General features: G+C 42.5%; 1 protein-coding gene and 1 long non-coding RNA gene across 6 annotated transcripts; one reads left to right on the forward strand and one right to left on the reverse strand.

Annotated features, from left to right (window-relative positions):
• Positions 1 to 9,244: 9,244 nt before the first annotated feature.
• Positions 9,245 to 130,581, reverse strand: CDH6 (cadherin 6). Of its 4 annotated transcripts, XM_073332270.1 has the most exons (13): positions 129,647 to 129,918; positions 126,174 to 126,229; positions 83,139 to 83,492; positions 47,617 to 47,911; positions 45,057 to 45,176; positions 41,771 to 41,938; positions 40,141 to 40,328; positions 37,709 to 37,962; positions 30,795 to 30,931; positions 27,214 to 27,335; positions 26,223 to 26,340; positions 25,877 to 26,128; positions 9,245 to 15,729 (listed from the first exon to the last, which is right to left on the reverse strand). In XM_073332270.1, exons 3-13 carry the CDS (start codon positions 83,367 to 83,369, stop codon positions 15,239 to 15,241), a joined length of 2,376 nt encoding a protein of 791 aa, XP_073188371.1. In that variant the 5' UTR covers positions 83,370 to 83,492; positions 126,174 to 126,229; positions 129,647 to 129,918; the 3' UTR covers positions 9,245 to 15,238. The 4 variants fall into 4 exon arrangements, with proteins under 4 accessions (XP_073188371.1, XP_073188369.1, XP_073188370.1 ...); XM_073332268.1 differs by lacking the exons at positions 126,174 to 126,229; positions 129,647 to 129,918 and adding an exon at positions 130,131 to 130,581; XM_073332269.1 differs by lacking the exon at positions 126,174 to 126,229.
• On the forward strand, positions 130,017 to 164,245 carry LOC140907088 (uncharacterized). 2 transcript variants are annotated; one of them, XR_012157364.1, is made up of 6 exons: positions 130,017 to 130,132; positions 132,093 to 132,138; positions 153,701 to 153,831; positions 159,420 to 159,628; positions 163,930 to 164,010; positions 164,101 to 164,245. It is a non-coding gene; the product is annotated as an uncharacterized lncRNA (long non-coding RNA). The 2 variants fall into 2 exon arrangements; XR_012157365.1 differs by lacking the exons at positions 130,017 to 130,132; positions 132,093 to 132,138; positions 153,701 to 153,831; positions 159,420 to 159,628 and adding an exon at positions 162,075 to 163,163.
• Positions 164,246 to 288,358: the final 124,113 nt, after the last annotated feature.

The following is a 288,358-nucleotide window of genomic DNA, read 5'->3' on the forward strand; positions in this document are numbered from 1 at the left end:
TCAGAGAATCATAGAAACATAGGAATAGAAGGGATCTTGATAGGTCATTTAGTCCAGTCCCCTGAACTGAGGCAGGACTAAGTATTACCTAGACCAACCCTAAAAGTGTTTGTCTAACCTCCTCTTAAAAACCTCCAATGACAGATTCCACAATCTCTCTAGGTAATTTGTGCTTATCTTTACAGTTAGAAATCTTTTCCTCTAATTCTAATTTAAATCTCCCTTGTTGTAATTTAAGTCCATTACTTCTTGTCCTGTCCTCAGTGACTACGGAGAACAGTTTATCACTCTTCTCTTTATAACAACCTTTGATGTACTTGAAGGCTGTTATCATGTGCGCACTCAGTCCTCTCATCTCCAGACTAAACAAACCCAAGCTTTCCTCATAGGTCATGTTTTCTAGATCTTTAATCATGTTTCTTGCTCTCCTCAGGACTTCCTCCAGTTTGTCCACATCTGTCCCAAAGTGTGGTGCCCAGAACTGGGCACAGTGCTCCAGCTGAGCTCTCATCAGTGCTGAGAAGAGCAGCAGAATTATTTCTCCTCTCTTCTTTACAACACTCCTGATAATACATCCCAGAATGATGTTCACATTTTTTGCAACAGTATTACATTGTTGACTCATATTTAGTTTGTGATTGACAATAACCCCCCAGATCACATGCACAGTCAACCTGTGGGACTCTGCCAGAGGATGTTGTGAAGGCCAAGATTATAACAGGGTTCAAAAAAGAACTAGATAAATTCATGGAGGATAGGTCCATCATGGCTAGGGGGTGTCTTTAGGCTCTGTTTTCCAGAAGCTGGGAATGGGCGACAGCGGATTGAACACTTGATGATTACCTGTTCTGTTCCTTCCCTCTGGGGCACCTGGCATTGGCCACTGTTGGAAGACAGGACACTGGGCTCGATGGACCTTTTCTCTGACCCAGAATGGCCATTCTTATGTTCTTATCCTTTTCTCCAGTACTCCTTCCTAGGCAGCCTTTTTCCATTTTGTATTTGTGCAACTGATTATTTCTGTTCTAAGTGGAGTACTTTGTATTTGTCCTCATTGAATTTCATCCTATTTAGTTCAGACCATTTCTCCAGTTTGTCAAGATTATTTTGAATTCTCTGACTAAGCTTTTCAAATCAGTTGTGCACCCACTTTATAGCAGATTTGTCTTGGCTATATTTCTCTAGTTTTTTATGAGAAGGTCGTGAGACCGTTTCAAAAGCCTTACTAAGATATATTTACTTACGAGCTATTCCCCCCTGTCCACAAGGGTTGTAACCCTGACAAAGAAGGATATTAGGTTGGTTTGAGGTGATTTGTTCTTGACAAATGCATGTTGACTGTTGTTTATCACCTTATTTTCTTTAAGGTGCTTAAACTGATTATTTGATTATATGCTCCATTATCTTTCTGGGTACTCAAGTTAAGCTGACTGGTCTATAATTCCCTGGGTTGTCCTTATTCCCCTTTTTATTGATAGATATGATACTTGTCTTCTTTCCAGTCCTCTGGGATCATTCCCATCCTCCTCAAGTTCTCAAAGATCTTTGCTAATGACTCAGTAATCTCTTCAGCCAGTTCAATAAGGGGTCTAGGCCAGGGGTTCTCAACCTTTTTCTTGCTGAGGCTCCCCCTGAACACTCTATAAAAACTCCAGGCCCTGGGTGTGTGTGTGTGCGGGGGGGGAGTGCACAGCCCTTTGGGCATAGACATAGTTTTACTTCTATTTTGGGGGGGTGGGGGGAGGGCTGGTGGGGCTCGATCCAACTCCACACAGCAGGGTCCAGGAAGGGAGCACCGCCTCCATACCCTGATTCACTCAGGAGGCCACCCAGCCTGTCTGGGCTGTGGGGAGACGCAACCAAAAATATAACTCAAAGTGGGGGCTCAGTTCAAAAAGTTTGAAAACCACTCAGGGTGCAGGGAGAGGGGTAGCTAGGGGCTGTGTGCAGGCAGGCGGGTAGCTCAGGATGCAGGGAGAGAGGTACTAGGGGCTGTGTACAGGGAGGGGGTAGCTCAGGATGCAGGGAGGGGGTACTAGGGGACTGTTGGTCCTGCTTTGAGCAGGGGGTTGGACTAGATGACCTCCTGAGGTCCCTTCCAACCCTGATATTCTATGATTCTATGACTGTGTGCAGGCAGGGGGGCAGCTCAGGGTGCAGGGACGGGGTGGCTAGGGGCTGTATGCAGGTGGGGGTAGCTCAGGAGCTAGCTAGGGGTTGTGCATGGGCCAGGGTTGTGGGGTCTCCCAGTGCGGATCCCAGCTTTTGGTGGGTGGGGGCACTGGGGTTCTCTGCTTCCGCCATCCGCTGTTCCTGGCTTGGAGGAGCGGGGGACACTGGCTTCAGCCCCGAGCTGCTCCCAGCTGGGGCTGGGGGGTGTCGGCTTCAGCCCTGGTTGAGAACCGCTGTTCTAGTATGTATTTAGTCAGGCACTGCTGACTGAAAGACATCTAACTTGTCTAAGTAATTCTTAACTTCTTCTTTTCCTATTTTAGCCTCACATTCTATCCCACTGGCACTGATGTTCGCTATGTCAGTCATGCAATCTCTGTTAACTTTTTTTGTGAAAACAAGAACAAAAAGGGCATTTAACATTTCAGCCATTGCTGCATTTTCTATTGTTGTCTTTCCCTCCCCATTGAGTAATGGGCCTACCCTGTCTTTGGTCTTCCTCTTGCGTCTCATGTATTGTAAAATGTTTTGGTTTTGTTACTCTTTATGTCCCTAGCTACTTTACTCTCATTTTTTTGCTTTTGCCTTTCTAATTTTGTCCCTACATGCTTGTGTTGTTTTTTTTATATTCATCCTTCATAATTTAACCAAGTTTTCACTTTTTGTATGACTGAGTTTCAGGTCATTGAAGATCTTCAGGTGAAGTAAGGGCAGTCCCTTACCATACTTCCTATCTTTTCTATGTATTGGAATCATTTGATCTTGTGCCCTTAATAATGTCTCTTTAAAAAACTACCAACTCTTTTTCCCCTTAGACTTGCTTCCCATGGGGTCTTACCTACCAGGTCTCTGAGATTGCTAAAGTCCGCCTTCTTGAAGTACGTTTTCTTTATTCTGCTATTTTTCATCCTACCATTCCTTAGAATCACGAATTCTTATCATTTCATGATCACTTTCACCCAAACTGCCTTCCACTTCCAATATTTCCCTAGTTTGCCTATGATAAAGTCATTGTTTCATAAGCTATAAGAAATCTCATTTGCACTTACATATAGCAAATATTTTCTCCTTTAGACGTTTTGTGTCACTTTCCTTCTTTGAGCGATGTAACACTATATACAATACATAGGTATCTCAAAGTCCTAAAAAGACTAAGCTCTGGTCTGTACCCCATCAGAGAGGTAAGCTGAAGTACAGCAGCAGGGAAAGAAATATTATATCAGCACAGTGCTTTCCCCAAGCTTGTTATATACATTTTTACAGGCTTGGGTCTCAGGCCTTTACACCATTAGACCCTGGCTACAAAATGGTTAGGGCTATTCTCAGCAGTGAGCACATCACGGAATGTCAACAGGACGGGTCCTGTGATAAGACAAGAATAACAAAACGTGCGTTAAGTACTGTGAGGTTTAAAAATGGGCAGAGTTGAGCAAAACTGTAAGAATAGTTGGTCATTTAGATGATAACAGGGACATTATATGGGCAACGTGGGGGAATGCATGAAAGAAGACTCAAGATGCTGGGGCTGAATGTGGACGATAATTTTCAAAACTGAATTCTGGTCACATTGGGGTGGAGGGTGAGAGAGTGAGAAAGTATAGAGGGAATGGAGCACCAGATGATTAACTCCTAGACAAGGGATTTTGGTGGAGAGGAATTGACGGGGAACTGGCAGGATTTAGTGAACAGGCTAATGTTTACTGGTAATTTTTCTTTATGTGAGATAATTATTAGTAAATATTGGTTTGAACTGAAATCCAGAAGCCTTAGAACAGCTTTCTTATGAGGTGTGTTCCTTTTCCGGAAGATTCTTGTTTGCACATGGTCCCCTTGGTTTATTTTCTCAGTGCCCATTGGCAGCCTTCCTCTGATGTATCCAGTAAGTTCCTTTGCTGTCCACCAAGCTTCACTTTACTCAACAGAAATTCAGTGATATCCATTGTGTTTTGGAAGTCCACTGCCACTCCCTTTTGAATCAATGGTAAAATTCTCATTGATTTCAATGTGAAGAGGACTGAGCTCATGTGCTGAATATCCACCTTGGTACCAAGACATTCAAACAGTTTCTTCTGAAATAAAAGGCGAAATGCAATGTTTAAATATTAACAAAAATAACAAGCTGTTGTCTCCAGGGCATTCAAAAGCAACTTCATATCACAGCCAGATAGATGGCTGGTTTATTAAATGCTGAATTATTGGAAACATGCAACTTATTTGGGCTTTTTTAAATTTCAAAACTAACTATAAGACTATTTTAAGAATTGTGAACAATATCTGAAAGCAATAGAGTAGCAAATACTATTGTAGTTATGACTTCTGATTCTGAACTTGGCAGGAGAGCCCACATAGGTTATAGGAATCCTGCATGGCAAGTGCTGTAATCAAGTAGGATATCATAACAATCTGGGCTAAATTCCCTGCCTGGTTAATCCATATCATATCAGTATAAATGCTGGAGGAAAGTTCAGGGGAGGAGCAGGTTGTGGACACAGCCTCTCCGGGCAGGGTAGGGTGCAAAAGTTGGTGGTATTCGTTGAAATGGGGGACATGGCCAAGCAGAATATAGCATCATGTCCCCTCCTGGCAGAATTTAAAGCTGTGCCCCATCCTAGAGGAAGCTGAAGGGAGGGCAGAAGTTGAGATATAGTTTGCCCTCCGCTCAAGTCTGTAATAATGGGCGTAGCTGGCACAGGAAAGATGTGACGGCTTTGATGTGTTTGGCTGTATAACTGGAAACAGATGAGCAAGAATGAACAGGACCAGATGAAGGTAGTGGTATGGCTAACCTATCAGCGGACGGTGCAGTAAGGCAAGTGTGGCCCTCTCACATCTGGATTCCTCGTACCTTCTCTTTACGCTTCTACCTTTCATTAGAGACAGACCTGAATGATAAAGTCTGATGGGATTTGGGGATGTGTGTATGTCCCATTCTGTCCATTAGAAAGATGAGCCTAGGGTTCTGATTGTTTCAGAACCTGGGTTCCAAAGGAAGGACCCATCCCTTCAATTAATGTTTTTTTTTTTAAAATATTTCTATGTAAGAAGGTTTGAGGGGTTATTTGTTCTAACAAATTGGAGTCGTAATTGGGAAATGGCTTAAGCTTGTTACCAATTAAGATAATTGACATGAAAAAAACCTGATTGTGTCCTGAGAGAGAGAGAGAGAGAGATAGATGTTCCCTAGCTGAGCTGCAGACTAGAGCTGCTTTGTTGAAGGATGTAGGTAGAAACAGATGTTTAGAACAACATGTAAAGGCAATCGCGTGGGATGTATTCATTTGTTTATTAATTAAGATGCATGCATGAGCAGACAGCCAGGAAAATTCTGAGTTAAGAAAAGAAAAGCTTCAGCAGGGGATACAGACAAAATTGTGCACAGGCTACTGTTGGTGTTTTTCATGAGAGAGAAAGGAATAAGCCATCCCAAGCCCTTAGGAAGTTCCAGATGAACATACTCCCTTGTATACACCTTTCCTCATTCTGTGCCCATCTCAGTGGGTCTCTTTCCATTTGCTGATACGTTGCAAGATGCATGGTGGGAACTTAGTGGGTTGAGAGTACATGCTAAGCAAACGCGTATCTGCAAATATTTGTGTGTTCTGTGGTTCCCTTGAGTCAGAAGTGTATAATGCATGCTGGAGCAAATCTGACATGGAGAATGAGGGATTTGAAGACTGCAGTCAAGACTGGCAGACCTGCGTAAAGCCCACCTTTGGTTTGGTGGGATATCAGAAAAAAATGGGGAGCTGAAAGGTGGCCAGACAGCTGTTGAATATCTCATTACTTGGCTTGGATCAGGTTGGGGAATGTAAAGAAGAGTAAGGGGATGGATGTGTGCTGGGCAGCTGATTGCAGTAGAAAGGAGGGGAAGAGGGGCTGGCCTAGTTAGAGTGAGAGCAATGTGAAACAGAAAACTTCAGTTGATTAAGATAGGGATCTAGGATGATTGTTTTTAGGTCTGAACCAAATGTTTTGAAGTATATTGTACCTACTGTTAGCATTAATAGCATTAAACATTTGTAACTTTTCTTCACAGATTAGCAGCAGTGAGAACAAAGAAGTTTGTGACTAGACGTGGAGGCATCGGTGTTGAATGCAACGGTTGGTGAGTAGCTTGTAACTTGAAGTCTTTAAATCATGATTTGAAGACTTCAGGAACTCAGCCAGACGTTATGGGTCTATTACAAGAGGGAGTTCGTGAGGTTCTGTGGCCTGCAACGTGCAGGAGATCAGGTTAGATGATCACAATGCTCCCTTTTGGCATTAAGGTTTATGGGTCTATCTAGTGTTTTGGAAAATCTGCCAAAGAAATGGAGATTATGGTGATTCTCATAGAGAACCCCGAGAAGGTTTGGCTCTTGCTGAAAGAGCTGTATTTAATGTGCAAATACTGCTGCTCTATATTTGAAAGAACATAAGCATGAGATGGAAAGAGAAGGTGTCTTCGTTAATACAAATGTATGGCCAATCTAGCTCCTGAAGAGTAAGGTCAAAAGTTGGCCACTTCCATTAGTGATCTGCACCATAGTTCTTAGATAGAGATTAAAATTGTGGGAAACCTATTGCTGTTTGAATTACTATATCTCTCCAGTAATCACAGATTATAAGAGTTAATGACTTGTCTAGTTAAAGTCTAACTTGTCCCTTTGATAACCTGGATGGAGCAAGGAGGCGTGAGTTTGATTTGTTTTGGTTTCTACACAGATAAAAATGGTGATTGAATGTCTGGGAACAGTGTATTTTACTGCTGGTATGCCTTTTGTTAGGGGTTTCCTTCATGATGGGGATGCCCCCTGGTTGTTGTCACCTGTAACGGAAAGAGTTCTAGCATCCCAATACTAGATCTGCTGTGTGGAGCTCCCAGTGAATGTTGAAGATGTTGAGGATTCTAGATTAACACCTAGGCGGGGGCCAGCAGAAACTACTGGTTTCACTTCTGAGGCACAGAAAAACTGGCCACTGGTCATGCCACAGTGGCCCCCCCATGACCCTGATCCTCCTCTTCCCTTCTCAGATGCACCAGCAGCCTTACCTCCCTGGTCCATGATTCCCTACACCCACCCCACTCCCACCAGGGGCCTCAGCTCTAGAGGGAGCCCCCCGCTGCTGGGAGAGGATGGTAGAGGGCTCCCTCAAGGGTTCTGGGAAATGGGACAGACCAGAGGCTTACCAGCAGGGAGGGATGAGGAGAAGGGTGGGGGAGGCAGGGCTCCCACTGCCTTTCCTTACCCCTTCCTGCTGGTAAGCCTCATCTATCCTGCTTCCTGGAGCCCTCAAGAGAGTCCGTCCTACCATCCCCTCCCAGGAGCCCCTGCCTCCCCACCCTCTTCCTTACCCATCCATGCTAATAAGCCTCACCCTCAGGTGATGGTTTGTCCCGCTTCCTGGCTGGTTCCCAGTGCAAGAGGAGCCAGCAGGTGAGGGCCTGGCACACAGAAAGGGACCTGGGTGCTGTCCAGGCTGCGGCACATTCCCAGCCATGATGTGTACAGCCTGTAGCTAAGATTTCTATGTGCGTGGCAGCATGTGCACACAAAAAAGAAACTGACATGGTACATCTTTTGACCGGCAACTGGCCAGGCTGGTCAAAAAATGGCCAAGTGGCAGTCCTACTGAAATCATTATGGTCTCTTTAAAAAACAAACCCTCAAGCTGGCAAATTGTGACCACAGCCATTATACATAACTCTGTTCTCCTGTCACTGTTACCATCCACTTCTCCCTGCTAGTTTGTTACGCCAACTTGTTACATCTTCTGTTAATTAGATTGGAAGCTCTTTGGGGCAGAGACTATCTCTTACTCTATTTGCATAGGGCCTAGCACAATGGGGCCTCGGTGTGACTGGACTCTCCCAGTGCGACAGAAATACAAAACAAATAATAGTTATGACACACAGGTGAACTAAGGTTTATATGTGTGTATGTAATAGATAAAATCCTGTATGTACAGGGCTTACCGCAATGGAGCTCCAGCTGGGGCCTTGGTGTACTGTAATACACGTAATAAACTAATCTCCTTTATTTTTAGTTTGTATATAGACACATGTATTAGTCTAAACCGCAATCTCAGTAATGAATACTAAAATACCACCCTGTTTTGCTAAGATCACCATATAAAATGTTCACCCGTATTCTTGAGTTGCATCTAAGACAGCATTCCATATGGCCCAACCAGTCACTGGCCTATGTGAGTCACTTGATTTATCGTAATTCATAAACGACTTAGGGGAGTCAGTCATTCAGGTCAATTACTTCACCTGAGTAGGTCTAATGTATCCTTACCCATGTTATTGACGAAGCACTGCTTTGCAATGATATTTCCCTCCCTTTCCTCACAAAAGTTGTTAAATAAGATGGGGTGTTTTCCTTTATGAAGTGCTAAAATGAAGAATTTCCTCAGAGAGTAGCTCTGCTTGCATAAGAAGATATCTCAGTTGAGGTTTGTGCTCATCTTCAATATATGGTCAACCTAGCCCTGTGCCTAAATTCTCTTTGAGACCCTCTTCTAACAAAAGAGAAATAACCAATGAGTAACATGTACAAGTGTATTACATCTGACTTCTCTGCTATGATCTTCATATACTTCAAGATGGAGGACATTCCACACCCAATACTGAGGCAAAACTCCCATTGACTTCAATGAGAGCTGTTTCTAATTGAAGTCACCTATAAACATAAGTAGCTGCTCTGAACCCTATGCTTTTGTCAATATAATGGTCATTCCTATCTCCTTCTCCAAGTGAGGGTCCCTAAGGGGAAGTGACTCCTTGTCCAATTACATCATTCTTCCTTGAGGCCCCACCAATCTCAAGACCAGCCCAATTGCTCACACAGTGTGTTAGAAGCCAAGCATTTACCAATGAAATTTGATGGGCTGAGCCAACTGGCGGCAGTGTCAGGATGGTGGATGCAGAATTGCTTTAGAAGATTTATATCATTATTTTATGTTAACTTTGTAAATATAGACTGTAAACTGAGAGAATAAAAAAAGCGAGTTAGAAAAAAAAATTTATTTAGTATCATATAAATAACTTGTTACAAAAATTGATTTGCAAAAAGGCAAATTCACTCTTTCTGTGAGAAATCGCTGTTCAAATTGGTTTCTCATTAAATCTTAACCCCAAAAAAAGAAAAGAAAAGCCATTACAGTGAATAAGAAATATAAGGGGGAAAGAATGCACATTTGCCAGCTGACTGTAACAAATGGCCCAGTCACACTGAGATAAAAGTAATTGTTCCAGCATGGGTCTCTTTGTAATACAGAGAACCTTCCAGATGTAAACTTTTTAAATGATGAAAATCTTATCACCCACAAACGTTCCTCTGTGCTGAACAGTGACTACTTCCATCTGACTCTGTGCTCTCTCTGCAGAACAAGGGAATGACAACTGAGAGTAACTGCATGACTGGTGCACTCCAGCTAGTAAATCTTCCTGGGCAGTGGCATCAATTTCAATTTATGCTTGGAAGTATTTTTAATTAAAAAAAATCAATACCGAAAAACATTTATTTTAGGGGTTGAAAAAAATCACAAATCACAATAGGGTTTGCCAGATTGACTTAGCTCGGCAGCACAGTTAGGATGCACATAGCCTTTTTTTATAAGGCCTATTTTTTTTAAGTTTAATTTGCAAAGCAATGAAAGTAATCACAGAAATAAAATAGTACAGTGGTTTTGAAGAGGTGTTTTGTTTTGTTTTTGTCAAAAACTAGAGCCATGTCATGTTTGCTGTGTTGTTTCTTGTGTTCACCTGAATGTCCAATAATTCTATACATTTTTGTTTCTTTAATGAACACTAAACTAATAGATCATAGAAAACTAAGAGCTTCTAGAAAGTGTCTCCAGATGTATCTACATCAATAGTGCAGTCTTGTAGGAAAGGCTAAAAGCCCACTGGTGTGGAAATGATTTCCCTAAATGCTGGGCTTATGCCTTATTTGTCAAATCAACCCTGTTGAAGGAGACATTTAAGTTTGCAGTCGTCTTTTAAAGTAAATACTTGCAAAGAAATTGCAGTTATTGTAAAAGCTCATATGGAATGCATCTGATGAAGTGAGCTGTAGTTCACGAAAGCTTATGCTCAAATAAATGTGTTACTCTCTAAGGTGTCACAAGTACTCCTTTTCTTTTAATAATACCGTGTGTAATATGGTAGCTCTGCTGCTTTAAGTGTCACAATGGTCCTGCTTAGCATACGACTGATTACTTAGTTTTTCTCCCCGATTTTCTACTACCCTCCCTGCAACTCCCCACCCTCCATCTCGTTAAAAAACAAAACAATCCCCAAATACGAACCATAACCACCTGCTGCTGAATTCCCTGAACAGCCAGCCAATTTCCCCTTGACTTCAACCCTGCCATCTTCCCCTTCAAGGAAAGTGTTGCATATGCACAGAATGCAGGACCAGGCCATAAGCATGATATTACAAAATGGTGGGCAGGTTAAAGATTGTCTCAGCTATGTCTAAATTAAACTGAAAAGGTCCTTTGCTGTATTAATTTTTAACAAGCGAGACAGCTACTGTATTTCCCTCCTAATAGAATAAACCATGAAGCCACAGACATTAAATATGGTTTTGTTCTACCTTTTTCATAGAAAAATCCTTTTAAAAATGTCTTTTTCTAACTACTGAAGGGAAATTTAAAATGCTGCAGCTTTAACATTCATTGGAGGGGGAGGAAGTGGCTGCGCCATAATTCTTGAAGGGCTGAAAGGAAAATTGCCTTTTCAAAATTTATGAAACAGTTTGCACCAGTCAAGATAAACATAGCAACTGTTAATCTGTCAGGTCTCATAATTTGATAAAGAAATCCAGATTGCAGTGTTAATTTAAACACAATGGGCCATTGGGACTTTGGACCACCTGCTAGCATGGCAACATCCAGAGAAGCGATCATGAGATAGAGATGATGTATAAAATTAAAACATAATAAAAAAAAAAAGTAAAATGTTGTCTTACAGCAGTTTAAACTTTCCAGCTCTGGGGTCTTTTTTTAATAGAGCTCTGCACCAAAATGGCACTGATTCTGAGCTATTTTGCCTGACCAAGACAGCTAGGAGTCTGTTTTGCTCCTCACACATGCAAAACTACTATTGGAATTCTGAAAGTGTAAGATCTGGCCCCAAGGAATTGACTAAGCATTCATTACTGTCCCCAATGAAGATGAAAATATCTAATTTACAAATGTGCCCTATTTTAAAATGTTCATTATTTCTTCCTTCTCATGCATAGAAACACACACACAGATTTCCATACCTAATTCTACCTACTTGCCTATTAATACATTGCTTATTATTTGCTACAACCATGGGAGCTATAAACACCCAATTTAATTTTTTCTGCATAATTCAGTATGACAGACAGATGCCAAACCTGTGCCTCGAGATGTAGCCTGTTACTTGACAAATTAGGAGAGCTGAAAACTGCTTTTTAATTTTTTCATGTTGAACAAATATGAAACGTGTTTGTATATAATCAGGACAGACCTGGCAGTGAACCAAAAAATAAATAAGAAAAGTCTGCCCACTTTTAGGGCTTATTCAGAAAATGGTGCTATGGGCACTGCCTGATGTAGTGCCTTTTAATCTGAGGATCTCAAAGCACTTTATAAAAGGGTGTGTGATTCCTCCTGGCTTATCGCAAAGGAAACGGAAATGACCAAGATCACGAGTTTCCCATGGTCATATAGCATATTAGGCAACATCAGGTCTGGGGACTGAACTCCCATCCTGTTATGACGCCAGTGAGGATCTATTTGGGCAGTGGGATCCTTCCTGCACAGAGCTCATTGCTGGATCCAGCCTCAGATCTCCTCCTAGGGCTTGTCCACATGGGAAATTTCCTATATAGCTGTAGTGGAATAATTATTTTGCTATAGCTATTCCTGTATAATTCCCCGTGTGGACACTATTCTGGAATAAAAACGACTTTATTCTGGAATAATTACTCCAATAATTGTTCTGCTATTGCTATGCCACGTCCCTCCTTCCCCTTCACACTCATCTCTCTAGACTATTTGGTACCCTTCAGTACCTCTCTTATTATTAGGTCATCTAGTTTGCCACTATTGAGACTACAAGCTGATTGTGTAGCTTGTCTCAGTGGAATCTCCTAGCATCGTGCCAGGGGTTCTTTCCACCTGAACAAACATCCTACTGATTAAGACAAGAGTCTACTTCCTTAACACAGCCCAGAAACCCACATTGCAGGCTGTAATCTGACACATCTTTGTCTATAATGGACAATTTAAACATCCCTGTCATTGAATAAAAATAGTGTGGCACAGTGATTTCCATCCTCTGCCACTGCCGTACACAAGGTGCAGTAAAAAATATTACTCAAATATTTTATTTACCGCAATATGACAATTTAAATGGCACATTTTTTTTTAATTGCACTTTGTGGAGCTATAGACGAAGAAGACAAGACTGAATTGGACCCTTTTTGTTATGTGTGAGTGACGGTAAATGAGTCCCGTTCGTGGAAAAATCAGCACTTATAGGCTGGATGGATAAAAGAATAATTCAGACGTGAGTAATGATGCACTTGCCTCATGAGAATTTCTTCCAGGAATTCACTTGCTATTCAGTTTGTCACAATAATTTTGGTGTCAGTAGATTACACACTTTTATATATATTTACACAACAGGCTTGTGTGGTGCATTCTCTGTACACTATGTGATGTTCCTGACACGATAAAACCATTGGTCGATAAAATGCAAAATTCTAGCCTGAACGGCTACTAAGTATAATTAATTAAGAAAAAACAAAACATCTGAAACGATAAGAACATAGGAAACACACTACACAGAACAGACCAGTAACCATCTAACTTGCTCTTCTGCCTCAGACAATGGCTACTGCCAGACTATTGAAACAAAGACATAAATGGACAGATTTGTAAAGGTGTTTGGTGCTTAAAGATGCAAGTAGGTACCTAGTGGGATTTTTCAAAAGGGTCTAGTTGCTTAATTCCCAATTGTGCAGTGCTGGACAATGGGGAGGAGATGCCTTCCTGATGCCAGTTTATGCCCTGAACACACAAAGATTGATAGCCCTTTACATTGAATCCTAGTTTTTTCTAAGCATATATTATGCTTGTAAATGTCTAATCCTTTCTGGAATCTTACTAAACTCTTTGTTTTATTATCCTGTAGCAATGAGTTCCACAGATGGCATAAACCTATAGTTCGCTGCCTTTTAATGTTTGTCTTATCTTTGTATTATTGGAAAGGGTAAATTGGAGCTACTGACTGGTGTTTAAACTAATTTCTTTATGGTTTCAAGGAAAGAACACAAATACCTAGCAACTGCAACAGATCACATAAAATTATTCTACTATGTAAATTATTCTATTTATATTGAATGAATGAGACTGGTTGTATATGATGTATAAAGAGAAACTTCACTTTTTCCTGATAAGGTGTCATAAGGCTATGACCTTAGGGTTGTAAAAGCTGTAATAATCTATTTCAAAATAATCTATTTCAGATGACTGGATCTGAAACATAATCAGTGACATATTCCTCTTGTCATTCTAATACATTGCTGATTACTTTTGCCTCATGCATGTGAGTTGCAAAGAAGAGACACTGGCCCGTACTGAGTCCTATGGTACCACTGTACTGGCTTAGGCAAAAATGGCAGGTTTGGCAAGGAAATTAAGGAAACCAACTGAAAGATTCATGTTTAAAACTCCACCTCTTGGTGTAATTGAAACCTATAACAATTCTGGTTGATGCATTTGTAAAGACAGTGTTCTAACACCCTCCTGGTTCTAGGAACCAGAATGATGAACGTTTCTCATTTACTTGTGCATTCAGGGCTCAAATCCACACCAAAAAAAAAAAAAAGCCATTAGAAATGACTTACTGAGATGAGAGTTTAGCACTTTCCTCTTTCAAAGCAATTTTCAAACTCTCTCTCTAACCGTTGCAACATCCCTATGAGATAGGCATTATTTTCCCATTTTACAGATGGCAAAACTGAGACAGAGTCAGACTGTGACCCATTTTATGCACACATGCAGGGAAGTAAAGGGTGCAAGGTACTCTCTTTCTTCTTTGCATTTGCTATCCATGTCACAAGGGAGAGGGTAGCCTTCTTAAAGCTGCTACTCCCCTTCCATGTGGGTGGGCAGGCAGAAGCAGAAGAATGGGTGGAGCCTTACTCTGCCTCCCTACACACTGAGCTGGTATGCCTGGAGGAAGTGAGCTATACCAGACATAGAATACAGCACAACTACATTGTGCTCCTTGATCAAGTCTTGTTTCAAAACCACAGTATAATCCAGAGTGATTAGGTGACTTGCCCAATGTTACAAAGTGAGTCAGTGTTAGAACTGGGATAGTACTTAGCAATTCTCTGCTCAGAGCTACAGACCACACACACCTCTCTGTGAATGTTGGGTAAGAAGGATACAGGTATAGTGGTCCACAGGGAATTATATACATGTAGTAGGTATGATTTTATGCTTTGGGGGCCAATGGCAGGTTCAAGAAAAATATTTATAGTTAAATGGCAATTAGACGTCTTTAAATTCAAGAATAAAATTTACTCTCATGTTGTCTTATAGCCTTGTCAGCTGATTCTAATTTTATAATAAATTCCTCCCCCACTACTTTTTACTATAATATTTAGGTTAAACCATAATACCTCAGTACATTAGGATGTGCAATACAAAATGGACAGAGCAATCATCTGAGCTGAATAATCTGAATACAGTAAGAAGATTAAGTGAGCTGGAACAGTAATATACTCCAATTTACAATATAAGCAGAACAAGTACAAATATTGCTTCCCTCCATTCCTGTTTCCCTCCTCTACCACGGTGCCTGTAAGACTGGCTTGGTAAAGTGGATGCATTAAAAAAAAATTGCCTCTTGGAAGCTCATAAAATTATACTAGAAAAAAGTTTTCTGACATTTGATCCACACAGACTGCAGTCATTAGACAACTGGAACCGATAGAATAGAGAGCCCTATCACAGAGCCATGGATAAATAGAAAGAAATAGCTACTTCATATATCTCAATGCTGTTTCTGGAAATCAACAAAGGCAACATATTAAGAGTCTTTATCACTGTCCACGCTGCCGTACATATCCGCCAGCTTTTTAAATCGAGGCCCCCAGTCACTGAGGTAATCGTAGTCCTGATCTCCATCCGTAGTCACCGACTCTAAAGAGCTGAGGGATTCTGCCACAGAGCCATTACCTTCATACGCGTAGGTCGCTAATGAGTCATATGGGGGCGCGGTTGGATCTGTATCATTTTCCTTTAACCTTTGGTTAATGAAATCTCTGACATCGGTGTTATCTCGTACCGCTGGAGTCCGGCGCGGCATAAAAAGTGCTTCTGGCACAATGTCTCTGCGTAATTTATTGTCTTCTATGGCTTCAGGATTTCTCAGTGTGCCAATATCAAAAGCCTGGGTGTCTTCCTCTCCACCGCCTTCATCGTTGTAACTGACAATGTTGTCTCTGATGTCCTCTTTAGAAATTATCAAAGGTTCTTTCTTCCGCTGCCGTTTCAGAGCTGCAAACAGCACCACTGTAACTGGAAACAAAAATAAAATGGAGAGACGGGGGGAGGGGAGGGGGAAGAGTTAATTTGCCACCAATTAAAGCCAGAAAGAAATACTGTGCTGCTTGAACTCTAACTTTCAGAAGTTGCGCTGCAAAATTGCAAAATTTCTGTTTGTGCCTTGTCTGCCTGTGATCACTTTGGGAGCTGAGAGTGGGATAAATATGAGAAGAAAGAGGATTTCAAGCTAGTGGGAAGAGTCATATTTTGTCAGCGGGTTGCATTTTCCCTTAGTCGTGTAGCAGCTTTGCTCCTTTGAAATTGCCAGCCTAGTCTCAAGGCAAACCCCTCCCTCAAAATATTGTAATAGAGAGTGCAAATTAGACCAAACACCTAAAATGCTGCAAAACTTGCTCGAAGGACAAGGCTTGTTCCTATTGGGGTGTGATGAAAGCTTAGCAAAGCTGCATATCTAAACTATTTTTTTCAGTAGTTTTTTTCTTTTCCTGGAAAGAAGTGCAGAACATGGGGAAGATCCTTAGCTAGTGTAATGGTTGTAGCTCTGTTGACGTCATGGAGCGTTGACAATTTACACGCGCTGCAGCTCTGTCCCCAGAGAACAAGTATTTTTTTTTTATTATTTAATCACCAACCCCCCCCCCAACATTTCTCAAACAGCTTTCCCACTTTTTAATGCTTAGGCGTATAATCTTTTTTGGTTTGTACCTAAGGCCCTGATACTGCAACAATCTTTAAGTGGGCAGAGTCTGGTACCTGCATACTGTCTCACTAGCATTGTTGCAGTTCTGCAGTGGCACAGAGGTCTATTCGCACAGAACTCATTGCAGCACTGGGGCCCAAGACAAACTTTCCTATTACCTTGTGAAGCCAAATTTTAGTTACTTATCTTGACTCTACTTTTCATTTTTTAAAATGACATATGAATGTTTATCACTGAAAACATATAAACAACCACAATCTGGCACTGGTATTCTTCTTATTTGTATTCTAGGATGCTGTCACGGACCAGGGCCCCATTGTGTTAGGTGCTGTACAAACACATTACAGAAAGATGGTTCTTGCTACAGTGCTCATAGTGATCTGTTCAAATAACAGATTTTTCAGGTTGTTGGTACTTCTGAAAAACTGGGAAGTAATTGTTTGGGCTTGAACATTTTTAATTTCAGCAAATTAAAAAATTAAAAAAATTGTTTTGGGTCACATGTTTAATTCAACACCAAATAAAACTTTTTGATTTCAAGCTTTTTTTTTTAAAATGTGTTTAAATTAAAAAAACCAAACAGAATAAAAGGAAATTTGTAAACGGTCATTTTGAATTGAAAAATCAAAATGTCAGAACAAAATATTACAGTTTTTTAATTTATCTTTTAATAAATGAACAGTTCAGTGAAATCAACATATATTTGTGAAATGTTTTGGTGTCACGGAAACAGCTGAAAAAAATTTCTGTTGAAAACTTTTGCCCAGCTCTATTAAATACCACTCCGTACATTTTTTTACTTTTATATAAATATACCCTTCTGGGCCTGGCCCTGAAAACATTTATTGACTCCCAATAGTGTATGCAAGCATTTCAGGGATTCAGCCCTTATTTTATAGATCATCTCTCAGGCCAGCTGTATTCCAAGATTCTTTACATAGTGTGACAAAGTTCCTCCTCTGCCTTGGTGGGTCATGTGCTTATTGGGGGATTTTCTTGCCTCAGAGGTTCACAGCAACCCTCAGTTTGGCCACTTTCGTAGCTCAAATCTGCCATTCACTCAGTTAGACTCATCACTGGCCAGCATTGGGAAAGGAAGAAGAACAATCCCCGCAGTCTCTGCTGATCCACGTAGTGGATCAGGGAACAGGCCAGAGACCTTCCCCTCTGGTGGAACCCACAGTCCAGGTCAACTCCTCCGGTATCGAGTTGGGGGGATGGAGGGATGGGGGAACACGGACTCGCCCTCTACTCCGGATTCCAGCCCAGGGCCCTGTGGATTGCAGCTGTCTACAGTGGCTTCTGTAACAGCTGCGTGATAGCTACAACTCCCTGGGCTACTTCCCCATGGCCTCCTCCCAACACCTTCTTTATTCTCACCACAGGACCTTCCTCCTGATGTCTGATAATGCTTGTACTTCTCAGTCTTCCAGTAGTACGTCTTCTCACTCCCAGCCTCTTGCACCTGTTGCTCCCAGCTCCTCGCACGCAGACCACTAACTGAAGTGAGCTCCTTTTTAAAACCTAGGTGCCCTGATTAGCCTGCCTTAATTGATTCTAGCAGCTTCTTGATTGGCTGCGGGTGTTCTAATCAACCTGTCCGCCTTAATTGTTTCCAGAAAGTTCCTGATTGTTCTGGAACCTTTCCTGTTACCTTACACCCAGGGAAAAGGGACCTACTTAACCTGGGGCTAATATATCTGCCTTCTATTACTCTCCTGTAGCCATCTGGCCCGACCCTGTCACATATCCCTCCCCTCTGCTCAACACCACGGGGTTGGGCAACTTGGGACGTCAGGCAGTGTACCCGTGATAAGCCATCTGCATTGCCATGGTGGCTTCCAGACCGGTGAATTGTATGGTGAATTGGAAAGGTTGTAGGGACAGGAACCATCTGGTCACTCTTTCATTCTTCTCTTTATTTCACTGCATCCACTGGAGGGGTGCATGGTTGGTCACAAGGGTAAACTGTCATCCCAGAAGGTAATAATGTAGTGTTTCCTTGGCCCATTTCACAGCTAGGCACTCTCTTTCAACCATGGCATACTTCTGCTCTCTTGGGAGGAGTTTCCTGCTGAGGTAGAGGATTGGGTGTTCTTCATCTCTGACCACCTGCGATAGGACAGCTCCCAATCCTATTTCAGATGCATCTGTCTGTAAAATGAATTCTTTGTTGAAGTCTGGGGCTATAAGCATGAGGTTACTGCAAAAGGCCGTCCGTAGATCCATGAATGCTTTCTCTGCGGCACCTGTCCACTTCACCATGTCCGGACCCCGGGCTTTTATCAGGTCTGTCAGGGGACTCGCTCTGGTAGCAAAATGGGGAATAAATCATTGGTAGTACCCCACCACACCCAGGAATGCCCGGACTTTCTTTTTCTGATTCGGCCGGGGCCAATTTTGGATAGCCTCTAGTTTGTTTAGTTGGGGCTTGACCATGCCCCTTCCTACAATGTAGCCAAGGTATTTAGCCTCGGTTAGCCCTGTGAGGCCAGCCCATCTTAGCGTGTCCAGAACCGCTTCCACCTTTTTCAAGTGGGTTTCCCAATTGGGGGTGTGAATAATCACATCATCCAGGTATGCCGCTGCATAACTGGTATGGGACCATAGGAGCTTGTCCATAAGATGCTGGAAGGTGGCAGATGCCCCATGCAGTCCAAAAGGAAGAACAGTATATTGAAACAGACCTTCTGGGGTAGAGAATGCCGTCTTTTCTTTTGCATCTTTGGCAAGGGGAATCTGCCAGTATCCCTTTGTTAAATCAAGGGAGGTCAAAAATCGGGCATTGCCCAGGCGGTCAACTAACTCATTGATACGGGGTATGCATCGAATTTGGATATCTCATTCAGCCGGCGAAAGTCATTACAAAACCTAGTGGTGCCATCACGTTTGGGCACCAACACAATCGGGCTTGACCACTGACTGTGGGTTTCTTCGATGACTCCCAGCTCCAACACCCTTTTTACCTCTGCCTTGATTTCCTCCCTTTTTGCCGCTGGGACCCGATAGGGGCTTAAAGTTACCTTTGCCCCAAGGTCTGTGATAATGTGGTGATATGCTTCGGTGGTCTGACCTGGTTTGGTTGAAAACACGTCTTGGTATCGGTTGATCATCTCAGATACCTCCTTCTTCTGGTTTGGTGTCAGATCAATGGATATCCTGATCTGCTCCTGCATGTTATTTCCTGATCGGGGTCTCTTGGGCCACTACACACACCTCTCGTTGGTGCCAAGGCTTTAAGAGGTTAATGTGATAAATTTGTTCTTATTTCCGGCATCCTGGCTGCCGCACCTTGTAGTTTACTTCCCCCATGGGTTCAACCACCTCATAGGGCCCCTGCCATTGGGCCAAAAGCTTGCTTTCTGCCATGGGTACCAACACCATCACCCGATCCCCTGGTTGGAAGTGTCGGACTTTTGCCTGGTGATTGTAATGGGTTCGCTGGGCCTCCTGCCCCTTTCCCAAATGTTTCCATACAATAGGGGTGACCCGGGCTACCCGTTCTTGCATCTGCAACACATGCTCAATTATATTTCTCCCCTCATTGGGTTCCTCTTCCCAGATTTCTTTTGCGATATCTAGTATGCCACAGGGGTGGCGTCCGTATAATAACTCAAAGGGGGAAAACCCAGTTAAGGCTTGAGGTACCTCCCGGATTGCGAACATAAGGTAGGGTAGTAGGGTGTCGCAATCCTTCCAGTCCCGACTTACCACTTTCCTTATCATTGCCTTCGGGGTTCGCTTAAACCTTTCTACCAGCCCATCGGTCTGCAGATGATAGACTGAAGTTCTCAGGGTATGAATATGGAGCAGCGTACAGAGGTCCTTCATTAGCTTCGACATAAATGGGGTACCTTGGTCTGTTCATATCTCCTTTGGTCGCCCCCTCTCAGGCAAAGATCCCCACAACTCTTTAGCTATTGTTTTAGAGGCCGTGTTCTGCAGTGGGACGGCTTCTGGGTAGCGAATAGCATAATTCAGAACGACAAGTGTATATTGGTGGCCCCGGGCCGTCTTCTCCAGGGGTCCCACTAGGTCCATGGCTATTTGCTCGAAGGGGACCTCTATGATGGGAAGGGGTACTAAAGGTGCCCTCAAGTTGGGACGGGGACTGTGCAGCTGGCACTCTGGGCAGGACGCACAGTACCTCCACAATTCTTCATGTACTCTGGGCCAGAAGAATCGTCGCAGGACCTGTGCCAGGGTCTTCTCTACCCCCAAATGCTCCCCCCAAAAGATGACTATGGGCAGGACTTAATACAGCATTTTCATGTTTTTGAGGTACTAGGATCTGCTGTACCTTCTGCCCCTGTACTGGTGCAACTCGATATAAGAGATTCTTCTTCATTATGAAGTAGGGTCCTGGTCCTTGGGTTTTCCCTTCCATGGAGACCCCATCTATTTCGGTCACCTCCTTCCTAATGTTGTTGTACCTTGGGTCTTCAGCCTGGTCCCGTCCAAAATTTCCTCTTCTGGGGCTATTCTGCCCGAGATCTAGGGGCCCAGTCTCTGTTGCCTCTACTGGTTCAGAGGCATTAGGGTGTGGGTCAGACTCGGGTGCTTCTCCCTCCTGGGTGGCCTCCTTTTCAGCTGCTCGGGTCCGCCTACCTACGAGAGCGACCCTCTGGCTTTGGGTCACTATTCGGGTTCCCAAGGCCTTAGCTGCCCTCCTTTCCCTTTGTGACTTTCTACCCTGTCTGGGAGTGGAGAACAAATCTGGGGATATTTCAGAGAAGACTGGGGGTTGACAGTCTACTGTGGATGCCTCACTGACTTCAGGGTTTCCCCCTTTCTCCAATTCCCCTACTGGGAGTAAGTCTCCAAACCCTGGGAAGTCCCTCTCTATGAGCACCGGGTATGGGAGTTTAGGGACTACACCTGCTGCTACCTCAGTAGTGTTCCCCTGAATCTCTATTTTTACTGGGATGGTGGGGTAATAACCAACTGTCCCAGGGACGCATGTTATCCCCATACGCTTAGCCGACAGCAGCTGACTATGCTTCACGAGCTTCCCCGAGACAAGCATGATAGCACTCCCCGAATCAACCAGTTCCGTGGTCTCTACCCCATTTAACTTCACTGGTCTGGTGTACATATGTGGGGTTAGTGAGACCCCCACAAGGTGGATTAGGGAGCATGGGTCTGCCCAGTTCCCCAGGTTACACTGCATAGGCTCCTCAGCCTTGGGACACTGTGCAGCTATGTGTCCCCACTCCCCGCAGGCGTAACATGTGTATGGAGCCCTAGGCGTTCCCCGGTCTCTTGATTTGGGCAGTCTAACATCATGATCTTCTTCCCGCTCAGTGCTCCGACTCTTTGTGGCTTCCAGTGGGCCTTCAGCCTCTCTCTTTTTCCACCTGGGTTCTCCTGGTCGCCCAGTCACCCGAGCTCTACGGCTTGGTGCTGCTGGTTTAACCCAGGGTGCTTCTTCCTTAACTGGTCGGGTCAGCTCCCTCGCCGTCCTTCGCCTCTCTACCAGTGTGACAACCTCGTCATAGGTGGAGGGTTCGTTCTGGCTTACCCAGCCGTGAAAGTCTGGCGGTAGTCCTGTCATGTACTGGTCGATGACCAGAACCTCTAGTACCGACTCCGGGACTCAGTTCGCAACCACTTTCGTGTGAGATGGATGAGGTCAAACAATTGGGACCATGGGGTTTTGTTTTCCTTGTACCTCCACTTGTGATATCGCTGGGCCCGCACTGTGGTCGTTACCAGATCTGGCCAGGATCTCTGCTTTCAGCTGGGGGTAGTCTGCCACAGCCTCTTCAGGCAAATCATAGTAGGCCTTCTGGGCCTCCCCACACAGGAATGGAGCCAGGATGCCAGACCACTGTTCTCGGGGCCAAGCCTCCCGCAGGGCTGTCCTCTCAAAGGCCAGGAGGTATGCCTCTACTCATCCTCCCGCGTCATCTTCTGCAGCCAATTGCTGGCCCGCATGATCTGCGTCCCATCATGGCCGCAGTTCAGCTCTGTAAGGGCCTTTACCTGGTTTACTGGTTCCCGCAACATAGCCCGGTCTTGAGCAGCCTGGTCCATCAGCAGGCGATTAGTCTCTTGCTGCAGCTGCACTGCCTCCTGTTGGGCGGCTGCCTGGACACGGGTAGCTTCCTGCTGGGCAGCCGTGGCTTGTATCAGTGCCCGCACTACCTCCTCCATTTGGTGGGAAAAACAGTAAACCCTCTCCTTTTTTTTTTTTTAAAATAATAACAACACCTCCTTTCTTCCTCCGCGCTGTGCACACCAAATCCCACTGCTAACACCAGTGGTGACAAAGTCCCTCCTCTGCCTTGGTGGGTCCTGCGCTTATTGGCGGATTTCTTGCCTCAGAGATTCACGGCAGCCCTCAGTTTGGTCACTTTCATGGCTCAAATCTGCCATTCACTCAGTTAGCCTCATCACTGGCCAGCATTGGGAAAGGAAGAAGAACAATCCCTGCAGTCTCTGCTGATCCATGTAGTGGATCGAGAAACAGGCCAGAGACCTTACCCTCTGGTGGAGTCCACAGTCCAGTTCAACTCCTCCAGTATCGAGATGGGGGGAACCCGGGCCCGCCCTCTGCTCCGGGTTCCAGCCCAGGGCCCTGTGGATTGCAGCTGTCTACAGTGGCTCCTGTAACAGCTGCGTGACAGCTACAACTCCCTGGATTACTTCCCTAAGACCTCCTCCCAACACCTTCTTTATCCTCACCACAGGACCTTCTTCCTGATGTCTGATAATGCTTGTACTTCTCAGTCTTCCAATAGAACGCCTTCTCACTCTCAGCTTCTTGCACCTCTTGCTCCCAGCTCCTCGCACGCGGACCACAAACTGAAGTGAGCTCCTTTTTAAAACCCAGGTTAGCCTGCCTTAATTGATTCTAGCAGCTTCTTGATTGGCTGCAGGTGTTCTAATCAGCCTGTCTGCCTTAATTGTTTTCAGAAAGTTCCTGATTGTTCTGGAACCTTCCCTGTTACCTTACCCAGGGAAAAGGGACCTATTTAACCTGGGGCTAATATATCTGCCTTCTATCACTCTCCTGTAGCCATCTGGCCCGACCTGTCACATAAGTTAAAGGACATAGTGCCAGTGTCTGCTTCTGCAGCCCCTGTGCTAAACTCCCATCAAAGTCAGTGGCAACTCTATCCACAGAACAGGTGCAAATTCCCATTTTTTTAAAAAAATCGCTGTTATGTCTTTACTGCTTGGGTAACAAAGGATAGCGTCAGCTATGATTTGAAAAGGATAGGTTAGTTGATGAAGCTGGGAGAAGTGATGGTGATGGAGGCTGGTCTAGATGGCAGGAATTGTAGGTTCTCACACACGATGATGATGAAGACAACAACTTATTATTTATAGTACGGTAGCCCCTCGAAATCCTAATCCATTCGGGGGGTCCCTCTGTATGTGCCACAGAAACACAGCATGAAGGACAGTTCCTGTCCTAAAGAGTATACAGTCTAAGAGACTATGTGGAAGGCTGATGTTTGATGAAAGAGGCAATGCAGGTCTATGAGGTAGTCTAAAGAAAATCATGAAGGACTGAAAAACAAGAAGGTCAGTTTTTTAATGGGATTCAGAAAGTCCACTGGCTCTCATTTCAGAAGAGAGGGATAATGTGTTCTTGCTTCTTTGTATTTTATGTATGTAATTACTGTTGGGGCATGGTTACTCCACAAAGGGATAGTAGAATGATAAATTCATGAACAATAACTAATACTAGGTACTTGATACTCCAAGAATTTTCTTCTATGCTGAACTTGCAAATAAAAATCTCTGGACCAGTTAGATGCAAAAACCGAAGTACAGTCAAGCTATCCAAATCAATCATATCCAAATCAATTTTCAACATGAGCTGGCAGTTTCTAGGAAGTAATCTGAGCTTTCTCAAGATGCAAATAAAATCACCAATCTGGAGGCACCTTTAGTTACTATAAACATTGAAATTGTGGTTTGGATCTGCACAGGTCATTGCATCACGTGGAGTAATGTTTGCACCTACAAGCCCTGCAGCTAGACGTAAAACAGAAAATGATATAGTCTAGTTAATTGAAAATCTGCTTATGCTGCATGGTGACATGCGCAATAATTGACATAAAGTGCTGCTGAGAGCAGGAAATCAATTATTTTCAATTGACATTAAACTGGAAATCGTTTAATGTCAGATTGATATTACTGAGAACAGTTGTACTAAATGCATGCAGAATGATTTGCAGCATAGGGCAATTTTTCCTGTTCCATTAGTTGATATTAAGTGGGTTCCACCCTTAAAAGTAATGACGTAACCCCCCCCCCCGTAATTGCAAATTATGGGCAAGGCTGTCATTTAGCAATCTGCCCTGAGTAAGGGGCAGTGCATGTCTGGAGCCACCATGTGGTCCCTGGGTTCCCTCCCATCCTCTTGCTCCAGAAGGGAGTAATTTGCTACCAGTAAACATCATTAGCAGATTATGTCCTTGGCTAAGGTGATTCAGCTGTGCTGCCCAGCATGTTTGAGGGGTGGGTCCAGCATTTGTGCCACCTACTTCCCATCCACCCCTGCCCATTTTCAGCCCACATGCATAGGAGTGGGAGTAGCAGCATTACTGTCCCCTTTCCTGCCCCTACTTCATGCCCCCCTTTACTTCCCTGGGCAGGTAGGTAGAGCATCTGACAGTGTCTCCCTAAGAGACACCAAATTTCAAAATTCCTCGTATTCCCAAAGTGGGTACCGAGTGCAGCGAAAGGCTAAGGGCTAGACTGCTCCTGGGCTTGCATGGGGTGTACAAGGTAAGGAAGGGCTATGAGGGGAGGGTTTTTTTTCTCCCAGCTCTACTGTCTTGCTGGGGGCAGCCAGAATACCAGTCCTCATCTACCCAGAATGGAAGGGAGAGGGGCTGGAGCTTGGCCTGAGGGCTGCATACCCCAAAAGAGCCCCACCCCATTTGTATCTTCTGGTGCTGGAAGGAGAGCATGTGGTGTCCTTTCAAAGGGTGTTGTAGTTGTCCCAACTCAATATGCTTCTCCAGCACCCCAACAGGTGTCTACTTCAGCTAGGGTGACCAGATGTCCTGATTTTATAGGGCCAGTCCTGATATCTGGGGCTTTGGGTTATATAGGTGCCTATAAGCCCCCATCCCTGTCCCGATTTTTCACACTTGCTGTCTGGTCACGCTAACTTCAGCATGCCTCATAATCTGCAATGTAGCACTGTAAATGCAGCATGATACATCTAGTGGCTTTGATTTTGATATATTGCCTTGCACCTTGTTTAGTCATTTGCATCTGCCCAAAGTGGGCGTAAAATGCTGCTGCCTATGTGAGTGGAGAATTGTGATCTGGGAGTATCTTCCACCCACTAGGCACTGATTTTATAGACTTCTCCTTTGTTACAGAATAATGCAGAAAAGATCTCTCCAATGTGTCTTTAATGTGTAATGCTCCCTCTTCCTTCCAGCTGCCCCCTCACTTCCCCCAGGAACGAAACTCATCTGGGTCTATTACCTAGCAATATAATGATGCAGAGAAGAATGGCAATCAAAGCCCCTGTGCTAAGGCCAGTTGGATGGATCAGGGCTTCTGCATTACAAGACTGCATCTTCCCCCGACGGTCACAGGCGCACACTCGGATTGTCACTGTTTCAGTACTGCTCTGGACTGGATAGTCACTATCCGATATCACCACAGGCAGGAGATAAGTACTCATTTCATGTCGGTTATATCTGTTTCTTCTGGTGAAGATCCCTGCTGTGTTGTCTGAAAACACAAAGCAAATGGTACAGGAGTTCTCAACTGTGTGCTGAAAAACACAAAGAATAAAAAACAAAATAAAGTCTTCCTAGGAATTCACCTCTGTTGTCCTGGATTGTAAAGTTTGAGCCGCTGGTTGCTTCTGGAGCCAAGGAGAATGAAAACTGGTGTCCACTGAAAGAATCATCCTTATCAACTGCACTTAGGGTCTGTATCAGCTGAAATGATAACAGCAACATTACCCTTCGATGACTGTGGGCCTGATTCTCATTTACATTAAGGCTATCTGCTCTAGAACGGTTAAATGGTCTTAAAATGGGGATAGATATAATTTTCTTTCGCTTTAAGGCCCTTGATGCTGCCAGAGGGGCCTTACCATGAATGAAAATTGGGCCTGTCTGTGTGTGTCACCAAGCTGTTGTACTGCAGCCCTTCAGCCCAATAACTTAATGACTTGGGCAGTGACTTGAACTCTGTGGAGTTCTGGGGACTGCATGGATTGGTGCCATCCCAAGTGGGTGGGAAATCCGCAGTGGGAACAAGCTGCAGAAACGAAGGCTGAGATAGCAAAGCCGACTAGGCTATTTAACCACACAAATCCTATTCATTTTAAACGGGAGTTGTGTGGCTGAATCCTCTGGGATATCTGCTGTTTTGAACCATCAAGCAACAGGTCTTGCAGAGCAATGTGAACTAGGAACTAGAGCAATGTGGCAGCCTGGAGCTAATTTACAAGGCAGGACTTTTGTTGAGACCTGTAACCGTTCTTCAAGAGAGATGATGGAAGCACCCGGACATACAGATGCAGAATCCCATTTTCAAGGGAAGAGAGACGGAACTGAATTGTAGATAGCATGACACACTACAAGAAGCAACCACATTTAACTATGTAAAACACACTGTCACTTCAGATACAAGAATGCTAAATATAATCAGATATGACACAGTCACTGCTTAATTTAATTTTGCACGGTGACAGCTTGTGGCAACACAAAGTACACCTCCTGATGAGGTGATGCAAGAGTAATGCCTAAACAGAATTCATTTTTAATAGTTTTTTTTTTATTATGGAGTGCAAACAATCAACACACCTGTTCTGCCTTTGCATTTTCACAGACGAAGGTCTCGTAAAACATAGCAAATTCTGGGGCATTGTCATTTACATCCAGAATCTTAATGAACACAGGGACCCGGCTACTTTGTTTTGGGTTGTCTGCAATGATAAAAATAGAAAGAAAGGCGAAAGCTGCATAGTACGCATAGGACTCAGTGCTGGGGAAGAAAAGGAGAGAACAAGGACTGAATAATTCAAGTCTTCATTTATACATGGAGATTTTATTCATGTTCATGCAATCTACTGACGTCAATGGGACTAATTGTGGAGCCACGCCTCATATCTTTATGCATTTCTCATATCTTTATTCACCTTTACATATGTGTAAATATTTGCAGGATCAGGTCCTATATGTGGATAGATTACTTGGGTGAGAAATGGGTAGTGGGAATGGGCCCAATGTTTATGAGGTGCTTTCATATAAAGTGCTATATAAACACCAACTGTTATTATGACAGATGCTTTCTGACCTTTTGTGGATTGATCTCTGTTTGCTGCTATTCCAGAGTTGACACTAAAACACATCAGCTGAGGACATAAGCCCTATGTAGTGCATTGCTTACTTCTCTCACAGGAGCTGTATAAGGCAGCAAGAGTGATATACTCTTTTTTAAAAAAAATTCTTGAGTTAAAAATATTTATGGAAATACTATTTACTTCGTAAAAAAGAAGCAATTTGGAAAATTCCAATAAATCCAAATCAACTTCAATGATATAAAAATAAAAGCAAGCAATGAATTTGGCTCTTCAAGTTTAAAAAGAACAACAACAAAACCTTTGTTTTAGTGAGAGCATCATCACAACCAAAAAAAAAAAAAAATCTGCAAATAGAGGTTGCCATTTATTTTATTGGGATTTCTCCATTTCCTGGATTGGTTTAAATTGCTCCAAAGAACCATACCCTCCATAATACTGATTGTACAGATTATTAATGAATCTTAAACAAGGGTCAAAGGCAAAAATAATATAATATAATTTTATTATAATAATTATATTTTATTATAATAAAAAAGATGAATAAAATACAGCAATTCTTGAGCCTTTTATATATCTAAAAGAATTCACTGGAGTGTTTTTGGTAAAATTTGGTTTTAATACTCACCTATTATTTTATTACTTTATAGTCACAAAATTGGAATTGCCTGCTCTGTACTTTATTAAGAACTTAGTGGTTTGGGCCAAATATTGTGCTTTAAACCTCTACAGTTGCATTGAAGTTAATATGATTGAATTGGATATAAAGCATTTTTTAATTTGGGCCATTGGACTAAATTCATCCTGTGTGTAAAATAACACTAAGGGTCTAAGAATAATACAGACCAAGCTGAAATCTACACTAAAAGGTAGATACAAATTTTGAATCTTTATAATAGGCAAAATCCCAGCTCCTAATTTTAATTTTCATGGCTATGAAGGTTTCACACCCATATGTATTTTCTAGGAATTCACTCAAATATGTGTGAGGGTTTTCCTATCATTCTTAATTATACTTATTCTACATGCTGCTTTGTACAAATAACTACACAGTTTTATTTGTTTCTAGCTGGCTCTGAGTCAAAAAAAAATTCAAAATAACAATATAGTAACTAGGAGAACTTCCATGAAAAATATATAATTCAAAGTCTCTCTCTCACTTTTTTTTTCAGAGAGATATAACAGGTATGTAGATACAATATATTTATACAATCTTCAAGCCTCACTGCTCTTTTTTCTCCTTCCAAATCCTTTTACATGAAGGCATAAGAGATGCTTAACTTCTTCTTGTTCACAAATCACTTAATTGTTATTAGACTGTCCAGCAAAGAGGGCTACTGTATGGACCAGGCAGGTTCCTCATTTTGGTGCATAATGTTAACACATCTCCTTAGTTTTGGATGTAGCTTTTGTCAATCCACAGACTGAAATCCTAAAATTTATCTGATTTTGGTTGTCGAGTATCTTCTGCAGTGCAATATCTACTGTACCTTTCCCAATGTAAGTGTAAAGATTTAAACCACCTTCAGAATTTCAGTAAGGAGGCAGTATGGTACAGTGGCAGTGAATTGGAAGCATCTGATGCTCCCATTGACTTCACTTAAGAGTTGGAGGTGCTGTGCATCTGTGAACAACAGGCCCAAAGGCCCAGATCCTCAAAAGTATTTAGGTACCTAACTTCCATTGATTTCAATGGGAATAATTTGCCTAAATATCTTTGAGGATCTGGGTCAAAGTGTTTCCAGGGGATCACCCAAAAATTGAGGCACCCAAACTTACTAGATATTTTAGAAAATGTTGGCCAAAACCATTCTGTATCTCCATGTTTTTCCCCTTCTGTAAAATGAGGATAACTATACTCACCATTGTAAAGCGTTTCTCTTTCTGAGTTTACAAATGTACTGGTAATTAATGTGAAGGGAGTACCCTTCAGTGGCAATGTACTTGCTTATTCTAATTTGTCTCAATATTTCTTTAGCTTCAATTAACTTTATTGAGTTCAATTAAATGCATCTGCAATTTGATGGAACAGTCCACGACTAACTCCAATTGCCGAATGGCTTTAGTGGAGACCCGCCTAAGAAACTATAAAGCTTGCCCATCTTTGAAAGGGCTAGTCTGGCCTTGGAGCCTGGCTTGGACATAGGTCATTTTCAGCTATATATCTACTTATGTATAATATATGAGAAAGTAGAGCCTGTAGTTGTTTTTATACCAATTAAATAAAATAAAGTTAAAAATAAATACCCTGAAGCTTCCCAACAGCATCCAAATTTTTGAACATTTATACAGCCAGTGATCCATCCATTCCACCCTGCTTCAATCAAATCCAGCCCTAGCACGAGAGGATGCAACTCCACAGAAATGAATCGACTTTGCACCCACTGATGCCAGCATTTGCAGCATGCCGCAGGACAGAAAGGAGACATGTAATTAAAATATTAGTATCCAGGGGATGTTTTTATTGAGACTGCCTGTCTCACACAGAACCGGTATACCTCTCTGGCTGTCTAGCTCGCAAAACAATTAACACACGTGGTGTCACCACAGAAAGAAACTGCCTACGTCTGGGCTAAAATAATGGAATGGGTTTGTATCTATAGATGGGAATTTCAAAGGCATGCACGGGAGTTAGATGCCAAATTTTCATTGCATGTTAATGGAATTTGGGGGCCTTTGGGCTCACTTGAAAATTCCCAGGCTATGCTACAGAATTGATTTTGGCCACACTGTATGGACTATTTTCCGATTATCTTGTTTGCTGTATACAACTTTTCAGAAGTCGGCAAATCCTACTGTATTAAAGAATGGCTATGAGCATTTTTCCAGGCAGGTTGATTCAGAAACATGTAAGCACTAACTTTCCGCCCGTTCAGGTACAAGAGTTGTCTCTTCATAAGCTGTCGCCCTAGGAAAAAGAAAAGGAAGCGCAGAGCATCTTTTTCAGCCATTCCCTTGCTTGATTAGTATTGAGCGGGCCCATCCATACAGCCTGACATCTTCCCAGCAGTAGTTTACACACACTCAGCTAGAAGGCTAAATTCATTACATCAGGGAGAGTGGTGGTATTTAGGTTTGACTTACTGATCTCTGCTGCTATTACTGTAATGTTGTGCCATAGCAATGTTTCCCGGTCAAGGGGTTTTGAAGTAAATATTGAACCGTTTCCGGAATTGATGTTGAATACTCTGTCCATATCAGTGTGCCGATCTACGGAATATCTGCAAATACAGAGACCATGGTTAGAAAAAATGCCTTTACTTTAATTTCTGTTTGAAACTGTTTCCTAAGACTAGACATCAAATACCTAGTAAATGAGCTGCCTTTTTGTTTTCAGTGCAGACTTCGGCATCTTGATATATTCATACAAAGAGTCTGTTCTGAGCTGTTGGATAATGACATATTGGAGGGTTTGATTTAGAAGGTGGGGCATTGTCACTGAATAAATGAATTACTATAGAATTTACATACTTCTGAGAAGCATCAAAGGTTTGCCTTTTAGTGAGAAATGTGGAGTCTGTATCTTGAAAGATATGACATTCACTTATTTTCAGGCTGAATTGGCTTTCCCATTATAAATCCCTCTTTCCATAGTTTGCTATCTCAACTCTTTCAAATCACTTTTGATACAAAATTTGTCAGCTGGGGTGCAATTTTTGCCTTCGCTCCCTCCCAAAATTGTATTGGTTAAAAAACAACAACAGAAAGGTAAAGAGATCAGTGTAGTCGATGATTCATTCCATGGTAAATGCTATGTAAATGTAAGTTCTAGCACATTAAAGGATAATCCAACTTGTTTCCTTGGTTATATGCACAGATGGATCTGAACACCACTGAACTTTGGGGGCATTCAGAATCTGAATATGGATTTGAATTTCTTATCTGGCCTCTCTCTCTTTTTATACTGAGCTGAATCTAAACCTTGGAGATGAATGTCCCTGATGCCTGTGAGGGAGTTCTGACATCCAGATCCAAATGTTGCTGCTCAGGTCCATCTCTTGTTAAAATGAAATTGCCACAGAACAAAGAAGTGGCAGAACTAAACTATTATTCTGCTCTTGCTCTGGGCTCAGTCGTGAGCCAACCTATATGCCTGTGCACGTAAGTGAAGAGGTCTAAAGTGCTCCCTTACTCTCCTGTGTGGGCTACTTGCATCACAGGTCACCGCAATCCAAGGAGAGCAGCCACTGTGGTATCTCCTATGCAGCTGGGCGGGTAGAGGTGGGGAGTGGGCAGAGCCTAGTTGAGGCAGCATGTTGAGGGAAGTAAGGTATGCCAGGAAAATGGCTGGTGAACTTTACTTCCCCCATAGATTCAGAATTTCCATCCTACAGAAAATTTTGACCCTTTCATGCTCATTTGGAATGAAAAGAAATTACAAAAGATTGGAATTTCACACAGAATGGAAACTCCCTTTTCTTACCAGCTCAAGGAACATGGTGCTGGTTCAGCAAGATTCTTAAGCACGTGCCTAGCTTTAAGCAGTGTGCAGTGCATTTATTTCCCATCCCACGCCCCATGATTACTCATGCTTAAAGTCGGGCATGTGCTTAAATACCTTGCTCAATTGGGGCTTTAGTGTTATGGGACACTGTGATAATGGTCCTTATTCTAGCAAAACTCCCAGGATTTAGCCCTATATGTGATACAGTGTCTGGGAACAATGGAGAAACCTTTTGTGTCCAATTCTTGAGCTTTTCTGAGTTTATCACAGCCATAACACGGAGACTTCCTTCGATATATTAATATTTATTATTTCAAAATATGAGCTGTCACAAGTCCCTATGCACATTAGGTCATTTGTACAGCAGGATGTTGAACTCAATAAAGCAATAATAGAGAACAGTGTCTTGATGAAATACTAATTTTATTTCTTCATATTCAAGTGAAAATACATACAAGATCAGTGCAGTTACAAATGTATTCTAATTATACCATTAACCCTGACCTAGAAGGATGCTTTTAATAAGCTAGACTGTCATTTATGTCTGAGTTTATATAACCCTGGGTCTCTTTTGATCAAGGACTACTAATTATGTGGAATTGGTGGTGATTCTAATTTATGGCTCATAGCCTACTATGAATTAAGCAGACAACATCAAACTTGTTTTTACATTTCTTTAATGAAATTACTGGTGCATATATGTCAGATTTCAGGACTTTATACCCTTCAAACCCTGGGAATTGACAAGCTAGCAAGTTAATGAATATATGCATATTCTACTGTACCCTTAAACATAACTATGGGGGGGGGGGCGAGGGAGGGAGCAGAGAAAAGCCAATACATGCAAGTAAGTTGTCAGTAAAATACACAAACAAAATAAAGCCTTGCATTTATTTGCAGATTATTTTCATCTAGGATACTTTTGATAGATCAGGGAGGCAGTTCCAATAAATGATGAACTACATTATGCCTCTGAGCAGTTACAAGAGCAAAAAACTCACCTAGAGATTTAAAGAAAGGTCTGATAATGCTGGAAGCAGCACAATTAATTTTTTTACATGGGAAGAATTCAGAGGTTCAGTACATTACCTCTGTTTACTCTGAATGTAAGCGTTGTGCAAACAACACGTTTTCACTAACAACTGGATGGTGGAGTGTTATTTAACACTCTAGTGATATTGGCTGTATATCAGTATTTGTATATCCATGCATACACTAATTGTACATGTTTTGTCCTTTCTTAATGTTGTTCTGCAGCTAGGAGACCTATTGGTCAGGTCTATGCTGATGAAATGTGGCTCCACTGAAATTGTGTAGATGGTGATCCATTATTTCTGGTTATGGCAGATATTTCTGCAAAGTTCACTTCTTAGTCTTCTTTTGCTTCATTGTCTTCTGATACTCAGCAGCTTGCTGTCTAATGCAACCACAAGTCAAGCAGATTTGTGGGTCAGGAAGGGATGTGTGTGTGAATTTTTCATAATGCATGTTCATACTGATATTATGAAGGATTCTGTAATGGAAGATCAAAGGGTCTTTCAGCAAACTGAGTTAGGGGTCATTTTATTTAAAAAGGAAAAATCTGCACTTAAGTGGGGAAAAATGGAAGGTTTTTACTGTAACGTCAAGTGTCTAAAGATTTTATTTCTGACCGTCAAGGGCAATTGACAAGTAAGTGACAAGTCCTACACATACAGTCTAATTGCATCCTCCCTCAAGCTCAAAGTGGAAGTCAGATTTAGCATCTATACTTTTCATGGAAAAAAATCACCCTGTCAAGAATATGGAACTGCATACTGTCCTCCCACATCTTGGGAGATTCCACAGGATATCGGCACCATAAAAGCCCCATTAGGATTATAATTTATTGGTAGGCCCACATCTCATAGGCTAGTGGTTCCTTGGTTTCCTCTTCCCTCTTACTCTTCTTCCAGTTCCCCTGTCACTTCCTTCTGGTGTCTCAATCTTTTCCTCATTTCTCTCTTTTTCCTCCTTTGGTTTTCATTTCAGACAAATCAATAAGATGTTAACTGATTTTCATTACCCTATTCTCAAATAAAATGCTGTTGCAAATTAAATGCTGTTCCATCTAAATAATATCAACCACCTTGGACTGTAAATCTAAATATTTCCCTTTGATGTTTTCAATCCATTGTGATGTTTGCACATAGTATTAGTCGGTCAGATCCACTCTGCTGGTATGAGTCAATTCCCTTTGTATGGACTCTGTCCCATCTGCTCTTTTTGGGGCAAATCATGGCCTGGTTTGCATGGCTGTACAAGGAAGTAAGAAGGTGTCTGATACCATGGTGTGAGTAATCTGCAGAAGGGGGGTGTTACAAGAATATGTTATAGATAGATAGTTATAGATAAGGTACATAGGGCTCAAAACTATACAGCATAGTTCCTGGTTTTTGTAGGGTAAATAAAACTTCTTGGTGTGTGCTGCATATGGCTTCTTGTGTGCAGCTCTTAACATACAGGAAGCAGGATCCACAGACACACTACATTCCCAGCCCCTCCTGTGCCACTGGTTGGGAGATGGTTGGAGGAGATGCGGTCCGGGTGGGGCCTTCCACGAACCATCATGTCTGTGTGCTGACATGCTGGAGAACATACACTGTGCCAGGTATAGACCCAGTGCAGTTTATTTTCTCACAGGGTTCCTCCAGGACCAGCACAAGAGCGTGTTGCCCCTTACAACAGGCAGATTGTAGAGTTACATTCTAGTCTTCTGGAAGCTTGTATATTGGAAGTTTTTGTAAAAACAAAATAAAACCTTTCTTTAAAAAAATTGGATCTGCCAACATGGCACTAGAGGCCATGGCACAACATGGCGATAGAGGACAAACAGCCTATGTGGTACCATTCTTTCACCGTGAGGTTGTGCTGAGGAGAGATTTTTTTCCTCTAGTGAATTTTTATTTTTTTCTTCTTTTACTTTGTCATTTTATTCTCCTTGGACAAAATTCAGAAAAAAAAAAAGATATATTAGAATTGTAAAAGGTACAGAGAAGGGCAACAAATATGATATGGGGTATGGAACAGCTTCCATGTGAGGAGCGATTAAGAAACTGTGACTGTTCAGCTTGGAAAAGAGAGAATGAAGGTGGGATATGATAGCGATCTATAAAATCATGACTGGTGAGGAGCAAGTGAATAAGAGAATTGTTATTTACCCTCTTGTGTAATACAAGAACCAGGGGGGGTCACCCAATTAAATTAATAGTAAGAGGGTTTAAAACAAACATAAAGTACTTCTTCACACAATGCACAGTCAATCTGTGGAACTCCTTGCCAAGGGATGTTGTGAAGGCCAAAAGTATAGAATCATAGAATATCAGGGTTGGAAGGGACCTCAGGAGGTCATCTAGTCCAACCCCCTGCTCAAAGCAGGACCAATCCCCAACTAAATCATCCCAGCCAGGGCTTTGTCAAGCCTGACCTTAAAAATATCTAAGGAAGGAGATTCTACCACCTCCCTAGGTAACACATTCCAGTGTTTCACCACCCTCCTAGTGAAAAAGTTTTTCCTAATATCCAACCTAAACCTCCCCCACTGCAACTTGAGACCAATACTCCTTGTTCTGTCATCAGCTACCACTGAGAACAGTCTAGAGCCATCCTCTTTGGAACCCCCTTTCAGGTAGTTGAAAGCAGCTATCAAATGCCCCCTCATTCTTCTCTTCCGCAGACTAAGCAATCCCAGTTCCCTCAGCCTCTCCTCATAAGTCATGTGTTCCAGTCCCCTAATCATTTTTGTTGCTCTCCGCTGGACTCTTTCCAATTTTTCCACATCCTTCTTGTAGTGTGGGGCCCAAAACTGGACACAGTACTCCAGATGAGGCCTCACCAATGTTGAATAGAGGGGAACGATCACGTCCCTCGTTCTGCTGGCAATACCCCTACATATACATCCCAAAATGCCATTGGCCTTCTTGGCAACAAGGGCACATTGTTGACTCATATCCAGCTTCTCAGCCCCTGTAACCCCTAGGTCCTTTTCTACATAAGTGGGTTCAAAAAGAATTAGGTTGATGGAGAATAGGTCCATTGATGGCTATTAGCTAAGATAGTCAGGGATGGAATTCCATGTTCTGGATGTCCCTAAGTCTCTGACTGCCAGATGCTGGGACTTGATGACAGGGCCTTGATCACTCGATAATTGTCCTGCTATGTTCACTCTCTGAAGCATCTGGCATTGGCCACTGTCTTAGGACAGGATACAGGGCTAGATGGATCACTGGTCTGACCCAGTATGGACATTCTTATGTTCTTATGTAAAATTTGTCTTATGAGAGGAAAGATTGTCTGGGTGGCTAAAACAAAAGTGTGGGAATCAGCCTCAGACACAGGATTATTATTTTACTTATTATTATTTATTTGTATTGAAAAAGCAACTAGGGACTCCAACACAAAGCAGGACCCCCTTGTGCTAGGTGCTGTACAAACACAGAACAAAAAGATCTTACAATCTTTTTTTGTCTTAGTTTCCTCAAAAGTAAAATGGAGATAATATTTACCTATCTCACAAGGTGGGTTGAAACTTATTAATGTTTTAAAAGCACTTTGAGATATGTCGATGGATGGTACTTTGTAGAAGTGCAGTGTATTACCCATAAACCTTAATTTTATGACCTTTGATTTTATCAAACTCCCTTTTCTCCTTTGTATTCCCCCTCCCCCCCAAACCGTTTTAGGAAAGTTTTGAGTTTTCCCACCCATGATGCAAGATGCGCTCAAGATGCACCTGGATTTTAAATGTTGGTGGCAATGTACCTTGCTTTGCATGTAACTACATTGCATATTTTCCATGTCCCCATCCCAACTGGTGACCTGTTATAATGCCCTAACAAGAGGGTGTCACACTGTAAGATTCTTCTCCTGTTCAATGTAAAAGAAGAATCTCATATATTTAAAAAAAAAATCACTTTTTGATCATTTTTCTCAGAAAGACCTTTATAGTCTAAACTACACCGTAGTTATGTTCTTTCTCATATCACTTGCTAGTTCATGAAAAACAGGGGCTCAACTTTAACGATTCTGAACTTCAAATTTCCTCTAAAAATTAATTGCCTAATTTATGATGTCTGTGAGGCTGATTGTAAACTTGCTTACGCCAGTGAATCACTTCACTGAAGTGAGTGGAATTGCATTGATATAAATGAGCTCACAATGTATGACCGTGTGTGTGAATCTGAGTTTGTACGCATATTGTACTGGAACTATTCAGTTTTGCCTTTCTGCAACTAGAAAACGTAATTGTGGTATTCTTTAAGATTCTCTTCTTGTTAGTTAGTGTCGCTAATGCCTAAGGAGTAGTGAGTAGTTACAAAAGCAATTGAAATGCAAATCGAGTTGTATGTAATGAGCATGCACACACACTCATGTATGTAGAATGTGTACATGTGTATATGTTTATGCCATGTACAGTACATAACATACACTTCATTATTAAAGGGAATGGTTTTTTTTGCATGCGGATGTTCAAATAGAAACAAATATAAAGCATTGAAAAAGACAGTAGAGGTGAGCTGAAATAGTCTATGCTTACTTGACAAGATTTTTCGCAACATCAGGGTCCTGGGCTGTTACCGTTCCTATAATACTGTTTATGGCCACATCTTCTTTCACTTCTAGTATGTATGCTGGTCTGCTGAACACCGGGGGCTCATCCACATCCTCCACCAGGATTCTGACTGTAGTGAAGTCCTTGAATGGCCCCAAGTAGAGGAATCGGGGATCCACATGAGTGTTGGTAGCCTCCACTTTCAGAGTATACAGTTTTTTCTTTTCAAAATCCAAAGCCTTGGAAAATAAATAAGAGACATGAAACAAAAAAAAAACAATGAGAGGTTTCTGAGGACTCACCATTTAAAGCCACTTCAGGCAGCATCTAGATGTACTGAATGAACTGATGATGAATTGAAGGGGGCTTTGAGAGCTAATGGAGCCCTCTTCTTAATAATCCATTACTAGACAATGGTATGACGTGGGTGTTTTTTTGTTTTTTTTGAACTCCCTGCTACTTCTGGAGTGTACTACAAAAACCTCATGGGCCAGAGAGGCATGCTATGCCTGAGACCCATACAAACTTATGCTGAGCCAATACAAAACCCTGGCATTGTACCAGATTGTGCCTGCTGTCAGGTATTTTCAAATCAATTCCAGGAGAGTGCCCCTGAGTCTCATCTCTGATTAATGGTCTCTCTCTGTCTCTCCTGCGCACACCCCTTTTCAAATTAAGCTCTTTGGGGCAGTGACTGTGTCGTCTTGTATGTTTCTAAGGCCCAACAGAAGGGAGCCATGATCCTGATTGGGACCTTGGAGTGCTGCCACCAGAAAATAAGTTATAACATGATAATAATACTGTACTGCATATAGTTATACCTCAATATTTTTCTATTGTGGTAGCTCCCAAAAGCCCCAGTCAGGTTGTGGCACATTGTGTTAGAAGCTGGGAGTAGACACAGTCTTGCCCTGAAGCACTTACTATCTAAGGTTCAGATTCTCAGCTGGAGTGAATAGGTGTAGTTCCATTGAAATCAACAGAAGTAATCAGCGGAAGCAACAGAATAATGCTGATTTACACTAGCTGAGAATCTAGTCCTTAATATTTGTCAGGAAGAATGCACTTAACATGCACACTTTTCCCAAATGAATTTGCCTCCCTGGACTGTTCTCGTTATGAGACATAATCATTGGAAAACAAATTCCTCATTCTGGAGCAGGCTCAACACATTTACTGTCTTTCCCCTCCTGCTCCTGCTCCCTAAGTACCACACGCTCAGGGGGAAAATCTTTGTGAGAGCCCTGTGCTAAAATATTGGCTGCCCATTATTGAAATGTAACATTATGTCACGTGGTGTCAAAAGTGATTTAGGGTGACTCATCAAATAGAGTATCATGCTATGATAGGTTATGACTATATCATATGGTTCTAATACCCTTTTAAAAAATACAAAAGAAACAACATTTGGGGGGCTGCACGCACACACGTACTTATAGCAACTTAGGCAGATAGTAGTCACTCTGGTTTTTTTTCATTTGGTTGAACAAGACTAACAGGAACAAAGTTGCTGTCAGAAGCAGACAGGAACATGAACAGAATTAGACTGATGTCGATGATCATACCCAACAAGGCGTTTCTTAAGGAACAAGTAATGACGGGTGTCATACTGATATCAACAAGCAAAGTGCATATTTTGAAAATCCACACAATGTCTGTTTCATGTTGACTAAACTTGAACTGATGGAAGTTGATATCTGTAACCTTATCACACTTGCCTGATAACTCACTATTAACAAGATTATTCAAATCCTTTCCGACCGCCAAAGTGCAATCTATTAGATGATGCACATTGTGATCTAATAAGGCACTGTGTTTTTTTTTAAAGTGAATGTACACTAAATGGTTTATTAATTACATTATATGCAAAATGTACATCAATAAATCGTGTGCTTTGATTTACTAGAGCATCTATAATTCAATACCTTCTGAGAGGTCAACGGTAATTTAAATAGGCAAAAGAGTACAGGGACACTGATTATTTCTGTTGACTAACCTAGCACTTTCCTAATAAGTAGAACAAATCTTTTTTTAAATTTTTTTACTCACATTAGGGACAAAAAGCACAGCTGAAGGGCACTTCTCCAGCCTTGGAGATGAACTTTCTGACGCAGCAGAACTTTCTCTCAGACCTGTCCCTCTTTATAGATTAAATGCTGCTCCTCCCCATTCAAAGGCTGTGCAAGCAGGTTTTGTGAAGTGGTTCTAAGAGGAAACAGGATTGGGGAGGGTGGGAAGGGGAAGGAATCCTAACTGATTTGGTAAAAGATACTTTGTACAGAGGATTTGGAGGAGACTCTTAATAAATAATGTGTAAATCACTGAACAATGTCAACTGCATGACAAATTAAACGTACATCATGTAAGGCTCTTAAAGGGACTCTAAAAGTTGGAATTAAGTTTATTAAAATGTGTACCTTTTTGACTGTTATAATTCCTTCCTGTGTGTCCTTGTCAGTGATAACCCCAAACATGTCTGATCCATCTCCTTCAGTGATGCTGTATTCGATCTCGGCGTTTTCACCCATATCGGCATCATTCGCTTTTATCCTGCCAATTGGTGATTCAGGTGGAGCAGATTCAGGTGTTTTGAACTGGTATGTGCCTACAATAAATGAGAAAGCAGTTTTGGTTAGCCAGAACCATGGTATTTTGGAGTCTGGATATAAAAGCTGTATTTGCTTGCCAGACACAGATGCACCAATATTCTGATCAGCAGATTTAAGAAGTTGTTGATCTCCAGGTCTTTAGCAAGAAGTAAAACTCACCCCATGCCTTAGTTTCATAACAATAGAAGTAAGTGATTCCCTGATAAGACCCTAGTATGACAATGAATTTTTTTTCCCTTTCTACCTGCAAGTGATGTCAGACAATATCTTGGGTCCCTTTTGGCCAGTTGAAGATGGAATAGGAAAAGAAAAAACAACCTCTAGATGTTAAAAGATGCACAAAATATAGAGAACTGCCAGTAGCCTGTGTGATATAGTGACATTAAAACCAAATCCAGGCCAGTCTTTACCGCAAATGTGCTGCACTGCAAACTGCTCCCAACATCCCTAAGAAAAGTTACTGGGGAATGTTGGCATTGTGTTGATGCATCAATGATTCAGGCAATAAGAGATGCTCATGCGCAAAGGTGTATAATATACTTTATGGGGCAGAGACTTACATTTCAATTTAAGTCCACCAATTTAAATGGGAGCTGTTGGCCCACAGCCAAGGGCAGACTTTGGACCTAAATGACAAGTTGCTTTCAATAACATTTTTGGTGACTTAACAGTCAAAGCTTTCCTATTTGTCTGATAGTATCTAGAATCTCAGACAGCTGCTACTGCTCTTGGCTCAAATGGCAAAGGTTAGATAAAGCAAAAAAATTGTGTGGGAGATTTTTAATCAGTTTACGCCCAGAATCCTTCAATAATACAAAGGACTGTTGATTCTAAGGGCTTGTCTACACAGATGAGTAATGCGCTTTATGGTGGTGTAATTTCTAAAGTGCACTATCATGTTGCACATTAATTGGTCGTGTAGACCCTGCTGGTGCACGCTAAAGGTTTCCTAGTGCATTTTCACATAGTACTATTTGAAACAGCACTATGTTGAAGCACACCAGCAGGGAAATTCCAATGATTTCAATGGAATCACTCCAGGGACAGATTTGAGTCATTTAAATTAGTATATTTCAAAACACAGACATTAGAATAAAGCAGAAATCGCTCTAAAAATAATTGCAGACACATGCTAATACAAAGAATGTGATAGGAGGTCCCCAGCAGTACTGTTTAATGAGAAGAAAAAATAAGGATGTTTTCTGTTTAGTAATGTTCATCTCAGACTAGCTCTAGCAAAGCAGTGAAAACATTACAAGAAACATTTTCCATCCACTGGAGTTAAGCACTAGTATCAAGCCACTGCTCACTCGCTGTGTGGAAGCCCGATATGCAATAGGCTCACAGTTTATGACAGAAGAAATAACTGGGGAGAAAAAATATTAATTTCTGTCTAGACTTCCTTAAAGACTTTCAAAGAAACAAAAATGGTCCGCACTCTGTGGGAATCGTGGTGGATTGTCATTGACGTCAGTCAGTGTGATGTTCACCGTGGTGGTTCCTGAGAGTCCACCCATCTGTCCACCCATGTCCTTGGCCTGGATGACCACCTGGTACTGCTCCCTGTTTTCTCGGTCCATGTTGAGCAAAGCGGTTTTGATAATACCTGGGAAGGTGGGAATTAAGGAGGGGAACATAGTTGGTAGTGTACTGACTTTGACAGAAATGCTTATTTAAAAAAAAATAGATGACAGTCTCTGTGTAATCAGTAAACTTTGCCCAGTATAAATATTTACTGTTATGAGATGGCATATTAAATTACAGACTTGTCACATTGTATGTCAGGCTGCTGCCTGCGTGACAGACACAATATTAACGACATCCCCAGAAAAATGTTAAAGCAATTTGCATGCATTGTTGTTTTATATGACTATTTATCCCCCTTTAACTCGCATGAAAGTCTCTTGTTAAACTGGAAGAAGGGTTGTCTCTCATTATAAGGTACTTCAGTTATTTTCCCCATCCCATCAACTTTTATTTTGACAGACATGGCAAAAACAAGCAAACTTCAGCAAGGCATCATTAAGAGGCAGTACAGAAACATTAAATGGCAGGGAAATTAATTAAGAAAGCAGCAAGCACCCAAGCATACAATATCTAATTCTATTTATACAGTGATTGAAATTCTTCTCCTAAATACTTTCTTATTCAAAGGCATAAATGTCAGTTAGGCACCTAACTCCCACTGAAATTCAATACTTTATATTTATAATAAAACAAAATGTTTATATTTATCTGTATGCGGACACACCAACTCAAAGCAGCACCAGATCCTGACAGAACAACAGATGCAAAACCTGCAGGCAGATCTCCACTGCTACAATGATCAATGCCCCACACAACACACCTTTCAAGATCTATGGATCCTACACATGCCTATCACAACATGTGGTGTACCTCCTCCAATGCACTAAATGCCCCAATAACGACTATGTAGGTGAGACCAGACAATCACTATGCTCTTGAATCAACTCACATAGGATAACGATGAAAGACAAAAACATCCTACCACCTGTGGGTGAACAAAGTGATCACTCTATATCTGACCTATCAGTGCTCATCCTCAAAGGAAACTTGCACAATGATTTTCAAAAGACGAAGCTGGGAGCTCAAATTCATAACTCTGCTAGACACTGAAAATCATGGACTGAGCAGACTCACTGGATTTATGAGTTATTACAAGAATCTGTAACCCACTAACTCCCTCTTTTTGTCCTATGACTGCAGAGGTGTTAATGGGCCACTCTATCTTGACTGGCCCCTATAATATGTACTAACTACTTATGCTAAACAATCTGTTCCACCTTGCATTTAGCTGGGACTAGAGGTCAGCAATGTGTCCATGATAAAAATGTTGAGGTCTGTGGTAATTTTTCAAAAAATTGAATGACATAAACCCCCATGTCTGTCACTAAGTACAGTAATTTTGTCAAGTGTCCTTCGCGCAACATGGTGGTACCAGCCCCTGGCTGGGACACTGGGAGTTCCTTTCCCAGACCTGAAGGGGAGCTCTGTGTGGCTTGAAAGTTTGTGTCTCTCATCAACAGAAGTTGGTCCAATAAAAGATATTACCTCACCCATCTTGTGTCTCTATATTTATCTGGTCTCTTAAGACCAGATCATTTGCTCTTCGTAGTCAGTAGGAATGAAATTCTGGTCCCACTGAAATCCCTAGTTTTGCAGTTGAGTTCAGTGGGAGAAGGATCAAACCTTTGCTGTATCTATTTTTCCCCATACACTCTCTGCTAAGAAACCATTGCACTACCAGCTAAAGCATATGATCCCTCACTTTTATTATCCATTTGGATAGAAGAATGTAAGATATACTCTGCCAAACTAGAACCATTGGTCCATCAAGAGAAGAATCCTACCTCCTTCAGTAGCCAGTATCTTATGTTTCAGAGAAAGGTGAACCCACAGCCTCTTATAACCACAGAAGCTATTGGACATATGATTATTCAACCCCCAACAACAACAAAATCAGCCATGTTACAGGGGTATAGACAACTTTTTAAAATTTTGAGTGTGTGTGTCTACAGTTAAAAATAATAAACAAGCTGTTGAATATCACTTTAATGAGTAATTTTGTACCATGAGTAAACTCATCAACTTTTCATAAAGTGAGATAAACGAGTTTTTGTTCCAAACTTGGTGTTTCCTTTATTTATTAATGCGATCCCTAAATGGGGGGTGGGGGTGGTGGTAAATCCTCCCCCTTTCTCCCCTAGTCCTATGTTATTTATCCCCATGCCCTATCTGACTTGATGCCCTCCTGAGGACAGAATTAGGGCTAGCCAAAAAACAAGAATTCCATTTTATGAACAATTTTGAGGTTTCAAAATCTGTTTGTGTTACACATCGGAATGATACCAAAACCTTTCAGAAAATGAGAAAGACCTTTGCTAAAATATCCAATAGCCCAGTGGTTACAGCACTCACTTGGGTCTCCCACTAACCCCTGGGCTATTGTGGATCTATGGGTGTGTCTCTCGCTCTCTCCAGAAATTCCACCTTGGACCTGAGAAACCTTCCTAACAAAAGTTTCTTTGATACAGATATGTTGCCACAAAAAGTTTCAGTTTTGACAAACCAATATTTTCTGATGAAAATCTCCCAAAAAGCCCTAGACAGAACTCAAAAAGGCTGGATCCTGAGAGATGTTATATTGAGTGGGGCAAAGCCAAATGCACCTCTTCTATCATGATTCTAAATGAAGATTTCCCCCCAGAAGATTAACATAAAAATATCTCTCTACATTACAGATGTACAGAAAAATAACTTTAATCATTTTATTGGCACAAGTTTTAAATGAACACCAAGAAGAAGAAAAGAAAACTCAGCTTAATTCAGCTGTTATGATGATCCATGAATAATCTTTCCACCCGCTTTCCCTTCTTCTTTCCTCATTGGAGCCAAACTATTGAACTGAGCAACACTTGGTTTAATTTCAGGCTCTGCAAAGTGTCCGTGCCCGTTGCTTGTTGAAAATGATTGAAAACTAGTTCACATCCAGGTCTAATTATATTTATTAGACTTTGATGTTAAGATTAAAATAATGTAGGTGTCATGTTTACAGATGTATCGCTCTACTGGGTTTGTCAGATTCTGCACTGAGTAAAATGTAATCTCTTTGAAGTTTTTGTTTAATATGTCCTAGCTTGCCTTAACATGTCATTTTAAATTACAGACACTGTCAGAGAATGACAGATATAAGGTCTCCTGACCTGACTCAGACTCCACTGAGAAATACGGTTGTCCCTGGAGAATGCTGTACACAACTTTAGCACTGTTTCCATAGGTAGGATCATCGGCATCCGTCGCAGTGACTTGCACAACAAATGTACCTGCAATGATAAATAAAAACATGTACTCTCTTGTTGGTGGACAGAGTAATTTATAGCATAGTTGCCTGTACATTTATCCATCTGGACATGCTTTAATGTTCCTGCTCTTTTCATCGTTATATTGCTACTCTGACAGGGGCCGAAAATGCTTTTAAACTATTTCAACAAACAGCAATTTGTGTGGGTGAAAAATATTCTTTCCCTGTACCTGATGTTTGCTTACTTATTTATAGAAAACATTTGGTTTGAATATAGTACAGTTACTGCAATGTAAATTCACAAACAAGAACAGTACTGTGATATTGTTCTTTGAGAAATCCGTCTCCCTGCCCACGCGAGCGCTAACAGACAGTTTCATTAATTTGTCTCTTGCATTAAGGAGATGATTTGGAGATGGGGTACTGTGCATATAAATCTTGTCTTTCCAAGTTGGACTGGAATAATCAGTAGCTCCCCCTTGTGTGAAAAGGACTTGGGAGTGGGAAGACCTTTGTGGTTAATCTTCTAAAACTATAATTCAGCCTTATTCTGTATTATTATTATTTTTCTGTCCAAGGGAAATTCCCTTCATGGGGATCCCAGGAGCAGCATGAAGCTGACGAATCCCTAGTGCTATAGTGCCAGGGAGCCATGGAGGACCCTGATGTGGACGGGTTTGTGCAAATGGCCCTGTACCTCAGGGGAAACCTGTGAGATCTACAAAGTTTAGGGACTGGATGCTATGTCCTCAATGAAAGAATTTGGGGAAACTGAATAAGGCCTTTCAAATACTCGTTTGTGGGTATTTTAATTGGGAGCCAAAAGATCAAGCCGCACTGCATTTAATCTATTAATCACGAAGCACTGAACAGCTCCTTCTCTACTGACAACACATCTGCGATCCAGAATATACTGTTTAATTTAGTCCTGGAGGAATCTCATCAAGACCAGAGTTTGGGTGTTTATTATAACTAGCTGGGTATCTTAGGTTCGGAAAACTGCTCTGGGAACTCAAGAACCAGCCTCTATTTGTGACACTTTGGCAGTTCTCCTTCGAGTCCGGGTGGGAACCTGGGAATGTGGTAACATGGAAAAAAAGGAAAGAAAAAAAGTATATTTTTAAACACAGCTGAAGTTTTTTGGATTAAAAAATAATGCAATTCTGGTTAAATTCAAGTTTTGGGCAAAGCTTAAGCTATGTTTTTATTTCATCTAAACTGCTTTGCCCATTCCTCTATTTAAAGGGCACCAGCCCAATACTGTAGGGAAAGACAAACTCCAGCTGCTGTTGGAGCCAAAAAAAGTCAATTGTTTAGACTCTACAGGGAAGTTAAATTCTGTTTCATATTTTCTATAAAATGTACAGTTGTACCAAAACCCAAAGATCTGAACACCCCCATTCTGGTCGGTATTTAAAATCTGAACCCAAGTCAAGAACTGAATTTTGCAAAGTGCCTCATCTTTGTAATCGGTCAAACCAAAACCTCGGATCTGGTATTTGAGGGCTGTATCGGAATTCGGAATCTTGAATCCCGCTCTCAGAAAAATAACCACTGTTCAGTTCTAGATGAAGTGTTTATTGTACCAAAAACAGTGCTGGTTTTGGGACTGAGGAGAGATTTTTGAACAAAGTATCCACTCCACAGATTAAATAATGCCATGTCCTAATGTAAAATGTTAAGGGGATGCTCTGACTTTGATGGGGCTAAGGTTTCATTCACATGACAAACCCCATGAATGAGCTGAGAGAAGATGCCCATTAGTCCTTTTTTGCATATTGCTTGTGGTTTATTTGAATCCTTTACTTGATGCTGTTTGTTTAATGCTTCTCTCACTGGACATTGTTTCAGATTACAAATGTGCTGTGTTGCTATTCAATCTCCCAGCTCTCTCTAAAAAGAAACAAGGGACAAAGAAATGTGAACCTGTGAAATCCTCTAAAGAGGGGCCCCCTGAATCTCCAAAGGTGAATTTTTAATCCATTCATTTTAAATCTGATTTTTATGTTCTTTTATTGATTCTGAGGGCCTTATCAAAAGCCCAGTGAAGTCAGTGGAAAGATATGGATTCACTTCAATGGGCAATGGAGAACACCCTTTGTGTTCAAGGAGAAACAAAAGATTATGGAGGGACAAAGGGAATTGAGCAATGTATCCCAAAATTAGGGAAGAGCTGAGAGGTACACTGACTTTCTCTTTTGGGAGGTGCATGCTCACTCCCCCACCTTTTTCCAGTTTGTTTCTGTCCTAAACCATAAACAAGCAGAGCTGACCAGCATTAGGACTTCTGTTCCAGGTCCAGCCCAAATACTAAGGATCTGATTTTCAGAGATGCTGAATGCTCCACAACTCCAAATGAACTAAATAGCAGGTATCTGCCCTGCACCTCTGAATAATGGACACTGATGCAAATCCCCAAAAAGAACCCAGATCAGACAGTGAATTACTGAGCTGCCACCTACCGACATCCGACATTTCTGGAACACTGGCGTTGTAAACATCCTTTGTAAACATTGGCTCATTGTCATTGATGTCATGGATCTTAATGATGAACTCAGACTCTGGTTCCACTGGTCGTCCAGTCCTCCTGTTTATAGCCTGGGCACGAAGTATATAAACAGGCTTCTCTTCCCTGTCTAGTCTCTTTGTGGCCTGTATGTCTCCAGTGTTTTCATTGATAATGAAGAGATCTCCTGCTCCATCTCCAGAAAGGATGTACTTAAGTGAGCCATCTCCTCTGTCCTGGTCTGAATGCAGCTAGTAGTGAAATGAGAATAATAAAAAAAGGAAAAATAAATAATTGAGACACTATTCTAAGGTCTATATCTGTCATCATGAGGCATGATTTACTGGTATTCATTCCAAGTGATTTTTGTATTGTATTATTCATTTATATCCTCTCTAGTCCTTTCTCTATAAAGGAATAAGCAGTGTCTCAGTTCAGCCACATTTCAGTAGGGTGATCTTTATTTTGAAGAGAATTGTCCTAAAAAGAAGGTGGCTAATGCACCTTCCAAGGAAATGCATAACTGCTGAAAAGCAGGACAACCTCACGGAAACGTCACATGGAAACAAACTAGCATATTGCTGGGCTTCGCTTTAGCTGAAGGTGAGGGATACAGATTCAGGGAGTTTTCACTGTGCAGGCTACAGCATGACCAAGCAAGCTACAGTAATGCACCATCGGTTCTTTACACTGTGCAAGGAGACTCCAGCTTCAGATGGGAATTAGGGGGCCGGATGCACTGCTGCTTTGAATTCAGCTGCATTGAATAGAATTTATAACAGCAGTTAATTTGGCCCAATTTCTTAACTATTGTTCTCTGTATATAGTGAACACTAATAAGCACCTGGGACCAAACTGTACTTTTCCAAAAGAAATACCCATGACAGGATGACAATTGGCCAAGGAACTCTGCTGTAGTTTGAAAAGATTTCTTCCAGTCTTCCCATCAAAGAATGTTGGAGGGCTGCGGAAGAGGCAAGAAATCCTCTGGGAAGGAATTTCCCCAACTTCTGGCACTCAGCCCTGCTTGTCCCCCCTTTGGTATCATGGTAACTCTGCTGCTCCTGTGATCCTTCTCACAGGAGCCATGCTGCTATTGGCCCTCCAACCCATGCCATTGCAAGATCTTCTCTTTCTGAGGGATGTTCAGTTGCAGAATCTAATTTAACGGTGTTTTTACTGTCAACATTAACTGTGGATTTCTATCCAGTCCTAGTGGAAAGAAAGAATACTCTGTGGTATTGCAGGAGGATCAGGGGAGTAGGATGATGCAACAGTGGAAGAACGATCCTACATTGCTGTCTACTTATTTCTCAGCATCTTCAGATTTGTACTGCATACAGCACTATAGGAAACTTTCTGGGGAAGCCCCAGAACTTGAAGCCACAGCTCCATCACCAAAAGGCTCCAAAACAATGGCAAGCTAAGCACAGGTCAAACTGAATTGTGTCTTTGCTGATAAGTGGACCTAGAGTCCAAACAAACAAACAAAAAACATTCACTGCAGCATCTGTTTGAAGAGGAGTAACAACGCAAACTAAGAAACTTTGAGTTCATGCCCACAGTATCCACACAGGGGTGTTATCGCACAGCACCTTGGTGTGCACTGCTATTTGCATTCCCCTAGTCCAAAGTGCAGGGCATTGTAGACAAGCCCTAAGACCACACATAACACACAGCAAACCAGTGTGCTAAATTCAATGAGGAGAAGCAACAAATAACAAGAAATCAGCACACATGGCAGTCCGAGCACCAAGGCAGCTGGGGTCATTGGAGGATGCCAACATAAGAGGTCAGCAGTGGAGATTCCAACATCTTTTCTTGCAGATAAATAAGACCTCTAGACCCTTGGAGGATCATGGGGTGATGGCAGATGGTCAGTGAACATAGCATGAGCTACTATTGCCCAAACCATCCTCTTTTCCCCCTAGAGTCTCCTCCTGCCTTTCTAGTCAGATGATGAACACCACAAACCTCCTCCCCGCCCCAGTGCTACCACGAGTTCAGCTGAATCGTTGATAGTGCTAGGAGGAGCCCTAATGCAGACGAGGATCCCTGAACCAGTCTCATTTTTATCACCATGTTAATTAAGCCTGGTTTCAGCCAATATCATGGTAAAAATAAGTCCAGTCATGGAAAACTTGTCTACCCTTGGGCTCCCACCATTCCAGTGGGAATTTTTTCATAACATTTCCTAGTATGGATATAGCCTATAATGACTGGAGAACTAGTGGAAGTAGGATATTCCCAAGAACTAGGAGAGTGAAATTAAGGAAGTAAAAAAGTTAATGGATTTTTAATCACAGTTTAAATTTTTTATTTGTGTGGGTTTTTTGTTGTTGTTAATACTTATAATGAGATGCTCATCTTGAGTATGCTATTCACCTGTTAGATATCTTTGTTTACTGTAAAGAGATCCAGATCAGATGCGGTCCCTGCTGCACAAGAGGAGATAAAGCAATAGTATTTTTTGATCTTGTCACTAGTTGTTTAGTTTTCTTAAATAAATGCCTCCTGTTTAAGAGGGACTGTGATTCCATCCATTGGAACAACAGATATTTGACTTCAATAATTAATTAACATTTTGTATGTCTTAGTTAAAGATTCAGTACCTCCACCCCTTCAGCTAAAGGATTAAAGCTCAAAATGAACATGTTCTGAAACTGCCAACAGGTTGCCCAGCAAAGGTAGGGAAGACAAGACCAGCTGTGACATTCCTGTTACTTCCAAGGTAACAAAACAAGTGTGAAAAAGAAAAATCTTAGATCATGTAAATAACAGACACTCTATTCTATTCAGGTTCTGGTGTAGTAAGCAACCTGACCAACATATGTTAAGGATGAAATATTTCAGAAATCTTGTTCTAGTTTTTTTGAAAACACACATTTATAGTTAAGACAGATTTGTAACTGCATCCAGTCTTACAGCTTTCCCAAAGACCTGAGCGAATAAATTAGTGACACCAGTTTGTTGGCAAAGCAGTATGTAAATTATTTATTTATTACATGACAGAGAAGTGCAACAGATCACAGTCCACGCAACAACACATATTCCATAGACCTGAGACTAGCTATTATCCTTATCTTGTATGCAACGACTGAAGATAGAGCTTGCTATTATGAGTAGTCTCCTTGAATCTGATTCATACAAATTCTAAAAAAGGTTCTATAGGAATCTGTTTAATTCAGTACATTGGGATATTTCCCTAAAACCTTGATAATAGGTATTTGAGGGATGTGTCTATAAAATAAGCCTTGCATCAATCTTCTCACATCTGTCAGGATCCTGGGTAAAGGAAGACAGGACTAGTGGCAGGATTTTGGGACCCAGGAACTGAAGCCTGGGGTTAGAGCCAGTATCAGGGTCAGAGCCATGCTGAGGATCAAGCCGGAATCAGAAACTGGTATCAAGCTGAGTGTTAGAGCTGGAGACAGAGTCAGGAATCAGGCTGAGGGTCAATATCAGGTATCAGTTTCTGTATTGGGCTTCCAGGTGTTGATCGGGAGTCAGAATCCAAGTCAGAGCCAAAGTCAGTACTGGGGGTTCAGAAACGGAGAAGCAGGGCAGTCATTCCAGCTAGCTAAGGATCCACATTGTTGCCTGGGTACTTTGTACTATGCCCCATGAGCTTCTATATGATCAAGGAGCCAATCAGCGATTGCTAAGACAACTGCCAATCAGATTACTCAAGGAGGAATGTCCTGTGGCGTGCACCTACTGTGGATCGTGGGTTGCATAGAGCAGCCAGGTTATGGCAGTGTGGGGCTGTTAACTGTTTGGTAGCCATGCAAACCTAGGTTCAAGATCTGATGATCCTTACAGCATCAGAACAGAATTTTAAATATGTAGTTTTGAGTTTGGTCTTTTTCTTTAATAACATACACTTGTATATATTAGAAAAAAAATCAAAAATTAATTCTCCAAAAAGAAAACTATCTCTGCGGAGGATAAATTTGTAACATTCTCCTGTGAGGAGAATGTCTGAAAACCTGTTCTGTTATTCTAGATTCTGTTATCTACATTTGTCCTTGACTATGTGTTTTTGCCTGAATAAAAACTTCTCGACCAAACAATCTGTTTCTTTTTTTTTCTTATGTGTCAAGATGTCCTAGCAGCGATCTGCTGTTTATGTGACCGATATGAGGAGGAAAATTGCCATTCTAACCACGTAGAAGAGTTGTAAAAATAAAACTTAAAAGAAAACCAAAGGATTAGGCCTGAAGATACAGTTAAAAATAAATGGACAATGTTGTATTCTATGCCTGCACAGTTCCTAGCACAATGGCTGGTATGTAGAATAAAATCAGTAAATAGTAATAATAAAATATCCCTCTCAATGTAAAGTCATTTTCCCCATACAGAAGACTCATTACAGGAGGATGTGCCCATTCATCATCATCAAACGCACATAGTCTACTGAGGACCATTGTACCAGCATTGTACTAGGGATCAGAGAGTGAAGTTTCCAGTTCTGGCTCAATCCTGAGAATCCATGTATCTCTGGGGTGGTCCCACCGATGACTCCAGGTATGGTCCAAGCATGCACCACTTCGTGTGTTGATGGAGAGTTTGAGGCATGGCATGCTGGGATGTTTTTGTCCATCCTGGCAACATGGCTAAAGCAAATGCAAACCTGCTTTTGAATGTAGTGAGTGATTGGATGAAGGTCAGATCTCTGTGATGTTGTGTCATTTTGCACAAAACTGAAACACTTTATGTTCAGAATTTGGCACTTATTGAGCATATGGAATGCCTCTAGCTGTTCCAAATCTGCCTGGAAGTGGGACCAGGCTTCTGACCCTTATAGCCGTGCATGCAATACAAAAGTTTGACAGAACCTAAACTTTGTCTCAATGCAGAAACATTTTTTTAGTTGCGGACAAGACATTGACTTCATCAGGCAGTGGTTAGACATATTCATCAGAGGGCATCTGGTTTACTGTGACTGTTTGAACTCTGCTTGCACCTATGTAGATGCAAATTGTCAAAGCTCTGCATGGTGCTCAATCCCACCAGTACTGGAAGTTCTGGTGGCCCAGCTCTGAGGTTCTTGACCTTGGTCTTCTGCCAGGAGTTGTTCAACCTCATAGTGTAGATGGGATGATGTCTTGGAAAACTTGAAGGGCGGAGCTGAAATTCTCTGGATTCTCTACAAGCAAGGCTGTGTCATCAACACAGTCTTGATTGGTGAACACCCCTAGGCAGCATAGAATGGCTGCAGGGGAGCAGCCAATCAGAGGGGCTGCTGGAGTGACCAACTGGGGGCCAGAAGGGCCCCATAAAAGGAAGCAGCAGTGGCAGAGCAGTCAGTTTCTGCCTGGAGCTTGAAGCGAGAGAAATGGGTGTCTGGCTGGCTGGAAAAGCATCAGGACCATGGACAGGCCAGTGCAGGCAGGCTGAGTCCAGAGGACTGAGCCCAGAACCTAGCCAGACTGGGTGAGGGTTCCAGGATGGGCCCTGCTGGTCTGGTTGAAGGCTGAGCCTAGGGAGGGCTGCTGAAAGGACACAAATTGAGGGGACTGAGATGGACCCCTGTTGGGCTGTTAAAGAAGATTGTATCTCCAGGAAGAAAACCTTGATGCTACAGCCCCAACCAGGGCTGTGAGAAAGAACTAGAGACTGTACATCCTGGAAGAGGGGACAGTGTGTGTGACTCGGCCGGAGGGCTGAGTCACTGAACACCCGACTAGAAAGGGGGCGCCTGCAAAAAGTGGGTGCTACCCCCATTCAAAACTGAGTGATTGCAGGCATGCATTGGCCAAAAGAGGGGTGCTTGTGAGAGGTGGGTGCTGACCCTGTTACAAGTAGTTGATGCAGGCCAATGCTCATTGGTTCCTAGGCACCCTTGAGCAGCTAAGGTGAAATATCATCAGGACCAGTAGCATATCCATTCCATAACTTTTAGATGTCCTTTTGTACTTCCTCTAGTAATGAAGGATCAGTGTCCATCCCTGGGTCTGCCGAGTCAGGTAGCTCCAGACCGTCATCAGCAGGTGGATGGTTCATCACACTTTCATAATGTGTTTTCTATCTGTTCAGGACCTCATCCATGGATGAGCAGGGAGAGAATGTTAGAAGGCTATTTATGGCTGCCAGTCAGGCACATGATCGTTCTGGAGGCAGGACCCAGATTGTTGTGCTTTAGGCTGTTGCCTGCTTCATTGACCACAGAGTTGATGTAGATCACATGATCACATTTTGCCCTGGCCCCGGAAATGCCTTTCAACTGTTTATGTTCTTGGACATCTCCCTGTTTGCATACATCTGCCTTTTTTGCTAATATATCAAAGGGTCTTCAGAAAGCCAGTGTTTCTTGTGCGACAATCGGAAACTGATTGTTTCAGTGGCCGTGTGTGATATAGCAGTATGTATACCACGCCATTCAATCTCTGTCATCAGAGTGGGTACCAAAGTTACGTACGAGATCCTCGATAGCCTGTGTGTATTTCAACAGGCTCCACAGAAAGACTTGCACATTGTACTGTTGTTGACCACCTGGCTTGTGAGGAGTTGGAAGATGCAGTGAGAACTGAGCGGCAACTAGTCTATGGTCTGAGTTTGCTTGAGCTCCTGCGCCACCGAAGACCCAGTGAGAATTTCACTATAAAGCGATTTTTGATAAAGATGTGGTCAATTTTTTTTCATGGCACATCCATTATTTGAAATCCAGGTCCAGCAATGGTCCACCTGAACCAGTCAGTGGCTCAAACAGTCAGTGGCACATAATGTCAAAAGCTGAGTCATCTGGGGAACCCAAACCAAAACGGCCAATCATGGTTTCATACCCAGTTCAATCATAGCCAGTCACTGCATTGAAATTTCTAAGCACTAGCAATGTGTCATGTGGTAGAGTTTGCTGCTAGCTGGTGGTAGAAAGATCATTACAGTACACTATAGCATTCTTGTAATAAAACAGATTCTCGGCTGGTGTAAATTGCCATAGCTCCATTCAATATGATGACTTCAATGGAGCTGGGACAATTTAGACCCACTGAGGATCTGCCCCTAGAAGAGAATGTTCATCAGAGTTGTGCACATTACAGTATGCTGGAAGAATTTTGCTTCACTATGAATTGGACTGTGTGAAGTGCTAAGTGACCCCTGGGAACCACTGTTCAGCATGTTCAATGAAGTCAGTCGGAGTTGAGATTGCTCAGCTCCTCCCAAAGCTGGGCCTTTTAAATACAATTTTACCACATCCGGGTTCATTTTAAGGGTTATGCTGTATTAGCTTACTCTAAAGTTTCCTAGGTAAGTGGAAAAGAACTCAGTACTTGTCATCACCTCACTGCATGGTTTATCTCTCCTCACTGCATGGTTAATCCTTCTCATTTCCCTTAGTTTTCTATCATCTCTTATGTCCACTGGTCCAGTTTCTAAGAGGACATGTATATCTATGTAAGCACAAATAAAATGGAAAAACGTCTTTTGGTCCCATAAAAGACATTACCTCACCCAGCTTGTCTCTCTAATATCCTGGACCCAACATTACTTCAATAACACTGAACAATATTTCTGTTGTGTTAGACAGCCATGCACATAAGGCTGCTAGGGATGTTCTAGGGTCTGTATGGTTTATACTGCTCTGTGGGATTCTATGCCTCTATGCATGTTGTGGTGGACTCTCTGGCACACTGCAGAGGGGAGGGTGTGAAAGTTAGGGGTGGGATAGCAAAGGAGTTGTGGAGTCATGAAGTCATGAAGAGCTAAGTCACATGTTGGAAGAGCATGTTCATTATTTCCCCCATACCCTTCTCAGCTATGCTGTATCTCATTATTGTTCCTTTAGTGCACAGCCATTTCAGTCCAAGCCCTTTGTAACTCCTCTTCCTCTACAGGAAGAATATACCTTTTTTACAGGAACTCAATGTTATTCAACAGTATTCACTTCTCAGGTCAAATGAACTGAATGTGACAAAGAAAACCAAGGGGAAGAAGCTCTGATAATGCTGTTGCTGTGGAAAGTGAATGCAGAAGCAATTATATCATACTTATATTATAGTAAATTAATTTGCTTAATATTCAAAATTTTATTGGAATTGTTTCTGCTAAATCATCAGTAACTGGAAAAAATTGAGGATGAACAACAAATAAAAAGATTTTAGGATACTATCAGCACACTTTTCCTAATTTCACTTTAATACCATGGTTAAATTTAACAATCTGATTCACTTTTAATGATTCACTGTCAAATAAAAACTATTCAATTGTTCCCCTTTCATCTTCCCCAGAATTGTCCAGGGCCAAAAAGTTCAAATGTGGGTGCTTAAAGTTAGGCTCTTAGATCCAGATTAAGCCACCCCAATTAGAGAATTCTATAGTTGGTTAAATATGGATTTAGGAGCCTAAGTTTAAGCACCTACACTTGACTTTTTTTTCTTGTGAGATGAATAACTATTTAAAAAGTAGTACCGTTTCAAAATTGCCTGCAATCTGAGATAACTAATAGCTTCCTCCTTAGAAATGTCATTGGCAATATTGCCCTAAAGCAAAAGTAATGACAGTAACATATGCACAGAGATACAAAGAACACAAGAAAGAAAAAGACATAAAGGAAAATTTTGGCCAAAGTATCTATACTATTTTTTTAAGCTGCATTTATATATTTACAGCTTGTCTATTTATCTTGAATAAATAATTTCACTTAATACAAAAATGCCAGCAAACTTTTACTGAGATTTTAAAAACAAAAAATTAATCCACAGAGCACAAATGGAAAATATTCCAGCAAAGTATGCAGAAAGAATTTAAATGTGCCTTTCACATACTTTCGGGAATAAGATAACACTATTCTAATATGAAAATTTGCTCTTCATGTGGCTCTGTGGAAGTGCATTTCAGTAGTGCCAACCCTAAACATTAAAAACCCATATGACAAACCCCCCAAAATCATGAGACTGGCCTGAGCTGCCAGGATCTTTCTGCTCCCTCCCCCAACTTGTGAGAATGGTGTTGGCTGCTTCCTCTTCCCCCCATCTCCTGCTTAAAAACTCTTCTGGCTCCTGCAGCAGCTCTGATTGACTGCTCTTTCTGCGGAAGCAGGGTAGTGGGGAAGGCAGCCAATCAAAGGGTGGTTACCCCCTTCATGAGAGGCTGGAGCACTTAACATCATCATCATCACACTGGCTGCAGTCCTGTCTGAAATCACATGACTCACCAGGAAATTGTGATACTTTTACTTTACTAAATTGTGACACCGATACTTTCTTTAAAATGTCATTTTGATGGGCAATGGCAATAATTTCCAAGGGAAACCTTCCCTAATTTGGAAAAAATTGTTCAATGAAAATGAGAACCCATCTAGAACCCGAGTGAATTCAAGGGGAAGATTCTCATTTATTTCAATGGGAATTAGATCAGGCTCTACACGCTTGGCATATATTTTAAAAGACTATGTAATAAAGCGCAGACTTATTTGCAGTAGGGAGCTAGGGAGTGTGTGCTTTTCATAACTTTTTGTTAAGAATTATTAGTAGTATTTGTATTATTAGGGTACCCCCTAGGAGCCCCAGAAATGGACCAAGACACTATTGTGCTAGCTGCTGTATGAACACAAAACAAAAAGATGGCCCTTGCCCCAGAGTTTAAATCCCATGTTAATGGCATATTCAGACATGGAGCAGCAAACAACTTTTACCACACTCTGTTCTGAACAGTGTAACTAATCACATTTTTTAAATGGCTTTGGATTGCACGGCAGCTTCCTGTTTAGTTGTCACTATTGCCACAGACCTCTTTACATTGCCTGAAAACTTTATGGGTAATGTTGTTTTCCACCCTAAAGTCTAAATTCCATTTCATATTACAAATAGATTCATAGATATTAAGGTCAGAAGGGACCATTATGATGATCTAGTCTGACCTCCTGCACAAATAGAACAGTCTATTCATTAAATTTCAGAGCAGTTACTGTACTTCTTGAAAGGTCAAAGTCAGTCTCTCTTATAATAATCCAGAAATATATATTGCAGATTATGTCTTATTACTTACTTGTATTTATGAGGTATAATTACCTCACAAAGGAAAACAACAGAACACCACTGGCCATCACGTACAGCCCCCAGCTAAAACCTCTCCAGCACATTATCAACGATCTACAACCTATCCTGGAAAATGATCCCTCACTCTCCCAGACCTTGGGAGACAGGCCAGTCCTCGCTTACAGACAGCCCCCCAACCTGAAGCAAATACTCACCCGCAACTACACACCACACCACAGAAACACTAATCCAAGAACCAAACCCTGTAGCAAACCTCGTTGCCTACTCTGTCCCCATATCTACTCTAGTGACACCATCAGAGGACCCAACCACATCAGCCACACCATCAGAGGCTCATTCACCTGCATGTCTACTAATGTTATATATGCCATCATGTAACAGCAATGCCCCTCTGCCATGTACATTGGCCAAACCGGACAGTCCCTACGTAAAAGAAGAAATTGACACAAATCGGACATCAGGAACGGTAACACACAAAAGCCAGTAGGAGAACACTTCAATCTTTCTGGACATTCTATAACAGATTTGAAAGTAGCTCTACTTGAACAAAAAAACTTCAGAAACAGACCTCAAAGAGAAACAGCAGAACTAAAATTCATTTGCAGATTTAACACTATTAAATTGGGCTTGAATAGGGAATGGGAGTGGCTGGCTCATTACAGAAGCAGCTTTGGCTCTCCTGGAATTGACACCTCCTCATCTCCTGTTGGGAGTGGACTACATCCACTCTGATCGAATTGGCCCTGTCAACACTGGTTCTCCACTTGTGAGCTAATTCCCTTCTCTGCATGTGTCAGTAGATTTATGTCTGCATCTGTAACTTTCACTCCATGCATCTGAAGAAGTGAGATTTTTACCCATGAAAGCTTATGCTCAAATAAATCTGTTAGTCTTTAAGGTGCCACTGGACTCCTTGTTGTTTCTGTGGATACAGGTTAAGACAGCTACCCCTGATACTAGTTACTATTGTAGTTCTGCTGTGATCATAGAATATCAGGGTTGGAAGGGACCTCAGGAGATCATCTTGTCTAACCCCCTGCTCAAAGCAGGACCAATCCCCAATTTTTGTCCCAGATCCCTAAATGGCCTCCTCAAGGATTGAACTCACAGCCCTGGGTTTAGCAGGCCAATGCTTAGGCCACTGAGCTATCCCTCCCCCCATTAATTTTTTTGTCTCTCTACTAACTTGATAGTGAAAATGTGCCCAACTGATTGAAATATTAAATAGATGATAGGCAGATGGCAGATAGAATCATTGGTTCACTCTTGGCAGGACCTGGAGTCATTTGTGCACTTCCTTTTCCAGCTAATACCTTCATTTCAAACTGGATATTTACAGACTAACAGTCTGCTGTCTAGCTGTGAACTGATTAAATCCTGTGTGTAACTTGAGGTTACGTGGCACTCAGAAAATTCCAAACACTCGAAATGAGATCTGCCAGCACTATAGAATTATACCTGCTTCTATTTAAAAACCATAAACTCTTCCCAACGTTCCCTTGGTCCATTGAGGCTTGGCACTCCAGCCAGCATTAACTCATCCCTTCCATAAATTGCCCCAGCCAGCATCAATCCTTTCCCTCCAATTGGTAGTGCCACATTTAGGGGAGAAAAAGATTCTACTAAATCCATAAAGTTCCAAATATGCTTTTGAATTGCCTGCCAAACATATGCAAAAACTTATATAAAAATCCTGCATCACCACTGCAAAAACACATACAAATATTTGATTCAAAACAATATAAGATTTTTTCCACATACTAAGGCGGGCTTGTCCCCTTTTCAGAGCATAGGACCACTGCGCTCCTGTATTCGGGGTAATCTTGACCCAACTGTTACTGGAGCCAGGAAATAAGCTCATGGTCTTTTAATCACATAGTTATTACATAAAAAGAAAAGGAGTACTTGTGGCACCTTAGAGACTAACCAATTTATTAGAGCATAAGCTTTCGTGAGCTACAGCTCACTACATAGTATCTGGAAAAAACTATGGCCAATATTTAAAAAAAGGGAGCTTACAGATTTGGGGGCTAAGAAGCTGCTGAGTATTCAGCAGTTTTTAAAATCAGGCTACATATTTAGGTGACTATATATAAACTTATATATATAAAGTTTTGAAAATGCTGGCTTAAATCTTCAGCAAAAATAGAATGGATGGCATGGATCCTGGCAAAGAATGGGAAGAAGTGGCTGCTCTGCTTCCAAATTTTCCTGGAAGCAAATGGCATTGCAGACAAGCCACAGTAGGGGAGTCCCCCATACTGCAATATGTGGCAGGTGCAGAAGCATTAGACAGCTGCAGTGCATTCCCATGGGAGCTGCAGGAACAGGGGTTTGAAGTAAACAGGACTCAAGTACTACCCATTTCCACATTATTCTTTTTTTTTGACAAGCTCAAATGAGAAACACAAAATGACCCAACCTTATAAAAGCTTGAGAAAGTAATTCTAGAGGGATGGCCATCAGAAAAAGCTCAGGTACTTCCAAACATAGAGATGGGATTATAGAGATGGGATTTCTGCATGTGATGGGTGTGACAAGGTGGCTGGCCCCTTTTAAGAAGGTGTTGGGTCCCATGCACCTGTGACTAGTCAGCTGCTTCCTAATTGGGTTTTAAGAGAGGGCATCTGGGCCATATAGTTGGGAAAGTGTGATGACAGAGTGGATCAGTCAGGAGCTAGAGATCAGAGGACTGGAAGAGGTCTTGGGGGGGAAGCTGCAGAGACAAGGAAGCTCCACAGGCCCTCTCTGGGAATAGGGAGAAATTATCAGCAAGCTAGTGGGCTTTCCTGAGCTGGAGAGCCAGTGCTGGAGGCTGAAAAGGGCTGAGTTGTTGGACTGTGTTTGGGTAGAAGAATTATGAAACTGGTCACTCTCAGTGGCTTGGAGTGGTGTCCTGGAACAAGGGCAGAAAGGAACTGGGCACCATATGCTGATGAATTCCTGGGTGATTGATGTAGAAGTGAAGTCTCTGGTGAGAGGAACAGAAAACTTCTGTATTTTAAAATGTTTTTACTGTGGAATAGAAAATCCCCTTTTATCACAGTGAATTACTGCATCTGTACATTAATAAATCATGCCTGGGTCTTTGAATTGGACAGTGAGAGAATGCCCTTTTTATAGCTGGGCCAAAGGGAAACTGAGGCATGCACACCTGTTGTATGAGAGCCTGTGGCTGGAAGGCTTTTGAGGTGGGGCTGCTCTATGACAATGGGCTTCTGTACCATCTCTTCCCTCCCCTCCTCCCCATTTTGTCATAATACTACACAGCATGATGTCAGAAAGGCTAAAGGTATTTGACAGTGCTCATGTGGGTATTGAGAAGTATAAAAACTGAGCCTAACATGTAATATTCTGGCCAGGTCTGAATGTTACTATTGAGGATAAGGGCTGTATGTGTGAATTCTATAATAATCACAATAAATGGAATGCAAAGGAAACAATGAGACCGTATAATATTCCTGTTTGCTCTTGGTGCAAGTTTGACACAGATCTGTTTGAAGTTAACAGAAAAAAATGTCTTATTTGTGAACTAGCACTCAAGTTTGTTGTGTTTAAACTGACCTGCTGCCCAGCAAATCAAGTGTTAAGTAGTATTATCAACTCACTGTAAGTCTCAGATTGTTTGTTTACCGGTGGATCCCAAGTGAATTCCATTAACCGAGAATGGCCCACCATTCAGAAGTACCTTCCTAATTCTGGCAAGTCTGAAGCACACCACATCAAACTCTGACTTTGCAGAGTCAGGTGGGTGAGCAGAAAAATCAGTGCAAAAACTAAACAGCAGGAAAATTCAGTATATAATACTGTTGAAATATTACAATAAAACTCAAAATGCTTTATTAGGATCACCACTTCAGAGAGCAATAGGCTGAGGGGAAAAAACATTAGTACCAAGAACTGAGAAGCAAAACATGACAGAACAACCTCAGTGATTGAACAGTCCAGAGCAGAAAGATAGTTTTGAGACTCTGAAGTGGCTATGTTTCAGAGTAGCAGCCATGTTAGTCTGTATCCGCGAAAAGGAGTACTTGTGGCACCTTAGAGACTAACCAATTTATTTGAACATAAGCTTTTGTGAGCAACAGCTCACTTCATCCGTGAAGTGAGCTGTTGCTCACAAAAGCTTATGTTCAAATAAATTGGTTAGTCTCTAAGGTGCCACAAGTACTCCTTTTCTTGAAGTGGCTTTGTGATCAGAAGGCAAACTGAGGATCAAAGATGGTGGCATTTGATTGTCAAAAGAAAGTGGAAGTAAAACAGGGAGTTGTAAATAGTAGCCATTTGGTGTCAGAAGTGCTCATGACTTCTGCCCTATGATAGGGATAGTAGTTCTGTCATGTGATTGGGGCCAGGAAAAAAAAGATCAGTCTCTCATTGCCCAGGTTTGTTATATCTGCTGGGCACACTGCAAAGCATATCTTCTTTGCCTCTTTGTTAAGGCAGCTGAGGAGGTTGAGGGCTGAGATAGAAAAGGGTAAGGGCAATTCTTTTGTTTACGATGTGATTTGTAGGGTTATCAACTTTCTAACTACAGAAAACCAAACACCCTTGCTCTGGCCTCTGCCCCACTCCTTCCCCAAGGCACTGCTACTACCCCGCCCCTTCTCAGAGGCCCCACCCTCCACTCACTCCATCCCCCCCCCCCATCGATCATTTTCACCAGGATGGGGCAGGGGGTTTTGGAGTGCAAGGGGGGGCGGGCTCTGGCTGGGGGTGTAGCTCTGGCCTGGGGTTGGGGATGAGTAGTTTGGGGTGCTGGAGAAATGGGGTTCAGAGAGCAGGAGGGGGGCTCAGGGGTAGAGCAGGGGGTTGGGCATGGGGGGGGGGGTGAGAGGAGCAGGCTCCAGGTGGTGCTTACCTCAGGCGACTCTTGGGAAGCAGGAACACGTCCCTCTGGCTTGTAGGCGGAGGTGCGGCCAGGGGCTCCGCTCGCTGCCCCTGCCCACAGATGTCACCCCCACAGTTCCCACTGGCTACGGTTCCCGGCCAATGGGAGCTGCGGAGCCAGCGCTCGGAGTGGGGGAAACACGCAGAGCCTAGAGACTGCAGGCACTTGCTGGCTGCTTCCAGGAGCCGCGTGGAGTCAGGGCAGACAAGGAACCTACCTTAGCCCCACTGCGCTGCCAACCGGACTTTTAATGGCCTGGTCAGCAGTGCTGATCAGAACCACCAGGATCCCTTTTTGACTGGTGTTCCATTCAAAAAGTGGAGACCTGGCAATCCTCTGTGATTGACAATTTATGGCAGGGTTGGCCAACCTGAGCCAGAGAAGGAGCCAGGATTTACAAATGTGCATTGCCAAAGAGCCACAGTAATACATCAGCAGCCGCCCAGCATCTCCCACCCACCAGCAGCCCTGCTAACGAGCACCTCACCCTCCTGATCAGCTGTTTCGTAGCGTGCAGGTGGCTCTGGCAGGGAGGAGTGAGGGCACAGCAGGCTCGGGGGTGGAGTGGGGGCAGGGCCTGGGGCAGAGCCACGGGCTGAGCAGTGAGCATCCCCCAGCACATTGGAAAGTTGGTACCTGCAGCTCCAGCCCCGGAGTTGGTGCCTATACAAGGAGCTGCATGTTAACGTCTGAAGAGCTGCATGTGGCTCCAGAGCCACAGGCTGGCCACCCCTGATTTATGGGATAGGTCGATGGGCACCTATATGTCTGCTTAAAAATGTGAATCAGTAAACAAATATCAGTACTGTTGTGTGTCACACCTTTATCAGACCCATCCTTCAAAATCACAGCAATACATAGGCATACACCCTCTTCCTATCAATGGATATGTTAAATCAAACACATACATGCATTTCATTGTGGATTTTGCTATTTATTTCTAAAAATTATAAAACAAACTTACTGTGTCAAAGTCACCCCTGGTGTTAATGAGTTTAATGGAGCTAGACCCAGGATGAATTTGACCAATTTGGTTTCTCTTGCGTTTGCGTTTCCTTTTCTTTCCCATTTTCCCTTGCTTCTGCTGTATATCTTGAGGTATTGCTCCTGGCTTTTTCACTGTGTTTTTCTTCAGTTAATAATCTTTTCAAGGTAAAATAACAATACTAAGCTCTTAAATAATGCTTTATACCTTCAGCCTCAAAGTTCAGTGCAAACATTAACTAATCCTCACATCACAAAGGAGGCAGGTATTATTCAGACAAGTTTGTTTTCTCCTTAAGACCATTCTTCCTTCATGTCGTCTTTCTCTCCAAATGCATTTCTTTTACGATTCTGCCCACCCCAGCACAACCCCAGGTTCCTTATTTCCCATTATCTATCTCTCAATATTTTGTTTTTTCCTATTAGATATCACTTCCATTTTCTTCTCTTTATCACACTTCTTCCTTTGGCATTACATCTCACTCCCCTTGCACCATCTCCCTTTCCTTTTTTTGCTTTCCCTTTCTGTGCCACCCAAAATCTTTCCCTTTGTCATGTCACATCCCTTTCCATTTGTGTCTCTACTTTCATCCCATCTTCCTTCTCTCTCTACTACTCATTCCATCCCTTTCTATCTCCCCTGCTATGTTTCCTCTCTTATCATCATGTAGCCTCCTTTGTTCACCCTATGACCCTGGAATGCTAGGTCCTGATAGGTATTAAATTGAGAAGCATGATGGTCGGCGGGGGGTGGGGGTGTCAATTCCCTGCTCTGCCACAGACTTCATGGGTCACCTTGGGCAAGTCACTTAATTCCTCTGTACCTCAGGTCCCTTACCTCACAGGGTATTGTTAGGATACATACATTAAATGTTCCAATACAATGATAATGGTGGGGTAAGTATTTTAGATAGACGATTTTTCTCTTGGGGATAATGTTCTTGATTTGATGGGCAACTGTTGTTCTTTCAACCCCTCCACCCAATTAATGGTGGTTGCAGGTGTTTTCATTCCTTCTCCCATGGAGTGCTGTGCGTAGGTGAGGAGGAGCTACCTGCCTCCCAATTTTTCCTGGTTGTTTCCCATGCAGAGAATAGTTTGTGATCCACATGGTCCTGCATGCAATTCTTGTAAACCTACACCTCTGCAATGAATATGTCATGATTCCTTAGGCTGTGGCAAGCCAACCTGTCTTTTCATCATTTACTGTGCTCTTGAGCGCCTATCCCTACCCAGAAAGTTCCACAGCTAATCCACTTTACTGGGATAGGACAAGAAAGCAATTGGAAGGTGTAAGCACTCTCACTTCCTAGAGTCTAGTACCTTTTCTCTCTCTCTTGGACTTCGCAGCTGGGGTGGTTTAAGCAATGACAGTGGCCCAGGAATTTTCTGTTCTGCACAGCACAGTGCTGGTCCTGTGCTCATACGTAACCCATGACTGATGTGACTATACAGGTCTCTTATTCTTATTGGCTGCCTCTGTTGGGCCAGATCCTCACCTGTACGCAAAGGATGTATGGCACAGCTGAAGTCTGTCAGACAAAGGTACCTTTGTGCTCTTCTGATCCTAGGGCTGCTTTGTGCTGGTCCACTCCCCTGTCGCAGGCTACTGTAATCTGCTCCAGCTGCCAACGGCACTGAGGAGCTATTGCAACGGCCAGGGCTAAGTGGGTTATCCCAGCCATGCTGCGCAGGCCCCGGCATTGAGTGGCCCTATCCCATCCAGGGTTTCAAATGTTGTAAGATCAGAAGGGATTGTTGGCACAGGCCATAGAATTTCACCGAGTAATACTTATATCACAGCGAAAAACTACTGACTGAGCTATCTCATCTTTTTTTAGAAAGACTTCCAATCTTCATTTAGAGACTGCAAGTGACACTGAGTCCACCACATCCTTAGGTAAGTCGTTCCAATGGCTAATTACCATCACTTGAAATGAGGCATCATTTTTTTTATAGTCTGAATTTGTTTAGCTTCAACTTTCCAGCCACTGGCTCTTGTTATACCTTTGTTTGCTAGATTAAACAGCCCTCTACTATTATATATCTTCTTCTCTTGAAGATACCTATAGGTCATGATGAAATCGTCTCTTAACCTTCTCTTGGATAAACTGAACAGACTGAGCTTCTTCTACAGTATTACAGTAGGTCCCAAAAGACCTAGACATGGACCAGGACCCCATTGTGCTAGGCACCGTACAAGTGAATGAGGGAGGCTGACATCATGGGCTAGTCAAAGGGTGCAGTTGACCTCTTGATACTGAATGAGGAATGATAAGTAGGGAAGGGATAGGTCATGAAGGGCCCTAAAAGTGAAGACAAGCAGCTTATGTTTTATGCAACAGAGGTGGTACAGTGATGGAAACAGAGAGCGACCTGGTTGGAGCAACAGGCTAGGGAAATGATCTTTGCAGCAAAGAGTGTTTTGTTTGGGAGTCCTGCCTTCTCTGCCACAGACTTCCTTTTGTGACTTTGGACAAGTTACTTAATCCCTCTGTACCGCAGGTCCCTTATTTCACAGGGGTATGTGTAGGGCAGGATTGCATTTGTCATAGCCAGAAAGAAGAAGATGACAGCCTTGAGGAGATGTTTTGAATGGATGGAAAAGGCTATATCATGGAGATGTTATGTAGAAAGAACTGACAGGATTTAGATATAGCCTAGATGTGAGGACCTTGAAAGGGATCTGAGATGATAGGCAGGTTACAGAGCTGTGTGACAGGCAGGATAATGATGTTGCCCACAGTGATCAAGGGGTGGGGGAGAGATGTAGAGTTCTCTTTTAGCCATGTTGAGCTTGAGCTGATGGCTAGACATCCACAAGGTGATGTCAAATTGACAGGCTGAGGTTGTAATTTGGACAGCAGGAAACAGATATGGATTAGAGAGGTAGATTTTGTGCTTGTGGATGATATTACTAAGAGATAAGTTGCAGAGGGAGAAGAAGAACAAACTAAGGAGAGAACCTTGTAGAACTGCCACAGAAAGTTAGAAGGCAGATGAGGAGTATGCCCCAAGGATACACTGAACCTGAGATTGAGCAGTAGGAGGAGAACCAGGAGAGGACAGAGCCATGGAAACCAAAGGAGGACAAGATTTCAAGAAAAGCTTTGTCCATGTTGAAGGTGGCTGACAGGTCAAGAAGGGATGGTTCTGAGCTTTGGCTAGAAAGAGATGCAATTCATGTTGTTCAAATGAGCTAAGTTTACCATGTGATCTTGATTGCTCTAATGTGTAAAACTTTTGTTGTTTTATCATTATTTACTGTTCCATCAATTTTTGTGTCATCTGTAAACCACAGCAGCAATGATTTTATATTTTCTTTTAGATCATTCATAAACATTATTGAATAGAACTGGGCATAACTGAATAGCATTGAGTGGGATTTGACTTGAAACAACCCCATAGGACGATGATTCCCCATTTACAGTCACTTTTGGAGATCTAACAATTAGTCAGTTTTTAATCCCTGGATTCAGGAGGGCTCCTCCAGGACTTGGATCCACCAGGTTTAGCAATGCTTTGCATTGCTAATCAGAGTGCAGGCCAGGACTACTATATTTAAATGTTTGACATATATTTCAACACTTTATGCTCAATGGCTGTTTATTTCATGTGACTTGGCATGTCACTGTAATTTTGACTGACATCCCTTTTTCATTTTTCATACTGTTTGTATAAATAATACATATTATAGATGACTTTTAGTAAAGGCATCAGTGTTTACTTGCTAAAAATGTATAAGAGCAGAGCTATGAGGTCATCCCTGAACTCATGAAACAAAACTTGTCTATTAAGTATTCTCTCAATTTTATTTATATCTAAATCTATATCTATATATGAGGGAGAAGAAAGGGAGAGATTAAAAATGATTTTTATTACAAGTGTATACACTTCAGTGGTCAGGAAATAAAATCCAAGCCTCTGAAGACTTGAAAGCCACAAAAAAGCACACAAGTCATTTGTTATAGGAGACAGAAAGATTTTTCCCATCATACAAATTTGGCACCACAATCCAACAGTCAGATAGTGCATTCAAGTATGATTCTTCAAGGCTAACTAGGAAAATTAGTTCGAAATATCAGTGATTATTTGTCTGTTAACAACAAAAACACACAAATGGAATGAAGCACATTCATGTATGTCTCCGTGACAGAATACAAAGTATATAAGGGGAAGGATAAGCTTATAGCTAAAATACAGGACTGGTGGTGTTTGTTACTGGCTGGGGTGCTGGAACTATTTTTTATAGTGGGGGTGCTGATGGTGGAAACCATATATTTCGTGTTTCTTATTACTACTTCAAGCCAGGGGGTGCGACAGGATAATACAGGGCCAGACATAAAACCCAGTGAGGTCAGTGAGAGACATTCCATTTAATTCAGTGAGCTTTGGATCAAACCCACAGAGTACTATGCTGTAAAATGGTGTACATTTAAACCTGGTCAGTTGGTTTCTCCTTCTGTGGGATTTTAAAAATGAAGGGATATGCTATCTGTGCCTTTTATCTAGTGGGGTATCTAATGGAGAGAACAATGGAGTGCAGTTAGTATATTTATTCATTAATGTTTATGCAGCAGAGGCATATTAAATATAAATATTACCATCCAGTTAGATATTTCTTCTTGTGCATGTCAACCTGCACACTTGCCTTTTAGTTATACAGAGATGTTAATACATATGGGCTATTTGTGCTCTGATTTGGAAAAACAGAATATAAAAGCTAGGCATTCTTGCGCTGTATGCACAGTACCCATTGAAGCAGTACTGTGGATTTAAGGGAGAGATTTTCTAAGGCAGAAATGGTAGTTTGGCACCCTTTGGATTACCATTAAAAGTCTTTGGGAGTTAGGCAATTAACCTTCACTTGTGCCTTGGAAAAAACACTTCCCATTAGTGTAAAACAGGCCCCAGATACACACATGTATTAATTTATTTCTTTATAACTTTAGGCACACATTTTGGCTCCTATGCCTTGAGCACTGACTTTAGGATAGTCTCCTAGCCAGTCACCGTGATGTCAAAAAAATCTCCCTGAGGGCATTCATCTGATTTAATAATGATCCATATTATCAGAGCTCAAGTCATGCTGGAACACTCCAGAATGCCATTCTGGCACTTGGTTGGGGAACTGCAGTGGCATCCCACTACTTCTAGTACTGTCAGTTACCGGAAGTACATTCCTAGCATCTCTTCTGTCCGGATGGAAGTGTTTTCCAGCACATCTCTTTGTAGGATTGAAGTACTGCATATTGTGCATGTTTCTCAAAATCCAGTAAATACAAAAATGACCAAATTACAAACTCTGGGACTGAGCCATGGAAAATCTATTAGCTCATATCTTGTCCATCCTCCAGATTGTCAGTGTAGCAAATTTTCCTGCCGTAATTTGTTCAGGCTAGTTTTAAATTATGTAAGTATTGGAGCTTTCATTCCTAAATGGCATGCAGGAGGTTTATGTAATGCAGAACCAGAGTGATATTCATCTTGTGGCTCTGCCGCAAGGTGCTTCTTTCCTGCTTTGGGCTGGCTGGCTGTAGAACAGGGAAGAAGCAGCCTTCACAGATCTTCTAATATCCCTCCTGCACAGATGGGGAATAGGCGGAGACTTGACTGCACTACTCCAATGTGCTGGCTAGCATAGCTTTGCTGATATGCCAGGAGGAATAAAATAAAAATTAAATAAATAATACTTAGCTCTTATATAATGCTTTTCATCAGTAGATCTCAAGGCACTTTACACAGGAAGTAGGTATCATTATCCCCATTTTGCAGAAGGGAAAATGGAGGCGCTGGGAGCTGAAGTGACTTGCCCACGGTCACCCAGCAGGCCAGTAGCAGAGCCAGAAATAGAGCCTGGGTCTCTTGTATCACAGTCTGTTGTTCCCTCCACTAGACCACACTGTAGCCCCTGTACTCTGTGCACGGCATAGGACTGTTAGAGGGCGTGTTTCTCTCAGAGCAGGAAGAAAACTGAGGCAGATTGTGACTCACAGGGTCACAGTCTGTTTCCTGATCTGCTCTTGAGGCAGCAAAACTACACATTGCCCCATGCATGGGGCTGTGTCAAAGCCGTAGTTCAGCCCTTGGTAGTCTGTAGTCCAGTCCTACAACCTGGTCATGCAAGTATTCTTTCCACAAATTCAAAAAATGCCCCTTCCAGCTAAGGCTTTCATAACTTAACAAACATTAATCCAGCACCTGTGTGAGTTCGGCACTACTAATTATCCTCATTTTATAGATACAGAAGTAGAGGCACTTTGACAAGTGATTTGCCCAAGGTCACGCAGGCAGTGGTGCTGGAACCAGGGATAGCTTACGTCGACCTAATTATGTCAAAAAGACCAAAAAGACTAACCAATTTATTTGAGCATGAGCTTTCGTGAGCTACAGCTCACTTCATCGGATGCATACTGCAGTTTCCACGGTATGCATCCGATGAAGTGAGCTGTAGCTCACGAAAGCTCATGCTCAAATAAATTGGTTAGTCTCGAAGGTGCCACAAGTACTCCTTTTCTTTTTGCGAATACAGACTAACACAGCTGTTACTCTGAAACCTAATTATGTCAGTGTCTATACTACGGTCTTGCTCCTGCCTATGTAAGTGCCCTAATACAGTGACATAGTAACTCCACCTCCATGAGAGATGTAGGGCTTGTGTCAGTGTAGGTAGGGTGATGCAGTCTCTATGTAGACACTGTGTTACTTATATCAGCTGTTGGCTCTCATTCTTTTCAATTTCACGGCTCCATGCTGGAGCCCTGAGACTGACAAGAAAGGTTGGCAGGCTCTTTGCTGTGAACGCCGCGCCCAGCTCACAGCTTGGGCTGTCACCCCAGGGTGGGTGGAAGGCTCCAGCAAGAGCCTGGCTGTCCCCAGGGCTCTCAGATTGCATCTGGGCTGCTGCCCTGCCTCACCATTCGAAGCTGGGCTGGAACTCGGGTTCCACGTTGGGAGCCCTGCTGCCCCTGGGCTTGGAGCTGGGCTGCTGCCCGGGCTCCCGCTTCCTCACTATGAGCTGGGTTGCTGCCCAAGCTTCCTCCTGGGAGCCCAGCTGCCCTCAGGGCTCCCGCCTCCCCTCCAGGAGCCTGGCAGCTGTCTTGCAGGGAACTCCACACCTTAAGTCAACCTAACTCTGTAGTGTAGACCAGGCCGTAGACTGTTCTGCTGTCTCGACACACTTGCCTGGGAAACTTTTCAGTGTTTATCAGGTGTCAAAATTGTTCTTCAAATCATTCACTTTAACTTTTGCTTGATTTTTTTAATTCCAAAATAATATTAGTTTTGCTTGTGAATTCCCCATCCTCTGAAAAAGCCCCAACAATCAGTCAAGCAATGGAGAAACATAGTGCTCTAGCTTTAAATACTATTGCATCAACTATGATTTTACTTCTCTGTGGAGTAGCGTGGCTTCAGGGGGTTAGATGAAATATAGATTAATGGAGAACTGCTGTCCTCATGGGGAGACCCACTCATAAAGATGAACTATAAATATAAAGCAATCCCTTGGTCTTAAAATCCAGAAATGTTTTTACTGGGAGATGGCTGAATAAAACATTATGCTGCTTCAGCAGGTAACAGCCTCTTACTACTCCCTGATGGATGCTCTTGAAAGCAAACTCTCAGCCTTTGCTTACTGTCAAAGGTTACCCCTTGATAGTCTGAATGCTTGATGCTGACAATCATGTCCGGCTATATGTGTGTGCGCTTTATATAATATATAAACACAGAGCTGGAGCCAAACAAGTGAGGATATATATTTAGATTCAAATCCAAACTTGCCCAGTGTTGGAAGAGGGAGGGAGTGTTTAGAGCCCCAATTCTGCTTCACTCCAATCTCTAATGTCTCTAGTTACATAAACACACCTTGCACCAGATCTAGGGAAGGGGAAATCTGGGGGAGGAAATCTCTGCAAGGGTTCCCTTGTGAAAATTCCCCCATACCATCATATTCCACAATATTGTCCCCTAATGGAAAAAGCTGTGAGGCCCATTCCCAAACTGGACAGATCCCTAGGGCTCTACAGGGACCTATGGCTGTCCTCAAAGGAGGCCCTTTACTTCCACTTAAGCTCTGGTCCCCGACGCTCCCCTGCCCAGGAAAGTGGCTCCATTGGAACACTGTTAACAGAGATTCCCTTGGCCAACACTGCCCTTTGTTACATTCTCCCACCTACCGAATATTCCCGAATTACATTAGTCAGAGTGCAGGATGAGTGATATTTGGTCCTAGGCTACTGACCACTTAGGATTCAATATTTCATGAACTAGGAATGAGGGTTTACTTCCACTGAAGACCCAGGAATCTTTCCCAATCTTCCCAGTGGGACGGCAGCATTTGTGTCTAACCCTGCTGGGCTGTGCAGTATCCAGTACTGGGCTTCATTGTATTATTCTGTATAATACATTTTTGGAGGTGCCTAATGTTTATGAGCTATACTTGTTCTCTCCCTCTGAAGTCTGTATGTTGGAACAATAGAAAACCAAGCACCCAGAAAGCACCCTAAGTATTTTTTTAAGCAACGAACTAGTCTTCTGTAAAATATTTTTCAGAAGGACAATAATACATGATGGCATGAAAAGGTCTTATCAGAACTCGTTTGGAATGACATGCATAACTCACTAGGGGTTTCATTACCCAGGAGTAATGCAGCCAGGCACAAACTCATGCTAACAAACTATAGTGCAGACAACACCATCTTGTATTTACCAGAGTTCCTCTAGACAGGGAGTTTGACCCCCATCATTATGCCTCTTGAGAGTTGCTGACTCCCACCTGCAAGAAGACAAATCTGGTATGAAATCAGAAGGGTACCATGCTGTGGAAAGTAGCTATGGCTGCTCCCCACTACAATCTCTCCTGTTTCAGGCCCCTTAGATCTGTGGAAGCCCAACTCTATAGGGCTCTGGTGCAGTGGCTTCCAAGGGGTCCCAGGTAGGAGGAAATATGGCTTGGGCCACAGGTTCTAGTTGTTTTGCCCTCCCCCATCTACTGCTAGAAGAGGACGGGAGAACTTAATCTTTTATTCAGTGGCAGATTTAGAGTTAGTGGGGTCCTATGCATAGCTTCCTTTTTGCATCCCCCCTCCCTGGGACCTAGCCAAGAAAAAGAACATTCTCTCATCTCCCTCTCCCGTTTTTCATTCTTTTTTTCTTCATCCTCCTCCTATATTATAAGTAATGGGAAGTAAATGAAAATAAAGTGAGGTATTTTGATTGGGAGCAGGGGTTGGGGTGCAGGAGGGAGTGCAGGGGTTGGGCTCTGGGAGGAAGTTTGGGTACTGGGTGTGGGCTCTGGGCTGGAGCAGGGGGTTGGGGTGTGAGAGGGGGTGCAGGCTCTGGGAGGAAGTTTGCGTACGGGGTGCAGACTCTGGGCTGGGGCAGGGGGTTGGGCGGCAGGAGGGTAGTGCTTACCTTGGGTAGCGTGGCTCCCAAAGCGACCAGCACACACACCCCTCTGGCAGCAGCTCCTAGGCGGGTAGGACCGGGGGTCTCTGCGTGCTGCTGCCCTCAGGCACTGACTGGTGCTCCCTCCACCACTATCCAGCCAATGGGAGCTGCAGAGTCGGCGCTCAGGGAGGGGGCAGCGTGCAGAGACACCCCCCCAGGAGCCACTTCTGGGAGTGGTGCAGCGTGGAGGGAGGGAGGCAGAGCGGGCAGGGAGCTGCCTTAGCGTTGCTGGCACATCTCTGCACGCCCCTTGGGGAAATGGGGGCAGTGGGTCTCCGTGCACTGCCTGGGGCTGGGGCAGCGCACAGAGTCGCCTCCCCCCGACCAGGGGCACAGAGCCCTGCCAGCAGCTGGCCGCTTCCAGGAGCGGAGTGGGGCCACCAGCCATGGCATGCAGACAGCTTGCCTGCCTGAGCCCTGCTGTGCCTCCAGCCAGGACTCGGGGGCAGGTTGTCAGATGAGATTTGTCCTGAATTTTTTTTCCATGGTAAATCCGCTCCTGCTTTTTATTACTAATACATCTGCTGAATTCTATTTAGCGACACACAAAGGATATTACAAGTTACTTTGCTTGACTTCCTTTTGCCTTCCAGCATAAAGAGATAAAATGGGCCAGGCTGAAAGGACCATCCCAACAGAGACTCTGGGCTGATTATGTGAACATGAGTGAGTGCATGACTAATGGCAGCAGTAAATAGCCTCTTCCTTCCAACAGACGTCTCCTGGTGAATGACAACACCTATGGTTCAGTGAAGGGAGAGGGTGGGGCTCACATCCTACAGGGCTGAGGGCGGGGCTCACATCCTACAGGGCTGAGGGCTCTAAAAGTATCATATCGGTAGAGATCATTCTCATGTGCAGTAACCAATCCAGCAAGGCTCCTGTAGAGTACTCCTCAGTAAGACACCATCAAAAACGTTGATCCCTGTGTTTCAGAAGTCTGGGTGTGGAAGGGTTGTGGTTAACTTTTTGGATGGTGTAACTCAAGAATGCACTTGTTCTATGAACAGTGAAACCATAGCAGAGTGAGTGTTGGTTCCCGCAACCGCTGTTCCCACTCCTCTGCAAATCTGACTTACATCTTGACCCCTTAGCCCCAACTAGCAATTTATTCCTCCACAACCTTTGTTGATCTTTTTCCATGAGATTAAAAAATCAGAGCAAGGGGACTGGGGCTCCCTCCACCACTATCCAGAGGGGATTCTTCACTTTCCTTCCTCTGCCATCTCAGATTCTCCCTAGAAATGCAAGCTCCGTTGACCACTGAAACACATGTAGTGCATGCTGAGGTTTCTGTTTCACCACACAAAAGCAAAAAGGAGTTGCCAGTCGGCAAGCTGCATTGAGGTTGACAGCAGCTAGTCACATTACAGCACATTTTTCAAATTTGTTTTGAAATGTTATGCTGACTAACCAGAGCTCTCAATCTACTATTGTCCCAGTGTGAACCAAGGTCCCCAAAGGAGGAAAACAGCAACAACAAAAGTAAAGTAAGTAGCTGGAAATGCTGGGACTTTATTTTTTAAAAGAAAGTTTTCCTAAACCTCATGGTTCAATATTCCCGGAGAATAAATTACAGCCACTAACAGTGGAATAACAGTTAAACTTTGCCAATGGAGGGAACTTTGAGCCTGAAATGAGGGACTTTTTACACGTTAAACCATGCTCTCTGCGTGTACTGCATTTATGACATTATGATCATTATTAAACTTATTATTTGTATTGTGGTAATGCCTAGGAGCCCTAATCATGGAGCAAGATGCCAGTGTGCTCTGTGCTATACAAACACAGAACAAAAAGATTGCTCCTTCCCCAAAGAGATTACAAACTAAATAAGCCATGACTGTAGATGAAATCAAAGTCTTCTAGTTTTTTCATGCACTGTATGATGCTGTGTACCAGGGAAAATATTCATGCATTTTTAGCTGTCTTTAAAGGCATTTTTGTGGCTGGAATTCTAGAGGAGAGGCAGCACCATATGTAGGGCCCTACCAAATTCACAGCCATGAAAAACACATCATGGACCATGAAATCTGATCTCCACCTGTGAAATCTGGTCCTTTGTGTGCTTTTACCCTATACTATACAGATTTCATGGGGGACACCAGTGTTTCTCAAATTGGGGGTTCTGACTCAAAAGGGAGTTGCAGGAGAGTCAGGGTTATTTTTGGGGGGGTCACTGTATTGCCACCCTTACTTCTGTGCTGCTTTCAGAGCTGGGTGGCTGGAGAAGGCAGCGCCCCACCAGCAGCCGTGCAGAAATAAGGGCGGCAATACCATACCATGCCACCCTTGCTTCTGTGCTGCTGCTTTCAGAGCTGGAAAGCTGGAGAGTGGCGGCTGCTGACTGAGGACCAAGCTCTGCAGGCAGCAGTGTAGAAATAAGGGTGGCCATACCATACCGTGCCATCCTTACTTCTGCGCTGCTGCTGGTGGCAGCTCTGCCTTCAGAGCTGGGCTCCTGGCCAGCAGCCGCTGCTTTCCAGCTGCCCAGCTCTGAAGGCAGCGCTGCTGCCATCAGCAGCGCAGAAGTAAGGGTAGCAGCACCGCAACCCCCCTACAATAACCTTGTGACCCCTCCTGTAGGGTCAGGACCTCTACAATTACGACACTGTGAAATTTCAGATTTAAATAGCTGAAATTGTGCAATTTATAATTTTTAAAATCCTCTGATCATGAAATTGATCAAATGGACTGTGAATTTGATACGGCCCTAACCATATGGCAAGCCAGATCAATGCAAAACACCAGCAAGAGGGAGGCAGAACTGTACAGTGCTTAGGGGATTTAGGCACCTCCAATTCCCTGTTCTGCCACAGACCTCCTATGTGACCCTGGGCAAGTCACCCTAGGGTAAGCAGTGCTTAATGTGTGCCAGAGCTAAGCCCCAGCTCCTCTAGGCTTGGCAATTCATAGCCCTGGTACCTCTGATGCAGCAAGCACAGTTTATGAATGTAAAAAATGGCTTGAGCCCTGGCAACTTTTTATTACAAATTAAGCACTGAGGGTAAGATTCATAAAGGTATGTAAGCATCTAACTCCTATTCAAAAGAATGGGAGTTAGATGCCTAAATACCTTTGTGAATCCCAACTTAGTCTCCCTCTGCTTCCATTCCCCATCAACGTCCCTATCTAACAAGTGTGTTGAGAGTAAGAACATCAAAGAGTGTGGGATGCTACAGTAATGGGGCCACCTAACTACCTAAAAGAGCTAGATAGAAATACTCTGCACACTACCAGTAGCCTGTGAACAACAGTTTGAAAGTCTTTGCTATATATGATTCATGGCAACACTACAGCACTTTACCAGGAAGCAGGGCCCAGAAGGAGATCTTTAGGAACCTCTTCTGATGACTAAGGTGTGGCCCTAAATGTGAGTAATGGAATGGGTGGCTCATTAGCAAGGTACAGGTAGAAATAATTTAGTTCAAAGATAAAAAGCAAGGAACTAAGTCAGTAGGCCAGAGTTAACAGAGAGAAAATATTAAATCACTCTAAATGTTTGCCTAGGCTTTTCTAGGTTGGGAAGGTGGTTGAGGAGAAAAGGGAGGTGGTGTTGGAAAATGCTGTTTGGAGTTGGAGGAGATATGGTTTGGTGAGCCCTCAATGTATTGAATTTGCTTTCATGCAATGCTGTAATGCACCTAGAATCTAGGATGGCTGCAGTACACAAATTGAAACAGATCAATAACAAGGAGGATCAGATATAGTGAAGGATCTTCATTTCCTGCCCTGTCATTTTCTGAACCATATTTCCACCTGCCCCACCCTTTGTCTCATTCACTTTCTTAGCACAACTGGGACAGTCTGAACTTTGCAAGCTGTTTCTAGATTCTCTGCCTAGGTCTCTGACCTCTCAATTGTCCCTTATTTCAAAAGTTCTTTCCACAGGAGCCGACAATGCAGAGAGCTTCCATCGACACGAGTAAATCTTTCGAAGAGGAATATACATCAAAGGCGTGTATTTGTGCAATTCAGTGTGGGATTGAAGGGTGGTTGGGAAAGTCAAATAGAACATAAAATATGAATGATGGAGAGGAAGAATAAAGGAAGTGCAGAAGTATCCATGACAGTTGTTCTACCTTTGCTAAGCCTGTTGAAGCAAAACACAGGCATGCTAGCCTGAATAAAAGCGTCAGCAGCTAGGAACTCCTAATTTCTAATCCTGGTTCTGCTGCTCATTTGCACCATGGTTGTAGGCAAGTCAGTTAACCTCTCTGTGAATCAGTTTCCCCTTCGGAAAAAGGCTGATGGTAATACTTACTTCATAAGGGCATCATACATACCACTGTAATTAACTAACGTTTCTGCTTTGAAAAGCACATGAAACCCTATGGGTGAGATCCTCACCAGGTAAAAGGTTAGAGAGGCATAAAGAGGCCTGAAAACCCCTGTGTCCAGACATGGGAGGATTCCCCCAGTGGAGGCACAGGGGTAGACAGTCATGAGGCTGCATTCCAAGGATCCACCCTCCCTTGCAAGGCCTGCCATAGGTGGTGTACAGGGGCTGATGGTGGGAGGGATGTGTCATAGGTGGAGCCACAGCACTATGGAGATTCCAGGCAGCTCTGTAGCCCATCAGGTAGTCTCAGGGGTGTTACCATAACATAGACCGGCTCCCAGTGCTGCCCAAGTTACACTGGGGGCCTTTCCACCTTCTGGAACAGCTCCCTCTTCCTGGGCTGTGAGTTCTGTGCCCTTTGTGTGTGCTCACAGTAATCATTTTTTTTCTTTTTAAATATGGCTTAAATGCCACCTGTAATGTGGCTTGGATACATCAGCTGTTGTAAACTTTGCCTCTCCTTCCAGTTAAGAAAATAAAACTTGAGCTTTTTGGAAGTGGATTCTGATCCTTCTCCAATCAGGAGTTTATGCTGGCTGCTACAAAGTCCTAGAAAATCTTACACTTCCACCATTTTTGGAAACACACAGTTCAGGCAGCCCATTTCTTTAGTGTGCATAAGGATGAAATTCCCTGCTTTTGAAATTCTAACTAGCTTTCTGTGGATTACTGCAAAACATGGTCAGCTACAAGTCTTGAGGGGACCATGCTATTCCAATTGCCTCTGAAAGAGACACAACCAAAGATAAACTCAGTATCTCTTTCTTTCCTTGCAATCCTGTCTATTTCAGCCAAAGAGGTAGAAATTGACCTAAAGAAAAAGATTCTTGTTTTGGCCAAAATAATGCAATAGATTCTTTCTGCATTGTAAAACCACATAGCAGAGGAGAGACTTTGACTTTATTTTTCTAGAAAAATAGTTGTCAGTAGAAGATGGTTTATGATGGGGTGTACAGGTAGTAACATCCGATAGCTTACAGGCAAACATGCTGCTTGAAATAGATGAACATCAATAAGACACAGCGATGATGAAAAGCAAGGCTAGAAGTTCCTTTGGGTGCCAGACTGTCAGAATGTGACAACACAGTTCTACAATTGTCCTCCATGTTATCAAAAACCCAACCAATACTGAAAGCTATTCCTTGGTGGATAAATAAGAAATAAGATTTGTTCAGATATTTCTTCAGTCAAAAAGAAGAGGCATCCTATTCCCTTATTGGATAGCAACTTTCAAGTGTGGGCTTGCTTATGCAAACCTACTTATCCTGCCAATGAATGGAAATATGCTGCAGATGTTGTTTTTTGGTGGACATCATGTAGCGTATAACACTGTCTTGTTAAAGGCATAAACCATATACAAATTGTACACAGTATCCACATGTTCTCTCCATGCTCATCCTCTACTTTAATCTTAACAAAATGTATATTTCCATGACTGCACCCACACCCCAACTTCCCCCTGGGATTTAAAGGAGCGTTTCCCCAACCCAGTTAATTCTCACTAAGGAGGTACCTGTATGGCCAGTTTCCTTTTTAAACCCAACTCAGATTTATGCTGACTTATGCGTTAGATTGTAAAGTGGCACTGGGCACATCTGTATTTTATGCTCACATACTCCTTGTATTTTATTTTGGGACTGAGTCCCTGCCAAGTGTCATAATTCTTGAACCAGAAGAAAAGACATCTTCAGGTTAAAGTGTCTCACTACTCGTCAATCACACTCCAGTAAATAGCCACAGCTTGCAGATTAGTCAGCAGCACAATGTATAATTACAGCCCAGAACTTTTCTAAAAGTTCCTTCTGTGATTATGTCTGGGACTAACTTATAGTGGAGACTGTTTTTTTTTTTTTTAAAGTCTTCATTTCTTGAATATACAGGAATGAAACACAGATGTGCAGTAACTGGATAATAACTGTGGATCTAAGCATGCAGCCACACCACATACAAGCAACACCCACTGATGTCAATGGGAATAGGGTGTACTCAGCATTTGCAAAATCATGGCCTGTATGATATGACAGCTTCTGAGGGCTCATTGTCAAGTGCTGAGCACACAGAACTGGGGCCCAACTTCGAAAAGAGCTCTGTGCTCTTTCAGGCACCTAAATACGGAACACATTTTCAAAAGTATGTAGATTGTAAGCTCTTTGGGGCAGTGACAGTATGTTTGTACAATGCCTAGCACAAGGAGGTCCTGGTACATGCCTAGGGCTCTAAAATATGAACCATAATAATACTAACCAGCACCAGGCTGCTGAAATTGTGACACTAACAGCCAGATTTTCACAAGAGCTCAGCATCCACCATCAGGGGCAGATTTTTAAAAGTGCTTTATTCCAACCTTATCACCAAAATCTGTCCCTGATGGTGGATGCTGAGCTCTTGTGAAAATCAGGACTCAAACTAGCCTATAATGTCCTTCCTGCTCCCCGAGCCCTATCATCCCCCTCTCTCACACTTGTACCTTTATCTTAAAAGTGAATTTACTGCTGCTCAATGATGGTGTATTGACAGACCCAGAGAATAAGGGGGAATCCATTCCTGACTCATTGAATTCAGTGGCAAAATCCCAGGGCAGGATTTCACCCTACGTATTTTATTGATTCATGGAATAGGCAGAGCACGGTTAGAGGTAGTGCATGCTTCCTTCCACCCCTCTCATATGTCTTAACATGTTCTCGGAAGGACCACATCTGTGTTCCTTTCACAAAGCAGCCACGGCCAGCTAACAGCAAGAGGTAAATCAGGGTCTTCCAGTTTCCCTTGACCTCTTCTCCACTGGACCCAGATGGAGCTACTTGGGATAGAGGGCTCAGTAGCAACAGTAGCTGGGAAGAGGCTTCACAGCCTCCTGGTAGAATCAATTCTGAAATTCGGGCTCTGGATATATTTTCCGCATATTTGTTGTGTTACCATTGGTTATTAGGTTTCCCTTCATCTCACCCCTCTCCTACCACCTCAGCCTTTAGCTACCCAGCCTCACTCTCAATATTCTTTCCCCTTTCTAATTCCTTCCTCTGTTTTTCTCTTTTACTTCACGACTCCCTTCCCCTCTCCCACCTCAATCCCAAGTGATCCTCCTCCTATAATGATGATCTTGTAGTGTATACAGATAAATGAAGGGGCAGAGGTGTGGAATCTTTAATGTAGACAGCTTTTCTCCTAGCTTTTTATTTGGGTGTTTGAGATAAATAGATCTTAAACATAAGAGGTTTTCAAACAATCTGAGTAAAACCATTTTTTCCTCCAAGTTAAATCAGATTTCATGTGTATGTCGTCTCTGATGTCAAAGCCCAACCAGTTCCCCAGCCATCTGTAGTCTCCCAGAAATACAGAGTAGACATGATTGAATTTTTAACATAAAATACAAGCCAAATTCTCCCATATACACACACTGTGCTGTTGTCTTTATACAGCATAAAGAAACAAAACATTTTTAAAAACCCTATTTTTTTCACCTTTGCAGGTGACTAGTTAAGGCTCACAACCTTTGAGATAAAACATGCTTAATAAAAGTAAGTTTGTTAATCTTCATTTATCCACACCAGTCAAATTTAATTGTTCACTAAAACTGCCTGGTTACCTTGTCTGTAGCCATTCAGCTATTTCTATCGTTTACCCTTACTCCAACAAACAGCTATGTCTGATAACAAATGGCTCCTCTTTCATGCCTCTTGGCTAATTGTTCAAAGACAAGGGTGTGAGCAGCTCTGGCACTCGAAGGATGTGTGAAAGGCCACTTCTGAACAGCCCAGGGACACGGAATCAATGACATTTATATATTATGTGTCATTTCCATGCTTTGCCACAGTAAGTATAGTAAAGTGTCAGTTCCAGACAGAAAAGTAACTCTAAAAATAACATTCTGGCCCTCCACATTTATTCTGGCTCAGTGACTCCACATCAGACTCACTTGGTTTATGGGTCCAAGGAGGCTTTTTTGTGACTACCACTCTGCAAACTCATCCTGCAGTCCTATTCTCTCCCCGCACAGGATAGGAGTCAATGATATTTACCTGAATTCTATACTGGGGAGAAGAGGGCTATTGGGATTTGTGTGGGCTTGATGTCAGAACTTACAGTCCAAAGGGCAATATGTAGAACCTGCCCCTACTCTATCTATCTATCTATATATATATATAATGTGTATTTATACAGATAAAGTCATAAGGTTTCTTCCACAACCTATTAACAAAAAACCTTACTTTTTCCCCATGGATTTTTCTTTTGTTCTTTTCCCCTTTTTCACAGTCTCATCTTTAGTCATTTCAGTTTTTGCTTTGTCTATGGGTAACTTCTCTTTCTCAACTAGAAAAGGAGTACTTGTGGCACCTTAGAGACTAACCAATTTATTTGAGCATAAGCTTTCGTGAGCTACAGCTCACTTCATCGGATGCATACCGTGGAAAATACAGCTCACAAAAGCTTATGCTCAAATAAATTGGTTAGTCTCTAAGGTGCCACAAGTACTCCTTTTCTTTTTGAGAATACAGACTAACATGGCTGTTACTCTAAAATCTTTCCCAACTGTAAATTTTTGCGCTATTCATTTGCTCCCCTTTCTTCATCTCTAACTTCTTTCTCATTCTCTCTCCTCTTGATTCCTTCTTCCCCCAAGCTTCCTCCTCATCCTCCGTTCTTCCTAGCTCTCCCCTCTCCTGGCTTCTTCTTTATCTTCTCCCTCCTCCTCCTCCCCCCAACCACTCACTCCATTTGGCTCACTCCTATATAGTCTTGTTGGGAGGACTTTTCATGAATGCTCATTTTCCTGGTTGGAGCAATATTGCAGCAGGTGAATAGCTCTTCCTTTACTAGAATCATGACTTTCAGTTGGTTGTGGGATGTCATATCCACTCTCGCTGAATAGCTGATCAGCAAGCATCAGGAGCAGGCACTTACTCTGATGGGAATGATCTAAGCCAGGGGTGGCCAACCTGTGGCTCCAGAGCGACATGCTGCTCTTCAGAAGTTAATATGCGGCTCCTTGCATAGGCACCAACTCCAGGGCTGGAGCTACAAGCGCCAACTTTCCAATGTGCTGCTGGGAGCTCACTGCTCAAACCCCGGGCTCTGCCCCCACTCCCCACCCTTCCCGCCCACTCCCCTGAGCCTGCAGTGCCCTTGCTCCTCCCACCAGTAGTGCCATACGTACTGCACATGCCACAGCAAGTTATTGGGATTTCAGTGGAGCTTCCCAACACCATAAGAAAATGGCGGCAGCAGCAGAGAAGCTGAAGTGGGGAATGAGTAGTGAAACAGTTACTTTTTGACAAGTGGAAAGAACTCTTGTCAAAATAAGGGCACTTCAAGCGTATAGTGCTCTCTAGTTTGAGCATTTTTATTTATAATCTTGACACAGGTGTTGGCTCACTTCAGAGACTGCACATACATTCATTATACATATAGTTAAAATATCTTGGACCAGTTACTCATTTGATGTACATTGGTATAACTCCATTAAAGTCAATGGAGAGATGGCAGATTACATCAGCTGAGAATATGGCCCAGAATTTCCTAATACAAATGCTTTGCATTCCTTATTTTAAGACAAAAAAAATAATAATCAAAAGCTTTAGAATAAACACACATGAATGGCTGAGGGACTCATTTGTGAGATCGGAGCATTTTCATTTCTCTGTATTGTTTTTAGTGTAGCTCAGCTTCACGGTGCAATCGTCTCACCTGAACTGCTCATCATAACAAAGTGATCAGAGGAAATGTACGGTGCATTATTCCTGTCCATTCACAACTACTGGCTTCCTAAAGCTTTCAAGATCAGAACATAACTTTGTATAAAAGACTCCTACCTTTCCAACATATTGATAGTCAGAGCCTGTGTATTCCTCCAAGAGAAAGAACTGATTCCACATCCAGCTCCTTTTGGAACGAGTAAGCTCCTTCCTGTTATTTCCGGACAGTTCCAAAACCTTTTCCTTTTCCGGAAATCCCCTAGTCCTTTTGGATAACGGAGATGAAAAACTTTGGTGAGGCTGACCAACCCAGAACAGCAGCCAGAAGCAATGGTAAGTTATCATCATGACAGCACAAACGGGTCTACGCAGTGATTTCTTTCTTGGCCTCAAAGCAATCTACTTTACTGCACTGAATCCAGGTTCATTCCTTATTCCTTCTTTAATGTTCTTTGCAGTCTCAAAGGATCTCTGGAAGGAAAAATGACAACATATTAAGCATTTTGCAGAGGTACTTAACATTCAAAGCTAGAGCAAATAAGCCAAAAAAAGGTAGATCACTAATTGTAATTGCTGACAAGCTCTGAGCTGCTTTCAGTTCTAAAATGCTGCAAGTGGTCCTTCAGATACACTGAATGTAATATCTGAGCGGAGTAGGAGGAAGCAGCTCTGCTACTTATTTTCCTTCTTTCTTCCATTACTTAAAAATACTAGTTTGGGTTATTATCTTGATGAGCTGAAGTGGGTTACTTCACTGTCTCTTTCGTGTCTGGATTTCAGGATTCAACTGAGTTTGGTGGTCTCGGTCAGATCACACAGCATGTGAGAGGTATTGGTCACATCACAAAATACACTTCTGGAAGGGGTACAGAAACCGTGGTGATGAATGTGGTTGAAGAACCTGATTAGAACAGAATTACTATATCAGAGGTGGAAATCCCGGTCACATTAAAGTCAATAGGAGTTTTGCCATTGACTTCAGTTGTGCCAGGATTTCACCTCAGGGCACCAGTCCAGGTGAAAGGGTTAGTGAAATAATTGGATAAGTTGCCACAGTTGTCAATCTCGCCTGAGTACTAGACACATGTGAAACTCAGTGATTTTGCTTTGCAGGACATTTGCTGAATATTTTGATTTACTAGGTATTTTATTGCCTAAGTTTCATTTTGAGTTATAGGTCCAAACTCGAGCTGGTTAAATAGTTAAATACCTATATCTGACTAGCTATCTATGAATAAAAGCATGGAGATGGTTCACTATGATTTGTGGGGTCTTTATAGTCATTATTGTGTATTATCCTTGTTATTCCTTAGTTGGCCACCCACTGAGTAGTTGTGAAAATTATCACAAACCCTAAAAATTTCATGAATTTCAGCATGAATAATTATGTTTCCCAAAAATGTGATCCACATGTGTGTTTGCCTGTTTTTTGTTTTGTTTTAAGTTTCAGGCAACCAATCCAGGAGCAGACATGATATCGTGTGACATGAGTAATGAAGAGTGAACATTTAGGAATACCGAACACAAATGAGAGAGACATTCCTACAAAATGTTTTTTGTAGTGTCTAGTTTGCCTAGTTCCAGCCCAAACAAATCCAGAACAAAATGTGGATGAAATGGCTGGTTTCACCTGGTTTTGCAAAGAACAGGGGTTCTCAGATTGGGGGTCGGGAACCCTAAGGGGGTTGCGAGGTTATTACATGGGAAGGCGTGAGCTGCCAGCCTCCACCGCAAATCCCGCTTTGCCTCCAGCATTTATAATGGTGTTAAATATATTTAAAAGTGTTTTTAATTTATAAGGGGGGGGCGGTCACGCTCAGAGGCTTGCTATGTGAAAGGGGTTGCCATTACAAAAGTCTGAGAATCACTGGCAAAGAAAATGCAACAATTTATTTTGCTCAGTCACAATACAAAACCACAAATCATTCTGAGTTTGCTTAAAATTCAGCATAGCATCTCTCAAAATGTTTGCAAAGGAAGATTTTTATGATGGTTCAATATTGCATCAAAAACAAGGAGAGAATATAGTTTTTAGTTTTTGTTGTAAACATTTCACAAAGCTGTATTCAGATAATTACATCTATTAAGGATCAGATTCTGTCCTGAATTGAATCTCTTTGCTTCCAAAGATGTAAATGAGACTGAATTTGGTCCTTGAGATGCAGTGGCTGAGTTGGATGGGAAACCATGCACTATGTCTGGTGTTAGCCACTGTTTTCAGTCTGTCACTAGTCTATAAACTTCACAAAATAACCCCAAATCTTTTACATTTTTTGACTAAATCATTCTCTATATAAAAAATACCATTTAGCTATTTTAGAGGCATACTTGGTAATGGAGCAAGCCTGCTTAAAATAATGCCCTTTTACTACTGTGCAAGGTAACATGCAATAAATAGTTAATCTGTGAAAAGTCTGTGTTGTACTAAGACATTTTTAACAGGAAGAATGAAAAGGGAATGTGTAATACTGAGACACAGTACCTAGTCCCCTCTAGATGCATAGGGGATTTTTGCACTTAACTCTTATTAACATTCGTTAGATAAACAGGAACACTTCAGCCCTGCTGTCCATGGGAGTTGTGCTCATTAGGCTAAGGCTGAATTTCTCCCATCTATCACAGATGTAGCAAATATACCCACTGAACATATGTACCCTCTCTGCAATTGCAAAGAAAGATATCCTACTGATTGGAGGAATAGATGGTGAAAAGGAGAAATAATCATGTGTCTTAAGTTCTGGAATGTGTAAGGCATTTGAACGTATAAGAAGTGCAATACTAACATAAATGCCGAGGCAGGTAGCTAGGCAGACAGACAGAGACTGAACTGGTATAACTTATACCTTCTTCCAGTCCGCACAATGTACATGTCACATCACCTTAAATGCCCTCTAGACTCACTATAGATATATCTATGCTGCAGCTGAAGGTGTGATTGCAGCTCAGATAGCTTTAATCTACCTAGAATGACTAAAAATAGCAGGGAAGACATGGCAGCACAGGCTTCAGTGCATACTAAGAATGCATACTAAGCATTCTGGGTGGGCCTATATAGCCCATGCTTAATCCTTGGCCACCACAGTGTCGCTGCTATTTTTAGGTGCACTAGCTAGATTAAAGCTGGTGTTTGTATGCCTACCTGAGCTAAATTCACCCCATCAATTGCAGCATAGATATACCCTAAGACTCCCCCTACTCACCACTGTTCCAATGTACACTCCTACTCATGCACGACCTCTGAGTTTGGTCCGTTCAAATGGGTCCGTTTGCTGGTGCGGTATAAAATAGAATATTCCATCTCCCACGGTGTTTGCAATTCTCATTTTCTGGTCAGGAATCTTCCTGGCAGCAAGCTTTAGAATGTGATTACAAATTCCACAGGTGACTTAATTAGTGCCATGGCTGTTTGCAGCTCTGGCAAACTGCCATTTGACAGCATGCTTGTCATGATATTTGCTCCAAGTGCAGATGTGAAATGACTGATGATAAGTTAGTTCTGGCTGTGTGCACATGGGTCCCCTTATTGGGGAGGAAGGGTCTGAGGTATGGAGCACAGCATATGAGTAAACCTATTATTTAGCCATTAGTGCAGTCTGGATGTGCCACTGGGGCACAGGATAGTGGAAATCATCATTTTGTCAGGCATCCCCATCATTCTTTTCATTACCCCTGTGGATAAATCCTGCAGAGGGGCATTATCTCCGTGCTCCTGTACATAACCCTTCCTCAGCAATGCTGGCAAGAGCAGAACAACATGAACAGGGCTCACACCAGCCATTTAAAGAATCAGTCCTCTGTCAATTGCCAGGAAACAATTATTCCTAAGGGGGAGTTTTCTGCACTTGAAGCCAGTTACACTTCACAGCTGTGAGGTCATGGGAGAGGTTTTATAGCAGCTCTTGTTGAAATACAGCTTGTGAGGATGATATCACAGCTGTGAAATACAGCTTCTTATTTTTCCCAGCTGAGATGTGCCAGAAATGCTGCAGTGAAGGTATGATCCTGAAAGGATCCATCCAGCTATCTGTACTTTGTATATCTCAGCCCCTATTGACTTCTGTATTGGTGGCAAGTTGTCAGCAATACCTTTAAAATCAGGTCTCAAATGTGGAATCCATTTAAGTAACTTAAATCCAGGGCCTTTTTGCCCTAGAGATGCTGTAGTTTCGGACTTGTCCATGGCTAGCGCTCTCTTATAGACCAGGTCATAGTGATGTACCTAGCTCAGTAACTGAAGTAAGAGGTGATCATTCTCTGTTCTCTATGCTGCATCTTTAAATACAGACGAGTCTCAGTGCTGGTGGTTGTGCGACAGCTGACATTTTGTCTTTCAGTTCCGATGCAGAATGTTTGTCACTGTGTTCTGACTTTCTTTCTTCCCCCATTAGATTTTAAAGCGAGACTTTCTTTTGTTCACTGTTTCTTTAATCCAAAAATCGGTCATTCAGGCAGAGGAATATTTTGCTTTGTGGGTGTAGGAAAATATAAGTCACATGATCCTTTCTCTTTACAATTTTTTCCCCTTATTTTTTTTTCAAATAATAATACAAAAACAGACAACAAAACAATAAGCAAGACATTTAAAGTGACTCTGTCTCCACCTCCAGCTGATGAAGTGTTTGGGAACTCAGTGTATTATTTAGCTATAATATCAGTGCAGAGCTATTTTACTGTTTCTCATATGTCTATGTGAAACAACTGGATTGGCTCTGTCAGACCAAATGTAAAATAGTATGTGAAGCTGGGATTTTCATAGGTGCCTTAAAGGAGCTAGGTGCCTAAACCCTGAAAATCCAGAAATCTAAAAATTAGTGGGAGCACTTTCATGGAGCACATGGAGTACAGTTTTTAGAGAGACTATTCCCACACTTAAAGTTAAGCACATGCGTAACATTCAGGGTCGAAACCTTAGACAATTACTTAATTGCTAAAAATGCCAACTTTATTCAAAATTACCTCTGCCTAGTAGTGATATTCATAAACCATCTTTTAATTTACACACACACCAATACATCAAATGTGAAACCTTACATATATAGATAATGTCTTTAAGCCACCTATGCTATAGATATATGCACATATTTACATACTTCCTGGGAAGTATTTAATTAATAGAGCCATCACCTAATGAAAGAAAGTATATGCACTTGCGTCACTCACATTCATCATGGACAGCTGACACGGGGATGGATTCCTCAGCTTAGACTGTCAGTGGCTGGTTCTTGAGATAACAAGTTCAGCTGAGGTTTCGTCTTGGCGGTATTTACAGCTGTATTGTTTTGTCATTTCCAGGAAATGTTAAAGGAGATTGAAACAGGGAGTGGAGTTCTCACCAGACCAGTCAGGAAAGAGTGGGAGCTGTGCTCTTCCCATCTCCCCTTTGCTTTAATCACAGCTCACTAAGTGGTCCCCCTTAAACAGGACTTTGGGAGGAGTAAGCTTTACGAGTTCCTTACTAATTTTCTCCACACCATTCAGAGGTCTGTAAAATCATGAATTGTCTGGAGAAAGTGAGTAAGGAAGTGTTATTTACCCCTTCATGTAACACAAGAATCAGGGTTCAGCTGATGAAATTAGTAGGTAGTAGGCTTAAAACAACCGTAAGGAAGTACTTCTTTATACAACGCACAATCTGTGGAAATGGTTGCGAGGGGCCAAAAGTATAATGGCTCAATAAAGAATTTGGTAAGTTCATGGAGGATAGAGGCATCAATGGCTATTAGGCAAGATGGTCAGGGATATAAGACCAAGCTCTGAGTCCCTAAACCAGGGGTTCTCACAACAAATTTTTTGGTGGCCTCAGAGTGAAGCCAAAGGGACTTGAACCTGAGTCACAGTCCACTACCTTAATCATAAAGCAACTGTTTCTTCCTAAGAAACAGTGGGTCATCCAAGACATAATATTTGTGTTTATTCAGTGCAATTCTACTTGACTGCATGTGCCAGGCAAGATTCTGTCTGCATACTGGAGGGAGTGTTGTAGGATCCCCAGGAGGAGTTATTGGGATGGTTGGATATGCAGACCAGAGCAGTAGCTCCACCACCTTATGGGGGATATAGTGTGCTATTAATTCTGTATACTGGTCAGTGAAGTAGAGGTGGAGGGGCACAGACTATGATACTTCCCAACCATCATCAGATCCCATTCTGCTTCCTGTTGGAGTGCTAGCTCTGCATAGCTCTAGCAGGAAGCAGGAGCTGGATTTACCGAGGGATTTTTGCCCAACCTTGTGGAGCAAAGCCAACCTCTTGTGCAATCAGTGTCACACCGTTGTGACCTTGCACCAAGAACTACCAGAATCTGCCGTACTATGTTAGCAGGGTTGTCTGGTGCAATGTTTCCTAAATGCATTATAAACTAAAAAAGGGGCTGGTATGTGACTCATATGTAGTAAAGAGGAATCCTTTAATTAACATTAGCCTGTCTCTTGATAGAGAGTAGGCTAAAAGAGTACAGGAATCAACTATGTTTAATAGAAAAACAAATTAGTAATACTTATAGAACTGGATATATCTAGTGCGTGTGTCTTTTATCTTCAATCAATACTGCTAGTCAGATAGCAGCAGATGTGGGTGAAACAAAGTCTGGCTTTCAATTTGCAAAAGGTTTGCAGCAGGATGAAAAACGAGCCTTGAAGTGATATGAATGCTGCAGAAAACAAAACATGCTGCATTTCATGAAAGTTTGCAGCTTTGTCATCACTGTGTGTTAATAGTACATCCATTTTCAGACATGCAATGAACACCCACAGTATTTACATATCTCTTTTAAAAGGTTGGCTTTTTCTCTCTCATTTCTTTGACAATATAGTGCGAAATCAGTGATTTGGCTGTTAAGAAGCAGGAGGTCCAGCCTGCCCCAGGACTTGTGGATACCTTGTGCTTCTATGTGGTCTCTGGTATCCTATGCCCCCACAGCAACAGGTCCTGGCTAAGATTTCTAAAAGTGACTAGTGATTTTGCGTGCCTCAATTTTTAGGTGATGGATTTGAGCCACCATAAAGGGACTTGATATTTGGAGAGTGCTCAGCTCCAATCTTCTGAAAATCAGGCCCCTTTAAGGTCTTTTAAATTGGGAAGCGAATGATTGAAACACCCCAAATCATGAGTCACTTTTGGAAATTTTGACCCGGAGTCTTTTGCAGATTCCCTGCTGAGCATTTCCAGCAGAACCAAGGCGATCTATAGGCAGCCAGTCTCCTCCATGTGCAAACTGGTCTTACAGTTGTTTCAACTGTTCCTTCTGAAGCAACCTCAACATGTTAATGAAAACAAAGGCTAGAACGTCAGGTACATGTCTGACCAATAGAATACCAGGACAGAAGACAAGGTTCTTATTTCCATAGGAAGAAGAGATTTTTCCTATCAAAGATGAACTACTTTGACTCCAGTAGATAGCTGATTCACCAGCATACAGACAAAAATGTAGTTAAAAGTAACTTCTTTGATAAGAATATAGCCGTTGTAGTCCTTGAATGGCCATTTTGTATTTATCATCTTATATTTGCAGTCTTCTCTTTGCCATCTGGTAAGTGCTCATTATGTTTTTATTTTCTTATTGTTAAGGGGAAATGGTACATTCTCTTAGTGATGTTTATTGAGCACAATAGTCAGAGGGAGCATAAGTCATCAAATTGGTGAAGAACAAGGATAGTCCTTCACGTTGGCTCAGTGCCTGATATGCCTTGTACTTTGTGGAGTCACATCAGTGAAAATGGATTTAGAATGCTACCAAGTCAGATTACGCCACCTACACCAGCAGTAGCATTTTGCACCCACATTACTGAGGTGTAGGTGACCAAACAATAGCACACAAGGAAAAAATAGGAAGGCCTGTTGAAAATTCAGCTCCATTGCAAATATAGTATTAAAAATAATAAGATCTATATTAGCGGTACTTCATTTATTAGTTCAAACACTCTTTCTGAGATCAGGGCCTTATTTCTCTGACACCAGCACTAACTGGCTGTACTAGAAGGCTGTGGTTTTTGGAAAAGTCTCCAAACATTGCTCTAACAATGGTATAGCTCCATGGAATGACCCCTAATGTAGACCAGTTGCTTCTGTTTTCTCTTTTTAACCACCATATCCTCCTGGCGGGTAAAAACACCTGTGGGTAATCTTCACCGGTGTGCCCACAATGGAGAGTGCAAATGAACCTGCAGCAGTGTTACAGATGGTGTGAAAGTTTCCTAATAACCTCAGGTTTCAGAGTAACAGCCGTGTTAGTCTGTATTCGCAAAAAGAAAAGGAGGACTAAATTGGTTAGTCTCTAAGGTGCCACAAGTACTCCTTTTCTTTTTGCTAATAACCTCAGCGTCAGCAGCTCTAAATAGCAAATAGGGATGAGCCACACACGTTGTTCATAGAGAATGACTACATACAGTCCTATTCAACCAAGTGTGTTCTAGGGGTCTAAACACAGCAATTAAAGCCAGGAGGTATTAAGCTCTAATGCAAGTTTACACTATAATTCTCTTTGAGACTTTGGTCAAGTTACTTAACCCTGCTGTGTCCGTGTCTAAATCAGTTGATAATGACTTACCTGCCTAATGGAAGTGTTGTGCAGAGCAACTGACTAAATGTTTCTGAAGCTCTTTAAAGGTAAGTGTGAAGTATTATTTAATGTAATACTTGTATATTTGCTTTCCAAAGTACTTAACCTTTTAAGGTGTTTGTTATTTCATATTTGTTAAAATTTGGAAATCCACAAAAGACTAAAAATATGAACAACATTACTCCTTGGCAAATAACATTTTTGAGGTGAAATAAGCAGTATTATTAAATGCTAGTACATTAGAAAGTCCTTAACAAGTCACTTAGAAATACTGAGAAAATCTAATACAGTGTGTGGTTTCTCTCTTCCTGTGTGTGGTTGGGTATGTGTAGTTATTCCTATATAGACAAAAATATAGGAAAGGTTACTTGACAACGGTAACTAATTCTATATGCTTGTATCTGTAATCAGATAGTGGTTCTCAACCAGTGGTATATGTACCCCTGGGTGTACACAGAGGTCTTCCGGGGTACATCAACTCATCTAGAAATTTGCCTAGTTTTACAACAGGCTACATAAAAAGCACTAGCGAAGTCAGTACAAACTAAAATTTCATACAGGAAAAAATGAGACAGTAAGCAATGCTTCAGTAATGATGTGCTGTGACACTTTTTGTATTTTTATGTCTGATTTTGTAAAAAACTTGGGGGATATGCAAGACAAATCCGACTCCGGAAAGGAGTACAGTAGACAGGCTGAGAACCACTGAGATAGGGCATGATCCTCTGCCTATTGAAGCCCAATGGAAAGTTCTTATTTGCTTTGGTGCAGGACCAGGCCCTCGTTAAGTTTGATTCTTCTAATATTACAGATACTGTGCTAGATTCTGATCTCAGTTTTACTGAGCTGTAATCATATTATTACTAGTTTTGTTTTCAGTAGCATCTACAATGCGTTTGGTGTGTACGCTCATTTGCAAATCTGGGGGCAGAGCAAGGAGAGAATAACTTCAGTTGAATTACTATGGATTTTTTTGTTGTGCAAATGAGAGCAGAATCCAGCCCTGCCTCTTTAAATCTAATACACCAGACTCCCTGATGAATGTTATTGATGGAAAAAATTGAGTAAAATGGCAACTTTCTTAATGCTAAATAACTATGTGCACATCATATGCGGCAAAATGGGGATTAGGCACTTCCAAGACAAGCTCTACTCTTAGTTTCAGACATCTGAAGAAGCTTATCCTAAGTCCTCAAAGTACGTGATGCAAGTGGTTGCTCTCTGCTCAGGACTTAGAGGCACATTAGTCCATGTAAACCACCAAAGACTGGGAAATTGGCCTTCTTAGCTCAAGGGAAAGATGTTTATTTTATTGAATTAATTCAGAATCAAAGACAGGGTGGCCAAGCAAAATCAAAGAAACTGCTGAAGCGGTTTGGAGGCCCAGAATAAAAGAAATTCTGTTTCTGCATAACTTCACTCCAGTAAACAGAGCTTTTAATTCTTAAAGAACAACAACATTAATCTGGATGAGGAGGACTTTCTTCTGGCTTAAGAAACTCTTTAGTGTAAAGGGTGTTCTGCTATAATGCACCAGTTTATAAAGTTGTCACTTACAAAGCAAATCCTTAATCAAAGGGGAAACTAACTCATAATGTCATTTAATCCTACAAATAATTTGCCATTAGAGTCACAGGTGTAGATAGCTCTCTAGAACAGTAACTCCATAAAGCAATATAACTTGACCTACAAAGGTGTGTTTAATGGAATTCCATGCAGCTGCTCTTTTCCCCCATAAAAGGGAAAAGGCGGGTCTGTCATTTCTTCCCCATTGTGACAGACTAACCTGAAGGTCTTATCTATCTTTAAACATTCAGAATCTCTTTAATTGCTTGCGCCAAACTAAAACTCCACGGGTATTTCTGAGTTTCTCTCGAATGCTAGTCACTCACACTAGAGTTCTAGTGAGAAATCCTGGCCCCACTGAAGTCAATAAATTTTATCATTGACTTTAATAGAGCACAGACTTCACCACTAGTATTTTTATTGGTCATTGCTGCTGCTAGCAGCTTCCATTCTTTCCCCAGCATCGGAACTTAATATTTTTTCACCCATAGCAATTGTTTCCTATATTTGTAGAGGCAGGCCAGTTAATACGAGGCGATTTCCTAGAGAAAATGTGTAAGCCTTGTCAGTTTGGTACTAATCTCTTACTGCATATTTGTGCAATAAATTGGGGTCTGGGGAGGAGTCCTAAAGGGTAAGGTCTAGTATGAAATATAACAGAACTTTTTCTACTTAAAGATAGAGAATGTAATACAATGAGGAGATTTCCCTTTGTGCTCAATGAGCAATTTATCAGGGAAATTTTTTATTAAGACTGTTTGGTGAGTGGGATGAAAATGAGACAGCTAACTGACATGTTCTCTTTCTAAAATAGTGGGATGTTGGGGGGGGGGGGAACTAAAACAATAAACAGACTGAAAATTCAAGTTAAGAAATTTGGAAGATGTTCTTTGAGAGACTGTGACTAGATTAATTTCTTTTCTGCCTCTTTCTATGCAAAGCTGTGAGTTAAATTCTGTTTTTGTTGGTTTGTTTTTGTAATCTGATGTAACTGCTCTGCAGCAGCAAAACCTGAAGGACAGGTGGTCAACATATATATTTTTTTTAATTGCCAAAATTTCAGTGAAATATTTTCATGAGGCGGGAAATAATGTAGACAGCTTTTGTGTGTGTGTGTGGAGGAGGGGGGGGGGGAAATTGTGCTTTCTTTCCACATAACACTGCCCAGTAGGAATTATGGCTGAGTTAGCTAGAATTCCTCCTGGAGCTGTGAGTGCATGTTGCAGAAACAGCTCCATCACTGATTATCATGGGTGCAGCATAAACTCCTCAGACCTGATCAGCTTGCCAGCTGGGACACAGCCACGTCCTGCTCCTCGTCCCTTCCTAGTGGGTAGCCTTGGCAGCAGTGCTAGTAAGGAGCAGAGCCTGTGTCCCAGTATCTAACCAGTGGGGTGGTGAGACTCCTGGTGCCCCCTTCCTACTGCCTTATGCAGATGTACAGAGTCAGGCATAAATTGGACCACTGTGTTTATGGTGATGTTCCCCCGGATGACTTAAAGGTGCACTTGCAGCTACTGTATCAGATTTTTGTTTCACTCTCCCAGGGAAGAACAAATCTTATGGGGGTAGGATAAATATTTTCAGATTTATTTATTTTTAATGAAAAAAAGCTCTCTAACTGCTATCTGTAAATCTTACGCTTGCCGTAAACCTTTTATTTATAGGATTGATCTCCCCTTCCCACCCCCCCCCCCACCAAACTGCATTAAACCTTAATGAGAAAATCTTTTAGAATAAGATTGTAACTAATAAATTGTTGCAGGCACATTACTCTTTGCTATTGTTTCCCTTTCTTTGTTGGTGACTTTCTAACTGAGGATTGATTGGATCAGAGTTATCTGGCTTTGTGGTCACATAATTAGACACAGGCTATATGCGGATTTCTCTAATTCAACAATACAAGGTGGCATAAAAGAAACATTCAGATTCAATGACTGCTATAGATGTGCTCAATAAAGGAAGAGATGTAACTACACAAATAACCTTTGCTAAGCTGCAGAGTGCTGGAGCTGAAATGTTTGCTTCACTGCCAAAGCTTTCATTCTCTCTGCTGATTGTGAATGAACACAAATTAAGGAGAAGATCCTGCTTCAAGATTATAGACCTCTACTGTACAAATATCTTAAAAGTGTAGGATTAGTCTTAGGAGTAAAGGACTGCTGCCTCTTTAAAAGTGTGTGTCTGATGAGAATCACAATAAAATGGCACAAGTTAGTGATGTTGGATTTCTTTTAAAGCCCCAGATCCTGGAGACAAGTGATTATATGAAAATGTCAGCTTTCGTTTAAGAAAGCAACTTTCTAGCTCATTGATTGCAGGGAAAAGCTTGAAAGTGTGACCTGAGTACATTCTAAAGTCTCAAAAAACCAGAAGGCAATTAAAGAATTCAAGGTGTCTTTAAAAAAATCCTCATGACTTTTCAAGCAAGTCTAATGATTTTGGGGGCCTGATGCTTTTGGGGGTGGTCAACACTAAGTTTATGTGTGGGACCTCAGAGCAATTGATAAAAATGGAAGGGCAGAAGGAAGGAGCTGTGTGATGGATCATAATATGGGTGAGAGCGGAAAATTCAGCTGACTTCTAGAAGAACAATAGAAAATAATATTTGCTTAATATGTACCCAAAAGGAGCAAAGGCAACTATAGGGGAACACATGACAGATAGAGAAGAGTTACTATCATTCTTTCTGAGTTTGGTTTGCTTAACACTTAGGATTCAAGAGTTCACTTTATTGTCACTCTGAAAGTGCTCAGATGAAAAGGTTAAAGTGAATTACTGGTACTGCAGTTGTGGTTTTGTTCTGTTTTGGTGGGGGTTTTTCATAATTTACGACAACTTTCCATGGCTCATTTACACACAAGCTCCCCGGTCCACCAGACACCTTCAGCCCAATGCTGGCTCCCGTAATATTTTTCCTTTGCCCCTGTGATTACCACAGGTTTTGTTCCATCTGACCTTCTCCTTTCTGCTGCTCTACCCTCAGTCCTGTTCTCACTCACACAAACTGCCCTCAATCATAGGCTGTCTTCCAGACGTCTACACCTGGCTGACATTCCACCCACTCCTCTCACCAACCATCTCCTCGACTCTGTGCTATTTAAGGAGTCCCTCCTCCTCCTTATCCTACACCCAAGAAAAAAAGTGGTTGTGGTTCAAATACTTAGTAGCTGGGCAGAATTTGAGGATCCATTCCAGACCTCTGTACCTGTTTCTCTGAAAATGACAATTTTATGGAGGTCCCTGCATGCCACAGAGCTCTGGCAAATGAGGCCACTGCAAGGAGTTTACATCCTTTAGATAAGTACTCTGGTGAAGTTTTGACATCCTTTGAAAAATCACCTTGGCAAGATCAGTTTTAAATTGTTGCAAAAAGAAATGGACTTTCCACTACAGGTTTGGCACTTGTTTTAATGTGCCTTTTAAGTAACAGTATTTTACCATACTGAGAACAAATGGAACAGAATCTCTCTTGCCATATTAAACATTACACACTGGATTAAGGATAATTAAACAGTTTGTTTTTAAAGGGACATTCATGTCAAGAGCTTTTTCTACAGCTTTTGTGTTTGTCACACCATATAATTTTAGTAATAGCCTCTCAGAGGCTTAAATATACAACAAAATATTTTGCAATTTTGGCCCTGATCCTGAAATCAAATGGATTTTTCAACATTGACTTTGTCAGGAGCGTGATTTGGCTTTTGAACAATTTCCACTTAACAAATATCTTTTTTTCCCCCTTCCTACTGCTCCCTCCCACCTGTTATTTCTTATGGTGCACACACCAGCTTGCACACTGGGTTGCAAAAAATTCTCACTACTAGCTGAAATGGATGCAGCTTCATTTAAATCAATGGATTTGCATCTGCTGACATGATTTAGGTAAATCTAGCCCCTCCCAAGCATAATTGATAATACAATTTGGCAGAGGTCTGGGAACAAGTTTTAGTAGTTAGTTTTCAACTCATCCTATCAAGAGAGAATACAGCAGGAAAAAACTGTATTGCATGTCTTAATATACTGATGACTGAGGGTAATAATACCTAGCTCTTATATAGCACTTTTCATCAGTAGGAAGTCAGTACAATTTCCCCGATTTTACAAGTGGGAAAACTGAGGCATGTGGAAGGAAATGACGACTGGCCCAAGGTGACGCAGGATAGCAGCAGGGAAGAGGGGGGTAGAACTGAAAAGTGATGCTTAAAAACTTGTATTAGCTGGTGCAACAATTCTTGAGGGCAAGTTCAGGGCCTCTGAACTTGCTGACTTTAAACTGTTGCCACCACAGGCCACACTGAACTCACCAAATAGCATTGACATCTACTACGGGAAGTTCCTGCACACTTTTACTCCATGCGAAGTATGTGTGTGTGTGAGAAACTAACATTTTCTGCACCTCTGCTCCGTTTTGCTCTTCTGCATCTCTTTGAGAGAGAGAGAGAGAGTGTGTGTGTGTGTGTGTGTGTGGAGAACCCCTGCTTCCCAGACTATCTTTGCTTCCTCCTAGGGGTGATGTTCCTCATCTTTCCCTGCTATAGCCACTAGATTATACTTCCTCTCAGGGAACGTCAGTGACTAAGATATTCTCTTTTGTTCACTGTTGTTGTTATTTATTATTTGTATTGCAGTAGCCCCAGTCATGAAATAGGACCCCGTTGTGCTTGGAGGTGTACAAAGGGGCCTCATTGCATCTTGCATTGCTACGTATCAAGTTAACATTTGCATTTCTAATATTTACTTCTTCTCTAATTTGCTTTGCTTATCCAGTGGATTAATTCCGTTTAAGCCTACAGCTATACCGCACGCCTTTTGTAGCGGCATGTAGGGTATGTGTAGCTACGTTCAGCAATGCAAAGCAAAGCCTTTCCTGCTGCAGGGAGAGGCTCCTGCTGCAGGGTGTTGCCAGCCAGAAGAAGGGTGGCTCCTGGAGTCCTTTTCCTGCCATGGATCCAGGCTGCTACTCCCCCGCCTCCACCAACCTGTGAGGGGGATGGGGGGGATGGAGTTTTGGTTCCCTGCCACTAGTGTCCTAGCCAGCAAAACTGAACCAGTAGAGAGAGGGAAGTAAGTGGTACTAGGAAAAGAGCTGGTGCATCTTACATCCCACATGCAGCATGTGGATCCAACTATCTGAGAATCTCTGTTCCTGTTCATGATTACCAGGTGTGGCTTGTACAGTGCCAATCTAGCCTTTAATGTCTAATAATAAAATATAAAGTCCAATTACTGCTAGATGATGGGTCCTATTAGAGGTTAATGGAACAATCTGATAAACAAGATGCAGCATTCCATATTCCCACTGACAAATGAACACGTTATCAAACAAGTACGTTTCCCAGTTTTTGTCTAATCTTTTATCTGTAGTGTGTTGATTTGTACATGTATTCTGCTGTTTCTTTGAAGACAGCAAATACGAAGTAAGCAAAGAATGAGCCCTGTTGGTTGAACAAAAAGACCTCCTGTTGTCTTACCCCGAAACCATGTCTCTTGCTTCAGTCACACAGAAACCAATGAAATAGGGACTGAGGTAATCACAATGCCAAAGATGTGTGGAGCCCAGGGGATTCCACACCCTCTCAGTATATAACATGTACACTAGGGAGACTTGAAAATAAATATCTGATGGCACAGCGCTCTGTCTGATAGTCATTAAAATGTCATGGTTACCTTCTACGTGAATATATCCCCTATACCTGATGAGTTAAGAGCACTGAGTGAGGCCTTTCAGCTAGGTATTCTCCCCATTTAAAGATGGGGAAATCGTGGTACAGAGGGTCAGATTTACAAGGTATAAGTACCTAAAGATGCCTGAGAGGTAGGTAGAAAAGGAGTACTTGTGGCACCTTAGAGACTAACCAATTTATTTGAGCATAAGCTTTCGTGAGCTACAGCTCACTTCATCGGATGCATACTGTGGAAAATACAGAAGATGTTTTTTATACACACAAACCATGAAAAAATGGGTGTTTATCACTACAGAAGGTTTTCTCTCCCCCCCCCTACTCTCCTGCTGGTAATAGAGAGAAAACCTTCTGTAGTGATAAACACCCATTTTTTCATGGTTTGTGTGTATAAAAAACATCTTCTGTATTTTCCACAGTATGCATCCGATGAAGTGAGCTGTAGCTCACGAAAGCTTATGCTCAAATAAATTGGTTAGTCTCTAAGGTGCCACAAGTACTCCTTTTCTTTTTGCGAATACAGACTAACACAGCTGTTACTCTGAAACCTGAGAGGTAGGTGTTTCCTTAATTTACAAGGAAAGAAGCTTGTTAAATATTGCCTTGTTTTTAATCTTCTGAACCTGCAAATCCTCCAAACTACATCCAAATGGATTGCCTGCAATCCATAGCTGTACACAGCAAGAGCAAGGGAACAAAACAGAGGCAATAGGGAGGAAAGTGATGCTGGCTTGTTACTTGAATGCACACTCTTCTACTAGTATTTTCAGAGGTGTCTAAGGTGTTGTTTTAGCAAAGCACTCAAGCACCTACTTAACCTGAAATATAAGAGTAGTCCTGTTGGCATCAATGGGTATGCCTAAATTTAAGCACATGCTTCAGCACATTGATGAACTGAGGTCTCCATTGGTATAAATCTCTTTTCTCTGAAAAGCATAACAGAGGAGAATCTACTCCTTGTCCAACGAGTGAAAAGATGACATGACATTAGTGGAAAGGTTTCCCCCACCAATGCACACACAAGCAATGGGGTGGTTTTGTACATACAAGCAATGGGGATTACAAGCGATTGGCAATCTTATATCTGACTCCTTGAAACGAATGGCTACGTTTTAAAAATTAGTTTTTTATTTATAGCCAAATACCTATTCTGGATTTTATTCAGATACTGAAGAATGTGAATGAGGATTGCTGATTATCCTGAAAATTGCAGGATGGCCTTCATTTTTGGTTCAGGTGCCCCCAGATAAATCACCCCAGTAAATGATTTTACAGTAAAAATATCAGTTGCTCAGATTTATCTCCGATCATCTAAACTTCCGATGTTTGGGAGGGAATATGTAGGCAGCAAATCCTAGTCCCTCTTGAAAGGAAAAAAAAAAAACATAAATCCAATTGTCCTGCAGTCTGGCTTCAAAAAAGAAGCAGCCCCATCACAACTAGTGGTGTGAAATTTGGCCGGATTGTTTCACAGGATTTTGTGGAAATTTTCCCTTCCGTTATGTGGGCTCTGCCTTGACCTTCTGGTTTGAACTAAGTCAAAAACTTTGAAACAATGCAGTTTAAGCGAACTGTCTATCAGACAACCAAAGTTATAACTGTTCATAAACGTATGCAGATAAACTATTTCAGAACTGAGGACACTGAAAGTACAGATTTGACAGGGTGTTGTTTTTAACCAAAAAAAGGAAAACGTTTACAACATTGTTTACAACACTGATTCCATACTAACTCCAGGTTTTTAGAAACCACCTGGAGCAAGGCAAAGGCAGTTACGGAGGGTGGTGTTGCTAGACTGTAATGTGAGTTACATCAGGACCTCTTCCTAGATGCAGGAGTTGGGCAGCAAATGTGAAATAAAATCCCACTGGGATGTTCTTTTTCTTATTCCGTGGAAACAAATGGAATGGCAGCTCACAGCTGACTCCCTCTCCAGTTGTGGTCTATGCCAGTAATCTTGGAAACAGGTCTGTGAGCAGAACTCTCCTGTTCCTGTACTGAAGGGCTCTAGCAGATTAAAAACAGTGGGCTGGAGAGGGACCGGTTGCTGAGTATTTAATGGCCCTAGAACTGGGAGATTGCATGTTGTGATGAACATTGCCACAGTTCGTGACCTTGCCTGGCACATGCAGTGCTGATTATACCAAAGAATCAAGCAGATGTGAAGGACAATTGAGCTTAATCTCCTCCCAGCTATCACAACTCCTTTTTGGTAAGTGGAGGATTATGATACTTTAGGGGAATAATGTACATATCTGTGTGTGACTGCAGTAATGATGGATTTTTTTTTCTTCAGCTGAAGAAACCATGATTGATGCAGCTGGCTGCAACCTCTAAAGAACACTGAGGTTAATTGGAGCCAAAGGCACAGCAGTCATTGAGTAGTATTATTCTGTGGCACACTCATGTTCTGTCATTAATTTTCCTATTTGTTTGATTTGCAAAAACATAAACCAGCTAGAAGAGAAAAAGCAAAGGGGTCAGTTATGCCTCTTAGGAGACAGAGCTGCACTGCAGATGGGCGGGGGGAGGGCGGGCGGGGGGGAGCTGCACTGCCTCACAGCTTAGGGGCACTATGCTTTTTAAAGGCAAGACTCCTCCAGGAGAACTAGAGGGAACATGCTGTGCAAAGGCATTTGCTGCATGGGGGCTTGCTGCAGTGAGCTGTCCCTGTGCTGCCCTCCTCTGTTCTCACCGGTGTGTGGGAGACTCAGCCACAGTCCCATGCTGACACACTCGGGCCATTACTGCTTATTTCTGTTACAGCAGTGAGCCGTCTGAGTCAGGGTTTGGGCCTCATTGTGCTGGGCACTGTACATAAATAACATGGGCGTAGGATTACAAGGACCACAGGCTCACCTGGTCCAATTTGTGACCGTGGCTAGCACCAAATGGTTTAGAACAGTGGCTCTCAAACTTATTTGAGCAGGTGCCCCTTTTGTGTGTCTGTAGTTGTTTACAGCCCTTTCCCCCAACAAGTACATACCCCTACCCAGCTCCGAAGGCAGAGTGGACAGCAGCAGCTCCTGGCCAGGGCCCAGCTCCGAAGGCAGCACAGAATTCAGGAAGGCAATGTGAAAAGTGACAGATGTCACTATCCTGGGCTGTCCCAGTGAGGGATTTGGGGGTGGTGTGGGTAAGCCTGGTTGGCAGTGCTCAGACTGTCCCTTTTTATCCCTGCCTCCCGCGTGTGCACAGTCCTTATGCACGAGCCCCAGCCACCTGGGGCTGACAGCCAGAGTTCTTAACATTTAATTAAAAAAAAAAAAGAGAGAGACAGAGAGAGAAGAAAAGGCACCCAGTTCACACCTCCCTTGCTACATTCCCAGGCCTCCCTTGGGAGGCCTGTCCCATAATGTGAGAACTGCTGATTTAGAAGAAGAGGCAAGAAACCCCTCTCCTCTATCCCCAGGTAGGTTTCATCCTAACCATAACAGAAATTGGTTTGAAGCATGAGGTTTGATAACCCTTCCAATGCTAATATTTCTAATATTCCCTATGACATCTGATTACATTTGCTATCCATGTACATGTCCAATCCCTCTTTGAATTTTGCTAAGTTCTTGGTCTCAGCAACATCCTGCAGCAATGGGTTCCACAGTCTAATTACAGATTGTATGGAAAAACTACACTCTCTTTATCAGTTCCGATAAACTTTGCAAGCTGCATTATCCAGTTCTGTGTTGCGGGAGCAATGCAAAGCTGCCATAACACAGGGCATTGTAGGTACATCAACAACAATGAAATTGAATAAGGCTGAGTATTGACAGATCATATATATCTGGAAGAGGGTTTTGTACATGCTTTTTCATTCAGTTAAAAGGAATAACTTTTTATATTGATTCATTAGGTGTGGATAAGAAAACCAAGTTTTCATGTAGCTGATGAATCTCCAAGGACATAAACTAAATGTGGATAACGAGGTGTTGGATGAGAGAGGGTTTGACTATCTATTTATCCTGTCTTTACAAGATTATCATTTAACTTGTCCCATCTCCTTGTCTACCCATTTGATGATGATGGGTGCGGGGGCGGGCGGGCGAAGCAGGGAAAGGAAGTGAAGGAGAAATATTTTTCTCACTCATTAAAAATTATTATGCACACCAGGAGAAATGGCAAATAAAATGTTACAGGGCTGCATTAGTGTGTGTGTGTGCTGCACATCAGAGTTCTTACATTAGCTTTCTTGAAGATTTCTCTAAACCCTTGTGATCATTTTATTCTGTACATAAAGAGATACATCAAAATCGTTCTCAGGTGTTATAACTGCCACAAACAGCCATCCATGCCTTTGATTTGTTTTTGTTTTTTTTGGCATATTTATACTGAAATATGTATTTCACAGCACCAATAAGTCTGTCTTTCAGCTCTATCTACAGATAGAATCTATAAATATAATGGAAAATGAGTGATTTAAAAACTTTTCCAGCAACTTTGAAAACAATGAATTGTGTATCTTTTTGGGTTCATTTCTTCAAAAGGGAAGGATCCAATCACTCATCCACTCAGAAAACTTGACACCCAGCCCACTATCTGCATGGGAGATTAACAGGGTGATCAATAACTTGTCACTGTCATTCCAGATAAGTAGGAAAAGATGGAGAGGGGTAAATAAAATTCTGAGTAGTTTTGAATGTACTTCATTCACAGTTTTACATATTCATTAAAAGACATTGCAGTGACTGACAGAAATGCAACATTTCCCCCATGGGCCTGGAAAGCCAATCAATATATTAAATTACTGAAGGGTGACTTTTAGTGAAAGTATAATAGAAGAATAGAAATAACAGGGACCATTTTGAAACATGGTTTTTTTAGATCCTTATTTTTATGCAATAAAAGATGCCATTTATCTATCCATCATTTGGAGTAGTGGAGTCAATATACAACATAGTATATACCCCCTGTGTGTGGGGGATCTAATCTTATTTTAATTGCCATTGAAATCCTTGAGCATTTTATACAATCTTCTTTTAAGAAGGTAAGCATGCTCTCGTGAAATAAACACAATGGATGCTGTTACATTCAGAACAGTGGCTGAAGAGCAGGGGACACAGCCTGGGGAGGAAGGATAGGGTGCAAAAGTGGCTGAGCCATTTTAATGGACCCCGGTTCATGGATCTGTCTCTGACAGCCAGATCAAAACTTAGAGTAGCCTCACGGCAGCTGTGGTACATAACGATAAAAGGACACTTACACCATGCCTTCATTTCCCTGCATTGACTACAGCAAAGGACGGTCGTGTAAGAACTGCTATGATGGCTCTACACCACCTGACAATTTAATGACAGGGGCAACTGCCTAAAAGCTTGGTACTGGGGGTGGGGGGGCAAGGAGGGAAAGAAGGGGCATTGAAATGGTGCCATACTAACTTAACACAGTGCAGGACTTGTCCCTGTAAGCAGAATAACAATAACAAAATTAGTTTAATAAGGCTGAGGTGTGATAGATAACCCGTATCTAACTGGTGGTTTGGTACATGCTTTTTCACGTATTTTAAATTATCTGTTTATTCCGGACCAATTATGGTTACCTTAGCAATAAAACGATATGGCCCAAATGGCTTATTCTGTTGTGTACCAAGCCAGTGAATGAAAAGGTGTAAAGTGAACTGCTTGGTAGAAAAAGATAGGCAAAATAGCAGCCACTGTTACCTGGCCCTTGGGCAGAACAGTCCAGGGTCTCAGCTGCATTCTGGCCATGTGCAGCAGTGAGAAAGCAGGAAGGGTCAGAGGAAAAGGTGTGCCTAGAGGAAAACTAGCTATGCTCTGTGCTTCAATGCAGGTTTCAGAGCAGAGTGCTTTGTAATTAGGCTAACAGAGCATTAACTGAAGCAGCCAGAGGCAACTTGAGAGACAGCACCACTTTGTTGCATGTGTTTGAAAGAGGGATGCTGGAATGCTTGGAGCAAGAGGAGGTGCTATCAGCATTTGCCCTTGTGACTCCCGGTGCTTGCTGCCTGCATGAAGCTTTCTGTTCGCCAGGGAGTCCTTATATGTTAGTCTTTTCCTGTGTCCTTTACATGGTACTGACATGTGGGCTGTGGTCAGGGGCCTTCATGACCTCAGCCAGGGTGATAAGGCATCTGATACATGTGTGAAGCTGGTTCTGTGTCACCACAGCTGCTGTTGTGTACTCACAGAAGAGATGTTTAATGTTGAGTGCCCCATGCCCTATCCTGGGTGCTGTTGTGGTGTTTTTCATGCCCCTACCTCTACAGTGTGCTATCAGTTGAGCACACCAGAATCTTCTCTTACACGACTTACCATATCCTGTGGCTGTACGTCACTTAGCAGGACCCCACAGTCACCCATGGGATTTTTATGTTCTTTACTCTGTTTCCTGGGCTGTTCCTGGTTGGGAATGCCCTACGCTTTGCCACCTACACTGCATTCATACTTCTCCCTGCCAGGTTTTGCTCTGTAGGCTGGATATGGCTACATATGGCTGGGAACTCAGGGGTCTGAATCTCAGTGCTTCCACAGGATGAGTAACACCAACTAAATAGCCTAGGGGAGTTATTAATATCCTGTTGGGAGAAATTCAGGAGTGGACATTCTTCCTTTCTCATGCTGGTTATTAGGTTGAACCATGCTGCAGTTTTCAGTGTCTGGACTGACAACCCTACAGCCTTTAATACCCTGAGTGTATATTGCCTACTGTGGATGCACTGCTAGAACCTGTATTTCTCTAAACCCCCCTCTCTTCTCTCTTGTACTTCTTCATCCAAATATACAGAGCATGCATGTTTGGGTGGGGGGAGAATATACTAAATACAGAAATAAACTAGCAAAGAAACCAATTTGTTTTTATTAGGAACAGTAAAGAAGTAAAAGTAAAAGGAAACCCTCCCCCCCACGCACCCCTTTTATAATGATGAAAAGTACCATGACAGCATCTCTTTAGTTTGTGTGTAAGTGCAAAAGAAGAATCCCTCTCAAAGTTAAATTTTCTTGTGCAAAGCTTTAGGCATGTAGCTAGAAGCATTTTCTCACTGAATAAAAGGACAGATAGAGGTTCCATTCATTAAGTCACAAATCACCAACATTTGTCCACTTGAGGGAGCTCTAGGCTTTCCAAACAGCTATGCTCGAAGGACAAGCCTTCTAGTCAGAGCCTGTCCAGTGGCATTTCAAGAATCAGAGCTTTAACAGGATACACACTTACACAAATAATTTGATTATGGATGTGAAATGACTGTCAATCTTAAATAAAGAATTGGATTCCTCACTGAGATATAATATACACACTTAAATGTGAGAGCACATTTCATTTTTTTTAGTTATGTATTTAATTGTGAACAAAAAAGCTTTTTGAGCACTTCAAACAACTCAGCTGGAAGCACAGAAATTAGCATAAAGTGAAATATTTATGGGAGCTTAGTACTGCTTAAGACTCATTATTTTCCTGGCCGTAAGACACCCAGGCCAATTAACTACTTCCAATTAAGTAACCTAAAACAAAAGTAAGCAACCAGAAATAACTGATAAATGGCACTGAATGGACTCTGAAAAAGCAGAAAAATTGATCTTTGGTGTCCAAGGTCAATAATTTTAAGAGGCCAGAACACAAGTTACTAGATGATATAGCACAAGAAAATTAAGAGGATAAATTACATTTGCAAAAACTAACTTTCATAGAATATCAGGGTTGGAAGGAACCTCAGGAAGTCACCTAGTCCAACCCCCTGCTCAAAGCAGGACCAATCCCCAATTTTTGCCCCAGATCCCTAAATGGCCCCTCAAGGATTGAACTCACAACAAGCCTGGGTTTAGCAAGCCAGTGCTCAAACCACTGAGCTATTGGTAGCATGACATAAGGTACTTTTCTATTCCTGTTTGTCTAGTTACATGTGTATCTTGTATATTTCTGCTACACGTTCTTTCTTTCTTGTTTAATGCATATGAAATGCACACCTTCCTCTTTACATGGCATGTTCAAAAGTTCTGCCATTTTTGACTTATCTGTCAAAGGAAAAAAAACTTCAGTAAGTTTAACCTTGGGAAAAGAAATGTGTTTCCTGTTAGCCTTTCATGATGCAAAAAAATCACATCTGCACCATGGCTGTTGGATAGTCAAGTTTTGCACTTCCTGACTTTTTTTAAAATTAAGTTGTTCAACCTTAACACTGACTGACCGACCGACCTAGTTCTCTGCATTTGTGTTTTCATTGTTCTTAAAGGAGACACATGGTTACTATTGTGAGTATTTATCTGATCAAAATTAGGCTCAGAAGTTCACTCTCACTGTGACAAATGGTTTGATAGAGGCATTTAGTTTCACTAAAATGAATGAGTCATGGAGTGGACTAATTCATACTGTTTGTTGTTTGGCTGGACACACTCTGCAAGGTTGGGTTAATGGCATGACTACCATGATGACCAAAGTGCTGGAAATCGAGAGATATAGGACAGGGCCATAGCACCTCTTTGTATATGTGGTGACTGCACTTTGAGAAACTTAAAATTGTTTTTAACAAGTATTGCATAATATAACAAACTATGGAAAGAGCATACAATCCAAAATAGCTGCATTTTTCTATGCTTATCAGGAAAAGGAAAAAATCAATTACCTTATGTCAACTGTCCCATCAGTAACAAATAAGGTAGTGATAATGGACAACAGAAGTTGCACTGTGATCTCACATAGAGAGTGGAAAGGGAGGGAAAGATCAGCTGTTGAGATCAGCTAAAAATCTTAACACATGCCTACAAAGCAAGCCCAGAAGTGACTTTCAGTTGCTTATAAATGTATTACTAACTAGCAAATTCTTCTCAGGTTTTTATTATGGACATACACCTCAATGTTTAACAGTAATGTTCAAAGTTCAGCCATTCTTGAATTATCTACAGGCAAAGAAAAGTGTGTGGGGGTGGTGGTGGTGTGGTTTTTGTTTTTTCTTTTCTTTTCGTTTAAGCCTTCCATAATTCAAAAATGTCTGAACAGAGTCTCCTCAAACCTTTTCATAGTAATTCACCTTTTTAGATCCAAATCCTACAAATACTTATGCATATAAGTAGTTGCATTGGGACCATTCCTGCAGAAATATCCTTGGATGCAGGTGTACTTGCAAGATCAGGGCCAGTCACGGACAATTTTAGACCAGACTCGTTTTGAAAGTTATTTTAAAAAGTTAAATCATAATGGTTTTGCAGCTATAACTGTTTGCTATCAAATGAATAGAACATATTTGTCCATGCTATTATGCAGTAATATGATTTGTTTGTAACTGTAATTCAATCTTAAATGATTTCCAAAATTTAGAGGTATGAAAGATTTTTGCTTTGCTTTGCATATTTCATGGCAAGCTAGAGATGTACTCCTCTCTCACTTCTGGTCTGACTCCTATTCAAACTAATAGCAAAACATCCACTGGCTTGAACGTATAGGCTTGAGTTCTGTCTGTCTAGTGTTTCTAAGCCCTAAGACACCTACCACCTTGGTATCTTTATCAATAGTGCCACTAGTAAACATTCCCTGGAAGAGACATGAGCAATTAAATGTATTACACCATTCAAAGGAAGCTGGAAGTACAGGAAAAAAATAAAATACTTCTCATAATGGGAGAAAATTTGTAACAGGTTCTCTCTGTGTTAAACAAGATGGCTTTAAACATCTTGCCTAAGCGGACATATTCTTTAATTCTAATAGTCACACTGCTGAATGTACCTTCACACTGGCAAATGCCCCACTGTTAAAGAACACACAGATTCAATCTGCTTCTTATTTCATGGCGATCTTTCCATTCATAATTATTTTTGTTTGCTGCACACATTTCTTTTTAAATGTGAATTTTTCCTCCCCATACTGTTGTTCCATTTGAAAACATTAGGATTAGCATACACATTTTTTTTTTAAATCATAGATTTTATTTTAAATCATCCCCATTTTGCTCAGCATATTTGTTTTCTTTTAGCTTCTCTTTTGGGTTTTCTTTCTTGATAAATGTATTACCCATGTCTCCTGGATGTAAACACCTCCTGTTTACCATAGTTTTCTTAAGATTGTGTTTTAGAAAGTTAACTATTTCTTCCAATTAGCATAATACAGATCTTCTCTATCCACTTGCCTATCTACGTATTGTGTGGTGTATATTTATATGAGTTTTCATGGTTTTAGGACTGAAAAGCATAAACATTTCAGTTTAAAAAGCTTATTGTTTCAGAAAGCCCTGAGTAAAAACAGAAGGTTAGCACAGCAGTAGGTTTGCAGTCTAAACTGCATTATCCACTACTATGCAATATATGCTCTGGTAAACTTCACCAAATACAAATGAGAATTCTACAAGTGATACGTTACAGCATTGAGGGGACTCTGAATGTCAACATTAGAGCTGGTTGAAAGTATTCCCATTTCTCGATGGTAGAAGAGGACAAATAAAAGAACTTAATCCCATTTTTCAATCTGTTCCAGTCCGCATTCCAGCTACATCATCACATAAAAGTCCAAACTCATAAGGGTCTGAGCACCCTTCATTCTTATGGATGCTTATGGAGCAAAGGAGGCTCAGTATCTTGCAGGATTGGGCCCTATGTAACTCAACGTCAAATGCCCTTTAAACAATGGCTAGCTGAACGGATGGTCAACTACATTGCAACCTCAAAATCAGCAAGGTTTTTCTCTGTTGTCTGAATTATAAATAAAGAGGATCAGAAGCTCCTTCTCTTATGATTATTAATTTTGTTTTACTGCAGATTAGAACTGTAGTTTTGCTTTAACAAGAAATGATTTAGAGGGAGGGGGTTGTTCTATACCACTGAGTACTACCAGTAACTTGGGTTTCCACGTCTAACACTTCTTTAAAAATAACAACTTAATAATCAGCCACACTGGAAGTATAGACTAGGGGGTGAGGGCTCACCTGGGTGCAATCCCCACCATGAAAAATGTCAAGTTTACGTTCGCTCCAGCCAAATACATCTTAGTCATGTAGGGTTTGCAAGCACCGAAGTACTGTAGATTTTAGGTCTTGGAGCTGGCCTATTCATCAGTGTTTCCAAAGTCTGTTTAATAACTAGGAGCTCAGTGGCTAATTACCTTTTTCCCTTGTGGTCCATGATGTCACACTTTGTTCCCACTTGTGGCCCTATTTTGCATAGGGGCTTGAGTGACCTATACTGTTTTCTCTTTGATAAGCTCTCTGTTCTGGCCTAACTAAGCCTGAAGAAAGGACAGGTCAGCACAAATTGATCAACAGCAGTCAGGTCAAGTGAAGCTTCTAAAGGGGACAAGGGGCTCATGCTCCCAACTCCTCCATGTGCATTAATGCATGCATCTTTTTCAGGACACAGAGGGCATGGGGGTTGTGTAGCTGCATGTTGGATGCAGTGGTTAGTCATAGCCTCTTTGTTTTTAGTCCTCTACCACTAGTGGGGGAGACCATTACAAAGTGATAAGTACTTAAGCCCGTCTGCTATTCCAGCCGATAGACCACAATATAAAAAGCACTGCATAGGCTGTAATCTGAATCAAATACCACACCATTTTATTGTAGGATTTTAAAATGTTTATATTTTACCAAAGAAGCCTAAACTGAAATGGCGGCAATCAGCTAATTTTTATTTTTTTTTTAAAATGGACACTGAAATGTGGACCATCACTGTAAAGTAAATCTACAAATCCACTGCAAAGGAGTACTAATTTTTCAAGTTTCCCCCGCACGATCCTTAAAAATCCTAATGACACATGGAAAACATTCAGTGAATAATGAAGTTTTTAAGACAAGATTACCTGCCTTCCCCCCCCTCCAAATTCAAGGAGCGCAGAAAATAATCTTCTACCAGAAACTTGTAATCAGGCTCATTTTATGAAGCTGCTTCCCCCCCCATCCTAATTTGTATTAATTGGTAAACGCACTAATTTTTGTGATGTCACATTCTTCAAGGAGAAAATACAAGATGACTCCACTAAAGCAATATGAGCAGAGCAGCAGAGACAGGAATTTTAGCTTTGTATCCTGAAATGTGCAAGAGAAAATTCCACAACTACCAGTCAACTTTTTTCAAACACAGGTCCGTTTCAAAGGGTTCTCTGGCTCCCATCCCGTCTTTGCTTACCAGCATGTAAAAGAGGAAGGACACGATTTGCTGTTGCTCTACAGATCTTCTCACATCAGCTAAACTGGAGCAAGGGGGCCAAAGGGTAGGTACAAAGCCAGGGCCCAGGAGAATAACACTATGTGGGAGAGGGAGAAGGAGGGGAGGTCTGTGGGCCTGTATGTATATCACTTCCAGAGGAGTCATGGATACAGGGAGCATTTTGTGTCTAGCGAAGTTACTCCTGTTGGAATCCTGCAACTAAGTGTAGTGCAGGGGAATGTCAGGAGCAGCAGGAGGTGTGGTCAAGGTAGGCTTGTGCTCCAGTGATTCTGTGCCCCTGCATCAGTCCACTGAAGTGAGGACACAACATTCGTCAACCAGAGCAGGGATAAATCTGGACTGAAGATCACCATGGTGGTAGTGCTGTCGTGTGTATAAGAGCTTGTCTACACGGTGGGTTAATCCACACTACCAGGGCCTGATTTCTGAAGCACATCAATATGTTGCACATTAATCATGTTGACCATGCTGGTGCATTCTAATCATTCCCTAATGCAATTTAACATGCAGTAGGCAAAACTTGGTGCACATGAGCAGGTTCTACATTGACCAACTGATGTGCAACATGTTAGCACACATTATCCCACAGTGTAGACAAGTCCTTAGAGGAGAAGAGTCTTTCAAGCAACACCAAAAACCTCCTGAAACAGGCTGTATTTTGTGGTTCTACAGGGAGAAGAGCCTAAACAGCATATAATTGACAACTGGAGTCAATATTTTACAAGGTGAATCAGATTTGATTTTTAACTCTCCACTTGTAGCTGTATTCTACAAATAAGTGGGCCACTTATTTGTAGAAGCTGCTAGAAGCAGCGGCCAGTACGTCTCTCGGCCTGCGCCGTTTCCAGCAGCTCCCATTGGCCTGGAGCCGCAAACCGCAGCCACTGGGAGCTGCAATTGGCCCAACCTGCGGACGCGGCAGGTAAACAAACTGACCCGGCCCGCCAGGGGCTTTCCCCGCACAAGCAGCGGAACAAGTTTGGGAACCACTGATCTAGACATATAAACCAAAGACTTTATTTTTCTTACAAAAGAGTGGATTTAGGATTATTTATTTGTGAAATGTGCCACTTTTTCCAAATATGAACATATCATGTTGGACCTTTTTTTTTTTAACAAGTCCCTAAGAACTTCTCTATAAAAAAAACAACTTATCACTGTTACAGTACATTAAAAATGTCTCTAGTCACCTTTAACATTCTGTCCTCCTAATCAACTATCACCCTTTAGACACTGAACATATCATTTTTTACATATCATAATTAGCTACTGTTTGAAAAGCACTTGGACTGCACGGAGCAATGTAAATACTAAGTGTTATCGTTATTAGCATTAATCTTTCTTTACTGCACTTTCCTCCTTGTTAACAACTTGTGACCATGAAATCCAGGTGCCTGGAACACGAGTGTAAATTTACATGCACAAGACTGTGAGGCAATCAAAATGGAGATTGCAAGGTTACAAATTCTTGTATGTAACTGGTCAGTTGAAAGGAAACCTTGCTGTTATGCTAAATATGACTTAGGTAGGAATTCATCAATAATCAAAACAAATAATTAGGACTGTCAACCCATGTGCTAAAAAAAAAAATCAAAAAAAAATCAGGAGTTAGGTCCTAAAAACCAACAAATCAAAGCGAACAAAACAAACCAGCCACCCCTCTATCAAGAAATTGTTTGTTTGTAAATAATAAAGTTTGGATTCTTTTTTATTTTCTATCTTGTAAGGTGCACATTTTCAAGCTTTTCTTCAATCATGAGGGCTAGACACTTATTTTAAATAAAAGCTAAAATCACATCACTCCAGGAGCTGGCGCTTTAAGAAAAACAAACGTTGTGAGACTTGGAATAAAACTGTGAGAGCTGGCAATACTGAATGAAATATGTGTAATGGACTGTAAATGAATAATAAAAACAAAATCCATGCTTTTGGAAAGTAAAAAAAATCTAAGTAAATATCCCCTCCCACCAGTGTTAATAATAAGCAATACCTACCTCTTACACAGTTGATCAGTTGATCTTAAAGCATGTATAAAGGAGACTATCATCACTATCCCCATTTTACTCAAGTCAATGGGTGAAATCCTGGCCCTGTTGGAAGTCCATGGGAATTTTGCCATACTTCAGTTGGGCCAGGATTTTACTCAATGGAGTTACAACAGTGTAAAACTAGTGTTGAGTTCAGAATCCAGGCCCAGTGACTTCACCAGAAACTATACATCCCTGACTAGGGGTCAGATCATAGCTTCATGGTCTTCATTGGATCTTTGCTGTTACACCAGAAGAGTAAGGACCTGCATGATTGAGTGCTACATTATTAGGTCACGCTTTCAAAACTGACCTCTAAGTCTGTGCTTACAAAATCATGACCTACTGTGCCTCCCCCCCAGGAAATCTTGCAAGCAATGTTTAAAGGGCACACTTGAAAATGTGCTCCAGTATCCTAGGGTATACTTAGTGTAGGTCTTTCACCTGCATGGCTGGAGAATAGGAAAAGTAAATTTGCTCCTGTGATCGACTTTTCTTCTGAGAAGTAATTAATAAATGGCCCCTTTAAATAACTCCACGTTCCAAACAGAATCCCAGATATTCAGGAATCTTTCCCACTCCTGTATCCTTGTAAATCAGAATCTGATCTGGCATCAGCATTTGTTTTAATTTTTTTTCCCTGTACTGATGTAATGATTGTGCACTGTAGCAGACTCACAACGCTGCGGATTGAAGACCTCTATTTAGGTTTCCTCACATTATCTTGCATAGGTGCCACAACCCTGTTCTGCAGGAGCGTGTCTGGGGCAAGATGGTAGCCCAGGCTTTTCAGTTATCCTCAGAGACTGCCCCCAAAAGATGCTAATAAAGGCATTTGTGATATGGACACTTCTGCATTAAGAAATAGATTGAAACCACTAATTGCTTTTACATAATCCCCTGAACAGACATCAGCTGGTAGTGGCTTTTGGTCATCTGCATCTGAACTGCGCTGCATGTGAGCAGGGGACTTGGTGGTAAAATGCCTTGTGTAGCCTATTCCTACTCCCCATGTTGATATCTGTATACTGAATAATGCAAAATGCCAGCCAGCAAGTCAGGTGCTGCCATGTCACCACTGAGGCTGGCAGAATACAGCCTATTAAAAGACTGGCAGGTGAAAGCAGTCTGTGCGGTAAGGATGAGAAACTGCTCCTGAAATGGCTTTTAAACAATGCAGCTGTAAATTTTAACAATGTCATTTAAGAGCCATTTAAGAGTGTGGTGTCCTCTGCTTCCCCCGCCCAGTGGGATCTGCCAACTGACAGCACTATGGGGAAGAAGAAACTGCTCTCTAAAAGTCTTTTAAAAAAGACTGTTAAAAAGAAATATCACATTCCCCATAAACCTGTTTAAACAGCAGTTTACTCCTTAGTCCACCTCTACATGCATTCCCCTGACAGTCTCTTGTCTTTTTCCCTTCTGCACTGGCAGACTGAATGGTGACGCAGTGGTATGAGACAGATTGATGTCATATACGACTTGCGCTGTGTGGAAGTCAGGACAAAGAGCCCAGCTCCCGTCTCCAGTGGAACTGGTGATGCTGTTTTAACTTTTTTTAGCTTTTTCAAAGGCAAAAAACGCAAGTATCCAAAGTCACACTTCTAGCGTGAGGTTTTCTTCCTCCCTCTTCCTCTTCCCCTCCCCCCGCATTTAGTTATGACACAGCTATATATCCAGATAGACTGAGGGCCACAGTGGCTAGCCACACGTTTGACTTTGGGGCAGAGAAAACCTAAACAACCTGAGCAAAGCTGCGCACTTGCACCTTTAAGTACTTGGATTGCACCCCATTTGGGTAGTGCAGAGGGCTCTGAATTCCAGCTGTAAACTTTGTTAATCCAAACTGAGCACACACAAGGAAGTCTGCCACTCTGAAAAATGTGTTCTAGAACTTTCTGGGCATTTTTGGTCAGGAAGAAACAATGGGGTGGGGGCAAATTTTCCAAACCATCTTCTAACTTTAGAATTGTAGGGCCAGATCCTCACTGTAGATTCTTCCAATTATGTCATAGATCTATACACTGAGTTACACCAGCTAAGGATTTTTTTTCATGTAATTATCTGCACACTCATAATGTGCACAGGTCAACCACTTTTGTAATGGGCAATGGCTGCTTGACTGTGCTAATTTGGGAGTTTATGCCTATGCATGCTAAACTGCAGGCATAAATTTTAAAGCTGGATTGGGATGAATTTTTAGTTTGAGACTCTCTTCTTGTATTTTGATTTCAAATCTCCCTCCCCTCCTGAAAAGTCTGGGGTTGTTTGGATCTAGGGTTTCCTTTCTGCCCATTATAAAGATGTGATGGGCTATCTGCATACTTTAGACACAGGTTCAGATTTTGGTTTTTGAAGTTAGGGTTTTGATTCAAGCCCATCTCTAGCTGAGACGGAACTGGAAATCAGGCACATAATATCCCATGTATTCCTTTGAAAATGTGGCCTATATGGGACATTGAAGTGCACTGGTGTATGGTAGAAGTAAGTTTACAACCAGTATCCAAAGCTTGGGCTTGGGTCTGTGGAAAGCCAATGTTCCCAGAATTTTTTATCTAGTAGTTGTTCTGCTGGGAGGGAAGAGGTTGTGCCTGTGACTGCAAAGTAACAGGTTATCAGAGTCTGCTGTAAATGAAGTCAAAATTGGCCACAGGATTCGGTTCTCCTTGATGCAGAAATCAACCAGAGAAAGCTATAAAATATCTAGGGACGTGGGTTTGAGAAGCCTATTGTCTGATGTGGAATGTGTATCAGTAAAACAGGAATGCAGCCTGGTTTCGAACACTCTGGAGTTTGAGGATTAACAAAATATGGGACATTTTCTAACCTCCGTTCTACCCATGAAGACAATGGTGTGTGTAACTGAGGGCAGAATTTAGCCTGAAGAGCTCTACAGGCACATTTCTTGACCTTCACACTGTTTCCCAAAGGCTCTTTTTATGCGCTTCTTGTTTCTCTCTCTCTCTCATTTTATAGTACACTTCTTGCAATTTTGTGTTCTGCTTTCATCCTGTTTCAGCATGATGCCCTTACACTGGGATTGATCCTGCAGCCCTCCACATCAGGCATTCTTACATACTGCTACAAGCGTGTTATGTACTTTGGGTCATGCCTTATTAAAAGGGAACCTACAATCCCCCTGTGTGTGAAAATCCCATTGACATCTGTTGGGAGTTTCACAGTGCAGAGATTTTCTGGATCAGGCCCAATAAGAAGGAATTAACTAAAGTACAGAATGTATTTGTAAAAATAAATGCATTTCAAAATTGACCAAGGCATGTACAACATATGTTGCTTACAAGCTACAATTAAACAACAGTCAGTTTAGCTAGTCTTTTTCTAATAACATTTTCTGGTCAGCTAATAATCCCTGAACCAAACTCTATTTCTGTAAACATATTTGCCACCTCTTTGGGCTAGAGATTATTTTCCTAGTCCACTGCCATGCACAATCATGACTGGGGCATGTGGGTACTAATGTAATATAAATAATAATTATCTGCAGAATAGTTTGGATGAATAATTCATCCTCCAGGTTGATCGTAAACTGTTGGCTGTGGCTGTTTGTTCATATTGTGTGATTGGTCAATGAAGTCCACATCGTATTGCTTCTGCTCAACTACGGAGAATTTTTAAACTGGAGAAGGCAGATCAAAAATAAACCATTGACTAACTTTTTCAAAAAGGACAAAACACTTAACACACTAATAGCAACTAAAATGAAAATGCTATGAATACGGAGCTGTTGCGTTATTGTAAATGGAAGGGGAGCTTCTCCCCAGAATCATGAATGGGAGGTAAACTGGTCTGAGCCATCACAAATGGGAGGGGAGCTGCCTATGATCTCTATTAAGATCTGGTCCACATTATGAAAATGGTTGGGAACTTCAGCTTCTATATACACATTTCCTATTGCTGATTTACTTTATGGGCCAGATTCTGAGCTGGTGTAAATCAGCATAGCTCCCTTGAGGTCAATTGAACTATACTGATTTACACCAGCTGAGGATCTGCCTCTATAATTTGATAAAAAATTATTCAGAAGCAGAAGAGGAACAAACTCTTGAGCTCTGCTAAATTCTGAATCTAAAGGACTTACTCCTCACAGATATGCTTAAAGTTCCTGATTGCAAAACACTTAAGTACTTAGTTTAAGACCCAATGAAGTCAGTGGGACATAACAGCATTTAAGCATGTGCTTAAATGAAGTCCAACGAGGAGAATATTCTGATTGCCATGCATGGAGATAATCACATGACAACTCTGAAAGGAGAATATAGACCAAAGAAGACAACAAAAATAGAAAGTTAATTGATCACTTTCTGGAAAGCCAGAAGTAATATGAGAAATGTCCCTTATAATGGGCTTAATATTAATTTCTTCTTTGAAGAAGAACTAGCCACTTCCAGACCATGGATCTAGTGTTTAGAACTTAAAGCCCTTGAGCTCAAGACAAAACTAAGCTGTTGATTAAAAGAGAAGCTGCAGAGTCAAAGCTAAGAGTTCAATCAGGGCCATGGAAAACATCAGTGATGCTTAAACAGTATCTCCTGTGAATCTTTTAGTATTTCACTGACTAGTGAGACTCAAGTGACCAAACTGTTTTTCTTACTGCAAGCCAGTTGAGCTACCAACCTCTAGTAAACACTCTCTTTTCCTTTAGCACTGCAGGGTATGACCACTATGTCTAACCCCTAAAATAACCATGAGCATTAAGTCCATTGAAGAATAGATAAGTGGAAATAATTTTTTCTGAGCAGGACCTGAATTTGAGGGGGTCTGGGACATGGGGATGTTAAGATCATTTTAAAATAAAGATCTGCAGAACTGGAAATTTAGCATTTTTCTATTTTTAGAAATATATATAAAAATAGCCTTGACACAAATGGGCCATATTCTGCTGTTACACAGCTGCAAATGAGGAGCACCTCCTTTACAACGTATATAGAATTATTTTGGTTTTCTACTGGTGCAAATGAGCACAATTTCGCCTAGTATCGGTTCTGGAGTTTATTCCTACTCCCGTTCCATCTCCACCCAGCAGCTGCAGGTCCAGCTCAGTTCCTCCCCACTCCTTCTTGGTAGTGGAAGCAGTATTCCCCCAATCGGAGTCTAGTCTGGTACCAGGCCAGTCACTGACACAGATTAACTAGTTGCACAGTATAAATTATGACCAAAGGAGAAGAGAATTGGTCTGTGGGATTCTCTGCCAAGTAAATTTTAGTCATGTCTGTCTAGATTCCATTCTTTAGAATAACATTTGCTGGATGCAGTCAGTTCTTAGGCATGCAAAACTGGGGCCCAATCCTGGTAGATGCTGAGCACTCCAAATTCCTATTAATTTCAGCAGGGGTGTTTGGCACCTAGCAGGAGGCAATTCTCATTTTGAGCAATGTGGCCCATCACATGATGGCAGGGGCCAATTCTTCTCCCACCCAAGTCCATAGAAGAGCTCTCATTTACTTCAAAATGGGACTGGGATCAGATCCTGAAACAGCAGTAAAACAAAGTGTGCTTGAAATGCGCAGATGAGTATTTGTTTCGGATGCAGCAGAAAATAAATAATAAATGAAACTGTAAACCTGCATAAGGTCCATCTTTTTCCTAGATGCAAATTAAGATTTAAATATCAAAATGATAGGCTTCTGCTAATCCTTCTTAGGCAGTCATAAATTGTTAATCAGACTCTAGGCAGTGTTGTTTAATACCAACTTTAATAAAATAGCTGCCTGCAGCAGAAAGACAGTTGGGATTCTGACTCTATAAAAGTTTGGTAGCCGCGTCCACATTTTTATAGCCTGAGGCTCTCAGACTAACATTGATACCAACCTCTTTGAAATATGCTCATTTTTTAGACTTCTAAATTATTAAACACCTTATTAGTGGAAAGATTAGATGGGGGGAGGGGAGTCATTTCTGTATGAAGGAAAATGGATTAGAAAAGGAAGAAAAGTTGAGGGAATATTTACATTAAAAAAATCCAGCTCTGTCGTTGATATACAGAGGTAATTTATAATTCATTTAAGAAATGAACCCATCAAATTATATCACAATGCATGACAAATTGCTATTGTCGAGCTATCCTGCAATAAATTACAAAGAATCATTCCTGTCATAGTGAAACTTCTTTGTGACTTAACCTTGTAGTGACATTGGTTTTTTTTTATTATCCCCCTATTTTCCATAGGGCTTGACTTATGAAAAATCTCTCTATACCATCATACATTAATGGGGTGGAAAGTTTCACCATGTGACATAATCATGATGCCTATCAAAAAGAAGCTGTTCTGAATATTTAAAAAATGTCTTCCCTTTATTTACTTGTCAGGTGAACAGATTTTGGATTTAAAAAAAATCCTTAAGTACAATGCATTTTTTGCTCTATGTCCAGAGCTGCTTGTTAGCATGCTAATTGTTTGGCTTAATATGCAACACAAAGCACACTCATTGCTTTGAAGTGCTTATTCATGATGCCACAGATATTAGAGTGTATTTCTTAATTACAAAACAGGACAATCCCTCCCCCTCGCCCACATTCTGTGGCTCTGACTGGTTTCCATAACCAGCAGGATAATCATTTTGCCACAAAGAAACAGATAAGAAAAAAAATGTAAACAATTTAAAAAGCCATTTTAATTTAACAACAAATTGGGATCTGTACTTTGTGCTAAATTAGCACTGTGAGCCTCATATCCATGCATAGCAAGGCTCCTTGTTCATTACTGCTTAATTAATCAGTCATGTTTCCATCTAAATGAAAGTTTTCTCGCTCTCCCTATCATCTCTAATATCTCATTGCAGACAGCACATCAAGTTAATCTTGCTTGCATTAGAAAGTTACTTCTGATGGCCCAACTCTGCTATTTACAATAACTCATTTTAGAGCCCTGGGCGAATACAAATTTGTATCTGCCTCCAATCTTCAAAAATGGTCCCCGGACATCTGTGGATTTGCAGGGCTCTACTCATCTTTTGCTAGTTTGTGGCTGAATCCTGTTTGTTCTGCTCTTGTGAGTCACCCTACTTGAGTCAATGGGCCAGGAGCATGAGAGAGGCAAGCAAGTATATGGCCCTTGATGCTTCATGTAAGGACAAGCAGTCTCATTCTCAACAAGCAGATGTCTAATGAATTTTCAGAATTCAAACAGCTCTCCACTACAGTGTATCATCCCTTTTGCTTTTTGGTGGCAGAACTGTTACCAAATATAAGGCTCGTCATTTTTTTAAAAAAGAAAAGAATCAAACAATAGATAAGCACATAGAGGTTTAGGGAAAGAACAGCAACCAGTAAGTATATGAGAAAAGATGAAGGGGGACAGTGACTGAAAACATGCACCCTAAATCCACTTCATTCCTTCTTTATTTCTTTGGGAAAAAAGATTTATTGTGTTCCCTTCATAGAAGTCAGAGATGGAAAAGACCTGTTAGGTCATCTAGTCTTTTTGGACCATACTGACCTGGCTCCAGTCAAACACAGTGTTATGCTACCCTTTCTGAACCTGCGGTCTCTGACAACAATCTACAGTACGTGCTGAACATTCATGGACTCAAATTCTAGGAAGTGGTTTCAGATTGTCTTGAGCTGCTGCAAGCCCTGAATGCGTTCTGAAGCCAGTTACTGAAGTCTTCCTCCTAGATGATACCACAGATTAACTAACCGTCTTGTGTTCTGACCATCAGGGACTGTCCCAGGCCTTTGTAAGATAGCAGACAGATAGTAGGGTGGTGAGGGCAGGAAACAAATCTACAGCTGAAATGCTGATCTCGGATAGAAAGCTATTTTTAATGTCTGTCTTGTTAAATTTGAATACATCAGTAATCACACACAATATACTTGCCTATTTAATATTAAATGAGCAGTCATAACCAGCTATAAGCAAATCCTGAGAAATCCTGCTGTGTAAAGTTGCTCTGTTAGGGTTCAGTGTAATATTTCCCCTGAAAATGAGGATGTGTGCTGTATTTTAACCTAGATTTGTGACAATCAGCTTCTTACCTCACATTTACCAGCCTGGTTGAAATTACAACCTGTTGCTAAGGAAAATTATGATACCTTAAAGTGAATGAGATATCTGGCAGCTTGAAGCATATCTAACAAATGGATTACAGTAAATTAATGAGGCACCATTTTAAGAAATCCTGCAAAAGACATCCTACAAGTGTTAAAATATGATATTTCATTTCACAGCAGAATAAATTATGTGTGGAGACAAGTGGAAGCCTGGATTTTTTTTTATTTTTTTTTTTAGAAAGGGAAAAAAAGCCCTTTCTAGAAATCAAAGGGCACCCTTTTATTTCTGACAGGGAAGCACTGCCTTTAAAGCAGTAAACATATTCAAATCACAAGATGGCTTTAAAATAGTGCCATTGCATGTAAATATTAATAAATAAGATACATTGGGCCCAATTTTGCCCTTGGATGTGTTACTCTTGGGGGAATTCTGCACCACTGTGCAATGCAGAATTTTGCAAAAATTAATGTGTGCACAGAATTTCCTTTCACCCACAGAAACGGGCTGCAATGCTCTTGGTCACCAACAGGGGTTGGACTAGAGGACCCCCTGAGGTCCCTTCCAACCCTGATGTCCTATGATGGGGGGGCGGGGAGCAGGTGTCTGGGCTCTGGAGGAGGGGAGCGGGTGTCTGGGCAAGGGGGCCCCTGTGACTGGGCTCTGGGGGGAGGTAGAGACACAGGAACTGGGCTGTCATAGGGGTTTCTTTCCCTCTCTACTCCTGAGGGAATGTGTGTGTATGTTACAGACATATTTGCTGACAGGTATTTTGAAATAAATTACCAAAATAATTGAAATTGGTGTGATTATGTAGTGTTATTTTGAAAAATAAAATTTGCAGAATTTTAAAATACTGTGTGTATAATTTTTAATTTTTTGGTGCAGAATGCCACCAAAATAACATGTGCACAAAGCTTCCATTAAAGTCTAAATGGAGACATGGGCATCTGAAGACAAAATCTGGCCCACTCTGAAGGCTTCATACATATGTCCAAACCTCTAGCTCCTGAATATGGCTATATTCTAGAATGGAACCCCTGCTACAGTCAGGCAAACCCTTATAGTATATTATTCTACCCCCACCCAAATATTCTGTATGTCTTCTATATTTCACTTCCTTGACCCATCACTGCTAATTAACAAGGGCCACCTCATCCTTGCAAATCTGTGGTGAGGAATCTCACCCCATGCCGTGCAAGTTGTTCTATGGGTTCATTGTGGGTATCACATTTAGCAAAGTTTTCAGTGAATTGTTCTCATTTCTAATTAATTTCCTCCTCCTTCCTGAGTTATTATTTAGTGATACCACGCCTAGTGTTTTGGAGGTCACAATATGGTCACCATAGAAGCAACTGTGGTGATGTCACACATTGCATTGCAAACTCACGAGAACCCTCCAGTGAAACAGTGAAGCAAATGAGTAGCCCTGTCAACTTCAGTAGGACTACTGATGTGCTTAAAGTTAAGCATGTGCTTAGTGTTGTTCCAGATCTGGGCCTGGCTGAAGGAGGCCAGGAAGTCCAGCAGCATGAGGAAAAAATTCCTATGTTTACAAAGAAAAAGCTTAATAACCAGCAATGATGGGAAAGGAAATACAGTAACAGTTACTTACACTTAAAAGGAGTTTTGACAAAATATACAATTTTGAAAAATTATTTGGCATGGCTTGATTGTCTAAAAGAGCAAGGTTAGTGGACTCAAACCTTTCTTCTGAATCTTTTCCCTTGCAGCAATGACAGCTAAAGTGAGCTCTCATTTCACAAAAGGAAATTGTCATTTCATGAAAGGGATTCCAAATGTGTGTATTCCTCCTCTGTGATCTTGCCGAATGCTGTCTCTAGCTCTTATTACTGAAGATCTGTTTGTCTAGTAGGTTGAGCGCACAGTTGAGACAGGTGCTTTTTAGGACTAATTCAGCCCTACCACTATCCCATTTAATCTGTCTGCATTTACACTACCTTCAGTACCTGCGTGCTAATGACACACTGGCCCTGGACAAGTAACCTCCCTGTGGCTTAGTTTACCTACCTGTGCAATGGAAAAAATGCATGTGTGTTGTTGTAGCCATTTCAGTCCCAGGATATTAGACAGACAAGGTGGGTGGACCAACTTCTGTGTCATACATCTGGTGAGACCTTTGGGGAGGAGATTTGTTTCTTGCATTTGCTCAGGAAGTAGATGTTGCTACTAAGGTTTTTGCTTCTTGTTTCTTCAAGTTGTGGCATTTCCATTTCAGATAACTAAATTTTATATCCTCCACTGTTGTGTGCAGTGAAGTTGTAGCCGTGTTAGTCTCTCTAATATCTTGGGACCAAGTGAGTAAGGTCATAGCTTTTATTAGACCAACTTCTGAACAATTACCTCACCCACCTTGTTTCTCCCATAGAACCAATAATGCAGACCTACGTTACAGGGACGTTAAAGTGTGATTGTCTTGATGTGCAGGGGAGAAAGGGTCATAATGTGACTCCTTGGTCTGCTGCACTCAGCCTGCACTGCATGCCCATAATGTAGCCTGGGGAGAAAAAGAGCAGCCTTTCTGGGTCTAATACTTCCTCAACCCTCCCCCCCCTCCCCCCCCCCACACAAAGTGGGCAAAGGCTTGGCTCCACAACCCAACCTGCTGGCCAGTGCAGCTGAGCCAGCGCAGATGGAGAAGTGATCAGTGCCATTAGATAATGGGCTCTACCCCCAAAAAGTAAAGGGGGAGTAGACTGTGACTCAGTCAAGCTCCTGGTCTACTCTAAAGCTGGTCAAAAAACAGGGAACACTTTCTTGGATACATCTTTCACAAAGCTTTCATACGTTTCAGCTAGTATTGGAGCTAGTCCGAAAAGAGGCAAGGTATTTGTTTTTTTGTGGAAAAAAAAAATTAGCCAACCCCCCACACTTAATTTTTTTTTTAAATTTTGAAATTTTTTGACCAGCTCCAGTTTGCTCCAGGAGCAGCATAAATGAGCAGAACAGAGAAGATGATGAATTGGATAGGGTGCTACCATGAGATTCTGCTGACCTAGATTCAAACCCAAGCTCTGCCCCTGACTTCCTCTTTGACCTTAGGCAAGCCCTTAGCTTTTCTATGCTTAAGCACTGCCCATCTCACAGGGATGTTATGAGGATAAACATATTGAAAGATTGTAGGGTGACCAGATAGAACTTGGCTTTGTCCTGCGTCAGGGACAATACATAAGCTGACTCCTTAGTATCCATAGAGCACTGTGAAAATACAAAGCAATCTATTTGCTCGAGGATAGTTCTAATTCTCTTTTCTTATATTTATAAAGAAATTACTCATTTTTAATCATTAATGCCAGCAAGATGGTACTTATCAGAAATCCTACAATAACAAACCACTAGGCACACAAAAAGAAAAAAATTCAGGAAGAAAACAGATTTCACTTGCAATCTTCCAGAAGAAGTTAAAGTTAGCAATGTGCTTTTTAAAAATATGATGGAAAAATACCTGGATCCCTTTCAAGGTGTAAGAAAGAACATTCCCCCTTAGGCTATAACTTTTGTGTTTGTAGCTGGGCTCAACCAAGTTTAGTCTTTAAAATCCTGATTCAAATCCTCTTGATCACAGCAGAGTATAGGCAGCCTAACCAACTTTAATGCAGAACAGATTTTTGTTCCCATCTCCTTATGGAATACAAAGTGGAGGCTCCTTCATAGACAGATATTTGCATCCCAATTTTCTTTTTCTTCATGTTAGGTTTTACGCTTCACACTAAAGCTGAGCTCCATGCTAATGATCATGTTGATTGAACAGCATTTGTTGTTTCAGGAGCTATTAACTGCTGGATGAAGTGCATAGGAGTGGATAGGAGTCTCTATCTTCCGCACAAATAAACACACACCTGCAATACCTGTGGAAGCTTGACTAGTGTTTAATTTCTGTGCTAATTTTCAATCTCCACTGACCCTTATCTGAGGTCCTCCTGCTCTGGTTCCATCATTAGGTGCAAAAGCGGAAATGCTGGAAAGACACACTACCTATTACTGCAAAACTATGTTATGGTGTGTTACTAGGGAAGGATTGGGAGGAGACGGTGGACATTTATATTGCAGTTAAATGTAAATCACATGGCTACAATTAAACACTTTCTGTGTGTGTATATATAACCTAGCAAAACAACCTCATTAATCCATAAAATATCTGCCCACCATGCCAAAACAAAGCCACTATTACACAGGCTACTTAACACAACAAGGTGAGCACAGTTCCTGAATGGGAGTAGATGGAAATGTATATGCTATGCTTCTGGCAGAGTGGGGTAGGGGGGGATGTCTGGCTTGTGTCTTTCAGGCTGGGTGTGGGACGAGGGAATGCAATATCTGCATAATCCTGGATTGCTCACCTGAATGCTGTCAAGTGGTCTGGCTCCATCACAGTTAAGTCATCACTTCTTTGTTAAAACACCTTTTTTGGGATGTTTTTTGAGAGAGCAGTGGCCTCGCAATAACTCAGAAAGGAGACCTAAGTTTAGACTCTCCACGCTGGGAAGCCTACCCTGCCAGCTAGAAGACCCATGAAAAGGAAAAACAATTTCACATCTCTCAGCATTACCTAGGGTGACCAGATGTCCCGATTTTATAGTGGTCTTTTTCTTATATAGGCTCCTATTACACCCCCGCCCCCCCCCGTCCCAATTTTTCACATTTGCTGTCTGGTCACCCTAGCATGATCCCTTGCAGCGGATTTAGAGAGGTTGTGGGTTCCTAAAAGGTAGACCTGCCTGCTCACTCCTCTGAAACACAAGATGACTGCTAAGATGTAGGCTCCTGAGGGAGAAAAAATGACCGGTGGTGTGGGAAGATCCTTGCGGTTGTAAGAGGACTCCAGTAAAATGCATTAGGTTTTGGAGAGTTTTAATGAACAATCCGTATAATCTGAGATATTCTCATCATGGGACACCCTCTGCAACAAAGTCATATTTCTGTTTATAAACAACCTTCAACACCCAGTGCTGGACAAGATTTACAAAGGAACCAGTGCTATACCAATCAGCTGAAGAAAAGACAATACTGACAATTGGCAGCACCCAGAATAGAGACCATGGCTCAATTCTGCTGCCAATTAATCCAGTGTAAATTTAAATTAATGGAGCAATGCTGATAAAGGCGTGATCAGAATTAGGCTGAATATTGGGTTAATAGGAGAAGGACAAACAGGAGGAATATAAATGCACTAGAGAAGCTTGTTCTTACGCCCACTGAAGACAAGGGGAGTGCTGCCATAGCCTTTAACAAATGTAGGATGGGCCCTAGGAAAGGAGAAGAGAGAAGATTTTTAAAATGAGATTTATAATGAAAGTAAAACAGGATGGGGGAGGAACCCCAAAACACAACTTTTTGTATTGTTTTCAGGCAGTGGTTTCTAATCAAGTTCTAATGCAACGTCGCAAACAATACAATTGACAGATAACTATTTCTTCTGCAGTTCCCTTGTTAGCATAATGCTCCTGATGCTTTGCATTTATTATGCATTATTCAACGTGGGTTTTTTTTATTATTTAATTGAAATAGGGACTGATGATCTGCTTCTGTGCCTTTTTTGTTAGGCAAATAAGGCAGATAGCAGCTGAGTTGAAACACTATTAAAAAAAGAAAACCCTACATTTCAAACTGAGTCACTTCTCTATCCTTATTAACCAGGGATCCTGATTTCTCCAGAGCCTCAAAATGGGCTGCCATGACTAAGCGAACCAGCTTCTGCCAGATTTTATCTTGCCTGGAACACATTTCAAACTTCTGAACCAATATTTAAACTGCAAGTCGAATCCTGCACAGAGGCAGCAGAAGAGATTGATTCACCAGCATGCAGAGCTTTTAATTTATTCTAATTCATAATTTCAGAGACTCATCCTAAATATTGTAAGGCATACAGCAAAGGAACAATGCATGGCACTGCACAGCAGGGAAGATTAATCACAGCTGAGGCTAACTGGCTAGTTTTTGACAGTTGTGTGGCTAAGTGATTACAAAAACTAAAAGCCCTTGAGCAAAGCCACACAGCTATGCTAGCTGTCCTAGTCTTCAGGGGGTTAATTTAAGAAATCTGTCAAGCACAATAGCTTCAGTTGTGTAGTTCCTCCATGCTCCCTCTCAAGTATAATAATGGTAATCAAAAGCCACCTTAAACCATTTTATTTTTTATTTTTTGCATCATTGCAGCAGACTCATTGAAGAAATTACCATCATTATGCAACATGCTGTGTACCATCACAGCAGGCTGCTCCCAAAGTATTTTATCAACTTTGTTTTTATAGATTTTAGTTGCTTTTTACCTTTGTAGTTAGTCATTTCTGGTGAGATTCATAAGCAATTTTTGAGCATCTTGAGCCTTGGCACTGGGAAATTCCAGTAGAAACCAAATGTCAATGCAGACAGCACACCAATAAGTCAGGCAAGAGCTGGACAACACTGTCATTTAAACACGAACAGAATACCAATGCTCTCCTACACATGGATTATTAAAGCAGCCCTGCTACTATTGTGGAGGCAGGCATGGATTAAGTGACCCAACAGAGATCCCATCCAAATCTAACCATTCCTCAAGTCTATAACTAGGAGAAAATCAACATGTTGACATCATCTCTCGCAAGATGAAAATAAATTTAATGAACTGAGTGGAAGGAGGATTGGGGAGGCTCAGGACTTGAGGGATTCATCATATCCTTGAGTTGCACATTAACTTCATTGCTTGTAAGGGCTGCCGTCTGCGTATGTTCTGCTAACCATTCAGAAGTTCTATAAATTGAAACATTTTCAGCAGAGAAAAATATTTTTCTTTAATGGGGGTGTTTCCTTTCAAGGAAGTCTCTCAATTAAATATATTCTGAGCAGCAGAGTACAAAATGCAAACTTTACTTTTCAAAAGGAAAAACTATCTTTAGCACCAGATTACTACTTGCAGGGGGGAGTTGTGCAGATGGAGACGAGGCAGAAGACAGATGCATATTTCTAACAGTGAACGACCTGGTAGAAAAGGATGACTGTGCCTATAACTGTAACCTTTGGAGTGCTAGCACTGAACTATATGAGAACCATGAACTGGTGTGAAAGCTAAAATACCTAGAGCAGCATTCCTCCAAGACTACGCTGTGGACCAGCACTGGTCCCTGAGATCTCCATGACATAGTTCAGGAAGGCAGAAATCTGTTCCCTGGTATCAAAAAGGTTGAGAAACATTAAGCTTGAGAGACTAATAAATCCCCTACAGGGACCCCAGGTTGCCAGATCCTGAAATGACTGCAAAAATAATTGCAAGGAATTACAGCTAGATTAAATCAGTGCCATTTTCCTTGAAAATGTATTGCAACTTCTGATAGTTTGCTTCCCCCCATCTCCAAAGTCAATCACAAGCCAGCAGAAATATGTCCAGAAAAATTGCAATGCAGTGTAAAGTCACAAGCATATGTGATTATATTTTTACAGTTGCCCTGGAACATAACATTGGAGAGGAGAGAGGGGGAAGAGATTTCCTGAAATATTTATTAGCACATTTGGGCTGTTTAAGGAAACTATCCAATTAGTTCTCTGCTGCCAGGCCTTTTAAAAAAAAAGTGTGTTTATATCCATGAAGAAGGAATCTACTTAAATTTAGATCTCCAGCCCTCCACTCTCTTCACATATGCAAATGTATTGCCTCAATTGCCTTTAAAAGGATTTTTTAAAAAAAATAGGGATGCACCAGTACCATCACATTATACTGCTCATGAGCAGCTGTTAATCATATTTATGGATTACTTAAACTAACATGCAAGCACCTGCACATGGAACTGACTGCACAACCGATATTTCACTATAGAAAATGCATGAAATAAGCCTTTATCTTGATGGAGAGAGTTATGTTTATTTTGATTAAAACTAGGAACTCCTACCCAAATTCCATCCTGAATTACAATAGTTCCAAGGTGCTATTAAATATGGTCCCATGAAAGGATGAACAGAAACAATGCTAGATATGTATTTATATACACGCACAATACACGGGTATGTGTGTTGTCATTAACTATTCTGAATTGGCATCCTTTCCCTTCCAGTTTTGTTTCAATAACTGTAAATTAAACAAAGAGCTGACTTTACACTCAGTAAGCAAGTTGGCTACCTGATACCCTTTAAGGTTTTGCTATCACTCTAAATCCTAGGTGTCAATAAAAAAGGTGCCTCATTGTCTCTTTTTGGAGAAAAGTAGCAGATCTGGTGTCAAGCCGGGAGCAATTTTGGTCATTAAACTTCTTGATCCTTGAATGTCAGCGGGAGTCACGTAGGTGACCATCCACTTGCACTGACAGAGTACTGCATTTAACTCTCCATAAAATATGGATTTTATTGCAGCAGTGACAGGAATGCTTTCCACAGCCCCTGACCGCCATAGGGACTGCTTAGTGCCGGATACAACTCTTTGCACAAGCAGCATATAAAACAGGGTGAGATTTATTTATCGATAAAATATAATTTCACTCTGTAACAGGTAGCGACAGGGCGACACCAGTGCCTTAGCCTCATTCACTGCGAGGTATGAATTCAGTGTCTCTCTGTGGTCACGCACCCCCGGTCAAATGCCCCCCCCCCACACACCCCATCATCCCCTCAAGAATTGCACGAGTGTCGGTTTCTAGACGGCTCCAGCACCACCCACCCCCCGGCCCGACTTCTCCTTCGAGGACGCCCCTCACCTCAAGCGCGCGCCACGCTCAGCTCCGCGGCGCCTCCGCCCGGCCGGGCGACCCGAGCGCTCCCGCCCCGCGCTCCTTGCGCTCCCTCGCTCGCTCGCTCGCCACCTGCTCTCGGCTCCCGAGCCCAGGTATCGTTGCAGGTACTTCCTGAACAAGCTGCTGCTGCTGCTGCCCCCCTCCCCCTTCCTTTGGCTAAAGGGTCTTGCTAGTGCCCCTGAATTTGCAGCAAGACGCCGCGTCGCTTTGCCCTCCTTAAAATGACACCAAATGCACGTGAATTGCCAGCGGCGCCCGGCCCAACCTGCGCCGGCCTCCGCCGCGCACACCCAGCGGCCGGGGCGCGCAGTGCCCCCCAGCACCGAGCTGGCAACTTTGCCAAAGTAGCGGCTTTTTCAGGAGCATTCGCGCCCGACCAAACGAAAGGGAAGGCGGCTGCTCCTCCGTTAAACTTGCCCTGCACCAGTCCAAAGCTTGATCTCCTTACCGGTAAGAGAAGAGGACGAGTGCTCAGCCTCAGGCAGGAATACAGCGGCCGGCGCGGACACCGTGCTGCGCCTCCGCCTGCTGCCCGCCACGCTGCCGGCTACCTCCACGCCTGGACCTACTCGCGTCTAAGTGGGGCTCGCTTTCTCCCAGCGTCACTTTTAACTCTGGCATGCAGGGAGCCGAAGCCGAGGGGGGCTCTCTGTCTGATTGGTTTCCATTCAGTGCTCCTGATTATTAATAATAAAAAAAAAAAAAAAAAGGAAACCACCCTCCCTCCCTCGCGCGCGCACACACACACACACACACACACACACACGGACAGAGTGCTCTGCTTCTGCAGCAGCACTCGGTATGGGAAGGTTAAGGGCTGGGGAAAGCAGGCACTTCCAGACACACAGTGATTTGCAAGTGAATGCGGTGGGAGGGTACGGGAGGAGGGCTTTGTTAAAGGACCCCCCCTCTCCCCCCCCCCCCGAGACTGACTCTGTTTGAAGCCTAAAGCAGTCAGCTCTGTCTAATCTGCTGGTAGTGATAGTAAAAGCAGAAAATGGAAAAGAAGTTAAGACATCCTCATAACTTATATTTGTGTGCGTCTGTTTGGGGGGAGGGGCAAGGGGTGTTTAAGCCTGAAATGAAATTTCTGCCCCTTTTTGTCATCAAAAATGACTGCATTATTTTTTTCCCCTTGCTAACTTCCTGGACCTTCAAATCAGGAATTCCCAGTGAAATACTACCTTGCATGACAGTACGTAGATGTGGTGGCATGTGAGTACATGCATGCAGCTTCTGTCTAGGTTAAGTGGACAGCTCATAGAATCATAAAAACGGTTTGCCCACACCTAGCACAATGTGGCCCTGAAAGGAAGCTTTGGGTAATAAATATAAACATGATGACAGAAATTAATGGTCAGTTACATTTTGCCTATCAGGAGTAGTGTATCCCCTTTATATGTATATCATTGTTCACTATAATAGTGTTTTTCTCATGCTTTGAACAGTTTCATTGTTAATGTTGCAAGCTTTGCAGCTTCTAACACTTGCCTTGGAAAGGATTCCATAGCCCAGTGCGGGATATTATGAATCTTTTCCCTGATTATTCAGCCTATAATTTTGGCCTTCTCAATTTTTCTCTATTATTCCCAGTTACACCCTGCAGTACAAACCCAAGTTATTTTCCCCCCCATTCTAAGGGAAAATTGTGTGCTGAGTTTCTTGGAGGAGGCCCTCGCAGCCCAGGGGAGTTTGGCTTGAAGTGGATTTAAGTCACCTTTGTGCCCTTTTCCAGGGACTCTGGAATAATTTAGACAGTGCTGGGGGTCTGAGTTTCAGCAGTTTCTTCAGGCCTGCCATATAGGTCACACGACACCCTGGAATCTCTGCAGTGCTTGGGCCCTGCCCCCAGCATGCCCTTCCTCCCTCCACTCCCAACCCTCCTATGCCAGGCATTGTGAAGGGATCCTTGAAGGCAGCCTTAAGGTGTCCTCCCTCAGCCAGACACAGGGATTTTAGAGCCCCTTTAGTTTGGTAAAAAGATGAGAACAGCATAAAGTGGCCAGAGTGAGGTTGAGACACCCTTAGAGTCCACCTTTCAAATATTTACAGACCATATTTATGTAAAGGAGCGGTAGCAGTAACCGCTTAGCCAAGCTGTACCTGTTTAAGCATTTTAAATTTCCTCACAGATCATTCCTCTAGGTATATGGATCCTTTTGGTCATTCTTCTTTGAACTTCCTCCAGTTTCCCAATATCTTTTTGTTAAAAGCCCAGGACTAAATGCAATATTCCAGGTTCAGAACTTTCTATGTAGACAATTCTCCCTCCCCGCTTTTTGACAGAATGGATATGCAGTCTCTGTCTTATGCTGCCGTGTCACATTGTAAATGTAAGATCTCTTTTTGGTATTAGTCTTTCCCTCATGCTGAATGGATGTAATTGCATTGTTTTTCCCATTTTCCTCAGACCACTTTTCATTTTTCCAAGATGGATTTCTGCACTGTGCTGAAAAGTGAGTGATTTCTCCTTTTTGTACTCAATGTGTACTCAAACGAATCTGCATACAGATTGGGTAGATAGGAATAGCAACTAACAATTGCACTTTCATGGATATGTGAAGAGGTTTTTTTCTTTTTGTTTTCAAGGTGACCTTGTCAAGGTCATGTTCTACCTCCTCGCCATTCATCGTTTAAATACCATAATGGTATTAGAATTCCCATACTGGATCAGGTCATTAGTCCATGAAGTGTCCTGTACCTGACACCTGAGCTGACTGAAATGTTCAGCTAGCCTTATAAAAATTACTCCTAAGTCAGCATTGTCTGAAATTGACAGCACTGTTGCTGAGGCCAAGAATTTAGCAAGATTCAAAGAAGGATTCGATGTTTATGTGGCTAACAAGAGTAGCCAGAGTTGTTATAGTTAATGCTCACTAAAAGAGTAGTGGATGGGAAATAAAAAGCTCATTTTTCACATTTTAAAGTAATCTCCAGCTATTAAGGATTAGGATGAGACCATTAGGAGAGGGCAGGTTATCCCATATCTACCTACTGTAGGGTTCTTACATCTTCCTCTAAAGCATCTTGTGTGGGCCACTGTCAGAGACAGGATACTGGAATAGATGGACAATGGTTCTGATCCAGCGTGATAGTTCTTATGTTCCTATGTCTTGAATTTGAATTGTCTGTGAAACTGTCATTATCTCTCAAATTTGTTAAACATAGCAAATGTTTTAGCTGTCCTGTGAACTTTTCTCCACCCAGCTTCTTCCATAGTCAGTGTACCTGCCAAGCCCTAAGAAATCCTGGCACCCCACTCCAAAAGGAATCTAAGATAAAAAGGTGGGATCTAATGCTGATTTGGGGTGAAGTAGTGTCTCGGGGTCGGCAGAGGCCAGCTATGGTTCTCTGTATGTTCCTGGCCCTGTAAACCAATCTGCAGATCTTTATTTGCAGATCCTTATTTGAACTGAATGCTGCAGAGTTCTCATTGTTCTACTTGATGAGCAGTTTAATATCTAATACGGGGTTCTCAAACTGTGGGTCAGGATCCCCAAAAGTGGCCCAGGCTGGTGTTGGCCCTGGGCCTTAGCAAGTCGGAAGCCCAAGCCCCACTGCCTGGGGCTGAAGCCGAAGCCCAAGCTCCATTGCCCAGGGTTAAGGTTACACACCCCCTGTCCAGGGCAGAAGCCCTTGGGCTTCAGCTTTACTTTTACCCCTCCCCGCCCAGGGTGGTAGGGCTTGGGCGGGCTTGGTCTTCAGTCCCCCCTCCTGGGGTCGTGTAGTAATTTTTGTTGTCAGAATGGGGTCACGGTGCAAGGAAGTTTGAGAACTGCTGATCTAATACATCCACTATCCTGTGACTGCATTTTTAAGGGGATGGTGTGGATGATCTAATATGCGTTTCCCATCACTATTTTCTGTGATCCTCCAGAGGAAGTCAGAAACCTTCCATAATGCACCGCTCCAGGTTCCTTCAGTGCTGCACAAGAAGGGAAAGAGATTTCTGGCTTAACACTGCAAGCAATCAGCTGATGTTAGCAAAGATGAGGCTAGAATAATATTATCTTTTCGTAGCATAATTACCAATGTTATTGATGGTCACAGTTATCCATATCTTTAAAAATCCAGACACGCTGTGTTTGACCCACTGACCTTCTGGTGTAATGAGTTCCACAGGTGGGCTATCCACTGCATAAATATTTCCATTTGGTTTGCTTTACATTTATCGCCCCTTAATTTCAAAGAGTGTCTCCTTATTCTTGTGTTGTGGGAGCAAGTGAAAGGAAGCACCTGGCCAGTTTTCACTATATCTTTCATCATCCTCGGTATCTTAATCAAGTTCGTAGTTTTTTCTCCTTCCCAAACTGATTAACCCCAGTCTTTCAAATCTTTAAACCCAATTCTGTGAACAATTATTCATATGCATATAGCTACTCTCCTCTGAAGTGCCGTTGGACAGTATATGGGAATAACAACTTGCACAACTGAACTCAGTATTTTGCATGTGAAACCCACTCAGCATTTTTGTTACCCTTTTCTGGACATTTCCCCTTTCTGTTATCTTTCTTGAACAGCTGCAACCAAAGTTGGGCACCAAAACTAGTCCAATGAATTATAATGCATTATTCTGTTTTGATATCTTTGGCATTGTCGTCCTTTTAGAAGATAAATCTTTAATGTAACACTAAATCGTGGCTTACCTACCATGCATCCTATCAAAGCTTCACAAGCCCTTTCTAGGGGTGCCTACATCATTCTGATTGTAGGTATGACTATGTGGTAGATTGGTCAGAAATTTGCTGATGGAACAGTTTTTTATATGGGAAACTCAATGGAGTTGAAATGTTCTACAAGATCATGTTAATTCCATCAAAACTTCTGATGGAAATCTGCCTGGATCTTCACCCGCCTCAGCACTCTGAGTCCCCAAGATCCATGGCTTTCAGGCTCTCCATCTCCATGGCAGCTGGCAAGTCTCCACGCAGCCAGATCCCCAAGGAATCAGGCAGCATGGAAGCAAGTCAAAAAATTCCATTTTGGTTCTCCCAAAATGAATTTAGCTCCTGCAAACTTCAGATTTTTGGCTTTTCATCCTGATTTCAGATTAAATCAAAAATTTTCATGGAAGCAAAATTCTGTTTTTTATGGTTATCTCCAGCACTGACGAGAGGGTGAGTTAGGAGGACAATTGTACCAGAGCCCAAAGCTCAGGACAATCCCCAAAACATCTGTAATGGCTGTGTATAAATAACATGAAATAAGAGGGGCTGGAATGCAAGTCTGATGTGTCAGAGCCACAAGTTTTACTTGATGGGCCTAGTCACCTCTGTTATGACTCCCACTGTATATTTCTGTGCTGTTTTGTGTACATCTGAAATGTGCCAAGACATCATGAAATGTATTTATTCATTCATTTATTACATGATTACCACTTAAAAATTGAACATCCCCCCCCCGCCCTCAAATTCTTCCTCTGCCTTTTCATGATGACATTTGTGTAGGGATGGGAAAAGCAACCACAGCCTTTTCATGAAATTCATACTGACTTGGGTATTTTCCAAAAAATGTCACACACCTCTGGAATTGAGATAAACAGGAAATTCACTAGTACTGAAATATCACAAATAAAGTTGTTCTTTTGGTATTTATCATTCCACTACTACAGGATATCTCATGAGAGTACTAGCTAAAGAGAGTCTGCTAAGCTTCACATAAACACACACATTTTGGATTGTTTATCTGAACTAGCATTTGAGGTTCATTCTTAACCAATTTTAAATTTATGTTTATAAGATTTACCTCCATATTCTTACATCTGATTCATTGCTCCTGGCAGACCCAGGAGAGTGTGGACATCACAAATACAATAGAGTGGAAGACATTGGGTGTTTTAGTGCCAAGGCAGGTCAATGAAGTTATAATGGCTCTCATCAGCAATCCAACAGCCTGTTGGCATTTCCACTTTCAGTAGAATGGCTCTTAGAATGCAAACAATTTTCTTGCCTCAAAAAATACCATGAAATCAAATAAATCCTTTCAAGTTTGATCTTTAAAACCAAAAGCACCAACTGATCAGGATAAGCAAGGAGCAGATACATCTACACTAATGGGATAGTAGCTGGTTGAATGTCAGATTAAATTCTTCTAGGTAAATAATTATTACAATCAGTTTATGACCAAATTCCACCATAAGTCCTTAGAATCTTGGTGGTTTCCCTGTCACTGGTAACACGTTTATCAGTGATCCTCTAAGTCTGATGTTATAGTAGCAGTTAGTCATGGGCATAAGGACTGAGAGGATGAGCTGGAGATGTCATCCCTTCCTCAAGTAAAACTTTGTTTTCTCCTTGCGAACTTATTTCAGTGACATTAAAGTACAGTGAAATTTTGCTAGCTTTGTCAAACGTCGAGAGTTTGGGAACATTTTATGAAATTTTCATTTATTTTCATGAAGTGATTCATCTTCCAGAATGGTCATTTATTGTAAAATACTCAAAATAATACTGCAGAGCTGTTTTGTTGGCTATGGGGGAGGAAGTGACCCTCTTATTCCCTGAATCCCTGAAGCTAGCAAAAAGCCAAAACATAACTGCTTTGCTTTTGCAGTGCATTTTATTGTGATCATTATTTATTTGTGTTACAATAGTGTCTAGAGGTCGCAACTGAGACCAGAGCCCCATTATGCTAGTTACTCTACAAGCACATTGAGGGAGAGAGAGTCACTGCCCCAAAAAGCTAGCACTCTAAATAGACAAGACAGAAAGCAGTTGGGAGGGGAACCAGAGAAGTGAAGTGTACCCATGCTCACACATCAGGTGACTGCCTGCAGTGTCTATCTAGGAGAGGTCATTGCCTCCCTGCTTTAGTCCTTCCCAAAGTTCTGGGGTATGTGTTTGTTTTGACAAAGTCTTCTACCTCTTAAATGATACAGCTGAAAAATCAGAATCTCTAATGGATCCCTCTCCACCAATTAGATCCTTCTATATCAAGACTATTACATACTCCAAACTTCTGTGGAAAACACTACTAACCTTTGTGTGTACATGAGAGAGCGAGAGCAAGATTAGTGTGTATAGACAAGATATTTTAGATCATTCTGAGTGTTTTCTAACATATATTTCTTCCATGAGAGATGGACTCTGGGTTATGAATCCAAATCCAAGAAGGAAAAAAAAAAGGTGTAACTCCACTGAATTCTATTGAATTTATCCCATGACCACTAAGGAAAGCTGCCTGTGGTGATGGAGAGGCAGGTAAAATAGAACCCATTCAAATTTTAGAAAGTCTCTTCATATATTTCTGAAAGATTTTTTTCTGTAAAATATGTAGCTATATACAAATCACATGAAGGTGAAGTAGATTTTTATTGGCACTCACTTGAGATGATCTACAAAATTCACCCATGCCTGGGCCACTTGCAAGGAGTACAGACTTTGAAAATTCATGTCAACATAATCTTTATACCACATCATCAGGTATTCTGTATATGCAGGGGTGTGTGTGTAATTTGATTTATTTTTAGTTATGCTGCATATATATTATAATATAAATATATCTGGATTTGTGTGCTCCTTCTTTGTGTAACTTTTTGAGGAAAATTCTACTTTTTGGTGAAGGAGAAGAGTCAGATTGTGTTGTAATAAAACTAGTGACTATGTGAAGCTGTTCAGAGATTTGCAGTGTTGAAATGGTCAAAGTTGCATGGTAAAGGCAACATATAAGCTGGTTCTACAATTTGTCACCTGAATATCTCCGGCACTTATGTGGTATGTTTATATGCAGAGTCTGATCACATCATCTAATAGATGGGCATACCCGGTGCATGTATTTTGAATGTGTATCTATCTGTGAATGGAATACAGTCTGGAAAATCCAGAGTAGTTCATGGGTTAATTTGGAATACATTACTGTAGGGAGCCAGGGTGGCTCCCCTCCGAAGCAGAGGGTAAAGAGCCACCCTCTCAGCCTGAGTGGGCGGGGCCAGACCAAGCTTCCGCCAATCCCCGGAAGGGGAAGGGTGGGACAGGAAGTACAAAGGGCAGAGCCCTCTGCCCAGTGAAGGGAGCACTAGGGAGGGAGACAGACGCAGGCTGCTCCCTCGCGATCCTACTGCTGACCCAGGCGAAGCCCTGGGCAAGGAGGAGCCTGACCGGGAGGAAGGCCTGTGGCAACCAGGACTGCCAGCCACTGAATACCCAGAGGACCTGGAGGGACCTGACTGCAGCCCGGGCCAGCGTGACTCCGATACCAAGGGGGAGTGGGAGTGGCCCGCAGCGGAATACTCGGACGAGATGGAGGGACCGGAGCTGCCCGCCTGAGAGACAGGGTAGGAGGTAGCCCAGGGGCTGAACTGCACCGTGGGGTGGGTGTGTTTGGTCAGCGGGCGTGGACGGCCCTGCTGACCCAGCGGCGGGACTTTCGTCTCCCACCACTGTCAGGGCCCTGGGCTGGAACGCAGTGGAGTTGGGTGGGCCTGCGTTCCCCTACCTCGGCCAACCTGCCTGAGGGGCGCGCTACTGACTCGTGCCGGCGCGCCCCTGCCTGAGGGGCGCGCTACTGACTCCGGCCGGCACACCTTCCCCGCTAATTCCCCAACGCCCGGAAGGTGTGGCTGAGGTCTGCCAGTGAGACCATAGCTCTCCATCGCCCCTAGGGGCTCGGAGGACCGACCAAAACCTGTCACAAGTGGTGGAGAATGCAGGCAGGCGATCCCAACCCTGCAGAAAGGGGTTAGTGCGAGGGGGCCTCTGAAGCTTCCCTACTGGAAAGATGGAGATGGAAAGGCTTATCAAGTTCCTGGCTGAGAGCCAGCAACAGCAGCAGCACCAGCTCGTGCAGCAGCTGGGCGCCCACCAGCAGCAGTTGCTTCAAACCCTGGGGTCCCAGCACCAGGAACAACAAACCCAGTGCTTCCAGCAGCTTTCAACCCTTCGGCCAGGCCATGGTGGTGCTCAACCGGAGCGGGCAGCCATCCCGACCCCTCCTGCCCCACCGATCCGTCTGGCCAAGATGGGGCCTGAGGATGACCCGGAAGCCTACCTAGTGACCTTCCAGCGGGTTGCCTCAGTGGCTGGTTGGGCGCCTGACCAATGGGCAACACTCCTCACCCCATATCTGACGGGGCTAGCCCAGAAGGCTTACCGTGAGCTCCCAGATGATGAGGCCCGCCTTTATGCTCGAGTGAAAGCAGCTATCTTGGATGTCTTCGACATTACCCCGGAAACTTTTCGGCGACGGTTTCGGGAAAAGGTCTACCCACCGGGCGCCAGACCTCGGGCGGTGGCCCAGGAACTGAAGGACGCGATGGCTCCAACCCGAGCGTCGAATCGCAGCTGAGGTGACGGAACAGGTCATCCTCGAACAATTCGTGCACATCCTCCCACCCCAGGGGAGGGCTTGGGGGTTACGGCACCGGCCACAAAGTCTGAGCACGGCCGTCGTGCTTATGGAGGACTTTCTTGAGGCTGAAGCCCCGATAGGACCGGCCGCCCGCCCCCCAAACCCTGGACCCAATGCACAGAACCTTGAACGGAGGGGGCCCACCTCCCACACCAACGCACTCCACCATACCCGACGACCAGAAGGCGGCAGGACCAAGTTTTCCCTACGGCCCGAGTCAACACCACTCTCCGGCCCTGGACGCTTAACCCGACCACCAGGCCCCAGCCCACTCTGTGGCCCCACTGGTGCCCCCACGCAGCCGGCGCGCCCAGAGGTAGGACCTTGTTTCCGATGTGGCGAGTATGGGCATCTGCAATGGGGCTGTCCTGCAATGGACTGCAACTTTGGCCTGGTGTGCCCCGGGGAGCGACGGGCACGTCTGCCCTCCGTGGCCAAACTGACAGCTCCCATGGAAGTCGCTGGGTGGTGTCTAGTCGATTCGGGCTGTGGGCAGACCCTTGTCCGCCAGGCGCTCTTCTCGGACACCAAGCGGACCGTTGGGGAAGTACGGATCCAGTGCATCCACGGAGACGTAAAATCATACCCCACGGTGCGGGTCCCCATCACGTTGCACGGAGTAACTCAATTAATGAATGTGGCGGTGGCGTCATCCCTCGCCTATCCAGTGATCCTGGGCTGTGACTGGCCAGACTTCGTCGAGGTGCTCCAATCCCTACCCACCAAAGAGGCATTCGAGGGAGCCCCGCCTGAAAAGAAGACAGGACCTGACTCGAGCTCCAACCCTGGAGCTGACCCAGGCCCCACCCGCGGGCAGGATGGCCTGGAAATGGCGGGTCCCCCTCCTGACCTGGTGGACTTTAGCCGAGATCAAGGGGAGGATCCTACGCTCTGGTTTGCCTATGAGCAGCTGGACCGGGTGGATGGTGAGGTCGTGGAGGCGCAGCGTACCACCCAATGGCCCAGGTTTGAACTCAACCACGAGCGGCTCTACCGCCTTGACCGAGACCCCCAGACCCAAGAGGTCCGGACCCAACTCGTGGTCCCCCGCATCCATCGTCTGGCTGTCCTGAAGCTTGCACATGACATCCCGGCTGCCGGGCATTTAGGACAGGAAAAAACTGTGGCCAGGGTCCTGGCCAGGTTCTTCTGGCCCGGCGTCCACCATGAGGTGAAGGAGTATTGTGCATCGTGCCCAGACTGCCAACATGCAGCCCCGGCCTGGGTACGGAAGGCCTCCCGGTCCCGTTACCAGTCGTAGGTGTGCCATTTGAGTGGATAGCAATGGACCTGGTCGGGCCTTTCCCAAAAAGCAAGGCGGGTCATCAATACATCCTCGTCCTGATGGACTACGCCACCCGCTCCCCTTAAGAAGTATCACCGCCTGCACTATCGCTGCGGAGCTCGTGAAGATCTTCACAAGGGTGGGCCTCCCACGGGAGATACGCACTGATCAAGGGACCAACTTCACATCTAAGCTGTTCCGCCAGGTATGTGCCCTATTGGGGATTAAGAAATTGCAGACCTCGGTCTACCATCCCTAGGCTGACGGATTGGTCGAGCGGTTTAACCGGACCCTGAAGGGAATGTTGCGGCGTTTCCCCACCCAGGACTTCCGCCAGTGGGACCAGCTGCTCCCTCCTTTACTACTGGCGATTCGAGAAGTCCCACAGGCGTCCACGAAGTTCTCCCCGTTCGAGCTCCTCTATGGGCGACGACCCCACGGGGTGTTGGACCTCTTGAGGGAGACTTGGGAACACAACCCGTCCACAACACAGGGCCTCTTGCAATGTGTCTTACCACTACAGGGGCGGCTCGCGTGGGTGGGCGAGCTCATGAGGGAGAACTTAAACACCGCCCAAAGAGCCCAGGAGCAGCACTACAATCGGGGCGCCCAGGCTCAATCATTCAGGTACTGCTCCTGCTCCCCTCGGAGGAATCAAAGCTTTTTGCCCGCTGGCATGGTCCATATGAGGTCCTCCGCCAGGTAGGGCCGGTAACCTATTTGGCAACCTGGTCGCCGTAAGGAAAAGCAGATTTATCATGTAAACCTCTTAAAACCTTGGCAGGACCGGGAAGGGCTCTTAGTGGCCCCATATCCCCCCGAACTGGAACTGGGGCCCCGAGGAGTCGGATAATGGTGAACCCCAGCTAGCAGAGACACTCACCGTCAAGCAGTGAGAACAGGCACTCTGCTTAGTGAGGGCATTCCCCAAGACGTTCACCACGAAACCCGGGCGGACTACGCTCACCTACCATGTGATCCAGACGGAACCCAGGGTGGTGGTCCGAGAGACAACCCGGCCATTGCCTAGGCGAATGCGGGAGGCCATAGAGGAGGAAGTCCAGGCGATGTTGGAGCTGGGTGTTATTGAGCCCTCCCAGAGCGAGTGGCGGAGCCCCGTCGTCCTCGTACCGAAGCCCGATGGGAGCTGGCAGTTTTGCATTGACTTCTGGAGGGTAAACGCCATCTCAAAATTTGACGCCTATCCGATGCCCCGCATCGATGAGCTCCTCGACTGGCTCGGGGAGGCCTGTTATATCACCACTTTAGATCTCACCAAAGGGTACTGGCAGATCCCCTTGGATCCCAGGTCCAAGGAGAAGACCGCGTTTGCCACCCCTTCAGGGTTATACCATTTCACCCAGATGCCTTTCAGCCTACATGGGGCCCTGGCAACCTTCCAGCATTTGATGGACCGGGTGTTGCAACCACACACGAAATACGCGGCGGCCTACCTGGACGATGTGGTCATCTATGGCAATAACTGGGAGGAACATCTTAACCAAGTAGTGGCAGTCCTCCGGGACCTCCGCGCAGCTGGGCTTATGGCCAACCCGAAAAAAAATGCCGAATCAGGCGGGAGGAAACCACTTACCTGGGGTACGCCGGGGACAGGTCCGCCCCCTCATCGGGAAGGTCCAAGCACTCCAGAAATGTCCGGTGCCGACCATGAAGAGGCAAGTACGTCAATTTTTGGGCTTAGCTGGTTATTACTGGTGGTTTGTACCCCACTTCGCAAGCATTACGGCCCCGCTAACAGAGCTCTTGACCAAGGACAGTCCCCGCCAGGTGCATTGGTCCAACAAGTGCGAGACGGCCTTTCGAACGATCAAAGAATGGCTGTGCAGCGATCCAATACTCTTCAGCCCTGACTTTCATCTTGACTTTATTGTCCAGACGGATGCCTCAGGCGTTGGGCTTGGGGCGGTCCTCTCGCAGGAGGTGGATGGGGAGGAACACCCAATTGTTTACCTCAGTCGGAAGCTGTTCCCCAGAGAACGGAACTACTCCGTCGTGGAGAAAGAGGCCCTAGCCGTTAAGTGGGCGGTTGATGCTCTCCGCTACTACCTCCTCGGGGCCCCCTTTATACTGGTTACGGACCACACACCCCTGAAGTGGCTTAATAAGATGAAGGACAATAATACCATCGCATCAGCCTGGCATCTCGCTCTGCAGCCCTATGCCTTCGCGATTCACCATCGGACGGGACGAGACAACGCCAATGCGGATTTCCTATCCCCCCTCGGAGAAGGTGAGGACGCCAGCTCCAAAGATCGGGAGCTGGATTTGAGGGGTGGGGTATATAGGGAGCCAGGGTGGCTCCCCTCCGAACCAGAGGGTAAAGAGCCACCCTCTCAGCCTGAGTGGGCGGGGCCAGACCAAGCTTCCGCCAATCCCCGGAAGGGGAAGGGTGGGACAGGAAGTACAAAGGGCGGGGCCCTCTGCCCAGTGAAGGGAGCACCAGGGAGAGAGACAGACACAGGCTGCTCCCTCGCAATCCTGCTGCTGACCCAGGCAAAGCCCTGGGCAAGGAGGAGCCTGACCGGGAGGAAGGCCTGTGGCAACCAGGACTGCCAGCCACTGAATACCCAGAGGACCTGGAGGGACCTGACTGCAGCCCGGGCCAGCGTGACTCCGATACAGAGGGGGAGCGGGAGTGGCCCGCAGCGGAATACTCGGACGAGATGGAGGGACCGGAGCTGCCCGCCTGAGAGACCGGGTAGGAGGTAGCCCAGGGGGCTGAACTGCACCGTGGGGTGGGTGTGTTTGGTCAGTGGGCACAGACGGCCCCGCTGACCCAGCGGCGGGACTTTCGCCTGCCACCGCTGTCAGGGCCCTGGGCTGGAACACAGTGGAGTTGGGTGGGCCTGCGTTCCCCTACCCCGGCCAACCTGCCTGAGGGGCGCGCTACTGACTCTGGCTGGCACACCTTCCCCGCTAATTCCCCAACACCCGGAAGGTGTGGCTGAGGCCTGCCAGTGAGACCATAGCTCTCCATCGCCTCTAGGGGCTCGGAGGACCGACCGAAACCTGTCACAATTACAAAAAATGAAAACGGAAGACTTGATCACATGGCACTACATATGCTGGACATGCTGTTTTTTTTTTTGTTTGTTTGTTTTTTTGTATTCGGCTCCAGCACAAGGACTGGAAAATTCTCCCTTAACATAAAGATGAGAGTTTATGTGAGGCATTTTATTTATTCCAGAGTTACCTTTCCTCCTTCCTCACCAGCTGACTTTTCTTCTTGGATCCTTTTCGCTACCTTATCGATGGCATCCTCCCCTAGCAGCACTGAGATCACAATTAACTTTGCCTAAAATTCAGGGCTGGCTTAAAACATAGTCACTATGGGCTCGTGCATAGGACCCCAGGTCCAGGAGTCACATGATGAAATCAGAATCTCAGTTTTACTTTAATTAAAAAAAAATCCTAGCTTTCATGAATGCAAAGACCAAATTTCAATGAGAAAGATGTGCTGATTTAAACTGGTTTAGCTAAATGGGTGCGAAACCATTGAGTGGGCTCTCTTATTTAGCTTTAAAAATATCTTATTATTGACTTAAGCTAAATCAAGATAGGGCAAATTCAATCAATATGAGGCACTCTTAAAATGAAGTGTCTGTTCAAGGGGGTTGTACCCATTTAACTGGTTTCTAAGATGACTTAGTTAATAGGTACAACTTTTTTCTGTATTGAAGGCCAAAAGAAAAAGGCTGAAAATGTGAGCATGTACCTAATGCTAGTCTGAGTCTGTAGGCAGCCTGAAACGACAGCTCCAAGAAGTATGCACTAGGGCTGGCCAGAAAACAAGAATTCTGTTTTGCAAAACAGTGAGGATTCAGCATTTGTTTTTGTTCCACATCAGCATGAAACCAAGACCTTTTGAATTTTTTTGTGAAAAGAGAGAGACACCCCCTTCCTCAAGAGGGCGCTCTCTTGGGATGTGGGGAAAAAACAAAAACAGAAAAACCCAATCCCCACACTTACTTTCCTTTTAGTGAGAACGGCCTATGATAGAAAACATGTTGTCAGGACCCCATTTATTTACTTTAACAATTAGTAACAAACTGTGATAGTTTTCTTGAAAATTACTAACACCCTGTTTTCTGCCATTTCATTGTCTCCTCTCCCTATACTTATTTTAAGAACTGCAACTTTGTGAAATGTACCTAGTTCCCATTAGAAGATGCTGTCTTGATATTGAAGCACAAAAACATTCTCAGTCTCCCTTATTCAGTGAGCCTACTTTGCAGAATAAGCTGTATTGTGAGTAGAGTGGTAAACTCAGGCCTTACAAGAAAAGGACCATCTTGAATTTGGCTGGCAATATCTAAAATGGCAAAGTACCCGCCAAAAAGAAACACCAGACTGAAGCTCAAACAGTGAGCTTTTTAGCTTATCGCAAGGGTCAGTTGTTCGCAATTTCGACAGTGAGGCTTCAAGTCCTCCTAGGCATAGGTGCCAACACCGTGTGCTCCGGGGCTGCAGCACCCATGGAAAAAAATAGTTGGTGCTTAGCACCTACCGCCCACAGCTGTTTGGTGGTGCTCCAGATCAACTTCTTGGGGACGCTGAGAAACAGCTGATAGGCAGCTCAGGCAGGGGCTTGCGGCAGGGCGGAGACGAGTGAGCATCAGGCAGGTGGGGCCTTGGGGATGGTGTGGAGAGGGCTCAGGAAGGGTGGACCTCAGAGGAGGGGGGTGGGGTGAGGTCAGGAAGAGGTGGAGCAAGGACGGGGCCTTGGGGGAAGGGGCAGAGTTGGGGCAGTGCCTCTGGGCAGTTCAGGGTGGAGCATCCCTGGGGAAAAGTAAAAGTCAGCGCCTATGCCCCTAGGGTAATATAAGGTTAAGGTCAAGATTTTTAAACATGGGTGCCTCGTGCAGATTCCTACACTGATATTTAGTGACTTAAATATGTGATGTGATTTTCTTTTTCCCCAAAAGCGCTGAACACTCATCAGCTCCCACTGAAATCTTGGTCAAAGTACTTAAGCCACAGTTTAGCAAGTTACTTAAGCACATGCTGGACTTTAAGCACATGAGTAGGTCCGAGTGAAATCAATGGGACTGCTCACATGCTTAAAATTAACTATGTGCTCTATGTACCTTGCTGAATCAGGGCTTTAGATTTTATGGCAAGGGGTGCTATAGTAAATCCAAGATAGGTAAAGAGTTAGAAATTCATTTGCAAGTTCTCCCTTTAAGTAGGTGAAGAAATCGTTTCTGGATACACAGGTTTTATATTTGCAATATTAATTGTCTTGTTTGAATAGTACTGTTTTTTCATATCTCAACTCTTTTTAAGAAACTATTAATTCCTACTATTAATGGAAAGGTGCAGGGGATTCAGTTTGGATATAGTTTGCTATAGATTTTTAGGTTTCTACGTGAATCATCTATTTATTTACATAAAGGCATTCAGATACAGTTGATAATTTATTACTTAGGTGTGCAAATCAAATATTCCTTTTGGCCCAGATCTTCAGCTGATGTAAAACACTGAAATGCCATTAAGTCCAGCTGAGCCTCTGACTCTCTATATTTATAGATACAAAAGAAGTTGGTTGGTATGCCTTTGGTTCTTTGTTACCGTAAATGTTCCCCATTCTGTGTATTCTGCTGCTTGTTCTGTCTTAGATAACATACCAGAGAAAATATTTAGAGACAGCACACAGCAAAATTGAATTTTGCTCCAAGGTGGGGGCTGTGGAGAGAGCAGAAGCTTCTCCCTTCCCATATTTTATAATTGACCACTCTTTATGAAGCAAGAGAGAGATTCTGAGTTCAAAGAGGACTTCAGAATGTGAACCTGTCAGAGCTGTTGCATTATATTTGCTTTGGATGGTGCATTAGCATCTCGAACACCGCATATGTTATTTTGACCGATAGAGGTCCTACCTTGTAGGACTGGGGAAGAAAAAAACTAAAGTTTTGTATTAGTAAGCATGTGATTCAAAAAAGCAATTATCTCATTCTTTAAGGGCTGCAAAGTATAGTTGTAGCTTCTGACAAGAGTAAACTGAATTTGCACAGCTTAAAGGCAAACTGAGGACTTACAGATGAAAAGTTCAAACCTCTCTTCATTCCCCCTCCCTTCTTTACTGCCCTTATGATCTCCCAGCAATAGTTTGAGAAAAAATCTGGGGCACTTGTTTCTCTTATTTCTTCTGGGTTCCTGTTTTATCTTCATTTTTGGTAGAGCAGTAATGATATCCAGTGGCTGCTTAGATGAATCACTGATGGATATTCCTTAGGGATATCCCAGAAAAATGCATCCCAGCCAAGACTTATTTCCTCAGTTCACAGTGTGAATTTGAAACATATATGCTGCCAACAGTGATCAACTCCTGTTACTGGTCAAGTTTCTATTATTGTTTCCTTCTGATCCACTTTTTCAACCCTTCTATTTCCTTGACCCCCACTAGCAATTAATCATTGCAATGAATCTTTACTTGCTCTTGGGGGGAAAAACACACAAGAATTCTTTTCAACCTTTGCATTTTATGTGCAGAATGTTCCAATTCCTTTACTTCTTATATGGCTGCTGGCTTATGCTGTTGAATTTTTTTTTTTTTGAGCATTTGTAGGATTTTTTTCTTTCTTTCTTGGGTACTTTGCAAGAGAAAAAGAGGCCATATATTTCACTCTTGAAAATCTGGGAGGAATGGAGGCATAAACCAATGAAAAATACAGTATGAGGAAGATTTGTAGGGGAGGCCTTCACGGATTCCAAAATTTTCACATTGAAAAATATGTAACAAAGGGCCTAACCTGTCAATAGGGTGGGTACTGTTGTATCTGTTTCCCCCCCACTTTAAAATGTGCAAAGTAGTGTCTCTAAATATTGGAGGTAGCGATTGATCTATTCACTCTTTTCACTTCTAGGGTAGTGTTTTCAATCTGGTGCATCCTGATCATGGCCAAAACTTGTTTCCGTGTATGATCTAGAGGTGATAGAAAAAAATCCCAAAGAAGTTCTTCCCCAAAAAGCATCTTTCTGTAATACCTACTTCTTCTCCCCACTGCAGAGTTGCCCTCTTATAGGAAGTTCTTTTTTTTTTTTGCCCAGCAGGCCTTTCTCAGGCTGTCCTTTTAACACTGTCAGAGCAAAGCAGCTGTATCCCAAAGGAAGGCATCACTGGCATTTCCTGGCATTGCATCTTTGTGGCTTCTAGCAGATAAGTATGTAGAACGTTTTCCCTCTCTTATTGTAGAGATGGCACATTCTCACCCTATATGGTAACCATTCAGCTGCCTGTTAGAAGTAGTTTCCAGTCTCAGTTAATCATATCGTGGACAACTGATTATATCACCAAACCAGCACTACAGCTGGCTTCGCAATGTGGCACAACCACCCATATAGCCCCACCAGTGTATTTGTGTAGCAGGTTACTAGTGTTTCTAGTACCATGTCCTCAAGAACTGCCCCAAGCAGGGTTAGATTACACAGTAGTTAAAATTCTACTGAACAAGACCCACTGCTGCTACCTCTGTCTGAGTTGCACCAGTGGTTACACCTGAAGAAAACAATGCTGTATTTACACTAGTGCTTCTCACTGTTATTAGCAGTCTCAGTAAAGAGGGAGAGGATCAAGTAGTCAGGTAGATGGAAACAACATCTCAGTGCTCAGACCACAATCCCTTCAGGTCCAGAGCTGAGGAGTATTGGTGAGGAAGCTTATAATGCTGCTGCCTATGCTGTACCTGTGCTGTAGATAAAGTGAGAACTTTATTCTTCAGGGGTACTAATCTAGCCCATTCTCACCTGTACAAAATTCACTTTGAAATAAATCAACAGAACTGGCTAATAACAATATTTCTTTAAAAAAAACAAGCAAATACCCTTGTCTTTGGGTATTTAATTGGTGACTCAAGTTCATTTTGTAAAGGGAAATCATGCCTCACCAATCTATTAGAATTCTTTGAGAGGAGTCAACAAGTGGACAAGAGTGATCCAGTGTATATAGTGTATTTGGACTTTCAGAAAGCCTTTGACAAGGTTCCTCACGCAAGGCTCTTAAGCAAAGTAAGCTGTCATGGTATAAGAGAGAAGGTCCTCTCATAGATCAATAATTTGCTCAAAGATAGGAAACAAAAGGAAGGAATAAATGGACAATTCTCAAAGTGGAGAGAGGTATATATAGCAGGGTCCCCCAAGAATCTGTACTGGAACCTGTGCTGCTGAGCATATTCATAAATGATCTGGAAAAGGGGGTAAATTGTGAAGTAGCAAAGTTTGCAGGTGACACAAAATTAATCAAGATAGTTAAATCTAAAGTTGACTGTGAAGAGTTACAAAGGGATCTCATAAAACTGGATGACTGGGCAAGAAAGTGGCAAATGTCATTCAGTGTTGATAAATGCAAATTAGTGCACACTGGAAAACATAGTCCCAACTATAAATACAAAATGATAGGTTCTAAATGAAGTTACCACTCAAAAAAGAAATCTTGCAGTCATCGTGTGGTGTTCTCTGAAAACATCCACTCAATGTTCAGTGGCAGTCAAAAAAGCTAACAGAATGATAGGAATCATTAGGAAAGGGATAGATAATAAGACAGAAAATATCATAATACCACTATATAAATCCATAGTACGCCCTGTCATAAATATAAAGGGAAGGGTAAACACCTTTAAATCCCTCCTGGCCAGAGGAAAAACCCTTTCACCTGTAAAGGGTTAAGAAGCTAGGATAACCTCGCTGGCACCTGAACAAAATGACCAATGAGGAGACAAGACACTTTCAAAGCTGGGGGGGGGGCGGGGAGAGAAGAAACAAAGGTTCTCTCTGTCTGTGTGATGCTTTTGCCGGGAACAGAAAAGGAATGGAGTCTTAGAATTTAGTAAGTAATCTAGCTAGATATGCGTTAGATTCTGTTTTGTTTAAATGGCTGATAAAATAAGCTGTGCTGAATGGAATGTATATTCCTGGTTTTGTGTCTTTTTGTAGCAAGGTTTTGCCTAGAGGGATTCTCTGTGTTTTGAATCTGATGGTATTTACCATCCTGATTTTACAGAGGTGATTCTTTTACTTTTTTTCTTCAATTAAAATTCTTCTTTTAAGAACCTGATTGCTCTTCAATTGTTCTTAAGATCCAAGGGTTTGGGTCTGTGTTCACCTATGCAAATTGGTGATGATTTTTATCAAGCCTTTTCCAGGAAAGGGGGTGTAGGGTTTGGGAGGATTTTTGGGGGAAAGACGTTTCTAAGCAGGCTCTTTCCCGGTTATATATTTGTTAGACGCTTGGTGGTGGCAGCAATAAAGTCCAAGGGCAAAAGGTAAAATAGTTTGTACCTTGGGGAAGTTTTGACCTAAGCTGGTAAAAATAAGCTTAGGAGGTTTTCATGCGGGTCCCCACATTTGTACCCTAGAGTTGAGAGTGGGGAAGGAACCTTGACACGCCCATACTTTGAATACTATGTACAGTTCTGGTCACAGTGTCTCAAAAAGATATATTAAAATTGGAAAAGGCACAGAGAAGGGCAACAAAAATTATTAGGAGTATGGAGCAGCTTCCATATTAGTAGAGATTAAAAAGATTGGGACTGTTCATCTTAGAAAAGAGACGACTAAGGGGGGATTATGACAGAGAGCTATAAAATGGTGACTGATATGCAGAAAATGAATAAGGAAGTTGTGACAGGGTCCCTGGGGTGAAACCTAGACTTAGGGAGTACTGAGCCTTCTGTCCCACCAACTAGGGGTATCCTTCTCATACTGTGATGCTGTGTCAAGCCACAAACCTCTGGCAGGTACTGCACTTATACAAACATACACAGGCAGGAACACACCCAACTGAGTAATATGATCTCCCAGCCATGCAGAAACCATCAATAGGGATGTTCCAGCCAATACCCCTCCCCACATCAGTTCCCCAGCCACACACCCCAGAATTGTTCCATCTTGCACTGGTCAGAAGCCTGGCCAATGTAAGTTCATTACCCAGTCTGCACTTCCTTCGAAGTGGAGAGGACATCACACTAGCCTTTGTAAACTGAGCTGAGATTTCCTAAGCACTTCAACCAAAACATACTGTTTTGGTAAAATATAAAACAGATTTACTAACTACAGAAAGATAGATTTTAAGTGGTGATAAGTAGCAAGCATGGAGATCAAAATTGGTTACTTAAGAAATAAAAATAAATTCACAGTCTGAGTTCTACAAACTAAACAGGATTTGAATCAAACAGTGGTACAAAAGGGTCACAGATCTCAATACACAGGCTGAGACTCTTTTCCAGCCTGAAGCCACTCTCCTCTAGTTCAAAGTCTTTGTCCTCCACATGTGTTTCTAGGTGTTGAGTTGTGGTGGGAATGAGGCCAACTGATGATATCACTTCCTCCTTTATAGTTTCTTCCAGCTTGCTGGAAAGATCTTTTGCTATGATGTGGGGAACAGGCTGTTTCCATTGGTCAAACAGTCTCCATTATATATGTGCTCCCTCTAAGAAGACACTTCTGTATACAGTTTCTGGGATAGTGGATTCTTTCTTTGATGAGTATTGATGAGCCATTTCCGGCTACTCCATTGTTGTACCTGAAAGGCTGGTTGTGGGTGTTCCTAACCTCAAACATATTTCAGTAACACACACATAGCAAAGCTTCATAACTTCACATACAGTGATAGCACATACAATCAAACAGAATATTAACGTTCAACAGCTCAAGACTTTTAAAATTATACCTCACAAGATATACTTTGTACAAAATGCATCATAATTATATGATACTGGTGAATATGGGGGTTCCAGGGTGCCACTCTGAGGTATAGAGTGTCACAGAAGTGTTATTTGCCCCTTCACATAACCGACAAACTAGGGGTCACCCAATGAAATTAACAGGCAGCAGATTTAAAACAAACACAAGGAAGCACTTCTTGACACGATATACAGTTAACCTGTGAAACTCATTGCCAGGGGTTGTTCTGAAGGCCAAAAGTGTAACTGGGCTAAAAAAAAAATTAGATAAGTTCATAGAGGATAGGTCCATCGATGGCTATTAGCCAATATGGCCAGGGATGCAATCCCATGCTCTAGGTGTCCCCAAACCTCTGACTACCAGAAACTAGAACTGGACGACAGGAGATGAATCACTCAATAATTGCCCTGTTCTGTTCACTCCTTCTGAAGCATCTAGCGCTTGCCCCTATTGGAAGACAGGATACTAGATGATTCATCTGACCCAGTATGGTAATTCTTATGTCTTTATGGGACTTTGTCTGTTTGCCTGTAATAAGTAAAATGCTAAGTAGATGTAAATGAATATAAACACTTAGATCTAGTTGGCAGATGGATTTAATTGTAGATGGGCGCCTAATTGCTCTCTGTGCTTTGAAAAACTCTTTCTTGATTCAGTGTTTGTGTTTTGAGAAGTGCACAGTTTTTGTACTGGAGGGATACAGCAAATATGCTATGTGAGTCTTTTCTAAAAACAAACAAACAAAATTGAGCTCCAGCTTATTGCTATTGTGTAGATGTCCCCAAAGCAAAAATATGCCATGTAAGAATCAAAGTCAATTTTGTCACCTTATCCTTGTCCCTGTGCACCATGTTTGTCTTGTGATTTGAAAGATTACAACCAGCTTTAATTAGACAGAAACCCAGAATAGCCCAGTTTCTCAGAAATTTTGTGATCCTTTCCTTTGAGAATCTCATGGGAAATTACCCCCCCCCACCCCGGCACTGCTACACATGAAGAGAGACAGTATCTTACATCAACATCATTTCCTAATGTTTGTGGTTTGCATTTGTTACTCTGCTAGAGTAGCCTTGAAGAATCATGTTTCTGTTCTTTCACAAGACACTAACAATAGGCTGGTCTAATTTGTAGTGTGCTGCCAATTTGCACTGAACTAAAGATCTTCAAGAATAGTGAGTGAAAAAGAACCAAAGGAATACTTTTGTCTTCTCTTTCAATAGCAACCTTTTGTTTCACTTCTCGGTCAACATTTTATGCATGAAACAGACCCAGGACATGCCTACTATGCAATTAAGCTTCAGTTCTTAATGAATCTTTGGATTTCCTGGCTGAATGGTCCTTTATATATATATATATATATATATATATACACACACACACACTTTTTTCCATTTAATGTATTGTTTTACAAAATAAAGCAGAATATACATATGTTCTGTTTTATTTTTTAAAACAATACATTTCATGGAAAAATTGTGACGATACTGAATCTCTAAAAGTGACTTAGTTCTAAAGCTCTTGAGTGAAATAAAAAGAGTGAGTTTCGCAGTGATCAGATTAAGGGAATGTGACCACAATATGCAAAAAAAAAAAAAAAAGAAGTCAGTCTTATCTATCCACTGAATTACTTATGTGGCACACATCACTGGAGTATCTGAGCACCTTATATGTTGTGGGCTTTTTCTATTCATAACCACTTTCTAAGCAGCAGAAGAAATGTGTTGTGTGCTGCAGAGGGAGCAATATCTAGCACACTAGCGGGGGGTCAGTTGTGCTCCCATTGAAGTCTATGCAAATTTTGCCATCTATGGGAGTTGGCTGTTGCCCCAGAATTTTGAATTTAACTAGCCTGCAGCCAGATTTTTTGGGGGAGGAGGAATAGAGGTTGGGGTGAGGTTGGTTAACAGGAAGAAAAAATCCCCTAACACCAATGATATTTTAAATTTTCTTTCACAACATGCAAGCATGCCTCTGTTGGATCTATTCCTGTCATTCCACCCCATTACACAAATCTGAATAGTTCTCAGATCACAATGCTTTTCTCTGGGAGGTGTTTTTTGGGTTCAGAAAAGTATTAACACTAAATATAGCCACCTCTCAGGAAGCATGAGCAACATCATGCTACTATAGTTAATTGTTGGTTGATGTTTTAGTATTCGGGGAGCATGGATTGTATTAACTGCCCTCCCCCGCCCTTTTTTTTTTATTATGCCTGTAACTAGAATGAACTTTGCTTTGAACTAAAAAGCCTATGACAGTAGTATGGAGAAAACGTACAGTTAAGCACAGAATGCAGAAAAAGGACTATTGAGAAAAACTGCCTAGATAAGGATGTGTTTGTGAATTTGACGTGAAGAGATTTTTCACCTGATGATCATGGTGGCATGCAAGCTACAGGTAGCTGGCATGCAAGTTTCATAGTGATTCATAGTACGACCTTCAGCCGAGATAAAGCCTCCTTCCAGTAGAAAGCTTATTGATCAACTTGGGGAGCAGAGATAAGGGAGATATTAGACATTAGGTACAAGGATGCTATGCAAACAAATTTCAGTACACCAGCAACTCACCATTTTCCCCCTTCTTTCCCTCACTAATTACATGAAGTTTCTTTGATTTATCCGGGCCTTTGAGGTCTGGTCTGGAAATGTCTGTCTGTCTTGTGAGATTTCTGATATTTTCTCTTCCAGCCAAGCATAAGAACAGCTTCTCTCTTTGTATTTTGGCATCTCCACTTCTAGTCCCAGCTGGAACTAGGAAATCGGCTATCAAATGAAAATGAACAATAATGAGGACAAGGAAGAATTTTAAAAAAAAAAAAGTAAGCAGACTTGGAGAAGGTTCATGGTTTGTGTTGTCTCTGTCTTCTTCTTCTGAGCTGGGTCCTGATATTGCCAACAACACCCCTGTGAGTAATTCCACTGATTTCAGAGTTACTCGCATGCATAGGTGACCAGAGGGTATGGCCCATAGTTTGCAGTTCCTGTTTAAAAGGAAATACAGTAATGAATTTATCTTGTTCTGAATGCAGCTGGGTTGGGGAAGGTGAGTAGGTAAGGTGGATACCTCACTCTTTTATTGTGAAAAGAACAAGTGACCTGCAAGCCTTGTGATTTTTAGACACTGTTTTATTGGGGTAGGTTTTCATCAGGCTGGTGAGTTTGGAACTGCTTGTTGTCTAGGAATTCAAGTCCCCATGGGGAAAAACTCAGAGCAGCTTTAAATCGTTCAAATGTTTAAGTGGTATTATTCATGGTATAATACACTACTTTGGTGTGTGCTTCATAGCTCTGCCACTGTATCTTCTGTCGAACAATTTCCAAAAGTCCTGCATCTGCAAATTTATATTCAAGGAAACCACTGTAACAGAGTGAAATTAAGTAATAATTGAAGTAGATAATAGCAGCTTCAGCACAAAGGGTCTTATTTGGGTATATTTTTAGCAGTTGGTATACCATGTTAATACAATAATACTAAATCACTGAAGGGGGCAGGGGGAGGCAGTGTTGCAGAGGATGTGAGAAGGGAGAAGAACAAAGGGGACTTTTCTCCAATCAAATGCAAATGAAAATGACCCTAAAGATTCTGGGCACACACAGTCTTTCTCCTGACAATGAACATCTTCATGCAGTGAAATCCATTTTTTGAGACTCATTAGCAAGTGCTGTGATCTTGCTTATTTTCTATAGCAGGGTCTGGTTATTTCAAATTGATTAGGAAGCCTCTGATGTGTGAGAGCGAATCACTTGGGTTACTCTAGGTATTTCTGTAATTGGTTACCATGCTTAATTACAAATGTTTCAGCACAACAAATACATCCTGAGCTAGATTTTCACTGCCTTTCAATTGTTGCTTTTAGTATATGGTGGTGTAAAAAAAAGACAGTGAAGAGAAATTAAACATCTAGAAAGTGTGCTTTTGTTCTAAAAGAGGTGGAGATATACCAGTTGATGGATTAATTTAAGATGTAATATCAATAATGATTTTAAAACAGAAGAACTAGACTATTGATCACCTATTTCAAGATAATTGACTACCAATGTTACCAGTCCATTCTGGGTGTAATTAGGGCCCCTTCCACACAGCATCTTTTTATTGTTCCACTAATTGGGAAGGGCTATGCTTAACTAAAAAAACAAGGCCTGATTCTCTCTCATTTAGATTGAAATGCCATTTCTGTCCTGGTGTGCGTGTCAAACAGTGTAATCCAGACACTGGACATTGGCAGCAATCTGCAACGTCAGTGGGATCTCCATGATGGAAAACGGCCACTGTGACTTGTGAGGCAGGTGATTGTGTGGTTTGAGTAGGAAACATCATAATCTTCAGTGGAAGAGGAAGCACTCTAAAGCATGGTCTTGGTTTGGGCAGCTGCTTCTGCTGAGGGACTGTGGGACAACTTCCGGGAGGCACTGCTAAAAATATAATTAGGCAAAGAGCTGGGACACAGTTGTGGATGCAAACTGACCTGTCTAACTTGTTTAAGCTGATTGTGCCCTTCACTGATTACAAAATCACACTTCCAGCTGTAGTGTAGATGGGTGCCTAACTAGAACAGGGAGCTAATTGTTCCAAGTTCTCATCTATATCACCTGACTCTGAGGCCGGCAGACCTTGGTGTACTGAAACAGCTCTTATCTGGGCTCACCAAACATAATCAGGAGAAGAAAATACAGTGTGTTTTGTAAACAGTGCTTTTCATACTTAAGGTGTATCTCAAAGTGCTTTGCAATATTGCAAAATATTGTAGTGAGGAGGCAAATTGAGCTTCCATTACACTCTCAGCTCAGCTATGCTCATTCATAGTTTTGGACATTAACATCTGTTTAATTAAGGGGGTACGGTTGTGCCATGAGATTTTTTGTTTTGTTTTTTACCTCCATAGTTACACCTGGTAGGCAGAATAGTCCTCTTTAATACCTCAGCCAAGGGACAAAAGTTAAAGTGACTTTGGCCCAGTATACCTCTCTGACACTACCACCCCTTCCCCCCCCCCCCGAGATTCACATGCTTGGATGTCTTTTCATTAGATAAGCAACCTGACTAGAGCTGTGTGAAGCATGCAGGGTGTGGTTTGCAACTGGTTTCAAAATGAGCTCTGCCATTTTGTTCTCCCATTGGGAGAGAACCAATTCCTCCAGGTTCACTTTGCAGTTGGACTTCAGTGACCTCCAAATTCTAAAAAAGGGGGGAGGGGCTGAGGAGGGGAACATCACCTTCCTCTGCAAAGTCCCTTTTTTATTTCCTCCCAACAAGCTCCAGGACCTTACAGTAGATATCTTGTTTTGAGAGGGTGTGCATTTGTCCTATCTTTGACCTTCCTCTAAGATCTATCATCACTATCTCTCAGTCTTTGAGCTGGGAGTGTCACATGAGGTGTGTTAACTTTTAGCAAACGGTGATCATACTCTCTCTTGCCTGGTGACTGTGTCAGACCTTTAACTTAGGCTAAGTCAGAATGGATTGTGACTGTTCTTCCACAGTTCTACATTTGATAGATGACATCATGTAGTTAAGGAGATATTGGACCCATTTATTAAAGAAATCTGCATTGGCCCATGCAGATATCTTTCTTTTGGCATGAATGTGACGAAGAGAGAAGAAATCTTTACATGTAGCCTTTGATATCAATTGTAAATTGTGATCACACCAGTGATGCTAGCTCACAGACTAGAAAGAACCATAAACCTTAAAAATATTCAAAACTTTAAATCAGAGGCTTATGAAAACTTTCATGCAGGCTTTTAAAAAATAAAAACAAGCCCAGAAAGCTTTTTTTCTCTCTAGCAGTGATTTCAGTTCTTGTTGTCCAAGGTATTCTCAACAGCACTTCAATTAAGCCTCTTTGCCGGTGTCTACGCTAACATTTTCTTCAGATTGCCTACCATTGCACCAGCACTGATTCCACTCCCTTTTATGGCAGCAGTAGTGAAAGGACTAATATAGGCCAGCTGCAATCATTTTAACCACCATATCACCTAACTTTGGTGATGTCACAGTGAGCATTCTACTGGTGACTAATCTATGCTCATGCTACGATTGGTAGAGCTGCACCATTAAAGTAGTAAATTTTCAGGAAAATGCTAAATGACTCAAGGTCTGTCAATCATACAATCATTTGGCAGATAAAATTAGCTACAAAAAGCACATGTTCAAGGAAACATGCTGACCTTGGAGAGATGCTCTATTGAGCCAATGGAGTGGTACCCACTTACTCCAGCAAAGGTTTTGTCACCCAGTCCTTAGTTACACTCATAAACTCATGAATTCTTAGAGTTGCAGATGGGTGTACACAGAGAGAATCTGGTCCTTTAGATGTACTGGAGAATAAAGAAATTACTTGTAACCCTTCTCATTCAAGAAGCATTGCTTCCATGGAGGAAGAACTTGATCTAAAACTTTCATATTGGATAGTGGTGCTTCAGAAATACTTCTGAAGTCTAAACTAAAGCACACAATATGACAAGGATAGATTGGCTGGATTCTGTTCTTCTCTCTCTAAATGTACATACACCCCATAAATATCAAAGTGAGCTATTCACATGTAAGAAGAGGACAACAGACCCCAACATATGACTCCCATTCATGTTAATGGGAGGGGAGGATAGACTCCCTAAGAGTCAGCCTTAGGTTTGGCAGGGGGCCTGTACAAATAAAGTGAGATGTCTTGGTGGGGAGGTCATTGGGTTGTGTAGATGCCTGCTAAGAAGGATGTTGACAGAGTGAACCTGCTTCCAGCACAGGATCCCACGCAGCCTCACACTTCGCACATGTCTAAGGCTGGCCCTACATGCCAGCATGCTCAGCCCTTGCTGGAAGTTAATAGGAGTCAAGGGTTTGGATCCAGGGGGAGAAAAGATCCTTTTGTCTTTGGGTGAAAAGCACTCCAGCACTGGATTTGCAGGATATACACTACTAAAGACAACCATGATTCTTATTAAGAGGGAATATTGTCTCGTGGCTAAAGCATGGGACTGCAAGTCAGGAGACCTAGACTATATCCCCAGCTGTGCAAATGATCTGCTCTGTGACCTTGGGCAAGTTGCATCATTGAATACTTTCAAAAGAAGCCATATATTTTGTGTTCCTCAGGAGCCCAACTTACGGTAACTTTGGGCTTAATTTTCTGGGGAGCTGAGCACTCGCAGCTCCCACTAACTTCAATTGGAGTTGAGTGCTGAGCTCTCCTGAAAATTGGGCCCCAGGTATTTCATGTTAGACACCCAGGAGTGTAGTCACCCAAAATCAGAGGCCTCACCTTTTTGTATCTTTGTTCCCACAATAAAATAGGATGATATTACCTATCTAACTGGGGTATCCTGACCCTAAGATAATTTACATGAGATCCTGGAATGGTAGGTGCCATATAAATAGGGCCCTACCAAATTCACAGTCCATTTTGGTCAATTTCATGTTCATAAGATTAAAAAAATTGTAAAACTCATGATTTCAGCTATTTAAATCTTAAAATTCACAGTGTTGTAACTGTAGGAGTCCTGACCCAAAAAGTAGTTGTGAGGGGGTCACAAAGTTATTGTAGGGGGGGTTACAGTACTGCTGCCCTTACTTTTGTGCTGCTGCTGGCGGCAGCACTGCCTTCAAAGATGGGCGGCTGGAGAGTGGCAGCTGCTGGCCAGGAGCCCAGCTCTGAAGGCAGAGAGGCCACCAGCAGGAGTGCAGAAGTAAGAATGGCATGGGATGGTATGGTCACCCTTACTTCTGTGCTGCTGCCTGCAGAGCAGGGCCCTCAGTCAGCAGCTGCCATTCTCCAGCCGCCCAGCTTTCAAGGCAGCAGTGCAAAAGTAAGAATGGCATGGTATAGTATTACCACCCTTACTTCTGCGCTTCTGCTGGCAGGGTGCCACCTTCAGAGCTGGGTGTCCGGCCAACAGCCACCATTCTCTGGCCACTCAGCTCTGAAGGCAATGCAGAAGTAAGGGTGGCAATACTATGACTCTCCTGAAATAACCTTGTGACTCCCCCTGCAACTCCTTTTTGGGTCAGGACCCCCATTTGAGAAACGCTGGTCTCCCCCTGTGAAATGTGTATAGTATAGGGTAAAAGCACACAGAATAGCAGATTTCACGGGGGGGGAGGGGGCAGGGGGAAACCAGATTTCACAGTGCATGACACATTGTTCATGGCTGTGAATTTGGAGGGCCCTACATATAAGTTCAAAGTATTATATATTTTACAATATTTGTTTGATTTATTTAATTTCATTAGACATATAACCTACACAAATAAAATTGCTTTTGCAGATTTGTCTTGACAATGACCTGTTGGTGATATTAATAAGACCACAAATGGCAGCAAGAGAGAAAATATTGGAAGCCAAATGTCATTAATAATAACTGCAATATTCTTAGTGTTAACAAATTATCATCTGCATACATTTTTAATTAATAGGAGTATGAACAGCAGTTTGGCTGTCAACGGGCATCAGTATTGATGTGTGCAAGTGAAATACTGCAAGACAGAGGAGATCAAAGGGGGGAGAATAACTGAAAAGCAACAAGCAGCTGTGGATGATGAGTCATCGTTTTCTAACCAAACTTCTGAGAGCATCATGTCTTTGGATCTAGACTGCTGAAATGAGAAGAAGTATTTGAATCCAGGTGAAGTTAAGAGAACCTTTTATATAGCAGGGAAATAAACTTTGTATTGGATAGTGGGTTTTTTCTGATGCTGGAATTTAGCTGGTCATTAATTGCCCCACAAGAAAAGATATAATAGAAATACACATGAGTAAGGGGATAAAGGAGGAAAAGAACAGTAAATAAATTGGGTATCTCAGAACAGAGAAAGCTGGTGGATCTGCTTACTGAGCCCAGAAGGAGGAATTGTCACAAAGCAGCCCCACTTGGAGTGCCCCTGTGCAGCACTTTCCCTCCTTCAGAGTCACCAGAAACTGTCCAAACAGTCTTTCTTAGGGTATGTCTATACTACCAGCAGCGATCAATCCAGCGGGGGTCGATTTATCACGTCTAGTCTAGACACGACAAAAATGACCCCTGAGCGTTCTCCCATCAACTCCTGTACTCCACCAGCGCGAGAGGCGCAGGCGGAGTTGATGGGGGAGCGGCAGCAGTCGACTCACCGCGGTGAGTAGATCTAAGTACGTAGACTTAGTTCCATAACTTAGATCGATTCCCCTCCCCCCCCACCAGGGTAGACCAGGCCTTAGTGTAAATGTCCTTAGTGGGTGTTACATTAGCAACGAATGAAGCTGAACGTAGGTTTAAGTTGTCTCAGTGGAACTTTATCAAACCCTGTGCACTGCTCTGCTCCTGTGACTATGCTGTTTCCAGCTCAACTCCTCTGATTGTATTTTTCTAGTATCCCCTCAATATCAGTCCCTCCAGGAAACTTGGGGCCCTCTAACTCCATTTCCACTGATCCTGATATATCTTCCCTGTTTCACAAATATTTTTAATATGAACATTAAAAACAAATAATTGATGCCCAGACCATATGTCCCTTCAGCAAGAGGTTGCTAGCACATAGCCAAGTTGGAATCTTGTTGTCATGCTGTTGGATCACTTGTCCCTTCTTGCGTAACTCCCTTGTATGACCTGGGTGCCACTGCACCCCTCATGACTACCTTATTCTGCTCCTTCTGGTGTCTCTCTAACAGCTGGATCTTCGGAGGAGTGCCTGGATCCAGGGCTGGTAGGTCATTTGCTGACCTCTTAAGTGACCTGCTTGTCTGCCTTCTCCTCTTGGCGGTGTCTCCATCTTTCTGCCTAACAAAAGGGTTTTGGTACTTCACAGCACCTGCACCAGAAGTTTTGTCATCCTGTGATGGGGTATTCCTGTGTACCAAAAATGCTAACAAGGGGGCTGAACCACAAGAAATAGCCTTGTAACAGTCTCTTAGCTGTTTCCATAGCTGATTCCACTGTACCATTGCTCTGAAGGTATGTTGGGGAGGAGGTATGATGGTCAAACTTCCATTTGCTCACAAATTCCTTGAATGCTTCCAAGGCACATTGGGATCTGTTGTGGGTGAATGTGGGGTTTGGAATGCAATTTCTTGCAAAGTGGTCTTTCAGTTTGCTAATCACTGACTTGCTTCTTGTATCAGGCAGGGCATCAATTTGTATCAGGCTCCCAACAATTTGAATAGTAGTTCGCTAATCTAGTACTGCTTTTCCTTGGAGGTAAATAAGTCCACTCCCACCTTTTTTCCATGGTTGGGGGCAGGGGGAGGGGCACAGCTCATGTGGTAAGAGTCTCTGCTGGCAATTTTATCACACAACTGGCAAGTCTTGCATCCTGCTATCAAAAAGCACAGTTGTGAATTCATTCCCTGGCCAATAAACACACTCTTCAGCCCGTTTAAGACACCCATCAATGTTCAGTTGTGAGGCATGTATTTTTTGCGTGACATGCTTATGTAATGAGGCAGGGACAATAACCCTCTGTCCTTGAAATCTGATTCCAGTCTGCATATCCAGTTCATCTTTAATTTGAATATTTCATTCTGCTCCTATCTGTACTTGGATTTTGTCTTCTGGTAACCCTGCTAGTATCACTTCCTTGACTGCTTATAGTCGATGTCCTTTTCCATAGCCTCTTTGATTTACACCAGCTTCACTCTTGGAACTGGGAGATAGTGCACATGTTAACGAATTCAGTGTTCTGATCCCCTTCCTCCAGCTTGCTGATGTTGGGTATATGTGCCCTGCTAAGGGTGTCAGTAATCGCCCTGGACAATATCTGATCTCCACATGGACTTGCTGGAGTCGTATCGCCATGCACTGCAATCTCTTTGGAGAACTAAGAAGGGATTTTGCCATGATTGTCTCTCAGGAGTTGTGGTCTGATTGCACTATTATTGGGGGCCACAAGTGTACTGATGGAATTATTCCACTCCAAATACCACAGACAGAAGCTCCTTTTTCTATTTGGGTGTGCCCCTGTTTGGTCTCTGTTAAGGTTATGCTGGCATAAGTGACAGCTGCTTCTGCAAAAGAGCTACACCCAGTCCTTCCTCAAGTTCTTCACGCTAGCATGTCAGTGGCTCTCCTGGCTGGTAGTACTTCAGGAGCAAGCAGCCATTATCTTATTTCAGTATGTCAAATGCTTGCTGTTGGGAACCCACCCAGTCCCACTCAACATCCTGGCTTCTGAGCTGACATATGCATTCTGCTATAGCCACCAAGTGTGGACAGAACTTGGACAGAAAATGTATCACTTCTATGACATGCTATATCCCTTTCACATCCAATGTAGCTGGTATGTCTCTGACTGTCTTGCTCTTGTTTGAATTTGCTTTCAGTCTCTCTACTGTGAGCGGATGTCCAATATATGATACGTCACACTGTTTGGGTTGCATTTTTTCTGGGTTAAATTTTATGTTCTTGTTCCTGCATTGATGTAGAGAAGCTTGTAGTTTGCTATCATGGTCTTGTTCAGCTTCTGTATCATAACTTTCTTCTCATACAATGAGGATATCATCTGCAATTATTTTCATCTCAGAAAGTCCATACAGCACTTGGCTGAGTCTCCTCTGAAATACTTCCGGTGCTGGCCTTATGCCCATTAGCATATACAGCAATCTGTTGCAACCAAATGGCATTACAAAGTGTGTTGGACTTTTTATCCAGGCTTACGTGCCAAAACCCATTCATTACGTCCAAGACTGTAAAGATTCTGGTTTTGGAGAGTTCTGGCAAGATGTCATGAATTGTGGGCAGTGCATAGTGGCATCTTTTCAAAGTCTTTTCAGGAGGTTTTGGTCTATGCAGATGTGTATTTTGCCTGGTGGCTTCTTTATCATCACCATGTTGCTCACGCAGGCTGTACTGACCTCTATGATTCTATGATACCCCCCTCCTACAGATTTTCACAATCCTTACATACACGAATATGTAATGCCACTGAATTTTCCTTCATGCTAAGCACACAGGTTCCACTGTTGTGTCTACCTCTAATCACAGCTTTCCTTCAAGGCACCCATCACCTTTGAAAACATCCTTTTATGCTTTTAAAATTGTTTCCTGTGTCCCTGGGACTCCCCATTTTTCTTCTTGCCTTGCAGCTATAAAATTCTGATGTTGCGCCATGATCAGATCCATGGCTCATATGGTTGTGTTCCCTAAAGAGGGGTCTGTGGTGCTTACCATCCAGCATCACAAACTTCAGTTGGTACGTTTATTTTTCAAGTTAGTTACTACAAAATCACATTTCCCCACAGGCTACATTATGCTGTCATTGTACTTTATTAGATTGCAACTGCTTTTTGTAATGGGCGTGTTTGACTTCTACTCACTCCGAAGAATCACATTGCAGGAGAGTTTCCCACTGAAATTGCATGTTGTGTTTCCCTATTAACATTTTTACATGCATGGAGGTTGGTATTACCCCTAGTTACTTTCCTGTCCCAACAGCCTGAACCTGATATGCTCACAGACTCACAGATAGAGTCATGATCATCACCACTCTCTGATGTGCTATCTTTCTGAGAGCTTCTTCTGCTCTTGCACACACTGTTAAAATCAATCAGCTTGCTACATTCTTTGCACTGCCATCCTAGTGTGTGGGTCATCCTGTCTCTCACAGTAAATGCATCTCACTTTGGGTAGGGAACCCTGGCCACCAGCTCTCCTTTGCTGTTGTCTCACTGCATGTACTTCTGGGAGCGGGGCGCCTCCGAGGGCTTTCATCATTTCTCTTGAGGCTTCCTCTGCACGCCCCACATTTAAGCATCTATCTAATGTGATATCTTGATCCCAAGTGCCACAGACTATCCTGTATCATACCAGGGAGTCTGTCAAGTTCCCAATATTGCATGTAGTAGCCAGTGTGCATAAGGAAATATAAGGTCTATGCCCTCCCTTTCAGATTGGTCTTTTGTGAAAAACATGTGTCACTCCACAATTTCATTCTGCTTTTGTGAACAATCGGTTTCCAGGGTTCCTAGGATTGCTGTGAGGCTTGAGGCAGTGGGAAGCTTCAGAATGGTGCAGATTTCTCTACCTTGTTCCCAAATAAGGTAAAATAACAGTTTTATTCTCCTGCTGTTGTCGTCATCATCCTCTGCACAGCCAGATCTGTGTATACCTCAAACTTTTCTTTCCACCAGGTTCATTGCTGGACTATGCTTTTGTCTTGAAAATCCAGGGACCCGGGGGTCTTCAGACCAAGTTCTACAGCTCATGCTGCCAGCTGCTGTGCTGCAGAGAACTCACAACTCCATTTGCTGCCACCATGTTTCATTCACAAAGAGAGATGCTGAATGCAGGTTATGTTAACCATGTGGAACTTTATTAAATCCTGTGCACTGCTCTGCCATGTAGTTGAGTTGCTTCCAACTCCTCACGTTCCGTCTTTTCCTAGTGTCACATCAATAACAATCCTCCAGAGAATGTGGGCTTTCTGACTTTAGTTCCACTGATCATGATATAATGGGGTTAATTTATTACAGAAGAAAACCCAGTGCACATAACAAATCCTAACACTATTAATTCAGGCAATGCATCAAGAGCATCCCTAGCCTCCTTTACTGTGCCCCGGCTCTCCTATGCAACCACAGCATCCCTTGTGGTTCTCTGGCTCTGAGAGCCAGCAAGCATACCCTTCTGCTACTCTTAGCCTTCATCCCCTTCCATCCTTTTCTGTCCTTGGCTCTCTGGCTCAGGAAGGACAGCTGGAAAGCACCTCCACTGACTTCCTAGCCACAGTGGCTAAACAGCAGGTAACAGAGGTAGTTAGACACAAAAAGAGATCCTTTAAAACTGGAAGTCAAATCCAACTGAGGAAAATAGAACGCAACATAGACTCTGGTAAGTCAAATGTAAAAGCATAATTAGGCAGGCCAGAAAAGAATTTGACAAGAACTAGCAAAAGACACACAAAAAAATTGCTCTTGGTTTTTAAGTACGTCAGAAGCAGAAAGCCTGCCAAACACTCAGTGGAGCCACTAGATGAACAAGGTGCTAAAGAGCACTCAGGGAAGACAACGCTGTTGCAGAGAAGCTAGATGAATTCTTTGCATCAGTCTTCACTGTAAAGGATGTGAGGGAGAGTCCCACATGCAGGAGTGGTGGGTGAAATTCTGTGGCCTGCGTTCTGCAGGAGGTCAGACTAGATTATCATAATGGTCCCTTCTGACCTAAATATCTATGAATCGATGAATCTGAGTCATTATTTTTACCTGACAAATCTGAGCAACTGTCCCATATTGAGGTGTCAGGAGAGGAGTTTTGGAATAGATTGATAAATTGAACAGAAATAAGTCACCAGGACCAGATGGTATTTCTCCAAGAGTTCTGAAGGAACTCAAATATGAAATTGAAGAACTGCTAACAGTGATTTGTAATCTATTGCTTAAATCAGCCTCTGAATGGAGGATAACTATGGCTGATTTTTGCAAAAGTCTCCAGAGGCAATCGTGGCGATTACAGGCGGGCAAGAGTAACTTCCATACTAGGCAAACTGGTCTAAACTATAGTAAAGAACAGAATTATCAGGCACATCGATGAACATGATAAGTTGGGGAGGAGTCAACATGGCTTTTGAAAAGGGAAATCGTGCCTCACCAATCTATTAGAATTCTTTGAGGGGGTCAAGACACATGTGGACAAGGGAGATCCAGTGGATATATGTACTTGGACTTTCAAAAACCTTTAATAAGGTCGCTCACCAAAGACTCTTTAAAAAAGTAAGCAGTCATGGGCTAAGCGGGAAAGTCCTCTAATGGATCAGTAACCGGTTAAAAGACAGGAAACAAAGGTTAGGAATAAATGGTTTTCATAATGGAAAGAGGTAAGTACAATCTGTACTGGGACCTGTGCTGTTCAACGAATTGATAAGTGACCTGAAAATGGGGGTAATCAGGGAGGTGGCAAAGTTTGCAGACAATACAAAATTACTCAGTTTAGTTAAGTCCAAAGCTGACTGCAAAGAGGTACAAAGAGGTCTCAGAAAATTGGGTAGCTGGTCAAGAAAATGGCAGATGAAATTCAATGCTGATAAGTGCAAAGTAATGTGCATTGGAAAACCTAATCCCAACTATACATACAAAATATGGGATCTAATTAGCTGTTACCACTCAAGAAAGAGATTTTGGAGTCATTGTGGATAGTTGTCTGAAAATATCCGCTCACTGTGCCGTGGCAGTCAAAAAAGCTAACAGAATGTTAGGTACCATTGGGAAAGGGATAAAAATAAGACAGAAAATATCATATCGACACTATATAAATCCATGATACACCCATACCTTGAACACTGTGTGAAGTTCTGCTCGCCCCATCTCAAAAAAAGATATATTAAAATTGGAAAAGGCACAGAGAAGGGCGACAACAATGATTGGGGCATGGAATAGCTTCCATATGAGGAGAGATTAATAAGGCTGAGACTCTTCATCTTAGAAAAGAGACAGCTATGGGGGGGATATGATTGAAATCTATAAAATCATGATTGGTGTGGTGAAAGTGAATAAGGAAGTGTTATTTACCCCTTCATATAACACAGGAACCAGAGGTCATCTAATGAAATTAATAGACAGCATGTTTAAAACAAATATAAGGAAGTATTTCTTTACACAACGCACAGTCAATCTGTGGAATGCATTGCCAGGGTTTGTTGTGAAGGTCAAAGTATAATTGGATTTAAAAAAGAATTAGATAAATTCATGGAGGATAGGTCCAGCAATGGCTAGGGATGAAAGCCCATGCTCTGGGTGTTCCTAAAGCTCTGACTTTCCAGAGCTGGGACTGGATGATGAGGATGAATCGTTCAATAAATTGCCTTCTTCCGTTCACTCGTGCTGAAGCATCGGGCACTGGTTGCTGTCAGAAGACAGGATACTGGGCTAGATGGACCATAGTCTGACCCACTATGGCCATTCTTATGTTCTTATAATTGACCAAACTGGCACAGGAGAGATGTACCTACTTCATTTACTGGGGCCGAACCACCCAGTGATAGGAATAGTTTAGAATTTGACTATCCTTTCTAGGCAGGACATCCTTGCACCAATGTCTGGTGGCTTTAGGGTGACCAGACAGCAAGTGTGAAAAATCGGGACTGGGGCTGGGGGTGTTTCTAGGAGCTTATATAAGAAAAAGACCCAAAAATCGGGACTGTCCCTATAAAATCGGGACATCTGGCCACCCCAGGTGGCTTAGACAAGGGCACTATACTGGCCTCTAGACAGCATACAGAGGAGTGCTGCCTCAATTACACCACCTTGGGGCCGTCTGTTTGTGACAGCAGGTGGAGTAAGGATTGTAATGCATGGCTAGTAGTGCCTGCTAATGCCACAAAAGCTAAGGAGCTGGTATTAAAATAACCTCCAGTTTTTACAAGTTGCTAATGAGCTGTTAACAAAAAAAAGTCTCTCTTGTTTAAAGCTTGGCACAGGGCTTCAGTGCCAAAAGAAAAACTAGTTTAACACATTTAGTTTAAATCAGGTCAGGGTATTTTTAAATGGCAAATGTTCCAATAACAGCTACAAAAAAAGAGAATGGGCATTTTCAAAGTTTATTTTGTGCTTCTATAACTTTCAAAGTGGCTTTGATTTAAAGACTTAGAATGGTTATCCTAGTTTTGGTGTTCAGTACTTTTTTGACTTTTTTTATGTCATTACTCCACAGCAACAACTTTTGCCTTTAGGAATCCTGTGGTGGAATTTGTTTTCCTTCCAGTGTGTATGCATGTCTCCTGTTAATGGTAATACGGGTGCATCTAGGAAAAACTAGCCCATTTGCTGTGTAAGCAGAGTAAAATGCACTCGTTGTAGATTCTAAACCAACCAAACAATACTTACAGTAGCTCCCACTGGCATGGGAGATTGTAATAGTGTCTCTATATAGTGTCATTAATAATCTAAAAGATTAAGGATTTTATTTTTGTATTTATATAGCATCTTTCATCTGAGGAGATCAAAATGCTTTATGAACATTAGCTAATTCTCCTCCTACCCTTGTGATGTAGGTAAACATTATGATAATCCTTTCACAGGTGAATAAACTGAGTCACAGAAAGACTATAAGTGACTTGTTCAAGGTTACAGATGTAATCAGTGGCAGAGGTGGAATTAGAACTTGGGGGTCTTGGATCCTACCTGCCCTGTTCTAACCTCCAGGAAATACTAGGATTTTTTTCCTACTAATCATAAATGGTGAAATAACTATTATCATCTATTATGTTTATTATACTAATAATGATTTTATTTATTTAGTGCCTCCCTAGCAAAGCAATCAGAATGCTCCAAAGACAATTAAAATGAAATTACTAAAATAAATAAACAACAATAATTAAAAAATTCATAAAAGAAACAATGTAAAACAACAAACCAAAATACTACAAAGGTCAGGAAAAGTGGTGTCATCAATAATAGATCTAAGTGAATAATATGAAACTAATAATTTATCTAATGAGTTTAGTCTCCATTCCTTGCTTGAAATTGTTAGATACCTTTTTGCAGCAATTTTAAATTTAGGATTTGATCAAGAATGCTTCTCTCTGAATATTTGATATTTTATTTGCTGTTTCAGCTGAGGAATCTAGTTCTGATTGGTCAGTTAAATCACAAGGTGCTGTTTCTTTTTCCTGCCTGGATGAACTGTGCATAAATACCTGCACTTACACTTTTAAAATCTTATGCATGCCCTTTTCAAATTCACATTTGTCAAACAATCAGGCCAATACATGTAATCACACAAATGTCCATGGAAAATTAACCCAAGTATTATAGTAGCTTACATGGGAGACCTTGCCTCTAAACTTCCTTATGTTCAAATCCAGAGGATCAAATTCTGATCTCATTTATACAGCTGACTTCAGTAAAGCAAAGCACAATGAGGCCACTTACATTATTATTTTTAAAGGGATCCTTCAAATTTCACTCCCCCTTTCCCCCCCTCAACCAGCACTCAGAAGGGCCTTATACAAAGCCCATTTAAATCAGGGTTTTTTTTTTCCCATTGACTTCAACAGACTTTGGCTCACACCCCAAGACTCATATTACAAGATCTTTAGTGAGTGTGTATTATAGATGGTAGCACCTCCTATTATTATGATTGTCTGACATTTTCAATTATAACGTCCTGTTCTCAGCTGCTTATAACTTTTGCCAAATTCTAACACTTAGGTTGAAATTCTATATGCCAGATGTCTGACTCAGGGTGAATATTTTTGGAAACATTCAGTCAAAATGGGTCAACCATTTCCAAGAACAAGGCCAGGGAAAAATACATTGATTTTCCATGTTAATAACATTTGTGCAACCTTTTTTTTGTAGTGCCCCCAGGGTTTGGAGCAGGGACTTAAAGTTTGGCAGTGGGTGGCGTTGTGCCTTTTTCCTTAGTTTGCATGTGCTCAGTAGAAATGTCTTAAATTTTAACAGCTAAATTCCTCATAAAATTTGTCTACACTGAGCATATTCCAGCCTAAGGCTGAGATGGACTTTCTCTGCACTTGCAGCTGGGCTGCTGCAGGATATTCTGTACGCAGGTACAGGCACTGGAAATGAGAGCAGAGAGATGGGGGTGAGGGGGTTCTGCACTCTCTGTGACTCCTCTGCTGGGCCCATGCAACATCGAGGAGGAAGTTCCCAGAACTGAATGCGGAGGAGGGGATAGAATAGAAGCCAGATCTGAGGGACAGAGGAGGGATAGATTCAGACAGGGAGCCTTGTGATGGTGGTGGAGAAATTAGGACTGAAGGCTGCTGGCGGGAGAGAGAGAAATTGTAACCGGGAGTTAGGGTGGGGAGGGGAGAGTGGGATTGACTGGGCAGGAAGTCTGAGACTATGAGCCAAGGGAGAGGGGAGGAGCAGACTAGGAGCCAGTAGATTGGGGGGTAACTAAAATCAGATGAGGAGGGGGAATACTAGGATTGATAATGAGTGGGGTTGAAGATGGGAGACAGATCTGATGAGGAGCTAGGGTGCAAGGGGAGAACTGGTACTGGGTGTCCAAAAAGACTAAGACAAGGAACTGGGGGATGAAGAAGTGGGGAGGGGAGCACTGAGTTTGGTTGAGGATTCTGGAAATGGAGGTAAGGATTGGGAGCCACTGGGGATGGGGAACATGGACACAGGGCATGGGGGACAACTAGAGGCCAGGGTGGGGAAGAGAGAGAGATCAGCTGATGAGTTGGGGAGGGTGGATCTAGGACTGGCTAAGCAAAGGAGAGGGGAAAAGAGTTTGGGGGAACAGGGAATGGCTACGTTAAGAGACTAGGGTTGGGAGTGGAGGGGAAACTAGGACAGAGAGTCCAGAAGGGGTGAGGTTAGGACTTGCTGGGCAAGGAGACTGGGACTGTGATGAGAATCCTGAGAAATGGGACTGAGTAGGAGTGGAGAACGGGACTGGGATGAGCAGCAAGAGGTAGGGAAGAGACAGGACTGGGGCAAGGACAGGTTGGAGAGGACAGAGTAGATGAAGTCCTACTGAGGGTCGGGGGAAGAGGAGTCTGTGGGCTTGATCTAAGAGTTCCAGTTATGTTGATGACCCTTGTGGGTGTAAATGTGAAGCCACAGGATGAAATTACTGTATTTTCAGTTTGCTTTTTTAAAAATCTAGGAAATTGCACACACAAAACTATGATAAAAGAACATTATTAAGGCTGGTTTCAGAGTAGCAGCCCTGTTAGTCTGTATTTGCAAAAAGAAAAGGAGTACTTGTGGCACCTTAGAGACTAACCAATTTATTTGAGCATAAGCTTTCGTGAGCTACAGCTCACTTCATCGGAAGCTGTAACTTCAAGCACTCACAAGTTAGGAACTATCAGCCCTGCCTACAGTACTCGCAGAGCAAAAGTGAGTTCCCCAAGTCACCTAGGAAGTAAGTGGCAGGGCAGAGAAATGAACCCAGATTTCCTGAGCCCTCATCCTGTTCACTAACCAAAGGGGGGCTAAAACAGTTCTTTGAAAGCAGAGGCAAACTGGTAAAAGTGCTATGCTAAAAGATTAGATTCAAACCCTCATCTCTTCCATCCTATCCTCCAATGGGCTTTATCTCTCTGACATAGAGCCTCTGCTTTTTGCTTGGTAGGGCACTGTAAAAGATTGTACTGAGCCAGGTGAAAGTAAAGGCCATTTACCAGACAAGAAGCTTTCAAGGATGCATCCCAAGAATCTTAAACCCTTTTGCCATTTCCCCAGTCCACCCATGAAACTTGTTCAGGAGTCCCAAGGGAATCACTGGAGCATGCCAGGAGAGAGGTGTGAAGCTTAGCGCTGTGCCTTTGTATTGTGTACTAGAGGGTGAGTGATCCAAACTCTGAATCCCAATGTATTGGTACCAGCTTCTTCTTGAGTGTTCCCTTAATCTAACTTACTTTTGTATTTAATCAAAATGTAAGGGTCTCAGATTTTTTTATTTCCTTTCAAGAAGCAACAGAGAAAAACTCTTCTATTTGATCCTGCTGATGTTCGCTTTCCAACACCTGCCACCAGCACTGCTTGGACACATCCCTTTTATTTCCTATTCCCTTTTAAGTGCCTAGGTGGCTTTGATATATTTCTGTCTCTCTGTCTGTAATGGCGACAGGGTAGGTGGTGTTCTCAAGCCGGGCTTGGTAGGATGTGCCTTTATTTCATTAAAATCTTGTTGCTCTGCAAACACCAGCCTGAATCAGGGTTATTCTACTTGGACCAGGTCTGTTTTAATCATGGTGATGATATAAAGGACAAGCAGCTATAGGCACAACTTGAATTGCATGCAAAATTCATATATGATCAACCAAATGGAGGGTAGGGAGGGGAGGATTGAACGCTGGATGATTTACTGCCCACCTGTAACATTTCAAACTAAGGAATTTAAGCAATGGAATTCCAGCACATATATTTCATAATGGGATTTTTCTTTGTGTAAATATATATCTATTTAATACATACATTTCTCTTCATTTTAAAAACTCCTAATTCAACAGCATCTGCCAGCATTACATATGTCTTTCTGGAGGCAGCAGTGAAATTGTGCTGATAAGTTGAGCCCTGGGAAGTAGCCTGCTCCCTAGTGAATATCACCACAGTCACACTACTTTGCTATTGTATTAACTATCTGCTACAGTACAAGGAAAGCAGCTCTCTTTAGATTCTAATATCATTTCTCTAGGAACACACCTTACTCTCAAACACCCCCCAGAAAAATGGCTACAAAGCAGGGGTGGCTCATGTGGGGCACACAAACCAGATCCTGCAGTGTCTGTTTGCAGAGACTGACTCTGGACAACTCCTGAAATCTTACTTGAAACGTGCAAAACACTCTTTAACACCCCCCTCCTATCCCACCATCATAATCAGTCCTCCCCAACCCAAAAAACTAGGATTGTTCTAATTTATTGCAGGAGTCTTTGGAGTTTGAGGCTGACTTCTGTGCTAGCAGTAGTGGCTTTGGAGGTGTGGGGGTTCATGAGTTCTGTTGCCTCCACAGAAATCATCAACCCCCTCTAAAGCTGCAGACTGAGTGGCACTGCAACCTCACAACACCACTCTCTGAAATTTGGCCTGAGTGCCCCTCTGTCATAATGGATGCAATGCCTGCAGTGGGTAGCTGGGCCCACCCCCATTGGACAGGAGCTGCTGCAGGGTGTGTCCAGAGCAGGCCTGTTCTGCACCCTCTCTCCCACCCACCCAGGGTTTGCCCTCCAAACTGGGCCAGGTGCCAGGGCAGAGGGTGCTATTCTGGGTGGTCGGTGACCCCCTTGACCACAACAAAAAGAGTTTAGTCAAGTGCATCCATTACATTGGGTGGCTGCATCCAGCCTTGAAGAATGTGCCACTGGCCAACCGGCACCCTCTTTAGACTCAAGGGTAGTAGAGGGGGCCACCAGGCTCAGAAGGTCAGCATAAGGGCATAGGGGAGGATAGCATTGTTTCTCCCTTATCAAGCCCAGAGATGAGCTCAAATCAGACCCTGTAGCCGGATGTCTCTTAACACTAGGAAGGTTAAGACCTGTATCCAGATTAAAATTTTGCACCTCAGACCCATCTGCTGTAATAATCTCTTTGGTAATGGTGAGGGGAATCCCAGAGCCTGGAGGGTGATGAGTAGGGTCTGCACAACCGTACTCATCACCCTCCCGCCGGGCATCCTCCCATTTGCCAGATCCCCACTGCTGTCCCACCAATAGGAAGTGAACTGGTAAAATAATATTTGTGACTGATTTTTTTGATTGGATTTGTTTCCCCCACCAAATGATAAATTAGCCGAGAATATTTTGTTTGTTGTTCACACAGCTCTAGTGAGGAATGAATAATGCCAGTTTATTCTTGACTTTTTTCCCCACCAGTCATTCAGTTAAATTATTCTCCATTTTTTGCCCCCTATCATTCGTTCACTTTTATTTGGGAACCTTTTCTATAAATGTGGTCTGAGGTTTGCTTAAGTAATCGAACCTTTGGAAGGACTTGAATTGGTGGGTCCCCATTCAATTCAAGCATCGTAGAACTACCGCCCCCACCTGATTCAGGGTGTTTATGGGTTCTGTGGAAACCCTAACAAAGACCCCTTATTTCTTGGAGAGTTCCCACCTGTGTAATCCCCTCTCTCTCTCTCTCATTACACAGACACACTGCATGTTGATCCCCCACCCCACCCCAATGCTGACACACACCACACAGTGATTTCCCTTTCATCTTTAATTTTTTTTTACTCATACTGGTTAAGAACTAAGTGGTGGCTGTATGGCTTTTCTCCAGTTGGAGAAAGATGTAGCATATGGTCAGCTCACAAAGCACTGGAAACGTCTCCTTGGCATGCAGTCACTACGATCTGTGAAAATGGTTCCCTCTGCTCCGGAGATTAAGGACCAGATGCTGCTTCGGGAATAAAAGTAAATAAGTAATGATTTAACTGAAAACACTGGCTGATCTGTGCTGCTATAAGTGCGGTAGAACTTGTAGCCTGCTCTGCCTTTTGACTAATATACAACTCAGTGTGGGGATTATACTGTGGCAAGGCAGAGGATTGTGGAGAAGTTGTACGCAGAGCTGCTTTGCCTATGTTCAAATAATATTTGGGGCTGCATTTACGGGTCTCTCTCTCATGGCCTTGGTATTACTTAGAACTTGCCTCTTGGTAATTGTCTTACCTGGCACTGCACTGAGAAAGGCTGACATTTTCAAACTCGGATGCCTACATTTAGCAATTTAATCCATTTTGAGGGTAAGGACTTCTAAGTATGTGGCCTGAGTTTTCAACCCTCAGAGTCCTGGCTGTGAGGAGAAGTGGCTTGTATACCTATCATATTCACCCTTTTTCTGCCTCACTTTCTCCATCCATACACTAGAGAGAGTTGCCCAGCCCTCTCTCGCAGGACACCTTGGATGGAAGGTGATATAGATGTGTCATGCATTATCATTAATACATTACTACCAGAAGAGGAGACAGGCTGGATCAAAAGCTTGTTCATTTCACTTTCCTTGAAAAATGTCACTCAAGGAGCTACACAGAACTTGGCAGCTGTGCCAAAGGATAACTGGAAAGATTGTTCCACAAAGGGATATCCTACACAGTGCTCGCTACACATGTCACACAGTGAAAATATGGGCCAAGCATATGTAATGGGCACAGTGTTGTGTGCCTGAGGCTATAAAAGGCTTTTAAAGACTTAGAGAGAGAGACTACCTCTGTGCCTCCTATATACTACAGCAGGACCTTATAAAGGGCTGGAACAGCCCCAGAGCCAGCTATGGAAGAATTCCTATAGACTGCTTATGACCTCTCCCCTCTCACCACAAGCCCTAGCATAGGGGCTGGAGGGAGTGGGCCTGTGGCAATAATATTGTAGGTCTGCCACCCCCATATCAAGCTCCCAAAATTATTCCGGGGGGCCATGGTTTCTACTGGAGCAATCTGGAATCAGGAGGGAGCAAAGGGAGGTTACAATCACCTTTCCCTTATTATCCCTGGGCTGGGAGTTCTGACCTGCAGCTTCCAGAAGCAGCACACAGAATCTCCGCCTTCGCCCACACAGCAGCCTTGTGCCCCATTCTTGCTTTCTGCATCAGATTATTGGGACATCTCCAAACACTGAATTATATATATCCCAGCAATACAATATGCCTGACCTTTTGCAGTGCCGTACTATGCAATAGCGGTTACGGCTCTCTGCTGCAAGCTGCAGCATGTCCATGAGAGGAATTATCTGCTTTTCAGCTAAGGTAAGTCATTTACTGTACAATGACACTGCTGGCATAGCTGTGAAGTGCCCCATAGGAAACATAGGGGGTGGAGCTAAGTAGGTTTGATTGTGCCAACCAATGAATGATTCCAATGTGCAAAATGGTAAATTGGTAAGAGTGGTTCAGTGCACTTCATCACCCAAGCAAAAACTTTGAAATAGGCCTATGTAAAATCAACTTATTTTGTTTCCCAACAACTCCCAGCGCACATTACAATTTTCTCCTTGTTACTGTGCCCTGGAGGCAATACACACACACACTGTGCTCATGTATCCAGATTTCTCCCTCCATTGCATTGTTGTTATGTATGACTGTTTTAGGGAAAGCATTCCCACCCATGATACCTGGCTGTTGGTGAAGGCAGGCACATTGAGGGAATAGGGATTTGTTAATCGGATGAGATGCTGCTTCAGTATCCAGCTATGTCCACCGGGGGGTTTCTCCTGAGTGAGCTCAGAGCTGCACAGTGCCTATTACTCCAACTTCTTGACTGGACTTTCATGTTTAGCACCTCTTACACTGGGGCAGATCCTCAGCCAATGTCAATTTGCACCAGCTGAGGATCTGCTGCATTGTGCACATCAACTGCTGGATAGTAGTGAACAGGGAAGAAGGAGGCCAGGATAGGGACATAGAATCATAGAATATCAGGGTTGGAAGGGACCTCAGGAGGTCATCTAGTCCAACCCCCTGTTCAAAGCAGGACCAATCCCCAATTAAATCATCCCAGCCAGGGCTTTGTCAAGCCTGACCTTAAAAACTTCTAAGGAAGGAGATTCCACCACCTCCCTATGTAACGCATTCCAGTGTTTCACCACCCTCCTAGTGAAAAAGTTTTTCCTAATATCCAACCTAAATCTCCCCCACTGCAACTTGAGACCATTACTCCTCGTTCTGTCATCTGCTACCACTGAGAACAGTCTAGAGCCATCCTCTTTGGAACCCCCTTTCAGGTAGTTGAAAGCAGCTATCAAATCCCCCCTCATTCTTCTCTTCTGAAGACTAAACATCCCCAGTTCCCTCAGCCTCTCCTCATAAGTCATGTGTTCCAGTCCCCTAATCATTTTTGTTGCCCTCCGCTGGACTCTTTCCAATTTTTCCACATCCTTCTTGTGGTGTGGGGCCCAAAACTGGACACAATACTCCAGATGAGGCCTCACCAGTGTCGAATAGAGGGGAACGATCACATCCCTCGATCTGCTGGCAATGCCCCTACTTATACAGCCCAAAATACCATTGGCCTTCTTGGCAACAAGGGCACACTGTTGACTCATATCCAACTTCTTGTCCACTGTAACCCCTAGGTCCTTTTCTGCAGAACTGCTGCCTAGCCATTCGGTCCCTAGTCTGTAGCGGTGCATTGGATTCTTCCGTCCTAAGTGCAGGACTCTTCACTTGTCCTTGTTGAACCTCATCAGATTTCTTTTGGCCCAATCCTCCAATTTGTCTAGGTCCCTCTGTATCCTATCCCTACCTTCCAGCGTATCTACCTCTCCTCCCAGTTTAGTGCTATCTGCAAACTTGCTGAGGGTGCAATCCACACCATCCTCCAGGTCATTTATGAAGATATTGAACAAAACCGGCCCCAGAACCGACCCCTGTGGCACTCAAAGACATGAGTCTTTTCAAGAGACATGCTAACTCTTGGTCCAAGACCAAACCTTTGTTCCTTGCTTTTCAGCTGAGAACAAGTCCTCCTCCTTAGGGGATGCAGAGGTGTCTGCATCACTGCATGGAGTAAAGCATGTTTACTGTAAAACACCTTGCTGTAAAAACATGCCCATAGGTGTGTGCAACATAGAGTTTTTTCAGGAGGCCCATAGCACTTCCTGCCACTGCTGTATAGGACTATTGTCTTTAGGTCTTGATCCAAAGCCCATAGAAGTCAGTGGAAAGATTCCCATCAATTTTACTGTGCTTTGAATTAGTGCTTAATGCAAGTGGTGATGTTGGCTTTTTATTTACTTTTGTTGTATTTGATACCATTTGAATGGCTGGTAAATGACACATTTCTAAACTGAAAAATACAAGTTATTTAACGTTTAATTGCCACTAAGCTCTCAAGTCTATTACTTGCTACTGGGACCGCGAGCAGGTTTTAAAAACTGCTGTTAATCTCAAAGCCATGGTTGATTTTGTTCTAAATTCCATTTTTTCTAAAGAGCAAAAACAATTGCTCCATCACTCACACAAGCTTATGTTAAACTTCAGAACCAAGAGGTTATAGATCTTGATTGCTTTTCAGAACTAAAGAAATGTGTAAAATGTAGCTTTATTTTTCCTCCCCCATCCTAATTAATTATGCAAATAATGAAAACAAAAGGGGTGTGTGTGTGCTGTTTTGTGTATGTGTGTGTGTGTGTGTGTGTGTAAATGTTGCATCTTGCTGTGCGTTTCTCTTCCTGATTCCAGAACAGTCTCCAGTTAGTCTGTGGATATTTCTTATCTTTCCAGCATCATTTTTTTATGTTTAGTTCTTTTAAAATTAACTTTCTCCTGCATTATTGTGATTTATTAAAATGAGAAACTTTATATTTCTCTCTGAGTGTCTAGGAGTGGATCATTGTGGGGGAAGGGGAATGTGTATGTGTGTTATATAGGTGGAGGGGTAACATTTTATCCTTTTGTAAGATTAGTGCCTGCTTCTACTTTTGTTTTATTTGTGGGAGTGTAACAGGATGTTGATACTGCACAGGAGTGCAAGTTAGAACAAATGTGTTTGTACAATAGGTTTTGAAGGACGGTAGTTGAGAGACAAGTTTCAATTTTAGCATTAGCTACAGTAGCAACCCTATAAATGGAAGGTCTCTTGCAGGAAAACAGTGAAGGTTTGCATTCAATCACCCACATTTTAAAGAATTTAATGGAATGTTATTAATAGCCTGGTAAGAAATATTCCTTGTGTTGTAAACTGTTTCACCGAAAAGTGAGAACGGACCTACTTCCCTTTAATCCATCTAACTCCTCCTAGTCCTAACTGTAATGCTCATCAAAGCAAGCACAAGGGAAAATGATAGTGCATCTTGGAGCTAACTCTTCCCATTGCAAACCTAGGCACATTTATAACAAAGCTGTTCCTTAAATTATAACATCGTGTATTTTTTCAAAGTTTATTACTGTCTTTGAATCTGTGTTTGTAGCCTCAGGGCTGTGTGACTTTGTTTGCAAGACACATTCCCTGTGTGTTTATTAACATACTGTTAAGCTATATTCCCAGCATGAGCAGGCATCCTTTCAATCCATTGACTAGAGGATCGGGTCTGAGCATGCTCATTCACCAGAAATAATCACTAGAACCAAAGTGACCTCTCACAGAGAATGTGGCTCCACTCACAGCAAGACAGCAAATAGGAAATGACTTGGGGCTAGTCTTACTAAGCTGGGAAAATGAATTAGACACACTCCTAACAGAATCTGAAAACATTACATTCAGTGAAGAAGGAGAAAAGTTTAGAGCAAGAGGTTGCTTAGCATTCCCACTTGGGGACTGAAACACATTGATGGTTGTATTATACCTTCTTATGATTTGTCTTTCAATTGTGTCACCCTGAAAGAAATCTATCCATTGAACAAATATTTCCATTTCTGCAGGTTGCGATGGAGGCATATCTCAACATCTTTCTGTGAAACAAAGGTTTTTCACTTAAAAAAAATTTTGAAAGTAAAATTGTGTAAATTGCTCTGACCTTTGAGATGAAAAAATCCTTTACAATATGCAGTCAAAGAATTGGGCAACTCAGGCTTATATCACATTTACAGGAACATAAATTGCCACAATTGAGCAGCAAGTTTTATGGTCTTAAATCACATCATTATTTTTCGGGATATTGGTAGGGAAGCTAGAAACAGCAGATTGCATCCATCTCAGGAAATAACAACAGTCTTACTGATTACCTTCAGTATTTTGCTACACTGTATTAGGTCATTTTTAACCCTCTCATTTGAAGGAAAATGTCATATTTGCTACTCCGGGTAAATCACAGCATGGAGTATTTATTTGCCTGATAAGGCAAACCTACTATGTTTGTTTATTTTTTGTCTGTTAACCTACTGAGAGACAGGTCTCTGTATAAACTGGTGAAATCAATAGACTTGTGTTGATTTATACCAGGTGTTGAACTGTCCCAAAAAGTTTAGTGTTCAGCAAGTCTTTGGGAAAATTGGGAGGTTTAAATAAGGCAAACAGCTAAAGGAAGACAAAGATGTGGGAAAACAAAGGAAATAAGCCCTTCTTGGGAAAAAGACACTCCCATGAAAACAGTTTACTCATCTTAACACAATTACAAGGTTAAAAATTAACAAATAAAAATGAGTTGCACATACAGGAGCATCCCCCTCCCTTCAAAGTCATGATATTACAGATGGAAATTTGGATTTGTGAAAGTAGGAGAAATAAGCTTAATTGCAGGCAAATGTATTTTTCTTCAGATTATATTTTCTAGATACCTAGGGAGAATCATATAAATGCATTCCGCTAGAAATTCTCCCAATGCAGAGGCCTAGCCTGAGGCCTAAACCCCACTGAATTCAGGGTTTACATGGGATTTAATTGGTACATGCTGGACCTTTTGCACAGGGATGAATTTCACTCTCATTGCAGAACTGAAAATTTCCATTGATATGAGTGAGTGTTTTGGGAGCACAAAGAATGCAAACGATTCACCCTGATACTTTAGGTACACAAGGAATGCAGATTTAGATCCAAACTCAGGGCCCGGTGCTGCCAACCCTATTCATGTTGAGTACTCCCTTACTCCCTAACATGTCCTCATTAATTTACAGATGAAAGTCCTAGGGTGAGGGAAGCTCAAGACCCAGGTAAATAACATGTCATAATAAAGCTAGAAAATGATAATGCAAAATATATAGAGAAGGGGAAAATATATTCCCTGGAGGAGAAGTTATGGAAGGATCTAAGGGTAAGGGGCTACATCTTAAATTCTTATAAAGCAGCTTTATGCTACTCTGGCAGTGCAGAGCAGCCTTAAACCCATCTTAAATAGCCAGTGGAGAATTCCCTTTGTGGAAGTAAATTCTCTGGTGTCAAAGGACCAATGTAGGGGTTGTGACAAGGGAAAAAGAAGCATGGCCAAGGTCACCCCATTTGCTGGTGAACCCTGAGCGTGGTTTCAAGTTACCTTTGCCCCACCTTCCTCTTGAGCTGTAGCAACCAAAGCTTGGATACAGACAAGGATACAGACCTGAGTGGTTTTTTGTGTGTGTGTGTGTGTGACATTTACTTATTTTAGGAGAAAATATCACCAGTTTTCTCCTCTATAAATAAATGCCTGACTACACTAGTCACTTACTTTTAGAAGACAAAAATAAAAAAAGCCATGCTACGAAGAAGGCTGATTGCTGATGTGAATTCTGATTTGTTACAAATATTTTTAAAACAGCCAAATGTAAATAATTTCTGAAGTTTTCATGACCGTTAACGAAGATGTATCTTAAAGTGCTGGTCAAAATATGCCTGAGTCAGCTTGTACCCAAGAACAGCTAGACTTTTCTACCAGGTAAAATCTTTAAGGGACAAAATTCCCCCCAGTACAGAATGCTACTAGCTACAATATTTATGTCCCCCCCCGCAGTGTAGTATCTTAGCAGCTCACAATTTGAAATGTGTTTACTCCCATAACATCCCTGTGAGGCAGAGAAGTGTTGTTATCCCTGTTTTACACATGGGAACTGAGGCACAGGGAGCCTAAAGTCTAGACCCGCAAAGAGGACTTAGGTTCAGCATTGCAGCTCTAAACTTTAGGCACCCTGTCACACAGTGGAATTCACAAGGCATACATTTTTTAACAGTGAGAGTAATTAATCATTGGAACAATTTACCAAGGGTCGCAGTGGATTCTCCATGTCTTTCCAAAAGATCAACTCTAGCAATTATTTTGGGGAAGTTTTATGGCAGTAATGGGCAACCTGTGGCTCATGGACCATATGTGGCCCGAGAGGGTAATCCGCTTGCAGGCTGCCAGACAGTGTGTTTACATTTGCACAGCTGCCTGCAGCTCCCAGTGGCCGCGGTTTGCCATTCCCGGCCAATGGGAGCTGCGGGAAGTGGTGCCCAGTGTCTGGGATTGGTGAACCACGGCCACTGGGAGCTGTGGGCAGATGTGTAAATGTAAACACACTGTCTGGCATCCTGCCAGCAGATTACCCTGACGGGCTGTGTGCGGCAGGTTGCTCACCACTGTTCTATGGCCTGTGTTGTACAGGAGGTCAGACTAGATGACCACCATCACCATCTCTGGGCCTTGGATTCCAGGAACCCAAGTCTCCCACTGCTCAGCTGAGTGCCCTAACTATGCGGCTATACAGTAGCTTCGGGGGTGTCTCTCTTATTGAAATGATTTTACTTTATATAAAATACTTAAATGGTCATTTGGCCAGACAGAGTGAAAATTTCTCTGTAGTCCAGTAATTAGGGAATTCACCTGGGAGATGGGAGTCTCAGGTGCGAGTCTCCTTACTCTAGTGAATGAAGGGGGACTCTAAATGCATCTGCAGGCTTGGGTTCTGCAGATGAGCTAGGTGGGGAAATGTCTATTTTTTGTATCCTGCTAGGGCTTTGGAATTAACCCCAATGACTTAGGTAGTGGGGGTGCACACAAACAGAGGCACTTAGGGGACTTTTTCAACAGAATTGGAGGCATCTACAGAGTTGGCAGGTTGGTATCCTAACCACTTCAACTCCACAAACCTAGCATACAGCTCTATATGCTAAGCTCTATATGGCCTTCTGCCTAAATTGCATAAACATTGGTTCCTTAAAACACAGCAGGTCTGAATTCCTATTACAACTTTCAACCACAGAACAAGTTTCTACACACCGATAAAGCCTCCCAAACAAAGGTATATAGATTCTCGAAGATTAAACTGGTTAGTATCAAAATGGGCCCTTCAAGATTGTGAAAAGACAAAACTAAAAGCTATATGCTTCAGTTATCTTTCCCATTAGATGTCTTTAAAAAATAGATCAAGTTGGATTAACAATATATTTGTCATCTACCTTTGTCCAGCAACCAAAGTTTACCAAGTAGACACACATTACTAAATTACATGTTGCCTTAAAGAACTTCAAGAACAGGAACAAACTAGAATATCTTCAAGCTTGAATACACTATTTCTTTGTATGTCTCATTCTTATTAACAGTAGTCATCCTGGCTGAAAGGTTATACAATATAATAATACTTCTGGAAGTTATCTTTCTATAGAGTGGATAAGTTTGAGGGGGGGAAATGTCAAGTAATATTTTATAATATTATTTATTTTCTGTTGTTTCCATGCTGACAGAAACTCAAAAAATTATAATAATAAGGAAGAAAAATACTTTTCATTTCTATTTTTTTTCCATTTGCAAATACTGGTGGTTTTTTTCTATGTTTTGAAATGAACAATGTTCGGTGTGCTTGTTTAACAAGTGCCATATCTTCAGTTTATTGTCTTGTCTTTTTCCTGTCCATTGGTACTGTGCTAACAGGTTCTGCAGAGTTGGCACAAAACTTTGATTTATTTTGGGAATCATTTATTTGTTTTTGTTTGTTTAGTTTCTCTGTGATTGAAGTGCTGCTTCACTCTTAAAAAGTAACTGTAGACACTCATCATGCGGTTCTATGTTTGTCGTTTGACAATAATTTACACATCAAATATTCTTACTGTTCAAGCAAAAATGATGCTGTGTTTTGCCAGCCCTGTAAACTTATCCTGTGATCTGAGAGTCAAGCTAGGTTTTTTCTTCTTAGGCATCAGCAGCACTAATAAAGATTCTGCATTCTATGCCTTCAGAGACACCTGTGCAAACCAGTTATCTGCAGGTATAATTGACTGACTGACATTTGGCACACAAGTTATGTTGATACACAGGATTAAATATAATCCATCTCATTCTTACTCAGCTATGTTGGCTCTGCAGGGCTAGTGGGAGTAAAAAATAGTGAAATTTATTTATGGCATTAGATTTGGCAGATATGATTCAGAATCCACCTTCCACTGTAAGTGTAAGGTGCATTTCTTTGACCTTGCCTTCTTTAACACACTCACTCACTCACACTGCTGTCTGTATGTATATGTATATAATATAAAATTCCAAAACTGCATATGCTTCTCCCTGTAGGGAGATTATGATAGAACAAGCATATAATATATATTAGTAACATTGCTTAATCCACTACCAGAAAGGGCTCACCTACTATGGTGATGAGCATGTTCTAAGAACCTATATAGAGTAAAATGGAATCTACACAGGGAGCAGAAGTGTTCAACAAGAAAATAATGTTTACGTAGTCCTTGTTGATAGTAGAACAACTCTTTAAATAAAACTACATATTTGTTTCCAAAATCAAGGGTGATATTTAATGGTGTAACTCATTCTAACTTGTACTCACTTTGAAAATTACTCGAAAATGCCTATGTGACTAAGGGACTAAGTCCCATTTACAAGAGAGAGCTAGGTCCAGGTTTTTAAAGATATTTAGGTGCCTAAATATGCAGATAGGTGCCCCATGGGACTTTCAAAATGGCCTGGTCCCTAACTTCCATTGATTCAATGGGAGTTTGGAAATCTCCTAAGATACCTGTCTTCATCCTTAGGTGTCTAAATACTCTTTAAAAAATCTGGCCATTAGAGGCAACCACATTGGAAAATCTGTGAGACATAAGCCATTTTTGAAAATGTGACTTAGAAGCCAAAGTCACTTCAGCATTTTTGAACATTTCATCAGTTAGACTCTTTACAACTTAGTTGAATTCCGAGACTCACTCTATGAATTAGGCCTCTGGAATAAACAACATTTGCTCCATCCAGTTATTATGACTTTAGTTAGGTCAAATTTTGGCCTACACTAATGTCTCTTTGGTATGATCTCAAGATTATTTATAAATGTTTAGAATTTATTTAATATTAGGCTGTGATGATCTTTGGTCTCTATCTGAACATCCAGTCACACAGTACAATTTGGTGGATCTGCTAAAAGATAGAAAATAACTGAGGCTTTTGCTGTTGCCAAATAAACTCTTATTTTAAGTGATTAAGGTTAGTTGGGAATAAGGTTGTCTCCCCAGATCCCTCTTGAGCTATTGAGTAACATGATTCAGAGATAGTCATCGACTATATTTTTCCCAGGAATTGAAAATAGACGGGGTGTTCAAATTTACAGGGGGAGTTGGAAAACAACTAAGTTGGCAACACTGGAACTAGTTGACCAGTGGGAGAAGGAGGGAAATTGGAGGGGTGTGTGTGACTCATCTAAGACCTGTCTCTCACATTTTTTATAATACTGATCATAATTTATATCAAATAAAACAGCTTCCATCAGTTAAGGGAAAATGTCTACAAAAAGTTATTTAGAGTCTAACACTGATAAAAGGCTGCATACCAAAATCAGAAATGAAGAATCAATTCATTTTGGAGAGAATATTTTAATAAATCACTAAAAGAATCAACAGTGAAGAACAGGAATACCAAACTGAAACAATGTTAAATTATACATGATTGGAACACAGTTATCTAACTTCATAAAATGAGTTTCACAATTTCTCTCTTGAGAATTGGTAGCCTTGGTGTCAAACTCAAAATTGAATCTGCCAATTACTGCCTGGGAGGAATGACTGAGTCTTAAAGTAGTCAAATCTTTATTTCACTCCACAGATGAGCCTGGGACTTTGCTTCTGCTTGACTAAAAGGGTTTACTCAGACTTCCCAACTTTTTTCCAAACATCACCCATACTCCAGAAAATCTTACAGAATCAGCCTTTTATGCATTCCATGGATAACTGATATGGCAAATTATACCATGTCATCTGCCCTTTACACTATTAATATGCCAAGTTTCTATTTTGAAAAACAGAATACATTATTTTCTGTCTGGTTACTTTGCTATTACTTTTAAAACAGTGGAAAGCTCTATGGGGAAACATATATGTTCATATATAGCTGAATGGTTATATATTTTACAAGTGTAATACAAAAAGTAAAGTGTGACACAAATATGAATTGGATTATGACCTATATATTTAACTGTTTAATTTTATTATTGTGGCACATAGAAGCCCTAGTTATGGACCAGGATCCCATTGTGCTAGGCATTGTACAAACACAGAACAAAGAGATGACTCCCGCTCCTACAATCTAAGTATAAGACAAGAGACAACAGATGGATACAGACTGATGGTGGAATACAAGAAAACAATTATATGATTTTGGTCAGCATGAGATGCACTGGTCTCCGCACACCAGTGGCCTAACCATTGACAAGTCTGTTACATCACAGCAAATCTGAGGCAAATTCTGCTTACCTTGCTCAAGACTCCCATTGATTTAAGTAAGGAATGCAGATTTGGTGCGATATGTCAGTGTTTGCTGGATCAGGGGACATGAGCAGAGAAGCCATGGAGATGGGGTTCATTAACTCTGGATGTGCTGGTGTGAAGGAGTTGTGCTGAAGTCTGCCTCTGGGCTGGAGACAGGGATTCAAATTTTTCACCTCCATAAAGGCCCTAATCCTCTGAGGTTCTGAGCAAATGTTGGCAGCTACTGAACACTCTCAACTCGCAATGAAGTCCCAGCAACTGAGGGCACTCAGTACCTCTCAGAAAGCTCTGCAGTCTTGTAGGATCAGGCGCTTAGTAGTATCAGGCACCCATAAAATGCTCACCTATTTAAACTCTGAGCAAGAGGTAGGTAGCTTGTGAGATTCACTCATAGTGAAATTCCATTATAGTAAAGTAGAATGGAAATCCCTTATTGTTTATAGAGATGAGAACTTGCAAACTGCAATTCTGGTTTTTGTGAACTTAAGCATTATGAACTTATCCTATGAACTGGTATTTGGCCTTCAAGGGCCCATTTCTGTAGTCCCCTCACAGGCAAAACTACCATATATAAATCTGAGCTCATGAAAAAGTGCTTCTGCTGTATCTGTGAATGCACATTTGTTTTCATGTAGCCTTTCCACTTCAAACCGAAAATGTCTGAAACCTGAGAATGACTTTCATGATTGAAAGACAAAGACATCAGGAAACACCATGTCAGTGATCTAATGCCTCTAAACCAAAGTAATTGCAAGGTGTTTCTCTGCCCTGGAACTCCTCTGATAGCTCAGCTCTTCTATTTTATTTTTGAACTGAGATAAAAATATAATCTCTCTGAACTCGATTGCAAAGACTTATTACCACCAAAGGAAGAAAGAGATCAGACAAGCAAATGGTTTTTCTTGGGCATTAAAAACATGGTCCTTCTCTCCCTTCTGCAATATTATGACAGTCCTTTTCTCTTCAACTGAATTGCTGTTGATGCGTTAACAATGCAACAGAGTTTGATGGGCACCAGCTACCTCTAATCACCATAGAAATGAGCTGGCCCAAGCAACATTCCACCAGAGGCATTTGTTCAAGCAAACGTAACCCTACTGACAGATGCGGAGCGTTAGGAGGACAGTGGTATCTTAATGTAATGAATTGCTGCCACAAGTTATTTTTTGGAGGGTGAATCAAAGGAATTTTCTGTTTGGAAATTAGCATAGCACATATTGAATTCTTTGTCTTCCCATGGTGCTTTTCAGAAATGGGCAAGGACACTTTGGCCCCCTCACAGAATTAAGCCAGGAAAGGTTCTTCCCCAACCTATTTATTGGAAGGTTTTCCTCACCAATCCCTAGTTTAAAATAATGAATGCATTTAATATAGATACATACCAAAGTAAGGTTCACATCTCTATTCACACTTTCACTGTTTCAAAGGTAGCTATAGTCTCTGTAATTTTATTTTGAAAATATCTGACATAGTTTTCCATCTGTCATCTTATCCCAGCCTCTAGATGGCACCTGAGTATATCAGGCAGCAGAGACTCTTAGAGAGTGTGATCCCTCTTCCCCCTCATGGCTAGAGAGCCCCTGGTGTGGAGGGTTAAGGGAGGGGATGAGGCCTCTCCTTGGCATCCATTTTAGGAGAAACATAAAAAAATATAGGGTCCTTGATTTGAAAAGGGCAAACTTAAAAAAATTCAGGGAATTAGTTAGGGAACTGGACTGGACGGAAGAACTCAAAGATCTGAATTAGGGTTGCCAACTTTCTACTCGCACAAAACCGAACAACCTTGCCCTGTCCCCTGCCCCACTCCACCTCTGGGGCCCCGCCCCTGCCCCTGCCCCACCCTTTCTCTGAGGCCCCGCCCCCACTCACTCCATCTCCCCCTCCCTCTGTCGCTTGCTCTACCCACTCTCAATCACTCGCTCATTTTCACCAGGCTGACTCATGGTGTTGGAGCATGGGAGGGAGTGAGGGTTCTGGCTGGGGGTGCGGGCTCTGGGGTGGGTCCAGAAATGGGGAGTTCAGGGTGCAGGAAGGGACTCCGGGCTGGGGAAGGGTGTGTGGGATGTGTGTGTGGGCTCTGGCTGGGGGTGCAGACTCTGGGGTGGGGCTGAAGATGAGGGGTTTGGGGTACAGGAGGGTCTCTGGGCTGGGAATGAGGGGTTTGGAGGGTGGGAGGGGGATCAGGGATGGGGCAAAGGGTTGGGGCATGGGAGGATATCAGGGGTGTGGGCTTCAGGTGGCGTTTACCTCAAGCAGCTCCTGGAAGCAGTGGCATGTCCCCCCTCTGGCTTCTATGTGGAGGCGCACCCAGGCGGCTCTGTGCGCTGCCTCATCATTGGTTCCCGGCCAATAGGAGCTTCAGATCTGGCGCTTGGGGTGGGGGCAGTGTGTGGAGCCCCTTGGCTATCCTTACATGTAGGAGCCAGGTGGAGAGCATGCCACGGCTTCTGGGAGCCACTGCAGGCAAGGACCCTGCTTTAGCCTCACTGCGCAGCCGACCAGACTTTTAACGGCCCAGTCAGTAGTGCTGACCGGAGCACCAGGGTCCCTTTTCAACAGGGCATTCTGATTGAAAACTGGACACCTGGCAACCCTAATATGAATGTGGAGGAGACTTGGAAATACTTTAGGTCAAAGTTGCAGAAACCATCTGAACCCTGCATCCCAAGCAAGGGGAAAAATTCATAGGGAAGGATTGCAGATGAAACTTAATCTCAAACAAATTATTAAGAAAAAGCAAAAAGCCTACAAGGAATGGAAGAAGGGATGGACCAGCAAGGAAAGCTACCTTGTGGAGGTCAGAAAGTATAGGGGAAAAAGTGAGAACTGACAAAAGCCAAGCAGAATTGGACCTTGCAGAGGAAATTAAAACCAATAGTAAAAGATTCTTTAGTCATATAAATAAAAAGAAAACACAGAAAAAGGAAATGAGACCACTAAGCACTGAGGATGGGGATAAAGAATAAAGATAATCTAGGAATGGCCCATCACCTAAATGAATATTAGACCTCATTTTTTAATAAGGATAATGATGAGCTTGGGAGCAGTGGCAGAATGGCTAATGGGAACAAGGATATGGAAGTAGAAATTACCATATCTCAGATGGAAGCCAAATTCAAACATTTAATAGGACCAAATCAGGGGGCCCAGACAATCTAAATACAAGAATGTTAAAGCAACTGACACATGAAATTGCAAACCCAATAGCAGGGCTTTTTAATGAATCTGTAAACTCAGGGGTCATACCCTGTGACTGGAGAATTGCTTATATAATACTTATATTAATAAAGGAAAAAAAGTGATCTGGGAAACTACAGGCCCAAGGTCATTACTTTGACTTTAATTGTATGCAATGTCTTAGAACAACTTTTGAAAGATAGAGTAGTTAAAAACATAGAGGTAAACAGTAATTGGGATAAAATGCCACACCGTTTTACAAAAGGTAGATTGTGCCAGATCAACTTGCTCTCTTTCTTTGAGAGGATAACTGATTTTCTAGACAAAGGAAATGCAGTAGTTCTAGTCTATGTGAATTTCAGTAAAACAACGTGGGGGAGGTAATATTTTTTATTGGACTGGAGACAAGCTTTCAATCTGCACAGAGCTCTTCCTCAGGTCTGATAAAGGTTCTCAGGGGATATGCCTAGATACCTTGCTGTGTCCTAGAGCCCGGGCTCCAGCCCAAGCTGTGAAGTCTGCACAGCAATGAAATAGCCCCACAGCCCGAGCCCCATGAGCCTGAGTCAGCTGGCACAGGCCAGCTGCAGGTGTCTAGTTGCTGTGTAGACATACCCAGAGTGTCACAGCTAAATACAAGATTGAACAGATAGTTTAGCATAAGTATTTAGCACATATTCTAAGGGACTATTTTAAGGTGAAGTGGCCTATTGACACCTCTGTATTCTTAGGACAAAAAGGGGTGTTAGTGGGTAACAGATTGTCGTAATAAGCCATAAATCCAGTGTCTATATTAAGATCATGTTTTTTAGTGTCTAGCAAAGTTCTGAAGTTCAGTGTCCAGGCTCGTCTTTTGGAAGTGCTGTGCAGATTTCCTTTGAGAATGAGGAGCAATAGGTCAGATATAGAGTGATAGCTTTGAGAAAAGTGTTCACCCACAGGTGACGCAGTTTTTTTGCCTTTTATCATTTTCCTGTGTGAGTTCATTGAAGAGCATAATTATTGTTTGGTTTCACTCACATAGTTGTTATTGGAGCATTTAGTGCATTGGATGAGGTACACCACATGTTGTGATAGGTATGTGTAGGACCGATGGATCTTGAAAGGTGTGTTGTGGGGGCTGTTGATCATTGCAGCAGTGGAGATATGTCTGCAGATTTTGCATGTGTTGTTCTGGCAGGGTCTGGTGATGCTTTGAGTTTGTGTGTCCTGGTCTGTGGTCCTACTACATCCCATCTCAGGAAGTAGCATCAGAGATGGGTCCTCCAGGCCTACCTAAGATGCTGCCACAGAAGTTAGCCAATCAGAAACTAACAGGTTCAGTTCAAAGGAGCTGCAGGACCTGAGCAGGTCAGGTCCTGACTTGGACCAGAGGAGCAAGGAAGGGTGCTCTTTGCTGGTCACAGAAAGAGAGAACCAGAAGATGAGTTTTGATGGCATGTGCATTCAGTGAGGAGGAAGAGGATCTGAGAACTTCAGCCCTGAGGTAAGGGTGAAGAGAAAGGGGCTGTGTGGGAAAAAGGCCCAGGGAACAGAAGCAGTGAACTGGAGGTAATGGTATATGACTGGTATTTACAGGGTCTCTGGGTTGGGACTCAGAGTGGTTGGCAGGTCTGGGTTCCTCCACTGTCACAGTGGAAATGGCCTAGGCCCCAAGAAGGGAACAAGGACCTATTGGGAAGCCTGAGTGAAGAGCAGGTTTAAAGGATCCAAAGACGGGACTAAAGACCCTGGTGAGGGCCGACAGCTTGTTGAACTGTTTGCTACCCCAGAAAGGGTTCATCCATTTGTCTGTGTGAATTGGCTGGCAGGCCGCACCTCTAAAGACCTGCCTAGCAAGGCAACATAGAGGGAATGCCAGGAGCAAGGAAAAGATTGCAGCACCATGCCCAGCTGATAGGCAGCACTCAAGAAGTGAGTGCCCTGTCACAGTGGGTAAAAAACTAGTTAAAGAGGAGACTACAGTGGTAAATGCTGAAAGGTGAATCTCAAGCTGGAAGAAGGGTACTAGTGGAGTTCCTCAAGGACTGGTCTTGGGAGTAGTCTTCTTAAATATTTTCATTCATCACCTTGGCACAAAAAGTGGGAATGTGTTAATATTTGTGGATGACTTAAAATTGGGAGATATTGCCAATATGGATGAGGACCAGGATATCATACAAGAAGATTTGGACAACCTTGAAAACTGGAGTAATAGAAATGGGATGAAATTGAATATTGCGAAGTGCAAGGTTATACACTTAGGGACTAACAACAATAATTTTTGCTGTAAACTAGGGACGTATAGGGATGACTAGTTGGAAGTCAAAAAGGAGGGGAAAGACCTGAGTGTATGGTTGATCCCAGGATGATTATTAGCAACCAATCTGATGTGGCCAAAAAAAAAAAAAAAGGCTAATGTTATCCTAGGATGCATCAGGCAAAGTATTTCCAGTAGAGATAAGGAAGTATTATTACCATTATACAAGGCACTGGTGAGACCTCATCTGGAATACTGGGTGCAGTTCTGGTCTCCCATGTTTAAGAAAGATGAATTCAAACTGAAACAGGTGCAGAGAAGGTCTATTAGGATGATTGGAGGAATGGAGAACTTGCCTTACGAGAGAAGACTTAAAGAGCTTGGCTTGTTTAGCTTGACAAACATGAAGGCTGAGGGGTGGTATGATAGCTCTCTATAAATAGAGATAATCAGAGGAATAAACACCAGGGAAAGAGAGGAGTTATTTAAGTTAAGGGCCAATGTTGGCATAAGAACAAATGAGTTTAAACTGGCCATCAATAAGTTTAGGCTTGACATCAGACAAAGATTTCTAACCATCAGAGGAGACTCTGGAACTACCTTCCAAGGGGAGAAGTGGACGCAAAACAGTTACTTGTTTTAAGGATCAGTTTGATAAGTTTATGGAGGGAGTGGTAGGATGACACTGCCAACAATGGCATATGGCACAGCCACGACCTATTAGCAAATATCTCCAATGGCTGGAGATGGGAGACTAGGTGGCAAGGGCTCTGAGTTACTACAGAGAATTCTGTCTTATGTGTCTGGCTGGTAGGTCTCACCCACATGTTCAGGGTCTAACTGATCACCATACTTGTGGTAAGGAAGGAATTTTCCCCCTGGTCAGATTGGCAGAGACAAAAGAGTGGACTGTTTGTCTTCCTCTGCAGCACAGGGCATGGGTTCCTTGCTGTTTTGATCTAGAGTAAATGGTGGATTCTTTGTAACTTGAAGTATGTAAATGACTATTTGAGGACCTCAGTAACTCAGCCAGAGGTTATAGGTCTATTACAGGAATGGATGGGTTAGGTTCCATGGCCTGTGATGGGCAAGAGGTCAGACTAGATGATCATGATGGTCCCTTCTGGCCTTAAAGTCTATGAGTTTGTAGGATACTGAGAAAAGGGAAACTGGGTAGAGTGCTTGCACTAGCATGACTAGGTCTCACTCATCCCTGCTTGGCTGTTGATGCCTCCCACATGTTGGCTGTCTAGCCAAGAGGTGTGGGTCATTAGTAGGACTGGCCAGGAAATGAAAGTTCATTTTTTCATGAAAATTTTCAAGGTTTTTGTGTGTGTGTGTGTGTGTGCGCGTGCGCGCATATATCTACATTGCAATTAGATACCTGCAGCTGGCCAATGCCAGCTGACTTGGGCTCAGGGCTGTTTAATTGTGGTGTAGATGTTTGGGTTTGAGCTATAGCCCAAGCTCTATGACCCTCCCACTTCACAGGGTCGTAGAGCTCAGACTGCAGCCTGAACTGGAATGTCTATACCACAATTAAGCAGCCCTTTAGCCTGAACCCCATAAATCTGAGTCTGCTGTCATGGGCCAGCTGTGGATTTTTAATGGCAGTGTAGTCATACCCAGAGAGAAAGAGAGATCCCAGTTCCCTCTGATGTCTAGTAGAGAGTGCCATATATCACATTCTTGGAGGCAGGTACTGTAGTTGTTCTAAGCACTGGATGAAATAGGTTCTAACCCTTGGTGGGTCCCCATAAATAATCATATACTATTGAAATGCAGGATTATTTTACTAGGGCTTCCAGAAATTAAGGGTGTAAATACCTTAGGCACAATAAAGTTTATAAATCCTGCACCTTAGGTTATCTGCTACCCAGTCTTCCCTCCAAAGCCAATTTGCAGGCTGTTGCTTCTGCTTCCATGCAGCTTATGGCTCCCTCCTGAGCCTTCTGCCCTCTGACTTCAAGTTATTATATCCTTTTCCTGTTCACTTGTCATTATGGGGCCACATACAGGCAAGATGTTGAAATGTGTAACAGTGTGCTCCACTGCCTTAGTCCTTTCCCTCCAGTTCAGCCAGGGTGGATTGAAAGTACCCGTTAACGAGCCAACAGGTTACACTAGGTTGCATATTTCTTGATAGGTATTTCTAAAGGGCTCATCACCGTAACCACTGATGTTTAGTGATTGTTGGGGCTGATGAGGTAAGAGACCCCTTGTTTGTGGCTGTTAGTTCAGGCAGAGTACTATACAATGATATGGGAGCTGAATAGCTATGGTGTTTTTAGAAGACAAGTTAAGATGAGAGTTTCACTGCTGATGTGTGTTTTAATCTCTGGGCAGGGGAAGTGCCAGAGCTGCCATGTAAATTGGCAGATGAGTGCACTGGAAACACATCACAGAAGAACAGGGATGACTGAAAGGGGGAGGGAGGAAACTGAACAACAGTGAAGAGACCATGTAAGGGTGAAAAAAATATGAGGTAAAAGGATTACTAGAATAATAAGGCCCATTGCTCCATAAATTCTAGTTATTGAATGTAACAGGCTAACAGGAAATATTGTACAATGCAGCACTGTGCATGAGGGACCTGTGAGGTGGAGTGGAACATTTTCAGCAGCAAACCTGATGTTCTGTTTCATGAATAGTCATTGTTCTAGTTCTCAATGTAAGTCTGAGCCAAGGGCACAACTGGAAGTCTGTGCAATTTCTTACAGATACAGGGCACTTTGCTTAATCAGGATATAGTTAATGGGGAAATGTTACTTAACTGGGTCACTTCCCAGGGAGCCAAATAATGTTCAGCGCTCTAAAGTGGTAAAATCTGATGTTTAATCAAAGCTCTATGGTAGTTCAACTTCATTGTGTCTCCAGCTAAAGAATTTTTAGGCACGCTGGTGAATTCAAATTTTTAAATTCAAAAGTTTGAACATCCGGGATGAAATCCTGGCCCCATTGAAGTCAATGGCAAAACATCTGTTGAAATTCAAGGGAAGATGAGTACCTAGCTCATTTAGCGTCCTTTGAAAATCTCATTCGTAAGTACTCCAGCTGCTATTCTTAGTTCTGTAATGTGCATGGTGCATTAAATCAACTTCACGGGCAAATCTGATTAAGAATGTAGACACTGAATTAGTGAGGGACTGATTCGGATTTTCCATTGCTTAAAAAAAAAAAGTGGGGGGGAAGGGGGACACTTTACCTAAATTTAAGGAACAGTTCCTGAGCTGATGTGAATCAGCATACCTCAATGGAACTATGCTGATTTACACTAGCTGAGGATCTGTCCCATAAAATCTCCAAACCACTACAAACACCAAGCAAAAGAAACAGGGGGAGTCATCTCCTGGCAATCAGGGAAGATGATTAAGGCTGATCCTGGATCACTGAATTGAAAGGGAATTTTGTCATTGACTTCAATCAGAGTGGGATTAAGAGCCCTGACTCTTAGCGTGAAACTAAAAGGGTGTCCCAAAAAAGTAATTTCCATGGTATTACTGAACCAGTTTGTATGTTAGGAAAAAGGAGAATTCTGTTGCAGTTGTACATGTTGATATAAATAATTTAACAGAAAGGAGATCAGAGGTATTCGAAGGGAAGCTTGCCCAGAAAATGAGAAAAAGGGAATTCTACATGTATATTTTCTAGCATTGTATGGTCTCAGTGGTTGGTAGAAGTTATTATTTCAGAAGCAGGAGTCTGGGGGTGAATATGCATTTATGTATCTATATTTTATTTCAGCAGCACCCACAGGGCCCCATTAGGATTAGGGTCCATTGTAATGGGCATTGTACATACACATACCAAAACACAGTCCCAGTCCTGAACAGCTGTAAGCAATCTAAAACAAGTGAGGTAGGAGAAGAAAGAAACAGTCAATTTTTATATACAGACATTTTCAATTCTTTAAATTATTGAGACTAGATAAAGTAAGTACTACTATCCTCATTTATGAGAACACTTGGTAATGGTCAGAGGGTAAGGATTGTTTAACAACTGTAATCCATTTGGAAGGGGAGTGTGGTGTAGCAAAGACTGACTGCTAAAACAGACTTTCATTCTATCCTGGATGTTTGAACAAAATTCCCATTGACTTCAATAGATGTTCACATAGCATGAGAAGAGAATAGGGTCCAATAGACAAAAGTTCCTTTGCCTTTATTTAAATTACTAGTTAAGCAATTAAATCCTTAGTTAACATTAACTTTCTAGTATTCCTAGCCAGTGGTTATCAAAAAGAGAGCTCAGAAAGAAAACCTGAAAATCTGCACTTAATGGGTACTAGGTAAGTCAAAGGGGTCACAATTAGAGCTGGGAAAATAACTGATTTTTTGTTTTGGTGGCAATTCTGAAAAAAAAAATTGGGAAAAAAATTTGAGTCAAGCTGAACTGAATCTGAAAATGTTTTGGAATTTGTTGAATTGAAGAGTCCATTTTGGGTCAGACAAAACATTTAGTTAAAAGGGTTAGGTAAGAAGAGGTAGTATAAGGTCTTATAACTTTTAGCCCACTGGATTAGGGCACCTACATGGTATGTGGAAGACTCAAGTTCAAAGTCTGGCTCTGGAACAGGAACTTGAGCCCCGGTCTCCCACCCTGAAGGTTAGTAGTGCTCTAACCACCTGGCTATAGGGTATTTTAGAGTGGCATCTTTCCTGCTGAAGTGGTTCCGCTTTGTGTAAGATACTTGAATAATCAATGGGCCAGAGAAAGAGAGAGACACTCCTCCTTTGTGAATGGTGCCCAAATCCCTATGAATCTAGCTGCTCCCCCCCACAAATTGGCCAAAACTATTTGGTAAATTTGTGTCAAATTTATTACTAGTCTTGACAGCCGTAAAACTATGTTTTTTCAATGAATAAAGTATTCATCTAAAAACTTTGTAAAAAAAAGTTACAGTGGTGCTCCTGAAAGAAGTATATAGCCCAAAGAATTGGAGCAGGATTGGGGCCTAAAATTGCTGACTGTGAGCTACATTGTTTCAAAGAGAAGGTTTGTATTATTGAAATAACAGAGACATGACTGAATTGGGAAAATGACTGGGGACTTAATACCACAATACTGCATTTAGTGAAGAGTAAGCAGAATCAAACAGGGATGTGATGATATTGGTAGGTGATGTTATTAAGTCTGTGGAGAGAAATTTTAGAAATATATTAGCTGACACAGCCAAGGACAGTAAAAATAGAATAGGTGATTCTTGGATGTTGCTACAGAAATCAGGGCAGAGAAAGGAGATCAGGAAATGCTTTTCTAATTTAGAGAGTCCTGTAGGAAGGCTGGAAAATTGATCATGGGGGATTTTAATTACTTAGATATTGATTAGGATAATAACTGCACAAAATTAACAAGGGGGGGCATGCTTTAGAGGTTTCGGGCAAGATTGCATTTTTATGCTGTTTGCTAGCTTGCATTGGCACAAGCTATTTTGGACCTAGTCCTGGGAAACTGAGCCAAGTATGATAATTCAGGCTAAGCATAGAGAGAAGCTAGTATCTAGGGATCACCCTAATACTCGAAAAGAAAGATGTTGGTAAAAGACAGTGAATACTTGAGGAGAAAACACAGGTATTTGAGGGTTAGTAAAGCTGATGTTGAGGAACAATGCCTTGAGGAATTTTGATGAGGATTCTTTCGGAGTATAAAAAAAAAAACACTACTGTAGTACAAGTGAGAGTTACCTAAAACCTGTCAGACAGACTACAATGAAAATGCAGCCTGGTTAAATCTACATAGGTTAAAGGCCAGTGGGGGAAGAGTCAGAACAAAATTGGCACAAAGTATTAAACAGGTGCTTTATTAAACTACAGTATAATCAACTGACCAAGGAGGAGGACAAGGTGATATAGAGAAATAAGAAGAGGTAAGTTAAAAGGTGGCTTTACCTTTGTATTCCAAAGAATACATTTTCAACTATTCTTTTATTTTATTGTGGATTATACCCATAGGGCTCGAGTATGCCCATGTTTTACTCAGCTAAACAAGGACCTTTCCCCTTGCTTATCCTACACAGGATGGAAGTCCAGATCGTGTATGTAGGATAGCTCTTGCTTTATGGACACTCCTTTCCAGTAAAGCAATGGCTAGAGAGAGAGATTACAATGGATTGGGAAGCAAGTAGAGACTTAGCTTTGCCCCCTCTGGACAGACTAGCTAGCCAGGAGCAAGGGGAAGGTAAGCTGCACCTTTTCAAGAGAAGCAGTAACTTACTTCCCTTTAAAAAGAAAAGGAGTACTTGGGGCACCTTAGAGACTAACCAATTTAATTATTATTAATTTAATTATTATTGATTAGTTTCTAAGGTGCCACAAGTACTCCTTTTCTTTTTGCGAATACAGACTAACACAGCTGTTACTCTGAAACCTGTCATTACTTCCCTTTGAGCAAGAGGGAAACAGGAGAGAAATACTTGGCTGATCCTGGGGTACAATAATTATGTGCCATCCTTTATTGTGGACGGAGTGTAAAGGCTCTATTGAACCTTTACAATTTTCTTAGGGTTCCAACAGCCAGAGATAAGCATCCTGTTAGATGTGCAAGATAATTAAAAAATAATGATTCACTGAATATATTCACAGTAGATAGAAGGGACAAGAGAGATGTGGTCCAATAAGAACGATAGTGGGGAACAGAAACAGGGATAGGGCAGATTTGTTCAACAATGATTTTGATTCTGCCTTTTTGGAAGGGAATGAATGGATATTAGGAAAAACTTTTTCATTGGATATTAGGAAAAATTTTCACTAGGAGGGTGGTGAAACACTGGAATGTGTTGCCTAGGGAGGTGGTGGAATCTCCTTCCTTAGAAGTTTTTAAGGTCAGGCTTGACAAAGCCCTGGCTGGGATGATTTATTTGGGGATGGGTCCTGCTTTTGAGCAGGGGGTTGGACTAGATGACCTCCTGAGGTCCCTTCCAACCCTGATATTCTATGATTCCATGATTCTATGAGAGCAGGTTTAGTCAACCACCCTGTCCTTCAGTAAAGTAATCAGAGGAGTTAGCTCGTTTGTAGATAAGAATGGGAAAGCCTGCCCTCTTTAAGATAAACTACCTGCTACTGCATGCAGCTTCTGGTTTTAAAAGAAAGAAAGAACTTTTGATGTTTTAACCGTTATGACTCCTTCCCTCCCATTATTTTAAAGCTCTTTATACATGGATCAAGTTTCTGAGCAGAGGAGCATGACAACTTAGAACCATAGTTCAGAAACAAGCCCTATGATAAAAAAGTAAACAACTTATCTTGTGGTATAGCTTAATGTTAATTGTGGGGAGAAAAAAAATGAAAAGAATCCTTAAAGCTTTCAAAATAGTATTCATAAAGATGTACCAAAATCATAATCCTGGATCCTATCAACCTTGAACAAGTTCTAATCTAGATGTAAATATCATTGCTGGCACCTATTGTGAGACCGTGGAGACATTTGTCTCTGAACTCTTCATCTTAGATGTCAGTTTGTTGATGATAGCAACTCTGCTGCTCTGACAAACAATGAAGAACAATGCAATTAGATTCAAAGATTTGAATGTTTGCTGAAGAACCAGTAAATCAAGATTTAGCTTAATCAGGTGTAAAATATAAATGATGGGGGCAACAAACTGCAATAGCAAAATCACTTTATGCAAAATAAAACTATATGCTCTGGAAAGGAATGTTAGAGCCAAATTCTGCTCTGTGATGCATACAGATCATTCTGTGGGATGCAGTTGCAATTTATTGACACCAGTGGAGAAGCAGACAAAATACCTGAGAGCATTATTTGGCCCCTTGGAGTTTGTGATGAAAGATCTTGGAAGCTATCAACCATGGAATAGCTGTAAGATTTTTGAAAAAAGATATAAGTGGAGGATTTTAAGAGGAGTATGAGATATTGTTGCTATAGAATATATATAATATTATTGCCTTAGGTATGTTGTAGTATGAAATAATTATGGTGATATTTGATTTTAAGGAACTCGTATCAAGAAAAGCTTAGATTGAGGTTAACCCCTTATTTTCCTTACGCTGAGGTGACTGAATCAAAACTATTCATTCATTCCAAAAAAGGTTGAGTGGAGTAGCATGAGATATTCTGCTCACAACAAGGGGCACAAAACTGTGAAGGGAAACAGCATATTCTGAAAATGAGGAAAGGGCAGACTATTTTCTGGATTATAAACACATGTGAGACCTGTTGTGAACTTCGGGATAGATTGTGCATGTAATATGTATTAGTGCAGAATGCTGCCAGGAGCGACATCGTGTGCTGGGGAAGCACAATCTGCTGTGCCGCTTTAAGAACTGCGGCATACCCCCATTCCATGTGGCCAGCCAGCTCTAATGGCTGGTGCAGAGGGACAGAATCATAGTTCCACCCACCCCCGTTTCCTTCCAATGAGATGCTCCCATGGGAGGGGTGTTACAGAATGCTGGGAATCAATGGCTGAGTCAGCATTCTGATCACATAACCACCAATTAATTCCCCTGGGGGAGGAGCTGACTGCCTAATTAGCAGATTAGAATGGTCTGGGAAAGAGCTAATTAGCCCATTAGCACAGAATGTAGAAGGCGGCACAGGAAGGAAGTGCTAAAGGGAGAGGCAGGCTTGTGAAGCCAGAACTAAGGAGGTATCTCTTCCCTCTCCTCTTCTTTGTTGAAGTCTGAGGAGGAACACATTGTAAATGCTGTGGTGTATGGATCAGTAAAGATGGTGGGAAGAGAAATGTAAATAAACTACATGGTGGCCTTTAACAACTGAAGGTCTCCAAACAGTCTGTGTAGACAGAGCAGAAGACAGGAGCAGGACTTCATCCGGTCACTGAGGTCATTTTGGTAGCGGTACCTGCATTGCAATTGTTACATTTCATGCAAGTGGCACAAGTGAGATTGGCTCCTTATTCCATTCTAGCTTCTTCTTCATCAGTCATCATCACAAATCACAAAGGGATATGGCCTCCTTGCAAATTAAGCATCAAAACACCACCTGGATCAGTCTCTGGCTAGATGCTTAAGTTCTATATTCCGTTTGTCCCCGTCTCTGGAAATCTTGTCATGCCACCAAAACTTTTCACCCTCACGTGATCACCAGCTATGAAGTGGCATTGCTTGATACAGATGCTTTGGAATATGTTGGCCTTCCATTCTAATAATGTATCCATACCAAGAAAGCCACTGAAACAGAACCAGTGCTGATGGAGGCAGTTGCTGGGTTCAGCTTTGAATATTCTCATTTCTGAACTTGGTATAACTGTGGTTCTATAGATCTGCAGCTTCGAAGAAAGTTTGATGTGAGGACATCCCTACAGAGGATGCTGAAAGGCCTGAAACATGACAGCAGTTGTTGCTGTATGAGTGTCCACATCTTTCAAGCTACCTCCAGTACCATCTATGACATTGCCCAAGTATTTGACAGGTGCCACCTGTTCAGTGTCCCACCTGGACAGACTAAGACAGTTGTTTGTAATTATAGCTGTTTGTTTTATCTTGATTAATAATCCCTGGCCATTACCATCAAGCAGCCTGCACTCCAGATTACAACCAGACCAATGTGTGCAGCTTCTTTCCTGACCAGATTGGCCATCAGATGTAGCAATTCACCAAACTGAGCCAACAAGACAATGTCAGCAGCGGATTCACTGTGTCAAAGCAGAATGATGTTCAGCTCAATGCCACTGACAGCTGTCTCCTCAAGCTTATCAAACAATAGTGACAGAACACAGCCTTACTGAACTCCTGTGGAGACAGGAAGTCATGTCCTGTATCTGCCACTGACAGGCTAGAGAATCCTGGGAAAGTACTTTCTGGAAGTTTGGGATGGGGCAAAAAGAACAAGAATGGGCAGTGACTGCTGGAATTTGCAGCTCCCAATGACATGGTGGTGATCACTGATTCGCTCTTCTGTCACCCAAAGATTCACAAGCAGACCTTGTATAGCCCAGATGGTTTCACCATGACTGTTATTGATCATGTCCTCATTAACAATGGTTGGTAGTCAGTAGTCTCTGATGTAGGAGTTTGCAAAGGGGCTGAACTTGACAGTGATCATCAGCATCTGCTGACAAAAATGCACCTCCGACTTAGACAGCCAGTTAATGGGCTGAAATTAGTCCGTTCCAAACAAAAGCTCCTATTAAAAAATGAGGTATTCAACCGCTTTCTGTTCTGAACTACTTAAGGCCATTAAAGCATTACAGACTGAAGTCTTCTCACTTCCTCGGATGAAGGAATAGTGCTGTTTCAAATCATCAGTGCTGACTACTGTCAGCTCAGTGCTGGGTCCTCAGTCCTTCAAACATCAACCATGGATCAGTGAAGAGATGCTTCAGCAGTTGGAGCTAAGTAAAAGGCAATTTTAGTAGTCAAAGATACATTTGTTGAGAGCATAAGCAAAGGCTGAATAGGTTCAACCTTGGAACTTTATCAAGTCATTGTGTAAGAAAGATAAGGAATCCTGGTGATCTTTTAAACTTGGTAGAGATGCACAGAAGCAGCAGGGTTCAAAGCGATAAAACCTTTCTAATAACCAGCAGCCATGTAATTTTTTTCCTATTAAAGGCATCATTTGCCTAATTTCTGTGTCAATAGTCAGAGCCTGGCGGTCATTCTAATCCAATAACAACACTGATGGCAAACAAGGGATTAAAAAATATTCCGTATTGAAATTAAAACCGTAGGGCCAGGTTACCAGCAAATTCTATAGCTACAGAATCCTTTCTGCCAGCTCTTTTGTGCTTTAATCCAGAGCTCAGGGTTCTCTATAAAACTAAAAAGTACTTCTCTAATCCTTTCCTCACATGCTGTAATGCAAAACTGGATGCTGAATAATCCACCGAGGTTTGCATGTTTGTTAGATCTTTGCTTCAAATTTTACTGGCAGCAGAAAGTGATGGCAAAACGTCAACAGCAGCTTTGCTAAGACAGCGATTGCTCATTTCTAAAGATGATGAATGTGATCTCTATTAATGCCTGCTTACTATGTTACATGCATTTTTTAAAACTGAAGAAGGGAAAGGGGAAGGAACACTCCCCTTTCACATCACACTCCTCCGGTCCTCCCACCACCAGAGGCAGACTTTCAAAGCGCAACAACATATATCTCAATCAACATATGATCGAGCCAAGAAACCTGCAGGTTCAGCTTGCAAGTGCATCAAGCCTAAAATGCATCACAGGCCATTAGGGTTTTTGTTCTTGGTTTGCAAAGTGCAAGTGACAGTATATGGCCTTTGAACTTTCATCAGTATTGTGCCATCTGATACCACAAGCACATGCCAAAAGAAACAGGACTCCAAAATAAAACCAAGGGTTCAAAGTTGTGGATGTTTTTCTAATGACTGATATAAAGCACATTTCTCAAGCCATCTGAGTGTCTAATCTGCAGACACTAATCCCTGGAATTTGATGCTGTCCCTGCTTGCTAATCAGTGTGATACTGGAGGCACAGAGTGCTGGAACTTCATTGGGATTGGGAGGAAGGGCACTATTGTTCAGTGCAACATACCATCATTAGAAGTATCAGGGCTTCTGCTTGATTTACTTAGCATCAGCCCTGGTGGGTCTTGGCAGAATTCCAACACTGGAGGTAGATCTTGCTAATTTCTGATTCGTAGCTTTTGTTATTTTCTCTACCATGTTCAGTGAAATATCCAAGTTGACTTAGGGCCATATCCTGCCATCCTTGCTCAATCCTTCACCAGCCTAGACTCCTAATGACATCAATAAAATTTGGTCCTTTAAGGCAGACTTCTTTGAAAAAGAACGCAACCCCCCAAACAAACTACATGCTGTGAAACACAGAGAAACTTAATTAAGGAATCCGTTAAAACCAATATGAGATGTACTACCCCATACTGTGACATGACTTGTCTCTGTCTCCATAACTTCTAAGGGAAGTCTAATTTTTAACCAGGCTTGAGATGTATCAGGGACAAGGATTTAGTCATGCTTTAGTCACGCTTTGCTTAGTTCTCAGGAATCTCTTGTTTAAATTAATGAGTTTGTGAAGTTTGAAGAAACTGAGTTGAGTTTGTGAAGAAGCAGAACACATACCTGAATGGTACAAAAGGATTCTCAACAGAAACCTGAAACCAGCTTTACATTTTATAGTTTCTGACCTTACAGAAATACTGAGGAGAAGTCATGCCAGCCAAAGTTGATCTCTTTCTTGGATGGAATTACAGAATTAGTGAGTGAAGGGAATGCAGTGGGTGCAAAATATATGATCTTTTGTGAAAGATTTATAAATATCCCACAGCATCTTACTTGAAAAGTAATTCCAGTTGAAGTTAACACCATTGCATCGCGTGAGAAATGGCTGAGTGACCCACAGTTCACAAAGGCCAATGTATAAAAATAAATTACTATATACTGAGTTGGGGAAGTATGTAGAGAGATGCTGTAGGAATTGATGCCAGGTGCGCGGATATCTAAAATGAGTTAGGATAATCAAGTACATAAGGGTGTAAACACCAAGGAGGGTGAGGAATTATTTAGTATAATAAAGAAGCTGTGACTAGTAGTACTGGAATAAAATTAAACAAAGGAACTTTTAGGCTGAATATCAAGAAAACAATTAAACAGATCTATTAGGCTGTAGAATAGCTTCCAAAGAGACATTGTAGAAATCCATTACCTGGGTTGTTTAAAATTGTGCGTGTGTTTGTGTATTCTAGGTTATATACACAATATGGAACAATCCTGCATAGGCTGAAGGATGGAGTACAAGACATAATTTTTCTTTTGATCTCCAATTTCCATGATTTTTTTTTTTAAATAGAAAAAAAATGCATTGCAACCAAGGTCTCAAACTGCATTGTTATGGGTCTTCTGCTAAAAATACTTAATGCATTTGCTACAGACTAACTTTTACTGTCTGCTTTCACGAATATTTTTATGAAGTGCTGGACTTCATAAGAAAGCCCTAGACATTTGAAGGAGTTACTAGAATATGTATAAATTACATTGAGTTAGCCTGGGACATTTTCAATGAGTTAACCAGCTCATGGGATGTGCAGAGTCAGTGTGTGTGCTGAAAATAATCTTACTGTTTGTAGCTTTAAGGGTGTGGGGTTCTGACTGCTTGCCTTAACCAATCTAATGCAAACTCAAATATCTTCCTAATAGGACCAATCCAGCATATTCCCTCTGGACAGCCCTTGTGAAAGATGGAAAGATTTCTCAGTGGTAATGGCATTGCCTCTCCAGAGTTTTAGATTATCCATGTGTGTCCTCAGATTTCTGCTTCCCAAGAGGGCTGGAAATCCCACGTGAAGCCAAGGTTTTCCTGTGTGATATTTTCCCTTTTTCATGTTCAAGAAAAAGACGAGACCCAAAGAGATAACAAATCAATACACTTTATACTCATAAAAAGAAATTTCTTACATAACACAGAATTAATCCGCTGCTAGGTACCTTGTTGTTGGTGTCTTTCCAGCAGTACTCCCCCCACCTGCTAAATATGTTTTAAACATAAAAGAAGGTGCAGTCCCCACACCAAAAAGCTTGCAGTGTAAAAGAGCTTACAACACAGGCAATGAGCTGAGTAGCATTGAAAAAGGGATCTGACCTTACATGTGACTAATAAAAAAATACCTGCAGTTCCCCTAGCTAGAGTAAAGATTCATAAGGGAAATCAGCCCTCATGCTTCAAGGACATAAGTCAGTCATTTACTGCCTGGGGTTTAGAAGACGTGTCCCGCAGTGGGATGTCAGTGCATAATTGTCTGCTACAGGATTTTTTACACCTTCTTCTGAAGCATCGGGCACTGGCTGCTATCTGAGATGAGATTCTTGCCTGTGTAGCCCATTGCCATTCAGGATCAGACCAATCCTATGCGGGCTGTCATTGACATTAAAATGATGCCACTATTTTCACACAGTATCAACTCAAATACAAGTTTTTGTGTAGGAGTTTAGTTCAGACAATTTAACCCATCCCAATTCAAATGATGGGACCTGATCCCAGGCCCACTGAAGTTAGTGGAAAGATTTCCATTAATTTCAATGGACTTTGGATCAAGCCCCAGTGCAAAAAACTGTCAGTACTGAGCAGGTTGAGCTCACTGTAATCATGGAAGAGAAATTCAGGCCTGGTGACTCTTGAGGAATTCAGAACCAGCTTTAATGGACAGCTTTTAAAACTTATCAGCAAAAATCCTGATTCAATGCTCTCTCACTATGGGCTAGCAGTAGCAATGCAATCCATCCTGAGTAAGGGCAAGTGCTCAGCTGTGGTGTCCCAGTAGACCAGAGAGGAAATTGTGAATTGGAGGCACAGTTCCTTCCTTGGTCTTTCCCTGTTGCTCGTGTGTAGGGAGGTAATCAGTTATTGGTCCAAACCAGTAGCAAATTACCTCCCCATCCATGTTGGCTCCATTCTGCTGTCGGGCACATTAAATGGTGATGCATAGGGTCAAGGCTTTGCCTATTCCTTACTCCTGCACTCCCACTGCCAGTGCGCCTGTGCATTCTCATGCAAACTGCTCTTCTCTCTGTGCTGTTCCCATGATGCCAGTAGCACTTTACCTCCCTTGGTCCCTCTATGCAGGGAAATAGAGTAAATGATGGTCTTGCCCTATAATAGAATTCCCCTTTAAAAGGCTAAAGCCATCATCCTCCAGCCTGGTACTGGTTATACACCCAGATAAAGGTCATGGGCCTGATTCTCTACTGCCTTACACTGAAGGGACCCTGAAATGCACATCAGTGTAAGTAGGCTTTGAAGGATTAAATGTTTGTCTGTAAACACTGATATCACCACTCACACACAAACTGATGAAAATATATTTCCATTGATCATAATTAAAATTTACAGACAAGTAAAAAAAATGCTGCTTGAGAACTTGATTTTAGGATATTTACTCTGTATGTTTTGAAATGCGATGTTGACAGTGTGTTTTAACACTAACATTTTGAATCTCAACATCTATGGTCATTAAATTATTGTCCAACCCCCTCCCCCATTGTCAGATCCTCCCCATGATTTCCTGCAGCTATGAAAATTTAAATAGATACCAATCAAAACAAATGCTTAAAACCCGTAATTTTGCACAACTGTGAAAATTTAAATAGATACAAATTTTTTTTAAAAAAATATCAATTATAAAACTAATTCTTTCAAGCCTAACACACAATGAAATGCAGCAAAACAAACAAAAAACTACTAAGTCAGTACAAGTGGACAATCACTGTTTCATTTTAAAATATACCGACACCTTAGTGACCAGTATTTGCTAACCTGTGGTTGTTGGGGTTTGTTTTTTTTTGTAACAGGCTTTTGAATCCTAGTGGAGGCAATTTCACATTGTGTTCCTGTTTGACATGGATTGGGGCCGATTGTTCTCACTGAAATCCTATGCCTTCCCAGTAAATCCTTCGCTATTGTGAAGTGATGCAGTAGAGTTTAGCTTAGAAGGCAAGGAAAAAGATATTCTTCTGTGCAGTTCTTTGTGAAGAGAACTGCTAGAGCAAAGCCATTTTGACCTTTCTCCCCACTCTTGTACAGATTAGGAGATTGTATTGAGAATGCTGATGGTGGGTTGTTTCATTTGTGGTGGTGCAGGGGAGTTGGGTCTGAAACTAAAGGCTCACTAACATTGCAAGCTGAAGTCCTCTATTTATTCATAAAAGCAGCAAAGAGTCCTGTGGCACCTTATAGACTAACAGATGTATTGGAGCATAAGCTTTTGTGGGTGAATATCCATTTCGTCAGATGCATCCACGAAACCTTATGCTCCAATACGTCTGTTAGTCTATAAGGTGCCACAGGACTCTTTGCTGCTTTTACAGATCCAGACTAAAACCGCTACCCCTCTGATACTATTTATTCATAATAAGTTGCAAATAATGCAGACAGCAGCAACATGTAAACTCTCACCATGGAGCACTACACAACTATGACAGCAAATGGAAACATTTATTATAGACACAGGAAGAAATTCTCCCCTCGCAGACATCCATGCCACTGCATCAGTTTCCAGTGTAGCTGAGGGTGGAATTTGGGCCCCAGATTTTATGGTAGATAGTAGCTCCACCCATGTTATCTGCTGAAGAGTGATTTTTAACATGACCCTCAATAATTTGTTGTTGTTGGGCCTGATTCTTCTCTCATCCCAGTTTTGAATGACGTAACTCCATTGACTTCAAGGTAGTTACTCCTGATTTACATCAGCACGAGTGAGAGTTAGGCATATTTGTATTTATTATAATTTTGATAATTTCATATTGATGCCCATTTGCAAGTATAATACCTTTCTGTTTACCAGGACCAGATGGTATTCACCCAAGAGTTCTGAAGGAACTCAAATGTGAAATTGCAGGCCTACTAACTATGGTTTGTAACCTATCATTTAAATCAGCTTCTGTACCAAGTGACTGGAGGATAGTTAATGTGATGCCAATCTTTAAAAAGGGTTCCAGAGGTGACCCCAGCAATTACAGGCCAGTAAGCCTGACTTCAGTGCCGGGCAAACTGGTTGAAACTATAGTAAAGAATAAAATTGTCAGACACATAATTAACATAATTTGTTGGGAAATAGTCAACATGGTTTTTGTAAAAGGAAATCATGCTTCACCAATCTCTTAGAATTCTCTGAGGGGGTCAACAAGCATGTGGAAAAGGGGATCCAGTGGATATAGGGTATTTAGATTTTCAGAAAGCCTTTGACAAGGTCCTTCACCAAAGATTCTTAAGCAAAGTAAGCAGTCATGGGATAAAAGGGAAGGTTCTCGCATGGATTGGTAATGGGTTAAAAGATAGAAAACAAATTGTAGCAATAAATGGTCAGTTTTCAGAATGGAGAGAGAAATAGTGATGTCCCCCAGAGGTCTGTACTGGGGCCAGTCCTATTTAACATATTCATAAAATTATCTGGAAAAAGGGGTCAACAGTGAGTGGCAAAATCTGAAGAGGATACAAAACTACTCAAGATAGTTAAGACCCAGGCCGATTATAAAGAGCTACAAAAAGATCACACAAAACTGGGTGACTGGGCAACAAAATGGCAGATGAAATTCAATGTTGATAAATGCAAAGTAATGCATATTGGAAAACCTAATCCCAAATATAAAATGACGAGGTATAAATTAGCTGTTACCACTCAAGGAAGAGCTCTTGGAGTCATTGTGGATCGTTCTCTGAAAACTTCCACTCAATGTGCAGTGGCACTCAAAAAAGAAAATAGAATGTTGGGAATCATTAAGAAAGGGATAGATAATGAGACAGAAAATATTGCCTGTATATAAATCCATGGTATGCCCACATCTTGAATACTGCGTGCAGATGTGGTCGCCCCATCTCAAAAAGAGATATTGGCATTGGAAAAGGTTCAGAAAAGGGCAACAAAAATTATTAGGGGTATGGAACGGCTGCTGTATGAGGAGATTAATAAGACTGGGACTTTTCATCTTTGAGAAGAGACAACTCAGGGGAGATATGATTGAGGTCTATAAAATCATGACTGGTGTGGAGAAAGTAAATAAGGAAGTGTTATTTACTCCTTCTCATAACACAAGAACTAGGGGCCACCAAATGAAATTAATAGACAGCAGGTTTAAAAACAAACAAAAGGAAGTATTTTTTCCACACAATGCACAGTCAACCTGTGGAACTCCTTGCCAGAGATGTTGTGAAGGCCAAGACTGTAACAGGGTTCAAAAAAGAACTAGAGAAATTCGTGGAGGATAGGTCCGTCACTGGCTCTTAGCTAGGATGGGCAGGATGGTGTCTCTAGCCTCTGTTTGCCAGAAGCTGGGAATGGGTGACACGGGATGGATCACTTGTTGATTACCTGTTCTCTTCATTCCCTCTGGGGCACCTGGCATTAGCCACTGTTGGAAGACAGGATACTGGGCTAGATAGACCTTTGGTCTGACCCAGTAGCATAAGAACATAAAAATGGCCATACTAGCTACAAACCTGAGTTTTAACTATTCATTTAGTTGGGGAAAAAAAAATATGGGTTCCATTTCTGATCTCACATACACTGGGGTAAAAGAAGTCAATATAGTTACACAGGTATAAACCATTGTAAAGCTTTGATCCAGCAAAGAACTTAAGCATGTTCTTAACTTTAAACCAGTCTGAAATCCATTGAACTACTTGTGTTCAAATTAAGTGTGCACTCAAGTGTTCTGCTGGATCAAGGCCTAAGTGAGGTCAGAAGCAGGCATTTTATAATTACATTCTTTGAAAGACTAATATTTTATCCCTGACTCATTAACAAATGGTAAAAACACAGTAATCAGTGTAGTAGTCTATTTGACTGCACAATCAGTCCAGCCCTAGATTCTCCTTACTGGGTCAGAGGGATAATGAAGGAAGAAGAAGTCAACGTTAAAATGTAGCATTGAACTCAACATCTTTTTCCAGTTTTCATTCAACTTCTACCATGTTTTTCTGCAAAAAAGTATATATTTAAAAAAAGTCCTTTCCAAGCTTCTTAAATGCTGCTACTCCTTATTCTGTGCTACAAAGAGCAGCAGACATGCCAGCTCTCATTTCAACTTCAAACTGTGTTCCTCTGTTGGTCCAGCCCAGCAAGGGTGCTTTGAACACCGGGAGATAATAGAGTTCTCTTTCTAGAACCTTGAGAAGGACTTTTGAAAAGGTCAGCAATTAGCATTTCCCTTTGACCCAAACTATCTTTTCCTACCTTTTTTGTATAAAATATACCTTTCCCAGTGGTCTGTCAGAAGTACATTTCATTCACACTTCCCTGGATCTTTAGGAGGCCATTCTTTGGATATTTGAACAGCCACCCTGGTAATCATAAAACTACACATACTACTGACTCTGGGTGGGGTCAAGTGAGTTGATTTTGGGTTCCCCTGAGGGGTGTCTATCTTGTAGTGAATGAAAAATATTGTGCATGAATGAATGGCAAAGAAGGAAGGAGACATTTCATTTTGATGTTGCTTGGTTGATGTTCCCCTACACTTGATGACCTTAGTTCTTGATGGCTAGTCACTACTTCACCAATGCAAACCCCTAGCAGACAAGGCAAGTTGTGACTTCAAGCACGAGTAAGCTCCCTTTCTACATTTAGGCTTTGCACCAGGACAGTCAGTGGCTGGGTAACAATTGCTGGTGTCCAGGCAAATTCCTAATTTAGACAAAATCTAAGAGATTGTAGGTGATGGAGGGGAGACCAGCAGAAGTGTGCTACAGCCCTGCCTCTGACTGTAATTAACAACATCTTAGTAATGTGTCATTTTCTAAGTCAAATATGAACAAATTTCACTGAGTGCCTTTGCAATTTTCCTTTTCTCTTTCCATGGCATGTTTTTCAGAGAAGCCTTATCACATCTGGTCTGTTTGGCTCAGTGGCACCTACTGAGAGCAGCAACGACATCCTTGTTTTACCTGCATTTGTTGGAAAGTTAAAGTCATGCTACAGGTATTGAATTTCTTCCCAGAGTCACAATGGTTGGGGTTTGAATAGCTGATGGTTTCTCCCATCGCAAATATTTCTTCTTTCATTGCCCTATAACACAGAGTTCCCACTTATATTCATTAACCTCCCCATAGATACCAACAATGAGAGTGGTTTTGGCCAAGCCTTTAAGCCTCAGCGTGAGTCAATGCTGTTTGTACAGCTCACTCACTACCTCCTGCCACAGACATCCTATAAGCAATCCCTAGCAACTGAATGTGAATCATATTCTCCTTAGCGTTCTAGTAGCTGGGAGTCAGGAAAGAGGGGTCTTCTCTCTCTTGTTGCTTCTGTGGAGAAGGACAGACTTCTTTCTGTCTCCACTGAAGTCTATGAAAGACCATAGGAGAGGAGGGAAATTGGGATGGTCCAAAAGGCCCTTGGAAGTGGTTCCCTATGTTGCAAGAAAGATAGTAGGGCTAGGGGCAGACAGAAGATTGCAGAAACGAGAACTGGGGCTTGAGAACTATCAGGGGTAGCCCACAGGTCTGCAAGATTCACTTTGAACTAGATGCTGCAGGGTGATTATTTATAAAATATAGAAAACATGCTCTGGTAATCAAGATAGTCCCAGTTTTGGGAACTTACAATTTAGAAGACAAGACAAAGAAAAAAAATGCCCTGTGAGACCCAGTCATCACCATGTGTGGTTTCCTTCTGCTCAGAAGAATCTGACTCTGACTACTGATTTGGAGAAAATTCCAAAGAAGATAGAACAAAGGTAATTCCTCCAATCCTATGTTCCTGTGTCATAGACAGAGAAGAAAAGCCACTGCAGAACAAACTACAAAGAGCTAAAGTCAGCTACACTTACTCATCTTCCACTGAGGTCAACAAGACTATTCATGAAATAAGGAGCCACTCTGTGTGTGCGGGTGTCAGAATCTGGCCCACAGAAGGGAGGCTGAAACAACCTCTATAATGCAAATGGTAAAATGCCTGTAGAAAATAAAGGGAATCAAAAATGATCCCAGCAATTGGTGGCATATAAAGGGGGGAAAGTCAAAGAAATAGACAATTGTCAGCTAAATTATACCTCTATTTTCCTTGAAACTGCACCTTTTCATCATGGCTGGTCTTGGGATTTCCCACTCCATAAACACCATTGTGTTTACAACACACTGTTTCAAGGCAGTAACTTGCACAAATATCCTGCAGTAACAGGAAACACTTCAAGCGTAATGGATGTGTTTATGGAAAATTGGTTCAATAAACCTTTTGTTCCCCTTTCTCAGAAGCCCAGGAAGAACTGAGTGGATTCTTATAGCATCCCTGAAGTAAAGTGGATTTTCAGCGGTTGATAAATACAAGCGGGTTAACAGCTAACATCAAAGGTTTACCAGATTAAAGTCAAAGGAAGGTGAGGTTTTCAAGAGCTTGGATAAACAAAAAGGTTGAGATCCTCACTTGTCTTTAATATAAGCCTCAATAGGCTTAAATGAGCAGAGGAATAAACACATCCTTACTATGTGCTATCCACAACACTACTGGGTTCCTTGCCGTTGCTGAATTAAAGGGTTTCATAAGGAATGAGAGAAGAAATAGATTTGCTTAAAGAATTAAATAATTAAGAAAAGGTGACTGTTATATTTGAGGTGAAGGAAAAACTACCTATAGTCCAAGTGGCATAGTAGATTGAGACATGTTGCTATATAGGGCTGTTATTATTTTGATTCCAAAAGGATACTGGATGCAGAGGGTTGAGCAGAAAAGGGCACAGGCAGGCAAGAGGAAGCTATTAAGCATGTTGTGCTCCTGTAACTGCTTTTTTATCTGCCTGAAAGACTTAGGATGGATCCTGGAAACCAGAGGATGATGAAATTTTGAAGGTATGGCAGGAAAGATAAAATTTAAATGGGTTATCAGGATACAGATATTTAGCCAAATCTTAATTTGATATTGTTGCTAGACTGACCACCTGCTTATACTGGATTATATTAGGGATACAAGGTGGGTGAGGTAATATCTTTTATTGGACTAACTTTGGTGAAAGAGTCAAGATTTTGAGCAACATCGAGCTATTCTTCAGGTCTTCTTCTGAAGAGTTTGATATAGCTCAAAAGTTTATCTTTTTTCGCCAACAGAAGTTGGTCTAATAAAAGATATTACCTCATCCACCTTGTCTCTTAATATCGTGGGACTCACATGGCTGTAACAGCCCTGTGTACCAGATTATGGCACTTTAAATATGAAAGCAGTGTGTCAAAGGCATTTACAAAGTGAATCATTTCATAAGTTTCATATCGATCTATCATCATGCGGTGTATGAGCTTTGTAGAAGGTGACAAAAATAAGTCATAAAAGTCAGGATGTTTTATATTTTTGTCTCTTTAAAAAAAGATCACGCACTCCTTGTGAAACTGTAAATAAGAAATTACTTGTGAACAAACAAACAGGATGATGAAAACTATCCGCATTTTAACATGAATTTTTAAATGTATGCATCAGTCCTATAAAGCACTGATCAAAAAGGAGTGCTTTTGCAATTTGTTACATTGGTGAACATAGAATTTAGTGTCAAGGATGCATGAGTTAATACATAAACAAAAAATGCCCTTGGGTAGTATTAACGAGATGAGTGGATTTTGGGGGGTTTGTTTAGGGTTTGCACTTATACTGATCTAAATTTAAAAAAAAAAATAGTGACAGTGCCAATCTCTGAACTACCACATGCCACTCACGGTTTGTCTAAACCTGCAGATTGTACTGTTTTAACTACAATGGTGTTATTATAGTGGTAGAATCCCCCTTGCGCATGTGTATGAGGGCAGTAAGGGGAATAAGCTATACCAGTATAAGGCACCTTTGTATCAATAGAACTGTGTGCACATTGTTGGATTTTACCATTATAACTATTTTGATTTAAAAAAAAAACAAAAAACCCACACCCCCTAACTAAAGTATTTATCCCAGATTAAAACCTGTGGGGGTAAACCAGGCCTGCTGTCAGTGTCACTCCCCACCGTTACTCAGAGGAGATGAGAGGTCAAACTCTGCCTCCAGTTCCATTTGCACAACCCATCAACAAGACATGGACTTCAGTGGCATGGGTGTATGTGAGGTTATTGGAATTTATCACTGGTTATAGGGAAAGATTCTGGACTCTATGAGATGGGTAAAAGCCAGCACCAAGCAAAATTCTCTAGTTATGACATTACCAGGACATTCCGGTTAACAGTGGAAGAAACATTTCCCCCCTTCTATAATCTTCAGTCCTTTTCATATCTTTCCCCCTTCATCTGTCTTCTTATCTGGAGTTTTGTACTGGTGCTCATGGCTATGATAGGATAGATAAATATGATTCAGATTAATTAGATGAACATGGTGATGGCTCTTTTGAATCATACATTTATGATCGACTTTGCTCTGGTCATGAATTATACAATTGTGATTGACAAAGATTAAAATTTACTGGCCTGGCCAAAACAAGTCAATTTGTAGGATGCTCTCCAGTTTGTACGATATACATAGCACCATCTTAAAGATATTTGCTCCCATTTTTTTACTGACTCCTTTGAAAAAGCATTGTGCCTATAAAGATTCTACACATGGCTATTTTCTCCTGATAATTACCCTGTTTGGTTATAAATCTGGAGTGAGGAGGAGTGGCCTCCCTCCAAGTCTGGCCCGGAGGAACCACTCCCCACCCTCAGGTAGATGGAGGCAGGCCAGTGCTGGAAGCAGAGGGGTGGGACAGGAAGTATAATAGGCGGGGCCTCCTGCTCCATTGGGCGAATGCAAGGGAAGGAGGCAGATGCCCTGGCCTTGCTGCCAGACTGGGGACCGAGTGATACAGTGCTAGATCTACAACAGAGACCGACATCAGGGAAGAGCTGCTGTGACTGCCATCCACCAAATACCCAGAGGAGCTTCTGGGACTGCTGTTGGCCGAGTACCCCAAGGAGACAGAGGCCCCATGAACCATGGAGCTCTATGACCAGACTGGGGTAGGAAGTGGCACAGGGAAACCAGACATTAGTCTGGTTGCATAACTGGGAGTTGAGTCAGTATGTTGTGGTGGGATCTCCACTGACCCAGCGATAGGATCACTCACCGCTGTTAGGGCCCTGGGCTGGGACACAGTGGAGTAGGGTGGGCCTGGGTCCCCCTGCTTTCTGCTGCTGACCCCACCCCTGAGGGGAAGCCTACCCACCTGAGCCCGAAGGCCTGTGTTTGTTTACGGTCTGCCCAAGCCAGGAAGCTGGGCTAAAGACTGCTCTGTCCTGCCCAGAGGGCTAGAATTGGACTGTGTCCCCAAGCAAGGGAGCTTGTGTGACAGATTGCTGGTTACCCACCCCTCCCCCAGGGGGCCAGGGCCCCAGATCATTAACTGATATTATACCTTGATAATCCCCTGCCAATTGACTATTGATAGCTAGGTGGCATAGTGAGGCCTAGTGGCCTCCCTCTGAGGCTGGCCAGGAGGAACCACTTGAAGCCACTACAGAAGCATGAAACATATTTTGAGTCTAATGAAAAATGCATTGGGAGTGAAGGAGTACTGGATATTCAGGGTGAAATCCTGGCCCTGTTTAATGGAAATTTTACCATTATCAATAGAGCCAGAATGTCACCCTGAATTCAAGGGCATATTGTTTTAATGGGGAATTCTGCTTAAAAATAAACAATGGTACCATGTCACTCAAACTCAAAGCTCCATAATTATCCCCCATTGGTGGAATCAACAACATTAATAACTGGCTCTTATGTAGCCCTTTTCATTGGTAGGCCTCAAAGCACTTTACAAAGGAGATCAGTATTATTACCCCATTTTAAAGATAGAGAAATTGAGGCACGGGGCATTGAAGTGACTTGCCCAGGTCAACCAGGAGGTCACTAGCAGAGCCAGGAGTAGAACCCAGGTGTCCTGAGCAACCAGTCTGGTGATCTATCCACTAGGAAATATGAAGCAAAAAATGTACATAATGTAACTTATATAGCACACAGTTGGAAAAGTAATTTCCTTTTTCCTACGCCACCAATAAATAGTAAGTTATGTAGCATTTGAGTATTAAATTGTGTTTTCCCTTGCTGTTTGCTTCCATAAGCCAATCCCTATTTTTGATTTGTGCTATCTTCTGCAGGTGGTATCACAGTGTGTTCTTTTAGAAGTGACTCACTATGAGGTATGCTAAGTAGAAGGTTTTACTTGATCTTTTGAAGCAAGTTTTATAGTAAATCATTTAATTCCCTAGCCTCAGATATACAGAGTCTTCTGGGAATATAGGGTCTGTAGTTAATGGCCATCATTAAGTGCACAGCCCATTTCTGAAGGAATTCTCCATTACTATACTTGGTCTCACCCTGCAGGAAAGAGTAGTGCACAAGAGACATATAGGAATGACCTCTATACATTTCAGTAATGACTACTGATTATTGCTACGTAGGTTATATTCTCTCCTTGATCTTTGTGCTGATCTCGCATTGGAGTGAATTTAAAATATAAACCATTGTTTGCCCCTAATATCCTAATTGCCCTGGTCCCCAATGCACAATCTGTCTTAGAAGGTTGTTCTGCACTCCTGTGCCATTATTTCATTGTTGCCATGGGAAAGCAGCGAAATGTTGGCTATTAATTTGATGCTGAATAAGGCATATTCTTATCTCAAGCCTTGGGGATTTACCCACCTCACTCCCATTAATGTTACAGTATTGACTCTTGTTTCCCACACTGAAAGCTTTTCAATTTCTAGCTGTCTTTGAAGCAGGTGTAGAGAGATCCTAGGTCATTGTCATGCCAGCCAAAAGTAAAACATTTTTTTTAACTTAATGATGAGAAATAATTCCAAGATCTGCCCACTTGGAAGGGGAGTGAAAAAGTCTCTTTTTCCACAGTCATTAGGCTCCATTCAAATTACTAATGAGAAACTAAAATGATGAAAAAAAGCAGGTAAATCAAACAGTAATTTGGTTTGTGTATCAAGCATCTACCTCAGCATTTCAATTTCAGAACAAATAAAATGAGTTAAAAACACCACTAGCTTTTAAGCTTCACTCAGATCTTGCTCAGACAAACTCACATTGAAATCAATACAAAACAAATTAGCAAATTTGAGGCTAAGATCACCCCGCCCCCCCCCCAAACAATTGGGAAGAGGAGTCTCACACCTGGATCTCCCCATTTCTGTGGGGAAGGAGAGCTCACTTGCCTAGGCAGAACGGTCTTCCACCCATCCCCTGCCTACTGTGACAAAGTTCCTCCTCTGCCTCAGTGGGTCCTGTACTTATTGGCGGATTTGCTTGCCTCAGAGATTCACGGCAGCCCTCAGTTTGGCCACTCTTGCTAGTGGCTCAAACCTGCTGTCCACTCAGCTAACCTCATCACTGGCCAGCATGGGGGAAATGGAGAACAATCTCCACAGTTTGTGTCCCCCACCTAGTGGGTCGGGGACAGGGCAGATCCCTTTCCAATTTAGACCTTCCCTTCTGGTATTTCTCAGAGACCAGGTCAACTCGTCCTGTGTTGAATCAGGAGTTGGGGGGCATCAAAGGAACCCAGCCCCACCCTCTACACTGGGTTCCCACTGTCCACAATATTCCCTGTATCAGCTGCATGACAGTTACAACTCCCTGGACTACTTCCCCATTGCCTTCCCCCCAGCACCTTCTTTATCCTCACTGCAGGATCGTCATCCTGAAGCCTAATCATGCTTGAACTCTTCACTCCTCCACCAGCACATCCCCCTACTAACTGATGGGAGGTCCTTTTTAAACCAGGTGTCCTGATTAGCCTGCCTGCCATAATTGAATCTAGAAAGTTCTTAAGTGGCTCCAGGTCTCTTGATTAGCTTGCCTGTCTTAATTGGTTCTAGTAGGTTCCTGATTGCTCTAGGGTAGCCTCTGCTCTGGTCACTCAGGAAACAGAAACCTGTTCATCCAGTGGCCAGTAGATCTGCTTTTGACTGCTCTGCTGAACCCAAGTGGTCTGGAGAAAGGAGGGAGATTGCTGCTGCTGGGCCGTGGGCTCTTGCCACTGCTGTCGCTGCCCCAGCTACTCCTCTGGCTGCGCTAGACACCCCCCACCCCCCTTCTCTGCTACCTGGTTGCTGACTAGCTGCTGGACTCCCACATCCTTGGGTGCTGCTGCTGCTCCAACTACAGCCCCTTGGGGGGGGGCTGCTGGCCCACTCCCCAGAGCGGGGGAGTGAGGGGCCCCAGCCATTGCTACTGCTGCTGTGGACACCACCACCACCATCTGTGAGGGGTCCTCTCGGCCTGCCTGGCCACCGGGCTGCTGCCGCCTTTGCTGCCTGGGAGCTGCTGAACTCCAAAGGAGGAGGGGATGAGGCCATCTGCTGCTGGGGGAGCGCACAGGGACTCTGCATACCACTGTGGAGAGGGCCTGAAGGCTGAGCAACTTTTGAACCGTGCTCTTGTGGTGGGGGTTTTGACTGTGTGTGTGTGGGGATGCAGGGGGTGGGGCATGGAGCCTGCCCCCCACTCCATCTGTGTGTGTCCCCCCAACCCCCGCCACCACCACCGTCGTCGCTGCCCCCTCCACCACACCCAGTAGACACTTACCATGTACCTCAAGCTCCTGCCTCTGGGACTCCACTGCTTGCTTGGCTTGCCGCCCCCTTTCACCACCTTCTGGGCCTAAAGCAGCAGCCAGCCTGCACTGACTCTTTGCAAGTGCATGTGGGTGCACATGCCCCCCACATCCTGGACTGGCCCCCTTCAGCAAGCCCCCAGCTTTGTCCCTTGCAGCCTTTTTGCCCTCCCCTTTACCCCAGCACCTCGCTAGCTTCTGCTTGTTTGCCCCGCCCCTGCCTCTGAAGCTAGCCCCTGGGTTCCCTGTCCTGCCTCCAGCCTGGTTCTCCTCCCTCCCCATGTGGTACCCCTGCCCTGATTGGCCCCTTACTCAGTGCGCCCATGCCCTCTCCCATGCTCTTGTGCCCTTCCCCTGTTTGGGTTTGCCCCCATCTCACTGCACTCCCCTAACCTTATGACCTCCCTCCCCTAGTGCAGCTAGAGGAGACCGATTCTTATCCTGAGTCGGTGACTGTCCCCCACAAGCCCTTGATAGCCCTTCTGTCCAGCCCACCCCTTTTGGCGCCCTCCTCCCCTGCCTGCAGCCTAGCGGGGAGGTGTGGTTGACCTGCTTCCCTTTTCCCCTCCTCTCTCTGGTGGTTTCCCCTCCCTCCCCACTCATTATGGCGGGGGACACGGCCGTTTGGGCCCCTCCAACAGCCCCAGATACCCCTCCCCCACCTGCCCCTCTGTCATCCCCCAAGCCTCTACCTCAACCGCTGCTGCCAAACCACCTGCCACCGCCCCCACTGGGGCGCCGGCAGCGGCGGGCACCGGGGTGACTTTCGCTGCTGCCATGTCCCTCGCTCTCTCTGATTCTGGGGGAGCCCCCCAAGCCGGCAGGAAGGGCCAGGGTAAGAAGAAGGGGAAAGGCCCCGCCAAAAAGACCAGGCCCTCCATGGCAGGGACCACCCCCACTGCCGCGGCCCCGCCACCGGCCGCGGCGTCCCTCCCTGCTGCTCCCTCCACCAGCTCTGCGAGTGTCCCTCCCCTGGCCCCCAGGGCATATGCCCAGGTGGCGGCAGCCCCCCCACCTGCCGCTATGTCATCTCTCCCGCCCACCGCCTCCGCTACCAACTATAGCGGCCGGGCCCTCTTTCCCACCATGACCAGGAAGCATGGCATCCGTTGCCTCCTGGTGCCCGCCTTGCCCCACATGGAGACATATGTGCAGGTGTTGGCGAGTGCGGTGGGGCCCACAGCCATTGTGGCAGCCTCCAAAATGTATGGGAAGGTGGTCTTCTTCCTGGCATCGGAGGCCGCCGCTCAGGAGGCGGTGGAGAAGGGCCTGGCGGTGGGGGGCATGTTCATCCCCCTGGACGACCTGGGCGTCCGCCTGGTCCTGACCTCCGTCCCTCCCTTCCTTCCCAATGTCGCCCTAGTACCTGCCCTTTCGACCCTGGGGAAGCCCATCTCTGTTTTGAGCCCTCTCTCACTGGGCTGCAAGGACCCCGCCCTCCGTCACGTCCTCTCATTCCGCTGGCAAGTGCAGCTGCAACTGCTGCCGGCGGCGTGGGATGGAGAGGTGCTTGAGGGGTCATTTTTGATCCCCTACCAGGGGGCCCATTACTAGATGCACTATTCCACGGGGGAGGCCCGGTGTTACCTCTGTCGGGCTATGGGGCACGTCCGGAGGGACTGCCCCTTGGCCCGGCACGGAGAGGTATCTGGGACCCCCGAAACCCAGCGGGGCACCAGCCTCGTCATCACCAGTGCCCCTGGCTGCCCGAAGCCACCCCTCCTCCTACTCAGTCTACCACTGCTCCCGCTTGGGCCCAAGGGGTGCTCCCCCCAGCACGCCCAGACGAGCGGGAGAGCCCCGCCTTTGATGCCTGCAATCCAGCGGGGCCCCTAGAGGAGGGTGCGGCAGGGACACTGCCGAGCATGGGAGAGGGCCCGCCCCAGGGGGAATCTTCCCTTTCTCATGCTGCCCCACTGCTGCCTCCCACGGTCCCTGAGCCATCGTCCCCAACCCCTGTTAGCTGGCCCCCCGATGATGCCATGGAGGGCTGGGCCCTAGTCCGGGGAAGCGGGGCAAGCGGAAGGCTCGGGCTCTGCTCCTTTCCACCAATGTGTAAGCCCCCCGGAAGACCAGAAAGGGGTCACCAATGCTGAGCCCTCTGCCTTGTCGGCGGGCGCATACCATCCCCCAGTACCAGCTGGGGAAAATGTGGCAGCATGGGAGGGCAGTACCATCCCTCCATTGGAGTCCCTTCCCTCCATGGCCCCCGACGGAGCCCCTCCTGTCCTGTTACCATCCGAAGCCCCTGTGAGCCCCGGGGCAAGCATCGCTTTGGTCACTGGCGGGGAGACCTCCAGGGTGGTGGAAGGAGAACTCCCCTCCATCTAAGAGAAGATCTTGGCCCTGGGTCTGACCCCGGTCACCCAGGGGGAGAACGACCCTCTGCAAGGCCTCAATCTGAACGACCTCACCCCGGCCCTGCCTTCTCCATTCTCCCTCCCCCTAACCGCTGCTTCTGCTCCTGCCTCTGAGGGTTCCCTGGGCTCCTCCATCTACCCGGCCGCGGGTGGCACCCTGCTGTTGGCCGCCGAGCCCACTGAGGTGACCGCCGGTACCATGCGGCTGGGACCCAAGCCCCACGGGCTGTCCCTCGTGGGCATGGGGCGACCGACCTCCTTCCCGGGCAGGGACCCCACTGAAGATGCCATGGCTACTACACCGGCCATGGTGCCGGAGCCCAGCATCACGGAGGGCCCCCTTCCCCGCCCCCAGCTCCCTGAGCTCGATCACGAGGGGCCATTTCCCAGCAGCCTGGCTACTGGGGCCCAGGATCCCGCCTTTGCCCCTCTCCCTGACTCTGCAGCCGACCCTGCCCTGCTCCTACTCTGGATCCCTGCCCTACCCCTGATGTCAACCCCGTCCCTGCCCCTTTCACCTCCGGTGATATCATTGCCGCCCCTGGGGCCGTCATCTCCTCGCTCCTAGAGGACAGCCCCCAGGGAGCGGCCTCTGTATTTCCCAGCCCCGACTCACTAGGGGTTTCTATCTTCTCTCCGCTGCCCGCAATTGAGCCGGGGTTTGAGGGGGGCTGCGTGGCGCCAGCCCATCAGGCGCCACGTCGGGGGTCCGCCCCTTGCCTGCCCGTTTCGGTGGGCCACGGGGCTGTGTCACTGGTCTCTCTGGAGGAAAGCCGAGGGCTAGTGACCCCGGGCCCCCATACGCTGCGAGAGGAGCTGCGGGAGTTCCTTGAGGATGTCCGGGGCTCCTGTAACAAGGTGCAGCTCGCTCTCCAGCAATGGGGGGACTTCCATCAAATCCTCCGGGCCGCGAGGGCCCTCATGGGGGAGGGTAAAAGGACTGGGAAGCAGGCCGCCGCGGCCTACCAGCGGGTCTGCCTCTTCCGTGACTCCTTACTCATCTACGGGGTAGGTCACGGATTGTTGCGCGGCCCATTGGGAACCGTGAGCGTCCCTGCTGGCAAGGATCCCCCCCAGCCCTCCCTATGGCACCTCTCACTATCACAACGTTGAACACCCGGGCCTGTAGGATGGGTCTCCGCAGGTGCCAGGTGCTCCCCTTCCTTCGGGAGGGGGGTACTCTGTGGTTTTCCTGCAGGACATCCATATGGATCCGACCGCCAAAGATAGCTCGCGGCTGGAATGGGTGGACAGAGTCTACTTTAGCCATCTCACAGTTCGTATGGCTGGAGTGGTGACCCTGTTCTCCCCGACCTATGACCCGAGGTGCTGGGGGTCGCCGAGGCTGTGCCGGGCCGCCTGCTGCACCTCCGGGTCCATATGGAGGGGCTCGTGGTCAATCTTGTCAACTTCTATGCCCCGACATCGGGCCTGGAGCGGCTGCATTTCTTTCAGCAGGCATCCACCTCCCTTGGCACCTTGGATCCTCGTGAGTGCCTGGTCCTGGGCGGGGACTTTAATACTACCCTTGGGGAGCGGGACCGCTTGGGGACCGAGCAGTGCCCGGCCGCCGCGTACGTCCTCCTTGGTGGACGTTTGGTGCGACCACCACCCGGACGACGTCTCGACGTTCACCTTTGTCCGGGTGGAGGCCCATGGGTTGCGCCACTCCTGGTTGGACCGCATCTACTTAACACGTTTCCACCTTTCACTGGCCCACTCCTCCAGCATCCGGCCGGCCCCATTCTCCGATCATCATTTAGCCACCGTGACAGTCTTTCTCTGCGCAGAGAGGCTGGGGCCAGCCTATTGGCATTTTAACAACAGCTTGTTGGAGGATGTGGGCTTCATGGCATCCTTCTGGGAGTTCTGGCTGGCCTGGTGAGGGCAGCGGCGTGCCTTTCCCTCAGTGCGGTGGTGGTGGGACCTGGGAAAGGTGCACGTGTCCGGCTCTTCTGCCGTGACTACACCTGGGGCGCCAGCCGACGGAGGAATGCGGCGATAGGGCAGTTGGAACGGGAGGTCTTAGAGCTGGAGAGGCATCTGGCTGCCAGCCCCGAGGATCCATCCCTCTGCGGGGCGTGCCGGGAGAAGCAGGAGGAGCTCCAGGCCCTCGAGGACCATTGGGCCCGGGGTGCCTTTGTTCGATCCCGTATCCGCCTCCTTCGAGAGATGGATTGTGGCTCCTGCTTCTTCTACACCCTGGAGAAAAAGAGGGGGGCCAAGAAGCATGTCACCTGCCTCCTCGCAGATGATGGCACCCCCCTCACGGATCCAGCGGAGAAGTGCGGGAGGGCCAGGGCCTTCTACGCAGGTCTTTTTTCCCTGGATCTGACCGATCCGAACACTTGCAGGGACGAACTTCTGACGGTCAGCGTGGGCAACTGAGACCGGCTAGGGCTACCTCTCACTCAGGCTGAGTTCTTGGAAGTCCTCCACCGCATGCCCACCAATAAATGTCCAGGCATGGATGGGCTGACCGTGGAGTTCTACTGCATGTTCTGGGACGTCCTCGGCCCAGACCTAGTCACTGTCTGGGCTGAGTCTTTGCAGAGTGGGGTCCTCCCTCTTTCGTGCAGGCGAGCCATGCTCGCCTTATTGCCGAAGAAGGGGGACCTCTGCGATTTACGAAATTGTCATCCCGTCTCGCTCCTCAGCATGGATTACAAGGTCATAGCAAAAGCCATCTCCCTGTGGCTAGGATCTGTGCTGGCGGACGTGATCCACCCAGACCAGACCTATGCCATCCCGGGCCGTACCATCTTCGACAACCTGTATCTGGTCCGGGACCTCTTGGAACTCAGGTGTAGGGACGGTCTGTCGTTCGCCCTCCTGTCCGTGGATCAGGAGAAGGCGTTCGATTGGGTGGATCACGGGTATCTCCTGAGCACTCTGCAAGCGTTTGGCTTTGGACCCCAGTTTGTGGGTTTACTCCAGGTGCTGTACGCCTCTGCAGAGTGTCTGGTCAGGCTCAACGGGACCCAGACCGAACCGGTCAGCTTCGGGCGAGGAGTATGGCAGGGGTCCCCCTCTTGGGCCAGCTGTACGCTCTGGCGATCGAGCCTTTCCTCTGTCTCCTCCACAGGAGGTTGACGGGGTTGGCGCTGTGGGAGCCGGAGCTGCAGCTGGTCCTGTCGGCATACGCCAGCGATGTGCTCCTCGTGGTCCAGGACCTGGGCGACTTGGCACGGGTGGAGGCTTGCCAGGCTGTTTACTCGGCAGCCTCCTCTGCCTGGGTCAACTGGGTCAAGAGCTCTGGCTTGGTGGTAGGGGACTGGCGGCAGGCGAGCTCCCTCCCACCCGCGCTTCAGGCCATCTGGTGGAGCGCGGGTCCACTGCTCTATCTCGGCATTTACCTTTCTGCCACGCATCCGTCTCTGCTAGAGAACTGGCATGGTTTAGAGGGCAGAGTGATAGAGCGCCTCCGGAGATGGACAGGACTACTCCGGTGTCTCTCCCTTCAAGGGAGGGCACTGGTGCTTAATCAACTAGTCCTGTCCATGCTCTGGCACTGGCTCAGCACTCTGGTCCCAGCCCCAGATTTCCTGGCCAACCTCCGGACGTTGATTCTGGAGTTCTTCTGGTCAGGACTGCACTGGGTCTCTGCAGGGGTTCTCCATCTACCCCGGAGGAGGGAGGGCAGGGCCTGAAGTGTCTCCGCACTCAGGTCCATGTCTTCCGCCTCCAGGCCCTGCAGAGGCTCCTTTATGGTGCAGGTAGTCTGGCATGGAGCATACTGGCGCACGCCTTCCTGCGCCGCTTCTGAGGGCTCCGATATGACCGGCAGCTCCTTTATCTCCATCCGAGAGGTCTTCCGTGACCTCTCTGGGCTGCCGGTCTTCTACCAGGACCTCCTCCGGACCTGGAAACTGTTCACAGCGAGCAGGTCCATGGCGGCCTCCATGGGGGAAGATCTCCTCGCGGAGCCCCTGCTACACAACACCCAGCTCCGTGTGCAGGTGGCGGAGTCCCCCTCGGTGCACCAGAGGTTGGTCCTGGCAGAAGTTACCAGAGTTGGAGACCTCCTGGACTACGACTGGGGAAACTGGCTGGATCCCCTGACGCTCGCTCAGCGCATGGGGCTCTCCAGACCTCATACTCCCTTGCGCGTACTTCAGGAGGTGAGGCCCGCTTTGCCGCCCGCTGTTCGGGTCTACCTCGACCGGGTCCTAAGGGAGGGCATGCTCCGCCCACCCTCCACCCCAGGCCCTCTGGACCTGTTCATCGGCCCCTGCCCTGTGGGCCCAACCGACCCCCCCCCCGCCCCTTCACCGTGAGCCAGCTACATGAGCTGCAGCCAGTCCGTTTCCAGACCACGCCAAGGAAACATCTATACATGCTCGTGTTCCACACCCTTCACGTCCTCACCCTCGTGTCCCACCCTGACACAAAGTGGCGGGACCTCCTGCCACCTCTAGAGGATGAGGAGGACCGGTGGGCCGGCCTATATTCCACCTTGGTCCCGAGGCCCGCCGGGGATATCAGTTGGCGGCTCCTTCACGGGGCCGTGAGCACGGGCATGTACTTGGCGCAGTTCACCCCAATCCCAGACACCTGCCCCTTTTGTACAGCCAGTCTGCCAATCAGACAGATATCAGCCCTTCAAAAAAAAAAAGAGAAAAAACCTCAGGTATGTCTGTTTTATAACTGAAGAGCACAGCAGTTTCTAGGACCTTGCTTATTGCAATGACAAACATTCAAGCTAGTTGAAAATGAATCCTATTCAGGAGCCAGCAATAGTGCTTTATTATTTTTCCTCTGGTTCTAAAAGGTTACTAGATCATAACCACTCATTAGACTCCATAGAAGTTAGGAGTAGAAAATAGATTTTTTTTTTTTGCCTTCTTCCAAAACTATCCAAGGCATGTTGTCTTTAAACTCCTTAGTAATTCAGAATGTAGCTTGTGAATGTAGCTGCAAAGTTAAGAGGAATAAAGCAAAATATTTTCCACTTCAGACATCTTTGGGAATGTGGAGATTACCTTTTTCCCAATTCTCTGTGTGACATCTCATTCCTCTTGGCTGCACTTGGCCAAAACTTGGCAGCATTTGTAGTAACCCAGCTGAAATGGGAGCCAGGGTGGCCCTAAAAACTCAGGTGGTTCAAGCTACACTTTGCTCTAATAGAATGTGTTGCATAGTGGAACTTTCCACATTAGAACCATCTGTCTTTCAAGGACCAATAGGCTGAAAACAATTTTTTTGCATCATAAAACAAGGAAATACTTTTCCCCACTCTGTTTCCACGTTTACTTACCCATAATATTGTCAGGTAGATGGCTTTTATCATTATGCATAGCTTCATGAATAACACTTTAGTGCTGCAGCCTGCCTAATAAGGAATCCGTGCAAGACGTTATCTTGCTAATATATATGGACCAGAAATATGCTTTTGTACTGGTGTAAGAATATGTTTTATTTCTGAGTCCCTCTCTACCTCAGGAAGCTGGGTTGCATGATGGATGAGATAGTACGGAAGCATAAAATGATGAGGCAAATCATTTTTTTCATATAAAGTTAAATCTTTAGCAAGTTCTAATTAACAGCAGTTTTTCCTCCCCTTGAACATATATAGCTTGTATTCATGAAGATGAATTTGAATTTCCACAGCAGTGGGGAAGCTGTATTGCTTCACCTGCTGTCTGACCAGAGGGGATAATAATACTGATTTTGAGGCAATGCAGTTACTCAACTGTGGTCCACGGAGAATAGCAAATAGAGGCCTTGTTTACATCAGGGAGCCTTGTCTAAATTTAGCACCAGGCACCAAAAAGCTAAACGTCTCATTGTACTAGCATACTTTCCATTATATTAGTGGTGCCAATGCCCATACTGTAAAGCCCAAAGGCATTGGGGCCAGAACTTTGACTTCTTGCATGTCTCTAGATGTCCAGCAGAAAGACCAAACTTGCAAATCTCCATGGTACCAAATCAGTGGAGTTGCCAGATAAAAAAAGACTCATTAGAAAGACACAGCCCTAGCACACTGAGTAGTGTCACTCCATTCTGGTAGAAGGGGTCCGACTTCTTTTTTTCCCACAAGTCAAAGACAATCTCTGCATAAGTGGACAAGAGCAATGCATACATAGTTGCATTAAACTGCAGGCTGTAGATAGGAAGATGCATTTATTTTTGAGCCTTAAAGAACAAATGTAATGGGATGATACTTTATTATAGGTATACAATCATAGAATATCAGGGTTGGAAGGGACCTCAGGAGGTCATCTAGTCCAACCCCCTACTCAAAGCAGGATCAACTAAATCATCCCAGCCAGGGCTTTCTCAAGCCAGGCCTTAAAAACAGGTAACCCATTCCAGTGCTTCACTACCCTCCTAGTGAAAAAGTTTTTCCTTATATCCAACCTAACCCTCCCCCACTGCAACTTGAGACCATTACTCCTTGTTCTGTCATCTGCTACCATTGAGAACAGTCTAGATCCATCCTCTTAGCTGCTTTCAACTACCTGAATGGAGGTAACAATCAAATCCCCCCTCATTCTTCTCTTCTGCAGATTTAATAATCCCAGTTCCCTCAGCCTCTCCTCATAAATCATGTGATCCAGCCCCCTAATCATTTTTGTTGCCCTCTACTAGACTCTTTCTAATTTTTCCACAACCTTCTTGCAGTGTGGGGCCCAAAACTGGGCACAGTACTCCAGATGAGTCCCCTCTATTTGGCACTGGTGAGGCATGATCACGTCCCTCCATCTACTGGCAATGCTCCTACTGATACAGCCCAAAATGCCATTAGCCTTCTTGGCAACAATGGCACAATGTTGACTCATATCCAGCTTCTCATCCACTGGAACCCCTAGGTCCATTTCTGCAGAACTGCTGCCTAGCCACTCGGTCCCTAGTCTGTAGCAGTGCATGGGATTATTCCATCCTAAATGCAGGATTCTGCACTTGTCCTTGCTGAACCTCATCAGATTTCTTTTGGCCCAATCCTCCAATTTGTCTAGGTCCCTCTGTATCCTATCCCTACCCTCCAGCGTATCTATCACTCCTCCCAGTTTAGTGTCATCTGCAAATTTGCTGAAGGTGCAATCCACGCTATCCTCCAGATCATTAATGAAGATATTGAACAAAACCAGCCCCAGGACTGACCCTTGAGGCAGTCCGCTTGATACCGGCTGCCAACTAGACATGGAGCCATTGATCACTACCCGTTGAGCCCAACGATCTAGTCAGCTTTCTATCCACCTTATAGTCCATTCATCCAGCCCATACTTCTTTAACTTGCTGGCAAGAATACTGTGGGAGACTGTAAGTCAAGGAATAACACATCCACTGCTTTCTCCTCATCCACAGAGCCAGTTATCTCATCACAGAAGGCAATTAGGTTAGTCAGGCACAACTTGCCCTTGGTGAATCCATGCTGACTGTTTCTGATCACTTTCCTCTCCTCAAAGTGCTTCAAAATGGATTTCTTGAGGACCTGCTCCATGATTTTTCCAGGGACTGAGGTGAGGCTGACAGGCCTGTAGTTTCCAGATCCTCCTTCTTCCCTTTTTTAAAGATGGGCACTACATTAGCCTTTTTCCAGTCATCCGGGACTTTCCCCGATCACCATGAGTTTTCAAAGATAATGGCTTTGCAATCACATGAGCCAACTCCTTTAGCACCCTTGGATGCAGTGCATCCGGCCCCATGGACTTGTGGTCATCCAGCTTTTCGAAATATTCCTGAACCACTTCTTTCTCCACAGAGGGCTGATCACCTCCTCCCCATACTGTGCTGCCCAGTGCAGTAGTCTGGGAGCTGACCTTGTTTATGAAGACAGAGGCAAAAAAAGCATTGAGTACATTAGCTTTTTCCACATCCTCTGTCACTAGGTTGCCTCCCCCATTCAGAAGGGGCCCACACTTTCCCTGACCTTCTTGTTGTTGCCAACATACCTGTAGAAACCCTTCTTGTTACCCTTAACATTCCTTGCTAGCTGCAACTCCGATTGCGATTTGGCCTTCCTGATTTCACTCCTGCATGCCTGAGCAATATTTTTATATTCCTCCCTGGTCATTTGTCCAAGCTTCCACTTCTTGTAAACTTCTTTTTTGTGTTTAAGATCAGCAAGGATTTCACTGTTAAGCCAAGCTGGTCGCCTGCCATATGTACTATTCTTTCTACACATCGGCATGGTTTGTTCTGCAGCCTCAATAAGGATTCTTTAAAATACAGCCAGCTCTCCTGGACTCCTTTCCCCCCCATGTTATTCTCCCAGGGGATCCTTCCTATCAGTTCCCTGAGGGAGTCAGTCTGCTATTCTGAAGTCCAGGGTCCATATTCTGCTGCTCTCCTTTCTTCCTTTTGTCAGGATCCTGAACTCGACCATCTCATGGTCATTGCCTCCGAGGTTCCCATCCACTTTTGCTTCCGCTACTAATTCTTCCCTGTTTGTGAGCAGCAGGTCAAGAAGAGCTCTGCCCCTAGCTGGTTCCTCCAGCACTTGCACCAGGAAATTGTCCCCTACACATTCCAAAAACTTCCTGGATTGTCTATGCACTGTTGTATGGCTCTCCCAGCAGATATCGGTGTGATTAAAGTCCCCCAGGAGAACCAGGGCCTGTGATCTAGTACTTTCTGTTAGTTGCCTGAAGAAAGCCTCGTCCACCTCATCCCCCTGGTCTGGTGGTCTATAGCAGACTCCCACCACGACATCACCCTTGTTGCTCACACTTCTAAACTTAATCTAGAGACTCTGTTTTTTCTGCAGTTTCATACCGGAGCTCTGAGCAGTCATACTGCTCTCTTACATACATACTCTCCCCCTCCCCCCTTTCTGCCCTGACTGTCCTTCCTGAACAGTTTATATCCATCCATGACAGTACTTCAGTCATGTGAGTTATCCCACCAAGTCTCTGTTAGTCCAATCACATCATAATTCCTTGTCTGTTCCAGGACTTCCAGTTCTCCCTGCTTGTTTCCAAGGCTTCTTGCATTTGTGTATAGGCACTTAAGATAACTCGCTGATTGTCCTGCTTTCTCAGTATGAGGCATGAGTCCTCCCCTCTTGCGCTCTCCTGCTTGTGCTTCCTACTGGGATCCCACTTACCTCAGGGCTTTGGTAATAGACTAGCCATGTTTGCCTCTGGCACTCTGCCTTGTTCAATGGATTCTGGTGACTCTGGGGTGCAGCTGCCTCATTACCAATGCAGAGGAAGTGGGAGTATGCCTCTGGCAGAGGGAACTAGGGTTTGGGAAAGACAGGTCCTGAAAGAAGAAATCATAGGAGCAGCCAACACTAAAGAGAAGTCTTTAGGCTTGTGTTTCATATAGTTATTCCAAAAGTGCCTTTCTATCAGTAACTTAGTCCCCAAGAAAGGTATCTTTTGGAATGTCTGGGTGTTTTTCTTTAGAGTGGGATAAGGACTCCACCCATTTACAGCAACATGTGTTTATATCTCCATGTTCCCGACTCTAAGCATTCAAAAAGAATGAGTCAGGCCTCAAAAAATCATGAAACTGACTTAAAAATTTATTTTGGATTATTTTTGTCTTTGGGTTTCTGAGCCTTCAGGGTGCTTTTAAGGAAGCACATTTTCAAGCTTTTCTCCACAACCATGGGGGCTAGAAACTTTTGTTTAGAAAGAAAGAATGGAAAGAAGAGGAAAAAAAAGAAAAAGCTGAGATTCTCCCACAATCACTTGATTCTGGGAACTGGGGCTTTAAGAAACACCACTTACTATGAGACTAGCACTAAAATTGTGAGAGTTGGCAACACTGAATTATCCATAGGCTCTAACATTAAAAAACAGGGAGAGTAGCTAAGGAATCTGTTCTTATTTTTCTACTTTATTTTTTGCATGTACCTTTGTGGACCTCCTCTAAAAGGATAGGTTTTTTTTTTTCAACATATAGTAGCAGCTACAACTCTTGGAGGATTTTTGCCAAAAGGACAGATTTAAAGATAGGAAGTTGGGTAAACTAAATATGCAGTGTTGACACTGACTGAGGATTGGAATTTACCATTCAGTAGGGGTATCTGCCTTATCCACTAGCAGATATGCCTCTCATGAGTGATGTTTACCTCACAGTTATCTCATGATAAATTTCAATATGTTCAGTACTGTTACAGTACATATACTATATAGCAAAAACACACTCAGAATACCCTTTGCCTAGTAGTATATAGACATGTTTTTACATTGTTAGTGAACAGAGCAAACCACCTACCAGTGGCTAACAAAACTGCATATGTCTGATGCAATATTCTGGAATAACACTCTGAGAGGTGTGTACCTCGTTACCAGAAAACCATTGACAAACTGGGGGAGGTTCAAAAAATTCCCCCAAATGATCAGGGACTGGAGGAATTGACCTAAGAAGAAAGAGTAAAAGAGTTAAATATGTACAATACAACATAGCAAATATGTACAAAGTGATAAGGTAAATATATATGACTAAGCAATGGATAAGATGGGCCATAAATCTACAAATGTTGGAAGGCTCTATTCGCAAATGAGGCAGTGGACTTATTAATCATAGTAAAGAGAGTATAATTCAGAGTAATGTCCAGCCAAAAACGTAACATGTGGCAGGATACTTTCAAGAAGTATTAATAATGATCAGGACTCTTAATTCTTTCCTTCACATTTGCTACACACTGTGGAAAAGGTTGGGGCTTAAAGTAATCTCTAAACTGTGCAACATGACTTACAAGTTAAAGTATTAAGAAAAGGGATAAAGTTTTTTTTAAAAAAGGAAAATTTAAGATGAAGATGTCTTAGGTTATGGAATCATTTCTGAAGTGGTGGCCATCCTAGCGATTATTGAGAGGAACTCTGAATTCTGCTCTCGGACCACTTGGAGAGAGAGGTGATCTTGAAAGGTTAAAAGATCAGAGACAGTACAGTTCTAATCTTTTATTTTGTACACCTACTGTGTTATGTTCACAGCACACACAGAGAGAATTTAGATAAAAACAAAGTCATCTAGAGGGAAGGTTGCAATTTATTTTCTTAGACTTCAGAATGACAACACACAAACCTGCCCAAAACAAAGAGACACAATCAGGTTGCTCCCTGAAGCTGAGAGGCACAATTCACCCACCTTGTTCTAGGCTCTCTCTTTTTGGGCTGACTCTTCCCTACAGCAACCTGCAAGCAGAACTCGGAATCCCTCCTGCCAATGTCTACATTGAGCTGGGAAATGTACTTCCCAGATCATGAAGACATTAGACTCTGGATGAGCTAGGACCTAAAAATAGCAGTTGGCCTGTGCTGGCACATGTGGTGATTGGGCTAGCCACCCAAACACGTAGCCAGGGAGTCAGGCAGGATTGTACTCAAGGTGGCTAGCCCAAGCAGCTGCCTGTGCCTGCTGTGGACCCACTAGTATTTGTAGGGGCTAGCTCAAGCACAGCTAGCCTAGGTACATCTGTGAGAACTGGGAATCACACCTCTCAGTTCAAATGTAGACATACCCTTAAAATGATAGCTTGCGATACCCAAACAGTACTCGATTCACCATATAGTGCAACACAAAAATCTCAGACTCTTCTTGACAGATGACCCTCCAATCCCACCAGAACAACTCCAGCAAAAGACTTTGCAAAGCAAAAGGTTGTTTAATTTGTAAATTGCACTACACAGTTTTGAGATTACCTTAAACTCCAGCCTTTGCCACACATTGCAACGACAGGGAATGAAAGGAGCTGAAAGTCCTTATCTTCTGAAAGTATTCTGTTTCCTGTTAAATTTTCAGCCAAACAGGGACCTTTGCTGAAGTCCATGCAGATTATTTTGGAAGGACGTTGTCTGAAGGCTTTGTTTATTTGGAAATATAAAGGCAAGTTTCACATCTGCTAATTTGGAAGTGTTATTAATGTTTCTAGCAAATAATTATCAGATATAATCTCATTTGGTTAAATAAAATCCAGCAACAAGGAAAAAAAACTTGCTGATTGCAAATTGTTAACATACTGAGGCTAGTGTGAGACGATTGTGTATCAAAGCTCTCAAAAATACTTTCCATAGGGACAGTTTATCATCATTATTCATGCTAAATAGTATCTTTTCTGCAAACACGCCCACTGAATTCAGTGGGACTACTCAATATGAGTAAGATACTACAGAAATGTGAGCATGGGGTCAGAATCTGCCTCCTTGTAGTTATAGGAATAAGGGCACATACAAATGGTTATTTTGAATACTGTGATATTATCAGGAAATTAGGTGTGAAATCCTGGTGTCATTGACATTTGTAGGAGTTTTGCTATTGACTTCAATGGAACCAGAATTTCACCCAATAAGGAAAATGGTATATGTCATTTTTGCTATATATATATTTTAATAAAGCTTGTTTCCCCCTAAATAGTCACTGATAATTGTTTAAAAATGTATAATTTGATCCTTTCCCAAGTGTGTGTTTTGTTTTGTTTTACAGGAGGATGAGTGTTAGAGTGTTAATTTCAAAACCTAGCACAGTAAGGTCCTGGTCAGTGATTGTTCTGGCTCCAGGTGCTATGGTACTGCAAAAACAAAGCAAAACAAACAAACAAACAAAAAACCCTGTAGCTCAGAATGCAAAGTTGGGGAGGGAGGTAGAGTGTGGATAGCCATCCTGGTCAGGTGGCTAGTGATTATTCACCCACAAATTTCTTGCAGGCTGATCCAATTTCCACTGAAGTTAATGGAAAACCTCCCACTGACTTCAACAGAAGATAGATCAGGTCCATATTGTCTATCCTCTGATAACATTGATAAGCTCAATGATTCTCCAGTAAAATTACCTGGCTCTTGAATTTTCATCCAGTGTTACCAACTGACCTCCACTATAATGTGCCAATGTAACTCCTAGAAGCAAAGGGCCTAAGAGCAAAATGCAACCCTGATGTAAGTAGGTTCAACACTTCTGAAGCCAATGGAGTTGCATTCGCTTCTGCCAGGGCTGAATTTGGTCCTAAGACGCTGGGATCAAAGTCAAAGCAAATGTCCAATATGAATGTTTTATAGTCCAGCTGTGCAAGATTGATATTAAGGTTTCTGAAAAGCTTGCTAAGGCCATTCATAAACTGGACTGGAAATGTAATTTGCTTTATTATAGCCTGAATTTTTTCCTACTATTTTCTTTTTAAAATCTGTGAATCTTTGGAACTGTAAAAAAAAAAAAATCCCTCAGTTCGAACATCATACAGGAAATCCCGGACTGAAAGATTTGAGCTTGTTGGAGTTCATTAATGCCATTATTGTAACGACAAAGAATCCCCATTTCCCACGGAATTATCCGAGTGAATCATGTCTGTGAGTGATAAAAATCCAAGATGGTGAAATAGCCATCCATGTCCCTGTGAAGTGACACAAGTCTGTTGGTCCCATAGTGTGAGTGGTTCCATTTCTGTCACCAGATGGCAATGATAATGGGCTACTCTGGGAAATAAACACTTATTTCCTCATTTTCTGACGTGCTGAGCACTCATAGGCTCTCATTGTCTTCAAATGGAGCTTTTGATTATCAGCACCTCTGCAAATCAAGCTTCTATTGTATATTACATTTTGTAAGGGAGGAAAAGCATTTTCACTGACTGGCTCACACTACTCCATCACCTGTAAAGAAAGCAAACATGGTCTGTGGGAGAAAGCTGTGTTGTTCAGTCAAATAATTAAGTAGCCATGTCTCCGAGGGGTTTTCTTTTTAAAGTCTGATGTTGAGTCCTTTATCTTTGCTCAGGAGAACAGAAAGTATATCTTTAAATATGATATCGATGTGGCCTGACCCAGATGAAAGCTGCTTAAGTCAGTTTTCCTCAATCCTGTTACTGCATATTAACTGTGAACAGGATTATCCTCCAGTCTTCCAGTCAAGCTGTTCAGAGAAAGCAATAAATAAATGAATGAATGAATGAAAAAGAGAGAAAAGCTTCTCCTTTTGTCTGCCTGCAATGGGACCAGTAGGACAAAGATTTGTCCTGACCTCCCTTCCTGTGCCATTAAGAATAACACCCACTGCTGTTGTATGTTGCAGAGCAATTGGTTAAAATTCAAAGCAACACATTTCTGCCATTTCTCTGTGTGTTTGTGTCTGTGTGTGAGAGAGAGAACTTAATGCTGTTGAAAAGTACTGGATCAATAGCCCTAGAAAGTGAAGTCCTCTTTTCCACACAGTACACCTAGCACAGAGAGTATCAGGGAAACTTGTAACACTGCCCAGCCATTGTGCCTCAAACTTGAGCTGGAGGGATCGTTCCTGGGTCAGGAGATGGGTAAGATTATAGTTCAGTCTCCATTGCCCTTGGCCTGTCTCCTGAGACAGAAAACAGTGGTGTGAATTAGTGCCAGTTGTGGTTGTGGCTTTTTGCATTAGTGATAATAGTATTATTAATGATAATAGTATGACTCTATGTCTTATCACTACTGCCCTGTGTTGGGATGGTGAGAGCTGTACTTAGAGTTCAAGCAGACATGGTGCCTTCTTGAGGCACATTGGCTCTATAGCTTCTGCTGGCTAAGAAGTACAGGGAAGTGTAGTTGTTTTGCCATCTCTTAAATAGGGGCAGTCAATGTGGTAAAGAAAAGGCTATAGCCTCATCTTGTCTGCAACTTCCTGCAGGGTGCCTAGTGGTTCTAGCCCTTGCACAGATATCTAAAAGGGATGCTATTCAGCCAGCCCCCTAAATGAATGACAAACTTGGGGAGCTTTTTATGCTAGTACCCACCCACCCTTGCATATGTAACCCTTCTGCCCGTCAGAGTTGGCAGCAACAAGGGCCGGGTTCAATATCTAGGGGATCTATTCCAATAACACAATGCAAACCGGCTCGAGCCCCCACCCAGTGACCTGGGACAAATATATACCACCCCCTCTGGGCTCCTCCAAGAGGCAATACTTCCCCTCTTGCAAGCACCTAGTCTGAGTGTAGCAAAAAGCCTTTTAATAACAGAGAGAAACATTGTGGCATTATGTTGGGGAAACACCACCAACAGAATTCATAACACAACCCATGAGCAAAAAACCCACCCCAAGCAAATTGAGGCATGCCCTTTTCCCTTTGGTTCTTGAGTCCAGCAACCCCAAATCACCCAAAGTCCCAAAAGTCCAATGACCCAAAAGTCTGTCCCTGGTCAGGGCAGCCCCAGAGTTCAAAAGTTTATCTGCAGAGCTTTACCTCCCAACCTGGGTGGAGATGGGGGCGGGGGTAAAAGGCACCTTACATGATCTGAAGCTGACCGCTCCATAGGCCTTCACTGCGCTCCACTCCACCAGCTGCCCCACGAACTGCTTTGCTCAGCTCCACTCCGCTCTGCAGCCCACAAGCAGCGTCCGCCGTCCCACAAACTGCTCCACTAGCCAGTCCACGAACTGCTCCGCGTCCCACCAGCAGCTCCCGCCATCCTATGAACTGCTCCACCAGCTTGTCCACAAGGCACTCCAGCCGTCCCGCAAACTTCTCCACAATGTATCTTCAGGCTCCCCCACTACTTAACACAACGCTCAGCGATTTCAGCTCTTAGTCAGTTCAGCTTTTTGGTGAATTCAGCTTGTAGTAGGGGAGCCTCAGTGCTGGTGCACCATTAGCCCAAAGTGAGCTCAGCAGCCTGTAACTATACTCCTAATGAAATCAAAATTAGCTCTGATATTCCACAGTGGAGAGAGGAGGAAGTGCAATTAGTATGTAAGGCCCTCACCAAGGGGCCCATGCCACCAAGTATTAATACTTGTCCCCAACCTCTCTCAATTCACAGAGTTTTGGAACCCATGACCCTTTCCTAGCGAGGGCTACTTAGCTGATGGTGAGTCCCTCCATCATAACAAAAGGCCAAGTACAGTTCCAAGCACAGTTCCCATAATCAGGGTAATAACAATTTATTCTTCCTGCCCCAATAACAGAGACACTGGGGATCCCACAGCAGCCAAAGTGACCATTTGGGCAGCTATGGCCTCATTCTAGGCGGGGTGGGTGTGCCTATGCAAATGAGCTCGGCCCCAAAGTTCTTTTCCACAACTTGCCACACCTCACCACCAGATATCAGGGTGGAGCTCTTCCTGACACTGCTTACACATACAATCCAGCCCATGATAAAAAACAAACAAACCACACGCTAATATGGAATGTTCACATTTGCACACTGGGAAATGGACAGAGACCTGCCCAACTCCTTTCACATAGGCCACTGAATAGCCACCATCATTGCCAACCACTTGTTAAAAGCTAAAGGTAATGCAAGTAACAATAAATATAATGTGACTCAGATAGCCTGGATTAATCTGGAAAATTTTCACTGTTTCTGAACTCAGTATGTTTTTTCCTCTAAAACTGTTTTAATGGAAACATCAAAGCAGTTTCTGCTTAAGATGATATCACACTCTATATGTGTTTGGGTTAGGAATGGTTAGTAACAATCTTTAGCATAGCTGACTTGCAGTTGTCTATGAACGGCACTGTTTGTCTTAAGAGTCTTGCTCTGCAGATGCTGAGTGAGGAGGCTGCATGACTCAGCAGTGGCGGAGCCTGACTGAGATGTAAGTCTTTCAAGTTCTGTGAAATCAGATGCTGCCAAATCACCTCTCTGCCAACTGCATGGAGGCTCATGTTATGGCTCTCTCGAAGACCATGTATAAAGACATATTTTGACATTAGTAGACTCTGCTGATAATCCTCCAGGAGTTGCTTGGAGCTGGTGGCAGGGAGACTGAAACTCTTTTCTCTTTGATAGGACATGTAGGGATTCAAAAGTATGTGTGTTGAGGTGGGGAAGGTGAGGCTAAGGTTTTAACACTGATAGCTCAGTGGTTTGAGCATTGGCCTGCTAAACCCAGGGTTGTGAGTTCAATCCTTGAGGGGGGCCATTTAGGGATCTGGGTCAAAAATTGGGGATTGGTCCTGCTTTGAGCAGGGGGTTGGACTAGATGACCTACTGAGGTCCCTTCCAACCCTGATATTCTATGATTCTATGAAATATTCTGAGATGAAATAAACATCAGTAATGTCCTGGTATCTTTAAAGCCCTGACAAATAAGTTTAGAGCACTGACATCATACTACATATATCAAACCCTCTAAAAATCCTCATTTCTCTTATCTGTGAATTTCTCAAATTCCATTTTCTCTGTCAGCTGTTACTTCTCATTTGCCACTGTCTTTTCTGGGGTCTTCTGTTGTTTTCAGCCTTTCCTAATAGTGTTGACATACCTTCTAATGTTTATTTTCTTTTGGTTTTTTTGTTTCTTCCATGGCTGTTGAAATGAAATATTTTCCTTCATCATTTGTAATCATACTTATTTGAAGATCAGATTAAACAGTGTGTGTTTTAAGCTATTTATGTTAAAAATATTTTTTGCAGTGTTCTTGGTCCCCAGATATTTGAGAGACAAGCTGAGTGAAGTAATATCTTCATTGGACCAACTTCTGTTAGTAAAAGAGAGAAGCTTTTGAGCTACACAAAGCCATTAATTCACTTTTTCCAGAAAATAAATTAGATGCTAGTGAAAACGATCAAATCCATATCTTGGGAAACTAAAGTCAATTTATTTCTAGACCAGGCACAGAATGGACTGAGGTAGTGTGAGCTTCCCCAAACATTGCACTGTCAACACGCTTCAAAAGTGATCATCAGGTTTGCCTCTAGAGGTGAGTGCAGACTTCAAGTCACCATCTAAATTCAGTTCTTGTTCTCTCTGCTGAGATTGTGACTAGATGCGTAAACTCATGCCAAATAGCATGAGGAGTTTTGTGTGTGATGTGGATACTTGTGCCCTATGAACTGAGAGCTCTGTGTAGCTTGAAAGCTTGTCTCTCTCACCAACAGAAGTGAGTCCAATAAAACATATTATCTCCTCACCTTGTCTCTCTTAAAAATATTTTAACATATACAATTATTGCACATGGAAGAGGAAAATAATGGTGCACAAAATCATTGGAATATGGACGCAGAAATGAATTTCTATGGGCACATTGATTTACATCAGCTGAAGATCTGGCTTATAATGTATTCTAAATACAAAATATAGGCCATATGGGATGATTTAAAGGACACTGGGCCAAATATATTCCTACTGTAACTCTTGCATTCAATACAGGGAGGCTTTGGAGCGGTAGAGCTGCTTTACTGCCTGCCTTAGGGTTATGGACATTGTCACAGAGAGAGAGGGCTTTCTGAGATTGATGGATAGAAATACTGAAGAAAAATGAACCTATAGATATGTACAGAGAATTAATAAGGTGAACTCAGTCCAGTTCATAGGGCACAAGTGTCCACATCGCACACAGAACTCCCCAGGATATTTGGCATGAGTTTACTCTTCTAATCCCAATCTCAAAAGAAGATCCTAAGGACTGAATTTAGCTGGTGACTTGAAATCTTCACTCAAGTCTAGAGACAACTTTGAAGCCTATTGGCAGTACAGTGTTTGGGGAGCTTGCACTGCCTCACCATATTGTATCTGGTCTAGAAATAAATTGACTTTAGTTTCCCAATATATGGATTTGATAGTTTTCACTAGCATTGAATTCATTTTCTGAAAAGGTGAATTAAAGGCTAGAGTTGTTATTCAGGAGCTGAAGATCCATATCACCCACTGGCCAGGAGATCACAGTAACTTCAGGTTTTTTAAATGTACAATGGACTTTAGCCCAAAAGGGTTGTTGAGGGCACTTGAATGGTGATCTTAAGCTTCTGTGGCAGTTATTGCAGCCTGTAGCTCTATAGGGAAAAAATCCCTCCAGGGTGGGATAGGACCCAATTGTGTCCCTTCTGAATGAGACCGGCAGAGCTGAACATAGATTCAGAGACTTACATGCAGGCCTGAGATGATGAGTTCTGATCAAAGAATGAGATGGCATTGCTAGCTGAATTTCAAATAAGAATGGCACATAAAATCAGCAATTTCCTCAGCCTCTGTACAATTACCTGTTTGAACTGATCCTGTTCACGTTGATGAAAATGGGAGTTTTGCCAATGACTTCAGTGGGAGCAGAATCAGATCTAGTATGAAGAACAGAATGTTTTCTAATCTTTGTCATTTTTTGCTCCTTTTATATGAATGGTGGTTGATGAATCACACCATGCTTCCACTACAACTACAATATTAAATATGGAATTGTATCTTTAAAAACACCCCTAAATAACTGTTGGTGGTATGTGGCTGTGTGTTGTGGGAGGAGCAGATCATATCTGCATATGGATATTCCTGTGCACATGCTTTGGTAACATCTATTTCGAATAAGGACACATCATCCCTTTTTCTGTATATTGAACTTTTGACATAAAATATTTACGATCACTACCTTGTGTTTGCCATGCAGTAAGTTGAGAATATATGTCATGGTTTATACGGAAGTTCTACAACGTGAGTCAATTATGAAAATGTAAACTTGCATTTTCATGATGAAAGGTTCTTTTTCAGAAGTGATTTTGCATATCTGATGGTGTAATTTATCACTGAATAACAAGAACAGAGCATTACATTTTCTCAGAAGATTGCTGAATTTCCCTACCTAATTCTTTTCCACTAAGAGAGTTAGCTTATTCCTTTTCTATTTCCAGCACTGACCACTGTCACAAACCAGCCTATTATACTTCCCAGTGTGTACTGCTTAAGTTATAAAGATCTCCCACACCCTTCTTATGGAACATGATCTGCCCAACCACTGTGTGGATTTGCAGAAGAGGGCATGGCACAAGGATCCCACTTGGGTTCTCCATGAGGAGCTAGACATAACTGTGGTCCTTCCTTGCACTTCTCTGAGTACAAAAGCTGTTCCTGGTTGGTGCTGCTAGCCACTCAGTAAAGAAGCTGGAAATACGTGGAGCCACGACCTGACCTCCCCCTGTATCAGCCAGCCATCTCTTTTAGTTGTGCAAAGAAATGTCCTCTTTTGGTAGGCCCGGTGACCTCCACTACCACCCACCAGGAAAACAGGTGTTAAGGAACTCCAGTGGTCAAATCAGCCCTGTGAGCCTTTTCAGGCCTGAGCTCTGTGCAAGGAGGAACTCAGTGCAATAAGGGTGGTACTTGGAGGAAGCAGAGCTATGGCCCAGAGCTCTCAGACTGGTGGCACTAACTGAGTGGTCTGTGAATGTCACTAGCCTGAGCCCTCTGGGGAAGAAAACAAGCTGATCTGTTGAAAGCCCCAGCACAAGGAAGAGGGCCTGGCCTTTTGAGGGCCATGGAAGAATTTCCGTTTTGTTTGAACTGCTTTATATCCCTCGTAAGGGAGTGGACACACCAAGAGGCACAGCTGGAGGGCTGTACCCCATCACCCAGAACCAAACTGCGGGGTTGTTGCTGCCCAACGAATGACGTATGAGGTAACTGTGGCATCCGTCCTCACACCAACAGGGCAACCTTGCGGCATGACCTTTGACAACCTGCATCCCCTTAAGATGTATAGCAATGGATCTACTCTTACTGTACACTTGAGAGACTCTGGTTGCATTGTGCTTCTTTGAGGTGCAATGACTGCTGGAATGCTAGCTGCACTGGGGTTGTTCCCTGGTGCACCAGCCCTGGCCTTACGGACACAATAGGCCCTAAATATGGGATAGTATGAATGCTTCTAATACAGTGGGAGTCACCCAGCAAAGCACAGTCATTGGAGAGAATGATGTTTTCACAGTTTTAATTTCACAGCCAGAAATAGTAATATTGGTCTATTTTTCCCCTCTATGAAGAGAAGTTACTTTTATTTTGTATTGGGGTATCTTACATTCTAGTGACAGTACCAGGAAAAAATCACTCTTTGCTTGAAGCCAGAGCTCTTTATTTGTTCAGATTGTAAAATTCATATTTGCAGCTAAAGGCAGATGCCAAAAATCTCAGGATGCCCATTGCTTCCTATGCAGATGTTCTTGAAATTCTTTCCAGGCATCCTATCATGAGTGCTTAAAAATGCACATTACCAGCATTCTCAATAGCCATAGAGTAGATCATTGTGGGAAGCTGTTGTCTTGTGAACATTTCTAAGATATTGAAAAATTTTCCCTTTCTGAACTGGGATGAAAAATCAACATCTTGGGAAAAAAAAATTGTGAATTGAAAATACAAAAGAAAAAAATCAGTTCAGGTCAACCAAAATGTTTCATTTTGATAATTTTGAAATGTTTTGATTTCTACTATTTTGTATTTTAATTTTTAAACTATAATTATCTTACAGTTCAGAATGAAAAGTCATTTTGCACCAGAAAACAGGAATTTTTCATTTAAAAAATGTTGGAACATAACAATTTGACAATTAAAAAAAATTTACATTTTTCCAAGTTGAAAAATTCATCAGAAAAGTTTTAGTTTTGACAAATTGGCATTTTCTGATGAAAAAACATTTTGTTAAAAAATTCCCAACCAGCTCTGATAATGGCACTTCTAAGAAGCTGATTTTGGCATCATATATTCTTGCAACACGGATATCATTCTATTTTGTACAGCCAATTGCACTCGATGCATTGGTTCACAATAGGTAAGTAGTATGATACTATGTATGGTGATTCAGAAGCTCCCACTGTAGCATGGTGGGGTCGGAAACGCCATCCATTTCTGTTACTAGATTTTCTTTTGTCCATCTGATCACTTTCTAGTCATTCTGGGGTAAATTTTCAAAGCATTGCCTGATAATTTACTTATTTAGCCCCGCTAAAGGCAGTAGAAGTCTCTCAGCTGATTTCCTTTGCAACAATTTGAAAACTTTTCCATTTTAGGTCAGGAGAATCTTGTCCCACGGCTTCAGATCCAGTTAATAAAATGCAAATGATTTCTTACCTTTTCTTGTGTAGGAAGGGGTAAGATACATATTAGTGAGAAATATTTTTGGAGCAATAATTATAAGATTCCAGAGGTGAGTCTGAAAAATACCAAAATAGGACCAGATTCTGATATCCTAATTCATGCTGAATACATTGAGGAGAAGCTAAATTTAAGAGACATGGGGACTTGATTTTCAGAGGCACTGAGCACCTGCAGTTCTGCTGTCTACCTGCTGGAATTATGCTTCGCATCTCTGAAAGTCTGGCTCAAGTGGTCCAGCACCTAGAAAACGAGATGTCCAAGAACAGTTTGCAAAATATTGGCCCAAGTGACTTGTTCAGTGTCTCAAAAGAAATTTGTGGTGGAGCTCTTTCTCCTGATTCCCAGTCCTGCTGACAATCAGTAAGTCGCACAATGAAACACAGCTAGAAGCATTTCCTGTTCAGAAAACAAAACAAACAAAAACTCTTCTTGGCTGAGGTGTACTTTAAAGCATGCCACTGATCCTAGCAGCTTCCAAAAGCTGGAACTATAACTCCTTCCTGGGTGTCAATGTCACATGCATCACAATGTGGGGTTAGCTGGTGGTAGATGAGCTGCCATTCTTCTATTATTAAAATGTTGATCAATGGTGTAAGCAGCTAAACTAGGTTGTTTTTTTTTACCCAACAAGTTATTCGACTCATTGGAATGCAGGATAGTTGTCAATGAGATCAAGGATAACATTTTCCCCAAATTACAAAATGATGGAAAATAGGCCAAGTCTGTTGAAAGCTGGAGAAGTTTCAGAATGCATAAGATGTTCAAAATGTTTACATTCATGTCACATTTCTTTTAAATGATGGGTACACACAGATCCCACTTTAGACACAACAAGAATACGTTAGGAATAAAATTTCCTTGCTTTTTTGCATTTGTGTTCGGGTTTTAACTTTATTATATAAAGTCATTATAATTTATCATGCCGATAGGTATATAGGGAGTATTATCCACAGACCATTGACACAATAAACCATGCATTCACAGTAAGTGTGTGCACTAAAAAGGTCTATAAAAAAGCACTGAGTACATGTGCCGTGCTTGCTTCTTAAACCTCTGTATCTCTGCCTCTTCAATTTATGTACCCACAGGAACACGTACACATTTGTAAGCTGAGTAAATTTGTGTTACATTAGAATGGTGCTGGAATTAGAGAAGCAGAGAAAGCATTTGAAAACTGTGAGAACAAAAGTAGTTTCCTCTCAAATAACTTCTAAAGACCAGAATGATGAAAACAGAATTGGACTAGACAATCTGCGCCTGATCCAAAATGTTGTATTCAAAGCTCTATTCCAGTGGGGTAGTTCAGTCAGTTTGAAGATTGAGGCTCATTAGAATAATGTTAACAGAACTGGAGGCTGGTATGAACATAACAAAGCTCTCAGGCTAGGTTGCAAGCCAGGCCGTTAGTCTCCAGCCACAAAAAGTCTGTCTGGTGGAAGGAGGGGTTATGATGGCACAGGCTTCCTGCAAGCCCTGCTCTGCTGGAGGCCAGGCACATTCCCACGTAAGAAGATGGGATGAGAGATGTGTTGATTCAGTGACTCTCCCAGCACTCTTGTGAAACTGCCTTAGGTTCCCTGCTGTAACCTCCCCTTATTGTAAAGTCTCGTAAAATGTAATAGGGCTGAAACCAATAGAGGCTGTATAAATTATTCTTAAAAAACCTATAGAATTTATTGAAGAATGAAACCCTTTCTAATGATAGCAACATGGGAATTGCCATACCGGATCAGACTAGTGGTACATCTAGCCCAGTGTTACATCTTTAACTGTGGTCTGTGCCAGATGCTGTAGAGGAATGCACTGCAGACAATAATAGCATAGCTTGCTGACAGGTAAAGTTTCTTCTGAACCCTTATGAGTTAGGGGTGGGTTTATATCTCTTCCTAAGCTCATGGAGCCAGATTCTCATCTGGTGTAAATTGGCATAGCTCCACCAAAGTCAGCTGGGGAAAAATAATAGAGCTCCACTGCGCTTGAGCTTGCTTTTTGTTTTGTTTTTTAAATTTCGTATAGAATTCTGTATATAAAATATAATGCTTTATTATTTTTATACGATGGTTTAAAAAACCTGCAGGGAAATTATCATTTTCTATTAAATGATATCGAACTTTACTGTAATAATTGGGGGAGTCTGAGTGCAGTAATAACTCTTGCCCTGTCTCGGGAGGCTCATCCTCTCACTGTGTGAGACTTAAGAAACTCTATTTAGCGTATCAAAGAGAAGGTTAAAAGGTGATGTGGTTCTGGTCTAGAAATACCTACAGGGGGGAAATTTCTGGTAAAAAAGAGCTCCTTAATCTAGAAGACAAAGCATAACGTGATCCAATGCTGAAGCTAGATACATTCAGACTAGAAATAAAGTGCACATTTTCATAGCTGGGGTAATAAATCATTGGAGAACCTGCCTAAGAAATGTAGTGGATTCTCCATCATTGGAAGTCTTTAAGTCAAGTTTGGATGTTTGTCTTGAAAGATATACTCTATTTCATCCAGAAGATATGGCCTGATACAGGAATTCCTGAATTAAGTTCTATGGTCTGTGTTATGTAAGAGATTGAACTAGATTATCAAAATTATCCCTTAAAATCCATTTAAGATTCACATTTACACCACAAATTACCTACTTATGTTAGGATCCTGAAAGATGTGAGCACCTCTGAGTAATAATGATCAGGAGATTGAATCCAGGAGCTAAATAATTAGAGACAGGTGAACCACAAAAGATGTCAAGAGTAAATTTAGCATGAATAAACTTCCAGCAAGGCAGCAGGATCTCTGGGTAGAGGTTTGGTAACCATTTGCACCTTCCTCCAGTGGTAATCTTCAGAGTGACACTGGGTAGACCTCTCCCCATTTCTACCTTAGGAATTGGCCGGTTTATTCTACTCCTCAGCTGGGGTGGCAACTTCAGGAAAAAGCAGGTCTGTTAGTCTACTTTCTGGGTCCTAGTGAATGGAAACTTTGCCCTCCAAAAAGCCGGTGAGATTTCATTTCCACAGAAGTTGTGCTAGTATAGAGGGGCTGCCACATGTGATGGGATCTGCAGTGAGTCAAAATGCTGTTTTCTTTTTTCTTCAGTTTTAGGGTCACTGGCAGTAGGTGAGGTTTGTGGGGCTTATTAGAGTGTTTCAGAAATGGCAGGTCTGCCTGTTTGCTATGTTGTGACTTTCCTTCTAAAGTAAAGGTAGAAAAAGAGGGTTGGGGTGGGGGTTACTTAACCAAGATCTTCTGATTCTACAAAAGTTTCAAAACTCATCTCAGGTTCATCCGTTGATCTGAGTCTGTTCTTAGTATGACCCAATTGGGTTTGTCCATGCCTAATAATAATGGGGCAAATCTTTAAATTGATTCTTAGGCAGACAAAACTATTCTTGAAATAAATGGTTTAGACTAAGGAGTGCATAAAAACAGATTAGGCCTGCTAATAGTATAATTAATAATAAATATAGGGCATGCTGAATAGTACCTTACTATGGGCCAGATTCTGCTAACATTTCTCATGTGATTACAATAATGAAATCAGTGGAACGATATATGTAATAAGAACTACTCAGCTTGACTAAGGAAGACCGAATCTGGCCTTCTTCAAGTAGTTCTACTGAAATTAATGGTATTACTTGCAGAATAAGGCCTTCTCAATGTGAGTAAAATGGTAATAGCTGTATATTCTCATTAACTTTGAAACTATTGTTATTTTATTGTATTAAAAAAAAGCAAATACTATACTTCAGTGCTTGGAGTATCAGTTTAATATCTCAAAGCAGAAACAAAAATTGCAAGGGAGCAAATAAACTGTATTTTTTCTCATATGGCTGCTAACGACTTGTGTCTGTCATTGCTATTCCCTGTTTATCTGACCTATTAATGGAGGGCAAAATTCCAAAGAAATGTTTAATTAACATTTGTAATTAGTATTACAAAAGACCCTGCTTTAAAGAACAGGCAGCCCAGAGTGGAGGTCCAGGAAAAGACAAGCTCTTCACCCTGTAATTATTGCAGCTCTTGGTAGTGCTCTCCTTCATCTCATTAACATCACAGTGGGATGGTGCCACTGTAGGCAACTGGCAGGTGCCTAACTGCTTTACTCCTGGGGAGACTTTTACAAAAGAGGTCTTTTTCTGCAAGTAAGTTTGAAAGCTTGCCAGCAGTGCATCTCATTCAAACTTTGCACAGTCTCATGCTTCCCAAATACCCTAAAGTCTTTTGATTTGAAAAGATAATATGCTTTGTGGACATGTTTTTTTTTGTTTTTTGTTTTGTTTTTTTTTAATAGAGAGAGTAAGAGAGCTCTAGGGTTGTATCTATCACAATCACGTACTACTTAATTAGCTTGTTTAATAGAAAAAAATATGAGGGGAGAGATTGTGGGTGGCTTGGAAACAAAGAAACTGGAATCCTATTTAAGGCACCAGTATCTTCATTGAAACAAATTAAAAAAATCTGTAAAACACTTTGTGTGTCAATGTTTTGTGTGCGTCGAAAAACTTTTGCTTCTAATTGATTCCAGGACACGTTTTTCTTTGAATTAAACTGTAACAGCTCTCTCAAAACTAGTCTCAAAACAAACAGTCTAATGCACTGATGGGTAATGGATCTTTTATGGAAACAAGTTAGTTTGATATTGCTCATGGTATCAGCCTTGCAAAAAAGCAGTGTTGTCAACTGTTGTGATTTTATTGCTCTCTTGTGATATTTGATGATTTTCTTCAATCCTTAGATTCTGGAGACAAGTAGTTTTCATGAGAATCTTAGCTTTAAGTTTTAAATAAAAAGTTTGGAGAAAAGCATGAAAACATGACCTGAGTGTATGTGGAAAGCTCAGATACCGGAAGACAAGAGAAAAGAACCACAAATTTATTATTTTTATAGTATCTTATTATTTTAATTCAGTGTCATCTTTTTTGAGGCCTGACTCATGATTTTTGAAGGTGGGGAGGTTGGCAATAGTGAAAATTCTCACTACAGCTCTGAATAAATCAGACAACAGACTTTAGCAATAGGTAGAGAGGACTACGCCTGCAAATCTTTACTCACTTGACTCGTGCTGCATATTAACTTCATTGGGACTACTCACCTAAGTAAAGAGTTTGAAGGATCATGCCTATGATTTACAATACTTAGTACAATACAATACTTAGTAATTTGATTAATATCCATAGCAAAAAACCAACAATCGTAGCTCGTGTAAAAAAAACTTCTGTTGATCATAAGTATAAGTGCGTCTGAGACAGCACTTACAGCCGCAGTATGGGAATCAAGGCTCCTTCATTCTAATCTTGGAATTGCCACTACTTGCTGGGTTACCTTGTGCAAGTGACCAAAACCAGAGGACCTATGATTTTTAAGATCACGTAATTCAATTTATTTAAAGAGAATGACAAATGCACTTATTAAATCTATCAATTATTTGAATTGAGATGGTGCCCAGTATCCCTAGCCATGGACCCAGTTGTGCTAGGGTCCGTACAAACACAGACAAAAAAGACAACCCTCTGCCTCAAAGAGCTTACAATTTATGTGTAAGACAAGAGACAGCAAATGGATACAGGCTGATGGGAGAGTACAAGGAAATGATGAGACCACATTGGTCAGCATAATTGGAATTGGTCTCAGCACACTAGCAGCCTAGCTATCGTCAAACAAAGGAGAGCTTTAGATTTGAAGGTGGATAGTGTGCTGGTTTTGTGTATTTTAAGTGGAGCTCCTCCCAAACATGAAGGGCAGCATGGAAGAGAACACAAAGGTGCTTGGTTGAGAATTTAACAAGTGGGCAATGGAGGCTAGCGTCGTGGGCTGATCAGAGGCATTTCAATAATGATTAAAACGTAGGTAGGCTGTGAGAGGCTGTGGTACTTCAACACAAACTCAAGATGACCACAAAATGGCACCCGGGTGTCAGGTTACTCATCCAAATCTTTAAGAGCTAACAGATGAAGACTAAAGAGTCCCTCGGGTCAAAAGTTGAAACTTCCATTTGTCTATGTAAAGGGGCATAACTCCAGTAATGGGTGTTTTTAAAATAGATATACACATGAAACAACACTAAGGCCACAATCCTGCAAATACTTAATACACGTGTTTATCTTGCAAGGCATTTGCTGAAAAGGTAGTCCCTAAACTTGTATTCTGATCTATGCCCTTTTGTAGAACTCCATTGACTTCAGGAGAACTCTGTATAGGTGTAAGAATTTGCCTGCTTGAATCACATTGTTGGATCAGTGCAGTAGTGTTTTACTGGTATGCCTCCTTCATACAGAAGGATGGGGATTCACATTTTTTTATGTGATGGAAACTTTGGCCCTCATCTAACAGCCCTTAAAAAATCTGGTGAATTACCCATGTGTATGAAAAAGGTGGGCAGTATTTCCCTAAATATAAACCTCTCTGTGCCATTCCATTACTCTTCTGTAAAATGGGGGTAATAGTGCTTACTTACCTTCTAAGGCCTTTGTGAAGCTTAATTAATATGTTTTCAAGTGCTTTCAGATTTCTCTTAAGAAAGGGGCTAAGAGTAGACTAATATGATAATGATAGTAATAATCTTACAATATAATGAATGAAATGATAAATCACAATCCCCTTCTCAAATGACTTAACTCATTATGCTTTTCCTCCAACACCCCAAAACAAAAACTGAGACCCTCTGACTACACAGAAGTTGATTGTCTTCTTTTCCTCTCCACCTTTTACAGTCCACATGAATGATGCAGGTTCTATGCTTTTGCTGCTGGGGCTGAGCAGGAAAAAAAACACAGCTCCAGCTTGAAATACCTGGGCAAAGGACGGCAGAACCTAGGTTTCAGGTGTTGACATTTGTAAGAAAAGATTTGTGTAAGTATATGTGAGAAGGAAATTTGAGAAGGAGAAGTTAAGGGAGAGGGAGCAGATTGTGTTACCATATCTGTTCCTTATCAGACTTTTGATAATTTAGCAATTTTTATTTCTCTGTCCTCTCTCTCTCTCTGTGTGTGTGTGTGTGTGTGTATTAGTTGCTCCTTCAGTACATACATTACTCAAACTGTTCCTCTTGTTTTTACTTTCTCATCAGGTGTGTGCTCTTTCTGCAGGTCACCAGGGACACAGAGAAGCACTAGACCCAGCATTGTAAAGGCAAACCTTGTAACTGAGATAATGGAATGAAAAGCACAGAAGTTCAGAGACAACACGTCTAGTCTTGGCAATGCCCAGGAGGTGAAAGCTGACCTGGAATAAAGCAATGCGTGTGGTACAGATGTAACAGCTTTACTGCAGATTATAGCTAGCAATCATTTATTCACAAGGAGAGTGAACAGAGATATAGTCAGGTGAAAGGCAGGATGGCGGGGATATCATAAAACAAGACCTTACAAAGCCGGATGATAGTGGGATATAGACCAGATTTGAACTGCTTTTCTGAGCATTTTTAATTATTCTCCATTGATTTATAGGGGGAAAATATATTTCCCTTTTAGCTACTGTTTTAGGATGTATCAATAATGTAATTAGTCTTAACTCCCCTGCCAGTACAAAGCTAGCTGAAAAAAATAGCAGGATAGGGTACCCAGGATGAGAAAACCACAGGACTGGTGTTTTAGCTGTTCATCTCTGAAGGCTTGAGTCCATATTGTGTCTTATGCCCCAGTACAAATGAACTTGGTGATCTATTGCACATCACAGAATTACTGTTATCTTAAAAGCTTTCAGAGTAGCAACCGTGTTAGCCTGTATCCGCAAAAAGAAAAGGAGGACTTGTGGCACCTTAGAGACTAACAAATTTATCTGAGCATAAGCTTTCGTGAGCTACAGCTCATGCATCGGATGAAGTGAACTATAGCTCACGAAAGCTTATGCTCAGATAAATTTGTTAGTCTCTAAGGTGCCACAAGTCCTCCTTTTTCTCTTTGTTTTCTTAAAAGTTCTTCCAAGCTGACAGCTACAGTGGGGAAACATTTTTGCATTATGCTTTACAATATGGTAATGCATAGAAACATTCAATAGGTGTTTTCTATATGTTTATGAACCATCTTGTGGAATTTAACAGAACATTGTATCTCTGCTATAATGTTCTATAAGATGGTTCGATTAAAAAAATGTGCATTAAATGATAGATGCTTCCATAAGTATATCTGAACTATTTTGGAAAGTTTGTAGAGTACCTGCACAAGCTATTTCTGGTTTAAACCAGTCCTATTAGCTGATCATTTTCAGAACCCCTCTCTCATTATGGCTAACATTTTCAAAAGGGATTAGTGATTTTTGTATGTCTCTATTTTTTACAGTCCAACTTGAGACTCCCTAAAAGGGTACGATTTTCAGAAAATGCTGAACATGGGCCCTCATAAGGGTGTCTTAAATTGACAACCCAAAAACCGAGGCCCTCAAAATTACTAGTCATTCTTTAAAATGTTGACCTAAAAAGCTGGCTTTTTTAGTTCTTAAGCGTGTTCAATAGTCTTAAAATTCTAAGAAACCATATTTTAGAAGAAAAAAATGCTTTGGGAACAGAACTTTGCTTTCTATCAAGGCTAGGGCAAACCTTTGTAGTTTTTTATTAAACAAACTGCAATGAAACTAAGAGTCACAAAATTGCCGTTATTAGATCAGATGTTGCTTGTTATGATTAATTTAGTTTGAATACCAAAAAAAACCCCAAAACCTTTTAATAGTAAAAAATGTGTAAACTATTAAATCTGCCAGAAAAGGTTTTTGCTAGTTTCTCCCAGTTATATAAAGAAAACAGATGAAAATACATATCTCAGTGCAGAGTATTCAATAATTAGGCAAGGAAGAAATAAGCATTCCAAAGCAAAAGCAACTTCTGGATTTCCTGAGCAGACACTTCCTCCCAAAAGTGGAAACAGGTGTTAGTCAACTTAGTCATTACAGACAGTATTAACCATTACCAACCACTGATGAAATGGTAAAGAAAACCTTGGCCATTTGCCTTTGACTGAGAACAGTATACCTGCACTTGTAAGCTGATGGCAATGAGGGCCTAATCCTATCTTCCAGGGAGTCAATGAGGTACTCATTTTCTTCTTACATTAATGTAAATCAGGAGTAACTTCAATTCTATCACTAGAGTTAGAATGTTATGGAATTGCTGTGATGTGAATGAGGGAGAATCGGGTCCCCTTATTGTCAATGAGAGCAGGCTTAGGCCCCAACTCCACCTATTATAATCCCACTCAACCATTCTACTCCATGAAAGATGTCCCTCCTCCTTACAGACATAAACTTGCCTTTCTCACACAAGTCTTACACTAGTTACATTACTAACGTTGGATCATAGCACCGAGGTGATAGAAAATTATGTTGACACTAAGTACATAAGTCAGATGCTGTGTCTGCTAACTGATTTAGACAAAAGAGTAGATTTAACAAGTCCATTTAAAATCCATCATCTGGTAGCTGGATTCTGATCTCCCCGACATGGGTGTAGAACCCAGTTAACTCCATAGATTTGGATAGAGTTGCTCTAATCTATTCTTGTGTGAAATCCGAATCTTGTTCACTGTGTACATCACCACAGACACAGATGTGATGAAGGGGTTATCTATCATTCATGGCATGTTTCTCAGCTTGCGTAGACAGACTTATGCTAGTTCTCATCACACTAGTGCACTAATCGTGTAGCCATGGTAGCGCAGGCAGTGGCAGCGTTGGCTCCTTGCTCTGCATTTGAAAACACCTGGACCCAATGGGCACTTACTCTGGGTGATAGCCAGGGCTGTTGATGCCGCTGCCCGTGTTACTGTGGCTACACTGTTATTTTTAGTGCACTAGCTCAGATGAGAGCTAGCACGAGTATGTATGCTTGAGCTGGGAATCACACGCCTCGTTCCAAGTGCAGATGTAGCCTAAGTGAGATGCAAACCAGCAGCCTTGTACTCCATAAGCAGTTAATCAAAAGGAAGCCAAACAATGACCAGTTCAGTAGGAACTCTGCTAAGCTTCTCTGAGCTAGAAGTCACTCTGGTGACAAAGGAGTTACAGCAGGAGTTAATTTGGTTTTCTTGACATCTCACATTATATTATATACCTCATCTGATGTCCTTGAATCAAATTCACATAGTATGTAAATGGATATAAACCCTGTCGACTTACATTGGCCCTCTGTTCCGCACAGTGTTCTACATCTGAGCTTTGGCGGGTTGGAAGTTATGAGATGCACTCCCATATGGGCAAGCAGTAAGAAAAGAGGATGATGTCTTTGTGCTCTTCTTGTCCCTCTTATGATGGTATGACAATGGCTGTCAGAGAATCCCCCTTCATTTTATCATGTGATCTCATTAGAGAAAAGCCCAAGAGTAGTTTGGCTATTTAGTTATTGGAAATGTATCTGAATCAGTGTAATGATTTCCAGCTAACGAAGAAAAGCAAAAAAGGAAACCACATTGTTACCCCAACTCCACACATGGCTTTAAGGGTAGGCAGTACACAACTGATAGTCTGGCTATTATGACAAAATATATTTTCACTGTGTGTATCTCTGTATATCTATTTTGATGTATAACATGTGCCTGTCCCAGGGTCTAGGTGCATGCATATTTCAATCTTGAAAACATACACATAATATTAAAAATTTAGTCACTCCAAACACAGTAAGATTAAAAACATTCCACCTCACTCATTCTGATCAACCCATTTTTTTGTGAAAAGGTACTGACCTTGCAGTATGCTATGAAGGTCAACCAACTTTGTTTTACCAGCCTATGTGTGGGGTATGTTTCACAACCAAGTAAATGGTAATGATAGTTGATATCGTCCATTGTTTGAACAGATGTGGCTATTAAGGCAGTGCTTCAGGCACATTCCCTCCCCAGTGGCAATTTTTGCATCTAAACATTGATAAATAGAATTGGTGACCTCAGAAATTATATTTAAGGTCTCGTACTCTCTCATACATAAGCTGCAAGGGCAATAGAAATCTAATTGAAATAGATGATCTTTGGGTGATCTCTGATAGAAAGGTCAGATTTCAAATTTGGGAATTTTTTTTCCTGTACTCAGTGTCTCTGAATGCATGAGTCATCATATTACAAGATTGTAGCTTGACAGCAGGAATATAGAAATGAATTGTCAATTAGTCTCCTGATACAAACACCTGTAACAGACAGATACTGTAATTTAAAAGGGGAAATTTAATCATCTTTTTTATTTTGGATCAGATTTTTATTTATTTAATCTGAGTTCACACTGAGTTGTAATATACTTTCCATTTCCATTTTAAATACCTTGATGTATGCAGATAATCACATTTCTCACTGGTGTCACTCCTATTGCCTAGTGCTGCAGAGTCAGAGCCAGTTACTGCATCAGTGATTTGCCTCTGAGGGTTCTGATGGAAAAAGTCTCCACTGAGATAGGTATTTGCTGGAGAGGAGAATGGCTGTATCCTCATAGGATAGATCCCAGGGGACATACTCAAGCATAATCTCAAGCAAAGTACCCTTATGACTGCCACAGCTAGAATGAGAGATGAAGTTGCTGCAGTTGTGTTTAGGTTGTGGCTCTGGTTTAAAGTTAATTGAACGTACTGCCTTTTCTACCTCTTTCAGTAACACAGAGAAAGTTACTTTGGAGTCCTTGTTCTCAGCCTGGGCATGCTCCCTCCCCATCAATGAGTTTTGAGATGGAGCCTGTGACCCTGCGTGCTTCTGCTTCAACCACTCCAGTAAAGCCAAAGCCATACTTAACCCTGCTGTCTTCTGAGTTGCTGCTTGCAGTTCATTGACTGAAAGACTGGGAGTGAAAAACAAAACAAAAGCCAACCAGTTCTGGTTTGTTATGGCCACTGATTAGAGCAGGGTTTTTGGTAGAAAATTGAAAATTTTTCTGTTCCCAAGGTGTTTGAAAATCTTTGACATTTATGATTTTTTTTCTTTTTTCACAATTTTTGCCCAAAATTTTATGCCCCCCCCAATAAGTTTACTGGGTGTCTATTGGTTAAAATCCCTCCAAACTGAAGGACCTTTTCCAATTGCCAATGACAAAACAGAGGTCAACTTCACTGAGAGTTGTAGCAGTGAGTAGCCCAGTCCTGCTCTCACTGAATTTTATGACAAACTTGATTGATTCACAAAAAGAAAAGGAGGACTTGTGGCACCTTAGAAATTAACCAATTTATTTGAGCATAAGCTTTCGTGAGCTACAGCTCACTTCATCGGATGTTCCTCAGACGTTCTTGTTAACTCCTGGAAATGTGCTGGAAACGGCCCACCTTGATTATCACTTCAAAAGGTTTTCTCTCCCCCCCCACCCCACTCTCCTGCTGGTAATAGCTCATCTTAAGTGATCACTCTCCTTACAATGTATATTTTTTCATGGTCTGTGTGTATATATAAAATCTCCTCACTGTACTTTCCACTTTATGCATCTGATGAAGTGAGCTGTAGCTCACGAAAGCTTATGCTCAAATAAATTGGTTAGTCTCTAAGGTGCCACAAGTCCTCCTTTTCTTTTTGTGAATACAGACTAACACGGCTGCTACTCTGAAACTTGATTGATTGGTTTCATTGGGTGCCGGACTGGATTCCAAGATTTGAAGTCATACCACTGATTGTTAAAAGAAAAGAGAAGAACATTTCACCTAGCTTTAATGCAATGACACTATTACAGACTGTGATATTTGGGGCCACTATTGTAGAGTTCTATAATATTTCCCAAAGAATACATCTTATTACTGTTACTTTGGTGATTCCTTCTAATGGGTATCAAAGTAATTATCAAGTAGAAGATTCATGTAGTGACGTATTTACCATGTAGTTAACTGATAGCTGTCAGCTATGGGGCAAATCCTTTAAGTCTTTACTCAGAGCTAGATCATCCCTTCCTGCAAGAAGATCTATCAGAGAGGAAGTCTGGGAGTTTCCCCTTGCAGAATTCCACCCAAATTGTTCTATAGGGAGACAAGGGGTGGGAACATGCTATCAGGCCCTCTGCTGGATGCAGCTACCCTGTGATACACGCTGAAGGGGATTACTCAGTGCCAAAAGGCCCCGCAAAAAAAAAAAATAAATAAATAAAAAGGACTTCATCTTGCGATTATCTGACCTTTTTTCAGAGCCAGGCTTGGTGGGCCTGAAAAGGTAGGGAATGATGGAAATCATTGCAAAGATTCCCTATCAGGTCATTACACCCCAAGCTCTCTGAACATTTTGGTCCCAACCTTGTCCTCCAGAAAAAATGAAGCTGTGCTCACAGTCTATTTAATTATTTGTTGTTCTCCTGACCTTCTATACAGGCTCTCCCCAGCCATTTCCCTGGTATTCTTGGTTGCTTTAAAACATATGCATGCTGTCTCCACAGCTCTAACTATATAGCTAGATTTTTCTGTTGCTCCATCTGAGCACCAAAGATGCTTCTGCAGATGATGGGGCCCTCCTCCCTCTACATTAGCCTCTCTGATCTGGGATGCTTCTCCTTATATGGGGCAGGGAGGCTGCTGGAGTCTTGGGAGTTCTCCCACTCTTGAATGCTTTCTAGGGGCAGGGTTTTGTACCTCCAAATGTCAGGGACAAGAGGTCCGAAAATCCACTGCTCAGCTATGGATCATATGCTCTGATGTTCCTGCAGTTCATCATCACCATCATCATCATCAATCATGTTCCTATTATGCCTCTGGCTTTTAGGGCAGTGACAAAGCTCCTCCATGCGTGTCTGTTTCTGGCAAGTCTTTCAGTGGTTCCCGAGCTGTGCCCCAGGTTTTTTAGCTCAGCTTCCACAACTCTTCGCCATGTCATTTTCAGATGGCCTCATTTTCACTTGCCTTCAGGTGTCCATCTTATTGCTACTCTGGTGATGGAATCAGTTTCCATCTGAAGCACATGACTGATCCATCTCCAATGCTTCCTGGCAATGATGATGCTCAGATCCTCTTAGCTGCACTGTGTCAATAGATCTTGGTTTGAGATTGTTCTGGGCCAAAAGATAACGGAGGATTTTTCTGAGGGAGGTTGTATGGATTGAAGACAGTTTGGACATGTCAGACTTACTCATTCCCTAGAATTCTGCACTATAAAATAGTATTGAAAGTACGCAGTTCTGATAAGTTTGGTTTTGCTGTTGTATTTGGATGATTTCCAGACTGTATTTAAGCTTCTGAAGGTGTTCCCAACTTTATTGATTTTGTTCCGGATGTCCTGGCTTGTTGCACTGTCCTGGCTGATGGTGCTGCCCAAGTATGTTTCTACATTGGTGAGAACATAATCTTCTATCCATACTGGTGATGGTGAAGCAATAATAAATGCATGGTATTTGTCTTATTGTGTTTGATTTTCAGTCCAATTTGCTGGCTGAATGTGTTGATTCGAGTTGTTTTTTCTTGTATATGGTGTTGGGTATGTGATAGGAGAGTAACATCATCTTCAAAGTCCAGGTCTTCAAGGGATGAAAAGGGTGTCCATTTAATGCCTCTTGGCATGTCTTCTGTTGTACGCTGCATTACCCAGTCCATGGCAATGTTGAACAATTCTGCATTCAAGTTATCCTTGCTAGAAGCTTTCCCATTTTATAAGATGTCATGGCTTGAATGATCTCTTCCTTAGTTGGGGTGTCTGTGTTGATATCAATATCTTCTTCTGCCTCCTGAATGTTTGCTTTCTCTTTAGGTGACTCTCTGTTCAGCAATTCTTTGAAATGCTCTGTCCAGCACATTTCTTGTTCTTTTTTGGTTGTTAGTAGGTGGCCTTGTTTGTTCCTGATGATATCCTTGTTTGTTGGTATCGGCCGTTTACCACTGATAAGCCAAGTCATTTTTTAGACAGTTCCTCATTCACCACGAGCAGCTGCATCCTCTGCTTGTGTTGCCAGATTATCAATATAATGCCATTTGTCCGCTCTCACAAGGCGTTTGACATCCCAGTGTGCCTTGCTATAGTGCTCGTGGTATTTGTCCTTTAGCTTCTGGGATTTTGTGTCTAAAACTTTTTTCTTCAGAGCTCATCTGGTTTCTATGGCATTTCATGTGCTGGGTGTAATCCACTCCTTCCTTCTCTGCTGCCTGTAGCCTAGACAGGCTTCACTGCTCTGTTTATAAATTGCTGTTACTTTGTCCCACTTCTTGTTGATCTCCTCATCTGCAGTCCCCTCCTCTTCATCAAGGCCTGCAAGTGCTTGAAACCTGTTCTTTAACTGAAGAACAAAGGCTTTTTGTATTTCAAGGGACTTTAGCTTGTCAATGTCATAATATCTATGTCCCTTGTTTAGTGGACTCGCACTTCTCAGTTTTAGCTTGATGGAGGCTATCACAAGGTGTTGGTCACTGCCAACATCTGCACCCCTTCTCACTTTCACATCTGTCAGTGAGCCATTTGCCATCGATCATGATATGGTCAATCTGGTTCTTAGCTCTGCCATTTAGAGAACATCATGTCAGCTTGTGAATTTCACAATGTTCAAATAGGGTTCCGCCGATGACTAGGTCATTCATATTACAGAAAGCAACAAGCCTTTCTCTGTTTTCATTCATGGTGCCACACCCATGTCCTCCTATTGCTCTGTCGTTTGTGTTGTCCTTACCGACCTTGGCATTCAGGGCTCCCAGGATGATAGTTAGGTTGTGACGTGGTACTCTCTTTAACTCTGCCTGTAATGTAAGGTAGAATTTGTCCTTTACTTCTTCATCACGGTCATTTGTCGGAGTGTAGCACCGAATTAGGGTGATATTATTGTTTCCCTTTCAGTCTGGCTCTCATAAGTCTGATGCTCATGAATTTCCATTCAAGCAGGGAATGCTCCATTTCCTTCTTCAAAAGAATGGTAACACCCTCATGGTGTTGTCCATCATCCTGTCCAGAATACAGCAAAGTTTCTCCTGAGGCTGTTGTTAAACTTCCTGATCCTGTCCACCTGCTCTTCCTGACACCCAGGATGTATAAGCTGTAGTGTCTCATCTCTGCTCTGACCGGAGCTAGCTTCCCTGTTTCGTACATTGTTAGTAAGTTCCAAAAACCAAGTTTGGTTTTCGTCTTGGTGTTGAGCACTTCCGTCTTCATGCCAGTGGCTTCCTTTTGGCTTTCATTACTGGCATTCATACGGGTCATTGACTCCTGAAGGCCACCACACACAGTAATGGTCAATTTCTCCATCACTGTTTCTGTAATATATTTTATTTTTTTATGGGACAGGGTTGTTAGCCCTGTGTGTAACCCCCAATCTGGAGGACCAGGGTGTCTGTTTTGTCTGACTCCTCCCGCACAGACCAATCCAGCATGGTTGAAACTACCAGGAGCAATAAGCCCCCACCAACAAAGACTCTGGGGATCATTAGAACATGCAAGCTGTCCCACCATGACAAGGTACAAGTTCCTGAAGTTAGGGGCTGTGAAAGTAACATTGGAACCTAGTCATTACCTTGTTTCTATTCATACTTGATTGCTGCAGCCTAGGATCTCTCTGTGATGCTGACAGACCAGGTGCCAGCTCATGCCAAAGCACCTAGGTCTCAACTGGACACTGACAGATCCATTGCTAGAACCAGTCTGGCTCACTGTGTGTGTGTTAGCATGGTTACAATAGGTATTAGAGTTATACAAATGTGTTTAGACTTTATTAATAGCTTGTATATTGCTGCATGCATTAATCTGATGTATCATATCTGTATCCCATGTTATAAGGTAATGTTTAAGTATTTGTATTGTAATCCTCTGCAACTGTGTACATTTCTAGACAGGAGAAAGACATTAACTTGAAATGGTGGCTTCCAGCAGAAGGTTTTACATCCTGCCTAATAAAGAAGGCCCATCAATGCCAGACAAACGATTGTGGAACCTTAAAGAGGAAAAAAGACTTCACTGATTTGCTCTTTCCTCTCTCCTGAGATGAATCTTGCAAGTGAATTCCTCCCATCAGGTGAGAAGCACAAAGGGGGAATGAGATAAACACCCCAAAAGGAAGAAACTGTATCTCTATGCAGCTTGGGTTCTTGAGGGCAAGGTTTTCTAGGCATAAGCAAGAGAGCACCAGTGTTTAGCTTGGGTTATTCCTAAGGGACATATAGAGCTTGCTTATTATATTATACATTTTATTATACTATATTATTTGTGTGTATTTGTATTTGCTTTAGCCTTGTAAATAACACTTATTTCCTTTTCCTAGTTAAATCTTTAAATAGTTTATTATAGGATTGCCTACCAGCATTGTCTTTGGTGTGAGATTTAAGGTGCAATTGTCCTGGGGTAAGTGACCAGTCCTTTGGGACTGGGAGTAACCTGAATATTTCTGTGATTTTTTTGTGTGTGTGTTCAGGGACCATCTATCACAAAGGCAAGCTTCTCTAGGTGACAAGATAAATTGGAGCTCCAAGGTTACTGTCAGTGATTCCATGGTTAGGCTGTTAGAGTGCCTGAGGAGTTTACACTTGATACTTGGTTGGTGAAATCTAAGTGTAGAACTCACAAGAAATTTGGGGTTTGTGCCTTGCCTCTTAACAGTCTGCCCTGAGGCTGGTACTCATGCTTTTAAGCCACTACAGGACAGATTGACAGTCACATCTTCAGAAAGATGCAAGACCAAAAAAGAGGAGCAAGTGGTCTTTGGTTTTATAAATTCTCTGCACAGCTTTTCTCAGCCTTCAGATCCAGGAGTTTTCTCTTCAGTCTTTGAGCCTTGAACTGTTCTGCAGTGCTTGTGACATTTAAGGATTGATGCCTGAGATTAGAAAATATACTCCTTCCACTGTATTTTATATTAATAATAAATAAAAATACTATATTAATGATGGTAATTGTGAGGCAACCTGACTTAAAATTTGATTGCCTTCACTTTTCACTATGATCAGTAAGACTGGAAGTTAATTTAAATAGTATGTATTATTCAAAGCATGTCTTTTAAACATCTGACGGTATCATTAATATACATGTACAGGGCAATTTCAGAGACACATGTTTGATGTGGAAGGATTCTGAATGTGTATTGAGTAATGATTCTTTCTTTTGTGAAGTTGTAATTAACTTATTAAAAATCCATCCTTCAACATATAAAAATACTTACGCATGGATACATTTTAAATATGCTGCATTTTTTTTAATTTCATAAACATACCATGACCTCCTTATGGATCCTGTCAGGCATGGTGCTATTTAATATGGTGAACAAGAGACCCTGATGTCAAGAACTCATCAAACTTATTTAGAGCCGAATACCATCATCTAGGATTACTTAGACATTGCTCTGATTCTATTGGAATTGTGTCATGACTCGCAGTGGCTGAGCTCAAGCAATTCATAAAGTAGCCCACATCACTCTAATCTGTGGCTGGAGCTGTAGCCTTGGAATACCTGGTCTTTGTACCTGCCTCACTGGAGAGCTGAAATGTTGCCTAGCAGTGACTAGTTAAGACACAACAACCCCGATCAATCAATGGGGAGAAAAAATCTGAAAGCTGTTGGTGACTAGTGTGCAGTGATGTAAGATATGGTGCTTCTTCAGGCAGTGCAAAGGGGCCTTAAATATTTTCAGGACATATGGGAAAGAGAGGACGAGGGTAAATAATTGAAACAGACATAAATTATAGCTTCTTTAGTCAACACTTGTGGTTTGCATTTGTGCAGCTACATATGTGGCTGGCTATTGATTGCTGGAAATGGGGCAAATTCCCAATATAGCCGCTACTTCTGTAGCTTCATTTCACAGGGGTGTATGTGAATATTTTTGTTTCCTTTGGCATATATGGGGTTCACATTCCCCAAGTTTTGCTTTGAAGTCTGGGCATGAAGTCAATTCAAGATTTTCAGTGTGAAACTCAGCTGAAACTGCCAAATTTCATGTGGCTTTGTGTGGAAAATGACAATATTCTGATATTTTGTCTTGGACCAGTGAAAGGGTTAAGGTCTGATAAATCCCTAGGGGTAGAAACAGCAGCTTTATACTGCTAGGAAGGCTCAAAGACCACCTTTTCCTTGCTTTTGAACCAGACCCTCCAAGGTATTTAGGCACTTAACTCCCATTGAAATGAATGGGATGTAGGGGCTAGATTCACAAAGAAACTTAGAACTTACACTTCTTTTAAGTGAGCATATTGAAATTGAAATTTATAAATAAAATATTAAATGCACATTCACAATTCACTGTTTCAGTGAATATTACTGTCAGGAAATTCATTTGCCAGAATATTTGCATTAAGCAAACATGAAAAATGGTATGATCCCAGCTGAAATAAATTAGTTTAAAATTTCAAATGAAGTTTTGTTGAAAAAAAATTAGTATTTTCCCAGGTCAATTTCCCCTAGATTAATTTCTATCAGTACTATTTCTAACATGACCACAGTTCTTCGAACAGTTTTAATGAACTGTCATTAAAAAAAAATCTCCAGTCACAACCTCTTTTCTTTCATTCCCCCAAATACGGAAATTCTCACCAAAATTGGGCCTAAGTCTTAAAACTGGATCAGACTTAATGCCCAATAACTTATGAAGCATTGGGGCTAGACTAGTTTCTTTATAAGTGGAGATTCCTAGATTTCCAATAACCACTTTTAGTTTTAGTAGGTTTTAGCCTCTTAGATTGTAAGGGTGGAATTGTCAACAATACTCATCTTTGCCTAGCGCTAGGATTTTCAACCATCTTTGCCTAAGTCTGCTTCTGCTGAAGTCAGTTATTACTATAAAAATAGTATTTTAAAGTGTTTATCGAGATTTCTAATATTTATTAGTTATAGTTTTCTTATCCCTTGGCAATTGAAAACATAGCTCTAAGGGAGGATGGCTTTAAAGTTGGAGGGCCGTACAACTAATGTATAAGTGACACAACGTATAGGCAATATCCAAAACACTATAATGTATTGCTTCAGTAGCATGCTGTACTACATGTGGCACATACATAATGGATGTTAGGTGATGTGCTATAGAAGTGTTATTGGAATTCATTTGAGACGGTCTATGTACAATGCCCTTGTGAGTAATGCAGCCATTTTAAATTCCTACTGATAAAACCTTCATGCCACATGGCCACTTATTCTTTCTCTGTGGGTAGATATACATGTTTCATCAGAGGCAGCCTGATTAATCCTCAAGGGCCAGATTCTGATTGAGTAGTACTGTCTATAGTTCTATTGAGGTCATTGGGACTCTTTGTGTAGTAAGGCGCTATACAACATTGAGTAAGAGTATCAGAATCTGGCTCCCAGCAAGGAATACATTTAGGACCTGAATGCATGTTTCTTACACACCCAAAATGCTTACTGACTTCAAAAGGTGACTTAGCTGTTCAAGGACCACAAGACTGGAGCTTTCTTTGGTAGCATGCTACATGAAGTGGTATAGGAACACATTATTAAGGATCTTTCAGTGAAGTCTCCAGTTAAATATCCTGGAAACTGTTCCATGACCCAGTATGCAAATCAGCTTTGGGAAGAGAGAGAGGACTGCTGGGGGTTCTGATCCATAGATTTAGACTGTTTTAACCAAGTTTATTTATTAAACATTATCAACACTGATTTTTCATCATTTGGGAAATTCTGGAGGGTATTTTGTTACCGTTAGGGAAACAGCTAAGAAGTAGGTCGGGCATCATAACTGTAAAGAGGCCACTCAAGGGAAGGGAAAGGTAAAGTTCAATTATAATAATTTAGAAAAGGGCCAGAAGCTGGTGTCTTTTGTGCAAATAGAATCTCTTTCAAGTGATTGTTATAAATTAAACTCTTTAATATGTTTAAGTTGTTGTTCTCTGAATATTTTAAAGGTTAACAGAAAAAGTACATTGTGTTACATGATTCAAGGGAGTTAATTGAAAGAGTATTACAGAAATTTGATTTTATATTATGTCGAGAGATCCAAAAAACTTCCATTGTATTTATATTCACAAAGCAACAGGATTTGAATGAAAACAATGTTTTCAATGTATGTATGATGTAAGTATGGAAGGTACTAGTTGGTAAGAGATTCGTAGAGTCTAAGCCAAAAGAGAACATTAGATCAGCTAATCTGACCTGCTGTTTATCCCAGGGCATTAATTTTCATCTAGAAATACGTATATTAAACTCAAAGACTAGTTAGACAATGCATTTCAGTCCTCAGAAGACTAAGTTATGTGCCACAGGCAAAGAATGAGAGGGAGATCAAGGTGCCACCAATGCCTGAGGCCCCTGCAATGGCAGTGAATTGATTAGGTGAGATATGCCCAGATGATCCTAGCAGGTGAACTGTACCTCTGCTGCAGAGGAAAGGAACCTTCCCTTGCCCCCCGGATCCCAACCAATCTGATGTGAGGTAAAATTCCTTTCTAGCCCCAAATCTGGCAGTCAGTCTGACCCCCCAAGCCTGTGAGCAAGGCACACCAGCGAGGCTTCCAGAAAGAGGATTCTCTGTACCACCTCAGAGCATTAGTCTATCCCATCCCATGTTCCATCTCCAGCTGTGGCCAATCTTTGATGTGTCAGAGGAAGGAGAGGGGAAAAAAACCTTCAAAACAGAATACATCTAGCCAATTTTTCATCAGTGAAAAAATTCCTTCCTGACCCGGGCAGATGAACAGATGAAGTCCTGACACATGAGATTTGATTATAGTAATTATCTTAATGCAGAGCTGCTAATGTTTATGAGCATGTTGAGAGCAGTGTACAGAATCCCATTCTCCCCGTGGCCCATGAAGGAAGGGAATGAATAGGAGGACTCATAGATTCATAGTCCCACACATCCCAAAGCCAGAAGGCCCACCATGTCTCATGTAAAGTATTAAGCATGGTTGCGCACTGAATGTAATAAATAGCGAATAAAAAGTATTGGGCCAAATTGTGCCCTGATTTATACCATGTGAAATTTCCTTTAATGTGGGTGATAAGTTAAAATAGACTTTGACCTACAGCATAAACACAAATGGAAAAGGGACATTCTGGAATAAGTTTTCCAAGGTGGAATCTTGTATACACAAGGACATGTTGAATGGTATACAAATAAATGTAAGTTTGGTGGTAAAAATGAGCAGAGGTTTTGAGGCAGAGCTCCCCGTTTATTTTCCCATGTTCCTAGTATTTATGAGCACAGTCATGCTCCCATGGAATTTAATGGCAGAACTCCTATTGACTTGAATGGGAGTGGGACCTGGCCCATATGTGTAAGCTAATGATAGCTGGAATATAAAATGTTCTGGAATATCTGGAATATAAAATGTTCCATTAACCACATACTTCCAAAGCTACACAGCCAGGTGACACACAGCATGGTGAATCGCACCGTTTTCAGTCAACGGGACCTCACGTTGGAGTCAGTATGCAAGGGTGAGGAGCGTGTGAAGAGTCTCACCTGTGCCATGCCCCGACACAGCAGCTGGGCACTCCTGCAGTCCTGGTGCTCCTTAACTCACAAGGGGCTGGCCCCTCTCTTCATCTACTGAGTTGCAAAGCAACCCAACGGAGGTAGGGATGCAGTAGGTGAGGTCATGGCCAGCAGCACTAGTTGGACACAGGGGAGGAATATGTTTGATGGAATTTAGCTATTGGCATTCTCTTTCCATCCCCCCTGCCCCGCCGCTGCATGCTGGAGAGTTCCAGGAGATATTCTGGGTCAATGCAGCCACATTATATAAGCAGAAAATTAGGCCCTCTGTTTCCTTGAGACAGAATGCCTCTTGGAGCTTTCTCTGAGGCTGCATAGCTCATCACTGACCTGAGTACAGAGAGTGAAGAGTAAGCCTGCAATCAGGGGCAACTGAGATCAAAATAATAGGCTTGTGGTGCCCAGTTATGCACCAGGAGTGTGGCCAATTCTTGGACTTGTATTGAGAGTCTCACAGGATTTGGTGTTTTCCTTAAATCACAAGCTCTTGGAGTCATGTGACTATGTATAAAGCTCAGCTTTTAATTTAAAAAAAAAGTTTCTAGCCCTTTTAGTTGCAGAGATAAGCTTGGAAAAGTGACCTAGAAAGGCTCACAAACTAGAAGGCAAATAAGAGCTATATTTACATATACTTAAATCTCATTATTTTAAAGCCAATCTCATGATTTAGCGGTGTGTGTGTGTGTCCTGACTCATGATTTTAGAGTGTTTGGACTTGGCAATACTGTACTAAACACAATGCCAATGGATGAATTATTGAACATCCCCCATATTGAGGAAGAAGTTTTGGACTTGCACAATACAACCTTGCCTATTAATGTGCCGCCTCTTGTTGGAATCCTCCTTTTCAGTGTGTAAACAACTTCCGAGAGATTCATTTTCCTCCTTGTTCAAACAAAGAATTGCCTTTGTAACCAAGAAGAAAATAAGGACCATGTGAATATTTATTTTAAATGATTGATTATTTAACTTAAGATATCAATATTTGTTTTTTTGCTAATCCCTATAATTCCTCACAAATATTAATGATCATTGGGGAAACTTAAGAATTCTGATATGTTTGCTGCTCTGATAATTCAAAAATGAACCCTCTGTCTACATTCTTTGTTATTACCAGGGTAGAAATGCCTTTTCACATGACATATGCACCTTAACTATTGAGCCATGCTCAGTGCCTCCATAATATATGATGACTGTTAAGATTTATATAGCTAGGTATGACAAACCTTTCATATTCATCTGTATTAAGGCCAGAAGGGACCATTATGACCATCTAGTCTGAACTCCTGTATAGCAGAGGGCATAGAACCTCACCCAGTAATTTCTGCATCAAAACCATAAATTCTGTTTGAGCTATGGCATCTCTTTTTAGAAAGACATCCGGTATATTAACTAGCATGGAGTTATATATTAATTTGGGCCTTTTTATCCAACATTTATTTATGTTCTGCAGACACAATTGTGTTCTGCCCTTATCACACCGTGCGGCAGCATCGCAACACTTGTCTCCGCACACAGAGAAGAGCAACTCCCGTGGGCCTGCTATTCTTAGTCATCCAGGTGAGCAGATAGCATGTGGTCAAAGGCAGGAAATGAGTGGAAGTCTACCCCCCAAAAAAATCACTAGCTAGCAAACTGAGCCAGCACAGAGGGTGGAACTAATTTGCTACTGGTTTAGAGGAATAACAGAGAACTTTTTTTCCTGGAAAAAGAGGGAACCAGGTTGTTGTGGGGTGGGGGTGGGGGTGGGGGAAGGAAAAGGGAGGGAATTTGGACTATGAGACCCTCACTCAGGACAGATTGAAAAGTTAGAATCTAGACCATATGGATAAGGGACTTCTATAAAGAATGCTTTGGGGCCAGATTCTGACACCTTTACTCATCATGAGTAGCACTTTCTGCAGCTAATCTGGTTGATTTCAGTGGCACTGCTTGTGGAGTAAGTCAGTATGAATAAGGCTGTCTAAATCTGGCTCATGTGCACTGTTCCATTTTGTGTTATATCGAGTTTCATTTGTATGGCTGCCTTTCCTACTGCCTATCCCTTTCTGGTCTGTCCTTTTTTACAACTAGTTGTCAGTTTTTGTAGGTTACTTTTTAGCTGTAACATCTGAATGCAAAAGACACCTTAAAAACAAAAATACATCCCTCAGTAGTTTGGCTTCCGGGAAATAGAGTGTAAACATTACAAACAAGATGCTTTTTAATTATTCATAATTCCTTATGGGCCTTATTTATGTTGAGTAGTATCTTATTTGGTTTAGCAGTCCAGACTGACTTTACTGAGAGCATACCTTGTCTACAAGACTATCCAGCATGAGTCATGGGGTCAGAATCTGATCTTCTGAGGGGAAATACATAGTTTGGTTCTGGAGTAAGATTTATGCTTCTAACTATGCTGTTAAGTCCCTGCTTTCCATAACCCTCACCACCACTGTTATCACTCCAAAGCAATACCCACTTTTTCTCTGCCATTTGGGAAAGTACTAGGTCTGTGTTCTGAAAAATTACCTATTGAAAATATTCAGTGTCCTAGTTATCTCAGATAGACATACATTGTTTGGTACAACTTAAAAAAATGATTTCTTAATGTAATATGTTGCCATTTATTTGACCATGTTGGACCAAGTTACGGATTACTTTCATTGAGTAGTACTTTACTGGGGTACGCCTATGGAAATTGATGAGGATGTTTTGAGAGGTAAGGTACTGTTCAAGGTGACTAAGGGTATCAGCATCTGGCTCAGAGAAGAGAAATAAAATGAAGATTGAAAAATGCACCCCAGCCTTACCAAGTTTAATATGGAAAAAAATTAGATTTCTCTTCACGTTGCTGATGTTGGAATCTCTTTTCACCAGTTTGCTACTTGCTGTTGGGATGCACAGTGTCTATTATTCTAGTCAGGACAGAGTAAAACCCATTTGAAAAATCCAGTGGAGAGGTAGAAATGCTGACACTTTTAATGTGCAGTTCAGAAAATCTGATGTCCCTGCTATTTTTCATTCCCACAACTCTTGAATACATTAAGCATGTTTCCTTTAAGGGCCGCTTGTGACATTGAAAGCCATGTTCTTGATGTCTAGCTGCACTGTGTCTGTGTCTGTGGGGGTGGGAGGGGCGTTTTAATCATTAACACTACACCTGACCGAGCATTCATAGCTTCCCTGTCATTTCTCAGAGATGTTTTTTTTTATTTGCCACTGTGAAAATGTTGTAAATGGTGTCTACTGTGACCATATTTGCTCTTGAATAAACACCGAGGAGCTGGTGGAAAAAATAATTCAGGCAATATATTTTAATTTTTTCAGTCAAGCTCAACATATTAGACTAGATGTTTATCCTGAAGAGAAGGTATGCTGCTGATTGGATTATTATATTCCATTGTTAGCCAGGAGGGAGAAAATACTGTCTAAGAAATAAAGAACTAAATTAATTTGAGTGCTACAAAGTACAATAGATTTGAATTCTAAATGGAACTTATGTCACTTACCCTGTACATGATCTGTATTTGCATCTGGTACCATTGCCTATAACTGAGTTCCTGGGACAGTATCAATACTAAAGCAATGTGGGGCTCCTTCCTGGTTATCTTTCTGAGTCTTTATCAACCCTTTTCTTTTTCTCCTTTTTTTAGGAACAGCAGCAGGCCTGAATCTTCCCCTCTCTTTGCTGGCTGATCTTTCACTTTTCAGAATAGTACTATCCTTTAATATCGTATTCTCTGGACCTACCAAGGTTTGAAGCAAATGTGTGTCCCATTAGGAAGCTTAGATCTCCCCTTTCCAGTGCTACAAAACTGCCATTTCTTCCCTCCTGGACCAGGCGATACCATCCTTCTGCTTGTCACAGTGGATATTTTCTCTCTTGATCCCTGTGCTAATTTAGAGGAATGTTCCACATTTAGAATAAAAACAAGAAATATTTCTCTAGAAGGTTGGGGTTACAAAAAGGGCTAGTAACTGTTCAAAGCTTTTCAGAATTTAAGAATGTTCGATGCAGTCTGACTAAACTTGGATAAGTGGGCAGAGTGCACGTGGGGTGCATGATAAATGCAATTTATATGGCTTTGCAGTGTGTCATATAGATATCATCATTATATAGTATATGTTCTGAGTATGCAAGGCAAGATATGAATCTCCTGAATCTGCCACAATGCAACGAAGTACATTACACCAAATAAACCCTTGCTAGCATAAAATGTGACATATGAAATGTCTTTAATAAGGCCTTTATTCCAGAATACATGCAAGCATTGTTTAGATACTTATTTCAGATGGGCAAGATGTGTAAGAGCTTGCAAAATGCTTGTAAGAAAATGTAAGTAACTTCTAAATGGGTGAAATGTTGCCCAATTTCAGTTTTATTTTGATCATAAAACTTTTTTCTCACAGCTCTAAAACTAATGCATTTACTGGAAACCTTTAAGCAGCAGGGCTGTCACATGCAAAAGATTATACAGCAAGGGACTGTATGTATGGTCGTGAAATATTAAGGAAGATGAATATTCAACAAGAGTAAAGGGGAGAGCTTTTTTTTGGTCTACACTGTGTACTGGGTGCCCGCCTTTTTGGGTTTCTTGATGTTAATCATAGGGGACAAAATGGACTGATGAGGATGACAGGAAATAAAGGGCTAGACACTCAGCTGGGGGTAAATTGAAGTCAATGGAGCAATACAATTTACTCCAGCGGAGGATATAGTGTGCCTAAACGAATTCAGCTGCACGCAAAGTCTTCACAATATAGATCTGAATAATTTTCAAAGGCAGTGCTAGCCAGAAGTTCTTTTGGTACTTAAAGTTGGTTTCCCGTTCAAACAGTCCTGAATTCAAGAACTAGTCAACTCAGTTCTTCCTTTTGCAATGAGACATCAATGGCTGAGATGTGATGTGTGTAGCGGCAGATAGTAGGGGTACTCAAGAAGGCCCAGAGGGCTCTCCACAAACTGAATTTTGATTGCTACTTCTGAGCTGTGTTTCTTCCCCCAACCCCCATCAAAAGAATGCACTATAGGAGTAGCAGACACAGAGTAACTGATTTAATACACTGCTTTCTCCAAGTTGTACTTGTGAAAGAGGTTAGCATTCTTGGTGCCTCTTGCCCACATTAGAATAGTTCTGGTATAGATGGTAGAGAAACAAATTATGTTGAAGCTGCTGCAGTAAACAATGTGCAATAGTCTTGGATACAAAGTTGGTATTGTTTTTCTAGCACTTGCATTCAATTTAGTGGAAATTTAGTACATCTCCTATCCCATTTCATAGTAACAAAACTTAATACCAGAAGAGCACCCAAATCCAGAACTACTTGTTTTTGTCTTAAAATTCCCCTCCACACCTTTTCCCTCTTAAGTGATACCTAAGACAATCTCCAGACACATAACTAAACCAGCCTGTTACATTCTGATATGTCCCAGCACATGTCATTTTGGATGTTAATGAACTTAAACATAATACTTTAAAGTTATCACTAGAGATAACAGGAAAAAAAAACAAGCAAATCCCAAGGCTAGAAAGGAATGTTTGATCCTAGACTCACAAACTCATTTAAATTCAGTCCTGTAAGTCCATCACTTTCAACTATTGATCCATGATAAGACATTTTTATTATTTTTTCCTTAGAAAAATTCAGTTGCATTAGGGGAGATGCAGCATTACAGGGGGTACAGCTTCTTAATTTGGCTGATTAGGCCAATTTACTCAGCCTTTCCCAAAAAGAAACAGCTGTACTGTAAATCTTGTCTCTAAAATGTTTATTCAGTCTATGGCATTTAATCCATATTGTACTTCTGAGACTGACAGGGTTCAAGCAATATTCTTTACGAGGACTGGTCATATCGCGACATTTTTGTTTTCTCATCTAAACAAAATGAATACAATGGCTGCCTTACTCCTCTGCACCTGCTAATCATACTGTGAGCTGCTATGTCTCCCTCATGCATGTGGGTGGGAATAGGTGCATCCTTGACTCCTCCTCTGTTATCCCCAGTGTGCTAGCCAGTGCACATATAGTGCCCCAGGTATAGGGCAGGTACATGTGTTCCAGAGCACTAACAATGCACGGGACAGATTGTCTCTATGAGACATGATCTGGGTCCTGGCCTGCTCCTAAGGCCACATGGCAGTGCACTTCCCATACAGAGGGCTTGTGGCATCAGCAAAGGAAGCACGTGCTTGGGGTGGCACATTTCCAGGGGCAACGTTCCGGCCATCCTTCCGCCCCCCCCGGCCCTGCTCAGTCAACCAATGAGCTCCTACATGGGGTGGGGCGGCGGGCTCAGCGGGCTCAGCAGGGGGGTCCCGGCCCAGGGGCGGTCTCTGCCGGGGGAGTGGGGCGATGTGGTTCCTCCCTGCCCTGCCCTCCCCTGCCGCACGTGTCACAAGCGGTGGAAGAGCTGGAGCTGAGCAGAGGGGAGCCCAGGATCAGGGCAGGACCTGCGGCCGGTAAGGACCCGCTGCCCCAGGCAGCTTGGCGCTGGGCGGGTGCCCCTGGTCTGCTCTCCTCCCTGCGGCTGACCCACCCCCAAACCACTCTGTCAGTTACTGTTCCCCCTGTGGGGGTGGGGCCGGGTTTGAGATCGGGCGGGATGTACAGCCCTGAGCACCTCACTCCAAACACTGCTATAGCATTATGTATTCTTTTCATATTACCAGTATCAGTGGCTTCTGGTGAGCGCAGTTTCTCAAAACTGAAATTACTAAAAAATTATTTGAGGTCCACCATGTCTCAAAATCATTTGTCAGGACTCACATTAATTTCAGTTGAAAGTACCATTGCAAAAAATTTAGATTTCACTGAATTATTAAAAGACTATGCAAGAATAAAAACCAGAAAAATTCAGTTCATATAAATTCTTTTAATTTATGAGAAATGGAGCGCACCAGAAGACACGAACGTTTTTCATTACAGTGTATAGTTGAACCCAAATTGTTTGTAATTGTGATTTTGTTAAAATTAAATGAGTACACTAGTAGGAAATTGTTTTATTTCACTCACTACAAATTCTCTGTTTTCATTTTTAAAAAATTTTAAACAGTCAAAAAACCCCAATCCAAACCAAAAACATGCAAAGTGCAAACATGTGTAAAAGCCAAAAAGAAAGGGTGGGAGGGCAACATTTTTTTTGCTTGGGGCAGCAAAAATCCTAGAGCTGGCCCTGGACAAAGCCACAATTTAGCCCTACATTTTGCTTTACTGACAACTCTGTAAGATGTAGGGTATTATTTTTGCATCATTACTCAGGCAAAACTCCTCTAGACCGCGAAAGGACTTTTGCCTGATTAGTGGCTGCACATCAGTAGAATTAAGATTGTCTGGTCCTATCAGTATGCAAGCATAGAGTAGTACTTCAGCTTCTCCCACTCTTCTCTTTGTCAAGATCCAACCCAGAACTGCACAAAACACAGTAGTTTCAATTAGTAGCATTTCACCCAAATCTTGTTTCCAGTTTTAGTGCATGTTGGATTCATACCTTTTCAATCTGGGGAGTCAAACAAACCCCGGGACTTGAAGCAAACTCACCTGAAACTGCTGAGATTTGCTGAGTATTGGATGGAACATATGATCTGTGAAAATTACCTTATCCAATATATATAATCCTTTAGGTTGTTCTCACTGTCCATTCTTGCAGATGGTCAGCAACATTGTCTTCTCTGTGGAGTGCCTTTGCCTTTGTGAACTATGTCCACCAAAGCCAAAGCTTAGAAAGTTTCAGGGAACAATGTAAGACAGACATCACTGGTTTGCTCATCTCTGTCAACATTCTTTTATTTTAGTTCAATAAAAAGGATCAGGGTAGCTTGTTGGGAGCTGAGGATTCAGTTGTTGGGCCTTTTGTAACTTAAAAGATTTGCATAGTGCTTTTGTTTATTGATGGCTTACAATGGGCACTGATATATGCATTTCCAAACAAAGAGATGGGCCTGAATCAAAATCCTAGATTTGAACACTCTCCCACTGAATTTTAGGAAAGTTTGATCCCAGATCTGAACTGTGTGTTCAGGGTCACCATCATAAGTGTGGAGCATTCAGACAAGGCCTGTACACCCTATAGGTTTAAGTGGGACTTATGCCAACAATTCACTGTGTGACCTTGGTCAGATCATGCTAACTCCTGTGTCTCAGTGCCCCATCTGTGAGATAACAGGATAATAACAATTCTTTTCCCTACATGGGTATTGTGAGTAGAACTGGGAAAACAATTTAAAAAGTTAGTTGGCAAATATTTCATTCAAAATAAAATTGCAAAATGTGTCAAATAGACCAGGCATTAGACATGTTCAGAAATCACTTGCCCAGTGGCGTAAACTGTGGGGGAAATAGTAAGAATTTAAAATATTAAGTTGTCATTAAAAAAGGTAAAGCTTGCTAATAAAATATTCAATGATATTATCTGGCCAGCTGTATCTGACCAGCTGTAACTGTGAGGCTTAATTTAATTAATGTATGCAAACTCTTTCATCTTCAGAAGAAGGTGGCTATGTAAATTCACTGTACCCCTACATGTCTATGATTCTTCACTAAAATGGTTAATGGTGACCAGATACTCAACACAATCAATATTAACAGCAGGGGAAAGGAATGCAATCCAAAATGGGGAAAGAACTGGTTAAAGAATATTTAGATAAATTATATGTATTCAAGTCAGCAGGGTCTCATGAAATTCATCCTAGAGTACATAAGGAACGAGCTGAAGAAATCCTGAAATCATTAACAACTATCTTCAAGCACTCATGGAAGACAGGTGAGGGACCAGAGAACTAGGGAAGGAAAAATCAAATTCACAACTACAAAATGGGGAATAACTGGTTAGGTGGTAGTACTGCTGTAAAAGATCTGGGGGTTACAGTGGATCTCAAATTGAAAATGACTCAACAATGGGATGAAGTTGTGAAGAAGGCTAATCGTACAAGGGCTATTAATATGAGTGTTATATATAAGCAGGAGGTAACTGTCCTGCTTTATTCAATGCTGATGAGGCCTCAGCTGGAGTACCATGTCCGATTCTGGGCACCACACGTTAGGAAAGATGTGGACAAACTGGAGAAAGTCCTGAGGAGAACAACAAAAATGAAAAAAACATTAGAAAACCTTACCTATGAGGAAAGGTTGAAAAAAACTAGGCATGTTTAGTCTTGAGAAAAGGAGACTATGTTAACAGTTTTCAAATATATTAAGGATATATAATATCCTTATATTATAAGAGGATTGTGATAAATTGTTCACCATGTCCATTGAATATAGGCCAAGAAGCAATGGGCTTAATTTGCAGGAAGGGAGATTTAGGTTAGATATCAGGAAAAACTTTCTAACTATATGGGTAGTTAGGCTCTGCAATAGGTTTCCAAAGGAGGTTGTGGAATCCCCATCACTGGAATTTTTTAAGAACAGATTGGGCAAACACCTGTCAGAGATGGTCTAGGTTTACTTGGTCCTGCCTGAGCACAGGGAGCTGGAATTGATGGCTTCTTGAGATCCCTTTGGGTGCTACATGTCTATGATTCTGGCCATTCATTGGTGTCCTTCCTGGTGATCTCAGTGAAAAGCCAAAGATTGAACTGGCACAGTTATTGACGTATCTTTTTTACTCCTTCAGATCCAGTAGTCTCACCAGGTCAGAGCTGGCATATATGGCAACTCTAGTATTACAAACACCGCACATAATTCACCTCCATGGCACGCCTGAGGACTTCAATCATTAGAGCAACTGTTCTTGTAGCACTTTTTATAAGCAATATAGAAATTTAAAAATAAACTAATTTTTTATGGATTGGATTGACTGACAGAGGTGTTTCTCCCCCACCCCCATTTGAAAATGTGTCACTTACTTCTGAAGCTGCATATATCTGCTATGCAAAAGTACTCTGACAATCAGAGATTTTAATTAACAGAAGAATAAGCAGGTGCATAAAAACTGTGAAACATCCTCATCCATTAGCAGCTATTGTTCTGATCACATCAATAACTTATGTCCCTTTTGAAAGTCTTGAACATTTTTAAAAGTTACTTTTTTTTTTTTACATTCATTATGCAAACCCAATGCATCAGCGGCAGAGGAATGATTACCTTGTTTTTGGGATGATTTTGTGAATTGTGTACCTGAGGGAACAGAGAGGTTGTGCTATCAGTTACCCAGAAGACTTCTTTATGTAGAATCATTACTCTTTCTAAATAAGTTAATATTTATGTTGAAATTGTTGCCAATTAATTAGGAATATATATACATCAGCTGTCAATTTGGTTTAGCTGCGAAGAGCTTTCCTCTTGGTTCAGTAAAGAACAAGGACTTCATTTTATTTTTCTGAACATAAGGTGTAATAACTTTGTCACTATACCTAGGCACAGACCCCCTTTGCACTGTATTTTATGTGTATACCTACCTGAATGAGTTGGGTGCAAGTACCTCAGTAGATTAAGTAGCATTCTCTCTCCTTAGCAAAACTGGAAGAATGGTACACGGACAGCAAAAGAGACATGATCTTTAATTTTTTATCAGATCTGCTTTTTAATTACTAAAAGACAGTGGAAAGTCTATGGTGGTGCAGATTTTGGCTGTCAGCCACCATTTCTAGCAAATGCACCCTTGCACTGAAGTCGGGCTGCTGAGAGAAGGGCACTGTACCAGCGTGCAGAGAGTGAGCATATAGAAGTGCAATCACACAACCTTGGGACCGTCTATTTCCTTTAACAGCAGAATAACCAGGCAATAGCTGCTGCAACGCAATAGAAAGGAAAATAATAGCAGCTTTATGCAGAGTGCTTAAAAGCAATCCAATAACAAAGAAAACACAGAAACAAACATATGGATTAATCTCATTAAGGAGAAAACAGAGTGCTTGAAACCTGTTTCTCCCCCTTGTTTCTTCCTCTCTAATGTGCATTTATTTTTCCTTCTCCTTTTGGCTCATTTCCTTGAGCTTTCTTCTGCTTTAGGGAGCGAGTTTTCAAAGACTGTTGGCAGTACAGAGCTTCTTTTGCTTAGAAGTCATGTGCAACTATATCCGTAATAATCTATGACAGATGAAGTGATAATGTGCAATATGTCTTTAGGCCGGGCAAAATGGGAGCTGTGAAAAATGTGAAAACTTAACATGATATAATGCTCAAATAAATTTGTTAGTCTCTAAGGTGCCACAAGTACTCCTTTTCTTTTTACAAAATAACTGGTTCATTCTTAATTTAAAACCTGGTGTCCGGCATATAAAAATTTAAAGTATTTTAAACCCATTTGTTTTTAGCTGGAGGAAGATTGTGTTATCTTAGTAGAAAATAATATTCAAGCCATTCCAAGATTTTGGTTATCTAGGGTAAAGTTTATTTCTAAGGAGAAATTTATTTTAATTGTCATATCTTATCTACCCCATTGAGCAATAATAGCAATTCTTTCTCTATGGGAAGTCACTTATTGTGCAGATATATTGTCATATTCATTTTTTGGGGGTGCAGGAATGGGGTGGTTAATGGTATTAAATCCTGATTTACTCTTCCAGAATTTCTCTCACAGAAACCCCTAGTTTCTTCCACTTATCTCTTATTAAAAATGAAATAATAATACTTAAAACTTAGAAGACCTGATCCCATTGACTTCTATAGGCTTTTGGTCAGGCACACGTGGCATAATGTATTTTCAAAGAATTCTATAAACATTAATTCTCAAAAACACTTCTCTGATATAGGTGAGTACGAATTATTATCAACAGTGCTTAGTTCAAACTTGTCTGAACTGCTTAGGGCTATCTTTTCCTGAGTCCATGTTAGCAGAGCACCGACTGTCATCCAGAGGTGTTTATTTGTCTTTGCATTTTTCAGATCCTCTATTTTCTTGTCTCTTCAGCATTGAACTGGAAGTTGGGTGACAGCAAAGCACATTCTTCTTGCTAATTTAATCATTATCCAATAGGCCAAGGCTTCTAAATGATACCAGTATTGATGGAGGTTTTGTGATGTGGCCCCCTGTGCCTTGGGAATTGGACCAAGACCGCCATTAATTTCACATAGACCACCAACCAGCCATTAGAGGATTAAGTCTTTCTAGCTCTAGTTCAGGGAATAATTTCCGAATATACTTAAATGCATACCTGTGAAGCCAATAGGACTTCAGCATGTGCTTAAGTTAATCATGGGCTTTAAGTGTTATGCTGAATAGGGATGGACTCATGAGTTGGGGCCTCGGTAACTATTGAACTTTACAGGATTCAAACCAGTGAGCCAGAGGTAAGTCTTCATAATCCAGTTACAACCCCCTTGAAACCTGCAGTCCCCATGTTGACTCTGTGACACTAAGCTCCCTCTGCATTCACACCCCATACAATAGTGTCATATTCTTTGTACAAAATATGCCTTGTGAGGTACCATTTGAAAACTAATAACTAACTGATCATTGATATTCTTGCATGAAGTATACACAGGGTGTGTACACAAAGTTATGAATATATGCTGGAATTATGACTAAAGTGTGTTTAAACTAGGCATGTCATAGAATCATAGACTAGAATAATTGAATATCAGAGTTGGAAGGGACCTCAGGAGGTCATCGAGTCCAACCCTCTGCTAAAAGCAGGACCAATCCCCAACTAAATCATCCCAGTCAGGGCTTTGTCAAGCCTGACCTTGAAAACCTCCAAGGAAGGAGATTCCACCACCTCACTAGATAACCTATTCCAGTGCTTTACTACCCTCCTAGTAAAAAAGTTTTTCCTAACATCCAACCTAAACCTTCTCCACTGCAGCTTGAGACCATTACTCCTTGTTCTGTCATCTGCTACCACTGAGAACAGTCTAGATCCATCCCCTTTCAGGTAGTTGAAAGCAGCTATCAAATCCCCCCTCTTCCTTCTCTTCTGCAGACTAAACAATCCCAGTTTCCTCAGCCTCTCTTCATAAGTCATGTGCTCCAGCCCTCTAATTTTTCAACACCCTTCTTGTAGTGTGGGGCCCAAAACTAGACACAGTACTCCAGATGAGGCCTCACCAATGTCAAATAGTGGGGAATGACCATGTCCCTCGATCTGCTGGCAATGCCCCTACTTATACAGCCCAAAATGCCGTTAGCTTTCTTGTCCAATGTAACCCCTATGTCCTTTTCTGCAGAACTGCTGCCTAGCCACTCGGTCCCTAGTCTGTAGCCACTCGGTCCCTAGTCTGTAGCAATGCATGGGATTCTTCCATCCTAAGTGCAGGACTCTGTACTTGTCCTTGTTGAACCTCATCAGATTTCTTTTGGCCCAATCCTCTAATTTGTCTAGGTCCCTCTGTATCCTATCCCTACCCTCCAGCATATCTACCACTCCTCCCAGTTTAGTGTCATCTGCAAAGTTGCTGAGGGTGCAATCCACGCCATCCTCCAGATCATTAATGAAGATATTGAACAAAACCAGCCCGAGAACCGACCCTTGGGGCACTCCACTTGATACCGGCTGCCAATTAGACATGGAGCCATTGATCACTACCTGTTGAGCTTGATGATCTAGCCAGCTTTCTATCCACCTTTAGTCCATTTATCTTTAACTTCCTGGCAAGAATACTGTGGGAGACCATATCAAAAGCTTTGCTAAAGTCAAGGAATAACACATCCACTGCTTTCCCCTCATCCACTGAGCGAGTAATGTTATTACAGAAGGCAATTAGGTTAGTCAGGTAAGACTTGCCCTTGGTGAATCCATGCTGATTGTTCCCAATCACTTTCCTCTCCTCTAAGTGCCTCAGAATTGATTCCTTGAGGACCTGCTCCATGATTTTTCCAGGGACTGAGGTGAGGCAAACAGGTCTGGCTTAGACAAACAAATCTGTAGTGATTCTTTGACCCTCCCAGTCTTCATGCAAAGACAATTAAGTTCTATTTTTACTTATTAAATAAACAAAGCTCTTAAGCCAAAAAGTTGGGGAAGAAAGAGTGTGGAGCTTCCTTCACTGCCATACTCCATGTTATCTTCCTCACAGCTTGAATAAATGTTTCTTTGAGGGATAAGACTGAGAAAAATCCATTTCAAAGGCTGACTGGCCTATGAAAGCAAGGGGTCTGAACCTCAAGTGAGAAACAATTGAATCAACTATTTATACAATATTATGTATTACAAAAGTGTATAGATTGAAGTCTTTTATGAAAGCCTATGGTGCACCGGTGAATCCTGGTGTACTAACACTATATAAGGAATTAGGAATGCTCATTGATATTAGGCTTTCCAGTCTGTGACCAAACAAAGGGAGAAACAAGCTTTCCCCGAGACAGGAGAGAAGGCAGCTATCTATCTGTCTCCAATGAAATTAAGCCAGGTATGACCAGAAAGAATGGAAGACCCCATTTACATAGAAATCAACTGGGGATGGGAAATCCACTGGAGGAAAAAAAACAGATTAAGGTCATCCTGCCGCTTAAAGCAAAGTAATTGAACTTTGGAAGATATAAGCAAGACAGAAGCCATCTTTGGCATCCACCACGATACAGACACAAGAGAACAGCACTCTTGCAAGATGAGATAGATGAATCCTTCAGCCAAGGGGGGATTGAAGTCTCTGGTAACTGAATATAGGTGAGAAACCAACTTTATCAAAACCTGTACCTTACTAGATTAAGTTTTAGACTTTTAGATGCATTTTCACTTTTATTTACTGGTAACTCTAACTTTATTCCTTTTACTTGGCATCACTTAACATGTCTCATTTGTTAATAAATTTGTTTTATTTTTACTATAAACCAACAGAGTGCTGCATTTAAATAGAAGGGTGTATTTATCCCAATTAAGTTGTTAAGCTCTAAAGTGTTTTTGTGTCTTTAGAGGAACAAATGAACCGTGTTATTTTTCCAAGAAAGAACTGGACATTGCAGAGCACACAGCTTGGGGGAAGTTTGGTATTGGGAGTGTGTTGAGGTCACTTTGCAGGTTGTGATGAAGGTTGGTGAAAGCCAGAGTGGGGGCTGTACCGAGGCTGCTGGGGTTAGATCTGCTGAACCAGGGCTGTCTGGCACACACATATTTCAGGGTATGACCTGCATGCTTATAGGCTGATTGTGGGTGTTCCAGGCTGCATGCTACACCGACAAGCACTGCAAAAAACCACAGGGTTGCAAGGCAAGTGGTGATATAACCCCTTATTGGTATGGATTGCACCCTGAACCCTGTAATAGACTTGGCTCTAATTTCAGTTAACAATCCATAAAAATTAGAAAGAATTGCAGGTGTGAGATGGGCTAGAAGGCTAACTACTGAATATGATACCTTAAGGAAGCCTATGGGAGATTTGGAGGGCTCCATTTTATTTTGATTTTTAAAAAATAATATTTTAGTGGAATTAATAATTTAATTTTCTTTGCCATTTGATTAAAAAAAGCTAGCTTTCCATACATTCAATTGCCTTTGCCAAGTTGGTTCACTGCTTTGAATAATAAATTCATTTTAGTATATTTTTTAGACAGAATGTTGGATTTGTCTTTGATTTGAAGTCCTGACCTAAGCAAGATGTAAGGCAAATATTTCTGGGTCTGATTCTCATTTACACTACTGCCATATTACACCACTTCGGCTATGTAAAGGGATTCTAAGGGGGTGTGAATGGAATTTACTCCTACTTCCAGGCCTCTTGATGCTGCCAGAGCAGTACAGAGGGTTAGAGTGTAAAGGAGAATAGGCCTTTCTGGTTCTTTTTTATTTGTATGAATTAACAATACTAGAAATATCTGAATATTATCTAAAAGGTGTAGCCTGACCTGTAGAATCAGCATGCAAGGGAGATTGTACTAGCCAGATGGATGGTCCCGAGTGGTTTCTAAACCAGACAGCCTATATGAAAGGAGGTCAGGAGAAAGACAACTATTTATTGAACCTTTAAATACTAATTGTTGAGATCACTACATGGAACATTATCACTTCCCAAATGTGATAGAAGAAGAAAAAGTACTTGAGATTGAGTTCTAAACTTTGAGTCATCCATCAGTGCATACAGTACATGTTTGGTATTGTGAACACAAGAAAATGAGGCTTATTCAATAAGCAGCCAGCAGGCTACAGAGTTTGAACTTCAGCTTTTTTCCTTTTCCTCATAAAGTTCTGTAAGTATCAAAAAATAAAGGCTGTGATACCCCCTCCCAGGAATGAAGCTTGGGAGATGAAGTCTTTGAGTATCCCCTTATGGAGAAGATTTCACCCCCATAGTCCTGTTTGGGTAATGGAATTTCCCCCAGTGAAAAAGGCCATAGGGTGAGCTCCCGGATCTGACAGATCTTTTGGGGTTCAGAGGGATCCAGGTCCTTTGACATGGAGGAAAGTGCCTCTACATCTTGGTGTCTGCTATTGGGCTCCCTGGCAGCATGGCTCCATTGGAATTGTGCTTCCAGGGCCTCACCCCAAGGATTGCCCCCAGGATCCCTGAAGAGAAGGGATATATGGAAAATGCAACATAATGTGGGGCTTTCTTCTTTTTTCTGATTCAATTTGGAAGGGCCAGAGGGAAGAATGTTGCACAGCCACCCAGCTCTCCCACTCCTCTTCACCTCCTCCCCTAGTGCTAGTGGGGGATAGGGCTAAGCCCATGTTCTGCAAGGAAGGGGAAAGGTCCACGTTCTCTCCTTGCACAGATCGATGGGAAAAAATCTGGGCCAGATTGTTCTCATGATTTACTATGGCATGTTCCAAATGATCCATCTAAGATCAGAACTACAAAAGAAGGGGCTTTCACTATATCAGGCTTCTGAGTTCATTATTAGGATGTTGTCATGTAGGCCGAATTTCTCTTCTCCAGTTCCCATGGTGGAGTCCCTGATACTGCTATACCGTGTGGAACTCCCATTAATTGTCTTGCCTTTCAGAATTTTAAATCTGTATATGCAGCTCTGGTCTAGATTTGAACAAATCTGTTTCTGTGGCTCTTTCCCTTTCTATTTAATACAGGTATATCTGTCCAGGCAGTTCTAGAATTTACATCAGCTCATCCCAAAGGATTCCTGTCTGACTTTGATTCTAGTTACCCATTTCATGTCTTCCTGGTGTGGTCTGTGGATTTTTGCACTGTTTGTCTGACAGCAGTGCTAGCAATAGGTGCTAGCAATGGTGCAAACTCTTGATACAGATATTTTTACCTCTGTCATTTTAACTTTACCAGTCATACAGGTCCTAGACAAACGGGGTGCACCTATAATGAAAACAATGAATAGGCTTCTCTTTTTAGGGCAGTTTGAAAAGAGCCAAATATCCAAACCCACAAGTTGGACTCTAAACTTGCACCTCAGTTTTGGATACATAATAATTGTTGCTTTCAGTTTTTATCTGTGATAGCATTTCTGTCTAGAAAATCAGCAGCCTACTGCCCATTTTGCTTGGTGCATATAGGTTTGGATTTTTTGAATCTACTATGTTTTGTTTTTACCTGGGAGGCATGGAAAATAATCCCTTGAGGAGACATTGAAAGGGGAAATAATCCCTGAGGGAACATTGGTAGAGATATGTAAAATAATAAACAATTTTAACTCCCTCCCACATTATACAAGAACAAGGGGTAATTCAATTATATTGAAAGACCACATTTAAAAATGAATTTTCTTTAAACACAATGACTAATTGACCTATGGAACTCCTTACCACAAGAAACAGTAGCATTGAAGCTGGTAGGATTGAGAAAAGGATTAAGTGTTTCTCTCAATACAAATATTTCAGTATTAGGCAGGATAGAAAATATATGTGGGCTATAAACCCTCATGCTTCAAGGAATAAGACAGCCACTAAATAACATGGATTAAGAAGAAACTTTCCCTAAAGGGTTATTCCAATGTGGTGTTCCCAACCCTTTGCTCTGAGACATCTTGTGGTCACAGCCACTCTCGGAGAAAAGATATCAGAATATATGGACCAGCAGCATGATCCAGTAGTCCTACACAAATACTATTTAACTCTTCATCAGAAGTTTTCATAGAAAAGTATCAGACACCTCAGAACATTAGCTAATCCTTGACATCAATGTAAATGTAAAGCATTTACCTGAAAGACTCATTTAAATAAATTAAAATTATATTTCTGATCATAATCCCCTCCCCCAAAAGCTCTGATTATTTTTACATTTTCCTAAGAGGCCTGCTGATTTTTCAACATTAAGCAATGCCTGTGTTTGCTTATTTTTCCTTACTTAACCTCACACCCTGAGTACAAACTAGTGCTAAGGGCAATTTCTGTGGTTTGTCCTGTCAATTCCTAATTTAGGAAAATGTGTAATGAGGCAATCTTCTTGTCCTGCTTATCCACATTCAATACATTTTACCCTTTTACTTCCACAGGGGCATTTGAAATAGTTTCACACCTTGGTGTCACTTTCTGTTCAGTTTCAAGGCTGTCAGAATTACAGTTAATCTACATTCCAGATCCTTGTTTGAGTCAATGTCACTTCCTGTGAAGTGCTGGATGGCACAAATAGGGCACAAAAGCTCTGACTCCTCGACTGTGCCACTTAATTAGGGATTCCAACTAATTATTCTTCATGTCCCTTCATATTTGTTGAGTTCTCCAGAGAAAAGTCCTCTTTACCCTAAGGATAGTGAGAAGCATTTGGCCAGGATTGGCTGCTTTTATCTATGTAAGTAGGAAACTAGCCCCGATTAAGTGAATTCAGTTTGATACTGGGATTGCCATCATCTGTTTTTTTTTCCATTTGTGCCACAATAAAAAGATTAATTACAGGACTGATGCAAAAGATTTGAGTTCTCTGGTAGCATTTTATTCAACTAGCGGGTCTGAACCCTGAGAAACTTTCACTGAAGACAGGGGTGTGGTCTTCAGGTTAGTCCAAGGGTCTGAAAATCTGACCACCTTAATTCTGTTCCTGACTATGCCACTTCATTATTATTTAACTTTGTATAACTCCTGTACCTCAGTCTCTCACATGCCAAATTGGTATAACATTTTCCTACATCTGAGATGGGCTATTTGATCTTTGGATAAAAGGTGTTATATAATTATTTTAATAATGCTATAGAAAATAAACTCAACTTTTTTCATCCATGTTAACAAGAGAAGGAGAAAAGGGAGCTGCTAACTAAAATGATGGCCATATATTGAGAAGAGGTTTTCTGAGAACCTCAAGAGCAATCCAGTATTTTCAGGATGGACTAGTTCTGATCCTGAATTTTTGTATATATGCACACACACATACCACATTAAGCATAGGCAAACTACTTTTGTCTAATTTTATATCCACTTGCACTGCAAGACGGAAACAGTTATCAAAGATGTGGACACCCAGTTCCTGTATGTGGAGCTGAAAATCTCTGTGCAAAGATTTGAAATTTCAGCTCTCATTTAGGTACTTATTGAATTCCCATTCCATTTAAGAGATTGTCTTAAAAGGCTAACATCCTAGCCATACCCTCTTTGTCATTGACATGGCCCCCACACTGATGGCTGGGAGAGGGGTGATGAAGGAGCTGATGTGACATGTGAGAACCACCCAAAGATTTCTTTAAGCAGGAGGAGTGCTCATGACATCAGGTAGTCAATTTTAAACCTGGAATCCTCACTTCAGGGCAGCATCTGGGCCATTATGTTAACCTTAAAGGAAACATCATGCACTTCTTCTCTTTGAAAAGACTCAAGATGATTGAAGAACAAGGAAGATAATAGGTTCAGCTATAAGGAGTGTTGTGACCATATCAAACTCATGCAGATAAAACCTTGTTATGTATTTTAGATAGATAATAACAGATGTGTGTGCATGCACATATACACACGTGCATTACGCACATATATAAAATGTACACATATTAAAAACGTTAGAGTCAAATGAAACAACAGATGATGAGCCAGAGCATGTACAGTGTGAAACTATTTCAGCAGGCAAATTCAAAGCAAACAATGAAACAAATGAGGTGACAGACAACAGCATGAATGTTCATTAATCTAACCACAATACAGTGGAAAACTTACATGTAGGTGATGGGGCAGGAACAATATATTCCTAGCATGGTTGGTTGTTTGAATCAGTTGATTTAAAAGAGGATACCATCATATATAATATGTACAGAGAGTTGACGCTAAGGATCCCATTTTGCAGGCATGCCATAGTTTTTCTTTTTTGAAACCCTGAGATTAAATTTGCATATGTACAGTTTCTGGAATCATTCAGATGAATTCAGGTAAAATATCTGGCAGTATGGGGAGTGATTGCATGTTCACAGCTAGGTTTTGCACTGTTACTGATTTCACTACTCTAGAAATAGCTGCTTACCAGAATTTTCCCAAACCAGAAGAGACAAACGGCTAATATCACTGGAGACATCAGCCATGACAAGTCTTTTCAATTTGACTCCCCTTGCTCTCATGATTTATGATGGTAGCAAAACACACTAAACCCCAGATATTTTAATTGTTAAGGAATACACAGTAGTCTACTTTTGATCTTTGTGCAAACCTGCCAGGGGTACAAATGGAATTTCTATGCTCAGGACAAGAGTAAAATGTCTGTGTGATGATAGGTATAGTCCCCACACAGATGAGGAAGGGGCCAGAGAGGCCCTGGTGGTAGGGATAGCCCCACTCTTCCAGACCTGTCAATCATGCACAACAGGGAGGTGGACTTTAAGAAGGAGGAAACTGTAGTTAGCAGGGGTGGGGAAGGAGTAGGATTGTCCTAGGTACTGGACTGCTAGGTACTGGAGTGACTCCTACTGCTCTAGAGTGAACTTCACCCTGGGCCTGAGGAGTGGACAGCAGACCCCCAAGGTAAGACAGATAGACAGGCTTACCACCTCCCTGCCTTTTTCTGGAGCCTCAGGGAGAGAGTATCCCTAAAGGTGTGGCGGGAGTTTGTGACTTCCATTTTGATCCCCCAGCTGGAGAGAATTAAGGAGGCCCACAAGAGGAAAGCAGCCCTTGTGAATAGTGGGGAAGTGGGGCTGGTGTTGTGAGCAACCAGTGTATACAAATGGTCAGGGTCACATTCCCCCATCCCTTGAGGGAAGATCCACCAAGGACTCTGTTATAGTTTCTTTCAGGGCTTAACTGTGGAACCCTTACGTATGTTGGCAAGCACATACACATGTAGTCCTATGTAAAGGTGCAAGCACATCATTTAAGACCAGGCTTTGCAAACCTTACTCACTTTGGTGAATGTTTACTCAGGCAAGAAGCCCCACATATCAGGACTTCTTACCTGAGTAAATGTTCACCAGAGTAAGGGTGGTACAGGCTAGTCTTAAATTATTTGTTGCGCTGTTCACCTTTGTCCAGCTTGTCCTTGTCTGTCCCTCCATGGATGCAAGTCGACACCACACCATTCTATTTTGTTGTGAGCACATTCTTTCCATTTCTGGACAAAGAGTTTTGTCATGGGATTGGCCCAGTGTATTTTTGGTCTGCCCAGTGGTCGCTTGTGGTCTCTGGGAATCCAGTCACAGATGCGAGTTGTCCACCTATTGTCTTGCCTGAGGACTACATGACCCATCCATCTTTGTTTTGCATCATATATTGCCTGCACTACATTGGTCACCTGTATGCCTTCTCACCTCCTCATTCGGTATGTGATCACAGAGCAATATCTTACAAATATGCCTTTCCATTGCTTTCTGGGTGACAGCGAATTTTTATTCCTCCGCTTTCATCATTGACCAGCTTTCTGCTCCGTACATTGTTGCTGGCAGAATAGAGGAGTTAAACAGTTCTTTCCTTTTCTTCATGGGCAGTTCATCATCCGTTAGAGACATCTTTATTTTGTTGAAACTTGCCCATCCCGTCTTTCGCCTCCTACTGCATTCCCCTTCGAATGAGTTGTCTTAGTTGCTTACCCAAGTAAATATATTTGTAGATCTTGATTTCTTTCCCATTTACATTGATAAGTTCCTTCTGCACAATGCTCATTCCACATCCACTTCATCTTCGACGTGTTAATTTCCAACCCGATATCAAGCGAAAGTGTTTGCAGTTGCAGCAATTGTTCTCCAGTTCTGCTGTTTCCTTCGCCAGTATTACACAATCATCAGCGAAGAGAAGATGCATTAACTGTTCTCCGTCAATTCTGATTCCTTCTTCCCAGTTCAATTTCTTGAACAGTGACTCCAGCACTGCTGCAAACAGCTTTCATAAGATTGTGTTGCCTTGTCTAACTCCTCTGGGTATAGTAATAATGCAGGGGACATTGAATGATGTTATCTCTGTTGAGCAATTGTGATTAATTTCTTCCAGCGGGTCGAAGTACCTCGGGTCGATTCCGTTTTCATTGAGTGTGTTGCATACAACATTAATCTCTACTGAATCAAATGCCTTTTTGTAGTTGACAAATGCCATACACAATGGTACTTTGTATCCCTTGCATTTTTCGATGAGCTGCCGAACCGATGTGATCAATTGTCGAATACGCTGAGTAGAAACAAGCTTGTTCTCTGCTTTCATGATTTCAAGATCCTTCTTAATCGGATTGAGTATGAAGTGGGTGAAGTCTTTATACACCTGTGAGAGGAGTGTGATTGGACAGTAGTTGCTCAGTCTTCTGGATCGCCTTTCTTCATCAATAGTATTGTTTTTGATTTCTTCAATGCATCTGGAACATGCTTGCTATTGATGTGGATGGTGAACCATTGTGCCAATGCTTTGAAGAGAGAATCTTCCCCTGCTTTGAGATATTCCAGCAAAACATCATCCACTCCTGGATTCTTCCCTCTCTTTGTGTTATGAACTGCATATTCAATTTCTTCCCACATAATGTTGGGAACTTCTTCTGTAACCTGCTGCCTTGATGGCATACGCTGGACATTGACATGCGAGGAATAGAGGTCATTATAGAATTTTGTACATATTTTTTGTTCACCTTGCTCCTTTCCAATGTCCTTTCACCATTTTCATCTTTCAGCACTGCTGGGATAATCTGTTGCAGCCTAACATCTCTTTCTACAGATTCTCATTCTTTTCGGCCGCCTCTCTCAATTTCTTCTTTCTAAAGTCTTCGTAGTCTTCTTTGACCTTCACACAAATTTCTTTGCACAGTGTTCTGTATTCTTTGCCCATTTTTCCTTCTAATTTCATGTGTGCCCTCCTTGCTATCAGATTCACAGTTTCCTCGCTGATCCTCTGCTTGCATCCTAGCGTTTACAATGCCTTTGCCTTCTTAGCTGCTGAGATTATCTGTGAGATAGTCCTCATCGAGGTCCTTGTTGACCTTTGTGACAGGATCGGGCCAGATGGCTATAGGAGAGTAATAGAGGCAGATATATTAGCCCCAGGTTAAGTAGGTCCCTTTTCCCTGGGTGAGGTAACAGGGAAGGTTCCAGAACAATCAGGAACCTTCTGGAGACAATTAAGACAGACAGGCTGGTTAGAACACCTGCAGCCAATCAAGAAGCTGCTAGAATCAATTAAGGAAGGCTAATCAGGGCACCTGGGTTTAAAAAGGAGCTCACTTCAATTTGTGGTGCATGTGTGAGTAGCTGGGAGCAAGAGGTACTAGGAGCTGAGAGTGAGAACACATACTGTTGGAGGACTGAGGAGTACAAGCATTATCAGATACCAGGAGGAAGGTCCTATGGTGAGGATAAAGAAGGTGTTGGGAGGAGGCCATGGTGAAGTAGCCCAGGGAGTTGTAGCTGTTGCACAGGTGTTCCAGGAGGCACTCTAGACAGCTGCATTCCACAGGGCCCTGGGCTGGAACCTGGAGTAGAGGGCGGGCCCGGTTTCCCCCCAAACCTCCCAACTCCTGATCAGACACAGGAGGAGTTGATCTGGGCTGTGGGTTCACGAAAACAGCGAAACTGAGAGCTTCCGTGAAGCTCCAAGGCGAGCAAACCTGCCAATAAGCGCAAGACCCACCAAGATAGAGGAGGAACTTTGTCACACCTTATACTTGAGGTCCATTTCACTCACTTCCTGTGCAAATGCCTCTTCTCTGAAGTGCCATTTTTGCTTCAGTTTCTTAACCCAGTCTTTGTAGACATTGTTAATGCATAGGTTTTAGTGCAAAGGATGGTCTGAGCCTGTGAAAATGACTTGTTCTACTATTGTCGCTACATGGTTGAAGATTCTTCTGGTATCCGTCATTACATAATCAGTCTGATTCAGTGTGACTCAAGCTGGGTTTTTCCATGTCCACAGCCAATGCTGTTCTTTTTGAAATATCATGTTCAAAATGTGGAGACAGTTAGCCTCTGCAAATGCAACCAGATGTGCTCTACAATAATTTCTTACACCTTCACCGAATTTTCCCATGCACTTTTCTTT

Source organism: Lepidochelys kempii, chromosome 2 (genome assembly GCF_965140265.1).
Source record: "Lepidochelys kempii isolate rLepKem1 chromosome 2, rLepKem1.hap2, whole genome shotgun sequence".
Classification (NCBI taxonomy): domain Eukaryota; kingdom Metazoa; phylum Chordata; order Testudines; family Cheloniidae; genus Lepidochelys; species Lepidochelys kempii.

What these genes read in the sequence shown, in the direction of transcription:
- CDH6 (XM_073332268.1), bottom strand. Translation starts at nt 83,369, where the DNA reads ATGATGATAACTTACCATTGCTTCTGGCTGCTGTTCTGGGTTGGTCAG. An exon ending in CTCAGTGGAGTCTGAGTCAG is followed by an intron (nt 41,939 to 45,056) that starts GTCAGGAGACCT and finishes CCACCTTCCCAG; the next exon opens with GTATTATCAAAACCGCTTTG. An exon ending in TCCACCACGATTCCCACAGA is followed by an intron (nt 40,329 to 41,770) that starts GTGCGGACCATT and finishes CATTTATTGTAG; the next exon opens with GCACATACCAGTTCAAAACA.